Source organism: Sciurus vulgaris, assembly GCF_902686455.1.
Source record: "Sciurus vulgaris genome assembly, chromosome: X".
Classification (NCBI taxonomy): domain Eukaryota; kingdom Metazoa; phylum Chordata; class Mammalia; order Rodentia; family Sciuridae; genus Sciurus; species Sciurus vulgaris.
Window position 1 is genome coordinate 75,442,506 of NC_136471.1, and position 288,358 is coordinate 75,730,863.

A 288,358-nucleotide genomic window follows, 5' to 3' on the forward strand; every position below is an offset into this window, starting at 1 on the left:
AATGAATGCCACTTATATATTAATTATAATTCACTAATTAAAATCATAATAATAACACAAAGGAAATCAGTAGAGAAAAGCAAGAGGATTGGGGGAGGGAGGAAAGTTAAGAAAGGGAAGGTACTGGGGAATGAGATTGATCAAGTATGTGTATGTACGAATAAGGCATAATGAACCCCCCTAGTATGTATGAATATAAAGTACCAATAAAAATACTAAAAAAAGTGCCCTGCTTGTATTGAGATTATAACTTTAAATTATAAGCTGTAAAAAATCCTCAATGGAATAAAAAGAGACCAATACCTTTTTGAGTTTAAAAGTGTGTTTACTAGAGGTACTTAGTTTCTGATCTGATGCTAGTTTTTTCAATGCAGGGTACTATTTGTACCTTTTCATTTGTACTGAGAATTGTTATTAATACTTTATCAGAAAATGGCCTGTTTCTTCCTCCTTTAATGCCCTCATTAAAAAAAAAATTCCTGCATTCTTGAGTATTGTGCTTTTAAATTTGCTATTTGGTTCCAATTCTTCCTATTATGGAAACCATCTCTGGTTTTGTAATGAAAGGCATTGAAAATGTGATTTGATTAACAAATGTAGTTTCTGGTAAGGCGGATTTTATTTAAAGTAAATATGTTTAAATCACAGGTTAGGAAGACTTGATTTTATAGAACCATAAAATATTGGCATTGGAAGGGAAATTAGAGGTCATTGAGACCAAGCCTCTATCTGACTCATGAATCAGATTATTAACTACAACGTCCCTGACATTTTTCTTGGAAAAGTGCTTTCTTGTTGTTTGCTATAGCCTTAATGCAGGTTCTTCAACTCAGCAGTAGATGTAGGCTTCATTTTAGAAAGTACACACTAATAAACTTTAAAGCAATGACTCATTTTTTTTTACTCTTTTCAGATTAATTTTGCATCTATATAAGGAAACTGAATAATGATTTTATTATTTGCCAAAGCTAATTCAAGTAGATACTTGTGAGGTCATTGGGAGGAAAGCAATCTACTATTCAGCAGGTTAATTATAAATATTGGTGAATGTAATTTTTTTTTTTGCCAGACTGTATTTAAAAAGAGAATTTAGGTATTTTATGTTAACAAAAACAACCAACTTACTATGAAAATTTTCCTTTGCTAAAACATGTATAATTATTTTAATAAGATGTGAATATGAACTCTCAAATTGTTTACCTAGTGATAAGTATGTGTGTAGTAACCATAATTTCAAATAAAAATCAAGTCCCTTGTCATCCAAAAAACTAAAAATATTTTATGTAAAGAGTCCAGTTTTCATCTTCAACTTCCTATTTGCACACTTGAAGAAAAAGACTAATATTTTTTCTAGTTTTCAAAAATGTTCTTGATTAAAAATGAATTTTTATAATGGGAGAAGATGTCCCCTCTCTATCTGTATAAGACAAATCCTGGCATTAAAATTTGATCCATCACTATGGGTGTCTAAATCCAGGTGTTTGTGAGGTTTGTATTCATTTTCCAGTGTGACCTTATTGAAAGCCTCAGCAGTAAGACTATATTGGTAAAGTATTGACCATTGACAAATATTTTCTGGGTGCTTGTTTTATTCAAACTTCTGTGCTAGGTACTGGAGATATAAGGATGATTTCAACCCAGATCCAGTCCCTAACCTCGAGTCTAGTGAAGAAGACAGGGATGTAAAAAGCAACCATAACACAATATGTTATAACAGAGGATTGTACAAAACATAGAGAACAAATTCCCTACCTCTGCCTTAGGAAGTAAGGAAAGTTTTCACAAAGGAATTGACTTGTGAATTTGACTGGTGGAAAAATATGAATTCATCAGGCAGAGAGAATGGGAAGGGCATTCCAAGCAGAAAATAAAATATAAAAAGGCATGGAGGCATGACTGAGCATGGCGTATTAGGGAAATTTTAAGAAAGTTTGTATGATTGGAGGATACTTTTGTGGGAATTAAGTGGTAAGAGATGAGTCTGAAAAGATGTATTGGAGGATGCTTTTCCTGTAGGTATTGAAATCTCATTAATGGTTTTTCAGCAAGGGAATAGTAGGATCAGTTCTGTGTTTTTCAGATCACACTAGATGTAATATGGAACATTAAGTAGGGTTAACAAGACTGAAAGTAGAGAAACTAGTGAAACTTCTTCATGAGGCCATGAATAAGGGTTTGACTTAGAGCAGTGACAAATAAGAGCAAAAGGGAAGAAGGCATATTCAGAAGAGATTTTTGTGATAAAGTGGATTTGGATATGGGAAGACAACAAAGGCAAAGATGATTCTGAATTTTCCAGGGGTGAGAGTAGAATCGTGAGGAAGGTAACAAATTCAATTTGAAGTGCCTGTAGGATAGCTAGGTAGAAAGAGTATGTTGGTATATTTATTTAGATCAAAAATATATTCCAGACAATGTTATGGCAGGATGCTCATGGACATTTATGTAAGATTCTATCATTAAGTTTTGGCTAGGACTAACTACTAAACATTCTCTCACAGTGAAATGGAACCACATGCTCCAGTGTGAAGGTACTTTGTAAATATTCAAGACTTGTTGATCTGCTGAGAAAACTTTTCTCAATCATTCTACTCTAGATAATTAGAAACTATGATTTCTATTCCACTCAAGTCTCAGGATGCCTTCAATGCACATTCATTGTGCCTAACAGGTAAGTTCTTACTTTCTAGGCCAGGACTTGTGTTAGATGCTAAGGGTGGCCAGATGAGAAAGATTTAGTCCCAGTCCCTCAAGTGCTCAGGGTCTGATAATATGTATGCAGACACCTTTCTAGGAGTCCCTCAAACATTGAAGTCATCTTCCAATTTTCCTAGAGTTTAACTCAGATTTGGGGGTAGGTTAAGTTTTGAAAAATAGAGATCATTGTGTTTCTAACTTAAGGTGATGCCAACATGAAGTTTTTACACACAGAAACTTCAACTTCATCACCTTTATAATTTGACCACAAGAAGTAGACTATTCGTTTGAACTTAGAAATATTTGTGTCATATATATTTTGCCTTCATTTTGGGCAAATACTATTCTACATGTAACAGCTAAAGCATCAAGGTCATTAGAGCACTTAACAGCTACCACACTGATATTTTAAGCATTCCTTATTTTTTTCTGTTTATGAAATAGAAGGCCTGGTATCAAAGAGTTCTTAAAGAACATGTTTGCTGAAAGAGTGGCTTCGGTTCTGCCCTTGCTCTTATAACAAGTAATGTCCTTTTTTTCTTTCTCATAAAAAATAATGTTTTTAAAATATTTTATTCTCAGATTTTTAATTCCATCTCAATTGTTACAGAAAAATATTTTAAAAGGTCCAACACCCTTTCAAGATGAAAATGGTCAATAAACTAAAAATAGAAAGAAACTTCTTCAACATTAGTAAAGGCCATAGATGGAAAAAAAACTCAGCTAACATCATACTCAATTGTGAAAGTCTGAAAGCTTTACCCTTAAGATCAGCAAAGAGACCAAGATGCCCACTTTCACTTCTTTTCAGCATTTTAATGGAAGTACTAGTTAGAGCAATTACTAAAGAAAAAGAAATGAAAAGTCATTCAAATTGCAAAAGAAGAAATAACACTCTATTCTCAGATGACATATTATATCCTAGAAATCCTAAAAAACCCACACACAAAAAAGAACTCAAAAAATTTAACACCAAAAAAATAACAACAACCCAATTAATAGATTGCACAAGAACTAAACAGACACTTCTAAAAAGAAGAAATACAAATGACCAGCAAATATATAAAAAATGTTCAACATCTCTAGCAATCAAGGAATTTCAAATCAAACCTGCATTGAGCTTTCACCTCACTCCATTCAAAATGGCAATTATCAAGAATACAAATAGTAATAAATGCTGTCAAGGATATGGGGGAAAAGGCACACTCGTGCATTGTTGGAGAGGTTACAAGTTAGAACAACCACTCTGGAAAGCAATATGGAGAATCCTCAAAAAACTAGGAATGGAACTACCATATGATCCAGCTATCCCTCTCCTTGGTATATATCCAAAATATCTAAAATCAGCATACTATAAGGATACAGCCAAATCAATGATTGTAGCAGCACATTTCATAGTAGCCAAGCTATGGAACCAACCAAGGCACCCTTCAATAGATTAATGGATAAAGAAAATGTGATATAAATACACAATGGAATTTTAGTCAGTCATAAAGAAGAATGAAAATATAGTATTTGCTGGTGAATGAATGGAACTGGAGAATATCATGCCAAGGGAAAAAAGCCAGGCCCAGAAAGTCAAGGGTTGAATGTTTTCTTTCATAACATGGAAGTTAGACCAAAATAGGGAAAAGGTCGGTGAGGGGATGGGAATCCCATGAAATCAGAAGGGAGATCAATGGAGTAGAGGAAGGGGATTGAGCAGGAGGTTAGAGAGACAGAAAAAGGGAGAAAAGGTGGAGTGAAAGTCACCAAACTATCCTATATACATATAGGATATATATGAATGTACCATGGTGAATTTCATCTTTGTGTGTATCTATAATGCACTATTTTAAAAAAAGAACTGAAAATAAATAGAATAAAGAGCAGTAGAATAGATGAAAGGGAACAACAGGAGAGAGGAGAGAAGGGAAAGGAGAAGTACTGGGAATTGGAGCCAATTATATTCCATGCTTGTACATTTATGTCAGAATGAACACAATATTATGTATAACTATAATGCACTAATTTAATTTTTTTTAAAAAATGAAAAAAACTATTAAAGCTAAAAAAACTCAGCAAAGTTGTAAGGTAAAATATCAATAAGAAATCACTGCTATTTTATACACTAACAATGAATTAAGAAAACAATTTTAGCTACAAAGCATCAAAAACAACAAAATACTTAGGAACAAATTGTTATAAAGACTGAAAGAACACCTAAATAAAAGACATCCCATGTTCATGGACTGAGAGAGTAATATTACTAAAATGGCAATACTCCCCATATTCATCTATAGGTCCCTCTCAAAATCCCAGCTGGATTTTTTTAAAAAAGAACTTGACAAAGTGATCCTAAAATTAATATGGTGTTTATATAGACAAACAATAACCAAAATACTCTTTTTTTGGTACTGGGATTGAACTCAGGGGAACTTAACCACTAAACCACATCCTCAGCCCTTTTTTGTATTTTTATTTAGAGACAGGGTCTCACTGAGTTGCTTAGTGCCTTGCTATTGCTGAGGCTGGTTTTGAACTCGAGATCTTCCAGCCTCAGCCTTCCAAGTCACTAGGATTACAGGTATGCAATACCATGCCTGGCTAGCCAAAACATTCTTGAAAAAGAAAAAATTGGGGAACTCTCACTTCCCAATTTCAAAACATACTACAAAGATAAGACAATGTGGTACTAGCTTAAGAATATAAATATTGATCTGTGGAATATAATTGAGATTCCAGAAAAATTCCATACATTTATGTTCACTTGGTTTTCAACAAGGGTGCCAAAACAATACAATGTTAAGAATTGTGTTCTTAACACATGATGCAGGGATAACTGGACATCTGTCTACTAAAGATTGAGGGTTAGAAACTTAGCTTACACCATATAGAAATAGTAACTTGAAATTTATCAAAGATCTAAATATAAGTGCTAAAGTTATAAAACTCATAAAAGAAAAAATATGAATAAATCTAATGACCTTCAATTAGGTTACAGTTTCTGAGATATGACATCAAACACACAAGGGATGAAAGCAAAAATAAATACATTGAACTTCATAAAAATGAAACTCTTTTGTGTGTCAAAGGACATCATCAAGAAAACAAAATGAAAGCCCAAGGAATTGGAGAATATATTGGCAAACCACATTTTTGCCAAAGGACTTTCACATAGTATACATAGAAAACTTTCATAACTTTGTAATGATACATAACCCAATTCAGATAGGAAAAGGATCTGAATAAACATTTTTCCAAGGAATTTATAGAAAAGGTCTATAAACACAAAGAGATGCTAAGCATCATTACCTACTGGGTAAATACAAATTAGAACCACAATGATATACCATTTCACACCCATGAGGATGGCTATAATAAAAAAATACAGATAATAGCAAGTGTCGAGAAAGTGGAAAAATAATCCTCATACATTGTTGATGGGAATGTAAAATGTTGCTTCTTTGGAAAACAGTCTGGTAGTTACTCCAAAGATAAAACAGTTTTCATACAACCCAGAAATTCCTTTCCTGCGTATATACACAAGAGAACTGAAAACAAAAACTTATCATTATTTATAGTAGCTAAAAAGTGCAAACAACCCTAATGTCCATCAGACGATCGATGGATAAACAAAATGTGGTATGTCCATGCAATAGAATATTGTCAATAAAAAGAAAGAACGTTCTAATACATGGTACAATATGAATGAACCACGAAAGCATTATGCTAAGTGAAAGAAGGAAGTCAGAACATTGTATGATCTATTTATATGAATCATCCATAAGAGGCAAATCCATAGATTCAGAATGTGGATTAATGGTTGCCTAGGTTGGGAAAGGAAAAGTGGGGTTTCAATGAAAAATTACTGCTGATGGATACAGGGTTTCCTTTTTCTTTAGGGGATAATGCCAATGTTCTCAAAATGATTGCAGCAAGGGTTGCACAACTCTGTGAATATACTAAAAACCATTCAACTGTACACTTTAAAATGATGAATTATTTGATAAGTGAACTATATATGAATAAAGGTGTTGTTTCTAATTTAAAAAGCATAACCAATTGAAAGTATGAGAACGAGTGAAAGAACAAAGAAAGAAAGAGAGAGAGAGAGAGGAGAGAGAGAAAGGGAGATGAATATTGCTGAAAATTGTTGGAGTGACTGGGGCTGCTAAGGCTAGGTGGTCCCCTGGTAATTGTGGAAGAAGAGGGAATATCCTAGAGTAAGCCAAGTACTACCCACAAAGTAAATTACTGGGCAGGGATTAGAACATCATAACCTAATTGTTTCTAAGTATTGCCAGGAAATGTGTTCACAAGCACAGGCCTCTCCACTAAAGTTTGTCTTCTATCATTTTTTTCTTCCCTGTAGAACTTAGCTACAGGCCTCCAAATTTCCAGAGTTGTGGCTGCCACTGCCACAACCACTTCTACCACTGCCAATGTACACCAAAGTTGTTGCTGCCACCAGTAGCTGATGTTGAGGGCTTTATTGTCTGTGCCATGGATTTGTTTTCTTCTGAGCCAGGTATGCCTCTGTTTTTAGGCTACATGTAACAAGAAAGCTCCCAAAGCAGGGCTGCCTCATATTTCCTATTTCTGAGATGTTTTTGATTAAAGAGCTCTCATTGTTTTTCTTCATGTCACACCCTCTTTCAAACTCAGGCTTGAGTGTCCCAAGACCTGGGTCAAAGAACAAGCTGACTGGTAGACATGGTAACCAGTGCTCTATTGAGTTTTATCTTCCTTTTGCATGCTGTTCACTACTGTTTAATCGAAAATTGTGGGCCTAACTCTGTCTTTCTTTGAGGAATTCTCTCTCAGAAATCTTCTCAGCCCCTCATCTAAAAAGATCACCCAATCAGTCCTGTAGATACATCTGAATCCTATGTTCTACAATATATGCTTAAGCCAAGACCCTCTGCTCCATTATATAACTGACTTAATCTTTATTAGATCATTCATACCTTATTTACTAAGCATTTGTCATGTGTCAGGGCCTATTTTAGGCATGGAAAATAAACACAGTGCGAACTCTGCCCACATGGAATTTCTGTCTTCAGTAGGACATACAAGAAAATACATGATTTATTATTTAATTGTGCTCTATAAGAAAAGTATAAGCTGCTGTGATAAGTTATGATAGGAGGGTCCAAGCAAGGCTAAGGAGGCAGGAAAGTTTCCTTAAGGAAGCAATATCTCAATTGCATATTGGTGGCTATGGGGGAGTTAACCAGGTCAAGTGGTTTGAGGGAGAGAGAAGAACTTTTCAGAGTGAACAATATTCTTTCATTTGTTCATTCCTTTGTTCAACAAATATATATTGAGCATCCACTATGTATCAGGTATCATTCCAGGTGATGAGTATATTGTAGTGAAAAACCAATCCATCTCTACTCATGTTGCTTACATTTTAATGGGGGAGAGACAGAAAATAAACCACAAATATCTAAAAGAACTGGTGTGTTAGGTGATAAGTGCTATGAAGAATTTTTTAAAGAAATGGTGGATGATGCGGAGTGCTGATGGCAGATATGGGAGCATGCAGTTTGCAAAAATGTAAAGTGGGGAGCTCCTAATACTTTCCAGAAGCTGAAAATAGGCAAACATGGTTGTGGGATCAAGAATAAAAACTTGCCTTGCTGCTACTTCTAGTACTATTTTCTATTTATGTAGCACTTTGTTTTCATGTATATAATTTCACACACTGCTCAGTCTTGCCCAGTCCTTGCCAACACAGCACAGTTGACCCTTCTTCACCAAAAGCTTTTGATCCTTTGTGTTGTGGTGACAGTTTCCATGGGAACATGCCTTTAACTTTATAATAGAAGTCAATAGAAAATTAGAGAGTTGGGATTCTCTCTACAGATATGTCTTTTTAGCCAACATTGCTGGGTTGCAAATATGTTTGTGGAAATTAATATCTTAGAGCTTTAAATTCTGACTGATTAGGCCAGATAAAGGTGAAAGCATATTGGCAGAATGACTACATGTGCAACAGAAGAGAATTTTGATATCTGTAGAAAGGCAATGTTCAGTGACTTCTACAAAGCAGAGAAGCAGTGTATCTGGCTTTCATAGGAAGTGATATGGATATGTAGGCGAGTGTATAGAAACCATGTCTCTAGCAGGTAGGCACGTAAAAGTCCATCCAGCATATTTGTTGAGAATGAGTCTCTATTGCATTTCCAGAGTGAGTTCCTGATGAATCTGACACTTTGTATGGCATTCAAGGAAAAAACACTGAGAAACAGTGGAGGAGAGGAAGGATACATAGTCACTCAGCAAACAGTGTTTACTCTGGTTTAGAAATTTGAACAGTTCTGAGCCTTGGGCTTTTTTTTCATCTATAAGGTGGGAATGAGAATATACATTCCACAGGATGTTGTGGGAAATAGACAATGAATTTGGGAAGTATTTCAGGATAATAATAACAAATTTTTATTTAGATCTTACTATCTACCAGATGCAGAATTAAGCATTACAGTTTTAAACATAACTTAATTCATTTAATCCTCACAACTCCTCAAGCAATTTATACTATTATTATCATTTCCCCCACTTTACAGATGGGGAAATTGGGATTTGAGTAATTTACTCAAGGTCACGTGTCAAGTGGCAGAACTAGGATTAAAATTTTAATAGGTCATGCTCCTAATTTTCAGACTACATTGCCTAAACAGCAATTTAAAGGAGGAGGGAATTAATTTCCTTCCTCAGGGAATAACATCTAGTAGTTGTCATATGAAATCCAGCTAGTAAATAGAAATTGGATTAAAGCATGGTCTGACTCTGAAGTCAGTGCTTTTTTTAATAGTGCAGCCATCTGACAGCATAGTAATAATAGTAGCTATCATCCATTGACTGCCTATTTACTTAGCATTTTATGTACAGAACCACTAATCTTTGTAAGCTAGGTAACCCTACATGGTAGATATTATTATCCTCTGTTGAAATATAAGGCAAATGAACCTCAGAAACTTGCTCCTTGTCTAATATCACACAGCTCAAGGTTTGAAATCATATCTGCCTCACAGCACAACCTGTGTCTACTGCACCTTGCTACCAATCTTATGAAGTGTAAAGAGCACAGGTGTTCATTCATATTGTGTAGATGAGAGTGTGTGACTAGAAGCATCAGCTGTGTGCTTTGAGGAATTTAATTGATAGTATTCTATGTGAAGATGATGTAAATTACCTGACATCTTTGAACTCCTACTATGTCCACCATATATGATCTATAGTGACACATCTGCCTCTTTCTGGTGTCCCCTCCCTTCTAGCTCTTTCTTTCCCTCCTATCTCTCTTTTTCTCCTTTCTCTTTCCTACCATATTTTCCTTTTCTTTTCTTTTCTTTTCCTGTTTCCTCCTCTAAACTTCTTTCCATCTCTAGGGTCATCTGAGTTCAGGAAGGGGAACATGAGGGCATCTTCTGTGGGATGGATTGTCTTCAGAGTCACATCAACCCTTGAACTGAATGAACCTCTTGCACAAAGAGTGGACGTGGTCAGGGTGGCTCAATATTGAATGAGGAGCCTTGCAAATGGCCCAACCTGGTTAGGTTTTTTATTAACTTTTTGGCTGAGTAAGGCTCAAGAAAGAACTCACTGTTTTTTTGGAGACATTCCTTAGAAGCAGTCATCTGTGTGGTCATGGCTAGCATAAGTGTGTGCATGAAATCTTCATTTACACATTTTATTCTTCAAATGTTAGTACTTGATACTGTCTAGAGAATGGAGAGACAAAGAGAAGGAAACAAGATCTCTATCTTCAAGGAGCTAGGAATTCTCAGGCCAACATGGACTATACTTATAATACACAAAGATAAGTGCTTTAATAGAGATTTATGCTATACATGGTGGCATAAAAGCCCAGAGGAAATAACCACTCATTCTTCTTGGTAGTATAGGAAGTCATAGAAATCTTCAGTGAGGAAGCGACATTAAAGCTAGGTAGGCCTTGACAGGTGAGCAGCAGATCACCAGAGGAGGGAAGGACACTCCTGGCTGAACAAAGAACTTGTATAAAGGGACAGAAGCATGAAATAACATGTAGCTTCTGAGGAGAGCCAACAGTTCATTATTTTTGGTAAAGACTCAACTCCATTGCTTACCTACTGTGTGACAGGGACAAGTTGCTTGCCCTTCATGGCTTGCTTCCTCTTCTGTTGAGGAAGGATGATGATGATGATGATGATGATGATGATGATGCTCTTATCAACACTAGGTATCTTGCTAAGACTGTATTAAGAACAAACTAAATGGTTAATGTAGAATGCCAGCACACATGTCAGTGTGCATTTTTCTATTCTTCCCACTTTTGAAGTGCTATGTGAGAGAAGGTGCACAATAACTTTATAAATTGGAAAGCACCATACACATGTGCATTGGTAATATTGTAAGTCTTCTGGGCCAAAATCAAAGCTCCACAGGAAAAATCATGAGTTCAGTTTTCAGGGTGGCCCAATCCCTCCCCACTTAGCTTGGTGCTGGGACTCCTCACTCAATCGCTTCACCCCATGGTTGCTTTTATTTAGTTCATGTTGGGGAATATGTAAGCAAGACTATTTCCCTGCCCCTACCCAACCATCCAATTCTTATCTTCTTATCTCTTCTCCTCTGGGCCTTAAATGGGAATGTATATCTTTTAACTCTCCTCTCCTCACTCCATCCACCCCCACTTCATTCTCGGAATTTCAGGTAGCCTTTAGCTCTTTCCATGTATTCAAGCATCTCAATTTCAGCATCTGGGACCCTGATAGTCAATTACAAAGTCCTATTCATAGTGTCTTCCAGGGGTTTGAGGGGAGCAGGGTGGAGCATGTGTCTGGGGAACATGATGCAAATAGATGTCCTGGGGGGTCTGCCTTTACCTCCCAGGGTTTCAATATAGAATGAAGGTTTGGGTTGCTCTTGTGTTTCAAGGGTTTTTGGTTAGACAGAATTTGGTAAACAGACATATTTTATTATGATCCATAAATGAGTAGGGAATAGGTGCCCTGAATAATCAGTGTTCTATTAGAGGAAGCCCAAAGAAAATGGAAACTGAAGGCAGGATTTCCTGGGTTGAGTGCAGGGTTCTAAGTTTTATTGAAGCAAAGGACTTCACCTTGCATTTGATGATAGCTCATCAATTATGCCTGTGGGCAGATGATCATATCTTGCTCAATAAATATCATATGTATGTCTCTTTACTTTTTGGATAACTCTAAACTCATAAATGATAATACTTACACCTTATTGGATTTTTGTATCTCCTTACCATGCTAAGGCTAGTATTTGGCACATAGGGGCTCAGTTAATTGAATGACTAATAGCTACTTGAGTAAATCAGTACACACACATGGAAAATTATGCTAAGGTTCAGAGACAGGATGGCTTGGCTTGGGGATTCTCAGGAAACCCTTGCTATTAGGACTGTAATATTACAGGGAGTTACAATTGCCTCTTGGTGATAGAGAAGCTGATTATTTCTTAGAGGCAGGCACTTATTCTATATTATAACTCCACCAGTTAGGTAGTACGTTGTTGTTTCAAGCTTGCCTTTCATAGCTACTTCCCTCTATACTGGAACTGGAAGGTAAATAAGGCATTTCTGAATTTCAATGATCATTGAGTTCCTCCTATATATCAGGCATTGAGATAAGCAATGAATTTCACAGAGATTAATAAAACATAGTTCTTGTCCTTGAGGAGTTTGCCCTCTGATCAGGGAGACAGAATTGTATTCATATAACTATAACACAGAAGGGAGAATGAAACCAAGCTCTTATGAACAAAATTATGCTGTTTAGGTCAAAAGAAGGGAATATCAATTATATGTGGAAGGATGCAGTGGGTTAAACAGTAACCCTCCAAAAGAAGTGTCCAAATCCTAACTTCTGATATCTTTGAATATAACCTTATTTGGAAAAAAGGTCTTGTAGGTATAATTAAGAGGATTTTAAGATAACATCATCCTAGATTAACACGTAAGGATCTGAATTCAGTGAAAATTATCAATATAAGATGAATAATACAGAAACACAGAAAAGAAGGTCATGTGAAGATGGAAGCAGAGGTTTTACTTTAGTTGTGTGTTCGTCAGCTTTTCATCACTGTAACCAAATACCTGACCAGAACACCTTAGAGGAGGAAAATTTATTTTGAGTTCACAATTTCAGAGGTTCAGTCCATGCCCAAATAGCTCTATCTCTCTGGGCCCCAGGTGAGGCAGAACATCATGGCAAAAGGGCACAGCAGAGGAAAGTTGCTAACATCATGGCAGCTGGAAAGCAGAGAGAGTTAGGAGCCAGAGACAAAAATTATAATCCCCAAGGGCACACCTACAGTGATTTACTTCCTCCAGCCATGCCCTACCTGCCTACAGTTTCCACACAGTAATCCATTCAAATTATTAATCCATAATGGATTAATACACTGATTAGGTTACTACTCTTCTAATCTAATAATTTTACCTCCGAACATTCCTACATTAATAGAGGAGCTTTTTTGCAGGGGATGCCTTGTATTCAAATCATATCATGTTACCATAAACCAAGGAATGCCAGAAATAACTGGAAGCTGGAAGAGATAGCAAAGGATTCTATAGCCCGGCTGACAAGTTGATTTCAGATTTCTGGCCCCCAGAACTATGAAAGAATAAATTTCTTTTGTTTAAAGCTACCAAGTATGTGGTAATTTGCTGCAGCAGCCCTAGGAAAATTAAAGAATGACCTTAGAGAGAGAGAAAAGAAAAACATTAGAAGGGAGATGAAATTTCAGCTACACCTTAAAGGAAAAGGAGGATTTTGGTGTGCAGAGGTGAAGAAAGGGTATTATGGGCTAAGGTAACAACCTGAGCAAAGACATGGAGATAGAAAATGGAGAATGTCCATGTAGTTGGAGACTCAGATATGTGGAGCTAGAAAGTCAGGTTGGGCTGTCTCACAATTATTAGCTTAGGGATTTTGACATTTGTTTTTCAGGCTTTAAGGAGCCATTAAAGATTTTGGAGGTACAGAATAACAAAAGCGAATTTCCTATATTTTAACAAAACTGGAGACATGCATTGACTCTCTGAACAGATAGCTCATTGGATATGTATTGACTCCACATTTCCAAGAAGAAAATAGGTTGGTTCACAACACATGCCATCATTATGTACAACTATAATGAACCAATAAAGATGTGGAAAAAAGAAAATAGGTTGGTTTGCATGTAAAGGATACTCAGGGAGCATTTGTTCTAGATGAATGAAATCATCCTCTTTCCTGCTTTGTCCTGCATTCACTCTTTTGAAGCATATCTTCCATTCTGGGAAGGAGCTTCTTAGAACACATTTTGCTGTTTAATAACCAGTGCAATGTTCTTGGGGATTTGGTATGAATACTTATGTGGATGGACCTGGTAAGGCTAGTTCAGGAAAAGTTAGACCTCAAAAATAGCCAGAGTTTCTGCTTCTTTCCTAAAGTAATTTCCCACTCTCTTTTTACCTGTATCATTTATTTCATGGTCTCAAACCAGTCATTAGTCTCCACACTATCTTATCACTATTACCACCATTATCAACATCAGTAGCAGTTATTTACAGGGTAAAGGAAGAATATCATAGAAATTTCTAGTATAGATAAAGGAAAATTCACACCTTCCCCATAAGACTTAGCAAAGTGTTCTTGCAGGAAGGGAGATTTCAAGAATTTCAGGAATTCATGTATGAGCAGACATGCTTGTTTTATGGCACTATATGCCAAGCCTTTGCTGGGCATTTTCATACACCTTAACTGACGAACTTCTCACAAGGTTTTTGTAAGATAGAGATTATTACTGTTGTCACCATTCTACAAGTGAGGAGACTGAAGTTTTAAGAAGATTCACTGCCCATGGTCACTTTAGTAAGGGGCGGATCCCCAGTTCAGTGCTTTTCTACTACAAAACAACTAATCCTCCTTTCCTTTACTGAGGTTGGTGGGATAAAGGGGGATGAAGTATACTCTGAAGTATTGGGTTTTATAGGAAGAGGAGTCCTTTGAGGTTCTTTCTTTAAAGGATAGATGTTTCCATATCCAAGAAGCCCTGGACCAGATATTTCTAGAGTTGATCAAGCTCAGTCTGTTTGAATTTCCTCACTTTGGGACTACTCTTCAAACCATGAGACTATATTGAAATTTCCATCACTGCACATTTGGCACTGCTAATACCTCCCTCACTGAACAAGACCTGTAAATCTATGCCACCCAGGCACACTGTCACATGTCGGAGGGCTGCACTTCCCTGTGGGATCTGTCTAAAGATGCCTGGTAATCTCTGTCCATGGTCCTGTCCTGAATCTGGGCATGGTTTCTCTCCACCCCCACCTCTGATCTCACCTCCCTCAGTGCTGCCAGGCCACAGATATCTTTGGATGGTGACTGAAACTATGTAACAGAGGCCTGTGTGCTAGGCTGTTTGGCCTAGCTCCATCTGGGGCTTTGCCAATGGCCATTGGCAACTGAAGGTAGAAATAGATTTCTCCAGACCTCAGTTCTCTAACTTTGAGTCATTCATCCTGTTGTAGTGTGTTTCCAAAGGCTCACCCAGAGACAGGTAGTTCTCAAGTGGCAGGAACTGTCCTTTCTCAGGCTGGCTTTGAATACAGCAGCCAAAGCCACTGAGCATGTTGGGCAAATGAAGGCAGGACACCCCAGATACTCTGGATTAGAACCAGTCCTTTGCTCATCTGGCCCCAATTTGTGGGCCCCATTTTGTCTCTCTTGCCCAGAAACAGCTCCACCTGCATAGGACAGTGAGCTCAACCAATAGGTTATGTTTATTTATTTGTTTGTTGTAAGTCTTTAAGGAAACAGGAGGGAAGGGAATGTCAGCAGTGGGGCACTTGGTTTGAATAGGCTATCATGAACAGATGACATGATATGTGTGAAAAATATATTGCAAATCATAAATGTTAATCATTGCTATCATCTGAATCCTAAGGGTCACTGCCTCAGCTAGCTACCTGTCCAGCATGTTGCCATTATTTTCTTTTCCATATTTATGAATCATACATAGAGTTAGAATTTAAGGGTAAAATATTGTAGGGTTCCAAAGCCTACCCAATTGAGCTTTTTCTCAACCCCTCCAAATTTTGCTTGTCCCCTTGCTTCAGCCACACTGGAAATGTCACTGACTCCCAAATATACTGCTCATAAGCCTTCCTCAGCACTTCCCCAGCTCACACTCTTCCTCATGCTCAATGTATGTTTCTCCTCATTGCCTAGCACAGTCCTTCACCCCCACGGTCATCACACCTGGTGCATGTCCAAGGACCTCCAAACTCCTTTGGTACCTTGAATCCCTGACTTATTTTCACCTCTTACTCAACCCTCATTCTGTACAGTCCACGAGTGTTGCTTCCTGTTTCTGTCTCCCCTACTAAACCACAGGCCCCTTGGAAGAAAAAATAAGTCTGTAATAATCTTTCTTCTCCTGAGACCTAGTACAGGGCCCAAACCAAACACTAGCTGAATAACTCACAGGATGGGGATTTCCTTGCCCCTTTAAGGACTGGTGAAAGGAAAAAAATGAAACCTCTGTCTACTGTCAGAAGGGCAAGAGCTATACTTTTCTAATCCTGTGCAGGACAAAGGAGGGAAATATTGAGTAAGCTTGTCAGTTCCATTGTATTTAATGGGAACCCTCAACATGCTGGGTGCTGCCCCCAAACAAGAGAAACAGCTGATGCTGTTTTCAATTCATTGATCTCTCAAATCTGGACCCCTCTGAGTTTGGTGCAGTCTTTGAAATTCACCAGGAAGAGGTACCACAGAGTCTCAGCCAGAAGCCATTACTATGATTACTATATAGTCTCTAAACACAATAATGGTATATTATATGAAAAATAATATGGTAGTTATCTTATCATGACAGTAACAATAATAATGTTACTTTTGTTTTTCACCTTTATATCATTCTGGGCTAAGATAGAACATAAATTTGGGCTAAAAAACATCTTTTGTCTTGCCTCAGTATGATGGAAAGACTTTCTGGGTTCATCTCCAGGGTTTCAACACCTCTTATGTTTCCTTCACTGGGAAGAAGTGGTTTGAAGGGCTGTTAGGAAGGTGATAGTAGGTTGAAAACCACAACACACATGACTCTTGGTTGGCATTCTAAAGAGTTGTAGCCATTTTGGAATGTCAGTTTCAGAGGTCGAGACTCATCCAGGTATGTAACATAGAAGTAATAGAAGGGTAAAATGTTTTCCCCCAAAAGAAACTCCAGTGAACTCTCTTTAATTTTGTTATCAAGTTCTGTTAGCCAGTGAATAAAAAAATTATAGTCCCCATGCCCCCACAGAGAAACTGAGGTTTAGAGAGGTTCAGTGATTTTCTGAGTATCATAGAGTTACTTGTTTATGGCAAAACTAAGAACAAAACACAAGATTCTAGGTCCTGACTCATACTCCGTCATTTTCTCACTTCACCCTAATGGACATGCTACTGCTTGCTGTTAAGTAGCAGGGACCAGTTGTTCCCAAATGGTACTTTTTCTCATCTCACAGTGATTCTCTCCTTTAGATCTTGCCTTACAGGGAGGATGACACTATAAGAGATCCTCTGTTACCTTTTTTAGTAAAACTAACAAACAGAACCAAGGCAAGAAATGATAGGGGCTAAGACTGTCCTGATCTGAGTTCCAACCAGGACAAAGCAAGAATGGTTAAAATCCAGTCAATTCCTTTATGTTGAGTGCTTCTATTGTACTGAGCTCTATGCTCAGACATGGGCATCAAAGTTGAAAGTATTGCTCTCCTCTTCATACATGAATAGTTTAGAAGGGAAGAAGGCACATATGCAGTGTCAGTATCACATGCTAAGTGTAATGGTTAATGTAAACACAGGTGCTATGGGAGCATGAAGGAGGACACCCAAGCTAGTCCATAAGTAGGGATGGGGCTTCAGAAGTTTCCTTGGAGTAAAAACAGTGAATATTAATGACTGACCCATTGAAAGCACTCCATAAAAGTTAGCTATTATTACTATGACAAATAGCCATTATCCCTGCTCTCAAAGATTTCATAGTCTACCACAGGGGAAAGTACTAATACATAAGCATATTCATGTGCAATTCAAACTATTATGGTCTGTCAGAGCAGACAGACATGTATAATAGCTCACATTCAATGAAGATAACCTATATGCCAAGAATGAGTCTAAGGAGATAGATAACCTCAAATATACATGAGGAAATTGAGGCACAAAGAGGTAAAGTAACTTGTCTAAAGCCACACCACTAATGGATAGAGTTAAGTAGCCACAAATGAAAAAGAAAAAGCATCCCTGATATCTGAAGGATGATCTGGCACTCACAGGTAAACCATACTGTTCTCCTGTTGGCCATAAACACTCTCACAAAATACAAACATCAGACAAAGTTATCCTGAGAACATGATAAAGTGAAACAAAACAAGGCCACTTCATGATTTTTGCTAGGCACAAACAAAAACAAAGTCACCATACCACCCACAAAAGCCTTATACCCACTTCAGTCTGGCTTCCCTATAGATTCAATATATTAAGATACCTGGTTATAGAATTGCCCTAGGTTTCTGACAGCAGTCAATATAAAGAAAACTTTGTTTCCTTAGACACTTCCTCAAATTACCCAATCAAAATCCCAATCCTATAATGAATTCTTTGTACCACTCTTTTACTGAGATGCCCCATGCTAACCTATTATATTAGTTTGCTTGGGCTGTCACAATAATATACCATAGATTGGGTGACTAAACAACAGAAATTTATTTTCTCCCAATTTTGGAGATTAAACATCCAAGATCAAGATGTGGGAAGGTTTGACTTCTCCCTAGGCCTCTCTCTCCTTAGCTTGCAAATGATAGCCTTCTAGCTATGTCTCACATGGTCTTTTTTCAGTGTGTGAGTTTCTGCTATCTCTGTGTGTCCAAATTTCCTCTTCTTAAGGGCACTAGTCAAGTTGGATTGTGGTCTACTATAACAGCCTTATTTAACTTAATCATTTCTTTAAAAGCTCTATCTCCAAATATAGCCACATACTGAGATGCTAGGGGTTAGAACTTCAACTTGGGGGGAACACAATTAATTCAGTCATAGGTGGACCAACAGTGGGTTTTCCCCCTCACTGTGACTAAGTAATAAACTCAAATTGCTCAACTACAGCTGTGTTTCTAGTAGACTTTGGCTAGGGGGCTTTGACACAACTTATGACTGATAACTGATACAATTTAAAACATTGTGGTTAATACAGGTGAAAACAACATGCTTTCTAATAATGGGAAAAGAGCATATTCTGGCTACTGAAAACCAGCCAACAGAGAGTGGCATTTTGTGTTTTTATCTTTTTTGTTGTTTTTGCTTTTGAGTGCAGAGGCCAATTTTATTTTTCTCCTTATTCATCCTGATGCCTAAAAGAAGCAAATGTATATGCAGTGTCTGTCAGATGCAAGGTAAGTAAGATACCAATCTTATTCTCAAGATATGTATATCTAACTTCTTTGCAGCTCAATATTTTCACCTGTAAAATGGGGAAAATAAAATTGTGTTTGTGATGAGGATTAAATAAATAATGTAGCTGGGCATGATGGTGCACACCTGTAATCCCCGCAACTTTGGAGGCTGAGAGGCAGAAGGATCAGAAGTTCAAAGCCAGCCTCAGCAATTTAGTGAGGCCCTAAGCATCTTAGTGAGACCCTGTCTCAATAAAACATAAAAAAGGGCTGGGGAAATGTCTCAGTGGTTAAGGACCCCTGGGTTCTGCCCCTGGGGCCAAAATAATAATAATAGTAATAATAAAATAATAATAATTCATAGAAGTTGCTTAGCACAGTGTCCGGCACATAGTAAAGACTAAGTATTGATTATTTGAGAAGGGACTATTATTTATGGATGAGTTTTGGAGATACAAAAGGAGAGGGAGAAAGAACAAGAGTGTTCTAAGCAGGTAGAATGGTATGCACAAAAACCAAGATGAGAAGCTGTAAAAGCGTACCCTGTGCCCATACACTTCATGGCTCAACAATGAAATACTGGTGAAAGAGGGCCTCAAACTTGATGAAGAGAACCTGACCTTGTTGCCAATGTAATATCTGAAACATCTGTCTCCTGTACTTTGCCAGGCGGAGGGAAATAGCCCACCACCACTTCTGCTGTTTCTGGGGAGGGGTTGTGTGACAGGCTATACAGGCTCTGTTGAGGGTGACAGAAGTTACTCAAAGCTTGTGCCTAGCAGAATGAGGTGGCAGCTGTGGGAGCAGAGAAATCCGACATTGGGCCCTCCTGACTGGAGAAACCAGGCTTTGGCAATGACTTACTGGAGCAAGTACACACAAAGTAGCTAGTTCTACCCCTTCTATTCTAGCACCAACCTTTCATCTCTTGCCCTGGTTCTTAGTAGTGATGACTGTGAAGCTCCAGCCCCCACCTTACACCCGGGGTTTCAGGAGTGCTACTTGCTCGCACCTGAATCCCACTCCAATCTTTTGCCGTTTCCTGTTGGGTTCCCAGAATGTCAGAAGGGAAATGTCCACCTAAGGAATTTTTCAATGACAGCAGTCAGGCAGATCCCATTTCCTTCCTGGTCATATTCAGGTTCCCTTTTTCTCTGCTTTATTCCGAAAAAATAAAAAAATAAAAAAATAAAAACCCATCCCTTCCAGTACTCAGCCTTGATCCGACCCTTCCAACAGGACCCACCTTCCTAGGGACCTAGGTCCTTAAGTTAAGGGTAGGTTGAATGGTTAGATGCTTGGTGGACGAAGCCATTCAGATATTCTTCCTGAAACTTCAGAGCGCCCCTCTCTGCACACACAAACACACAACTGCCCTCAAAGGCGTGGGAGAGTGGTGTCCGGCTGCGTGTCTGCCGGGGGAACGACGAGTCAGTGGCGCGGTGGACTGGGCGGGCGGCGAGAATGCGAGTGGGGGGCGGGGTGGGGGTGGGGAAGGGGGGTGCGCGCCCTTTATGACAGGTGGCCGCGCAGTGCGCGCTCCCGGGCGCCTAAGGGGAGGGGAGGGAGGGACAGACAGACAGAGTGGGAGGGGGCCCATGGGGAAGGGACCGTAGAGAGGGTAAGGAGACATTGGGAGGAAAAGGGAGGGCTGTGGTGGGGAAGGAGGGTAGAGGGGGGAACGCGTCCAGCAAGAACAGCCGTGTTGGAGGAAACAATGGCAGGGGCAATAGCGATGGTGGCAGCCGAGGCAGCCCCACTCTGGGCACCTTTCTGAATGGGCAGAGGCAGCTCTGGGAGAAGAGGGGATCAGGCAGCGCCCGCAGAGGCTCTGAGAAAAGCGGCAGAGGGAGGAGAAGGGGGAGGAGGAAGAGGAGGAGGAGGAGGAGGAGGAGGAGGAGGAGGAGGAGGGAGGAGGGGGGCCGAGGCAGGGGGAGAACCCGAGAAGGAAAACCAGTAGCATCAGCAGCAGCAGCCGCCGCCACCACCACAGCAGTAGCAGTAGCGGCAGTAGCAGCATTTAGTAATAGCTTTAACAGTGATAGCGGCAGTAGCAGCCGCCCTCCTTCTCTCTCGCTCTTGCGGACGGCCGCAGCCACCGCACAGAGCGGGCTCCCAGAGCCGCGCTCGCACCCCGCTCGCGAGGTAGCCCCGGCCGGAGCAAGCAGTGGTGCAGGCGAAGCGCGGACCTTGCGAGCAGCCGGGCGGCAGCTGAGGCTCTGAGTTTCAGAGCCCGAGCCCGACAGCTCTGACTCCATCTAGCACCGCGGCGGCGGTGAAACCTGAGGGAACAAGCGAGCGAGGGAGAGAGGCGCGTCCACCTGGCGGGCCCGGCGCATGGAGCTGAGGCAGAGGAGGCGGCGACGGCGGCAGCAGTAGCAGTAGCAGCGGCGGCAGCTCAAACAGCTGCGGCGACGGTGGCAGCCCAGCCTTGACTGGCCGCGCCAGCTCCAGTGCCTGCTTCCTGAGCCCGCCAGCGACGTGTGCCTCGGGAGTCGGCCTGTGAGGTGAGTATGAGCGCTGCCATCCAGCCCCCTGGCCTTATCGCCGGCTCCCCGGCCGGCTCTGGGTGGTGGCGGCAGGGGTGGAACGAATTGGGGGAAGCCGAGCAAGAGGAGGAAGGGAAAACAGAAGGGAGGACGTCAGTGTGCGAATGGCGTGCATGTGTGTATCTGTGTACAAGGGAGAGAGGCCGCGAGGGCCAGAGATCCCGGCTCGCCCTGACAGGCACTGCAATCTAGGAAAGGCCTCTGTGCTTGCGCCAGGGGGGAGGGGAAGCAAGCGGGCCGGAGCCGCCGCGCTCACACGCATACAGCAGGGCAGCGGGAACCAGCAGAGTACTGCCTCCTTTCGGGTTGGTGCCTGGGAGAGACTGGTCAGAGGATGGGGCACGGGATGGGGCACCTGCACCGCAGGCTTCGGCGCGAGCGGGAAAACCCACGCGGCTGCCGTGGCTGGCGCCCTGGCCAAAACCGCAAAGGTGCGAAGCCGCGTCGCCGGCACCTCCCCGGCCCGCGGCTCCCCCGCGCGCTGGGCGGCTGTGGCAACCACAGAGTGCCCCAGAGCATGCACCACCCAGCCTGGGGCCACTGGTGGGTATAAGTCAGGGCCCGACTGAGCCTCGCCCAGCTTGTCACCTCTGCGGAAATTGGCCCGCGGCCCCTTCCCGCTCTCGGAAGCGGTCGAATTGACGCCTTCCTGCATGGCTTCTGGCGCTTCTCTCTGCCGCGCCCAGAGGCACACGTCCCCTCAATCCTGTACACCCGTGGGGCGGGGAGACCGAGGAGCGGGGCCCCACTCCGGCAAAGTGTGGAAACCGCGCCGCTGAGTTGGCGCCGTTCAGCTGAGGAATCCAGTGGTTTCAGCATGACTGCTTCTGTCTGTCTGATTCGTGAGGGACCGAATCACCCGCGCAAGGTTTTCTGTCTTTTTCAAAGTTAAAAAAAAAAAAAAATTGGCATCCCCATTTCGACACCCGCACTCTTGATTTTGTAGAGCTTCTGGTTGCATTTTGGAATAAGTGGGTCTCATATTTTGCTTCTGGGTTTTGGCTCCCAGCATATTGTTGAATTCTGTGCACAGCAGTACACTTAGCTATGTGGCCTTTTTCTAACGTTCCATTTTCTAGACTGTTATCTTGAAAAGACATGATTTGTGGGTAGGGCTGGCAGGGCTGTTTTAAAAAGCATGTAAAGCTCTTCAGCGCCGGGATTTGGAATTTTCAGTTGTTTTAGGTAGAGAGCAGAGTGTGCTGACAGTTCCCGGAATATTTTGCTTGGTGAGAGAAGGTGCTCCGATGATCTTCTCTGAACTACTGGAGACAATTCGGGTTTGGGGGAGTGAATCTCCCTTACATCTTTTACACATGGGTGACATATGAACAAACGTTTTATTTACAGCAGTGACGTTCTCAAGGCTGAGGAGAATTTACACTTATTGAAAATATATTTTTAGAAGGGAACAAAAAAGCCCTAAGTAACTGTCATTTTACATATTAACTGGGAAACCGGCTAATCAAATAAAACTGGCTGAGTGTCTGAAACTCTATCCCAGTGAAATATGTGGCTGTGAATATAATTAACCATCTGTCTAGTGAGCAATTTAAATTTGGGCTGGTACATTTTTATTACAGTGTCTAATTTCTGGAAGACTTGTACATTTTACCCAGCAGTAACAACAAAAACGTATTTGCTTACTAGGTCAAAAATTTTATTTGTATGGTGGTGGGATTTCCCTCCCACCCCACCCTCATATCTTTCCTAGTCCCCACACTCCTTGACCTAGGAGGTCAGAATGAGCCTCTTGTTTTTGCAAATGGCATGTACAACAGAGAACCCAAACCATCCCTGGCAGCTAGTGATTAGATTTTTGTTTCTTAGAAATACTTTCCAATATTCCTTCTTCCACAGAACCTAGATAGATTGCATGTATTTGAGTTAAAAAGATATAATTTTATGCACATGTGTTAAGATGGGGTAGGGTGATTCAATGAAATTTGTAAGACTTGAAATTTGACTCCATCTACCTAATTCTCTTCCTGGTTCTCCCCTAGCTGTTCTAACTGCTCTGCATTCTCCCAGACATACACTCAAATAATCACACCCTTTTGTCCTTTTAGTCAGTTTTTCACATTCAGATCTGTGCTTTTAACAATATATCAAGAAACTGATTGAAAATCCAAAGTATAAAATACCATAACATAAAAGGACATTGTGTATATTTTTAAATTTTTCCCTATAGTATGATTTTAATCTGAAAGTTATTACTAGGAAAAAAAGGGAATAGAGTTTGTTGGGGGGAAGATTAGATTTCACAGATTCCCACCAAATAGCTATTGTTAACACGATTAAAATTAAACATGGATTGTTCAATAGGCTAGAGAAAGTCATTTAAAAAATACTTTTAAAACAAATATTTGTCTAAATTACAGCTCTGATAAATGGGTAACAATTATGTAAGCACATGGCAGAATTTGACATATGTCAAGTCTGTTAAATAAATCAACCTGTTCAATGAATAAATCTTCGATGCATCAGTGCTTTTTAACACACACACACACACACACACACACACAAACCTATAACACCCTGTTGCCCAAGTAAAACAACTGAAAAACAGTGCCGCTTTCTGTTTTACTCAGAGTCTGTCTCTCTTCCCTCTTTTTCTTTTTTCCACAATCTTCTGACTACCTGTAGGCTTCTCAGAGAGCAGAGAGAATTAAAGGTGTGGTGGTGTCACCCGTATTTAGGAGTGGGGAGAAGAAAAATGAGAAAAGCAGTAAGTGCTGGATTTAAAACACTCAAAAGATGTGCTCATGAATCCCTGACACAATCACTGTGGAGGTCCTGGTCTCACTGAAGTATTTGCTTAGGGGAGGGACTGGCTTAACCAAAGAAGCATTGATTGCAGTTCCTCTGTTCCTAAGTTCAGTTCTAGTGAATTTTTTTCATCTGTAAATCCTTTAGTAAGGGGAGAAGAGAAGATTGTAGTTGGCCTTTGACTCTGTTATATTATATTTAAACTTATTTATTTGGTAGCACAGACATGATTTAAGTGTTCCTGCTCACAGTAAACAAAAGGAGAGAAGGATCAAAGTCGGTGGTGGGTGATAGGGAAGGGGAATGACTCAGAGGAGTAGGTCATTTTGGTTTCCTTGTTTTTCCCACATAAAGATTTCAGATTTGGATATTTTAATTTTTAATTTTATAGTGTGTTTTTAATTCATCTGAAAAAATTGTCTACCAGCTCCCTCATTGATAGTTTCTCAAACAGCACTTTTTGAAACTGAAGGTCATAGGGTTTGGCATGAAGAACTTGGGTTCTCCAGGACTGCTTGAAAACAAAACAAAGAGCACTGGACAAGACTGGTTCACTTGGGGCTACCTTTAACTCCACACTTTTTCTGTTGTCAAGAAAATTTCTTTTTAGGCAGAGGTGAACATGCCAATGTTCTCAAACAATACTGGCCTTTTGCAGCAGTAAGTGCTTCACAACCTAGGGAAATCTGGTCTGGGTGTGGTCAGTCTGAGTGTGGAGGGTTGGGGAAACTGCTTTTAGTGATGGTACAACCTGTTCTATGCCAGCCCATGTAGGAGTGAGGACCTTCTTTGTCTCTCTTCCCTCCAATCTGTCATTACCCACATGATTCATAGGCTTCTGCTAAGGGGGCCTCTTTCTTTAGATAAGTGCTTTGATCAGACGTTTTTTTCCCTGCCATGTATGCTAGTAGAAAAGAAACTGATATCTTAAAATCAACTTCTATACACACAATTATTATTTTTTCCAAAGAGCACTTCAATATGTCATCTTATCCATTCCCAGTGAAATGATTTTGAGATAAACAATTACCCACGGTTTTCTCAAGTGCTGCTGGACCCCATTTAATAATTTTAGCTTCTCCCTCAGTAGCCCTTTTCATATGTTGTGCAACTAGCATAACCAAAAAGCAGCTCCTGATATTTTCCCTGAGAAGATTTGGAGACTCGAGACCAAAGTTATACCTTGACACTGAATGCTGAAGCAGTGCTGAACAATCCTCCATCAAGAAAAGAAATTCATTCATTTCATCTGGGGGAAGTTAAAGCATATCCTCTATGGGGGAACTATAAGACCAAATGTTATGGTTTATACCTGTTGTTCTGACATACTATTTCTCTCTCAAAATGTCCCAATTTTGGGAGGAAAATCTATGATCGCTTTAACTCTAAGCCACCTTTGAAAGAAACTGTTTCCTGATTTGAGGAGATGGTTATATTTGCAAAACTTGGTGGGACAATGAGTTTTGGAGATATAATAGTCCATTAACCTGATTCGACCTATCATTTTCCTAACTAATAGGTCTTTCTTGAGAAGAACTGCAGAAATGATTCAGGTTTTATGCTCTATGAATTGGATTGTTGGATCCAAAGACATTCCTCAAAAATACACGGTGTTTTCACATATACATGCATAAAAAGAGGTCCTATCTGCACTCGGGAGAGTGACTGTTCTTACTGTCATGAAAGACTGGCAAGAGGTAGTAAGCTTAAAGTTTATCAAGAAAAACTTAAGTTTAGAAAGAACATCCTGAGCACTGTAGTTGTGAGAAAAAAGGGTACAGTATAGTATTAAGAGAAATATGAATTCTTTTCAAAATATGTTTGAAAAGTGGATGGACAGCTCTCTGTTTGCACAGGGTCCTGCCTTCTCTCTATATGGCTTCCTTTTGTCCTTTCTGTAATAAACAGGATGCTCTTTTAAACTGTCTCTGTGTCCTAAGTATCTGTGATTGGCTTTCATTGATCTAGGGCAGGAGTAAATGAAACTACCACCCACAGGCCAAATCTGGCTTTCCGTAGAAACAGATATAATGCAGACAAGAAGAAAACATGAAGTCAGTCAGAGCTGATTTTGAAAATGTTTTCAAGCTTTCTTTGAACTTTCTGTAATTCAGTGTTAAAATCAGTCTGCATTTCATGACCATACATTAATTAATACTTAGGGTTTGGGAGACCTTCCAGAACCTGGTGGAGTGGCAGGAGGATGAACCTAAAAAGTGAAGTTCATAAATGAAATCATTTATTTGAATCAATATGTCAATAGTTTTTTTTCTTGCCTATGCAGTTACCTAAATTCTGTGATACTACTAAATTCTGCCCTCCTTCCCAATATTTGCCACGTTATTCTGGGCACACATGTGATTTATTAACCCAGTGACAAGTTCTCAGTGACTTGCTTGAACAGAAACCCAGTGTCTCTTTCGTTACTAAACAACTGGAACACATTGAAGATATGTTGCTTTACTGGGTAGGGAAATAGAAAAAGAGGGCTATCACTGTCTAATCCAGTGGCTCCTAACCTTGGCATGAACCCCTGTGAAAATATGATGACTGACTAGGATACTCTCTTCAGAATAGGGCATATTTACATATATAACATTTGCATACATTTTCAGGAAGTCCAACCATGCACTGTGAATTAAAAGCCTCTGAACTAGCCTGTCCCCAGTTGTTACAAAATTCCTGTTGCATGGCTATCATGGTCACAGTAACTTGAAATGGAAACTATGAAAATGACTCTCTGAAAAAAGCATGTTATTAGTATACTTATGATCCACAGCCCTCAGCTACTGTTACAAGCATTTTCTGATTAGGCTTCACGGGCATTTTTATTATGAAAAAGAGCCACTTAGTACTCACTTGGTACTCCTGTGGACATTACTGTTCTCACCAAAAATAAGTTGGCTGTTTTCCCAAAAGTCCTTGATTTTCCAACTTTCAGATTCTTAAAATTGCTTGATCAGCTTTTACCCTCCACAAGTTAATCATTAATACATAGAATATATTCCATAAAAGCTCATTCATACTCACCTGCTCTTACCTTTCTCTTTTTCATGTCTTGCTATCTCCATTATATTTCTCTTATCCAAGGGACTGACAAAATTAGTGAACTCTTTACAGCACCAATTGTTAGGTATAGTGATGCGGTCAGAGAGGGAAGTAATGTCCAGATATCTTCATGTGGACCTTTGGGACTAATGGATCTTTTCTAGTATTAGCCATATTGTAGAGAGTTAATAGATTTCATTCCTGAGCTCTATTATCGTATGTTAAATGCAAAGCTCTGTAAGCTCTGCAAACATGAATATATGCCACATATATGCCTTACAGTTTTGCATGATAGTAATACATGGTATTCCTATCCACAAGTAAATGTTTGTTGCTTCTTGTCTTAGCAGTTTGGACTATTGTAAAATATGAGGGTTAATAGAATTCTGTGACTGGATGGGTCTATTAATTATCATTTATACTTCGATTCAGCAACATTGAGTGTCTAGTATGTGCTAAGCACTGGGATACTGGGGAAAAAAACAATAAAATGAATTGTCTGTTTTATAGGGAATTAACTCCATTCCTTGCTGGTTTTTTTTACCATCTGAATTTACCCTTTTTCTAATTCAGTACATTTTCTATTGTTTCTATATTCTACCCCTTGGAAAATAAGTACAGATGCCTGGTTTTCCTAACACAGCAGGAAATTCCTCAGCAAATAGGTGTTCTCTAGTTGGATTGAGACAAGATTTCTACCCTTCTGGCACATATGCTTCTGTTCTTAAACCTTCTTTGACTGAGCAGGCCCCATTTAATAGGGAGTAATGTGTTTCTTTCCCCAGTAATTCTAAGGGAAGATTTTTATCACAGTTATCATTGATGATGTAGAATTGCAAATAGCATTAACTATGATATATTGATGGTTGCCTTAAGATTATAGTACAGAGTTACTGACTTCTGACTAATGAATTGAATGTACTCTGCAGAAGCCAGTTGTACATCTGGTGACTGTGTTGGTTTTCTACTATGCATCTGTAACAAACAACCAAAAACTTAGTGTTTTAATACAGCATAAATTTATTATTCTGTGGTTCTGTATGTCAGAAGTTAAGTGTTTGAACTAGGTTTCTCTGGGCTAAAAATCAAGATATGTAAAGGGCTGCATTCCTCTGGAGGCTCTGGGAGAAGACTCAGTTCCCTTGCCTTTTCTAGCTCAAAGAAGGTACCTGCATTTCTTGGCTCATAGCCACCTTCCATAGTCAGAGCCTATAAAGGAAGCTTGGTTCCTCACATTGCATCACTTCAATTTGTTACATTTTCTTCCCTGACTCTCACTCTTATACCTCCCTTTTCCACTTACAAAGACTCCTGTAATTATACTGTATCTGCCTGGATGGCTAATCTCCCCATATCAGGTTTAGTTGACTTACAACCGCAATTCCTTACGTGCCATGTGACTGACATGTTCACAGGTACTGGGAGTAGGATGTGGACATTTTTGGAAGGCTAGTAGTCTGCTTACCACAGTTACTTGATTTTTTTCTACATTTATTTTGAAATAATGATAAATTCATAGGAAGTTGCATGGAAAAAAGTCTTGCATACCATTCACCCAGTTCCCCCAATAGTTACTACTTGTGTAACTATAGTATAATATCAAAACCATGAACTTGACATCAGAACAATAGGTGTGTGAAGTTCTATTTTTATCACGTGTATTTTGTGTAACTACAATCACAATCAAGATAAAGTACTATTCTGTAATCACAAGATGATTAATACACAATATATGCATGTATGGAAATGTGAAACCTTTACCATTAATTTATTAATAAAAGAAGAGATCTCTCTTATGTTACTCCATTATATTCCTTTTTGTGTGATACTGGGGACGAAACTTTATAGTTTCACTCACCCTCACTCCTCACTATCCCAAACCCCTGCAATCACTAATCTGTTTTCCATATCTATAGTTTCAACATTTCAAAAGTATTATATAAATGGAGTCATAGAGATGTGAACATTTGAGGTTGGCTTTTTTTCAATTTTTATAATGCCCTTGAGATCCATTCAAGTTGTTTTGTATCTAAATAATTCATTCTTACTGAGCAATATTCCATAGTATATCTGAATTTATAATTTGTTTAATCATTTACCTGTTGAGAAATGTTTTGGTCATCTCCAGTTTTTGGCTACACCTTCTGAGAACAGGTTTTTATGTGAACATAAGTTTTCATTTCTTTGGGAAAAATTCTCCAGAGTGTGATTGCTCATTTGTATATGTTTAACATATACAAATATATATATATATATTTATATTTATAAACATATAAATATATGTTTAGTTTTAAACTAAAAATTATTTTCCAGAGTGTCCATATGTAACTTGTTTTAGTCTAGTAGTATCAACATTTTATCTAAGTAAATTATAGACACCTTACCTCTCTTAAGCCACTTTACCCTCCCCCATTTATAATTATCTTAAATATTTCCTCCACATGTGTTTAGAACTACATCAGACAGTGTAATGATTTTTGTTTCAACTGTCAAATTGAGAAAACCTACCTATCCTCTTCTGTTGCTCTTTCCTCCTTCCTGAGATTCCAGGATTCTTTCTTTTATATTTTGCTTTCTATTTAGAGACCTTATGTTAATTTTTAGTGCAGGTTTGCTAGGAATAAATTCTCTTAGTTTTCCTTCATCTGATAATTTCTTGATTTCCCCTTCATCCTTGAAGGATGTTTCACTAGATATGGGATTCCAGGTTGATAGTTCTTCTCTGAAAGTGCTTGAAAGATGTGCCATTTCTTTCTAGCTTCCATGGGTTCTGATGAGAAATCTGCTGTCATTTGAATTGTTTTCCCCTTGTAGGTAATGTGTCATTTCTCTCTTGATATTTTCATGATCTTCCCCCAACCTTAGTTTTCAGAAATTTAACTATGATTTGCCTTGCCATAAATTGCTTTAGGTTCACCTGCTTTTGCATAGACTTAGCTTCTTAAATCTGTAGGTTTATGCCATTTGCTACTTTGGGGACGTTTTCAATCACTATTGTTTCAAATACTTTTTCTGTCTCACCTTCTATTATTCCAGGCCTCCTCTGTTAAGAGGAAAGGTAGATCTTTTTTTAAGTCCTACGGGTCCCTGAGGCCCTGTTCATTTCTCCCAATCTTTTTTTCTCTGTCATTCATATTGGATGATTTTTGTACTTCTGTCTTCAAGTTAACTGATTATTTTCTCAGTTCTTTCCATTCTTCCATACAGAATATTTTGTTTGGGTTGTTGTATCATTTATAAAAATTTCTACTTGATTTGCCTATATATGCTGTATTTCTTTGCTGATACTTTCTACTTTTCATTTGTTTCAACAGTATTTGTCATTGATTATTGAAATATTTTTCTCATGATGGCTTTAAAATATTTTTTCTGGTAGTTCTAATAACTTCTTGATTTTGGCATCTGCTGATTGCCTGTATTCATTCATTTTGAGATCTTTCTGGTTCTTGGTATGGTGAGTGATTTTAAAATCATGTTTATAGTATACATTATACCATATATTATGAAACTTTGGATTTTACTTAAAGCTTCTGTTTAACTGACTTTCTCTGACTTTGCTCCAGCAGGGAAAGGGAGCCGCTATCTCAATACTGCTAAGGGGAAGTAAAAGTCCAAATTTCCCACTTGGCCTCCTTGACATCTGGAGGGCCAGGCTTCTCATTACTGCTGGATAGAGGTTGGAATTAAGCCATATTTCAAGAGTATAGTAGCCACATGTGGTTAATGGCTACTGTATTTGATGGATATAACATATATATTTGTATAACATATCTATCACTGTTCTAAAAAGATGGGTTTGGGGAAAGAGCAGTAAAGGAGTATAGTCTACAGGGATGAAGATTTGTGGCTAGATATGGCACCGGTAAGGTAAGACAAGGACCAAGTTTTTGGATCTGAGGTCCATAGATGGGGTGTGTTTCTAAAACATGAGGTACTATGGACTCTAAAGAAATATGGGCACAGGGAATTCATTTAGTCAGTATGCAGTAGAGTTGGCATCCATAGCATTAACCAAGTTTCTTTCTCTCATCCCTGACATGCTGCAGATTCTAGCACCACTTCATTTGGGTAGAGGAAATGTCTTTTCTATTGGGGGCAGTTTGTTTAATTCATAGGAACAAATTCTGCCTCAGTGACTAACCATTGATTGAGGAAATATTAACAGAAAGGAGTAGGCTATGAAAAGAGTATTCATTTGGACTGTAGAATCTAGGTTTACTTGGCATATTGATGGCTTGATGTTCTAATCCGTGAGGTTTCCAGTGTGCTTAGCCAGATGGGGGGTGTTTGTGAAAGAGCTCTGTCCTTCACAGAGCACTGTGTTGACTTGTTAGCACTTTTTTGTCCAAGGCCCAGAGAGTTAGTAGACCATGTTACACAGCTTCTTTGTACACTGGAATTGCTGTGGCCTTCTCAAGTCTCTTTTTGCTCAGACTAGTAAAGGTGTCTTCAATGTAGATTCAGTATTCTCAGTTTCCCCTTGGGGCAGGTCAGTTACATTTTCCCTTACTGGCTCTCTGTATTATTTGTGTGTACATCTATATGTGTATGATTTTATGGGCTGCCTGTGTACTGTTGCCTCTTGGCAAGGAAAGAGGTGTACCCAGTGTCTATTGAATATGTGTTGTATGATGGCATACATTGCCTTTTCCTGTAGGAAGTCCTATAGGTGCAAAGCTGTGGCCTTGGCATGTTAAGAGGTTTTATAAATGACATAGTCAAATTCATTTGGCCAAATAGGTGAAAAGAAGGAGAATTGTACTGTGCTATAGTGACTTTTTCAGATCTATGTGATTTGTCTTAAAACTTAAAAACACACACTCATTGTGAAAGAAGCAGTTTGGGAGTTAGGCTATAAAAAGAAAGCCATGCTTTATAACCCAAGGCCAAGGTATAAATTGTAAAATCCTAGACTGTGGATTACCCAGATTCTATTTGTATGTGTATGTGTGCCTGGCCTCATATTCAGATATAATGAATATAATATACTAGGAGCAACCAAAATTCTGGCTTGTTACTTTGTTTCTCAAGAAGACTCCAAATATATCACTTCATTTTTGCAGACCTGGAGATTGAACCCAAGCCCTGGTGCATGCTAGGACACCAGTTACTTCTGAAGACAGTGGTCATCAGTTGTGCTAAGGGTCCAAGTAGTCAGGATACTGGTGTATAGATTGGGGAAGAGGATCTAGAATCAACTTTCCTTGCCCTTGATCTTATCCTTTTCCTGTAAACCATTGTTTTTTGCCCTGTTTTAATAATGCCTTGGTAGGTTGGATTCAGCACCTGAAGGAAGGAAAAGTCCCAATTGTTTATTATATAAATAAAGTGTTGATGTCATAATATTATGACACCAGTGATTCTTGATTCATTAAGACCAGGTTACTACTAGCCACCCATTGAAAGATGCTGAAAAGGAGGTCAGTGGATTACTTCTCTTTGATTTTCACATCTAATGTTCTCCTCTCAGGTATGACTTTAATAACTTCTATCACTGAGTACCATTGGCTAGGAGAGCCCCCAAATAGATACAGTTAACACCAAGAAAGGAATTATTTTGTTTTCTGAAAATTCAGTTTATTAGATTTAAGAATCCACAAGCCTGCTTTAAACAACCAAGCTACATACTAGACAAGAGCACCCTCAGATTGCACTTTGAAATGAGAAGCTGTGTCAGCATAATATGGACTGAAGGGAAAAGTGTACTCCTAGGTATGCACTATATCTTGCCTTTTGACTGTCCTTTTGAACGTTAGTTTTTCTCTGATCTGTGTCTGGCTCAGATCCCACTCCCAATAGCTTTCTAGGAGGCCCTGCTCCATGTCATTCACTTGTAACACTGAAATGCTGAGTGTACCATGGCTTATGGTAGTAGTAACCACAATGGGTACCCAGAGGAGGATGCTGCAGTGGGACACTGTTCCCAAATACCCAGGTGGAGTGGGTGCTCAAGCAACTGAGACAGCCTGAGGTAAGAGAGTAAACAGTGAATGTCAGGGCAGAGAGGCCTATGGAGATTTCCGTCACGGAGATGGCCAGCTGAGAGAGACAGCAATATATTCAGTGGTTCTAAGGAAGTGAAAACCTATATTGCTTCTTCTTCATTCGGGAGACAGAGTTATATTAAAGGATCATAAGCATGAAGGTTGCTGATAGTACTACCTTATAATTCTATAGCCCCTCACTTCTAAAGTACTCAAAAGACTCCTGTGTTTTATTTATTCTTGTCATTGCAAACATCCTCATGGATTTAGGAAAAGTAATTATTGATGACCATGTAAGACGAGCTGCTTCCCTCTACCACAGGTCTCATAGTTTTCAAACTAAAGTGGAGACTAACTTTTTCCAGATGGGAGAATCAAGTTTCAGATACTTTAAAGCAAGTTGCCCAAAGCCGCACTGTGTATCAGGGACAAAGTAATGATTACAGGCCAGCCCTTGATTTCTTCCCTTTTATTCTCCTATCAGTGGTCTCTTTGAACAGTTAAGTAAGGGGGAGTCTTGCTTCCAAACATGTGAAGCATGTGCTTATCCATTGTATTGAACACATTGCCCTGCCTGACTACCTTCCCAGCCTACTCCCCCTCACTTATCAGGAGGGCCTTCAACCTTCCCCTTGACATTGCCCAGGATCCATATCTTGTTTGACTGCAGCTGTTTTTCTGGCATATTGTATGGTTTGATGCAAGGTCATTACTACCCTTAGAGAGCAAAGTCTGGAGCCAGCACTTCAGTTACATCAACCAAGAGAGACTGGGGCTCCTGTATGTGATATGAGGTCAGAACAGAAACACTCAAAATCATCCTATTATGAGGTGCCCTCAGAAAGCAAAGAGAGGGGCTGGGGATGTAGCTCAGTTGGTAGAGTGCTTGCCTCACAAGCACAAGGCCCTGGGTTCAATCCCCAGCACCACAAAAAAAAAAAAAAAAAAAAAGCAAAGAGAGTCTTTAGATTAGAGCTGGGGGAAAAAGAACTGACCAAAAAGGCCTTGGAGGGGGATGGTGGAACAGGATATAGAGAGTTGATAAAAAGTAAATGAATTCAATGATCAATCAATATACAGTGAATAGGCCAATATTTCTGCAGAGTTGGGGAGGGGTGATAAACATGATGTTTCTGAATGTGAAAGGGATTTAGCTTGGGAGAGAGTAGTAGGGGGAAATTAAAAGCTTTATCTTCAGCAGGTTTAGTTTTCATAGTAAGACTTATAGTTTAAAAGTGTTTTTAAGCTGAGTGCTGTGAAGGAGTAAATTTAGAGAACTATATTCGCCAGTATGATTCCTGGAAACCAGAAAGAATTTGGCTTAAGAAGGGATGGTAGAAGGTGATTTGTGGTGTATAACAACCGCCTTGGAAGCTGAGGTGAAAAATATGTCCCTGAAAGGCTAGTTAGATGGAGGAGATTCACTAGAAGTTTCTGTCCAGAGAAGATCAATGAAAGAGAGAGGCTTTTAAAACATAAGCCATGGATGGGTAAAAGTTGGAACACCCAGGAACTTCACTATTGTAAGATATCCATTATTAAATTTTTGGCTTATGGTGTAGAACAGGAATTTATTAAGTTGCTTTGGGGCAGAAATGTCCCAAGGCTTCTAGGGCCTCTATTTATATCTTATCTCAGTGATATCCTGTTTCTTTTTTTCTCTCTTGTTACTTTTTTCTCTTTTCTATCCTGAGTCTTAAGATTAAATTCATTTGTCATTTATTAAAATAATCCATGAGAACTGGAGATGTAGCTCAGAGGTAGAGCACTTGCTTAGCTCATGGAAGGCCCCAGTTTTAAAAAAATCTGTGAACATTTCACAAATACTGTAGAAAAGAAAAAAATCCAACCTTTTGCTTTTAAAAATTATGTTTTTGTTTTCAGTAACTAGAAAATATTGAGTAATGAAAAACAATACTGAGAATCAATAAAGTTACAAACATACTTGGATCTCTACTCAGAATTGACAAACTGTTAACATTTTGAACATAAAGTTTGCTTTAGATTTTTTTTCCAGTGGGAGAAGTGAAATATTACAGACAAGTTAAATTCGATCCCTGATCCCAATCTGATTCCTCTCCATCCATTCCGAGAGGCAAGCACTAAGATGAATTTAGTATCCATTATTCCATTTTATTTTTATACTTTTACACATATAGTTATATCCAAAATAATGTATATACCTGTTCTATGTGTTTTAAAATTTTTTAGATAAGTAATATCCTAATGTATGTGTCATTTTGCAACTAGATTATTTTCCCACTTCATATCTTGTTTGGGGGTTTATCCTATTTTTCTTTTTACATTCCCCTTTTCCACTCTAACTGTGCCCTAGAGCCAAAGACACATACATTAATTTTTCATGATACAAATAGTATGTCATCACATTATAGGAAAATACGGAAATTCAACTAATCGATGGATCTTAGGACCGGAGAGCTCAATGTACTACTCTAAACTCTAAAAGATGACAAAGGCAGGCTGGGGTTGTGGCTCAGTGGTACAGTGCTTGCCTTGCACATGTGAGGCACTGGGTTTGATGCTCAGCACTACATACAAGTAAATAAATAAAATAAGGTATAGTGTCCATGTACAACTAAGAATATTTTTTAAAAGATGGCAAAGGCTCTAGGAAGCTCAGCTGGCCCAGCGATTCTGGCTGTAAAGCATGGAAGAGCAAAATTAGAAGGGTCTCAAGGGACACCTCCTTCCCAGTCTCCTACTATGTTCATAAAGGAGTAAGCAGAAGCCCAGAGAAGGAAAACAACTTGACAAGAGCACACATCCATTTAATATTGTACTTGAGACTCTTGACTCTCTGTCCTGTACTTGAAACATTTTCAAGAAAAAAGAAGGAAGGAATCAAGGAAGGTTCTAAAACTATAGTATTCACTATAAAAATAATTCATTTTTTAAAAGTCCGGGAAATACATAAAAGTAAAAAAAATGAAGAAATTAAGGGCTGTTCATTTTTTAAATATTTTTATCTTCTGATCTTTTTTCTGTACAAGTTTTGTGTTTCTGATTATATCTTATCTTGTTTTTTTCCACTTAACATTATAATGTCATAATGCACATTTTTTTCAAAAGGCAGTTTTGTACATTGAAATCTTTCCAGTAAATATTTTTAAGGCACATGTTTACTATTTAGTCATTAAAATGATGTAGTAAGGGACTTTTGTAGAGATGGAAACAAAGATCTGTGGTATATTCCCCAGAAAGTTTGTTCCTGTCTTTGGTCAGAATTGGTTCAAACAAACCAATGACACCTATATAGACATTTTCAGGATTCCTGTTCACAAAGAATTCATTCAGAATGATTAGATTGCCCTCGAAAATGCTTGGTATCTGACCAAGGGATGACCTGTTAGACCTCTCCACCTCCAAGACAAGGGGCCCAACAGGACCCACTTCCAGAGCTGCATGACTCGGAGAAGCTGACCCTGAGGAAAAGATGGGGTATTTGGAGTGGGGTACATGAGGTGCTCAGTTTTTCCAGAGCCAGAGCACAAAAAGGATGACAATCATTAAAACTTCATTTAGTGCTTACAAAGAGGGGAGGCATCAACCCCAACAAAGCCATGCTACTTGTACTCCCCCCCACACAATTAAGATTGTTGTGAACAATTTTGGTTGCATTATTTAATTGTAACACATGCAAAACTGCATTCAAATGTTTAGTCTTTCTGGAGAAAGGGAGGTGATGGTTTTTTATTCTGGACAGTTAAATGTGTTTGGAAAAAATGAAGCACTGAGAGATTAAGCTACTTGCTCAAGGTCACACAGTGAAAATGTAGGATTCTGAAATTAAAAAGAAATAAATAAATAAATAAACAATGAAAGCACCATTATCCTTGGTCTTGGGTCTTGGAAAACTGGACCTTAGCCTGCTCAATCTCACCTGCACTTCTGCTTTAATCAGTTTAATTTGTTGCTAGCTTGCCCTTGCTGCCTTTGATTCTCTTTATATCAGCCAAATGTCAGTTTAAAGTAGTTGTTCCAAAATGCTTGGCAGTTTCAATTTTTCAGTTCCAGGTCCTATTCCTTTGCACAGGACTGGAAAGCCATGAGAGTCATACTAGCAGGGAGTTACATTTCTGCCCTAAACTCTCTTAGGGCTGGTTGTGTGTGTGTGTGTGTGTGTGTGTGTGTGTGTGTGTGTGTGTACATGCATGCACACCCACACAAGTCACTGGGGACTACAGAATTGGGAATGTTCATATTTCAAATTAAAATAAACAAATTCCTGTAGGGAAAAAAACCCTCTCTCCTGTCAAAAGATTTTCTGTTAATAGATACCTATTTCTGTAGTTCATTGAGGGTGCCTTTTGCTGGGAAATACAGTGTTCTTGCTTTGAGGTCATAGAAGCCAATGTTGGAACAGGTCCTAACTGTGTTTACCCCCTGATTGAAGTTTCAATTCAAAGAAGCTTTTCTCCACACCCCTTTACCTGCCTTCCAGCAAAGGCAGGCAAGTTAAAGCTGCCTTTGACAAGGAGTGGCTTTAAGCACTGCAGTATCATTTCCCCTTCAAACTGGGCAGACAATTTCCCAGAGGGAGCCTGAATCTTCTACACCTATCACAAGCTTTGGGAAGTGTGAAGTGGCACTGCATCTAATCTCTGAAGAATTTGCCTGCATACTGACCAGCTTGACTATGGGAAACTGCCATTTTTGCCTGTTTGAAGGTACCTGCCTAAACAGGCCTGTATGCCAGTGTGGAGAGTATGGGGGATGTTCACAACTGTCCTCAAAACCAAGGAGGGTGGCAAGCCCAGAAGTTCATTATTGGTCTGTTTACAGTGTCTCAGGTAAGTGAAGATTGCAGTCCTCCCTGGAAAAGAAAAGAGAGACAAGTTGGTATGGGGGGGTCTAGAAGAGTTGCAAGGGACCTCAGTCATAGATCAGCTAATTCAGTGCTTTGCAATCTTCCCATACCCTCCCAAACCCTTCAGTTACTTTTTCTCCCAAGGCCTGGTGCTTTGAAGAGCTTTGTTTTCTCCTAAAAAGACTGAATTTATGAGTTCAACCATAGAAATGAAAAGTTGTGCCCCATTTGTGTACAATGAATCAAAATGCAGCCTGTAAAAAAAATTAAAATTAAAAAAAGACTGAACTTTTTATAATAGCGTCTCTGTGTTCATATACACATACATACACATATACACATGATCATTGCTGATTGGCACAGATAACCAAAGCTATTGATCTTGGTTGCTCTAATTCCAGGGAAAAAGCAAAGGAACCTGATATTTAGTTAATGTGGGGCAACTATATGATACAGTGCTTTGTTTTCCATTTAAGTTTTGAAATTTGAAAGCGGCTCAAAGTTCTTCATTACCTTTTCCATTAAGATGACCAGGGACCTCAGGTTGGGTACTGCTTATCTAGTTAACTTCTCTTTCTTATTTTTGAGTCGGGAATTAAAGCTTTTGACCAAATAAAAAGTATTTCAGCTGGGATTAAAACTCACCCCAACAGGGGCCAGTTTACATCCTTTCACTTGGCTTTTGCGATGACAACCTCTGGCCTGTAACTTTGACTCATCTCTGATCAAATTTCAAAAACGTCCTGAAGAGGACTTTTGGCTGTGGTTTTTAATATACACTGAAGGTACACATGGTGATTTGGAACTGCCTTGAAATTTGAGACAAGCTCTCAGTTTCTGGGAGGGATGTTAAAGGAGTTGTATGAATTTATCTGAAGCTCAGTCATTCCTAGATAAAATATACTTAGATACTACTAAGTGTGAGATACTGTAGTTGGGAGGAGGGAAAGGGCAGAAGTAACAGTAGAGGAGTGGGTTAGTAAATTAACCCCCTTTCAGGGAAGTTATGTTTTATTAGAGATATACATGCATAGGATTATTTCTAAGGCAAGGCATCTGATAGTGCATGCCTCTGGGAGTTGTAAATTGCATTTGTAACACTTTGTTCCACAGAATTTCCTGGGACTAAAAGATATATAATGGGACAAGGTGAAGCAACAACTGCATTATTTCTATTTACTAGGAGAAGACAAGTGATGTAGGTTGTGTCTTACTTGTACTTTGTGCAAAAAGTCATTGGTGCTACCAGTAATTGAGAAATGCTCCCAGCCTAGAAATTTGCAGGTTTTGTCTATTAAACCTCACACTGATATCCTGGAAACAACCTGGGAGATCACCTAAACTATCTATATCTGACACATTAATTACTTTTGCAAGATTACCTTGCCTAGATATATCCATGGACAGGCAACTACATCCAAAGGTAATCCTTGCCAAAAAGCCTATGCTTTTTATTTTACTTTAAACTTCTTAACTGTGGTAAAATGCAAATAATATAAAGTAATATAAAATTTACCATCTTAACCATTTTTAATTGTACAGTTCAATAGAATAAGGACATTCATATTGTTGTGCAACTATCACCACCATTCATCTCCTGAACATTTTATCTTGCTATACTGAAACTCTGTACCCATTAAACAGCTCTCCAGTTCTCCCTCTCTGGATATCAACATTCTAAATTTCTATTTCTATGAAATTGGTGACTCCAGGTATATCATATAAGTGAAATCATATAGTATTTGTCTTTTCATAACTGGGTTATTTTACTTAGCATAATATCTTCTAGATTCATACATTTGTAGCATGTGTTTGAATTTTCTTCCTCTTTAAAGATGAATATATTGAATTGTGTATATATACATATATTGTGTATATATACATATATGTGTGTGAATATATATATTCATATATATATATGCCACATTCCGTTTATCCACTCATCTGTGAATAGACAGTTGGATTGCTTGGCTATTGTGAATAATGCTACTATGAACATGGGTGTTCAAATAATTCTTCAAGATCCTGCTTTCAATTTTTTAAATTTAGATCCCAAAATGGGATTTCTGAGTCACATACTGATTAAAATTTTAATTTGAAGCCTCCATTTTGTTTTCTGTAGTGTCTGTACATTTTACAATTCTATCAACAGTATACAAGAATTCCAAATTTTCTACATACTGGCCAACACTTGTAATTTTCTGGGGTTTTGTTGTTGCTGTTTTTATAATAACTATCCTAATAGATGTGAACTGATATCTCATTGTGGTTATGATTTGCATTGCTGAAATGATTAGCAATGTTGAGCATCCTTTCACATGCTTATCATTGGTTATTGGTATATCTCCTTTGAAGAATTATCTATTCAGGTCCTTTGCTTATTTTTGAAATCAAGTTGGATTTTTTTTTTTGTTATGGAGTTACAGGAGTACTTTATATATTCTGGATATTAATATTTTATCAAATATATGATTTGCAGATATTTTCTCTCATTCTGCATATTGCCTTTTCACATGTTCATAGTGTCCTTTAGTGCACAGAAGTGTTTGATTTTGATATACTCCAGTTTGTCTATTTTTTCTTTTGTTGCCTGTGGTTTTAGTATCATATCCAAGAAATCATTGTCAATTCAAGGTCACAAAACTTTTCCCCTATGCTTTCTTATAAGAATCTTATAGTTTTTTGCTCTCATGTTTAGATCTTTGATCAATTTTGAGTTATTTTTTCTATATGGTTTAAAGTAAGGGTCCAACTTCATTCTTTTGCATGTGGATATCCGGTTTCCTCAACTGAATTCATTGAAAAGACCATCCTTTTCATCATCCAATAGTCTTGGTACCCCTCTTGAAAATCATTTGACCAGATATGAGGGTTGTTTTATGGGCTGTCTATTCTATTGTCTACATGTATGTATTTATGCCAGTACCATACTGTTTTGATTACTGTAGCTTTGTAGTAAGTTTTCTTACTTTTTAAAATTCATTTTAATTAGTTATACATGAGAGTAGAATACATTTTGATACATCATATATAATGGAGTATAACTTCTTATTCTTCTGGTTATACATGATGTAGAATTCCACCAGTTGTATAGTTATATATGTACATAGGGTAGTAATGTCTGATTCATTCCACTATCCTTCTGACCCCCCCTTGCCCCCTCCCCTCCTTTTACTCCCCTCTACTTAATCTAAAGTAACTGTATCCTTTCCTAGCTCCAGCCCCCCACCACATTGTGTATTAGCATCCACATATCAGAGAAAACATTCGGCTTTTGGTTTTGGGGAATTGACTTATTTCACTTAGCATGATAGTCTCCAGCTCCATCCATTTACCAGAAAATACCATAATTTCATTCTTCTTTAAGGCTGAGTAGTATTTTGAAGTCAGAAAGTGTGAGATCTCCAACTCTTTTCTTCTTTATCAAAATTGTTCTTACTATTCAGGGTCCCTTGAGATGCCATATGAATTTTAGAATGAAGTTTTCTGTTTCTGCAGGAAATGTTATTGGATTTTTTTCATTTTTATTTTTAATTGACAAATAACAATCATATATATTTATGAGGTACAGAGTGTGATGTTTGAATATACGTATACACTATATAATGATTATGCTAATTAACATATCCATCACCTCACATACTTATCATTTTCTGTAGAGAGAACATTTAAAATCTATTCTTTTAGTAAGTTTGAAATATACAATGCATCATTACTAACTATTATCACCATGCTTTGCAATAGATCTTGAAAGCTTAGTCCTCCTGTCTATCTAAAATATTTTATCTTTTGGTCAAAATGTCCTATTCTTCCCCACCTCTCCTGACCTCTAGTAACCACCATTCTATTACCTACTTCTGTAAGTTCTACTTTTAAGGTTCCACATATAAGGGAAATCATGCAGTATTTGTCTTTCTGTGCCTGCCTTATTTCACTTAGCATCATAATATCTTCCAGGTTCTGCATTGTTGCAAATGACAGTTTCCTTTCTAAAGGCTGAATGGGACTCCATTCACATTGTACCACATTGTCATTATGCATTCATCTGTTGTTAGATATTTAGGTTGATTTCATATCTTGTGAATAATGCAATAAACATGAAAGTACAGACATCTCTTTGATGTATTTATTTCAGTTTGTTTGGATATATACCCAGAAATGGGATTGCTGGATTATATGGTAATTCTATTTTTAGCTTTTTGAAGAATATCCATACTGTTCTCCATAATGGCTGTACTTACTGACATTTCCAAAATAGTCCCAAGGGTTACCTTTTCTCCACATCCTTACCAACATTTGTTTTCTTTTTGATACCAGGTATGAAGTTATATCTCATTGTGGTTTTGAATTGCATCTCCTACATGATTAGTGATGTTGCACATTTTTTTATAAACATATTGGCCATTCATGTCTTTTTTAAAGAAATGTCTATTTAAATCATTTGCCTGTTTTTAATCAAATTATTTTTTCTTGTTATTGAGTCGTGTGAGTTCCTTATATATTTTGGATATTAACCACTTGTCAGATGTATATATACAAATATTTCTTCTCATTTTGTAGGGTGTTTCTTTACTCTGTTAGTAGTTTTCCTTTGCTGCACAGAAGCTTTTTAGTTTGATGCAATCCCAATTGTCTATTTTTGCAAAGTGCTTTTGGGATCCTTTCCAAGAAATTATTGCCCAGATCAATATCATGGAGATTTCCCCCTGTGTTTTCTTCTAGTGGTTTTACAGTTTCACGTCTCTAAACCATGTTAAGTTGATATTTTATATGGTGTGAGAGAAGGGTCTGGTTTCATTCTTCATATGGATATCCAGTTTCCTAGCACCATTTATTGAAGAGACTATCTTTTCCCTATTGTTTATTATTGACATCTTTATTAAAACATCAGTGGACCATGCCAGGCATAGTGGCACATGCCAGTAATACCACCAACTCAGGAGGCTGAGGCAAGAAGATTGCAAGTTCAAGGCCAGCCTCAGGAACTTAGTAAGACCCCATCTCAAAATAAAAAATAAAAAGAACTGGGGATGTAACTCAGTGGCAAAGAGCTCCTAGGTTCAATTAATACTACCAAAAAATAAAATCAATTGACCATAATATATGGGTTTATTTCTGGGCTTTTCTGTCTGGATGCATTAGTTAATGTGTCTTTTTAAAGTTAGTACCATACTCTTTTGATCACTACAGCTTTGTAAAATATTTTAAATCAGGTAATATGATACCTTCAGCTTTGTTCTTTTTGCTCAAAACTACTTTGACTAGTCAGGGTCTTTTATACTTCCATATGAGTTTTAGGATTTTTTCTATTTCTGGGGAAAATGTTACCGGAATTTGGATGAGGATAAGGAATCCTTTTTGCTTTAAGCAGTATGGACACTTTAACAACTTTATTTCTTTCAATCCATGAATATGAGAGATTTCTATTTGCATCTTCAATTCCTTTCATCAATGTTTCAGAGCTTTCAGTGTATAGAACTTTTATCTCCTTGGTTAAATTCATTTATAAGTATTTTACTCCTTTTGATGCTATTGTACTTGGGATTGTTTTCTTAATTTCTCTTTTGGTTAGTTTACTGTTAGTGTACAGAACACAACTAATTTTTGTATGTTGATTTTGTGTCCTGTAACTTTGTTAAATTTGTAGATCAATTCTAGTATTTTTCATGAAATCTTTTTAGAGTTTTGTGTGTACTGTATAAGATCATATCATCTGCAAACAGAAACATTTAACTTTTTTCTTTTCTTATTTGGATGCCTTTTTTCTTGCTAATTGCTGTAGCTAGGACTTTTAACACCATGTTAGAAACAAATGGCGAGAATGAGTATGTCTTATTCCTGATCTTAGAGGAAAAGCCTTCAACTTTTCACTTTCACTGTGATGTTAGCTGTGAGCTTGTCATCATTGGGTTTTTTACAGGGATTTCATCGAATCTCTAGGTCTCTTTGGGTGGTAGCAACATCTTAATGATATTGTTTTCCAGTCATGAATGTAGGCTATCTTTCTAATTATTGGTGTTTTCTTTAATTTCATTCATCAATATTGTATTTTTTCAGTGTACAAGATTTTCTCTTCCTTGGTTATATTTATTCTTAAGTATTGTGTTGTTTTTGATTTTACCATAAATGGAACTTTCCTTATTTTCATTTCTGGTTGTTCATTTTTAGCATATAGAAATGCAACTGATTTGGGAGTGTTGGTTTTGAATACTTCAACTTTGCTAAATTTATTTATTAGTTTTAACATTTTTGTGGAATCTTTTGGGCTTTATCTGTTTTTTAACTTAATTTTATCATAGTTTTAGATTTATAGCGTTATCGTGATATTAGAGTTCCCGAATACTGAACCTCTAGTTTCCTCTATTATTAACATCTTCAGCAGTTTGATAAATTTGTATAATTAACAAGCCAATATTGATATATTATAACTAAATAAAGTCTATACTTTGCTCATATTTACTCACTTTTCTCCTAATATCCTTTTTCTTTAACAGGATCCCTCTTAGGATACTACTGCATTTAGTCATTATGTCTCACTTGCCTCCTTTTGATTATGACAATTTCTCACGCTTTCTTTGTTTCTGATGACCTTGATAGTTTTGAGAATTAATGTCAGGTATTCTATAGAATGCACCTCAGTTGGAATTTTCCAGAAGTTCTTTCACAATTAGACTGGGGTAGTGTGTTTTGGGGAAGAAGACCACAGAGGTAAAGTGCCCCTCTCATCACATCATATCAAGGATACATACTATTAACATGACTTAACACTGTTGATGTTGACCATGATCATCTGACTGAGACATTGTTTTTCAGGCTTCTCCAGGGTAAAGGTACTTTTTTACCCATTTCCATAATGTAGTTTCTGGAAAGAATCACTTTGGACAGTGGGGAGTTTAAGAGTGGGGAGTTGTGTGTTGCCTCCTTGAGGATGGAATATCTACATGTGTTAACTGGAATTCTTGAGTACTGAAGATATGTCTATTCTTTCTTATTTGTTTGTTTGATCACTCATTTATATCAGTACGGATTCATGGAAATTTATTTTCAACTTTTGATTATATTCTAATACTATTTTACATATTGTTTCTCAGATTATTCCAGCTTTGGCCTTTGGGAGCTATTTCAGTTGATTCTTGTGTTCCTTTCACATATCTCTATCATTTGGGTTATTTTTTTTCTTTTGCGCTTGATTTTTATTCTGCCTTCTGCCATGAAAATAAGCTTACTCTCTTGCATGTGACAGCTCTTTGGATTTCCGAAAACAGTCATCATTATTCCTTTTAGTCCTACCCAGACTAAACATTTCTCACCCATTCTGTCAGATATTCCTCATGTGACAGACTTATTGACCTCTTATTCTCCTAGTTGCTTTCTTCTGAAAACATTCCATTTTGTTATTTATTTGAATTACCTCCTCTTTCTCTCCTGACTTTCCACAACAATTGTAAAGTTTGAGAAAAGTCAAAGGTTTTCTTCTTTTGAAAACTATTTGAGATGGTGCCTAGCACCCACACTGTGTCATTGAATGAATAATTAACCCCTAATTAGAATAAAGACCTCCAAGGAATTCAAGGAGAAATATAATGCTTCCATTTTGTGCAGAGATTAATGTTATGGAAACCTAATTTCATTGACCCTCTTAACCCCTTTGTGAGGTGGGTAGGACAGGTAAGTGGTATGCCCAGAAAACCAAGGGTGCTTTATCCGAAGTCACCATGTGAGTTAGACAGAACAGGGTTCTCTAACTTACTCTAGTAACTTTTATATTTTGTTTAAAAATTGTGTAGGCTAATATTTATTTGCCAGACTTTCAACCTTAATCAAAATTGCCAGTACATTTACTTGTAGGTTGAATATCACATAAGATATAACTCCTGATATGAGATGTGAAAGGAACTCTGAAATGCAAACATTTAAGAAATGTTTTTAAAACATCAAAATCATTTTTGTATGCTAGCAGATATCAATTGGTTGGTCAAGCCAGAACCTAGAAAGTATATGGTTAGCTTTGGGAATACAAGTGTGAACAGAACAAAAATGAATGTTTCCTAATTGTCCTTGCCTGCCACAGATATTAGGCAGCTAGCTTTGTGTCTTTTTCACCACTTATCAAATTCTAATGGGAAAGTGCTGAGGTGTGGCTAATCCCAAACAGTGTATAATCCCCAAATAATTTATACAGTAATATCCTGTCATACATACACAGCCCAGTGCCCCATTCCTGCTCTTCTATTTTGGAGGTTGCAGTGACTGCATTGGGAGATTTAGCAAATGGCACCAACTTTTATTCCTGGGCTCTCTGTGATCATTCACATACAGGGTAAGAAGTTTATAAAGCTTTGTCGCTTATTCCTTTACATATGGGTTACTACTGAGTTGGGGAGGAAAAAAGAGTTAGAAAACTTTTCCCCCTTACTAAATGACAACTCCCTCAATCTGAAAATGAGTTTATACAAACCAGAAATTGTGGTGCGTATACAGTATTTCAAATCACAACTCCTTGGGTTGCCGTACCTATAGAGTTTGCTGCCTTCAAGGAGTCATCAGTTGAAAAGAAACAGCCAACTGTCTATGGCGCCACCTACTGGCCAGGGTGGAATGAGAAAAGTCTTCTGAAATTTGATGGGTAAATGGGGAGGGCTAAATTTCAGAGCCAAAGGAGGAGGAATGGAGTATGGGATATAGAAAAAGAGGAGGGTAGAAAAGGGGCTGAAAAAGACCTTTAAACCTTGGTGACAGAGTAGGGAGAAATAAGTGGATTCAGACACTGTATCTACTTGGAAGGTGAGGGTTGTTGAGGAAGGGGAACAACTTTATATTAAATTTTATCTTTAATGGTTTATGCATCTCTGAGATGGAGGGTTGATAGGATAACCTGGGAAATATGACTAAATAGTTGGATATGTTATGGAGAAAGGAAGTGAGGCAGGTTTTTAATTATTTGAAACTGTACACTTTATTTCTTTGCTACCTGAAAGAGGTTCTGGGGTGAATTGAATGAGGAATGTGAATTCTGCTGACATAATTCTTTTTACTGGAGAAACACAAAGTCTTCTGGGAACTTGAACTTTTTACCCCCCAAAGCATTATTCATTAAAAATATGATTAATATGGGCCTTCTCTAGATATGTGTGTCTAAGTTAATGACAGAACATGTCAGTTGTGACTCAAGATCCAAATGACCCTAACTAACCTTAGTGGTCGGGTAGCTTTCCATAAAATTTAGGTGACTAGAATTTCTGCAAAGGGTCCAACGAGCCCAAGATGAGACTTTGAGGAAAAGCTTCCACACCATTCATAGGTATTATCTGATTATATGTCTTTGTGTGCTGAATATTTTAAAAATTTTCCAACTTTCCAGAATCCAGTGTTCCCATTTCTATCTTGAGTGCCATATCTCCACATGCTTTCATTTCTTTTTTTACCCCATGTTTGTTAAGTGCATAAAATTAATTATAATAATTTTAATGTGGCACAAAGATGAAATAGCTTGCTTAGCTCTGTCTTTAAGGCCAGAGATGTGATAGTCTACACAGTTCTAAACTCCCTCATTAGATGAACCCTTTAAGTGTTTTAAAAACCATGAGAGTGAAAAGCAAGAAAATGTTTAGATTTTCATTTGCTCTGGAACATGGAGACCAAGAACTAGGTGGCAAAGATAGACAATAAAAGAGAAGGAAAATAAAGTCAAGTTCCTTTTCTTTCTTGTACTTAGCTTCTTGAATGATGAAATAAAACATCCTCAATTTTTCTATTATCTTAAGTCATCTGCTTTGTGGATTATTCAGATTCTTGTTTCTTCATCTTTTAGCTATTCAATGTCACTTCTACCAAAGCATTGATATATTTTTCTGATTCTACTACAGAGCAGTCACAGGGCTTAGGCACACAGGGAGAAACATAAATTTATGGGGCAAAAAATCAGCCCATTTTCTAGCATTCTTTTTCCTTAAGACCTAGGTTAGCACCTTTATTTTTAAAAACAACTGTCTAGGTTCTCCTTCTTGACTACCTCCTCTCCCATACATAAATATTCTCTATCTCTCCTCTCTCCTCCCTCTTCAGCAAGTCTGGTGGACAGACTAGTCTGATGCCTCTGAAATACTCTAATTCTAGGAAAGACACTAAATTCTGCCTCTGACATTCCATTCCCCCTGTGGTTTTAATTAGGTGTAAATTCTCCTATGCTCGCTTTGAAACATGCCTCAGGATCTTAGGGAGATGGCAGGCAGATGGGGTATTAATGCAGGGTGATGTTTCTCACTTCACGGTGCCCATGCAACATTTATTGTCATTAAAATAGTGTCATTCAAATGAGGTGGCTGATGTTGGAAAATGAATGCAAAGTTGATCATTGTTCTGTGGATCTGAGCTTTGATGAAGAGGCTGAATTAGAGACAGTACTTCAACTCTGCTTATGCAATATGTATCTACGTATCCATCACTCAATAGTGAAACCCTTGAGACTCTGACAGTAGGACAAAGCCTCTAAGACTATATTAGGATTGTGGAGATAAAAATACCTGCCTCTCATGCTTACCAGGCTGTGGGAAGAATGAGGAAAATATGTTTAAAGTGGTCTGAGTACCTAGAAGGAAAAAATGTAGATTTTTTTTACTAGCCTCATGTAAGATCTTTGGTTAATTCCCCTGAGCCCTGTCAAGAACAGGAAGTCCTGTAATGAATTTCTCTTGCCCTTCTCAGATTTTGGTTTTTGCCTCATGTCCAGGTTAAAGATAAATTGATTCCTTTCTATCTTGTGTTTAGCTTTTGTCCATCTGCATTGAGACTTTGAATTCCGAAAACCTCTTTGGGTCTGTAGAGCTGTCCACTGATGGTTAGGCTTAAACATTAAACAGCCTCACAGAACTAATTAGGATTTATGGCCTGTGGCCAAGTCAACTAATTTTGCTGTGTAGATTTTCTGAGAGGAAAAAAAATACACAAGACTTGGTAAAACTTCCCTCAAAATGTCTCCTTATAAATGCAAGTGTTGCTGACCCAGTGGAAATATTTTATAGTATCCCAGCTTGGAAATATGCCCCACTTTTCTGTAACTGTATTCTTTATGACTTCACTCTAGGTTGAGCTTTGAAAAAGTGAGGGGGACAAGAAGCCATTTTGGAAGAAGTAGAATAGACTGAATCAAATGTCTAGAGAACACAGCTTGTTTAATTCAAAACTGAAGCCCTGGCCTCCCCAGTCTCATGCTCCACAGCAATAATTTCTCCTTGGCCAGAGGCCTAAGCATCTGTGTCCAAATCTCATAGTCTTTTCTGGATGGATTCATCAAGTCAAACCTCGAGTTGCTTTGGTTTTTTTCTGCCCTGTCCCCTAATTTAAGTTAAGCTTTAAAATGAGAGCCATTAAATAGCAAAACAAACAAATACGACGATAATAACAGAACATTATGTCCTGGGCCTCAGAGGTCAATTTAATGTGATTAGCAGCATAAAACTTCACAAAGGCTTTCACTGGAGGATTACCAGAAACAGCATCGTTCAGTATGTTGCCACGCGCTGCCATTCTTTCACTTTGGCATTATTTATTGATTGTAGCAGGAGCACAATATTTGTACATATTAAACCTTTTAGTTTCCTTTAAGCTTTTCCTGAGTAAAAGTGAAACAGCACCATTATTGTTAAACTGTTCCAAAGGCTAAAAACCTCCTGAATATTGTTTATATCCCTGGTTACAAAAATGAGGACTGAGGTAGAGTTGCTTTGCCTGCTTTGATTCATATCAAGGGTAACACTGTGTGTGTGTGTGTGTGTGTGTGTGTGTGTGTGTGTGCGCGCGTGTGTGTGTGTTTTCACATAGAAGGGGGTAGTGAGTGGAGCGAGAGTTTTAAGGAAGGAGGGGGACTAGAGGTAAAAAAAAACTTTCAATGAATTGAAACTGCATAATGAAAAGATTCTGAAATTTAATTACAAAAATGGCTGTGTTTTTTCTCTCACCTCCTCCTCTTCCCCTTTCCTCCACCCTTCCCTCCCCAAAAGTAAAATGAGACTGTCAGATTGAAGCCACACACCCACTCTAGGTCTGTTTTGAGAAAAGAATTTTTTTTCTCCTCTTATTTACTTGGTAGCAGCAGCGGCATGTCTGCTACAGGATACAGTGACAGTGTGGATTCTTGCCACTGTTCCACTTGGTCCCCTCTCCCCTGTGCTACTCTCCAGTCTGGTGAGCAGGGTCAAAGCTTCAAATGATTGCTGTGGTCCACTTTTCTTACCATGACTTGTGGTTTCACAATTGGCCATTTGGTATTTAGTCACCATCCCTCTAACATATGGTCTGAAAGAGTCTGAGGTTTAATTTTTGAGTTTGGAAATACTCAAGTGTAGCTATATAGAGTGGGTTTGCCCTTGTGGCTTCAGGATCTTTTGAGACATTTTAGAGATGAATAAAACAGTTTTAACCTGAGAATCAAGATTGCGTTTGAGAATATGTACATTATTCAAATAATGCACCTTAAGGCACATCTGCATTATTTAATATTAGTGTTTTCCTCTTAAATATTTTATCTTCACTAGGACTCTTTAGAGTGCCTGTGCCCAAGCTCCTTAACATTTTTTTCATGTTAATTGTCAATTTTCAACTGCTCTAGAGTAGTGTTTTTGAGTTTTCTTGGTCTTTCCTATCTCCGATTCTTTTCTAGTATATGTTTTATCCTAAAGGTTAAATTGCTGTAATCAATAAAGGTAGATGGCTATTCAGTTTTAGAGCTGTTCATGAAAACCTGCCTCCAACCCTCTTAGGAATATCTTCCTCATATGCAAAATACATAACTCTCTGGTAGCTGGTTGAGAGATACTAGGTCTAGGATCAAAGTACCAGAACAGGATCAGGGTCACTGGACATGCAACCAAGATGGGGACAGAGGTTCATGGGGCAACAACTGGAATGTGTATTGTAGTGAGCTGTGGGGAGAAGAAAGAAATTAAGTACTGGTTTAGGAGGGAGAGATTGATTGGGTAGGAAAGGATGAGAAACAGACAAAGAAAACTAAACCAGACTTGAGAGCAGTGTGTCTTTGGTTATGGGCTGTTCACCAAATAACACTTGTTGCTCTCTGGTTCTTATTGAGCTATTCTTCAGCTGTGTCTGAGATGTACACAGTGTACACCTCAATGCACAAAAGATCTACACAATGTAGATCTTTTAACTTATTCCTTTAATACATTTTTGTTACTCTTACACACCTTTCTTTTTTGTTCTTTCTTGTTCACATCCTTTGGAAACCCAGAACTAGATGTACCAATTCAGGAAGAACTTGATTGATGCTCTGGGAAGATGAAGTTGCCATTCTGGCTTGTATTTGTATACCACACAACCACATATATACTTCACAACCATCTTACTGACTCATTTTCTTTATGGTTCTCTCCAATTCTGAAATCCTTTGACTGTTATATGTCTCAATCTGATTTTAACAGATTAAAATAAATAAGTAAATAATAGGGTTCTAAGGTCTAATAAATTTAGGAAATAACTGATCAAACAACATAAAACAATTTCTTTCTTAGAGAAAAATTTCCCAGAGTCTTTCTGGTAATGTGGTATTGTGACTCTATAATAGGCAATTACTTTTAGTAATATCTACAGAAATTCTTGTGTTCTAAGTTTGGGAAACACTGTTATTAAAATTTAGAGAACTGGAGCTTTTAAAACAAATTATATTTCCTTTATAATTTTGGTTCCTGTGCCCATTTAGCCTTTGCCACTTCTGTGACCCAATAAAAGAAACCCTTTTGACACCTGATTTTAGTCCTTGACACCTGTCCACCTCACTGTGGTTTTAATTTACAAAGCCCAGTTTGCTTTCATATCCCATTCCATTCTTTTCTACCATTCTACTTTGACCCTGGGAATTAAGATATTTCATCCTGACCTTCATAGCTTATTTCTGCCTCTCAGTTTTGCAGGCCTGGACATAAATGGAAATAACAAACATCTTAAAATATAAGTGCCTTATATTTTTCAAGGTACCTTCAAATCCATTATCTCATGTGATCCTTTTCAACCTCAGTAGGAAAGCAGTGCATGGTTATTACTCCATTCTAGCTTAAGACCTTGCAGCTAACTAAAGATGGATCCAATACATTTTCTAGATTAATAAGTTCCACTACACTTAACCCACCATCAGTTCCCCAGCCTAATTCCTTTTCTGCTTTTATTTGAAACTGAGTGTGTGCAAGAATTTTCTTGGCAAATATGAGAATATGCTAAGAGAGCAAATGTGGAAATTGTTTGGCAGGAAGTCACATGTGGAGAGGCCCAACTGGGTCACTAGGTGCTTGAACACTACATAGAAAGCTATGTTGAAAAGGAAGCCAAGACAATCCTAGATTAGGCTGCCATAGGACACTCATTACTGGGTGACTGGAGTCCTTTCCTGTTGCCGAGTAGGACTTCTGTTCATGAAAACCCCTAAATTTCTCCCTGACTCTGTAATAGAAGGATTGATAAGGGTAACTAGTTAATTCTGCATCTATTTTTGTAACATGACAATTTGCACGCTGATTGGAGCCAGACTGAGAGAATCTTTTTGGTTTAAGACGGCAGTTCACAAAATGGGGAATTTTGCCATTTAAGACATTTGGCAATGTCTGGAGACTTTTTTAGTCACAACTGGGTTGGAAGTTGCTACTAGCATCTAGAGGGCAGGGATGCTTCTAAACCTCCTACAATTCACAAGGCAGCTTATCCCTACCCTACACACACAACAAAGAAGTATTTGGCCCAAGATGAGAATAGTGCCCAGATTGAGAAACACTCATCCAAGATTTTGAATCCCGGAGAAATTGTTTTGATTGGTCTGTTTTTTCCCCTGCACTTTGTGTGTGTGTATGTGTGTGTATGTGTTTGGAATTTATCCATTTAATAAAAGAGAGGGAATTCACTCAGAGTACCTGAATAGTATTACTGTGCTGTGAAGAAACAATTGTACTTCTTAGATAACTTGAGGGGAAATTCATTTGAGGTATCAGGCACCTCTGGGGTTGTAGGTACAACATACCTACAGTGTGTGTGCGCCTGTGCACAAAAACTTGCCTGCCAACCCTCACCCAGGGGTCTCTTCTGACTTTCCAGCAATTCTTAGGTTTCATAGGTCTCATTTCCTACTTGTGGAGTGCATAGCAGGGGCTGTTGTCAGCTTTGGGGCACAAATACTGAAGGAAGTGCTTAAAAGCTGTCTGAAGACATGTTTTCGAGGTTTGAGGATAGATTGGATTCTTTCACTTAGGTCAAGTTGAAAGGAGGTGTGGGGGATGGTGTTCATGATGGTTACCTAGGCTTTTTCTCCAGCTGTCTTATGCATAAGAAAATATTGTAACAAAGCCAGTTACTGCAGTTGTGAATGTAAGGGATCCAAGAATAAAGCAGTATACATGGGAGGAAGAGGTACAACAGTTTGGTGTGTGGGAGGGATGGCTGAGCATCTGGGTATGGGTTTGTAGTTTTGTATTTGGACTTCAATTTAAGGCCATTTTATTCATATGATAATATCCTTTCCATTCCTAATTTCCATTGACTAATGGTGATTAACCTTTTCAATTTTGACATTATAGATAATAATTAAGATCATTCTTCCAGAATTTACCATAGTGTTGGTGTTTGAGAAGAAACAAAGGCTGGGATAAGAATTCCTTGCATTCATTGTGGCCCTAAATTATTTGTGAAAATTGTGAAACTTCTACTTATATTGCACACAATTTTAAGGTTTGTCATGTGGGGGTGGGGCTCTGGGAATTACCAAATGTTATAAAAACATGCAAGTATTGGTAAAATACTGGAAACAGTTTCTTCTTTCCTCCTGCTCTTACACATCACCATGATGTCAGATGAAATTCAATGTTGAGATATGAGTTCTGTTGCTGGTGAAAGAGAGGGTTTAGTCTATATGTAGTCTTCCTTAGGAAATTTGATTTCCACTTCTCCTTTACTGTTCTCTCTGAATTTGTGTGGGATTTCTGCATTGGGACATATGGAATAGGGAGTGTTTACCCACAACGGGTACATATGGAAATGAGACTGTCCTCTAATTGTAGTCTGACTTATATAAAAACTCTGTCATTTGAAGTAAAAGCATTTAAGTTCCTGAGGGCAGGAGTTGTATTTAAGGCCTGCATCCATTAGCAAATGTGACATAATTTAGTGAAGATTATTTATGAATTTATAAATGTATACATAATTTTAGGAATATTTCATATTAATCAGAGAATTTGCTTGACTATCAATATACGATCACTTTTCCATTATCCATGACAATGGTGAAAAGCATCAGGTAATTTAAAATTCTTCTTTATTGAGTCTTAAAATATATTATTATGCTTTTTAAAATATGAAGTTCACCTATATGTATCAAGACATTATAAAAAGTCAGAGTGGGGTTAAAATGAAAATATCAAATAATCCACAAGGGGAATAATTCTGAATAACAAATAGTTGAATTATGTCATCTACAAATGTTATGACCAGTGTTCAGCAATGGCTAAATATCAGACCACCATTTTAAATGTCAGCATATTCTTGAAGTGAGAGTATTCTTTACTGTGTGTGCTTTGTATAGCTTTCCTGAAATTTACTTCCAGATGCTCTCATACACTGAATACTGTATTCCTGATCTTCAAGTGATAAATGATTGTCTAAATATCTTAACTTTTCCTTCATTTTTCTCTTCAATTTATTCTCACTAACCTTTTATCTCCCATGCTTTATCATCATCTAAATAAAGTAATTCCTGGTGAATTCATCACAGATACACAATGTGTTTAGGTTTGGATCACTTTGAGTCTACCTACTTGGAGTTTGTTGAGCTCCCTGGATGTGTAGATTAATGCTTTTCATCAAATCTGGAAACATCTTGGCCACTATTTCTTCAAATATTCTTTTGTTCCCTTTTCTCTCTACTCTTCTTCCAGGGATCTCATCCATTTACGTTGGTGCACTTGATGGGTTTCACAAGTTTCTGAGGCTCTGATCATTTTTCTTTATTTTTTTCTGTTCCTCAGACTAGTTAATATCAATTGACCTATCTTTAAGGTTATTTCTTTCTTTTACTTGTTCAATTGTGCAGTTTCACCCTTCTGGTGAATTTTTCATTTAAATTTTATACTTCTTGACTCCTGAATTTCCATTTAGCTTATTTTTATAATTTATGTGTCTTAACTTTCAAAATTTCTATTTAACTCATTTTGTAATTTCTGTGTCTTTTTCATATTATTTTAATACTTTCTTTCAGTTCTTTAGATAGATTCCTTTAGTTCATTAACATATTTATAATGGCTGGCATATAGTGTTTGTTTCATAAGATCAGCATTTGCATTTCAACAAAACTTCCAACAGGACTTCCTATTGATTACATTTATCCCCTATGTCTGGACTACATTTTCTTGTTTTCTTGTATGCCTCATAATTTTTTGGTGAAAACTAGGTACTTAAAGAATGTGATATTTAAGTAGTATATCTGGAAATCAGATCCTTCTACCTCCCACAAGTTAGTTGTTGTTGCTGTTTGTGTAGTGCCTTTCCTGAACTAATTCTGTAAACTCTGAATTCTTTGTCATATGTGGCCACTGAAATCTTTTCTTTGTTAGCTTGTCCATTAATGAATGGACAGAGATTTCTATAAAAAACTGGAATCAGTAAATTTCCCAATCTTTGTAAAGGAGTTTTATGTGCATTTGGGGGCATGTCCCCAACACTCAGGCAGGTAGTTGACAACTTTGCCTTTATCTTCATTTCCTACTTGTCTAGAGCTTCAGGGTCAGTCAGAAGTGAGAGCATAGGCCCTTCTCAAGTATTTCTAAGCATGAGCATAGCACTAGATAAGCATGTAGCCATCAATATTTCCAGGAGTGTATCAGTTTTAAAAATCAACCCTATAGATATTTCATTTCCCAGATTTTCCTTTTAAGCTCTTTGGATAGCCTATTGTTTTCTCCTTCTGTTACCCTCTGCTTCAGACATCCATAATGTTAAACAATTGCCACTGATTGTTTTCAACAAATGCCCCTGGGGAGAAGGTTGTTCACACTGGGATAGCTCACATGTCAAATAAAGTCAAACCTTATAAGTGGGATATTCCATAGAACTGCCAGACAATTCAAATAATGGCAATTTTGTGAAAATGAGGCCTTAAAGGAGCTCTAACCTCATTCTGCTCCCACCAATGACTGCTGGCTTTCACTGTATTTTACTGCTGGTTTTCACTCTGATTGTGGGCTTTTCATTTTCAAGGCTACAGTGAAGCCTGAAAGAGGGGAATAAGAATAAGGAAAATTAATGCACCACCAAAGTTCACTGCTCTTACTAAAATACAATGTCTTGAATAAATTCTCCATCAATTGCTGTAAGCCTTTGTTTAATTTTCAGAGTTCTAAATAATGTTTGCCAGTGTCCTCATTGGTTACATAGAGCAGAGGATTTTCTTAGATCCTTACTCCATCCTTCTACTGATGTCATTCTGAATCCCTAGGTATGTAATTAGACTTTCTTAATGTTGATGGAGAGATATGATAGCTCTTTCAGTGGGGCCATTTTTAACTTTTTATTTAGAAATAATTTCAAGTTTATAGAAAGTATGCAAAAATAATACATAGAACACTTTTTTATCATTTAACCAGACTTGCCTGTAGTTAATATTTTGCCTCATTTAATTAACCTTCTTCTCTTTCTCATATTTTTCCTGAGCCATGTGAGTATAAATGAACTACTTCAGTGTGTGTTTCATAATAACTAATTAGAACAAATAATAAAAAGTAAAAAAAAGAATAAGAAAATTCAAATAATCACAAAAAAATTATCATATTCAGAAAAATTAATATTGATATAACATGTCATCCTCTGTATTTCTATTTTGTCAGTTGACCCCATAGTATTCATAGCATTATTTTCCCATTTCAGGATCCATTCTAGGATCATGTACTGCGTTCAGTTATCATGTCCCTTTTGTCTCATAAATGGATCACCCTATTTGCTTGCAAGATCATGAGAGAAGAGCCGTAGCAATTCTTCTAGGAATAATATTTCAAAAGATCAACTTGAGGCTGGGATGTAGCTCAGTGTTACAGTGCTCTCCTAGTATGTATGAGTCCCTGAGTATGATCCCCAGCACTGCAAAAAAATCAAGTTAAATGTTTGTCTAGGAAACTGTTTCCATTTCTCTTTCATTCCAAAACCTCCCATCTCCAATCCATAAAGAGTTTCCAGGTTGGCAGAAAGGGAAAAATATGTAGTCTCTGAATTCAGGTCTATTCTGAGAATCTTAGCCACTGGCATTCTCTTGCCTTTCTCCTTTAGTTTAATGTCTCAAACCTATCTCTTTTTCCTTCTGACTGCTATCCCTTTGGTATCCAGCACAAGACAGATATGATTTTCTAGGGTTTAATCTGTCACAGTGTATCTGAGTGAAGAGCATCACAAGATAGCTGGAGACCACAGTGAGTTTTCCTTGCAGGAGACCCTGTTAATTAAATTTTTTATGAAGGAGCCCAGGCACACCAGAAAATCGCTTTTTTTAAAGCCAAAAATGTTGCAGTCATTTCCCAAGGAGACTTCATCTATGTACTTCTCTGTGAAAATCAATTAGTGTTATGAATGTGTGATAGCTTTCCTTTAAAAAAGAGAAAGAAAAGGTATGTCATAATAGTAAAATCTACACCTTAGCATAGAAAGAAATGTTTTTGCCTTCTCTCTGCCCCTGTTTTCTTCTTGAATATGCCACATCTCTACTCCCAAATATTAATTTGAAATAGTTATTTTCTAGTGGAAAGTACATTAGACCGTTTTCTTATGCTGGATAACCTAATCCTCCTAATGATTTTTCCACCCTTTGATATCTTACACACACACATACACACACACACACACACATATTCATATTCATATTCTGAAGCCAATGACTATCTTGGATCAGGGACATCCATTTTCTTCTTACCCCTATTAGCATGGACTGCCAGTCCCTCCATTAATCATTTAGCTAGTAAAAACCTGGTTAAAATTAGTCTATTTTAAAATTTGTGTTAAAATGCTTTTTGAACTTTTTATTCTTACCTGGTTTTGATTGATTAAATGCAAATTTATTATCAGAATTCTATAGCTTAAGCTTAGTGTTTCTCAGGATTGCATCCACTGTACTTTAGTGATCTAAGAAGTTAGGCGCTTCAATTTGAAACCTTCAGTTTATAATACCTATTAAAGGTTAAATGTCTGGTATCTTGCTTTTGGATGACGTGCTCTTTGTTGATCATTTTCTTTCCCATTTCTGCCTATTTCCCCCACCCCCATTCTGATCTCTGCCTATGGACCACCCACCTTCCCTCTGTGCCTATTGAATTCTTCCTCATTCTCATCCTAGTTAACCAAATTATACATTCTGAGAGGACAGAGATTTGTTTTATTCATTTTGAAAACTTACATGGCACTAAAAAACAGTACCTTAGTATAGAAGGGAATAAATGTTGAACACCTGAATAATAAATAACTGAATTACATTTGAAAAAAATGAGCTATGGTGCTGGGACTGTAGCGCACTTGCCTAGCACGCATGAGGCCCTGCATCATCCTCAGCATCACTTACAAATAAAATAAAACTATTGTGTCCACCTACAACTAAAACAAAATATTGAAAACAAATGAGCTATGCTTCCACGAAATTTTCTTTCATTAGTGATGCTATTCTTGTTTTTCCAAATTTCTGTAGTCCTTTTACCTTTCAAGATATTGTATCATAAGCTGTTTTGAAATTATTTCTTTGTTTATACTTTTTAAAAACTTTTATTGTTTTAAAAGAATTTCATGAGACCCCCCCAACCCCTAAGGGCTAAAAGTTCTTCTAGATCAAGTCTTTATTAAAATCATAAAATTTTTTATAGAAAATATATATCAATGAAATGGATAGTACTTTTTCAATTAGTTGACATATTTATGGATCAATATTAATCATTGCCTGAGTATGGCAGGCTTAGTGTCAGCTTTCTTCATGTTTTTGTGTTTTTATGATAGAAATGATTTGGAACTTCATGTAAATTGAATGGGAATGGAAGTTTTGTTAATGTTGCCTAATTTCTTAAACCTCTTTCAACTTATTTGCCACAAATCACAATGATCTATTACCAAAAATTACTTTAATGATTTGTAAACTGAACGACTTCTTTAGTTTTGTTATAGTTAAAGTATTGGAAGTCTTCTGCTTTGTGTGACTTTCTTAAACCTACCCTAATGTTTGGAATTGTTCTTTTATTCAGTACCCTGGAGACTGCATATATTGAGATTCTGAATGGATGAAAAGTATACATTTCTTCTATCATGCTAAGTGAAATAAGCCAATCCCCCCAAAACCCAAAGTTGAATGCTTTCTCTGATATGTGGAAGCTAACCCATAATAAGAGGTGGGTAGAAGGGGAAGAATAGAAGTTCAGTGGATTAGACAAAGGGGAATGAAGGGAAGGGAAGGGGGTGGGAAAAGGAAAGACAGTGGAATGAGTCTGACATAACTTTACTATGTTTATATATGAATACAACACAGCAAATCTCACCATTGTGTACATCCACAATACTGGGATCCTAATTAGAATGACATATAGTCCATGCTTGTATGATTGCATCAAAATGAACTCTACTGTCATGCATAACTAAAAGAACCAAGAAAAAAATTTAAAAGTATACATCTCTTTAGTAAAAAAGGAGGAGGACTGTAGTAAAAGGAGACCCCTTAACCACAGATACTTTTCAAGGAAATTCAAATTTAGGAAAGAGTACATATGAAAGTTGAGGATCTGCAAATGAATTCCCTTAAAACTGTCATTGTCTATGTATTCCTTGACAAATCTTAATGATTACAAACCAGTTGTTCTACAGCATTTAGCATACTCCTGTGTTTGTTGAGTACTCCAAAAGAAATAAACAAATGTCTATATTAGAACTGTGAAATAGAAGTGTTATAATAAGAATATTTGTTTTGATGAGTCATTATCCCCAAGGTGGGTTGAATCATCCTCCTAAACCAACAAGAATGTCATGCATTCTAAAGACATCTTTAGAGCAAAGATGCTATGCCTTCTTCCTATTTTCCATACTAGCATATTTTACTCTCAAGACAATCTCTCATTGAAAGCCTGTAATTTTATAGACTTGTACTTTCTGTTTTAAACACAGTGGCCATTATAAGTTGTACCATTGTATAGGCAAATGTGTCTGAAGAGAAGAAATTTGGTGCTGTATTAATTCTTTTAGACTGCTGTAACAAATTATCATAGACTAGGTGGCTTAGAAATAACAGAAATTTGTTTTTCTCATTTCTGGATGCTGGGAATTTCAAGATCAAAGCCCCAGCAGTTTTAGTTTCTGGTAAAGATCTGATTTCTGCTTCATAGATGGCACCATCTAGCTGTGTCCTCACATAGCAAACAGAACAAAGGAGCTCTCTGGGGTCTCTTTGTACAAGGTCACTAATCCCAGTCAAGAGGAGTTCACCCTCATGACTTAATAACCTCCTAGAGGCTCTCCCTCCAAATATCAGCACATTGGGGATTAGGTTTCACCACAGTAATTTCAAAGGGATGAAAACATGCAGTCCAGAGCATGCCTATTTGTACATTTAACTAATATCCCTTTTGTCTTTATAAGTATGTTGAGAATTACTGCTGTTGTTTAATGTTCAGTTTTTTACCAAGATCTCATTAGTTTCTCAGCTTTTTTAACTTTACAGGAGATGTTAATAAGTATTTTTATGTTTAAATATTGAATATTGTAGTGGGCTGAATGGTAGCCCTCAAAAAAGATCTGATAACCTTCTAATCCCTGGAACCTGTGGATGTTAGCTCATTTAGAAAAAGAGTCTTTGCAGATACAACTAAATTAAGGCTCTCAAAATGAGAAGATCATCCTGAATTATTCTGGTCAGCCCTAAATTCCATGACTGTGTCCTTTTAAGAAACAAACAAAGGAAGGTAATACAGGCAGACAGAGAAAAAGGGACACACAGAAGAGAAGGTCATGTGAAGCTAGAACAGAGAGATGCTGCCATAAGCCAATGAATGTCAATAGCCACAGGAAACTGCAAAGGATGGTGTCGCCCCTAGAGGCTTTTATGGGGTGCAGCCCTGCTGATACCTTCATTTTAGACTTCGGGCATCTTGAACTGTAAGGGAATAAACTAATTTGATTTATACTAACATATTTGTGGCAATTTGTTACAGCACCCATAGGAAACTAATACAATTAATGTGTTTCAAATCCACAGTGATTTGAGGACAATGGGCCCAATATTAAATACCCAGCTTTTTTTATCAGCTAGCTTCAATTTGGCTTGCTTATCATGGAATAGTAGTTCATTTGTGTTAATTACTTGCCCAGCTAGTAGTTTTGCTAAAGGTAGTATCATTTTTAAAAAATCTGAGGACATATTTTTGATCACAAGAGAAAAATCAAGCATAGGAGAACAATCATAACCTTTGAATATTAATCAGTAGGAAAGGTTTCTGTGTATGGGAATGCAGAGGAAAATTGGTATATAAGCAGTCCACACCAGACCCAAGTTACATATCAGTAATTATAAGACAAAGAAATAAGTCAGCCATAGAACTGATTGATTCAATTGGAAGAAGGAGGAGTCAGTTAAGCCTCTAATTGAATTGCCTAACTATTGGTTGACTAGAGAGCAACCTGAAGAAATGAGTGAGATGAATATGTCTGCTCAGCAACTGTCTGACACAATGTATATATTCAAATTTTAAATTCATATTATATCATTATATACTATTACTATAATTAACTTATAGCCTTGAGTGGATATAGATAGCTTTTAAGAACTACGAAGAGGGTATTATAGACTGTGTATACTCTCACTTTAAAAATGTCCTTGCCAAAGGTGCTTGTAATTCAGAGGGAGAGACAATGTATATGGGCTGATTATAAAGTAGTATTTGCCTTAAAAATTATATATTATTATATTATATTATATATTATTATATTATAATATAATATATTATAATTATATTATAATATATTATTATAATATAATATTATGATTATATTATAATAATTATTATTATATAATATATTATATTATAAAAATTATATATTATTATATTATTTGTATATTAATTAGAAATTATATACAAAAATGCCAATGTTCCCTTCCAAATTGGTCACTTTAGGAAACTCTTATGGTTTAGATATGCAGTATCCCCCAAAGGCTCATGTGTGAGCCAGTGCAAGAAAGGTTTGAGATGATTAGACTATAAAAGATTTAAGCTAATCAGTGCATTAATCCCTTGATAGAGATTAACTTGGTGGTAACTGTAGGCAGGTAGGGTGTGGCTGGATGAGGTGGGTCTCTGGGGGCATGCCTTTGGGATTTATGTTTTGTCTTTTTCGAGCAGAGCTCTCTGTCTCTCTGCTTCCTGGTGCCATGTTCCCAGCTACTTTCCTCCACCACACAATTCTTCCGTGATGTTCTGCCTCATCTCAGGCCCCATGGAACAGATCTGGCTGTCTATGGAGGAGACCTCTGAAACTGTGATCCCCCAATAAACTTTTCCTCCTCTAATTATTCTTGTCAAGTCTTTTAGTGACAGCGGCAAAAGAGTTGACTAAAACAGAAACATGATTCTTACAAAACTGTCATTATTTGAGTATTTTTTGAACTCTTGCTTTGAGATTGTTCCAGATCCTATAGTATGCTGCTTAGAGTTTACTTTGAGATGAACCCCTTATCCTTTGAGGGTAGCAGCTATCATTTGGAACCTAGTTTGTGTTTTCTAAGATAACTTCTTTAAAATAGAACACTTAAACTGGATGTAGTGGCAGTTCCGGCAATCCCAGCTACTCAGGAGGCTGAGGCCAGAAAATTTCAAGTTCAAGGCCAATCTGGGCAACTTAGTGAGACCCTGTTTCAAAATTAAAAAAATAGAAAGTTTGTGTATGTTGCTTAGTGGTAGAGCACCCCTGGATTCAATCCCAAGAACAAAAAATGTAGAACACATATATATGCATTCACTTGGGTTTGTTTTCTAGAGACAAATTTGTTTCATTACTTGATGAGCACAGATATCAGCAATGATATGGGACATTCAGAATTTTCTAATCTCATTCCCCTCATGTAGATCATTGTATGCAGCTTCTAATGAAAAGAGCTGGTTACTTTGTCAGACACACCTGTCCATTGTTAACCAATCAAATTATTGGACCATCCTACAGTTAAATGAGACAAGGTGTGAACAGGTGCACAATACAGTACATGAATATAGTAAATACATGATAAATGTTTACCTGCTCATATAGCCTTAAAATATGCTTCTTTCAAACCCTAACTTCTTGAACAACAAAGTTAATTCTTAATTCTTCATCTATATAATGAAACTTCAATTATTTAAAACTATTTAATGTGTCCCTGCAACATCTCTTCTCCAGGTCAAGCACCCCCAGGTCCTTCTGTCATTCTCACACATTAGGATTTATAGATACACTTGAAACAAGTAATAATACTAAAAATAGTATATGAAAAGGGAGAAATGGGTGGTATAGAAAGCTAGTAAATAGTCCACATGCAGGATATCCATAGATCAGAATGGACTTGAGGTTTTGTGATGGGGATAGAATTTATATTGGGTCTTAAAATTCAAGTAGAATGTGGATGAACTGAAAACAGACTGGAATACATCCCTTAAGTGAGGTAAAGGGGCTAGTGACTGAGTCCTGAATAGTGATGAGTATATGTTCTATCTGCCTGGAAAAGAGAGTTTATTTTAAGCTGGAGGTAGTAGTAGATAAAAACTGAAGATGGTTTCACTCTTTAAAGCTATGCCCCTTAGCTAGCTCCTGTAGCTGCTATAGCAGTTGAGAGTGGTTGGGAGAAGAATCAGTGGTTTCTGGCAATAGACCCTCCAGTTTTGGGAAAGAGCATACTAATTACAATGGATGCTAATTGTTTCTATTTGAAAATTTTTGTAGTGCTTTTTCTGAAAACACTTACATTAAGTAAGCATTAGGTAGGTATCTAAACTGCTCCTGGTAAAGAATCTTCTTTACTACTAGTGTGGAAAGACTCAGTTGCATAAGGAAATGGGATCGGTGCCTCCTCTTCTATTATACTGTTCTTGAGAACTGATAATTGGAAATGTTTTAAGATAAAAGGTTATAATTAGGGTTTAGGGGATTTGGTTGCAGTTTTTTTTTTTCCTTTTGGATTTTTATGTTGTTTTTTTCAGGCAAATTGTGACTACTTGTAGAAATGCCAGTGATTAAAAAATTTACCATATACATTGCCCACTGAATTCTTGAATTGTGTCACAAGTGGATTTGTATGATATTGGAAGAGTGCTAAGTATACTGGGAGCAGTACAGCTGATTCATTTCTTAATTGACTAACCCTGCAGACCCATATAGTTAACATCTTCACTGTTTCTTCTCTATTGTTCACTGTCTATTACTCACCTCCCTGCCCAAATATACCTTTAGCTCTTGACCTTATATCTATTTTATACCAAAATATTTGAACCTTTTGATTGGGGTTTCTAGCCTCCATCACCCCAGAAAACTGATAGGGAGTGAGTCATTTGAACAGTGTCTCAATTGAGACCTTGTCTTTTTTTGGAAACAGCATCATTATTTTTGTTTATTTCTGATCCATGTATATCTTCACATTAGATTATCCATTTCTCGAAATGGAGAAGCAAGGAATAGCATATTAGTGGTAGAACAAGGGGTTTGCATTCTTTTTTATAACACAGGGAAAATTATGATTTTATTATCTTTGTTCATCACACCTTCTATTTATTGATGTCTCAGCACCAATTAACCAAGTCATGCATATAGTAGATTCTCAATTAAGTAAGCTCTAATCTAGAGCTATCATTTTCTGGATCCTAGGAGTAACTAATAGTTAACAAGTAATATATGTACATGATCATTAATTTTCTACAAATAGCTACCTTGGTTGGGTTTGTTTAGTAACTTACTTATTTAGCTACACCCATTACTATACATTTGAACCACTATCCAATTAGTGCAAAATTCATGTTCAATTGGTTTCACTTAAAAAATTGTGTTGTATGTATTGCTAGATAGAGTTAAGGGGGTATCTTAGTTGTCCCATGTTTGTATTCCTTTCCACCTACCTTGTACATAGAAAGCATTCTAAAATGCTTGTTAAATTACTAAATTGAATCAGTGGTCCCACAGACCACCAACTTACTAGAAGTGCCTTTTCCAAATGTTTTGGAGCTAAGTATAGAAAGGGGTTGTTATTATGGCTTAGATAGCTTGCTTAAGGTGAAGTCAGGCATGTCATCTGTGAACTAGAAATCTCCTCAGTCTCTCCTCTCTAGCCCACCTGTATTAGATGTTCGTGAGGCTCGCCAGGGGAGTTGAGGAGGTTTACTGTAAGCAACCATTCTTTGTTCTCTTGAGGTAAGTGTGGAGAGGAAGGAGTCTCAGAAGGCAAGAGGAAATATTGAAAACCCCAAATACAACCCATTAGTTTTGAGAATTTACTGATCATTGATAATAATTTAAAATCCTAGGTTGGGCAGTTAATGATGTTACAGAGTTTAGTTAAAAGGCTCCCCCAGTTCCACTCATGGAAACAGTTCCACTCTTTGATCTTTAGGAGAGGAACCAAATCGCCAGTATTAACTAGGTACTGACTACCTGATATGTGAAAAGCCCTGTGAGCAATGCAGAGATGAACAGGATCCCATCCCCTTGCCACCTGCTGATTTCTAGTCTATTAGGTGAAGAGGAATAAAGGAACAATGCAGAGCAGATTAAGTTAACTGTTCTAAATGGTGCAAAGTATTGAGAAGAGGGAAAAGTGATCTATTATGATTCAGTGAATCAGATTATCACAGGGTAGGGGATACATGTTTATTTTCCCAGGGTAAGTATTTTTAATCAAATGAAACAATTTATACTGACAATAATTGGCATTCCTTCGAGGGAAGAAGGGTAATTATTTATATCATAAGTAAGGACTAAAAAAAAATAAGTAAGGACTAAGCAGGTTACTAGAATTTTGCAATAAACTATACAGGGGAATTACAATTGTAGGTGTATACATTTATCATTAGGGTTTTTTATACTATAATGATGTATGAAGATGATACTAAATGATGTATGAGAACTACATTTTTATATATGGTATTTGTTATGGTTTAGATATGAGGTGTTCCCCAAAAGCTCTGTTTGAGACAATGCAAGAAAGTTTAGAAGTAAAAATGATTGGGTTATGAGAGCTTTGATCTGGATTAATCAGTGCATTAATCCTCTGATAAGGATTATCAAGGTGATACCTGTAGGCTGATAGGGTGTGGCAGGAGGAGTGGGTCATTGGGGGCATGACTTTGGGGTATATATTTTGTCTGTGGCAAGGGGAGTCTCTCTCTGCTTCCTGGTGCCATGTCTCTAGCTGCTTTCCTTGACACACACTTCTGCCATGCTGTTCTCCCTCACCTAGGTCCCAGAACAATGGAGTCAGCTGTCTATGAGCTGAGAACTCTGAAACAATGAGCCCCAAAATAAGTTTTTCCTCCTTAAAATTATTCTTGTCAGGTCTTCTGGCCACCGCAGCAAAAATAAAAAGTGGACTAAAATAGTAAGATAGGATGCAGTTTGGTGGGGAGAGCTCTTCATTTTCACCATGACTTAGCACTTAAAACACAGCCTTAAGAACCCAACAATTTTTAAGGGACTCTGGAGCAAAGCAAAAGCTTTATGTACTATCTGGAGCTTTCAAAGGACACCCATGTACCACTATTATCTGGTGTTGCTAAGAGCGCCCATTCAGGGAGCAGCCCATTGGCAAACTGGCTGATGGGGGTGACCAATTCCAATATATAAGAATTGGCATTGAGAGCATAATGTCAATCCAAAGATACTGTATGTTTTAAACACCTGATTTGGAAAACAAAGCTAATGTTAAAGTACCTCACTTAGATTCGATTATTTTAAAATGATTTCCTCTATAATTGAATATCTTGTAACATAAGAAATTTTCTTCTTAAAAAAAACCCCATTTTAAATGTTTTTAAATTAAAATTGGGGGGGGGGGTCCTAGAAACCTTTACTTTCCCCATGTTCAGGCTGGTTAGAATTATCACTCAGATTGTTTGGATCAGCTTCATCCATATCATCCACATTGCATATACCCATACGTTGCATCCACATTGTATGTACACATACTTCTACATCAATTCATCAAGATTTTCTGGGTTCTACTTTGTGTTCTTTTAGTTTAAATTTACACTTTACTTAGGTTCCAGTTTATTCTATACTGAAGCTAGTTTTTCCTTCAGGTCCAAGGCACGAGTCCATGGTATTTGTCATTCAGGACCTGTTTTTATTACTTCTATCTACAACAGGCATCACTCTCTTCTGTTCTTTTTCACCACCAATTTGTAAGACACACACAGAAACACACACCTATGTATGCACACACATATGTATTTGTAGACAGATAACTGTGTTATGCCATTTAAATAAAAAATTGCTGTGCCTTTCTCATACACTTAGAGTTCATAGGGTTCAGTTTTTCCTTTCAATGTCTGATTCATTCCTTTCTCTTATAAGAACCTGTGCTGGTAATTACGTTCAATCGTTGTTCCCCTGGATAACAACTCTCTGATAGTCTGACCCTTTCATTTTTGGACCTACATTGTTTTTCTTGTTTTCCTTTATTCACAGTAGTCTGCTCAACTCGTCCCTGGTGTTTGCAGTTGTACCTTTACACATGAAAAATACCTTGCAAAAAAGCAAAAATGGAAGGAAGAAGGGGAGGCAGGACAAGATAGTGAAGAGATTCTTATTCTTCTATTACCTTCCGTTGGAGTGACTGAACCATAGAATATGACTAAAACAGAAAGATTATAATTATAAAAATCTGCTCTGTTAGGAGGTAATCAATATTTACTTATCTCTTTGGTATCTAAAATGAGAATCTGATCAGCATAAGGGAACTCAAAAGGACCGTTCTGTGTTTGCTAGTATACAAAACTGTTGGGATGTGTAGAAGACTGGGGGGAAATTAATTTCTGTCCTGCCTAGACCTGTTATGTTACCTTTTCTAGATAATTATGCAAGGTGGAGTCTCCACATGTTCATGTGTTGTCAATCATAAGTGCTTTGGTTTTAGGTGCATAGGAGAGAATATTGCCCCTAATGAGATTGTTGGCTGTTAACTCCATAGCACAAATTAAGAAACAGATTAGCTGAAGGTAGATTTCAGGAACTGTAGTAAAGGGAGAGTTTCTGTTCTTTTTTTAGAAAAAGTTTTAATTTATTTTATTAGTGCATTATAGTCATACAAAATAGTGGAGTTCATTTTGACATGTTAATGAATGCATATAACACAATTTGCTCCATTTCAATTTCCCAGTGCTGCTCCTTTTCCTCCCCTCCTCCTTTTCCCAATCTTCTTCCTCTATTCTAATGGTCTTCCTTGTATTTATTTATTGCTTTTAAAAGTTGATGCATTATAGTTACACATAAAAGTGGAATTCATTATAATATATTCATACATTCTATTACTTTTTAAGGTTAGGATAACAAAAAACCTCAAAGTAACATTGCTTTCAGGCAGTAGCTTGATGTCCTGAGTGACTCCAAATTAATTTACAGTTTCATGTCATAGTAAAGCAAGAGGACCACTAAAACCAAAATCAATCATAACTCATTTTATCCATGAGATAGAGGGTATTGAGAATTTTTATTGCAATGGGGGTAGAACTCAAGAGTGCTTTACTACTGAGATATATCCCCACCACTTTCTAATTTTTATTTTGAGATAGGGTCTCACTAAGTTGCTGAGGCTGGCCTGGAACTTGCAATCCTCCTGCCTCAGCCTCCTGAGTAGCTGGGGTTATAAGTGCACTCAGCTGATATTGCTAATTTTTAAAGTCCACTATTTTTTAGAAGAAATCATATGTCAAGAAAGAAAGGACTGACCTAAAATTAAACAGCAAGTTAGTATCATTCATTTTATGACAATACCAACTTAGACTTGCACTTTCTTATTCTTGAAACCCCAAAGTAGTGTCTGTTCAGTTCCTTAGCCCATTTATTGATTGTGTGTTTTTATTTTTGGTGTTGTTTTTTGAGATTTTATATATCCCAGAGATTAATGCTCTATCTGAGGTGCATGTGATAAAGATTTTCCCCCACTCTGTAGGCTCTTTCTTCACATTATTGATTGTTTTCTTTGCTGAGAATGGGCTAAGGAACTGAACGGACACTTCACAGAAGAAGAAATACAATAGATCAACAAATATAAGAAAAAATGTTCAACATCATGAGCAATCAGAGAAATGCAAACCAAAACTACTCTAAGATTTCATCTCACGCCAGTCAGAATGGCAATTATTAAGCACACAAGCAACAATAAGTGTTGGTAAGGATGTGGCGGAAAAGGTACACTCATACATTGCTGGTGGGAATGCAAATTGGTGCAACCATTATGGAAAACAGTATGGAGATTCCTCAGAAAACTTGGAATGGAACCACCATTTGACAGAGCTATCTCACTCCTCAGTTTATACCCAAAGGACTTAAAATCAACATATTACAGTGATGCAGTCTCATCAATATTTATAACAGCTCAATTCACAATAGCTAAACTATGGAACCAAACTAGGTGCCCTTCAACAGATGAATGGATAAAAATGTGGTGTGTGTGTGTGTGTGTGTGTGTGTGTGTGTATGTATATATATACGAATGATGGAATATTATTCAGCCTTAAAGAAAAATGAAATTATGGCATTTGCCAGTAAATGGATGAAGCTGGAGAATATCATGCTGAACGAAATAAGCCAGTTCCAAAAGAACAAAAGCCGAATGTTTTCTCTGATATGGGGATGCTAATTCACAAGGTGGGGGACTGGGGAAGAATAGAGTGACTTTAGATTAGGTAGAGGGCATTGAAAGGAGGGGAGCAGGTAAGGGGCAAGAAGGATAGTAGAATGAATCAGATATTATTACCCTATGTGCATATATAACTACATGACCAGTGAGATTCTACATCATGTATAACCAGAAGAATGAGGAATGATACTTTATTATATATGATATATCAAAGCACATTCTACTGTCATTTATAACTAATTAAAACAAATAAAAATTTAAATAAGAAAACCTAGAGTAGATTGGTCAATTATATGGTCAGTTATTATGGTAGTCAGCATGTGTGTTTTAATTTCCACTAGATACCATAGCATAATGACAGAATTGGAGCCTTTGAATTGTTGTAGTATTCAAAAGTTTGTATGGTACATATTTCTACAATCACTGTGTCACCTATCAATACTCCATAATACTCCAGATACTTTTCACTGCAATTGAAGTCCCATTTTCTTTTTCTGTCCTTATTGGAGATTGTTAGCTAGTCACACTCCTCCTCCTCCTCCTCCTTTTGTCTCATCCGAAACAAGTTAAAACCTGATTTAATTAAACAATGATTTTGCTCTCTACAAACCCACTCATCTTCTTTCTCTACTCCACAACTTTCTCTTTTCCATACTGAAAGATACAAGCAACTTAAACCTGTCTCCAACTCTTGTTTTCATCATCATTTTTATAGCTCTCTATTTTAACTCCATATTGAAGATGTAGTTTGACACATACTATTTTTTCCACTATGTAATTGAGAAAATATATTCACCAATTGTTTGAGATATTTCTTTGTTTTCATCTGGTTCCTGTGCTCTCCACCCATGAAGGCAACAAGAGAAAATATCTTGGAAATAGCTTTATTACTCACTTCCAATATCAGGGTTGCACATGGAGATGGATCTGTTACAATTTTGTCTAGTCTACATGCAGTGGTTTATTAGGACTGATGTGTATCAGCTCTTGACAACAAATTGTGCACATCTCTTCTCAACTCCATGTTCATGTTCAGTGATCGATAACTTGAAATTGGCAATTCTGGGAGTATTTGGCCCATGGAAATCAGCAAATCCAACAAATAAGGGCTTCCCATCCTCAAGCTTGTTAAACCTTTGGGAGCATACAACCACCCACTTCATATTCCTTCTTCTTCAGAAAAATCTGTCTTAAGTAACTTTCTGTCTCTAGTATTTTGTGAGTGTGGTCAAAAAGTTGTCCCTTAAAGTCATATATCTCTATCTATTGATTGATCAATCGATTTAAGTCTGGAGGATATAAAACCAGGCTTAAGAAATCAACAATTCAATTCTTGAAATCACGATCAGGAAATGTGATATAAGTCAAGAGGACTTAACGATAATCCTGACAATATGTTTAAAACTATATCAGTAGTATCAGTGAGCCCAAGATAACTGCTTTTTAAATGGGCAGGTAGGTATTCAATACTAAAAATGAATTAAATATTTATAAGAAGATGAGCCTTTGAGATGTTACATATTGGGCACAAAGGATAATTATGAGACTAATGAAACTGGTTCCATTCTGAAAGAATTTCTCTCCAAACTGCAGATTATGTACAGCTAGCAACATGACACAACACTTCTTTATTCTGATGTTTGTGTTTTTGTGTCTCTGGCATTTATATGAATAGCTCCCCTGGAAATAATTTAATGTTGCTATAGTATTCTCCAGAGTAAGTCACTTATAATGACCTTTATCTATGCTGGTGTTAGAATATTGAACAGTGACTATGCTCGTGGTTTGGGCTCTTGGGCTGCAGCTGAGTGAAATCTTCATTTATCTCCATGCTAATCACCCAGTAAAAAGATCTGTTTCTGGCATCCCTAGGTCCTATATTTGTCTAGCATTACCTCAGAAACTAGAATGTTTTAGTCAGCTTTTTTGCCACTGGGAGTAAAAGATCTGACCAGTAAAATTTTAGGGGAAGAAAATTTTATTTAAGGGCTCATGGTTTCAGAGGTCTCAGTCCATAGACAGCTGGCTCCATTCCCCAGGGCTCAAGGTGAGACAGAACATCATGGTGGAAGAGTGTGGCAGAGGGATGATCAGGAAGCAGAGACTTCACCTGCCAGGTATAAAATATATACCCCAAAGCCATGCCCCCAGTTCCCCACTTCCTCCAGCCACACCCCACCTGCCTTCAGTTACCACTCAGTTAATCCCATCAGAGTAGTAATTCACTGATTGGGTTAAGGTTTTCATAACCTGATCATTTCTTATCTGTACCTTCTTTCATTGTCTTACATGAGAGCTTTTGGGGGACATCTCACTTTCAAACCATAACACTAGAATCTCTGTTGACCTAGGCTCACAATTCTTCACACTTCTTCCTTTGATTGGACAGGAAAGTTATTAAAGGTAATGGAGGGAAGCCCAGTGATGCTTTAACCTTGCCCCCCAGCAACAAGATGCTGTTATCCTACTCCCCTTGACAGCCTAGCAACCAGCTTCACTGTCTGGGACTAAATCACATGTAGATTAAGCCAGACTCGGTAGGCCAGAACACTGAGATAATTCAGATTCTAGAGCAGCTATATCATTTTACATTTTCTTCAGTCATGTAGGGGAGTCCAATTTTTCTACATTCTTGCCAACATTATTATCTGCCTTGTTGATAATAGCCATCCTACTAGGTATGAAGTGGTATTTATTTGCTCTTCTTTGTTGACTAATAATGTCAAGCATCTGTTCATGTGCTTATTGGCCACAAATTTTTGTGTCCTTTTTGGAAAAATGTCTGTTCAAATCCTTTGCCCATTTTTAAATGATCGATTTAAATTTTTATTGTCGAGTTGTGGGTATTCTTTGTATATTCTTGATACATGTCCCTTATGAGATAAATAAATTATAAATCTTCACATGAGGAAGGGGATCATTTCTCCATTTTTGGTGGTGTCCCTTGCAGTAGAAAAGTTTTAATTTTGAGGTTCAATGTGTTTATTTATCCTATTTCTTCTGTGCTTTTGGTGTCATATCTAAGCAACCATTGTCAAATCAAGATCACAAAGATTGGGCTGGGGTTGTGGCTCAGTGGTAGAGCACTTGCCTTGCATATGTGAGGCCCTGGGTTTGATTCTCAGCACTGCATATAAATAAATAAATAAACAAACAAACCAATAAAATAAAGGTCCATTGACCACTAAAAAACATTTTTAAAAAAATGAAAGGCATGCCAAAAAAAAAATCACAAAGATTTACTTCTATGTTTTCTTCTGAACATTTTTATCTTATTTTATTGACGTGCTAGAGATTGAACCCAGGGCCTCACACATGCTAGGGAAACACTCTACCATTGAGTTATACATCCAGATCTCTTCTGATGGTTTTAAAGTTTTAGATTTTCAGTTTAGTTCTTCAATCCACTTTTTGTTAATTTTTATGTATGATGTGAAAAAGGTCCAACGTCACTCTTTTGCATGTGGATATTCAGTTTTATCAGCACCATTTGTTGAAAAGATTCTTCTTTCCTCTAAGGGTGAATGGTCTTGGCACTCTTGTTAAAAATCTGTTGGCCATATATATAAGCACTTATTTCTAGACACTCAGTTCTATTCCATTGGTCTATAGTCTGATATCAGTACCAGACTGCCTAGGTCATTGTAGCTTTTTGTAATTAGTTCATTTTAGTTATACATAATGTAAGGGTTCATTTTCACATAATAATAAAAGCATGGAATAAAATTTGCTTTAATTCATTGTAGCTTTGTAGTAAATTTTGAAATCAGGAAATAGGAGTCCTCCAACTTTGTTCTTCTTTTCAAGATTGTTTTGGCTATTGCAGGTCCCTTGTATTTCCATGTAAATTTTTGGATCAGCTTGTCAATTTCTTCAAAGATACCCAAGACTTCAGTAGTGATTGTACCAAATCTGTACCTCAATTTGGAAAGTATTGATATCTTAATAACAGTTAATCTTCTGATTCATGAATGTAGAATGTCTTTCAACTTTTGTATCTTTAGAATTTTCTTTCAACAATATTTGTAGTTTTCCATGTACACACTTTTCAATTCCTTTGTTAAATTTTTTCCTAAGTATTTTATTCTTTAAGATGCTATTATTAGTGGAATTGATTTCTTAATTTAATTTTTGCAATTTTCATTGAAAGTATATAGAAATACAGTTGCGGGGTGGGGAGATAGCTCAGCTGGTAGAGTGCTTGCCTTGCAAGCACAAAGCCCTGGGTTCAATCCCCAGCACTACAAAAAAAAAATAGAAATACAATTGCTTTTTTATATTTGCCTATGCCCCACAACAATATTGAACCCATTTATTTGTTGACTTTGCATTCCTTGGATAAATCCCACTTGGTCATGGTATATAATTCTTTTTATGTGTTGCTGGCATTGGTTTGCTAGTATTTTGCTGGTAACTTTAGCATCTATATTCATAGGAGATGTTCAGATCAGTTATTTAAAAAATATTTCCCACTTTGGATTTGTCTGATATTTTTATGATTAGATTGATTTTTGGCAAGCATACTACAGAGGTGATATGTTATTCCCAGTATATCATAAAATTCATAATATTAATGTGTCTTATTGTTAATTTTGATCATATACATCTTTCTAAAATGAATTCCTTAGAGTTTCATCTGAAGTGAGCAGTACTTGGAGATCAGAGCAGCAGAGATATAGCTGCATAAGGAGGAGTTAGTCAACCTCTCTTTGACCTTTATACTAACAGAGATAGCAGATTTTAAAGATGGCTTTCCAAAAGCTAATAACAATTTATTATATTCTTGAAAATTGCTAAGGGGATAGATTTTAAGTATTCCTTACCACAAAAATAACTATGTTAAGGAATGCATGTTAAGTATCTCAAATGAGCCATTCCACAATGCATATATATTTCAAAACAACATGTTGATACATGATTAATATATGCAGTTTTATTTGTCAATTTTTAAAATATGCAATTTTTAAAAGCAGCTCCCCAGATAGCAATTATGGCAATTTTTCACGTTGAATTGTCTAGGAAGAGTTATGATGATCATGTCAACTCTCTGGAGTAGTGAAAATATTGTTGGGCAATATAGCTTAAATAATGAGAGCTCTAGAATCTGTTGTTTTTTTTTTTTTTTTTTGGGGGGGGGTGCAGTTACCAGGGATTGAACTCAGGGGCACTTGACTGCTGAGCAACATCTCCAGCCCTATTTCGTATTTTTATTTAGAGCCAATATCTCACTGAGTTGCTTAGCACCTCGCTTTTGTTGAGGTTGACTTTGAACTCATGATCCTCCTGTCTTAGCCTCCCTCCCAAGCCGCTGAGATTACAGATGTGTGCCCACTGTACTCCTCTAGAATCTTGTTATTTTTAACTTGACAGTTTATAATTGTGTAAATGTGGATAATTAGTTTCACTAAGCCTCAGTTTTCTGACTTGTGACAGGGGACTAATTATAGTATATACCTCATATAGTTTTATGAAAAATAAATGTAAAAACATTCAGTGGTTAGTTTGCAATAAACACTCAAATGTTAGTTGCAGATAATATGGAAGTAACTTTGCAGCATTTGGCCCATGTGTCAATAAAAACAAACCCCATTTTAGCTTGGAAATTAATGCCAGTTTGCTGACCCCCACCTGACCCTTTATCTTTCAGATTCATTCTTTCCCAGGCTATAATGTCTACATTCTGATAGTAAGGATACCCGTCTTTTGTAAAGTACCTTTAGGAAGAAGCATCTAGAATTTGGAGAGGGTAAACATTTTGAGTAGGCTTAGAAGTTATATAATCAGCACAAAGGTGACTTATTACCAGTTTTCAATCACTCTAAATTTTATTATCATATTCTTTTGTTTTATTTTCTTCTGTCCTTGCCTTCACTCAGTCTTGTTATTTGGACAATAGGGAGAAAGTTGAAAACTAATGAATTGAATGAAGGCCTTGTTTTTCTTTTTGGTATCAGAGATTGAACCCAGAGGCACTTAATACTGAACCACAGCTCAGCCCTTTTTATTTTGAGACAGGGCCTTGCTAAGTTGCTGTGGCTGGCTTTGAACTTGCAATCCTCCTGCCTCAGCCTCCTGAGGCATGGGTATTATAGGCATGTGCCACTGCACCCAGCTTGAATGAAGTTTTGATGTGGTTTTCATCATCCATTTTCTCTCTGTCCCCTAGTATATTAGGACATGGAAAATTGGTTGCCTGTAGGAGTAATGGAATGCCAGATAGCGATAAATAAATGTCCCATGGCAGAAACAAACAATTTTTTCCCTTTCAAGAACCACCAACCCAAAATTCAGTCAGAAACCAAATGAAAGTTTAAAAGCAGCCTATCTTAGGTATAGATTTTTGTAATTTTTTCTCATAAAACCTACACAGGAACAAATTCACCTAATTTTTTTAAATATACAATAGGAATCAGTGTACGAATAACAAGCCATTTAAATGTTCTTCATTTTTGTCTCATAGTCAGCTAAAAGATAGGGATCAAGGGTGTAAGGGAAAGAAGATAATGCTGGGAAAGGAATGAGAGAATTATGGGAGGAGAGGTAGAAAAGAGTCCATTTTGGATAAGACAAACAGTTGTTTTATATAAAAGCATGAGAGACTGAAGATTAATATTTTTGCAGTATAAGAGCACCTAGGACTAAAGTGACTAGGGCTATTTTTAGTATGAAAATGGTATTGTTGGCAAGATTAAAGATGCTAAGGTTGTTTACCCTAGAGAAGAAAAGAGTGGGAGGAGGTAGCATGATTACTGTCTCTATATGTCTTAAATCTAAAAAGGAAAGCAGACCTTTATTTTATTGCAGAAGCTACAGGGAAACAAAGTAAGTCTCGACATAGCTGAGCACAGATCCAGGTAGTTCCTTTCAGAAGTCAGTGAGTGCACTCCTCACTGAAGGTTCTTTAGCATCAAATGGCACTTTAATTTAGGTGACTTTTAAGGTCTTCCTAACCCTGTGGTATCTGGACTGTTAAAGGAATCTGATGTATTTCTTTCACTATTCATAAAATGATGGTTTGGAAAGCTTTTATTGTTTTGCCTTAATCTTCTGAAAAGTGAACTATGATGTTCTGTGATCTGTGTGGCAGCTAGCGTAGAGTGGAGCTCCTTCAATAGAAACTGACAGTTTAAGACTTAGGCCACAGCATTAATGCTATAGTAATCTTCCATTCGTGTGATTCAGTTGTAATAACTAAAGACCAAGGGCAAAAATAACAAATTTGTGAAGTGAATTTCTGTTTTGCTGTCTATTCCCAGCACTAATTATTTATTTCACTGAGGACATTGGCCTAGGTTAGAAACTTTACTAAATAAAATATCTCTGAGTCTCTCAAGTTCTTTATTTCATATTCTAATAGTGCAAGTGAAGGCAGAATAGGGTGAATAAGAACCAATAATATAAATGGAGAAATATGGTTTTGAATTGAACTTTCAAGTGTTTTAAAATGCTTTGTGTAAAAAAGTATATAAATATGCTTAATATGTTAATGCTCACTGATTACATTATATTATCACTTAAGTTGTCGGAAGAGTTTAATAGGTCACAGCAGATGGTATACTATCTCTGACCCATTTTCTTGCCAAGTCCTCACTGCTGAAGAAAAAGAGTTTCTCATGATAAGGATAATTTGCCCTCATCCCTTCATATAAAGGGAAGACATTTCAGGGTTAAGGATAACTCATTCAGGAATCTATGTTTACTGATGAGGCTTTAAAGAAAGTCATGCCATGGGAAGGGGATACACTTAAGCACGAGGATTATCAAAAACCATTAAAATGTTAATCTAGTTTTTAAAAGCAGTGCATTTATCTCTAAGTGTAAAGAGGGTGTTTGCTTATTCATTATCTATTCATTCTAAATAGAACAAATCATTTGGGAATTAAAAAAGCAGGAACTCATCTTTTTCAATCTATAAAGGAAATGGTTGAATAAATTAGCTACAAAAGCCAATATTTTAGTTTCTTTTCATATTGACTGGACTTGAATTTCTTTCTTTAAAACTTACTTTAGATTCATGAGATTACTTAACAAATAATTTTGCTCTAGATATAAATAGCATATATATTGTTGTTTTTGGTAACATAGTTATTCCCAGTATAGATATCTGAGGATCTATCTATCTGTCCGATTGGGGAGACTTAACTTTACCAAAAAATAAAACAATGTCTAGAATAACTAAGAGATGTGAGAATCAAAAGTAGTGCATACTCTGGTTAAAGAAAGTGGTTATTTGAGCTAGGGTGGGTGGGAAAAAAAAACTTTTTGATAAGTGGTAGAACTTGAACAGGGTGGCTAAGGAACACTAGTAAAATGGAATCCCCTATGTAGTTAATGAACAGTGTTAGGACACAGAAATAGAAATACTGTCATAGGGGAAAACCAATAGGTGGAAGAGTTTGTTATAGTGTAGGAATTCATGTTTAAGGACTGGTGATGAAGAAGTTAAAATTCTCTAAGGTCAGATCATGCTTGTAGGCATTAATGCCAGTGGGAACCATGGATAGTTTTTGAGTAGGGAAATGAGAAACTATGCAGAGATTTTTTTCAATACAGTGTTTTGTTAGCAGTGCGCAAAGTGTTTTGGACGCAGGAAGAGGAGCTACAAAGCTCTTGCCTTAAACCAATTATAAGATAAGGAGTGACTAACAAAGGATGTTGGTAGCATTAAAGCTTTTTGCAACTTGTAGCTCCACTAGATTTAGGGCATAAGAAATGGCTTGAGGATGACACCCAGTCACTTGAAATCATGAAATGATCATGCCTTTGACAAAAATAAGGTAGTGGCCTTAATTCTAGATATTTCCCAGTGCTATTGAAAGGATTTATTTCAGTTAATTTTGATACACAAAATTAAAAATTCATCATTCAGTTTCCTGATGAAGCTGAAGAATTAATCTAAAAAATGTAAAATATAAATCAATACGTTAATTAGATACCTACATATCTTCTAAAAATAAAGCCTGCTTCTGTCTTAATTGTAACAAATATGTATTAAAAATAAATCAAAATATGCATCCTTTATAGGAATATTGATGAAATTGACTTTTCCTGACTAATGATTTAAATCAATATGATTTATCCCATGAATACAAAGTTTATATGCCCTCTGGGGGTCTGTTTGGAAGAGGAAGGCAGCACACTGTCAGGAGGGACTGGAACATTGCCAAACCAGTCCCAGAATTTAGCCTACTTTGTTTAGATATTAAAGCCAATAGAAAGTTCCTTGAGATTCCATGACAACGTAAGAATGTATGGAGTGTCATTTATGAACCAACTCAGAGTTAAAAAGCAGAAAGTCAATTATATATTCAGTCTCACTTTGTTCTGTAATTGTTTCATGTCAATTATATATTCAGTTGTGTATTGTTGGCTAATTGGTTTGTGTCAATTATATATTCTTCCTTATATTGTTGTCAAATTGTTTCACTTGTATCAGACATAGCATTCCAAGGTAAACTGAAAGCTCCCCTGAGACAAGAACTGTACTTCTCTCCTTTATTCCCTTCAGTAAATAGCATAAGCCCTGGCACACAGCTAAGTGTTGAACTAGAATAAGATATTTCAGAATATTTAGTCTGAATCCATTGTACTATTGTGGACCTCTATAACACTACATTTCATAGTACTCCTGTGGATTTTTTTAATATATATATATATATATATATATATATATATATTTTAGTTGCAGGTGACCTTTATTTTATTTTTATGTGGTGCGAGGATCAAATACAGGGCCTCATGCATACTAGGCGAGCGTGCTACCACTGAGCCACAACCCCAGCCCAAGTACTGTGAATTTTGACTTAAAACAGTAGCATAACTTTATATTCCTAATAGAGTTGTTTACAGAAATACTGTTAGTGTACAATCAGCAGAAACTAGAAAATAGAAACAGGTACTTACCTGTAAAATGAGAGGATAATGAAAGGAAGTGCTCAATAAAGCCAGTTGAGTACTAGTGATGCTGGTGATGCATCAGTGATGCATACAGTGATGCATACAGAAAATTCCTGCTCTCATAGAATTCACATTCTGGTGGATTGAGTTCTATGTGAAGAAATCTGGATTCTATTTCTTTTTTTTTTTTCTTGATGTAGCTACTAGCTCACTAGTTGTGAGAGAAAACCGTGTGTGTGTGTGTATTCATGTATGCACATGTTCTTACCTAGATGCTTTTACAAATAGATTACTGGTACAATCCTACCCATTCTCAAAGTTCGCTTAGAATGTATAGAATTGTTCTGGTCTCTGTTTGGTGGCACTTGTGGGCAGCTCTTGGAAAAGCACTTTGTCTCAGGGAAAACTATTTACCCTTTTTTCCTCCAGCATGTTATTTTATTCACCTACTTTTTGCTTTTTTGGTTTTTTTTATTTTAAATTTAATATAGAGTAAGGTGGAGGCTGTGAAGTATTTGCTTTCTTTTTACTTAATCAAGGCTATGCCATCTAATTATTGTAGCTCTTTAAAGGATCTCAGTTGAATGAAATATTCCTTTTCTAATGTTTCTCAACTCTCTTCCTTCACATCCTCCCTGGGAATTTAGGGCCTGTTATTATCATTGCTGTTTAACAGCAAGAGAAACTAAGGTATAAATAAAGTAAATAGCTAGGTCAGTATTCTCTAGAATTAAAAAGTAGTTAGTGTTATTCATACTTGTGCTTTATTCACTACAGCAGGTCTGCCAATTCAGCTATCCAGTAACCCATCACATTAGGAGAAAAAGCTGCTGTTGTATTGGGCTTGGAGCCAAAATACTTGGTTTCTGTTCCTGATTCTGCCTATTTTATGACCTTGGGCAAACAATTAAGCCCTCTTGACTTCTGTAAAATTTAATAAATTATAGCTTTTTTAAAAACTCTCACATATTTTCCTACTTTTCAAATATTTTCCTCTAATTTATCTCTCTTCCTCTGATTTCCTTTTACTCTCAGATTTTCTTTTCCCTCTGAGCCTTCCTCTAGCTTCGCAGCCCTGACTCTATACATTGACCTTCCCCCTCTCTTAGTAAAGTATCATCCTATGTAATATTTAACTAGTCAATTTCTTGCATCATTCTTGTATGAAGAGAAAGTGAGCATGATGTGGCATAATTACAAAGGATATAGTGTCTTAATTGCTTACTTGTCAAAAGAATATGAACTAATAAACACTATGAAGATTAAAGATCCTTGATAACCTGGTAAAGATCTATTTTACTTTAAGATATTTATTTAAATATCATTTAAAGATGAGATTATCAAGCCATGGAAATTATGTATTAATTTGTCATAGGGGATGTGTTTGTGTGTGTGTGTGTGTATAGCTTTAATTAAGTTTGGATGGTGTTTGGATCTGATGTATAAGTGGTGTGTACCAATTGAGTTATTGCTAGTGATTAATAGTGAATAAAATAGTTTCTGTGATGTGTTACTTTCTTTTTTACTGAGGCTGATAGTTAAAAATACTGATAGCATGAAACTCTCTTAATTATTTTCAGGGTCCATTCTGCATTCTATCTAATCTTTGCTAAATCATAGCAGTATATTTTCCATCAAATTATGATTTAGGTAATCTATTGGGGGGAAGGAGTAATTGAATCACATAAATGTTCTCTTTGAAGCTATATTTTTCCTTCTTTTAGGTTCAGATGAAAATTTATCGTATGCACCTACCCCTTTACTTAAAGAGTTATCTTCATGCTTGGAAGGCAAGGACAAAGAGCACAGAGGTTTTCTTGCTACATCACTCAAGAGTGTAGCATCATGGGATCCTATGAGGAACAAAGGAATCCTATTACTATGCTGTAAAAAGCCAAGAAAGTAGGAAGCTGGCTGTGTGATGCAACTGGTCTCTACTTCAAGTTTCGGGGCATGATTTTGAAGAATCTAAATAGCCTACAGGTTCAGAGACATGTCTAAGTAACCCTGCCTCCTTTCAAGACATGGGGGACTTTTGCTGACTACAGGTAATCTCAGTTTTATCCTGGACTGCTGGTCTCCTCAGTCTAGGTTGTGTGACAGGTACTACTAGCTAAGGAATAGAGCTACAAGTGAATACTTTTAGCTGATAGAGGATTTAGGTTTGTCTATGGACTATACTAAATATATGAATTGCAGTTTTAACACCAGGCAAAGGGAAAACCATTGGCAATGAGACCTTGAATTGGAGACCTTACTACGTAGGATGCTTTCCTATGTACTTCCTATAGGAAAGAGCTAGTCCCTGGTGAATGGTCTACAGATAGTATGTGGAAGGGAAGGGGCAAATGAAAGGGAAAGCCATATTTGGAGATGATATTGGAAAGGTAATTAATATAATCCTTAGCTTGGAAGACCTTTAAGGTCAAGCTGTGGGGAATCTAAACTTTATTGTCTATGTGGACAGTGGAGAAAGTCTTGTGATCTGTACTTTAAAAGGGGTAGAAAAATGCAGACTTAGAGGTTAAACAAACCTGGCTTTGAATTCCTTTTTATGATGCTTATTATGGGACCTTGGCTGTGATCCTCTTCTTTTGCATACCTCACTTTTCTCCTTTGTACAATATGAATGATAGTAATTTTCTTTTTTTTTGTAATGAGGATAGAATTTTATTAATTATCTCAATTCCCTGATGTAACCACTCATAATGTAGACTTCATGTAGTCCTTTCTTCTATATGTTTTTACTCATTTAAATTCATGTTGAACAGACATGTTCATGTTGTGATTTTTTTAATTTATTTTTATTGTAAACAAATGGGATACATGTTGTTTCTGTTTGTACATGGAGTAACAGCATACCATATGCGTAGTCCTACATTTACATAGGGTAATGATGTTTGATTCATTCTGTTATTTTTTCCTTCCCCCCACCCCTCCTACCCCTCCCACCCCTCCTACCCCTCCCACCCCCCTTTTCCCTCTATACAGTCCCTCCTTCCTCCATTCTTGCACCCCTCCCACCCCCCCATTATGTGTCATCATCCACTTATCAGTGAGATCATTCGTCCTTTGGATTTTTGAGATTGGCTTATCTCACTTAGCATGATGTTCTCCAATTTCATCCATTTACATGCAAATGCCATAATTTTATCATTCTTTATAGCTGAGTAATATTCCATTGTGTGTGTATGTATATATATATATATATATATATATACCACAGTTTCTTTATCCATTCATCAATTGAAGGACATCTAGGTTGGTTCCACAATCTGGCTATTGTGAATTGAGCAGCTATGAACATTGATGTATCTCTGTAGTATGCTGATTTTAAGTCCTTTGGGTACAGGCCGAGGAGTGGGATAGCTGGGTCAAATGGTAGGTCCATTCCAAGTTTTCTAAGGAATCTCCACACTGCTTTCCAGAGTGGCTGCACTAATTTGCAGCCCCACCAGCAATGTATGAGTGTATCTTTTTCCCCACATCCTCGCCAACACTTATTGTTGCTTGTATTCTTGATAATCACCATTCTAATTGGGGTGAGATGGAATCTTAGGGTAGTTTTGATTTGCATTTCTCTTATTACTAAAGATGGTGAACATTTTTTCATGTGTTTGTTGATTGCTTGTAGATCTTCTTCTGTGAAGTGTCTGTTCATATCCTTAGCCCATTTGTGGATTGGGTTATTTGTATTCTTGGTGTAGAGTTTTTTGAGTTCTTAATATATTCTGGAAATTAGTGCTCTATCTGAAGTATGAGTGGCAAAGATATTCTCCCACCCTGTAGGCTCTCTCTTTGCATTGCTGATAGTTTCCTTTGCTGAGAGAAAGCTATTTAGTTTGAATCTATCCCAGTTATTGATTCTTGCTTTTATTTCTTGTGCTATGGGAGTCCTGTTAAGGAAGTCTGATCCTAAGCCAACAAGGTGGAGATTTGGACCTACTTTTTCTTCTATAAGATGCAGTGTCTCTGGTCTGATTTCAAGGTCCTTGATCCACTGTGAGTTGATTTTTGTGCATGGTGAGAGATAGGGGTTTAGTTTCATTCTGTTGCATATGGATTTCCAGTTTTCCCAGCACCATTTCTCGAAGAGGCTATCTTTTCTCCACTGCATATTTTTGGCACCTTTGTCTAGTATGAGAATATTGTATTTATTTGGATTTGTGTCTGTGTCCTCTATTCTGTACCATTGATCTACCTGTCTATTTTGGTGCCAATACCATGCTATTTTTGTTACTATTGCTTTGTAGTATAGTTGAAGTTCTGGTATTGTGATACCCCCTGTTTCATTCTTCCTGCTAAGGATTGCTTTAGCCATTCTGGGTTTCTTATTCATCCAGATGAATTTCATGGTTGCTTGCTCTATTTCTGTAAGGTACATCATTGGGATTTTAATTGGAATTGCATTGAATCTGTATAGCACTTTTGGTAGTATGGCCATTTTGACAATATTAATTCTGCCTAACCAAGAAAATGGGAAGGAGATCTTTCCATCTTCTAAGGTCTTCCTCAATTTCTTTCTTCAATGTTTTGTAGTTTTCATTGTAGAGATCTTTTACTTCTTTGGTTAGATTGATTCCCAAGTATTTTTTTTTTGAGGCTATTGCAAATGGAGTTGTTTTCCTCATTTCCCTTTCAGCTGTTTCATCGCTTGTGTATAAAAATGCTTTAGATTTATGTGTGTTCATTTTATAGCCTGCTATTTTGCTGAATTCATTGATGAGGTCTAGAAGTTTTCTGGAGGAGGTTTTTGGATCCTCTAAATATAGAATCATGTCATCCGCAAATAGTGACAGCTTAAGTTCCTCTTTTCCTATTCGTATCCATTTAATTCCTTTAGTCTGCCTAATTGCTCTGGCTAGAGTTTTGAGGACAATGTTGAATAGAAGTGGTGAAAGAGGACATCCCTGTCTTGTTCCTGTTTTTCAAGGGAATGGTTTCAGTTTTTCTCCATTAAGAATGATGTTGACCATGGGCTTAACATAAATAGCCTTTACAATGTTCAGGTATGTTCCTACTATCCCTATTTTTTCTAGAGTTTTGAGCATGAAGGGGTGTTGTATTTTGTCGAACGCTTTTTCTGTGTCAATTGATAACCATATGATTCTTATCCTTAAGTCTATTGACATGATGGATTACGTTTATTGATTTATGGATGTTAAACCATCCTTGCATTCCAGGGATGAACCCCACTTGATCGTGATGCACAATTTTCTTAATATGTTTTTGGATAGGGTTTGCCAATATTTTCTTTTGGATCTTTGCATCTATATTCATCAAGGATATTGGTCTAAAATTTTCTTTCCTTGATGTGTCTTTTCCTGGTTTGGGTATGAGGGTGATATTAGCTTCATAGAATGAGTTCGGTAGGGTACCCTCCTTTTCTATTTCCTGGAATACTTTGAGAAGTATTGGAATGAGTTCTTCTTTGAAGGTCTTGTAGAACTCGGCTGAGAATCCATCTGGTCCTGGGCTTTTCTTGGATGGTAGATTTTTAATGGCTTCTTCTATTTCATTGCTTGATATTGATCTGTTTAAATTGTGTATGTCCTCCTGGTTCAGTTTGGGAGGAGCATATGTCTCTAGAAATTTGTCAATGTCTTCAGTAGTTTCTATTTTGTTGGAATACAGATTTTCAAAGTAGCTTCTCATTATGTTCTGTATCTCAGTGGTGTCTGTTGTGATATTTCCTTTTTCATCACGAATCTTAGTAATTTGAGTTTTCTCTCTCCTTCTCTTTCTTAGTGTGGCTAAGGGTTTGTCTATTTTGTTTACTTTCTCAAAGAACCAACCTTTTGTTTTGTCAATTTTTTGAATTGTTTCTTTTGTTTCAATTTCATTGATTTCAGCTCTGATTTTAATTATTTCCTGTCTTCTATTACTTTTGCTGTTATTCTGTTCTTCCTTTTCTAGGGCTTTGAGCTGTAATGTTAGGTCATTTAGTTGTTGACTTTTCATTCTTTTCTGGAATGCACTCCATGCAATGAATTTTCCTCTTAGTACTGCTTTCATAGTGTCCCAGAGATTTTGATATGTTGTATCATCATTCTCATTGACCTCTAAGAATTTTTTTATCTCCTCCCTTATGTTTTCTGTTATCCATGTTTCATTTAATAGCATATTATTTAGTCTCCAGGTGTTGGAGTAATTTCTGTTTTTCATTTTGTCATTGATTTCTATTCTCAGTCCATTATGACCTTATAGAACACAAGGCAGGATCTCTATTTTTTTGCATTTCCTGAGGGCTACTTTGTGGCATAACATGGTCTATTTTCGAGAAGGTTCCATGTGCTGCTGAGAAGAAAGTGAATCCACTTATTGATAGATGGAATATCCTATATATGTCTATTAAGTCTAGGTTATTGATTGTGTCATTGATTTCTATGGTTTCTTTGGTTGGTTTTTGTTTGGAAGATCTATCTAGTGGTGACAGCCATGCATTAAAGTCACCCAGAATTATTGTGTTGTGGTCTATGTGATTCCTGAAATTGAGAAAGATTTGTTTGATGTACAGGGATGCGCCATTGTTTGGGGCATAAATATTTACTATTGTTATGTCTTCCTGTTTTATCATTCCCTTAAGCTGTATGAAATGTCCTTGTTTATCCCTTCTGACTAACTTTGGCTTGAAGTCCACTTTATCTGATATAAGTATGGAAACCTCCGCTTTTTTACTGAGTCTATGTGCATGGTAGGTTTTCTCCCATCCTTTCACCTTTAGTCTGCGAATGTCTTTTTCTATGAGAGGAGTCTCTTTCAGGCAGCATATTGTTGGGTCTTTCTTTTTAATCCATTCTTCCAGTCTATGTCTTTTGATTGATGAGTGTAGGCCATTAACATTCAGGGTTATTATTGAGATATGATTTGTATTCCCAGTCATTTGGCTTATTTTTGGTTTTTAAATTGGCTTGGTTTCTCCTTTGAGTGGTTTTTCTCTAAGGTAGTTCCTCCCTTTGCTGACTTCCATTGTTGTTTTTCATTTCCTCCTCATGGAGTATTTTGTTGAGAGCATTCTGTAGCTCAGGCTTTCTATTTGTAAATTCTTTTAACTTTTGTTTATCATGGAAGGATTTTATTTCATCTTCAAATCTGAAGGTAAGTTTTGCTGGGTATAGTATTCTTGGTTGGCAACCATGTTCTTTAAGAGCTTGAAATATGTTCTTCCAGGCCCTTCTAGCTTTTAGAGTCTGGGTTGAGAAGTCGGCTGGTATCTGTATTGGTCTCCCCCTATATGTAATCTGATGCTTTTCTCTCACGGCCTTCAAAATCCTATCTTTATTTTGAATGTTAGGCATTTTCATTATAATGTAACTTGGTGTGGACCTGTTGTGATTCTGTGCATTTGGTGTTCTGTAAGCCTCTTGTATTTGATTTTCCATTTCATTCTTCAGGTTTGGGAAATTTTCTGATATTATTTCATTGAATAGGTTGTTCATTCCTTTGGTTTGTATCTCTGTGCCTTCCTCAATCCCAATAATTCTTAAATTTGGTCTTTTCATGATGTCCCATAGTTCTTGGAGATTCTGTTCATGATTTCTTACCATCTTCTCTGTTTGGGCGACTTTATTTTCAAGAATAAATATTTTGTCTTCATTGTCTGAGGTTCTGTCTTCCAAGTGGTCTAGTCTGTTGGTGATGCTTTCCATTGAGTTTTTTATTTGGTTTATTGTTTCCTTCATTTCAAGGATTTCCATTTTTTTTTGTTTTGTTTTGTTTTGTTTTGAGAATCTCTATGTCTTTGTTGAAATGATCTTTTGCTTCCTGCACTTGCTCTTTCAGCTTATTGGTGTTACCATTCATTGCCTGCATTTGCTTTCTTATCTCATCCTTTGCTTCACGAATCATCTTTATCATGTATAATCTGAAGTCCTTTTCTGACTTTTCTTCTAACATACTGTCATTGGATTGTATTAATATAGAATCTAGATTTGTTTGGATCATTTTCTTCCCTTGTTTTTTTCATGTTGTTCATGTATCTTCCCCTCTAGCAGTGCAGATCTGGGGTATTGCAGATTTCCCCCTATAGGCTTATAGTGGCCCTATAGGTTTCCAAAACCCTTTCTTTAAGGGGAGATCAATATTAGCAGTGCCCAATTCAGACACTATGCAATCCTAGACCAAACAGCCCCTATGAGGACAATAACAAAATTGTCATAATAAACAGAATGAGTTTAATATTATCTTCAGTAAAACAAACAGATTTGCAATAAGGTGTGCAGTTTCTAATGGAGGGCAAAGAGGATGCAGAGGGATGTAGAATGTGGCTGTTAATGGGATAAGAAAAGAATATACAGAAGTTCTAGATAATAGAAAGGGTGAGAGTGTAGTCAAAAGAAATTGGATGTTAGCATGCAAAAAAGGGAGAAAGAGACTCTGAGGGAGCAGGTAAACAAAAGGAAAAGAGAGCATGAAAAGTAAAGAAATAAAAACTTAAACTTTTTCAATGAGGAGAAAAAAGAAAATCTACAGTATAAGAGTCATATAGTAATGAAACCTCCCAGAGTTCAGTGGCCTGATGCATGAGAGGTACCTGACAATGAACTTCAAGCCTCCAGCAGGCGTCTCAGGATGGGTTTTGCCCCACCTAAAATCAGAGCTACGGCTTCCAGGATTATCCAAAATGGCCGCTTTGGCTTCAAAATGTATTGGCAAATGGGGAGCTGCAGTTCAGGGTGTGGAGGTGGTCAGCTGGAGGTCCTAGAGGCGGGATGCAGTTGGTCAGGCAGGGGTCCTGGAGGTCGGGTGTGTTTGGTGTGGTTGCGGGATCCTGGAGGCCGGGTGCAGTTGGTCTGGGGTCCTGGTGATAAGGCGCAGTCGGTTGGTCTGGGAGTCCTGGCGGCAGGGAGCAGTCAGTCGATGTGAGGGCCCCAGAGGCAGAGAGTGATCAGTCAGTCGGGCTAAGGGATCCTGGAGATGGGGCTCAGTCTGGCCAGGCATCCTAGGGGCCTGGCTGTTGTCTCAAAATGGCGGCAGCCACGTGTAATCAAACCTGCAGGTAGTGTAACAGTGAACTTCCAGGCAACAGCAGGCAGCTGGTGCTCCACTGGCGGTCAGTGATCAGTTTGCTGACTGTTGTTAGAAGATCGGGAGGTGAACCTCGTGCGTTGGGTGATGGATAGGTGTAAGGCAGGCGATGGACAGGCGAGAGGCAGGCAAATGGCGGATGATAGGTGCCTGACAGTGAGCAATCTGCACTCATAAAAGGCGTCGATATGCTGGCAGACTGCAGGTGATCACAGCAGACAAATGGGGTAAACAGCAGGGGATCGATAAGCAGCAAAAACTGCCTTACCAAGAAACAGATATCCTCTGCTTGAAACCGGAGTTACGGAGCGACAAGGAACGCAGCCTCCCTCTAGTCCACCATCCTAATTTTCTTGCATAGTTGTCAATATACAAATATTGTAGATATTAAGTGAGGTGATGTATATAAATAGTTCAGTATCTGGCATATTGCAGATACTCAATGAATAGGAGATTTTATAATTAATCCTTGGACCTCAGATTATAGCCCTTTGATTCTACTTTGGTAACTGAGTTTTGGAAGAAGCAAATGACACTGCTCTGTTTAGCTATTATGTCACTTTCAATTTGTAGAACAATTGCCTACCTTCATTTGTGTTATTTCATGTGATCTTCTCAATGACCTTTGCAAATCATTAGGAACATTTTACACAACAGAAAACCGAGACTAAGGGGGCAAATGGATTACCTAAAGTGACATAATAATGTCATAGCTAGAACTAGAACCCAGGTCTCTTAATGCTAAATTCAGTGTTTGTTTCATTGTACCACACTCCCCAAAACTAGTGTTTAGGTCACTTTTACTTTGTTTCTGCCACACATGAGTAAATCACACTGGGTAGCTTTTAAAATTAGAGCTACTTTAATAGCACAAGGTTGAGCTAGAATAGTAATTTACAAATCAATATTGTAAGTTATTTACAGTAAACCCACTCGAAATACCCTACCTCCATATCTCTCCCTATCTTATCCTTGAAGCTTAGCATTTACTAAATATTAAACAAAAAGCCTCTTATCCTTGAGACAGGTTTTCTGTAATTGTAATTTTCTTTAAAAAAATCCTGATTACAAAGGATTGCAACTTTTAAGTAATACAAGGATGATTCAATTTATAACTTGCATTCATTATATTGCTCTGTCTAAAGAAGAAAACAAATTGAAATCTTCTTCGTTTCAAAAATACCAGCACCATGTTAATATATTTTCTTTCTTCCTCTCGATAGAGCCTACTCTTACAGAATTATTTTGTGATCCTATTTAAAAGTCAGTTCTACCAATAATGGACTTTGAGTTTCCTGGGTTCCACTGTTATTATTCAGCTCTTTTATTTCTGTTTCTTTGAATGCAGTAAATCAAACACCCTCATCATTCAGCCAAATAACAAGTATCTACTGTTTGGTAAACAATGTACAAGATGCAAGTGTGATTGATACTGAAATGTTTGTGGTTATGAGTGTTCATATGTTGGGGGGTTGCTGCAAAAGCAGCGTGTAGTATAGTACACAAAAAAAAAAGAACCATGAATTTGGTATCACAAAACCTGGGTCCAAGTTCCAGGATGTCATGTGACTTTGTTTTCTCATCTGTTAAGTAAGACTACAATTCTAGTCTCTGCTCAGTGTTTTTTTGGATCAGTATTGGCCCAAACTTCTTGGTTGAGTACATAAAGCTTTTCAAAAAGTTAAATTTTATTACTCTGGAGCTGACCAACTCCTCTCAGGATTTCTTAAATGAATTTTAAAAACCACAAAAATGCAATTCTTTATTTTTTTCTAGGAAATTTCTGTTCAGATTTCTTATGAATGCAGGATTGATAGGGCACCATGCATCACAGATTCCAACTCAAAAACCCTAAAATGGACAGTTTCCTTTGCCTTCATCTGGGTATAAGACATGGTCTTACAATTTCAATTACATTATTATTTTTTCCATCTTATTCTTAGTGTAAATAATGGTCTAGGTCGAACAGGGAAGAATAAGGATCATTTTTTAAAAGATAGCATCTCACTCTGTTGTTCTGCTATAATAGAATATCCAAGACTTAGTTATTTATAAAGAATAGAAATTTATTTCTAAGAGTTCTAGAGTGTAGGAAGTTCAGAGCAAGGTCGTGGCATTGGTGAGAGACTTCTTACTATGTGTTCACATGGCAGAAGAGTGGAAGAGAACAAACCTGCTCTTACAAGCCATTTTTGTGGTGGCATTAATCCATTCCTGATGGCCAAACCCTAATAACTGAATGAACGCTCATGGCCTAAATAGTTCCCCTTAAGTCCCACTTCCCAACACTGTTGCAATGGGGATTAAGTTTCCAACACATGAGTTTTGGAAGGCACAAAAGCATTCAAACTACGATTGGCAGAAACTGATCTCTTCCAACAAAGCTACTTTCAAATTTTCAAATTCAACTGTAAATTTAAAGGATGATCTTTGTTTAGAGGTGAGATAGATTTGGGATACCATATATAAAAGCTTCTGGAGGCTAGCCTCAGTGACACATGCTGTTAGGAACATAATTCAGCAGATCACCTGACATTAATCCCCAGTACCGCCAAAAAAAGAAAAAAAGAAAGAAGAAAGATAACAGAGACTCTTTTTATCTATCTAAATTGAATCAACAGATAACCTTCCCAAACAGAACGTACCAGGTCTAGATTGGTTCACTGGGGAATTTGTTTTGAGGTAGAGTTTCTTTATGTTTCCCATCTCTCCTTAAGCTCCTGAGCTCAATTGGTCCTCCTGCCTCAGCCTCTTGAGTACCTGCCACTACAGGTACACACCACCAAGCACCACACCTGGCTCTCACTGGTAAATTCTGTTAAACATTTAAGGAAGAAGTTATACCAATTCTCCAAAATCTCTTTCAGAAAATAGAGGTAGAGGTAATTCATTTTAGGCGGCCAGGATTACCCTGATACCAAAACTGGACAAAGATATCACAAGACATACCAATGTCTCTCATGAACATAAATGCAGAAATACTCAACAAATTATTAGCAAATTGAATCAAAACAATGTACAAAAAAGAATTATGTACCATAACAAATGAGATTTATTTCAGGTATGTAAGGTTAGTTCAACATTTGAAACACAGTTAATGTAATCCATCTTATTAACAGGCTAGAGAAGAAAATCATAAGATCATATCAATAGATTCATAAAAACATTTAACAAAACACAACACCCATTCATGATTTAAAAAATTCTCAGCAAACTAAAAATAGAGGGGAACTTTCACAACCTTCTAAAGAACATCTACAAAACATCTATAATTAGTATCCACTTTTTCCACTCCTATTGTACATAGTACTAGAAGGCTTGGCTAATGCAGTAAGATAAGTAAAATAAATCAAACATATACAGATTATGAAGGAAGAAATAAAACTATCTTTGTCCACAGATAGCATGATCATTTATGTAGAAAATCCCAGAGAATCAACCACAACAAAAAACCCTCCTGGAACTAATGAGTAATTATAGCAAAATTGTACGTTGTGAGCTTAATATACAAAAGTAAGTTGCTTTCTTATACACCAGCAATGAATAATTCAAACATGAAATTAAAACACAATATCATTTACATTAGCATCCCCAAAATGAAATAATTTGGCATAAAACTAATAAAATACGTACAATATTTATATGAAATCTAAATTACAAAACTGTTAAAAAGAAATCAAAGAAGATATAAATAAGTGGAAAGAGGGTGAGAAAATGGAGGATTAGAAGAATGTTCATTTCCCAGCAGTTTCTTATCTCAAGATTTAAAAAGCAGAAAGACCGCTCCTCGGCAAGGTGAGAAACTAAAGGAATTCACTGAAATTCAACACTGGACAGTAAAAGAAACCATAGAGACATAGAAAGTCAGAAACTTGCAACATAATGTAAGAAATAATACATTAGAGATGCATCAGCTTGGTTGAGGGCACCAGTAGCTGTGGTTGATGAGGAGAGGGGAACACAGGCAGAGAGGAAAGAGCAGCAAAAAAATTGACTTGGGAAAACATGTGGAATATAATGGGAGGCTGACCTTAATGGGTCCAGAGATGGTGGAGTGAAAAGCAACCAAAATCAACTGGACCATGGGCACATAGTCTAGGGGGAACCAGGGTTGCTGATGGAAACCACAGCAGTGAGCAAAGGTAGGAGAACAGAAACTCATACAGGAAGTTGCCAGCCTGACCCAGCAGTCACCTATTATGAGTCCCAGAGTGTGCCTGGATCAGTGTGACTAAAACAGGTGCAGAGAATTGTGCCTAGGGTGATCCAGGCTCAGGATATCAAGCAAAAAGAAAGCTCTCCCTTTGTTGCTGGAATTCCATTGGAGTTACTGGAAAGATGCCAATAACCAGCCAGAGAGGAGTGGCTTCACTCCGGATCTGATCCTGGGTAATTCACATCCATAGTGGTGAATGTGACACACATGGAAGTTTAAGTCTGCACCCTAAAAGTGAATTTACAAGAGGCTTCTAAAACCCAGACATCCCTCAGAGATCAGCATGTCCCCAGCAACAGATGTGGGTCAAATCTCAAATACCCACCAACAGAGTTCAAATGGTCAGCCAAGACTAAATCCCAACTACTGAAACTTCTGATTTAGAACTCAGCATCAATCCTGCTATAGGAGTACACCACTTGTCAGCACTCCCCAGTCTATCCTATCCTTTATTGGGAGATAGGGAGCTGAGAGCTACTACAACCAACTTTGACTCCTAGCTACACTGCTGGCAACTTAACAAGAAACACAAAGTCATTGGACTTAACAACCCCCAGCCCTTGACCCAAGGGTTAAATGGAATAAAAAACCATTCTTACCAACAGTTGTGACCACCTCAGCAGAAACAAGTCCTTTAATTCTCATTAAGAATTTTTATCTATTTTTCCTACCTCCATTAATTAGTTTTTTTAATTTTAATTTTTTATTCAATTTACTTTTTTACTTTTTTACATTCTGTGTGATTATGTGTGTGGGGAGTATGTGCATGTGTGCACTCACTACATGGATAGGTTCAATATATATATAATTTACCTTCATTTTAATTGCTTTCTTGTTCATCCATTTATTATTTAGTCATGGTTTGACTTTGGTCGGATAAAATATTATGTGGGTTTGAGTTGCTCATTTGTACCTTGGTTTTTATTCCTCCTTATTGGCCATTTTTCACTCTCTCTCCCTACTGATAGCCAAATTTTACTGTTCCCTCTTCCTATCTTTTCATTATTTTATTACATTTAGTTAATTTTTACTCACCATCATTGGCTACCTATCTCTTGTTTCTCCTTTGTTCAGTTTTCAAATATTTAAAAACTTCTCTTCCCTTCGTACCCTATTTTCTCTTCACTTAAGAAACTGTAATTCTGCTATCTGATAGAATTTTAAAGTTTATGTAATTCCTACTCCATTTATGTTGTTATGATTATTAATACACTGGATTATGTACTAGACATCCACTCTTTAATATTTTATCTATTTCACAGTTGTTTGTTATTGGTTCTGATGTTAAATGCTGACCCCACCATTCCTACAAAGAAGGCAATTAGTGTTACAGATGTCAAAGTAGACACATATATTGCTATCATTATAGCTATTCCTGGCTCCCTACTTGACATAAGAGGGATTGGAAAGTGATTGGCACTCTTCAAGTTCATAGAGTAGAGATCCTGCTGCCAAGCAATACTCATAATTCAGCCAAGAACCATTGAACCTCACTCTGCACATAAACTAGCCCCACACAAGCCTCAACAATACTTCAATGTATAGAATAGGGGAGAGAAAAATCCCAAACCAACAACCAGGTTCCAAGTAGGAACAACTAGAAGAGACCTCAGTTCCCACTCTCAGACACATAGTTGTACATCAAAAACAGAGAAGTCCCTAGAACAAAAAAGGCACACAAGACACACACATGTAAGAAGAGGAAGGGGAACCTTTCTCAACTGATGGGCAACTGCAAGACCTCTGAAAACATAAAGAAAACTTCCGCAAAACTCCCCAACCTTCACAATCCCCAAGCAAAGGAGCCCACAGATATGGAAGTGAATGAAATTCCAGAGAAAGACAATAAAAAAAACTGAATATTAAAAAGTTAAATGAACTAAAAGAAGATCTAAGGAGCAAATTAAGAAAGTAAATAGAGGAAATGAAAGATAATTTCAATCAAGAAATAGAGATATTGAAAATAAATCAGAACTCCTGAAATGAAAGACATAATGAGTCAAATTAAAAATTTACTTAAAAGTATCACTAACAGATTAGATTGCATGGAAAATAGAACTTCAGGCCTTGAGTACAAGATATATTAACTTGAATACTCAGCATGCAACAAAGGAAAAGAAATGAAAGACCATGATCAGAATATATAAGAACTCTGGGACCATATCAAAAGATCAAAACTATGAGTTATTGGGGTAGAAGGGGCTATGGAGATAGAAGCTAAAGGTATTAAGAACCTCTCCAGGAAACTTCCCTCACCTTAGAAACAAAATAGACTTCCACATACAGGATGCAAATAGACCTCCAAATAGACAAGATCAAAAGAGAACCTCTTCAGACACACCATAATCAAAATGCCTAACAAAGAATATAAGGAAAGAATACTAAAAGCTTCAAGAGAAAATCATCAGGTCATTTTTAGTGGAAAAAGAATAAGGCTCACTTCTGACTTTCCAACTCAGACCCTAAAATCAAGTAGGACCTGGAATGAGATATTTTAAGCTCTAAAAGGAAACAATTACCAGCCAAGATTGCTATATCCAGGAAAGTTAGGTTTCAGAATCAATGCAGAAATAAAAATTTTCCATAATAAGGATAAATTAAAATAATTCATGACTACTAATCTAGCTCTATAAAGAATACTTAAAGATAAACTGCACACAAAAGAATTCAAAAACAAACTCCCACTATCCCAAATAAAGTTCACTGGAAGAGCAACTAAATAAATGAAAATCAAGACCAAATTAAATATAGCAAACAAATCAAAATGGCAGGAAATATATATCTATCCATGGATAGATGAATGTAATTACATTACATTACATTATATTACATTACATTACACTGAATATAAATGGTTCAAATCCCCAATTAAAGCATACAGATTGGCAGAACGGATTAAAAAACAAGATCCAGGGCTGAGGATATAGCTCAGTTGGTAGAGTGCTTGCTTGACATGCACAAGGCCCTGGATTCAATCCCCAGCACCACAAAAAAAAAAAAAACCAAGATCCATCTGTATGCTAGATTCAAGAGACTTATCTCATAGGCAAAAACAGCCATAGGCTGAAAGTAAAAGAAAGGATGAAATATTTCATGCAAATGAAGTCTGAAAACAAGCAGGAATAGCTCTCCTCACATCTGACAAAGTGTATTTCAAGCAAAAATTAATCACTAGAGGGAAAGATGGTCACTACATACTAGTAAAGGAAACAATCCAACAAGAAGATACAACAATAGTAAATATATATGCCCCAAAATTCAGTGCACTTAATTACATTTAAAAACACTTCTTGACATCAATCTCAGATACACCCCAATACAATAATACAGGGAGATTTCAACACACCTCTATCACCAACAGACAAATCATTCAAACATAAAATCAATAAATATCTTTCCAACCTAAATGATACAATAAGTCAAATGGTCCTAATAGATATACACAAAATATTTCACTCCAAAGCACCTGAATTTTCTTTCTTCTCAGCAGCTCATGTAACCTTTTCCAAAACAGACCATATTCTAGGTTACAATGTAATCTTAGAAAATATAAAATAATCAATAAAATCCCAGACATCCTCTCATATCATAATGGAATGGAACTAGAAATCACTAGCAAGAAAAATAACAGAAACTACATAAACACATGGAGATTGAATAATACTCTTTTAAATGAGGAATGTATCATAGATGAAATGACAGAAGAAATCAAGAAATTCTTAGAAACAAATAAGAACAGAAATACAACATATCAGAATCTTTGGGACAGTATGAAGGCAGTTCTAAGAGGAAAATTCATAGTATTGAGTGCCTACATTAAAAAGTACCAAATAAATACTCTAATGCTCCACCTCAGGGCTTTAAAAAAGGTAGAACAAACTAATTTCAAAATCAGCAAGAATCAGGAAATAACTAAGATCAGAGCCAAAATCAATGAAATTGAAAATTAAAAAAAAATTTAAAGGATCAATACAATAAAGAGTTGGTTCTTCAAAAAAATTAATAAAATTAATAAATTCTTAGCCTAATTAACCAAAAGAAAGAAAAAGAAGATCTAAATAAACAAAGATAAAAAAGGAGATATCACCACAGATGCTTCTGAAATCCACAGGATCATTAGAAACTATTTTGAAAATTTATACTCCAATAAAGTGGAAAATCTAGAAGACAGTGACAAATTTCTAGGTACATGACCTACCCGAATTGAACCAGGAAGGTAAAGAAAACCTAAACAGACCAATATAAAGTAATTAAATTGAAACAGCAATGAAAAGCATTCCAACAAAGAAAATCTCAGGACCAGATGGAGTCTCAGATGTGTTCTACTAGACCTTTAAAAAAGAACAAACACCAGTCTTTCACAAATTATTTCATGAAATTGAAAAGGAGAGAACTCTCCCAATTACATATATGAAGCCAGTATAACCCTAATACCAAACCAGACAAAGACACATCAAGGAAAGAAAACTACAGACCAACATCCCTGATGAGCATACATGCAAAAATCTTTAATAAAATATTAGCAAACTACATTCAAAAAAACATAAAGAAGATAACATACCATTATTAATTGGGTTTTATCCCAGGGATGCAAAGTTGGTTCAATATATGCAAATCAATAAATGTGATTTACCACATAAGTCAAATTAAGAACAAGAATCTTATGATCATCTCAATAGATGTAAAAAATCCTTTGATAAAATTCAGCACCTATTCATGTTAAAAATGTTGGAGAACTAGGAATAGAAGGAACTTACCTCAACGTTTTAAAGGCTATATATGACAAACCCAAAACCAACAGAATACTGAACAGAGAAAAGCTGAAAGTATTTCCTCTAAAATCAGGAATGAGACAAGGATGCCCACTACCACCACACCTATTCAATATAGTTCTTGAAACTCTAGCCAGGGTAACCACAAAAGAGAACAAAATTAAAGAGATACAAATAGGAAAAGAAGAAGTCAAGTTATCTCTGTTTGCTGATGACATGATCCTATATATAGAAAACCCAAAAAGCTCCACAAGAAGACTTCTAGAGCTGAAAAATGAATTCAGCAAAGTAGCAGGATACAAAATCAACATTCACAAATCAATATCTTTATTATACTTAAGTGATTCTGCTGAGAAAGAAATTAGGAAAACCATCCCATTCACAATAATCTCAAAAAAATAAAATAATTGGGAATCTAACCAAGGAGACAAAATATCTCTACAATGAAAATTATACAACACTGAAGAAAAAAGTTGAAGAAGACCTTAGAAGATGGAAGAACTTTCCATGTTATTGGATAGGCAGAATTAATACTGTTAAAATGGCCATATTAACAAAGTGCTCTATAGATTCAATGCAATCCCCATCAAAATACCAATGATATTCTTCACAGAACACAAAAAAAAATATGTCCTGAAATTCATTTAGAAGAGTAGGAGATCCAGAATATCTAAAGCAACTCTGAAACATCACAGAACCTGATCTGAGATTATACTACAGAGCTATATAATAATAACAGCATGGTACTGGCATCAAAATAGACATGAAGACCAACGGAATGGAAGACACAAAGACAAACCCACAGAGTTACAGCTATCAGATACTTGACAAAGGTGCCAAAAATATATGTTGGAGAAAAAAGCACACTCATACATTATTGGCACAACCACTCTGGAAAGCAGTATGGATATTCCTCAAAAAACTTAAAATGGAACTACCATTTAACCCAGCTATCCCATTTCTTGGTACTTATCCAAAAGAAGTAAAATCATCATGCTATAGTGATACAGTCACATCAATTTTTATAGCAGTACAATTCACAATAGCCAAGCTATGGAACCAACCTAGGTGCCTATCAATAGATGAATGGATAAAGAAATGTGGTATAGATATACACACAATGGAGTATTACTCATCCACAAAGAATTAAATTATGGCATTTGTAGGTAAATGAATGGAACTGGAGAACATCATGCTATGTGAAATAAACAGACTTAAAAAATCAAGGGTCAAATGTTTTTTCTCATGAGGAAGTTGGAGTAAAATAAGGGGAAATGAGGGGTCAGATACCATAAAGAAGAATCATGAAGAGGGAGGGAAGAGTGATGGGAAAGGAGAGAAAATTCAGAACAAATTATACAAAACTATGCTATGTGTATGTATAAATATACCATAGTGAATTCAACCTTTATGTATATCTATAAAGCACCAATCAAAAATAAATAAATAAATAAGTGAGTGAAAGGAAGAGCAGTAGAGTTGAAGAAGGGGAGTAAGGGGAGGGAGGAGTGGGTGTAAAGGGGGACACCCAGGACTGAAGTGGAATAAATTAAATTCCATGCATGCATGATTTTGTCAAAATGAACCCAATTATTATGTATAACTATAATGCACTAACAAAAGAAAAACTAAATAAATGGAGAGATATTCCATGCACATGAATAGGAAGACTCTGTTGTCAAGATGTCAATTCTTCACTTGACTTTTAGATTCAGTGCAATTTCAATTTTTAAAAAAACAGTAAGTTATTTCATGGATATCAACAAACTAATCCCAAATTTTGTATGGAATGGCAAAAAATACAAACTAGCCAACACAATCTTAAAAAAATAAGTAAAATATTGGGTGACTGACTATGCAACTTCAAGACCTACTAGAAATCTACTGTAATGGAGACAGTGTGGAATTAGCAAAAGGATAGACAGATCAATGGAACAGAGTGACACACAAAAATATATCCAAGTAGTCTTTCTTCAAAGTAGCAGAGGCAACTCAGTGAGGGAAGCATACTCCTCAAACAAATAGTGTTGAAAGAATTGAACATCCACATTCAAAAAGATGATTTAAACACAGACCATATGCCTTTCACCAAATTAACTTAAAATGCATCATAGACACAAATGTAAAATGAAAACACTAATTTTCTATAAGAAAACAAGAAAAACTCCTAGGTGAACTTGGTTGTGGTGATGACTTTTTAGATAAAATGCCAAAAGCATGACTCTTGAAAGAAACAATTGATAAGTCCAACTTCATTAAAATTTAAAACTTCTGGTCTGTGAAAGACACTGTTAACAAAATAAAAACAAATCGCCAACTCAGAGAAAAATTTTGCAAAACACATATCTGATAAAGGACTGGTATCTAAAATATATAAAGATGAAGAAACAAGAAGAAAACAACTCAATTTTAAAATGGGCAAAAAAATATGAACAGACACTTCACCAAAGAAGACACACCAATGGCAAATAAGCATATTAAAAGATGTTCAACATCAGATACCATCAGAGAACTGCAAAATAAAACCATGAGCAAACCTATCTTCATAGCAGCACTGTTTATAATAGCCAGGAGGTGGAAGCAGATCCAGCAATCCCTCTTCTGTGTATCTACCCAAAGGAGATGAAATCATCATCTGGTAAAAATATCTTCACTCCCATGTTCACTACAGAACTATTCACAACATCCAATCTATGAAAAAGAGGTGTCTACTGATAGACAGATGGATAAAGAAAATATGGTATATGCATACCATAGACTACTATTCAGCTTTTAATAAAGGAGATCCTGCCATTTGGCACAACATGAATGGACCTGTAGGACATTTTTTTCTATGTGAAATAAACCAAACACATAAAGAAAAATAACGCATGGTCTCACTTATACATGGAATCTTTTTTAGAAGTCAGATAAAAGAGAGGATAAAACAGTGGTTATCAGGGATGGAGGGGTAGGGGTGATGAGTAAATGTACGCCAAAGGATATAAAGTAGTAAAGTAACACACATGTAGAATGAACAAATTTAGAGATCTAATGTACATCGTGAGGACTGTAGTTATAAAACTGGATGATGATATATAATGGGGGTGGGGAGGTGGGGGTGAGAGAAGAATGGAGGAACTTTAGATTATGCAGAAGGAAATGAGAGGGAGGGGGCATGAAAAATGGTGGAATGAGGCAGACATCATTAGCCTATGAACATGTATGATTACATGAATGGTATGAATCTACACCATGTACAACCATAGAAATGAAATGATGTACCCCATTTGTGTACAATGAATCAAAATGCAGTCTGTAAAAATAAAAAATATAATAAATATTTTTTAAAAACTGTATTGTATTAGGGATTTTTGTAAAATAAGTAGACTTTAGCTGCTCTTGTCTCACACACACACACACACACACACACACACACACACACACACACACACACAGTAACTGTGTAGGCCAGATGTGGTGCACATATCCGTAATCTCAGGCTGAAGCAGGAGGATTGCATGTTCAAGGCCAGATTTAGCAACTTAGCAAGACTCTCAGCAACTTAGTGAGACCCTGTCTCAAACTAAAATTAAAAAAGATTGGAACTGTATCTCAGTGATAGCACCCCTGAATTCTATCTCCAGTACCAAAAAAAGTAACTATGTAAGATGATTGATATGTTAATCTGCTTCACTACAGTAACCATTTGACTCTCTATATATTCCATAACATCATGTTATAAACCTCAAATATACACAATGAAATTTATTTAAAATATTGTTAAGAGGAGGTAGAAGCAATCCAAACATTCATTTAAATACGAATGGATAAACAAAATGTGGTATATACCCACAATGGAATACAATGCAACCTCAAACAAGGAAGGAAATCCTATCACATGCTCCAATATGCATTAATCTTAAGATCATTAGGATCAGTGAAATAAGCCAGTCACAAAAGACTAAATGCTGTGTGATTCCTATTGTATGAGCTATCCAAAGTCAATTTCGTAGATAGAGAAAGTAGAATGGTGATTACTAGGGGTTTGGGGGAAGGGACAAAGGTGAGTTGTTGTTTAATGAGTCTAGTGCTTCAGATATATAAGATGAAATGGTTCTGGAGATTTGCTTCACAACAATATTTAAAAATGCTTTAGATGGTAAAGTTTATGGTAACTGTTTACCACAATAAGTATTGACTATACTATGGTATGAATGTTTGTGTCCCTCAACACTTCATGTCAAAATGTAATCACCAATGCAATAGTATTAAGAGGTGGAGCCAGGGATGGTGGTGCACACCTGTAATTCTAGTGACTCAGGAGGCTGAGGCAGGAGGATTTCAAGTTCAAGGACAGCCTCAGCAACATAGTGAGGCCCTAAGCAACTTAGTGAGACTCCGTCTCAAAATAAAAAATAAAAGTATTGAGGATGTAGAGTGGTTGAGCACCCCTGAGTTCAATCCCTGATACCCTAGAAAAAAGAAGAGGTGGGATCTTTAGAAAATTAGGACCCCAGGGCTCTGTTCTTCTGGATGGAATTAGTACCCTTACAAAAGTTCATCCTTCTCCATCCCTTTTGTTCTTCTACCATTTGAGGATGAGGCAACAAAGTAACATCTGTGGAGCAGAGTGAGTCCTTTTTCTTTTAGTGCTGAAGAAACCCTCCATTATAATATTTAATAGATTACATGTTAAAATGATAATATTGGGGGTATGTTTGGTTAAAACATTTTCTTTTTTTGCTGTTGCCATTTTGTTCTTTTTAGATTTTTTTTTATTTTTACAGACTGCATTTTGATTCATTGTACACAAATAGGGTACAAATTTTTGTTTCTATGGTTGTGCACGATGTAGATTCATACCATTCATGTAATCATACATGTACATAGGCTAATGATGTCTCATTCCACCATGTTTCATACCCCTGCCCCCTCCACCCTCCCATTTCCCCCTACGTAATCTAAAGTTCCTCCTTTCTTCTCTCACTCCTCACGTCCCCACCCACATTATATATCATTCGCCTCTTATCAGGGAAAACATTCGGCCTTTGGATTTTTGGGATTGGCTTATTTCACTTAGCATGATATTCTCCAATTCCATCCATCTATCTGTAAATGCCATAATATTATTCTTCTTTTATGGCTGAATAATAGCCCATTGTGTATATATACCACAGTTTCTTTATCCATTCATCTGTTGAAGGGCATCTAGGTTGGTGCCATAATCTAGCTATTGTGAACTGAGCTGCTATAAACATTGATGTGGCTGCATTACTGTAGTATGCTCATTTTAAGTCCTTTGGGTATAAACCAAGGAGTGGAATAACTGGGTCAAATGGTGGGTTCATTCCAAGTTTTCTAAGAAATCTCCATACTGCTTTCCAAAGTGGCTGCACCAACATGCAACTCCACCAGCAATGTAAAAGTGTGACTTTTTCCCCACATCCATTCCAACATCTGTTATTGTTTGTGTTCTTGATAATAGACATTCTAATTGGAGTAAGATGAAGTCTTAAAATTGTTTTAATTTGCATTTCTTTAATTACTAGAGATGTTGAACACTTTTTCATGTATTTATCAATCACCTGTATATCTTCTTTTGTAAAGTGTCTGTCCAGTTCCTTGGCCCATTTATTGATTGGGTTCTTTGTATTTTTGGACAAAAGTCTTAAACCAAACACCAGATCTACTGGTATCTTGATCTTAGACTTCCTAGCCTCCATGACTGTGAGAAATACATTTCTGTTATTCATAAATTACCCAGTCTAAGTTATTCTGTTATGGCTGCATGAAGAGACTAAGACAGACTACATAAAAAGATACCACTGTATATCTATTAGAATAGCAAAAATACAAAACAAAGATAGCACCAAATGCTGATGAGGACAAGGGACAATAGAAGCTCTAATTAATTACTGGTGGGACTGCAAAATGGTACAGCCATTTTGGAAGACATTTTGAGTTTCTTACAAAACAACATCTTTTTATCATATGAACCAGTAATCATGTTACTTGTATTTATTCAGATGAGTTGAAAACTTACATCTACATAAACACCTGCACATTAATGTTTAGAGCAGCCTTATTTCCATATATGTTTACAGCAACATTATTTCCAATTACTAAAACTTGGAATCAACCAATATGTCCTGCAATAGGTGAATGGGTAAACAAAGACAATGTATTACATCTACAATTCAATATTAGTCAGCACTAAAAATAAGCTATCAATCCACAAAAAGATATGTAGACACCTTAAATGTATATTGCTAAGTGAAAAAAGTCTACACATTGTGTGTGATTCCAAGTGGACAACACTCTGGAAAGGGTAAAACTGTGGTGACCATAAAAAGATGAGTAGTAGCTAGGAGTTTGGGAAAAGGAACAGAGGAATGAATAGATAGAGCTCAGGGGATTTTTAAGGCAGTGAAAATATTTTGTATGATACTGAAGTAGTAGATACATATCATTATTAGATATTAACCAAAACTCATAGAATGTGCAACACAAAGAGTGATCCTTAATGTAAACCACAGACTTTAGTTATTAATATATCAACATTGGTTCAGAAAATATAAAGCAGAAAAAGTTACTAAATTAAATTTAGTAATAAATTTACCAAATAAATTCTATTATAAGGTCTACCCATACGTTATACAGACCATACAATAGAATATTTTACAGTTATAAAAAAAGATAAAAATCAGCATCACACAGTGATGCAGCTCAATCACAATAGCTAAACTGTGGAACCAACCTAGGTGCCCTTCAGTAAATGAATGGATAAATAAAATGGGGTATATATATATATATATATATATATATATATATATATATATATACAATGGAATATTACTCAGCCATAAAGAAGAATGAAATTATGGCATTTGCCAGTAAATGGATGGATCTGGAGGCTATGATGCTAAGCAAAATAAGCCAATCCCAAAAAATCAAAGATCAAATGTTCTCTGATATGTGGATGCTAATACACAACAAGAGGGGGAGGGGAAGAATAGAAGTTAAGTAGATTAGACAAAGGGGAATAAAGGGAAGGGAGGGGGAACAGGAATAGGAAAGACAATGGAATGAATTGGACATAACATTCCTATGTACATATATGAATATCCCACAGTAAATCTCCATATCATGTACAACCACAAGACTGGGATCCTAACTAGAATAAGATATACTCCATGTTTGTACAAATATGTCAAAATATACTCTACTGTCATGTATAACTAAAAAGAACAAATAAAATTTTAAAAGGATGAGATATTCTAGAAATACAAAACTATAGGAGTATAAAACAGGTCAGTTGTTACTGGGGACTCAGGGAGGGATTACCTACAAAGGGGTTTGCACAAGGAAATTTCTGGGGTGATGAAACTATTCTGAATTGTGATTGTGATGGTCATAGCATTGCATGCAACTGTCAAATTCATAAAATTGTACAAAAAATACATTACTATGTATAACTTTTTTAAAGTAAATAAAACAAGGTGAGAAAAATTTTAAAAGCTCTTAGAAAAAAAGCTAATAGTAGCCTTACAATTGCAAAACTTATCAGAACACTCAAGAGCATGTTTCACTTGGAATCAATTTTGTCGAGGCAAAAGAGTCCTTAAAGACTGTTAAATACCCAATATACCCTCCTTTTATAGGATATATTAAAAGAAAGAAAGGTGATCACACACACACATTAATGGGTCCTTTGTATGATTTCAATCTTGTCAAGTTTATCGAGGCTTATTTTGGAGCTTAATATATGTCCTGTCTTAGAGAATGTTCCATGTGCACTTAAGAATGTGTTTTCTGCTATTGTTGGCTCTAGCACTGTCTGCATCTGTTAGGTTGGGTTGGTTTATGGTGTTGTTCAAATCTATTTTCTCACTGATATTCTGTGTAGTTGTTACATCCATTATTGAAAGTGGAATATTGAAGTCTCCAACTTTTATTATAGAAATGCTTATTTCTCCTTTCATTTTTTTCAGTTTGTATTGCATGTATTTTGGGACTGTTGTTTAGATATGTATAAATATAGAATTGTTATGACTTCTTGATGAATTAACTTTTATCAACATATGTTCTTTTTAAAATTTTTTTAAATGTATTTTAATTAGTTATAATGACAGTAGAATGTACTCCGATACATACCATATAATGGAGTATAATTTCTCACTCTCCTGGTTATACATGATGTAGATCCCACCGGTTGTATAGTTATATATGTACACAGGGTAATAATGCCTGATTCATTTTACTATTCTTCCCATCCCCATACCCCCTTCCCTCCATTTTGAAAGTTCATTGTTGTTTTGGGCCAGCCAAATCCCCCAGTTTGAGAGAGTGTATGTATTGGTGCACACGTGCAGACGTGCATGTACTACTCACCTGTGTGGTAAATAGCAAGGGGGAAGGGAATGTTTGAGAAGTCAGAAGTATTTTTTGTGGGCAGCTCTGAAGCAAGCACAAACTGGAGTTATTAGCTTGCTATTCTAATAATTTCTTAAAGCTGGATGAAAAATGAGTCAGTGGACTCATTGTGAAGGAGACCCAGGTCTTTTGTGAAAATCTCCCTGTACACCAGACAGCAAATGAAACCCAATTTACTCCATACTCAGCAACAAGTCTTAGGTCTGCAGTATCACTGGTCAATAAAATTAAAAGGCAGTGGCATTTTGAGGACTTTGTCATCACTTTATTTCACTGTCATTTTTTTTCCTTTTACTTCTTTTTCTACTGCTATGTTTCATTTACTCTTTTCTTGCATTCTTCCTTTTTTCTCTATTTCCCCTTTTCTTTACTCTTCCCTCACATATGTCTTTCTGATTTCTCCTTTTCTACATTATTGCATTTACCCTGTGACTGTTGCATTGTTGTATACTGGCAGCAAGACTAAAATTATAAGTTAACATTATTAGGGATATGTTAATAGAATGATCAACCATAATTTTGTTGATTTGTGGGGGAAATATACAAACTAGGTCAAAACAACCCTACATTCCTTTGCCATCTATTTGGAGCTTCTATGCTGGAAGAAAATTTATTAGGAAAATAGTACATAAAAATATACGTTAGAAGAAATTATAGTAGCTGGGCCTAAATGTCCACCTTGCTCTTTATTAGAGCTATCTAAATATAAAATTGAAAGCAAGACCTTGCCTTAAGACTCATCCTCAGCACAAAGACCCTTTGACTTCAAAGCTATGAACTTCAGGAGAAAGTCAGGGTTTCTCAGGTTGTCTGTCACTGATAGGCCTTTTGAAAATTCTGATTGAGGTAAGAATGAAATACAACAGCTGCAATTGGGTTTAAGCACAGCTGTAGTGGTGCAGTGATATTCTTGTGTGCCTTTCTGAATGAGGCCCTCAATTCTCTTGCAGGCTGATAAAATTTGAAAATTTCTGTTGAATCTTATCTTTATTTCCACCTCTATTATTTTAATCTTACCTTAGGCTATAGGTAAGTAGAATGGGCTAGAAAGCTTTTGGTGGTTTAAATCTTTTACAAGATGGTGATCTAGCCCTTTAGTTTTGAGGTTGGTGTACTGTGTGTGAGTATGCATAGTTATCACACACAGTCACTATCTTCGAAAGTGAGGGTGCACATCTTTTTCAGCCATCTCTTTCTTGCTTAGCCATTAAAGTAATGTCAATGTCTGAAGCTAGCACATTCTGGTTCTAGGAAGTCAAGGGTTGTTTACTTGAAGGGTTTGACCTTTCCAAAGACCTTCAAGAATAGGGAATAATAATATGTGATGTGATTGCCCTGAATGGGCCCAACTCCTCTCTGGGAGGTAGGCATTACAGGTTTTTGAATATCACCTCCTTATAAATGGTAAACAGAAAGAGTGGAATCTTGAAGGCACTTGGGTTTACTGGCAATGTGTCTTTGTTTAACCAGTATGCTTGGGCAGCCATGGTTCAGCAAAAAGCAAAATATATCTTATCCATGGAAATACAAGTGTAGGTTCATTTCCCTCTTCTTCTTACCCCACCAATAGATGGGCTTTCACATTGCCCTTATTTCCTACAGAACACAGACCACTGCCCAGAAAGGAAGCTGATAACATGCACAGTTCCATCCTGCTTCTTACTGAACCTATCTTTCTAGGATTACTGGTGATGGGAACTCACGTGGAATATTCTACTTTGATCTTGTATTGGTAAATCAGCTGGTTTTGTTAAGAAAGCCCAATGGAAGCTTTGGGGGTCTATCCCTCCATTCCACAGAGCCAAAAAGGAACCCAGACTGGGTAGAGCTGAAGAGCCTTAGAAGACCATCTAGCTCAACCCCTTATGGTACAGATGAAAAATTCAAGCCCCAAGTTGAAAAAGGAACTTGCTCAAGGTAACATAATCAGATAATGGTGAGCTACTGACTTTAGAAGATTATTCTTCTTCCCTAATTGTATATTAAAAAGGAATCTGACAGTCATCTCTTTCAACTCACTCTGTGTGTTTATGAACATTTTCATATATTCCATATGCTTTAATTTTTTTTAAAAAACTATGTTGGATTGATTTTATATTTACAAAAATGTTGTGAAACCTATACAAAGAATTTCCCTTTACTTGTTATCCAATTTCTCCTAGTGCTTACATCTTACATTACTATGGTACATCTATTAAAACTAAACTTCAGACTTCATTTGATTTCACCAGTTTTTTTACACTGATATCATTTTTTAAATATCAGAATTCAGTTCAATATAACACACTGCACTTAATTATTATGTGTCTTTAGTCTTTTCTGGTCTATGGCAGTTTCTTAGTTTTTCCTTGTTTTTCATAACTTTAACATTTTGTGGAATACTGGTTTGGTGTTTTACTCAATTTTTTTTATGATTGCACTGAGCTTATGGGTTTTGGAATCAAATGCCATAGAGGTAAAGTGCCATTATTGTCACATGATAGCAAGGGGTACATGATATAAACAAGACATCACTAGCAATTATCACCAGTTAATATTTGTAGTTACATGTTTCTCCAATGTAAAGTTGCTGGTTTTTCCCATTCCATTTGCTATGCTTTAGAAGTAAGCCCAGTCCATACCCAAGCTCAACCTCCACACATGCATATAAAAGTTTGGAATTCTGCAAGGGAAATATGTCTCATTTCCTCTATTTATTTATTTCATTTGATTATTTATTTACATATGTATAAACTTGTATATATGTATTTTATACTTTGGGTTTTATCCTGATACTACTTTATCTATTTTTTTGTTGTTCAAATTTTTCCCACTTTGACCACTGGGAATTCTTTCAGGTTGGCTCCTACATCCCTTTGATGTGCCCTCCCCCTTCCTTTTGTCTTTTCAGTGGTTCCTTATTTTCTGGTACTCCAAAACACTCCAAGTTCAACTTGTATTTTCCCTGTCTTAGCCTTAGAATCAGCCATTCCCCCACTGAAACAAAGTTCTTTTATTGATGAATATATTTAAAAAACAAGAATTGGGAGTGTTCATCGTTACCAAACTGACATTGCTTCTTTTTTTTCTATCATTGCTTCTTACCTTTCTCTAGGTAATATGTTTGTGTACTAATTCATGTATACATATATATTTTAATTGTCTGTGTATACATATATTTGAATGTGTATTAAGTTAAGCATACTGATATCACCAACTCTATTCCAGTACTATAGAGTTCATTATAGTTTTCCTTTTCTACGTATAAATTTCCTCTCTAACAGCAAAACCTGGCTTCTGCTACCCACCAACCATTTACTTGTTTGTTCCACCCCAGTACATGTAAACCAGTTGCAGAATTGTTCACCTATACCCCCATAAGAAACAATTGAACTGACAAGAATACAGAGTATTTGTACAGCTCTTTGTCCTTATCCTTACAGTTTTTAGTCAAAATATAATTTTCTCAAGTTAGCTTTACCCCTGCTCAGTCACATATTTTTAATACAGTTAGATTCATTTGTCACAGTCAGCATTCCATCCTGTGATCCTCTGACATTGTGGTTGATTTTTACATTTGTGTAGATTAAGTCACTCTTAGTGAACTACAGGTCCTTAAGTTTTGACAAATGCATAGTGTTATGTACTCACCACCCTAGTACCATATGGAAGGGTTCCATCACTCTCAAAATTCCTCTGTGAATCCCCATTGTTTTCAACCGGTTCCCTCTCCCCTAACATTCCAAAACTACTGATGGGCGTTCCACACCTATAGTTAGTTTTATCTTTTGCAGAATGTCACATGAATGGAATAATATAATGGTAGCCTTTTGGGTATGGTTTCTTTCTCTTAGCAAAATTCTTAGCAAAATGCATTTCAGACTCAGTCATGTTACGTGAATTAAGAACTCCTTTCATATAGTCCCTTATATCACTAAATACACTAAATAATATTCCATTGTAAGGATTATTAGTTATCACTCTCTTGTTGAAGGACATTTTGATTGTTTCTATATTTTGGAAATTATTAATAAAGTATGAAAATCCACATGCAGGCTTTTGTGTGAATTTACTTGTTCAGTTCACTTGAATAGATATCTAGGAGTGCACTTGGAGGATCATAAAGTAGGTCTACATTTAAGCTTCTAACTTTTAACATAATCCCTTCCCAAGAAGTCTGGGCTGAGGTTGCGTGAATGATACGGTGAAGTATCTGTTCCTGAGCTGACTGGAATAGTGATCACTCTTTTGCCATATTCCATATGGATAGAGAATTGAATGTCTACAGGACGACTCTTCTACCAGGAAGATGATGTTTCTGCAAATGACCACTAGATGGTGGGGTACTTGCTGACACCCAGGGAGCTGGAAATCTTTGGGAGAGTCTGGGAGACTGTTAAATTCTACCACCTTAATCCTCTGCCCCACCTTTTCTTGGAAAAGGAATGGTCTAGCTGAAATTGGGAAATAGAAAACAGGAATTTCTGGCTCCTAGAATGTACCTCACTACTGATTCAGAAAGTTAAGAGTTTGGATTTCATGTTGACAAGTATCTCAACAAATAAATGTGTATGTATTGATAAATTACGGGTAAGACAAAAAGTTTTCATCTGAAAACAGGCATTTACCATCATGTCAAATGTTCGTTCCTTGTTGACCTCACTGCAAAATAGAAGCATAAAACCTTGATACCTGTTTTCTAATAGCTATGTAGTGTTTAATCTGTCTTGGCCTCATATTTGCCATCTTTAAAATAGGGATAATAATACCTGCCCATTCATACTCACAGGGTTGTTAGCAGAGATCAATAAGCAATATGAAATAAATTTTAAGTACTTTATAAATTTAATATCATACAAATGTGAACTACTAATTATTAATTATCAAATCAGACAGAATACTAATGCTATGGCTTTTAGGTGGTATCATATATTTAAAATGAGCCTTGAGAATATAATCTGTTTTCCCTTTGTCAGGAATGGCAGATATTTAGTCCCTGAAGTTACCCAGTATTGCCCTCAGAATTTAATGGGTGGGTAACTTCTTATTTTTATATTTTATTTTGTTTTGGTCTAACATTTGTAGATAACCCATCAAATTGATTCCAGATTGGACTGACATTGCAAAGTTATTCCTTGCTCTCACAAAATCTTCTTTATTTTAATTTACTAAGTAAATACTAGAATATTCAGTCAATATTAGTATTTTTGGTTCCTATTGGTATTCATGATTGGTATTCATGACTGACTCTGTTGTGCTGATTCCAGGTTACTCCCTTTTTTCAGTTTGTGCCTGGCCAGAAAACCCACTTCTAAAGATGGCTTCATCTTTTGCTTAGAAATTATTTGCAGTTGCTCTGACTCAAAGTTCAAAAGAAAATTTGGCTTTTTAGAAGAAGTGTTTCTCTCTCTCTCTCTCTTTCTCTCTTTCTCTCTCTCTCTCTCTCTCTCTCTCTCTCTCTCTCTCTTTCACTCTTTCACTCTCTTCAGCAGTTCAGAAACAAGTAGTCATGAAAGCCCTGTCAACATAACTGTAGCCAGATACTTTTAGATCTTGCCATTGTGGTTCAGCACTCCTCTCTCCTCAAGAGGGAAGCTGGGGTAAGGGGTATCTTTTCAGTTTATTTATTAGAATTTATAAAACCTTGACCCACTGGGCTATCCTGTTTGTCTACACTAAAAAGAAAAGACCCATGAATATGTGTGGGCCTATATATAAGAAGAAAGTCAGTCAGATACAGTGATACATGCCTGTAATCCCAGTGACCAGGAGGCTGATGCAGAAGGATCACAGGTTTGAAGCCACCCTAGATAATTCATCAAGATCCTGTCTCGAAATAAAATTAAAAGGGCTGGGGATGTGGTTCAGTAGTAAAGCATCCCTGGGTTCAATCCCAAATACCAAAAAAAGAAGAAGGAAAGAGGAGGAGGAGGGGAAGGAAGAAGAGGTCAAAGGTATCCTTCGAATCCGTCATGTGCCATGTATAATAGTTTGTAAAAGAGTTTTTAAAAAAAAGCCATAGCCCATAGCATATCAGCTGGCATGGGAGGTCCAGTTCTGTCCCTTTATTTTACTATTGGGGAAACTGAGACTCAAACCAAAACTCAATAACTCTAATTATCTAGGTAATTCCCCCTTTATTACTGGTCACATTGTGTGAATCTTAACAGAAGCCATAGTAAGTATTGGGAAAGTAGAGAAAGGACTCTGTAATGCTCATGACTCCAGTCTTCATCTTCCTCCAATGAAATGGGCTTGGCCTAACTGAAAATCAATGATCTGGTATAGGAGAAATTGATAATGTGTCTCTGTGTCTGGGTGTATCTGTGAATGTGTACCACCATGTTTTAGATTCTCAATGCTGTGTGCTCATGTGGCTAGATGTGTGTGACTGTGTATGGAGAAACTGCTAGATTCAGAATAGTAATAATTCTTTAAAACTGGATTTTTTAAGGAGAGCAAATGGTCTACATTTTTTCTTGCACAGCCTAGTTTTAGTAACTGTTGTGACATGCTGTGTGCTAGTCCATGTCTGAAAATATCTCTATAAGTAATAGAGCTGCCTCTTCCTCCTGTCTCCCTAGATATTCCCTGATAAAAAACCAACCTGATGTGTTTATCTCTCCTTTTAGCACATTTTCAGGTTTTTTCCCAGTTCTAGAAAAGCTAAATTCTGTCCCTCCATGCTTACTGTACAACCAATTCAACATTCTCTGCATAAGCAAATAATGTCTTCTCTGAGTGATGTAAATCTATGATAACCCACACACATTGTAATGGAACTGGACTCACAGATGCCAAGCTCTGAGTAAAAAGACCCTCTAAGAAATCATTTCCAAGGATAAGATCGCCACATAGGTGGATGTCTACCACTTCCCTTTCTCACTGGAAAATTTTGCCTAACATGATCAAAAACCACCTCTCAGCCCAGGGCCTTGAAACTCATGCAATAGGATTTTAATGCTGAGGATAAAAACTAGGTTAGAGACTAATTCACTTATTAGAGTTGTCTTTAAGATAGAAACTATTTAGTTTATTATGAATGCTAAATTTTATGAAAGGGGATTTATTAATCAATTTTGTCTATTCTGCTACCTAGGCACAATCTCCTCCTCTGCCATTCTTAGAACACACAATTTGGTTGATGACTCAAACTACATAGTATTGAGTGACAAAACCAGTCCTTTGGGATTTTAGAGCGAGCTTATGTTGGCAAGGTCAGTCAGAGAAAGTTATAAACATTGTCTTTCATTCTTATAATAGTAGAGACACTGAACAAGGCTAATCAGAATCTTTCTCAAATCCGCATGTTCAGTTCTTGTGAAGAACTAGGCAGAATGCCTGGGGAAGACATACATAGTAGAACTAGTCATTCTTTCAGGTGTAATTTCTTTCCCTACCCATGCATTCTTTTTTTTTATTTTTTTTATTGTAAACAAATGGGATACATGTTGTTTCTCTGTTTGTACATGGCGTAAAGGCATACCATTTGTGTAATCATAAATTTACATAGAGTAATGTTGTTTGATTCATTCTGTTATTTTTTCCCTTCCCCCCACCCCTCCCACCCCTCTTTTCCCTCTATACAGTCCTTCCTCCATTCTTGCCCCCCTCCCTGACCCTAACTCTAACCCTAACACTAACCCCTCCCACCCCCCATTATGTGCCATCATCCACTTATTAGTGACATCATTCGTCCTTTGGTTTTTTGAGATTGGCTTATCTCACTTAGCATGATATTCTCCAATTTCATCCGTTTGCCTGCAAATGCCATAATTTTATCATTCTTTATGGCTGAGTAATATTCCATTGTATATATATACCACAGTTTCTTTATCCACTCATCAATTGAAGGGCATCTAGGTTGGTTCCACAGTCTGGCTATTGTGAATTGAGCAGCTATGAACATTGATGTGGCTGTATCTCTGTAGTATGCTGATTTTAAGTCCTTTGGGTATAGGCCAAGGAGTGGGATAGCTGGGTCAAATGGAGGGTCCATTCCAAGTTTTCTAAGGAATCTCCACACTGCTTTCCAGAGTGGCTGCACTAATTTGCAGCCCCACCAGCAATGTATGAGTGTACCTTTCTCCCCACATCCTCGCCAACACCTGTTGTTGCTCATATTCTTGATAATCACCATTCGAATTGGGGTGAGATGGAATCTTAGGGTGGTTTTGATTTGCATTTCTCTTATTACTAGAGATGTTGAACATTTTTCCATATGTTTGTTGATTGCTTGTAGATCTTCTTCTGTGAAGTGTCTATTCATTTCCTTAGCCTATTTGTCGACTGGATTATTTGAATTCTTGGTGTAGAGTTTTTTGTGTTCTTTATAGATTCTGGAGATTAGTGCTCTATCTGAAGTATGATTGGCAAAGATTTTCTCCCACTCTGTAGGCTCTTTCTTCGCATTGCTGATAGTTTCCTTTGCTGAGAGAAAGCTTTTTAGTTTGAATCTATCCCAGTTATTGATGATTGCTTTTATTTCTTGTGCTATGGGAGTCCTGTTAAGGAAGTCTGGTCCTAAGCCGACATGTTGATGATCTGGACCTATTTTTTCTTCTATAAGATGCAGGGTCTCTGGTCCGATTCTGAGGTCCTTAATCCATTTTGAGTTTAGTTTCGTGCATGGTGAGAGATATGGGTTTAGTTTCATTCTGTTGCATATGGATTTCCAATTCTCCCAGCACCATTTCTCGAAGAGGCTATCTTTTCTCCATTGCATATTTTTGGCCCCTTTGTCTAGTATGAGAATACTGTATTTATTTGGGTTTGTGTCCGTGTCCTCTATTCTGTACCATTGATATACCTTTCTATTTTGGTACCAATACCATGCCATTTTTGTTACTATTGCTTTGTAGAAGAGTTGAAGATCTGGTATTGCGATACCCCCTGTTTCACTCTTCCTGCTGAGGATTGCTTTAGCTATTCTGGGTTTCTTATTCTTCCAGATGAATTTCATAATTGTTTGCTCCATTTCTGTAAGGTACGTCATTGGGATTTTAATTGGAATTGCATTGAATCTGTATAGCACTTTTGGTAGTATGGCCATTTTGACAATATTAATTCTTCCTATCCAAGAACATGGGAGATCTTTTCATCTTCGAAGTGTTTCTTTAATTTCTTTCTTTAGTGTTCTGTATTTCTCATTGTAGAGGTCTTTCACCTCTTTTGTGAGATTGATTCCCAAGTATTTTTTTTTTTTCGATGCTATTGTGAATGGGGTAGTTTTCCTCATTATTCTTTCCAAAGATTCATCACATGTATAAAAATGCATTAGATTTATGTGCATTGATCTTATATCCTGCTACTTTACTGAATTCACTTATGAGTTCTAAAAGTTTTCTGGTGGAATTTCCTGGTTCCTCTAAGTATATCATCATATCATCAGCAAATAGGGATAGTTTGAGTTCTTCTTTTCCTATTCGTATCCCTTTAATTTCTTTGGTTTGTCTAATTGCTCTGGCTAGAGTTTCAAGGACGATATTGAATAGAAGTGGTGAAAGAGGGCATCGCTGCCTTGTTCCAGTTTTTAGGGGGAATGCCTTCAGTTTTTCACCATTTAGAATGATATTAGCCATGGGCTTAGCATAGATGGCCTTTACAATGTTAAGGAATGTTCCCACTATCCCTATTTTTTCTAGTGTTTTGAGCATGAAGGAGTGCTGTATTTTATCAAATGCTTTTTCTGCATCTATTGAAATAATCATGTGATTCTTGACTTTAAGTCTATTGATATGGTGAATGACATTTATTGATTTCCTGATGTTGAACCAACCTTGCATCCCTAGGATGAAACCCACTTGATCATGGTGCACTATCTTTTTAATATGTTTTTGTACGCAACTTGCTAAAATTTTGTTGAGAATTTTTGCGTCGATGTTCATTAAGGATATTGGTCTGAAATTTTCTTTCCTCGATGTGTCTCTGTCTGGTTTAGGTATCATACTGGCTTCATAGAATGAGTTTGGGAGGGTTCCCTCCTCTTCTATTTTATGGAATACTTTGAGAAGTATTGGAATGAGTTCTTCCTTAAAGGTTTTGTAGAACTCGGCTGAGAACCCATCTGGTCCCGGACTTTTCTTTGTTGGTAGGCTTTTGATGACTTCTTCTATTTCAGTACTTGAAATTGGTCTATTTAAATTGTGTATGTCCTCCTCGTTCAGTTTAGGCAATTCATATGTCTCTAGAAACCTGTTGATGTCTTCGAAATTTTCTATTTTGTTGGAGTATAGATTTTCAAAATAGCTTCTAATTATGTTTTGTATTTCACTCGTGTCTGTTGTGATATTTTCTTGTTCCTTCCGAATTTTAGTGATTTGGGTTTTATCTTGTCTTCTCTTTGTTAGTGTGGCTAAAGGTTTATCAATTTTGTTTATTTTTTCGAAGAACCAACTATTTATTTTGTCAATTATTTGTATTGTTTCTTTTGTTTCAATTTCATTGATTTCAGCTCTGAGTTTAACTATTTCCTGTCTTCTACTACTTTTGGTGCTGGTCTGTTCTTCTTTTTCTAAGGCTTTGAGCTGTAGTGTTAGGTCGTTTATTTGTTGAGTTTTACTTCTTTTATTAAATGCGCTCCATGAAATAAATTTCCCTCTAAGTACTGCTTTCATAGTGTCCCAGAGGTTTTGATATGATGTTTCTTTGGTCTCATTTACCTCTAAGAATTTTTAGTTTCCTTCCTAATATCTTCTGTTATCCATTCATCATATTATAGCATATTGTTTAATCTCCAGGTGTTGCAGTAGTTTCTGTGTTTTACTCTTTCATTTATTTCTAACATCAAGCCATTATGATCTGATAGAATACAAGGTAGTGTCTCTATCTTCTTGTATTTGCTAACATTAGCTTTGTGGCATAATATATGGTCTATTTTAGAGAAGGATTCATGTGCTGCTGAGAAGAAAGTGTATTCTCTCTTGGTTGGATGGTATATTCTATAAATGTCTGTTAAGTCTAAATTATTGATTGTGTTATTGAGATCTATGGTTTCTTTGTTCAATTTTTGTTTGGAAGATCTGTCCAGTGGTGAGAGAGGCATGTTAAAATAACCTAGTATTATTGTGTTATGGTCTATTTGGTTTCTGAAATTGAAAAGGATTTGTTTGACATACGTGGATGAGCCACTATTTGAGGCATAGATGTTTATGATTGTTATGTCTTGCTGATTTATGCTTCCCTTAAGCAGTATGAAATGTCCTTCTTTATCCCTTCTGACTAACTTTGGCTTGAAGTCCACATTATCTGAAATGAGGATGGATACCCCAGCTTTTTTGCTGAGTCCATGTGCATGATATGTTTTTCCCCATCCTTTCACCTTTAGTCTATGGGTATCTTTTTGTATGAGGTGAGTCTCTTGCAGGCAACATATTGTTGGATCTTTTTTTTTAATCCAATCTGCCAGTCTATGTCTTTTGATTGATGAATTCAGGCCGTTAAAATTCAGGGTTATTATTGAGATATGATTTGTATTCCCGGTCATTTGGTTCATTTTTTTAATTTTAATTATTTATTCATTTTTTTGACACGACTTGGTTCCTCCTTTATTTGACAATTCCTTTAGGATAATTCCTCCTTTGCTGATTTGCTTCTTTGTTTTTCACCTCTTCCTTATGGAATATTTTGCTGAGAATGTTCTGTAATGCTGGCTTTCCTTTTGTAAATTCTTTTAGCTTTTGTTTATCATGGAAGGATTTTATTTCATCATCAAATTTGAAGGTAAGTTTTGCTTGGTATAAGATTCTTGGTTGGCATCTGTTTTCTTTCAGGGCTTGAAAAATGTTGTTCCAGGCCCTTCTAGCTTTTAGGGTCTGGATTGAAAAATCTGCTGATATCCGTATTGGTTTCCCCCTGAATGTAATTTGGTTCTTTTCTCTCACAGCCTTTAAAATTCCATCTTTATTTTGTATGTTAGGTATTTTCATTATAATGTGCCTTGGTGTGGGTCTGTTGTAATTTTGTGTATTTGGAGTCCTATAAGCCTCTTGAACTTGATTTTCCATTTCATTCTTCAGATTTGGGAAATTTTCTGATATTATTTCATTGGATAGATTGTTCATTCCTTTGGTTTGTTTCTCTAGGCCTTCCTCAATCCCAATAATTCTTAAATTTGGCCTTTTCATGATATCCCATAGTTCTTGTAGATTCTGTTCATGATTTCTTACCATCTTCTCTGTTTGTTCAACTTTGTTTTCAAGGTTAAATATTTTGTCTTCAATGTCTGAGGTTCTGTCTTCCAGGTGTTCTATCCTATTGGTTATGCTTTCTATGGAGTTCTTAATTTGGTTTATTGTTTCCTTCATTTCGAGGATTTCTGTTTGTTTTTATTTCAATATCTCTAACTCTTTATTGAAATGATCTTTTGCTTCCTGTATTTGTTCTTTTAACTGTTGATTAGTGCGATCATTCAATGCCTGCATTTGCACTTTCATCACATCATTCAATGCCCGCATTTGCTCTTTCATCTCATCATTCAATGCCTGCATTTGCTCTTTCATCTCATTGTTTGCTTCCCTGATCATTTTAATTATGTACATTCTGAACTCCTTTTCTGTCATTTCTTCTGCCATGCTGTCATTGGGTTTTATTGATGTAACATCTAGATTTGTTTGGGGCATTTTCTTCCCTTGTTTTCTCATGTTGTTCAGGTATCAGTGGACCGCTGAGATATTGCAGATTTCCTCTATTGACTTATAATGTCCTTGAAGATTTCTAGTATATCCCCTCTTAGCCTTCAGTAGCCTGAAGTCTTGGAGGAAGTTGATAGTGCGGTGCTCCACAAGGAAGCTGCCTCTCTAGGGGTGATGGCCTTCAGGTGGGGTATATTCCCTGCTAGTGGGCAGAGGTGCCTCCACTTGTTGACCAATGGTCATCCAAAGGGGAACTAGGCTACGGGCTGAGGCAAGGCCTGTTTGGGCCTGTGTCTCTGGTTTTACCGTCCTTGTGGGAAAACCTCACCCGGCAGGGAAGACTCACCCAGTGGGGATGTCTCGCTGGTCAGTTCCCCTCCTAGTGGTCCCCTCAATCTACAACTACTGCCTGGGCTGGGCTACCTTCCTCTGCAATGTTCCCAGGGGCCCGGACCTACCTCCAGGGCCTGCGAGCCTCACCCTTCGCAGACGAGTCTCCTCAGGCTGCCTCTCCTCAAAGAATCTGCCCGCAGTCCTGGAATCTTTGCTCCACCCCTAAGCGTGTCTCTGTGCGGCTCTTCCACCGAGAAGCCTCCTAGGTCCTGGGACCCTGCTCTGCACCTAATCGCCTGGCTATGCGGCCCCTCCTCTGAGCAGCCACCTGGAGCCCCATACAATTGCTCTGAGTCCCAGCGACCTGCCACACACCTCTTCCTCCAGGCAGCCGCCTGGTGTTCCGGTGCGGTCGCTAGGAGTCCAAGCAACTAACTGTGCACCTCCTCCTCTTGCCAACTGCCTGTAGCCCTGGGCAGTCACTCCGAGTCCAAGTGACCCGCCAGCTCCTCCTCCTCCTCCAGACAGACCCCCAGGTGTTCAGGAGGAGTCGCTCTGAGTCCAAGCGACCCGCCGCACATCTCCTCCTCCGGGCAGCCCCCTGGTGTTCAGGAGCAGTTGCTCTGAGTCCAAACAGCTCGCCACACAGCTCCTCCTCTGGACAGCCTCCCGGATCCCCAGTGGTTGCTCCAAGTCCAAGCGCTGTGCTAAGCGGCCTCCTCTACAATGCTCCCGGTTGTCCGAGTTCGCTGCTCCAGCGGGGGGAGGGGTGCCTCATTGGGCAACTCTACTTCCCAAAGTTCCCTGCATTCTGGGACTACAGCCCCATCCATGACGCCTCCCCAATGGGAGAGACTCCCCCGGCTGCTTTGAGTTGGTCCCAAGTGTCTCAATATCTCCTCTTTTGAATCCTGAGTCCTGGAGCAACATGAAATGCAGCCACCCTCTAGTCCGCCATCTTGAAACCCCCCATGCATTCTTGTAGAGTATAAGTAGAACCCTGGACACCCTAAGACAGAAGTGAAATGTGTGAAAAGGGAATAGAGGAAGATAATTTAAGTAAATTTTGCGTATCTTTAGATGTGCTTCCTCCTTTCTGTTTTTTGTTTTTCATGTGGGTTTCTGGACATATGATTAATGACTGTCAGAACTGAAAGTCAGAGACCTCTTATGCTTTATTTTCTGTCCCCTAACCCGAACAAAATGTATACAGGTAGTAGTTTAGTACAGTAGAAAGAGCATAAGATTTGGAAAGAACTGAGTTGTAGCTCCAGCTCAAAGTATTTGATCTCTCTGAAACTCAGCTTTCTTTGCATAAAGTGAAGGTGATGATTCGAATAATGACACTGTAAGACAGTGTACCAATAGTCCCCAATACCACCCCTAGGTTCACTGATTTGCTAGAAGGACTCAAAGAACTCAGAAGTCATTATCATCAGGCTACTATTTGTTACATTTAAAGGCAAGAAAATAGGATATATAAAGAAAAGGCACGTATTAGGCGGAGCCTGGAGTCTACTAAGTGCAGACTTCCAAAGTTCTCTCCCAGTGCAGTTGCACAAGATATGCTTAAGCCCCAGAAATAAACTGCAAAAACACATGCAAAGTGTTTTCTGTCAGGGAAACTTGCTTGAGCCTAAAAGTAACTGGGGTATCTGGGATAGCTATGATGATTGACTAAAGTTAACTGAACTCTAGATCATCCAGAATGAAAGCAAGTGTTCATCATAAATCACATCATTTTGCACAAGCTTTCTAAGCCAGCTGTTACAGCATGGTTCAAAACTTCAATCATATTTGATGCTCTTATCAGTTAGTAGCATAAGGAACATTCTAATAAGACCTCACTTCCCAGGAGCAAGCGAAAGACCAATCACATAAGTAGACCCTTCTGAGAATGTACAAGATTTGAACAAATCAGGACTGCTGGGCTCTTTCCTTTACAGATAGGTATTACATTAGGTTGTGTGTGTGTGTTTGTGTGTGTGTGTGTGTGTGTAATAAGCAGTACATTAAATGTGAGAGAGTATTAATATTAAATATGAGCAATGAGAGCTAGAACTGTTCTAGGGTGTGATTAAGTGCAGAAAGAATGGAAAATTCCAAGGGGAGTTGCCTTGTGAATTGGGAAGCTGTAAAAAAAAATCTCGCTGAGGTTTTTATATATTATTTTTCTCTGTGATTAGATATAATTTTGTCACCAGCACCATTCTGTCCCTCACAAGATCAGTTTCACATCATACTTGCTTATCAGAAACAATATATTTCTTGGTGTTTTCACAAGCCAAATGTTAGACCACCTACAATGGAGTTTTTGCAAGGATGTGACCCTCCCAAGGAAGGTACAGAATTGAACCTCTGGAGAAAAGTGTAGACGGTGCTTCCCAGCAAACCCTGAGCAAGTCCCAGTAATAGACTATGGTTAATGCTACTATAACAATGGTCGACTAATACCAATAGTGAATTTGAGTCTAAATTGAATTGAAATGAATTTATGTGACCCTTAAAACTGTTGAAATGACATTTTGACATACTACAGTAGATGCTCAGCTCAGCCCTCATCTTTCTTCCAAAAAATTTGCCTTCTGAGAATGAAGAAACAAACTATAGAAAGGAAATTAAAGTTGTATACATAGGAATGATTTCCTTGTGTGGAGAAGGACAAGGAAATGCATGTATTCATACCTAAAACAAATGGAAGCATTTACGAAGGGATAATCTTTATTGTCTGAACTCAGGTGGGAATGGTTGACAGTAGACTAGCAAGAAGTTTATGAGAATATATCTTACAGATGGACAACAAGCCTTTTGATGGAGCTTTAATGGGGAAGTGAATGTTGAGTATTTTAGCTGCTTATAGCTCTTCCTCTGCTTTATACCCCTAGAGTTGCTATAGCCCTCACTCAACCCAAGCCTGGGACCTAAGGCAGTTTCCTTTTTTGTCCATATGAGCTAGAAGCAGCTCTTTTGTCTTGCTGGTATATTATTTTACACTTTACCTCGGAACTGTTAGTGGTTCTCTTCAAATTGACCCTCCACTACCAGACCTTACTGAGCCCTATCTGAGGCTCCTTCTGAGTCCCCTCCTGCAGGTGGCTCTAGAAATTTTTCACATACAATGTAATATAGACTTTGGTGTGCTGGAACAGATGGACAGAGATTAGGTGGAAGCCCTGTCATCATGGGAGCTCATCGCTTCTTTGAAGTAAAGTATTTGGCAGATTGTGCCTGAAGAATTAAAGGATTGAATTATTCCTTGCCTCACCTTATCTTTCCTTTAGTAGAGCTTCTCCCATCCTTCACCCTAGTTAAAACACTAGCCTGTGCATTTGTACCACATTTTACATTTTTCTCTTTCCTATGTATTATTGACTCCTTACAGTATTTTTGTTCATACTCCAAGGCCAAGCTTAAATGCTATTTTCCACAGAGAGATTAATTTTAACTTCCTTTGACCTCTTGAGGAACTTTCTATGATGTGTCCTTGGTATTTAGTCAATTTTCTTATATTTATTCTAATTATATATATATATATATTTCAATATATATATATTTCATTTGTTAGACCCTAAAACCCTCCATGACAAGATCTAGATAGATTCATCAACAACTAACATATAGCAGACAAATAATGAATAATGGAAAAGAAACGGAGTAGAAAACAAATAAATGCTTGAAGCTTAGATAACATTGCCAGTCATTTACTCTAATTACTGGCAGACCTGGAGCTTGAAATCAAATTTCCTCCTCCTACTATTTTAAATTCTCCACCACACTATCTCCCTAATCCTGGCCAGATCACACTTACTTTTCAGGAGTGAGGTCAGTTAAATCTCTAATAGTCATGAAAGGCTTTAAAGAGGAGGTGGATCTTCACAGATGAGTATAGTTTCACTAAATAGAATGTAGATGGAAGGGTGGTCCAGACAGCTAGCAGGTCAAAGTACATAAAGATGATGGGAGGAAGAACATGGTCTGTGGAGTAATGAAGCCAAGCCTAACAACCAGGACAGCAGGGACTTCAGAGACCAGGTCATGAAAACCTTGCAGAAATTATGGGATGTGATGTAGCATGAAATAGGGGCCTTTGAAGAAGGTCTTATAAGGGAGAATGGGCTATAGAAGGGAGAATTTAGGACTTTCTGGTATGCCAACTCTTTTGGAGTTTAGAGATGTTGGTGGGGATCTAAGCCCCTGAACCTTCTGCCTCCTGGCTTGGTCAACTCTGAATATGAGGTATATTTTATTAAAAATATTCTAACTTGCTCAGTAGCATAAAATGTTACTTGCCAAATTTCCAAACCTGAGCTCAGAGGGGGCCTTCTTGCAAGTTTGAAAGGGTTTCACAACTCTTTGTCATGATAATGAGGATTTTGCCTAGCCTAAGAGAAGCTGCCAACTCCTAGAGGCCTCTCTGGCACTCCAAATCAGAGGAAGTTAAAGTAAATGCAATTCCTAAGAGACAGTGTGAGTCCTTAAGATCCCCTTCCCCTCATCCTTTTTAATCTCTAGATTTATCTTCTAGGAAACACTGTCATTCAATCCCCATTTGGTTCAGGACTCTCAAGTCTTTGCCTACTGTCCAGGCCTTCAAATGGTTGGTGTCATCTGGTTGGTTCCCTAAGTTGCAAAGCTTTTTAGCAAATTTTTAGTTAGTCAGTCCCTGCCCTGTCCTAAAGTGTAGCAAGTGTGGAAAAAACATTGGCTTCCATTAACTGAGCTACACCACAATCTGGAAATAAGGTAAATCTAAGTTTAAATATCACATACACAAAATCTGAGGTTTCCTTCCCTCTTCTTCTCCCTCCCTTTTCTTCTTCACCTCTCTCTTCACCTTCCTCCAACTCCTGCTCTTAAACATACTTGTTATGTTTTGTTGTTCAATACCAACTACACATTTGACAATATACAAAATTACAAAACTCTCATTCTCACATGTTTGTACTGTTAACCTCCTGATTTCAGTTCTCCTTGCAGGACAGCCTAGAATCCCCTCTCAATGTCCATTTGCTACTAATGTTCTCCTATTCTTTTTCTGGAGAGCAGTGGAACTTCACTAAAGTCAACTCCATAACCATACCAAAATGTGCATCTAAAAGCTAAAGAAGGTGGTAAGTGGGAGCTGGGTCTTTGCAGCAGACTTATGGGAGGCCATGTAGAATAATGGAAAGAACATAGGTCTTCATAGGTCTTTTGGACTTAGTTTTCATTTCTTTTAACTAACAGTTACATGTATTTCTCACCCATTTATATACTGTTAGGTTAAGGATTGTGGTTTATATCTGTATCATGTGACAGTACCTAGCACATAGTTGATTCTTCACTTGAGTCACCAAGGCAACCCCCCATGCTGTGTCCTCCCTTCTCTACACAACTTCTCTATACCCCTACCTCATGTCTTTTTTTTATCACTTTTTAACTTGAAGGCTTGGTAGGTTCTTAATTTCTCTGACTCTGAGTTTATTTTATCTTCCACAAGAGAGATAATACCTGCTTCATAGTTTTAGTGTACTGATCGAATGAAATAACATGTGAAATATTTTATAACCTAAAAAATGCTGTAGGTTATGTGTGTGGGTATATATATATACACATACATGTACACACACACACACACACACACACACACATATATATGTATGGTGGTTTTATCAGTTAGTCAAAAAGCACAAAGTTTTATCACATCCAACTTGATCATGTGGTATATAGTTCCAGACCTATGTATACACCCAGGTTTGCTTAGGCTCAGTTCATTTGGACAATTTGATTAAAGTTAACTTTAGAAAAGAAAAACACTCAAACTTTATCTGTGTTTGATACAAAGGCCAATAGCAATTACATCACTTGAATGTAGTTAGATTTCATTTTCCTTTGGTATCTTGGTGAAATTCCCAAAAGAATGTCCAGGAGTAATTAAGCAGACTGGCTCTAACAGAGGAAGTATGTTAAAAGCAATTAGTAAAGTGTAACAAATTTAGATGAAAATTGAATTTATATTCTTCCAGTCATCTCCAACTTAAAGTGTATAAATCTGTGTCCCAATTCCTCCAAAAATACCTTTGGGGAAATGAGCAGCAAGGACTTAAAGATCCCTTGTTGCAGGCCCAGTTCTGTGCTTAGGAGCATGATATGGTAGTTGACATAAAATCCTAAAAGCCTGCTTTCCAGGATCTCATATTCTGGGTAAGTCCATAAAACATAGAAAAATAAGTTTTCTGTTGAAGAAATGAAAAAATATCTAAAGCACTATAGCATGAGGTGTTGAATGGCTTGCAACAAAAAGCATTCAGTAAAAGTAGAGATCAATGTAGGTGGGGCCAGATTTGAAGAGGCTGAGAGGAAGAAGGCAAAAAGATTTTGCCTATGTTGAAACAGTAAGGACAGGAGTCTTTCTGAGATGGGAGGAGCATGTCAAGTGCTTTGCATGGTGCCAGGTAAGGTGGATGAAGTATGGTGGAGAGAGACTGTGGAAGGAGATGAATTTGATATGATAAGAAGTGGTGACACATTGTAAGTTCCTGAGCCAGGAGACTGATGAGAAAAGAGTTTGTAATGAAGTAACAAGTAGGGTGAATTAAAGATAGGCATCTACTACCAAAACCTATTTGCTAACTCTTCATGTAGGATGTGGTGGTAGGCATGGAGAAAGACTATTGAAAACAAGAAATGGCCCAAAAAGAGAGAACAATAATAACTTTATCAATCCGTCAATTATACTTTATCGATCTGTCAGAATTCTGGCATCATAGGTGATTTTGGTGAAAAATTTTTGACATTCAATTGTCAGCATATAGGCTTAAAATGTGATAGGTTCTCAGAGTTAAATCAGTGAATGGCTTCTGTATCTGACCTGTTTCCAGCAGCAAAGATGTGTAAGAAACTTTCCTCCCCAGGCGTTCCCAGAGCTGGTAGACTTGGCATTTGTTTTAGTGTAACTGGGTTAAAATGAAGGCCTCTGCTGTCTCTGAAAAAAAAATTAAGGAAGTGCCAAAGATAAACTTAGCAAAACACCAGCACAAAAAGACCATAAATCAAAGGGGAAATACATGGAAAACATGAAAAAAATATGGAAAAAGAGAAAATATTGAAGTAACAATTTGTGCTGTTCACTTTCACACACACACACACATACACACACACCTACCTTTCTTCTCTCCTTTAAAATATCTTTGTGTGACCTGAACAGTTGGCCTGGATAATGGTAAGGCTATATGATTTTGAGCCAGTTACTTAAACTCTCTGAGAGGCTTTAGTTTTCTCATTTGTAAAATATTACTGCTAATTCCTACCATCTGTGGCAAGGGTTTTGTAAGGGTTAAATGCAAATCAGTATGAAGTTTCCAGCACACAGTAGGTATTGGGTTAATATTAATCCCCTTATCATTAGACATCTTGAGGGAACTGATCAGTTTAGTGTTGGACTTGCATACATTTAAAGGACTTGCATACTAAACTTGCAGTTTAGTGTTAAACTTGCATACATTTAAAGGTACGTTTTCCCAGCTTACTGTTTAAGTAGTTTCTAATGTGTAGAATTTAACCAGTCCCATCAGCAGCTGGATTTCAGTTTATTGAACTGCCTGTAATTGAGTTGAGGTTATGTTGGAGGAGTAAATCCAATGTATATTCCTCCGGCAGCTAGTAAATTCAATGTACAACTTGTCCTTGGGAAATACTGTATCTGTAACCTTTAAAAACTGACTTAATCATTGTAATATGTAAGGTAATCGTACTCTCTATGAATAAAATGATTCTACTCACAAGGGTGATGTGACTCCAATGTCCAAAATCTACATTTCCTCATGGACCTTAACTATACTGTAGCTTCACTTGAAAGAGCTCAAGAAAGAATGAAAGATACCATGTGGGATACATTGACAGAAAGAGTTGTTTATTGCTGTTCACCTGCAAATGCTGTCTAGGCAGCCTGTTCATGCATACCACACAATATCCATTTATCCTCAGTACATGGAGAAATTATGGCATTCTCATATTTTTGGAGAAATCCTCCTTCTTCTTGGATGGGTTTTCTGCTTTGTTCAGTGGTGTCAGGATTTGGTCTAAGGGAGTACAAAGGCCACCATACCTTTTCCATATAAACTTCTATGTACTTCTTGCCCCCTTGCCCGTTATCATTTTTATGGTTGCATAAATAAGTAAATAAATAGTGTTTTCAGTATAAATAAATTGTATGGAAAATACCAAATAAATCACTAGCTACAATTAAGTGTTTGGAGAACGCTGGCTCTAAGGCACCATGCTATTCTCCAGAGTAATTTAGCAGGTAACACAATGTTGAACCTACCATGGCCACTCCATTGAAATAGAAACAAATTGCTATATTGCCTTTCACTTCATAGTTTATTGGTGACAAATGTTTGGGTGACTTACAGATATTTTAGTTAGTGTCAGCAGTTAGAGCCACCACCTTGAGGTGACAGGATTGAGCCCTTGTACTTAGGCAGGGGGCATGGGCAAGAAATAGCAGCAAACTTTGTCATGTTAACCTATCTGAAAAATTTTCAGCTCTTCATATACTTGGATCAAAAAATCCAGCTCTTTAGTCTAATTTTTTGTCTTCCAAGAACCTAAACAGAGCAAGTTCAGTAGTGAGCAAAGCATCAGCAAAATCACAAACTGATTCTGTGATGTATTTTTCAGTAGGGATTCTAGATCTTTAATAACTGGATCATATTTAAGGTACTGTCCTTATAATACTGGCTTTCACCTTTTCAATACCCAGCATCCTAGCCAAAACACACACACACACACACACACATACACACACACACACACACACACACACCAATTCAGACATTCAGGCATATTATGGGGTAAGAATGGAGATGGGAATGCCCTATCTGAATGTGGTACAATTAGTTCATAACTGTTATAAATGTTGGAACATTTTGTGAGCAGAAGAGGTGAATTATAGCACAGAATTGACTGAGACCAGAAAATTAGAAAATAGTTGAAGCAAAAATGAAAGGGGGGCAATAAGGGATGGAGTCAGAATAGGGGAGTAAAAACAACTAGGATCAGAATAAAAGTCCACATCTCCCCCAAAAGAAGTCTTTTAACAGGTGTCAAAATGATGCTATTTGTCTGTACTCCATAGACCAGCCTAAGAGTGGACCCATTTTATCTAGGTATACAATGAGATTTTTATCTAGGTATGTAATGAGAGCTAATTCGGTTATCTAGCACTGGGAAAATATCAAAACATGAGTGTGCAGATATTCTTTTTCTTCATCCCTCACCCCATAATGGCATAATGGCATTTTAGGAGACATTTCCCTGCACCTCTCTCTTCTATGACTCATAACCCCAATTTTTGCCTTCTTACTGGTATCTTGGCCTTTAAATGAAGCCTCTTTCTTTGGGCTCTAGTGGTCCCTTGAGTTCAGAGAAAATATGCTATGTAATATGGAGAGAGTCAGCAATTCTATCACAGTCATCTAGCTCTCAACTGATTCAAGTAAAGTACCTACCTAAAAGTATCCAGAAGGTACAGAGCATAATTTTTGGTAAGCCATTGTCTTATTTCTTCACTGAGAATCCTCCAAGTAGATATGACATGTACTTATACATGACATGTATAAGTAGATATGTACTTATGTATCATAAGTAACAACAGAATGTATAATCCATAGAATATTTATTAAAAACTAACTCCTCTAGTCACCAAAAGTCTGATTTCTTTCAAGGAAGAAAGACCTAATAATCACTCTCATTATTTCTCTCATCTGAGCTCCCACAGTCTTATTAAATAGAAAAGAGGGATCTTCATCTTCACTTTAGAGTCACGTACTAAAGTTTAAGGTAATAAAGCCATGATTTAACCTAGAGCCCCTGACTCCTAGTCCTGCATTCCTTTTGTCTACTGTCCTGACTCTTGTGATTCATAGTGACTGATCTTTCCAAAGTACCACTTTGTTCATGTCACTCCCCTACTTAAAAAATGCACTAAAGAGAACCAGGCCCAGTGGCACATGTCTGTAACTCCTGCTACCTAGGAGGCTGAGGCAGGAGGATCACAAGTTCAAGATCAACCTGGGCAACATAGTAAGACCCTGTCTCAAAATTAAAATGTATTAAAGAGAAGATACAATTCATGATTGACCCAGCCAGACTCATCTCATCAACTTTATGTTACTTCCTCCTTAGTCCTTAGTTCTCACATCTGTAAATCGAGATGGTAATTATTTTCCCGACTCACGGTTTGGTGATATTCAAATGTCAGGATGCGTGTGATAGATAGCTAAACTGTAAAGCCCTCTTGTACTGCTGTTACCATATTCACTTACTAATTCCTTAACTTTAGGAGTGGCATTGGAAAAATAATAAATAAAACTTTCTTAGATGTGTGAAAGTGTATTCTTGGATAAGACACTATTGTGTTTCTTTTGGTAAGTTTGACCTGACAAAAATACTCCAGAGAAATGCTTATTTCACATGTTCTTTTTTTTCTTTTTTTTTTATTGTAAACAAATGGGATACATGTTGTTTCTCTGTTTGTGCATGGAGTCAAGGCATACCATTTGTGTAATCATAAATTTACATAGGGTAATGTTGTTTGATTCATTCTGTTATTTTTTCCCTTCCCCCCACCCCTCCCACCCCTCTTTTCCCTCTATACAGTCCTTCCTTCCTCCATTCTTGCCCCCCTCCCTAACCCTAACCCTAAACGTAACCCTAACCCTAACACTAACTCCTCCCACCCCCCATTATGTGTCATCATCTGCTTATCAGCAAGATCATTTGTCCTTTGGTTTTTAGATATTGGCTTATCTCACTTAGCATGATAGTCTCCAATTTCATCCATTTTCCTGCAAATGCCATAATTTTATCATTCTTTATGACGGAGTAATATTCCATTGTATATATATACCACAGTTTCTTTATCCATTCATCAATTGAAGGACATCTAGGTTGGTTCCACAATCTGGCTATTGTGAATTGAGCAGCTATGAACATTGATGTGACTGTATCTCTGTAGTATGCTGATTTTAAGTCCTTTGGGTATAGGCCAAGGAGTGGGATAGCTGGGTCAAATGGTGGTTCCATTCCAAGCTTTCTGAGGAATCTCCATACTGCTTTCCAGAGTGGCTGCACTAATTTGCAACCCCACCAGCAATGTTTGAGTGTATCAGATGTTCTTTAAGTTAAAAACCTACTGCAACCTCTTCTCTCCTTTTCTTTCAAGGCATGTTTTATATGGAAGGATTGTTGATTGTTGAGAGCAGCATGTTAGAGTGAAAGGTTGCCCTTTCAGTCTTGGGGTGAGTTAGCTGACTTCTGTGGCCCTTAGCCATAGAAGCCTGTGATGAGTGGCAGAACCATGAACTTTGGGATAACTTAGTACTGAGTTTGAGTCCTCAGCAAGGTGGACCTGTAAGAGTTACTCAAATTTTTCTAAGCTCATTTCCTTTTCTATTAAAGGCAATAATAACTATCTCATAAGACTGTTGTTTGAACTGAAGTAATAAATACATTTAAAGTGCTTTGTAGAGTATCACTAAATGTTAATCTCTTTCCCTTACTGTGTCTAGAAAGTGTAACCAGGTAAGCTTATGTATAAATAAGTGTAGAATTTACCCCTACCCCTAGAGAAAGTTCTTCTGAGTACACATCTTTGGAATGGGGAGGGTTACTAACATCGTGTCTGAATACTAATGGCAGCATTATTATAGATATACAAATACTTCATCTTTAACAGCTGTGTTTAGTTGAGTAACAGATTTAGAAAGTGCAGACTTTAATCTATGTTTTCTCCTGGGATTTCATCACCATCTGATTTATTTTTGCTAGCTAAAAAGTATAATTGTAGCCTGATTTCTCCTCCCCCAACACACACCCCAGATATCCTCCCAAGAAATAGCTACCATTAAAAAATATAAATAAGGAGCTATGTAAGCTTTTACATGGGACAGTGGATATCTAAAGGGGCAAGAAGTTGACGACTTTAGAGTGAAAACTTTAATGACTTATGAGCCGCCAAGAAAATCCTGTTTCTTTGTGTCCACAAGCAACAGATGACTCTAGAGATATCACAGGAAACCTGATTTCTCCTTTTAGTGTAGATGAGTGGAATAATAACCAAGATAGAAGTTGTCATTGGGTAAAAGAAGGTAAATGGAGTAATTCATGGAAATTAAAGGGTTTTTTCCTTTCATCAAGGAAGTGCTGGAGGGACAAGGCAGCAGAGATATTGTCATCAGCTTTCCAGGAGTAGGAACAAGAAGATAAGAACTACACTTTTGAGGACCCCCTATGAGTCAGGTGCTATACTGTTTTACATATATATAAATATATATATTATATATATATTTTATATATATATAAAATTTAACTCTCACAGTAACCCTATGAGGTAACTGGCTTTTTTACTTGACATATGAGGAAAGTGTAGCTTGGAGAGTTTAAATGATGTATCCAGCATCATGTAACTACCAAGTGGCAGAGATGAGACTAGAACCCAGTCTACTGACATCATTCAATACTAATTTCTTTCTCTACCCTATCTCCAAAAGAAGACAACACTACTTATTAACTATTGCTATTATTTATCACTATTATTGTGTACCACCAGCCTTTAGAACTAAAATAATTATAGATAGAGGAGAAAAAAATGAAACATATTTACTAAACTCTATACTAGGCATTAAAAGGGATGTATAAGAGTAGCAGGTAGGTAGCTAGTTTGGGATTGTAACCCTAAGGTTGGTTTGAAATTCTTGATTTTCACAGCCCTCCACAGACCTGAAGATTGTAAATAGTCATGATTTACTGGTGACTGGGGCAAAGTGCATTTGTTGTCTTGGAAACATAAAGCAGCCTTGTGTCATCAAATACAATTTATGAAATCAACTTTAAGACATCCTGATTATAAATGTGCTGGAACATAAACAATTTGGTAAAGGTATTGAGTTTGCAGATGTGAGAGATGATAGAATGTTATGTTACGGGGCTAAGGCTGCATTGCTAAAACGGAAAGCAAGTTCTTTTCTTTATACTCTCTGCCTTTATTTCTTCATAATTTCTGGGGAAGTTTTTAGTTTCTTTTCATTGAGTTGGCATTTGATTTTAATTTAAATTTGCAGAGTATGTTTGCACTTAATTGGCACTGTGGCAGGTTCACTGCATGTTGTTTGCCTTCTGCAAACCTTGATTGTAATCGAGTCCAGGCTACAAAGGAAATTGAAGAGTACAGCAGGCAATAAAATCCAGACAGGTGGAGTGTCACTTCCTCTGGTTTTCAAACTCTGCACACAGCCCTGAAGAAACGTGGTAGAATCTTCCTGGAAAATACACTTTTTAAGATGGGGGAAAGTGGGACCAGGACACCAAAGGCAAAAACCTTCATCTACCTAGGCCAGTTTTCCATTGTCTTGGAAAAACTATCATGATTTTGACTGAAAATTTTTTAAAAACTTAAACATAGAGTCTTTAAGATTTTTTTGAACCTGAAGTATTGCTCCAGTGCCCAAAGCCCCTTGGCCTTTATAAAAGCATGCCCCAAACATGGCATGAGTCCCTGGGAAGAGAGGCCACGGTCCTTGTTGCTTTGGGCCTATAGCCAAGGCTGTATTCAGTGTAAGAGTGTGGGAATATCTTCTGTTATTCCTTTCTCATACATATGGCTGGGTAGCTTGAGTAGGACTCAATTTTATTAGCTTTGTTGTATTTTCTTTTATGTCTTTTAAAAATCTCATTGAATTTGTTTTAGGTTCATACAGCTGATTCTCTTCCTGTCACATAAAGTCATTCAGTTCAGCTCCTCTATCCACTGCTTAAATCTGTTCTTTAATATTGCCAAATTGTTGCCCATCCTCTTCTTGAATACTTCCAATAAAAGAGAATTCACTTTTTTCTTATCTACACTCCCACAACACCCATTTCATCTTCAGACATTTCCATTGATCCATATGTTGATCTACAGTCTTCCTCCCTCAGTTACTTCTCATTGTGGTCTAATTAAATATGTTTAAACACTCTTTTGTTATTGGTGTATTTGAAGACAGAAAACACATTTCTTGAATTTTTCGCCCCTGACCTAAAAATCAGTTTTGAGTCCTCTTATTCTGGACTCTCATTGTGTTCCAATTTGTCTATACTGCTTATCAAAGTTGATTAGAACATACATTCATTTCATTTCTGCCACCTTAATGACATCATGTGTCCTCTGTTCAGTTCCTTCTTTGTATCTTGTAGATTATTAATTTTAATGTTAGATTATTAGTACTGACAGGTGATTTTAATTAAAACCCATAACCTCAACCCCTCCTTCCCACCTACCCCCTTTTCCCAAAGGAGACAAACATCCTAATTTCGCATGACATTATTTGGCCCAACAGTGCCTGGCATATGAAGTGCCTAAAAGGTCATCTTCCATTGTTTTAGCCTTCTGGAGTAGTTGAATTAAGTTCAAACTCAGGATGTTTTTGAAATCTTAAATCTCTCTGGGGATGTTTTTCATAACATCTTTGAACTGGATAACACTACAATAAATGAAATATGCTGCACTGGATTAAAAGGTTATTTCCCTGGTGTGTCAAGCTAACAGAGAACATGAAACCTCCCATTAGGTTCTGGACATCTCAAGCTGTCAGTGTAACAACTCTGTCTCCATTAGGTTCTAACCCCCACTGCTCAGTAAAAACTTTAGCCAGAAAACTTCTTGTCACACTGAGTCTTGAATGGCAGCAAGGCAAAGAAAAGATGTAGGAAGAGTCTGAAATAAACAAAAGAGGGACTTCCTGAACATATAAACCTAAGTCCAGGGAATCAGAGCTAACCTGAAGACCAATGGAAAATCAATTTTTGAAATTAAAAATAGGATATAAACCTTGTATTGGACCAGTGCCAAGCGAAAAATGGAAGTGATCAGTAATAATCCAAGAGTAATAACAGTAAGTTACAATACTAAAAAGGTCAGGACAAGGATCTATATTCCAGGGAGTTATGATACCTGCAATTAAAAATGAGGTCACATACTCAACAGATACTTTCAGCTAGGATTTTCTTTGAAGATTTTCTATGAAGCTAGGAACTTCTATGATGAGTTCTATAAAGTGCTGGACCAGGTGTTCTGGCATCTACCATAATGAAAGTAAATAGGTAAAATGTGGTAGGTACATAACATTGAGCATTATGCAGCCAATAAAACCAACAAATTAGATATATACATGGAAGTGCGAATGAGTCTTTAAAATATGGTTTGTAATAAAAATTAAAAGAATGAGATCTATAGCATGACACCACTTACATATAAACTTTAAATATGCACACATAACAATAAACCTTTTAAATGAACTTATACAAAGGTATACATTTACCACATTAGAATGGTTACCTATGGAAGAATAAATGAATAATGGAAAAAGAAAAGCTTTGCTTGGATCACTGATGAATTCAAGAATGTGATGACATCAACCCTTTTCATCTGAGACTAATAAGATAAATAAAACACTAGGCAAGCCTGTACAAATAGAGAAAGTAACTAGATGATTATGGAGTAAGAATAACAGTGCTATCTATTAGACCTTTTGTGATAATGAAAATGTTCTGTATCTGTTCTATCCATTGTGGTAACCACTAGCCACATGTGATTACTGAGCACTTGAAATGTAACTAGTATGACTAGTATGACTAGTATGCAGAAGCTAGAGTAAAATAAAGGAAAGGGGGAAGGAAGGATAAGATTACATAAAGAACCAATCAAATATAAATTAATAGATGAGTGAAAAAAAAGTCTAGTAGAGTAAAGGAAGGAGAAGGGTAGTGGGAGGACAGGAGGGAAAGCAATAATGAACTGAAATTGATTTCCATGCATGTCTGAGTTTGTCTGGATGAACACAACTGCTGTGTATATCCATAAGAAATCTACATCATGCACAACCATAGAAACAAAATGATGGACCCCATTTGTGCACAATGAATCAAAATTCAGTCTGTAAAAATTTTTAAAAAAGAAAATTGAAAGAATATAAGTTAAAAAGTCTTCCAATGGGGATGAGAGAGAGATGGACTTACAGTATATGTCATCCAGTTCGTGGTGCTTTTGTGGGGTTATTGAAATTCTCCTTTCCTGGGTTGAATAAAAATTATAAGTTGTAAAAATATTTTATAGATAAACTCATCTTAAAGTGTTTTATCCATATATAAGTAGCTAGTAAACCTATAAATACCCTGATGGAGTTTTCTTACAGGTGGAGGATGCCTGGGTCCTCTGTTGGCAGTGATAGGTCTCCTGGCTGTGAAAATGTACAGGCACCTACCAGCTTATCAGTTTGAGAGTGACTAGAGGACAGTTCTACAAGTATATCTGCAAAAGGAGTGTGATGACAGTGGTGAAGAATGTGAAACAGTAGTGTCACCACTTGGTATGGATTGCCTAGCATCTGCATACTTCAGGAGAGCAAGACCAGAGTTAAGTTGGAAATTGCACTTGTCTTCGTGGCCTGATCAGAGATAAATTCATTTTTCTCTGGGACCTGGGCATATGGACCAAAGGAATTTTTTTCCTTGATGAAAGTCCAAGTTGGACCATCATGTGGAAGACCTTCCCTGAGGATTAACAAGACTACTAGAATAATTTGAAAGTAAAATCAAAATATAGAAATAAATATTTGAGCCAAACTAAGATTCATCCCAAAGAGGGACAACTGCTTTGCCAAGTACACTCCTACCTTTCCAAGGCTATAAGTGCCATAAGGATAGAGCTTGTGTTTCTCACTTCTGTTTGCCTCATGGCATAGTCTATCATATAAAACAGATATTTAATAAATGTGGAAAAACTTAACATATGTCCACACTCATGTGATAGTCCCAGACTTCCAGCAAGCTATTTTCACTTGGTTTCCATATAGCCAAAAGAGGTAAAGAAGTGGGGCACTCAACAAAGCCTGAGATACACAGGTCTTCATCAATGTTGAACTGTACTGTTCTTCACTACTTAGAATATAGGGAGAGTACCCCTATTTAAAATACACATGCTTGGAAGATGTTGGATCTATCTCTAAAATTAAGAAAAAAGACACAGATTTTATGAATGGCAAAACTGAGGTTCCCAGTTAGCTATAATAACTAGCTCAGCACATGTTGGCCCTACAGTAAGATCAAGATTGATTGCTGAGCCAGGATAGTTGTAATACTTTTGCTCATGAGATGTTTTTTATTAGGTTATTCACTGTCTTCAGTTTACTTGGAACTATTTGTAGATGATTCTTGTCTACTTACCTAAAAAGAGCTGATCTAAGCTGAAGGTATAGCTCAGTGGCAGAGCACTTGCCTAGCATGCACAGGGTCCTGAGTTAACTCCCGTTGGCACCACAAAAGAAGAAAAAATAAAAGAACTACTATGATGAACACCCCTTTTCAAAAAAAAATATGTTTAACTTGTCTTGGTATCCCTGGTCCCTCTACTTCCTCCAAAAATGTTCAAATGGTGTTTTAACTGAGCATTATAAAATAGCTGAATTCATTTTAGTACTTTGAGATAAAAAGAACTCCAAGCTCTGCTCATCTTCCAACTTCTGGTCCTTTGTATGGCATCCTTCTTCCACAATGGAAGATAAAAGGCAACAATATTTTTTGAGTGTACTCAAATGTGTGTGTGTGTGTGTGTGTGTGTGTGTATGTGTGTGTGTATTTGTAGTAGAGAAAGGTGGTGCATAGATGAGTATGCCTTGGGGTGACAACCCAGAGCTCTAGAATCCAGAGGGTAGAAGAGCAGTGCCTCCTTCCCAGATGGATTTGGGCTTTTCTCCCACTCCTTCCACTTCCTGTCTTGGGATAAGCAAGAGAAGCTTTCTTATTTGTGACAACATTCCTCCAAACAAGAAATGTTAGCTCTCTGATTAGTGGTGATTTTTATTTATAACGTATTTCATTTGGTACCACTGGGAATATTTCTAGACCAGAAGGTAACACACATCCAAATATGTATAAATGTTACCAGCACACTGTGTGATATTGGCAAGTACTATCCCCTTTCAGGGACTTGGTTACCCTGCTTGTAAAATGGGGAATTTGGGATTATACTGTCTTCCAAGATCCTTCCAGCCCTGTGGTTCAGTGATTATATTTCTGGAAAGATTTTAATAACATTTTTAAAATGCAATTAACAGGATAGATTAGTAATAAGAAAAGAGATTAGAACCATATGGAGAAAGTCAAAAGATAATTCAGCCTAAAGTTATTGAATTCAAACATTAAATGTAACTCAGTGCTGCCTGGCAACAAAGGCAGTCTGTGGTTAGGACACAGTTCTAGTATAAACTCATTCTCATAAAGTGCCAAGTGACAATTACATAGTCCTTCCAAGGACTCATCATCTTGCACATACCAATAGGGGCATTCCAGGTTGTCTCTTTGTGCCAGATGTGCTGTTATACTGCCCATGTGGGTCTAGAGTCATGAAGAAAGGGACTTCCTTCAGAAAAAAATATCTGAAAGTGATTGGACAGCACTACCATTCCTAGGACTTGAGAGAGAGAGAGAACAGAAATCCTAAAAATAAAATTATTTTGCAAAGGCAAAGGGTCTCTCAGATGTGCCTGTAAAGTTGAGCTGCCTATGCTATAAATGTTTATAAGTTAAGACTTATGGGGAGGCTGGCTATTCCTGAACTGATCCCATAAGTACCTCCGCTTATTCTTTCTGTTACTAATTCAGATCTTACCAAATATTGTGTTTTCTAATAGCATTTGATAGTGCTTTAACATAGACAATGCATTTTAATGTACTCTTTCATTGGTTTATGATCTTATGAAACTGCTCTTCTTAGAAATCTCTTTAGAGTGATGCCACAAGGTGGTGCTTATAAGAATGGTAGGGAAAGAGAGAAATAAGGAGGAAGGGAGACCCAAATGTTGAGCCACTAAGCTAGAACAAAAATGCAGTCACTATGATTTCTGCCTAAGATTCCGATGGCAAAGAGATCATCACATTGGTGGCTACCAAAACTAAAGGCAGTTGGAACATACAGAGCCCTGTCACCAGCAGCAGCACCCTACTTTCTGCCTTTGACAGAATAGAGGTATGAATATGTTAAAAAATTGAAGGGATACAGAAAGAGACATGAGATAGAAGGAAGTAAAGAATGGATAGAAAGGGTGTATATCTTAGGCTTATCTCATTATCACAGAAAACTTAAATCAACTCTTTATATGTGTCAATTTTTTCTTATACATGTAATTAATTCCAAGTTTTAAAAATGAAAATTAAATGAATTGTGTAGATTATTCATAGATAGAAGAGGCTAATCTAGTTCATCTACCCTATTGTATAGCTAATAAAATTTTGTACCATGTCTAGGATTTAGCTCAGTGATAGAGCAGTTGCCTAGCATACACAAGGAAATGAGTTCAGTTCCCAGTGATGCAGAGGGGAAAACTGGGAACAGAGGGGGGAAAAAACTTGTCTGAGGACACTCAGCTAATTAGTGCTTGTGTTGTTTTTTGCTCAGTATCACCTCTTTTATATGAGTTTTTGTGCATATCTTTTGAATTTTAGAATGTTTATCGTTAAAGATGAAATTAGATTCATACTATACTTTTGAGATACATAGAATCCTTTGGAGTTTATCTGTGATCATCACTTTTTGATGTCCTCCTCAACCTTAATGTATTTTAAAATTGTATGGCTGCATATTTAAACATTTTTTCTGTACTTAAAATCATTATTTAAGCTGGGTGTGGTAGTACACACCTGTAATCCTGGCGACTCAGGAGGCTGAGGCAGAAGGATTTAAGTTTGAAGCCAGCCTCAGCAACTTGGTGAGCAACTTAATGAGACCCCCATCTCAAAATAAAAAGTAAAAAGAACTGGGGATGTGGCTCACTGGTGAAATGCCCCTGGGTTCAATCACCAGTATTCCACAAAAAAGCATTATTTAAGTACTTATTTCTAACCTAGGGTCTTGGAATACTAGTAGGTACCATAAAATGGAATTAACCAAGCAGAATTATATATAAGAATGTGCTCTGTACTGTTGCTAATTCTGTACTCCTTTCTGCTTAGTGGAACTGGTCTAGGAAGAATAAGTTTAGACAAAACTAGTTGGACTAGCCTGGAAAATCTTCCATGGGCCTGTTTGCTACAACATCTCCTTGCTTCATTGCATCACTAACCAAACATTAGATTCCCCATCTGTAACAGCTTGTTGATCCCTTGCTCCTTTTCAGGTGTGACATCTGAGGCCCTAGTTTAGCTTTATTGCCATATAGAACATAACAATTAGATTTATATTCATTCAACTTGCTTTATTCCCATAAATATTCTGCCATAGATATTTCCAAAGTTACTCTGTCCTGGAACCCAACCACCTGTAATGCTTCCTTCACAACCATCTATTAATTCCTTTACATATCTCTTCTCTCTATATGCTGAGTATTGCTCCCTTGTCTGTCATATCTAAATTATTTTCCAGGTCTCTACAGCACATGTCTACAGTTCTACTTAAATCTATATCTTCTTTTCCTTTCTATTTCCTCCTCCCTAATTTTGATCATCTTAATATCTCACACCTGAACATTATCTCCTATCCTATCTCACTACTTTTGTCTCCCCCATTCTCATTGGTCCTAATGTTCTCCACTAGTCTAAATGTTTTAGTGTCTTCCTGAATTACAGTTTAATTGACCTTCACAGTGTAGCTTCAATTTATCTTTTCAGCCATATTTTCTTAAGTGTACCTATTTCAGCAAAATTCTTAACTGCTTCCTGAGTTCTCCCCCATTTTTTCCTCCAACATCATTTTAAACCAACATTTACAGAGTGCATACCATATTCTAAGCTAGGCTCTTTGGAGTTGAGCAGGGCCATTTAGTCTTTGGGAGGTATCAGACATAAAGAAGTAATGGATAAACACAGAGGAGATCAAAGTTCTTTGAGAGCCAGAGATGGACCGAGACTAATTTTGTTTGGAGTGGTAAGAGTCAAGAAAAGTGTCAAAGAAAACTTGAGTAGAGAAGAAGATAGGTAGGTGAAAGAGCGGAAGAGAAAGAATAGAGGAAGTGGAAAGGCATTCCTGTCAGAGAGAATATCAATACAAGATACCTGGAAACAAAAAATGGTATCACATAATAAGAGTGGAGAGGATTAGAATATTAAGGAGTATAGGAGAAGACAAACAGAAAGAAAAGAATACCACTTAAGAAGCTGAAGATTGAAAAGAGTATTGTATGTGAAGTTAAACAGAAAATATTAAGGCTGTTCATCAGGCCTATGATTTCATAGCAGTTGCTTAGAAGATAGACTGAAGTAAAGAGGAGACTCATGGCACTTTACAAAGGTCCTTTAACCCAGAATGCCTTTCTCTCCACTCTATTTCCTTATCCACATTTTCTGAAAGATCATCCTTCAAGGATCTTCATCTCAGATGCTGCTGCTTCTAGTGAAGCCCTCCATGATCTCACTCCTCTTTAGAAATGGAATAATTGCTGATCATTTGGGACTCTCAAAGAAACTTCCTGCCTCTCTTTCAGTATATTACAACTACATTAAAATTTATCTATGACTTATTTTCCCCACTAGACTCTGAGCACTGTGAGAACAGTGTATTAATCAGCTACTTATTGCTGTAACAAAATACCTGAGAAAAATTAACTTACAGGAGAGATTTATTTTGTTTCATGGATTCAGAGGTTTCAGTCCACAATCACTTAACTTCATTCATTTTGAGCCTGTGGTAAGTTGGAGCATTATGGCAGGAGGGTGCGATAGAACAAAGATGCTCACCTTATGGGGGTCAGGAAGTGGAAAGGGAGCAAAAGATGGACCAGGGACAAAATAAACCCCACAAAGGCACACCCGCAGTGGCCTGCCTCCTCCAGATAGGCCCCACCTGCTAATGTTTCCACCACCTCCCAATAGTACCATCAGCTGGGTACCAAGCTTTTAGTTAACCTTTGGAGGACATTTAAGATCCAAACCATAACAAACAAGGCTCTAGGCTCATTCATCTGTCTTTTCCACTGTAGTGCCTCATATTAATTCTATGAGAGGTACTACCTAGTAAATGTGTTGAATTGACTGTCACTACTCAAACCCTAAAAGCAAAAACATGATTTACTTTCTGCTTTTTACTTTTTTTCCCTGTTACTAAAAGCCAGGGACAGCCCCCTCCCCCACCACACACACACACACACACACACACACACACATAAATGCTGGTGCAGATCACCTAAACCTTGAGACTACGAGGCTTCATGGCTTCTGGGGAAGAGCTTAGTAGCCTAATGGGATAGGGTCTATGAGCATTCCTCAGCTGAGGGGAAGGGCAGGCAGAGGGCTTTCTTTTCTGCTTTAATTATTTCCCCACTCCAAAATACCTGTTTCATGCTCATGTTATTTTAATGCCATTACACGGTATGATTTACTATGATCAGTCAAGCAATTTGTCATATGTTCTTCCAAAAGTGCTAATCAATTTTAGCTCAAAATAGATTCTAAAAACCCCACCAAATTTGCTGTCCTAAAATGTTAATCTTTGGGGAAAACCTAAAGTAAACCCAACGTTGTTTATATTGTAACTATAAGAAATTACTGCAGGCGCAGTCTCACATGCCTGTAATCTCAATGGCTTGGGAAGCTGAGGCAGGAGGATCACAGGTTCAAAGCTAGCCTCAGCAACATAGCAAGACCCTGAACAACTTAGTGAGACCCTGTCTCAAAATAAAAAATATAGACTGTGCTGGGGATGTGGCTTAGTGATTAAGTGCCCCTGGATTCAACCCCTGATACCAAAAAGAAAAAAGAAAGAAAGAAATTACAATCAATCCCCTTTCAAAATCATTTTATAAGCAATAAAGTTCTAAATAAATTAAAATGTAGTAAAATATATACCTTTAGTTGTCTCTTTTAGAGTGGAAATTTGAAAAGTCATAGGAAAGGACTTAAGGATTGTCTTCTCAGGGTTTATCCTAATTCTGGAGCACAAACCCCAAATTATTGATAATCATTATGTCTGTACCTATAATACCCAGTTTTCCATTTTGAAAGAATAGGAGCCTGGTAGAATTAACCTTACAAGATAATTATATATCTGTGTTAGTTGACTTTCCATTGCTATGACAAAATTCGTGAGGAAAACAACTTAAAGGAGGAAAGATTTATTTTGGTTCATGGTTCCATAGGTTTCAGTCCATAGTTGCTTGGCCCCCATTGCTGTGGGCTTGTGATGAGGCAGAACATCATGGCAAGAACTTGTGGTAGAATAAAACTGCTCATCTCATGGCAGCTGGGAATGGAAGGTAGGTAGGGAGGGAGGGAGAAAGAAAGGGAGAGTAAGAGATATTCTAGGGAAAAAGAATACCCTCTAAGGTACACTCCCAGTGACCTACTTCCTCCAACTAGACCCCACCTCCTAAAGTTTTCGCCACCTCCTAACAGACTATTAAATTATTAATTCATCAATAGATTAATCCATTGATGAAGTCAGAGCCCTTATGATTCAATCACCTTCCAAAAGGCCCACCTCTGAACACTGCTGTCTTGGGGATCAAACCTTCAATACACGAGCTTTCAGGGGTCATTTCAGATCTAAATAATTACATCCAAAATGAAATATCTTCTGTAACTGTATCCAGCCTATTATCTAGAGAGCATTCATTACCTTCTCTCCCCTTCCCAACTCATCAAGCTTCTGCACCCAATTCTACCTCTTCTTTATCTCTTGCCAAAGTACATTTTCCCTCTGAACCCAATAAAATTTCTTTTACTTCGAAGCCATAAATCCTAGGTCCCAGGTCAGATTTTACCATTAGAGAGAATTTATGTCCATAGGGAAATAACATCCCAAAGTTATAGTGGCACTAATATGTCTCCTGACATAGTGTTCTTGTACTGTCTGACAAGAATGGATAATTGTTGAAACTTAAATGTATTTCTTCTTTATATATTTCATAGCACATTAATTTTTACTAATAATCAATACTTCTCTGAGGCAGCTATTCATAATTTTATTACCTGAAAAGTGTGGAAGCACAGGACAGTAACATGTAGAAATCTGTATTTCTGTAACCTTGTTTCAGGAAGGAATTGGGAATGGTAAGAATTATGTAGAAGTAATTTAGTGTTTTAAGAAAATATACCTTCTTGGCATGGTGGTACATGCCTGTAATCCCAGCAACTTGGGAGGCTGAGACAGTAGCTTCACAAGTTCAAGGCTAGCCTCAGCAACTTAGCAAGGCTCTGTCTCAAAAATAAAATTTAAAAAGCTGAGGATGTAGGTTAGAAGTTCCACAGGGGTTCATCCCCATTACCAGAGGAGGAGGAGGAGGAGGAGAAAAGGAAAATTAGCCATCTCTTGGTCAGGAGACGTGGGTTCCTTTCACAGGTCTGTCATGATTTTTATGACCTTATCTATCATTGTCTTTCTGTTCCCTTAGTCTTCCTGGTGATAAAAGTGGACTTCCTCATAATTAACTATATATATCAGGGACAAGACAGCATTAAAATATTGAAATATACAAATAATATGGCCCTATCAAGTCCCTGCCAAAATGGGATTAGTGGAGAGATTAAAGAGAAATAAAATGGTGCCTGAAGTTCTATCAAGTTCTTTAAAAAGAAAGATGTACATTGCAATCCATTATGGCAGTATAATTTCATCTGACCCACAGGGTCCTTTCTGAAGCAGAGGCAGCTATTCAAACTGTTCACTTTGTCTCATCACAAATTAGTCCTCCTTGACAAGGACTTGGGACTTCAACATTGCTATCCACTCCTCTTCATCATTTCAAACTCTCCAGCCCTTGTTTCTGTTGAAAATACAAGTAAGCATTTCTTTCTCTTTTCCCTGGCACTCACAGTTTATTGGCTACTCATCGAGGACTCATAAAATGAGGAGAAAGTTTGGCAATTCTCATATATAAATGTTAAAGAAACACAGAATCACCTATATTTTTAAAGACTGAGATATTGTCTAATAGAGATTTCTTATTTTATTGAAAAATAGGCCCAGATAGGTAAATATCTTATGGATTGACTTGTGTAAAACTGTTACTGCTTCTTGTTCTCTCAAAGCTGGATCCATCTTTTATAGTATATGTACATAGAGATACTCCTTGATTTATGATGGGGTTAGGTCCTGATGAACCCATCATAAGTTGAAGATATCATTAAATTTAAAATACATTTAATATACCTAACCTACCAAACATCATAGCTTGACCTACCTTACCTTAAACATACTCAGAACACTTATTAACCAATAGTTGGAAAAAAAATCATTTAACACAGCCTACTTTTATAATAAGTTGTTGAATATTTCACATAATTTATTGAATACCAGTACAATGTAAAAGATGTTGGCAATACGATATACTAAGAATGTTGGTCATTTGCCTTTATGATTGCATGACTAACTGAGAGCCATAACTCACTGCCCCTACCTGCCATCATGAGAGAATATCATATCACTTATCCCTCACTCAGGAAAAGCTCAAAATTCGAAGTACAGTTTCAACTGAATTCATATCACTTTCATACCATCATAAATTCAAAAAGTCATAAGTTGAACCATTATAAGTTGGAGATCATCTGTATTATGATAAATGAGTATACCATTCAAATTCTTGTTATAGATGCTTGGCTGTCAACAGTGTGTGCTTTTTAATAAAGGGATGAATACTTACCTGGAGAGAATGTCTAGGGATGGAGCAGGGGGCTGGAATGAATAGGGATGTGTGATGTTGTAGTGGCACATTGTAGATACTTCTATCTCTGGGGCCTCATCTCCCATCATTTTGTATATACCTACAACAAGGTCAGGAGATGAGGGGATAGATATGTGTACTATTCCTGGAAAGTATCAGATGATGCTGGGGTCTTTTCAGAAAATCTAGATCTTATTCATTGTTACATTTTAAAATCTTGCTCCAGGTTTGAAGGAACACTTGTCAAAATCTTAGTTAAGATCCTAAAATTGAGAAACCAAGGAATTCAAATTCCCTACCTCTTTCAAACTTAGCAATCAAATTTTAAGGCACAGAATGAGAAAATCTGAGTGGATTATGAGTTGGTTTGTTTCTGAAGAGCTTTCTGACCATCTGAAGTGGAAATGAGGCAAACAGAAATAAAGATAATCTTAACATCCACATACCCCTTATTTCAAGTTAGCCTGGACTCTGCTTTGCATCCTTTCTAATTGGACACCTATGATTAGGTTAAATGTTTTTACTAACTGGAGGAAGATATAAGTTTGCCTGCTCCCTCAGATTTCAGTTTTGAATAATATGGTGGCCTAGTGGGAATAGAGGGGCCTAGGATGTATGAATGAAGTATGGGTTTCCAAATTGACTTATATGGTAGGCATAAACTAAAAAACAAAAATAGCAGTAATGAAGACAGTTTGGAAACAGGTAAATCACAGTGAGCCTTTTAAGAACCATGTAGCTAAAACAGCCTGTAAAATACAGAATAAAACTAGTTTAATGACTGATATATATATATATATTTAAAATGTGCAGGTTGGACAGCATTTGGACTTGGAATGAAACAATAAGAGGTTACATTCATGGATAACCAACAAGATAAGACTATTGCTGCCTCAGCCAACGGAGAAAACACTCTGATTAATGGGGTCAAAGAAAATGGTAAGGGTAATGGTAATTATGGAATACAATCTCTCTCCTGGTAGTCCTTTGTTATTACTACGGATTTTCAGTATCCAAAAAGTTGGGACAGTTTGAGTCCAGGATGCCTCTGTGATTGATGTTAATCCTAAACTTTAGTCCACCAAAATTTTAACTAGTCTAGAAGGGTCTCTGTGAGGCTTCAGATATAGCCACTTTGCCCTCCCAATTATGTCTATCAAATGAAGCTCCTCAGAATTCCCAGTTAATCAGAAATATACTCTGATGTAAAATTCAGAACTTCTAGAGTCACTAGGTGCTTCCAGAATATGATTCTGAAGAACAGGCCTGTGTCTCATATCTTGAAACTAAGAGTATCCCCTCTGAAAGCCTTGGCTTTCCAATTAATCAAGCAGTCCAATTCTTTCTTCATTTCTGAAGAGGGCTCTGACTTTCTCTGAGGAAAAAGCTGGAGCTAAAAAATATTATTTTTCACTTGCATGAATGTTCAATACGAAGTCAGGATTATTCTTGAATGTTCTGGCTGTGGTTTCCAAAGCTAGAGAAATAGAGGCATAGCTTATATAATAAGATCAAGTACCAAAAACTGATCAAAGGAAAGAAAGTTAATGAATCTGGTTTAAGACCTTTAACTTTATTCATGTCATTTTTTTCCCTTTTCTCTAGATGCAGAGAACCAGGATGTGGCAATGAAGTCATTTGCAGCCCTAGAAGCTGCTGCACCAATCCAGCCTGTACCAGTGGTACAAAAAGAGACCCTAATGTTTCCTAGGGGTCTCCTGCCTCTGCCTTCTAAGAAGCCCTGTATGCAGAGCCCTCCCTCTCCTTTGGGCCTGATTGAAGCACCTGAGCATGCTGCTAATAGTGCTTCTGTGAATGCCATCTCCCTGACATCTGGTGTTGCAAAAGGCCTGAACACATGGTCACTGCCCAATGAGTGTGAGAAGGCCCCATTTGCTATAATGGAGCCTGCAGGCATGTCAGCTCTGAATGGAGACTGCCTCATGCAGCCAAGCCGGACTTGCTTGGGCTGCTTCATGGAATCCAAGGAGGCAGTAGATCCTGAGCCAGGGATCAGTCTGAAAGTGGGTGATCTAAATAGGGATTATGAAACATGTGCAGTTTCTGATATAGGGATTCAGTGCATTAATGCTGGAGAAAACATGAAATATGGAGAGCAGCTGCTTTCAGACCAGCTCCTAGGCTTCCCCCTGCATAAATCAAGGGCAGCAGATAGACGAGAAGCTGAGAAACCAGACATTGACTTGGAAGATCCAGCTCAGAAAAGTTATTATGAGGCATTACTGTTAGATAAGTGCAATACAGAAGAAGCTTTGCTTGCAAATTCCAATCAGGATTGGGGTTACTTTGAGACTTTCATTAGTGAGAGTAAGATTGAACTGCTTGACCTTTGTTCTAAGAATGAGCTATCTGTCAACCTGTTCTCTGAAGAAGATGTGGATAACTACATGTTTGATGATGACGAATCAACACTGGGCAGTGATGTCTGCTCCCTGAAAATTCGATATGAGTCCTTTCAGGACAATGTTCGAGACAAGACCACCCTTCTGATGCAGGAGGATGCACAATTCAACTTTTTTCCCAGTGTCTTTACTACCTGCCCCAAGCGGGAGTCTAAGAGTGGGGCCCTGAAACAGAACAGTGATCTCTCCCAGTTCAAGGTTCCTGATGTGAGCATCATCTGGGGGGAGGAAGATAAAAACTTGGACAAGAAGAAAGGCAAAGAGGAAGGACATGAAGACAAAGGTGTAGAGAAAAAAGATGGAAAAGATAATGAAGAAAAACCTGCCTTAAATAAACCATGCAATGGAACCGATGTAGGGCAATTTAATAATCCAAAGCAGGGCCATCTTGCTAATTCCTTGGAAACATCAGGGAATTACAGTGATGAGAGTTCCTTCATTGAGGTCTCATATGATGCCATGGGAGAGATCAAGGACTGTAGCCGCTATATGGCTCGGGACACTAATTCTGGCAACTCCTCCTCCCAGCAGAACTATGGGTTACGAGCCAAGAGAAAAGTCAGATACAGTGAAGATTACCTATATGATGTTGACTCACTAGAGGGTGAAAAAGTAAATGAGAGGAAGGAATGGCTGCCAGGTGGTTCCAAAGAGGAAGATGATGATGAATGGTGTCCCAAAAAGAGAAGAAAAGTAACTCGTAAGGAGCCCCCTGTTATTATCAAATATATCATCATCAATCGCTTTAAAGGTGAAAAGAACATGCTGGTGAAGTTGGGTAAGGTGGATGCCAGTGAGACAACAGTGAATTTGAGTGAGAATAAGCTCAACAAGTATGCCAAGCTGGCACCTTTGAAAGCCTTCTGGCAGAAGAAGAAAAAGAGAAACAGCAACATAGACTCCATCAAGGCACCCTTATGCCAAAAGCAAAGCTTTGAACCAGGTAGCTTTGAGGTATCATTCCTGCCACCTGCTCGTAAACGAAAATCTAAACTTGGCAACAGGCACAGGATTCAAAGAATCCCATCCATGGAAACTTCAGCAAGTAATAAGCAGGTTTCATTCTGCAATGAGCAGAGGCAAACTAATCGCAAGGAAGATGGAGGCCTAAAAGGTACACTGAAGTCAGCACCTCTAGCTGCTGCCAGCTGTGCAAATGACATCACAGGCCCTGACTCAGTGAAAGTCAAAGCCCAAGACACAGAGTTCAAGGGGCCAGAGAGGAAAGTGCTCAACAAAATCAAATTTAAAAGTGAAGCTAGGTTAAAATCCAAGAAAATCAAAGCTGGGCAAGAAAGCAAGCCAATTGTTCAAATGAGCTCTCTCTTGGAAGATCAATCCTCCAAGGCTAATTTAAAAAATGAAGTTATTCCAGGGACTTCAAACAGTTCTCATCTGTCTGAATTTCATGAGGCCAAGGCTGCTAAGAATTCCACTTTCCTACCAACAACCTGCTCTTCTGAAATGCCTCTATCACCTGCTAATGTTGCCACTAATATACCTGTTATCCCTGGAGGGTATCTGCAGACATTGTTAGATGCTTCTGACTTGTCCAATAATACTAATATCTCATACTTCACCCACCATTCTCCTGAGCAAAATGAAGGCAGTCTCACTCCAACAGAGAAATCATTTGCACCTCTCCACCCTAGCCAGGACTGTGTGCTCTCCTCATCCTCTGACTCTGAGCTGCAGCAGTCATCTCTTAACTTCAAAATGGAATCCAGTAACTATGAAAATGTATGGCCCAACAAAGCTACTTCTGGTTCCCAGGAATTTATGGCTGAAGTCTCAAGGGAGATAACCTCAAACCAATCCAGTGAATTTGAAGCATCCCAAGTAGCTCCAATGGAAAATAATCTCACACCTACAACATACACTCCAGTCGGCCTCAGTAGTGGTGGTGGTAGTTGCAACAAGGTCCTATATGCTTCTGTGCAGGACACCCAGCTCCCATCTGATGATTCTTATCAGTTATGTCACTTTAATAATGGAGATATCTGCTTTCCTTTCCAGCAGGGCCCAGTCAGTATGGATGATGGTCGGCTCTTCAGCTTTGATTCAATGGCCCCACTCTCTGTCGGCTCAAACAATTACTGCTCCTTAAGTTTGAAGTCCTGTGAAAAGGATGGTGATGATGATATTGCTGATGACTTCCTGGCCCACTGCAGCCCCAAGCTGGTGATCCAGCAGAGCATTGATGAGATAGCACCACTAAAGGAGTCTGCTGACCTCCTGGATATCTCCAATTTCACTCCTGACAAGTTCCGCCACTCTTCCCTCTCAGAGATGTCCCCACCTGATACCCCCAGTCTTTCTCCTCAGATTACCAGATGTGAGAGTATCAAGGCACTAGGAACGCTGAAAGGGTTCCAAGATGGTGTCCCAGGACCATTGGGCAGCATGGAGAAAATCAAGTGGGACTGTAGTACCCTTTCACAGCAAGTCCAAGCAGATGATGGATTTACTTTAAATAACCATCAGTTTCAGTTCCATATGTTCAATGATGAGGATTCTGTCAGCCTGCTCCAAAAAAACACTTGCCTATCAACATTTAATGACCCATCAGGTCAAATTAGTACCAACAACAAAGTATCAAAATCAAGAAAGAAAAGTTCACCCAGCAAGAGTGGAGCTATGAACCAAAGCTCTTCTCAGAAAAACACCAGGAAAAAGTCCACTAAAACCAACAACAAAGGGATTGAAAAGCCACCTGGCAAAACCTCTCGCCAGGTCCCTAAGTCAACAAAGAAAGTAAAATACATGGCTGCCATCAATGGAGAGAAAATGCAAATGGGCATTGGCCGTGGGGTAGGTCAAACTAATAGCATATCCTCCACTGGGAAGACACTGGCTGACTGTACCCAACATGGGGGCCCTGTCACTTCTATGAAGATGCCAAGTCAGAAGGGACTTTCTGCAGATTGGGTTTTGGGGAAGGAGAGCAGCCCAGGCTGGAGCAACATGAGTATGGGCACTAACACCAACAGCCTCCTGGATGATGACCAACGGGAATTTCAGGAGCCTTCCTATATCTTGTCCAACATTGCCTCTGGTATGGCAGATGTACAGAGATTCATGATGGCCTCCATAGAGCCCCTTTGGGAACCCATGGAGCACCATGGGGACCCCAACACATTCTACTCCCCTGAGTCCAATAGTCTAAAATTAAAAACCCTCAAAATATTGGCTGGGACACCACAGGAATCTAAGAAAAAGGTCAACAGTGGGTCCCCAGGAACCACTAAGAATCACAGGTCAATCAAGGGTGTGAGCAAAAGCAATGGGAAAGCAGCAACAGGTGATCCTGCTCGTGCAGACATGCCTGGTTATAATGAGGACTCTCGCTCTGCCTTCTTTGATAAAAAGTATAGTAGCATGAGCACTTTAGGCAATAATGGACCAACACACAAAAAGTTATATCGTCACAAATCCAGCTCTAAGGCCTTGAGAGATGAGAAGTGTAAGGGGAAGCGTGTGGAGCGAGAACAGGTCCACAAGGATGAGGCTGGGACAGCTTCTTTTGAAAAACTGAGGTAATACTGCACCAAAATGGCTGAGATGATGCACCCTTAGCTTTCCTACTACCTACCGAGCCGCCCTCAGTTCCTAATTTTTCCCCTCTTGAAAGCAAAGTTTGCATGAAAGAAACTGTCCTATTCCCTTTTTCAAATTAAAAAGAAAAGAAAAGCGTGCATGAAAATCCCTATACCTTTAAGCCACCCAAAACATTGGGCAATTTTGTTCTGGCTTGGCTAGGGATAAGCTCTAACAAGGCTACTTTTTTCTTCTGCTATTCAGCATTAATTTTCACCTATTATGAAAACATGCTCTTGAATGATTTTGGAAAGGGAAGGGCTTTGCAGTAAGACAGATTTTGAACAACAGAATTAAAGTCGTGTAGACAAAAAGCCAAGATCATTTCAACAAAAAGAGCATTAGTTGGAAAACAAAATCTCAACACGTGACAATTAGGAGTGCTTTTTAGTACCCCCTGCTATCTGTATCTTTTTCTGCATCATACAGAATCTAGTATGATGTTAACAAATTTAGGTTGTATGATCCCTTTGAGGGACATACACTAAAACTAACTAAGATGGCATAAATTGTCTGATTTTTCTGCAGGGATTCCGACTACAATCTCCTAAAAGCAGAAACAGCATTTTGGGTTTTACCTGTGTTTGAAGAAGAGACTCGCATTTTCCAGAAAGACATTTGATGTTTGTGTTTTATTTCTTTCAAAATATGCCTTGTGGTATGTATGTTGACATGTAAGTGCTTAAAGAAAAGAATTTTAAATTGTGGGAATAAGTCTTTGAAAGCAAACTTTAATCTGATGTTCTATGTAAAAGACTTAAAAAGTCATACAGTTGCACAAGTAGTTTATGCACTATTTACCCACAAGGAAAAAATGGAAAACATTGTGCCAAACTACAAACAAGTGACTGTACTGTACATATTTTTACTTCTATATCAACATTTGGTTGTGAATATTTGGGGGAGCTTGTCCCTGTTAATTTACTAGAAACATTCCAGTGATTCTTGCTATTAACCACCCCCACTTATGTGGATAGCACCTGTAGATCACAGTGGAAAAATATGTTGTGTTACACAATTTACCAAAACTTAAAGGATACTGTTTGAAATGTGCCAAATTTCCTTACCTCATTTCACAGATTCACCCCACAGTTTAAAGCTCATTAATGAATTTTTAATATATATATATATATACACACACACACATACATGTGTGTGTGCATATATACGTACACACACATACATACATACATACATTCTTTTAAAGTTTTGAACTCTGATGTCCTGTGTGGAAACGTGAACAGTTAAACAAGGCACAATAAAGATGTGTATGTTCCATTGTCTAAGAGTTAAAATGTTGGAAAAGTCTGAAGGCCACAACAGCAAAGTCCATCAGGGACCTGAGTATATGCATTTACAGAACCTTTTACAAGGAAACAAAACAGCTGCTTTGAAAGTTTGTTTTCTAAAAGCAAAATCTGTAGCTGAAAATTATTTAAAGTGCAAAGTTATATTGCTGATACTTTATATCTCAGTTTTATATATTTTATAATAGTCTGGGATAAATTATAAAATAGCTATAAAATCAACACTAATGATAAATGAAGTACATAGATTGCTTTTATTTAAGTAGTTTCCTAAATGTTTTATTCCAGTTTTGTCAAAAGTGCACTCATATCATGGCTTTAGTGTTCTTTAAGTGTTTAATTTTGCAATGCCAATGTCATTGAAAGAAAATGTTAAGGCATCTCAGTTTGACCAAACTTATCTTCCTATGAGTTAAATCCTTATGATATCAGATAAGCTGAACAATTTGTGGAAACAACTGATTTGGGCCATATATACTTAGTCTGAGGACAACTAACATTTGATGCCGCACACTCAACATAAGTGAATTTTTTATATAAATTTTAAAATCATTTTTAATTCAGCCCTCCCCCTCCACCTCTTAAAAAAATTTCACAGCTCCAACATCCCTCACTACTAGCCTTTTCTTCCCCTTTATTCACCACTTGACTTCTAACATTTGATCTCTTTTCCTTGCACAGTTGAAGGCCTATGAGGCTGATGACTGATGCATTATGGCACAGATGAGATGATGGACGTGAGAGCGCTTTGTAGATCGTAAAGTGCTATACAGATATAGGGGATTAATATTATTAATGTTGTTGGTTGTTGTTGTTGTTACTATTCTTACTAATATTGTTACTAACCTATTAACTTGTGAATATATAGGCTGGGGTGGGAGGGTGGAGAATAAGTGGGTGGGGAAAAGGGGGACTTAATAAAAAAGGGAAGATGTTTCAAAAGGAAAAATTTAAACAAAATATGAACCTACCTAGTCATTGCCACCTAAATATATTCACAAACAGAGAAGCAACATTTGAAAGTAGTCAGAGAGAAATGGAAGGAAGCTTATCACATATATAAGTTTATACACTTCCCAGTCCATGATTCCTTTCACCAGCCTGCTCTACTACTTACAGCTAGGTAGTAAAATGAACAAACCTGTGTTCTTGAGTGTGTGTGTTCTCAGCATCAGTCTCTTCTGTCTGTGGGGACGAGTGGATGAGGAGCAGTTTGGGAGGATAGTTCAAGCCCATTCCTAGGCTTTGATGCTCTGTGTGCAATGAGCCCTGGAAAATTACTTAGTGGAAAGGCACCAGATGAAACATGTCTCGTGCCCTTCAGCTGCCATCCAAAAGGGAAAATAATCAAACTGGAACACTTTCTTCTATTTCTCTACTCTGATAGCTAGCTGTTTGTACTAAATGCTGTGGTTGGTTCCTAGGAACTGGTCTTTGTTTTGTTTTTGTTTTTGTTTGTTCTGTTTTTCAGCTGAATTTTGGCTTGGAATCACCAACTCAGCCAGTATTGTGATCCCCAAGACTCCAGACCTCAAAGTCACCTGCTGGCTTTTAGGAATGGAGTGCTTTCTATGTAATCAAAAGATGGCAATTAAAGAAGAAATACAGAAAATGTTCCATGAACACAATGTGTTTTTATAAAAATAAATATAGGAGCAGTTGTCCCAGGTTTTTTTAAGTACCAGTTCAGCTTTGGAGAATGGGGTGAAAATGGAATAGGATAGCCTGAAACTGTTGGAAACAATTTCTTTGTCAGAACTTGCTATCATGAGTCCTTTGGAGTGGATACTCTTTCAGTTGCTCCTAGGGAGTCCACTAAGGGCCAATTCCAGGGCATGGTTCATCCCTTTCTCCAAAGAGAATTGCCATTTTAACGCACCTTTTATATTGGCCTACAGTGCATTATATGTTTTTAACATATAAATTAGTGACTTATAACCCATTTTTTTGTACTGAAACATAACAAGAAAATGAGTTTGAGAAGTGAGCAACAGGCCAAGGCTAAGATGCTTATTCTCTTAATTGCATTTAATATCCCTCTCAGTACACTATGTTCTAAGTTGTTCAGCATTTAGCATTTTCTTGGCCCTGTCTCTACACACACCATTATTTTTCTTCCTGTCACAACATAGTAGGCCAAACTTATTGGAGATCCCTTATTCAACCAACTGCCTTAGTGGAGTGAGGACCAATGTATAAAAATAATGTTTTACCATATTACTGATATTAAGTCAGAAATATTGGATTTTCCTTGGTCTGAAATTTCTGATTACCACTCCCTTCCAAACTCTCTGAGAATCTGCTTCCTATTAATTCCTCCCCCAAAGAGTCTCATTTAATATTTACTTTCTTGGAAATGGTATCCTCCCTTATTCTTCTTACTTAATCTCAGTCCTTGTTTTAGAGTTTTTCTTCTTTTAGCCAGGTGCAGTGGTGCATGCCTGTAATCCCAGCGACTCAGGAGGCTTAGGCCAGAGAATCGCAAGTTCAAGGCCAGCCTCAGTAACTTAGTGAGTCCCTAAGCAAATTAGTGAGATCCTGTCTCTAAAAGTAAAAAGGGCTGGGGATGTAGCTCAGTGGTAAAGTGCCCCTGAGTCCAATACCCAGTACCACAGAAAAGAAAATAATAGTTTTTCTTCTTTTATGGTCTTATTTTTCACCTTTCCAAATTGTTAGAGTCTAAGAGCTTTAGCCAGAGTGCTTTCTTCTGGAAGTTTAGAGGGGAACCTTCCCATTCTTAATCATCTTTCATCGCCTTGTCCATTTTCAAATCTGAACACTCACATGTGCACAAACTATCACATCACTGAGGAAAGTTGGACACTCCTTTTCCTTGAACATCTGTAAGAATAGGAATGATCTCCTGCCCTGGTTAGGTGCTGTACTATGTGGAACAGGGTGCTGATACAGTGGCCCTGACCAAGGGTCTTCGAGACTTTGGGGGTTGTGTTTGGGCTGTGGTAACTGGCTTGAACCAGTGGCCGTCCTCTCTGCCTCTCCAGTGTCTCAGATACCAGCTGCCTCACATATGCTGCTTCCTCCCAGGTTTCCCTTCTGACTCTTCTTGCTACTCTGTGCAATTATATGTTAAGGCCTTACCTTTTCCTAGATGTTTTCAAACCTCCTGCACTACCTTGACCATCACTTCTTGAGCCATCTCCCTGAAGTCCTTGGTGCTAGGTGGGCTTTTGTGACAACTTTCACCTTCTCTGACCTTTTTCCTTGCTGGGAAGCATCAGTGTGTGTGCGGGGATGAGGGAGGGGGGGAAGTGTGTGTGTGTGTGGGTGTGTGCGCATGTGTATGTGTGTGTGTAAGAGAGAAGCATAAGGATGCTTCAAAAGCTGTAAACAACTTGAACTAGCATCCTATGTTCTGTTATGTGAGGTCCTGCAGTTCTAGTGAATTTCCGTTTTAGTGGGTTTGACTTAGGGTTTACTGCCTAAAGGAGAAAAACCATATCCAAGAACCTCTTAGTCAAGCTTGCGCTTACCAAGCTGAACCAGTGTAAGGCAGATCCACCACATCTTCAATTTACAAATGCTCTCAGAATCCAAGAAATGAAGAGAGCTAACTTTCTGCGCTGAAGAGGCAAATGGAACACTAGCTAGTCCTATCTACAGCTAGAACTAGAAATGTTTGTTTTCTCCTGTACTATTGAGAAATTATCTAATTTAAGGAGTTTTCATTTTCATTTAGGGATTTTAAATGACTGCCCATCACTACAGAAATAAGTCCTTTTTATAAAATAAAACTGATGTGAGGTAGTTTCTTTTCTAATCATAAAATTCACTAAGCCTGTAATTATGTTTAGAAGGTTTAGTACCAAAAATCAAACATTTTAGTAACAAATAGGGATCTTGTCAACACAATGTAGGCCAGGGATTTTGTAAAGGTTTCTCAAAGACCCAAGTAAGGGAGAAAAGTTTTTAGTTGGGATGTTTAACTTGGGAAACACTGTCATCAGTTTGAGGGTCCTCAACCAGCATGGGATTATTTTGATGACAGTACTCAGGCTATCCTTTAAGGCATGTTTTTTACTCAGCATTAAACAGTAGCTGCAGTCATGAAGCAGAGCTCTCATTGCAGCTACATGATACTTGAGATGTACTCTTGGTTTGAGAATTGTAACTAAGAGGTAAAATTTGGGGGAAGGACAATATGAAAAAGAGAGGCTTAGTACAACGTTTAAGGTATGAATGAGGCTTTTAAAATCAGCATCTGGATAAATAAACACTAAAGACACTGAAGAAACACTCATCCACATGAGATGGAAAGGATGTCTGCCCATCCAACAGGCTCAGGGGTTTCTGAGTCTCAGAAGGACATCCTATTCAAAACGTCGAAAGGAGATATTTAAATCATTCTGCCTCTTAGAAAGATGCCTGGTTTTACAGCACAAAAGGAAAGGCTTGAATGAAAACTAGAAGAGGCCTTTTGTTTTTTACTCCCAGTGAGGAGAGTAGAAATCTTAAGATGCTCTACTGGGATACCTGTAGCACTGACTGGAGTTTGCTGCCTACAGAGTTTTGAATGTAATAGTCCTTAGTTTCCACAGAACTGAATGCACCTCTTTAGTAAGTTACTGATTTATGGTGCTAAAGAAAAGATTATTCCCATTTTTTCTTCTTCCCTAAGCCCCTTAAGCATTTAAGAAAATTTAAAATAAAAGCATTTAGAGGCCCTTTTTATGAATGTAACCTAAGTTTCTGTTTGACATATGACACTGCAACTTTAAAATGTTAGGAAATTATTTGCCTTTTTCTTTTAGAATTAAGCTTTATAAATAATCTGTAGAGTCAATTGAAGTATAAAGCTTAAGGATCACTCTTAAGACGCCTACAAAATCTTGTATATTTTTAAGTGTGCCAATTTGTAACATATTTTGTAAGTGTATATTTTTCTTAGAAAAGTGCTGTGAAGTGTCTGTATGTGAGAGTTTTCCTTTTTTCTGCACCACTAGGTGCTAATAAAAGGATATTTACTTCAAAGTTTCTGGTTTTAGAAACCACAATACAAAGAAAAAAAATACACTTTTGTTGGGAAATTTTGTAACACAAAACATGTTGTGAAAGAGTGTAGTGATCTTGTGCAAAAGAAAATGAACATTTGTGAGCTTCTTGCTGTTTTATAGATTTTCTTGTAAATTATTCTTGTAACACCTCCGGTTTTGTTGTTCTTGTTGCAAAAGTTTTAAATATTTGTGACTGAATGTATGGTGAAACTGTCATAATGTTACCTAGCTGAGTTTTGTTATTGTTTATGGAATAAATAAAAAGAAAAGTTTAAAATACTGCTTTAGAATCATATGTAACAGAAGTCAAACCATTTCTAATTAAATTTATATCCCAAATAAAATTTCTTCATTGTCTAGAGCAGTGTTTCTCAAACTATCTCTGATGAGGGACCAATTTTTCTTGCAATCCATCACAAATCAATACTATTATAAAACACAATAAAAATGAATTTCTAAAGGGTAAAATGAAAACAGATATGCAAAATAAAAGCCCAAATGCATTGGATTCAACATGTAAAATTACATTTCAAAACAAACATAGCATAGGAAAAGAAAAAGAATTGCAAAGTATTAAGACCTTTTTTGAGACAAGTCTACTGTCCATTGTCAAATGGCTATAGAAGGTTTTAAACACACTCTAACACTTTGAAAAGGACCAGCAGCATTACCATCATCTGGGAAGTTGTTAGGAATGCACAATTCCAGATCTTATGCCAAATCTGCTGAATCAGAATCTGAACTTTAATAAGATCCCTAAGTGATTTGAGTGCGTGTTAAAGTTTGAGAAGCACTGAGCTAGAGTTTTGTGTATGGGATGATTTTTCCCCTCAAATTGGAGAATCATTTTCTAGTGTGTCCCATCTTCTAAGACCTTAAAACAAATGGTGTCCTTCTTTGGTGTTCCCGATGGATTCTACAGAGATGCAGTCCTCTCAAAGTGTAAAAACTGTTTATTGAAAGTAATAAATGCTGATTTGCCTGGTATCAAAAATGTCAGATTTTCCCTAATTCCCTACAGTTCCTACATTATTTTGCTTACCATTCAATTATAGTTCCTATTTCCTTTAATCAAGACTTTTCCAAGCTCTATCCCACTGTGCCCAGTATTTTAATATTTGCTAGAAAAGTTGTACTTTTCTTTCCAGTGCCCAGATCATTTGAGTTGCCAATCAGAGCCTGTAGCCCTGACTAACCACAGCAAGGGTGTTATGGCACCCATAAGCCAACAACCACTTCCTTAGTTTTAAATTCCATTGCTCAAAGAAGCTGAAAAAAAAGGTATGTAAGGGAGTAGCCCTCTTCTCACTTCAACACCTCATCCACTTCCACCACTTCAACTACCACTTCAAATTTCCACAAATCTCTCCAAGTTCCTGGTCTATATTTCCAGTTAGAGGCTGGCTAGGTCCAATTGGACATCCTGCAATGTCCTCATGCTTATTTATTCAATATGATTTCATAATCCTTTTAGCCTCTGAGTATGCTCTAGCTCAGTGAATATTATTACCATCCATCTAATTAGTGACCCAAGCCAGCAACTCCTTTCTCTTCCATACTCACATCCAACTGGCCACTCAATTCTCTCCACTGGCACAACTTTAATTCATTTTCATGACATTTCACCTGGACTTCTGTAACATGATTCTAATTCAATGATTTCCAGACTATATAGAGTCACCAACTTTTAATTTTGCTAATAAATAAGAGCAAGTAAAAAGAAAACTATGCACTATCAATCCACAGAATATCATTTTAACACAATCACTCAGAAGTCCTTCTTTTAAAATGTACTCTGGGGCTGGGAATGTAGCTCAGTGGTAGAGCATTTGCCTAGCATGTGTGAGGCCCTGGGTTCAATCCCCAGTACTGCAAAACAAACAACAAAACTAAACTTGTCTTTGTCTTCTCATCACTATGTATGTGAGACTGAAACCAAACTCCCAATGTATTACTTTAAAGAATTAAAAGGTTTTGAATTTCACTATAAAAAGTTGGAGGAGAATAGAGAATGAGGGGCAGAGCAGTTCAAGCTCCCATGATCAAAACCTTCCAAGATTCTGAGGCTTTATTTCTCCCAATTTCTAGGAATTTCTTACGTGGTAGAGGTCCCAAACTCATAGTCTTCACAGTGTGCAGGATTCAGAGGTGTGAACATGACCTTAGAAAAAGATTCTTCTTGAACTAAACTAATGCTAGGGGAGGGGAGGGTGAGTGGTCCCATTCCTTTCTCTGTGGTTTCACATCTCTTTCTTTTAGTCAAAGCTGAGATAGTACCAGAAGCTTTTAAGGGGAAGATGGCAGGGTTTTTGTTGTTAAATTGTTGTCGCTGGTTTGTTTGGTTTTTTTTGGTTTTTGGTTTTTGGGTTTTTTTGGTACTGGTAATTGAACCCAGGGGAGCTTAACCACTGAGCCACATCCCCAGCCCTTTTTATTTTGAGACAGGTTCTCGCTAAGTTGCTGAGACTGGTTTTGAACTTGAGATTCTCCTGCTTCAGCCTCCTGAGTGGCTGGAGTTACAGGCATGTGCCAACACGCCTGGCTAGATGGCAGGTTGTTTGTCTAAAGACATTTGATCTGTCTTGGATTTCAGCTTTTGATGGATCTAATTTGGGGGAGGGGTGATTATGGCACTATTTTAATAACATTTTATATTTAAAAGTAATTGGAGATATATTATCAAATTTTTCAGGACACATAAATAATTGACTCTGTGTCATGTGCTGTGCTAGATACTTAGGAAAACAAAGAATTTAAATATAAATCACATGCTTTTCTCTCTAGAATCCCACAGATGAAATAGGTACAATTTAATAGTTCAAATGGAAAAACATCCAGTGCTTAATTTAAGACAAATATTCACATATGAAGTCACTGATTTGCTGGCTACAATCACTTAAGAAGAAAAAACATCTATCCATTGCTATGGAGGAAGCAGTATCACAAAATTCCACTCCCAATAGACAATGTCTTGCCTTCTACCCTTCCCCCTATTTTGGAATCAGAATTCAGAGTGAGCTTACATCCATCACATACTTACTAGCTATGTGTTTGGAACAAATTTCTTTTATCTTTGTGTATCCAGAGACTTCATCCCCTAAAAAACTAATATAATTACACTTTCACTCCATAGATTGGTCATGAAGATTGATGATCACATTTGTGAAGTCCTGGCACCAGGTGGACAGTCAGGTCACAGCACTTGCTATTGCTTAGAAGATGTGTTTTCCTAATAGTTCTTATTTTGATTCCTTAGAGATTACTCCATCTCCTTCCCTTACATATTATTCTTTTTATTAGACTTCCAACTAAAAAATGTTATTAAACTCCTGGCTCAAAGACCATTTGAAACCAGGCAGCATGGGAGGCTGAGGCAAGAGGATCAGGAGTTCAAAGCCAGCCTCAGCAAAAGTGAGGTGCTAAAAAAACTCAGTGAGACCCTGTCTGTAAATAAAATACAAAATAAGGCTGGGGATGTGACTCAGTGGTCAAGTGCCACTGAGTTCAATCCCTGGTACCCACCCCCCCAAAAAAAAACTCTTTGATCTTAGTTTGGAGAAAGATGTCATTTTAAAGATAATACTAGAACAGAAATGATATTAATCATCTATTATTGAGTTAATTTAATACCAGTGGCAGAGTGAGGAAGTTAAAGCTACAAATTATTTATCAAGATACCTGGGTTTTACTCCTGGCTTTGCTACTAAATTGGCTTAAAAACTTGGAACAATCATCTCCCTTCTGGGCCTCAATTTCCCCACCTGGAAAATGAGGATGGTGGGCTAGGTAACTTATCATTAAGAACATGAGTTGGGTGAGGTGGCGCACACCTGTAATCCCATCGGCTAGGAAGGCTGAGACAAGAGAATCTCAAGTTCAAAGCCAGCCTCAGCAATGGCAAAGCACTAAGCAACTCAGTGAGACCCTGTCTCTAGATAAAATAACAAAACAGGGCTGGGGATGTGGCTCAGTGGTGGAGTGAGTGCCCCTGAGTTCAATCCCTGGTACCCCCCAAAACAGGAAAATTCATGGATACCTAATTAGAACAAAAAAAAATCAAATTTAAATTTAAAAAAAATGAAGTGTGAAAGACTACCAGGAATTGGATTCAATATCTACTCTTACTAACAATAAGACCTACCTCAATCTCCCTACCTAAAAAGGGGAAATAATTACTATGCCCGTCTCAGGATTTGAGGAGAATTAAATGAGATAATGTAAATAAATCATTTAAATAGTGACTGTTATACATATAAAATGCTCAATAAATATTATCTATCATAATGGAGATCTATTCCCTTCAATTTAAAATCCATGATTCAACTGGGTATGGTGGCACATACTTGTAATCCTAGCAATTCAAGAGGCCAAGACAGGAGAATCACAAGTTTGAGGGAACCTCTGAAACTTTGCAAGACCCCATCTCAAAATTTTTTTAAAAAAATTTAAAGGGCTGGAGATGTAGCTCAGTGATAAAGCACCCCTGAGTTCAATCCCCAGCACCAATAAACAAATAAAACCCATGATTAAATCTATTATCTTGGCTACTGTGACTAAATTAGAATTTACTGAAGTTGCTATGGATATTTGATCATTATTCAATTAATTAATTCAACAAATTGTTGTTGAATACCTACTATGTGCCAACAACCTTGCTAGGTACTAAAGATGTCATGGCAAACAAAATGATACTTTGATAACTCCTCATAAAACTTATATTATAATGGGGGGTTGGAGGGGTTAGCGTTAGGGTTAGGGTTAGGTTTAGGGTTAGGGATAAGGAGGGTGGTAAGAATGGAGGAAGGAAGGACTGTATAGAGGGAAAAGAGGGGTGGGAGGGGTGGGGGGGAAGGGAAAAAATAACAGAATGAATCAAACAACATTGCCCTATGTAAATTTATGATTTTTAATTAAAAAATAATAGCTAAAAAAAACTTATATTAATCATAAAAGCACTGTGATTATGATTGTATAATTAAAACTAAAATAGGAATGTTGCCTGGGTGTGGTGGCATGCACCTGTGGTGCCAGCTTCTTGGGAGGCTGAGGCAGGAGGAGAACTTAAGACCAGGAGTTGGAGGCTAGCATAGGCAACATAGTAAGATCCCATCTCAAAAAAATAATAAAAAATAAAATAGGAACCCTGAAGGAAAGGTGCATACTTTTATGAGAACCACTGACTAAGAAATCTGGCTCCCTAAGAATGGGTATGATTTACATAGGTGAGGAGGAAGTTGGAGGTGGGAGTGGGAGCGGGAGCATATGGAAAAGTCCTTCAGCCAGGAGAATCATGTTGTACTCAAGAACTAAAAGACAGCTAATGTGTTGGAAAGGAGTAGAGAAGGAGAGAGCAAGGCAAGTTCCAATTCATTCACATTTTATGGAAATTTTAACTACACAGATTGGAGATCGTATAATACAAAATACTGTGAGTTTATATGCAACTTTAAAAATTCTTCAAATAGGGACTGGGGTTGTGGCTCAGTGGTAGAGCACTTACCTAGCATGTGTGAGGCACCTGGTTCCATTCTCAGCAGCACATATAAATAAATGAATAAAATAAAGGTCTATTGACATCTAAAAAATATTTTAAAAAATTCTTCAAATAAAGAATTCATCAAGGAGAGCATAATGAATTTCAAAATGGGCAGATATTATAAGAGAGATAAGCTGTGTTGTGCTATTACCACATTTTGGAATCACTTTCATCATTAAATAGAAATACATTTTGTCTTTTGTCAGAATTATACCAACTTCAAGTTATACAAGCCATTTGTGAAAATAGTCCTCACATAAAATGCAAACAGATTTCATTTGGCTTTAGTTTCAAATTAATCTCAATGGACCTCATTTTCATTCTCTGAAAAGTTTGAATTCTAAATCTCCTGTCACTTTAGGCATTGTTTCTAACCATAAAATACAGAATCATTAATGCTCAGTAATGTTCAGTCTAATTTAATATGACAAATGATTTCAAAGGTTAAAATATTTAAAATATGCCTCTGTTTTCCTATAATTTCTGAAAGGTCTAGATAGGCAACAAACCCATCACTTTCCATTTTATAAGAGATATGCTCAATAACTCAATCACTGAATGCCCTCAGGAAAGTAAGTATTGGGGACTGAATTTACCTTAGGTTCTTGAAAAACAAACACACTTTCTTCCTATTTCAAGCTTAAAATTAAACAAAGAAAGCTTATATTATCACTAAATGAGCTCATGTTAAGCAGCATGTGAGTCAGCTTTCTGTCATTATAACAAATACCTGAAATAATCAACTTATAAAGAAGAAAGGTTTGTTTTGACTCATGGTTGCAGAGGTTTCAATTCATGATCAATTGGCCCTGTTGCTTTGGCCTGTGGTGGTACATTATGGCCAAAGCATGTGGCAGAGCAAAAACACTCACCTCATTGCTGGGAAATGGAAGAGAAAGGTCAAGGGTCCCACTCTCCACTTCAAGGTCACACTTGAAATGACCTGAAGACCTGTCACTATGCCTCACCTTAAAGTTTCTGCCACTTCCTCATACTGTCTCCCTGGAAACCAAACCATTTGTGAATAAAATTAAAATGTGGAGGAATTGGCTGCTTTTAACCTAACAGCTATGACTTATTCTGTTCATTCTGTTGACTAGGTGGTTGGAAATGGAGGTCTGAATGACAGATTCTTAAAAACTAGATTGAGATATAACTTGAATACCAGAAAATGCATCCATTTAAGTGTAAAACTCAATCATTTCTAGTAAATTTATCAAATTATTCAACCATTGTCATACTCCAATTTTAGAACATTTTCACTATCTCAGTAAGATGCTATATTCTTATTTACACTGAATCCCTGCTCACAGCTCCATCCTAAGACAACCATGAATCTACTTTCTATCTCTCTAGATTTGCCTTTCATAGATTAGATGGAATCATACAATATGTGGTCTTTGTGTCTGGCTCCTTCAGTTGTGTTTTCATAGTGTTTTTGAGGTTCATCCATGTTACAGCATGTATCAGTACTTCATTCCTTTTTATGGTTGAGAAATATTCTATTATATAGTATAGGACATTTTGTTTATAGATTCAGTTGAGACCATTCAGTTGTTTCCACTTGTTTTTTACTAGGGATTGAATCCAGGGATGCTTTACTACCAAGGTACATTCCCAGCCTTTTTATTTTTTTTATTTTGAAACAGGTTATCACTAAGTTGCCTGGGCTGACCTGGAACTTGCCATCCTCCTGCCTCAGCCTCCCAAGTGGCTGGGATTACAGGAGAGCACCACCACCCTGCTCATTTCCACTGTTTGACCATTGTATATAATTTTGTTGTGAACATTCATATACACGTTTTTGTGTGGACATATGTTTTCAGTTCTCTTGCATAGATACTTAGAGTAGAATTGCCATGTCATTGGTACCTCTGTGTTTAATATTTTGAGGAACTGTTAAATTATTTTCCAAAGTGGCTGTGACATTTTACGTTCCCCAAGCGATGACTGAGTATTTCAGTTTCTCTACATTCTAATCAACATTTGTTATCATGTGTTTTATTGTAATTCATGGTAATTATAAGATGGTATCTCTTAATGACATTGACAATATTTTTGTGTGGTTATTAGACTTTCCTTTGTCTTCTTTGGAGAAATATCTATTCCAATCTTTTGCCCATTTTAATTGGATTAGTTGCATTATTATTGAATTGTAGGAATGTTTCATATCCTAGATACAACTTCTTATTGAGCATATTATATGCAAATATTTTCTTCCAGCATGACAATTGTCTTTGTTTTCTTAATGCTCTCCTTAAACACAAAAGTTTTGAATTTTGATGAAGTCCAATTTTTTATTTCATATATCATACTTTTAATATTGTATCTAAAGAATATTTGCATAACCCGAGGCCTCAAAGAGTTTCTCCTATGTTTTCATCCAAAATTTTTGTTGTTTTAGAGCTTACATTTAGGTGCTTGATATACTTTAAGTGATTTTTTTTTGTGAATGGTGTAAGGTAAAGGTCAAAGTTAACCATTTTGCATACATCTATCCAATCCCAACATTTGTTGAAAAGACTGTGCTTTCCCCATTACATTGTCTTGACAGTCTTGTCAAAAATCAATTGACTGGGTAATATACCAATAAAAAAATATGAGAAAATAAAAAATCAATTGACTAGGGGCAGAGAAGGTGGTCAAAAAGAGATACCTGACACTCCCTTACTCCTCCACAAAGAAGAACCAAAGCAGCAGGTGCATAACTGCACATTGGGGTGAGTGACCACAGCAGAACACTGGAATTCAACAGTAGAAAAATTGAAACCTTGTAAAATCCAAAGATCTGGAACAGCAGCATAACCAGAGAAATAAAATATTCCATCATCTGCCACCCTGGCTCCACATCCAAGGGAGGAGGGAGCCTCCCCTTTGCAGAGGTAAAGGCAAAAGAGAGTCCCAGCAAACTCAATCAGCACAGATGTAGGCAATCCTTGCTATTGGAAATCTCATGGGCCTTGTACAATTATAACCTAAATAGATAAAAACCCTGAAATCTGCACAGTAGTCTGGCTTTGGGAAAGGAATTCACTTTATTTTGCAATGAACCTTCAGAGTGCTGTAGCCAGGAACCATCATGAGCGGGAACTTATCATTGGAATTTGAACCGTTCTAGGAAGTCAGAAACCCATGCATATTCCCACCTCTGGGAACCCAGAGACATTCCACCGCACTGGCTCAGCAGATGAGTGACTCACAGTCACACTTTGGTGAAAAAAAGTGAGTCTGACACAAACATACAGAGTGCTACACAGTGGGGAGCAGGTGTTGTGAAGAAGGGAGTGGAGGGTGCAATCCACAAGTACCAGGGCATAAGGGAGCCTGCCCTCGAGACCAATCACTTTTTGTTTTGCTTGGGTGCTGGGACTGAATGCAGTTCCAGCCACCCCTCTCCCAGCACTGTGCTCAGGTGCCTGTGGTCAACAAGACTGAGAAAAACTCTGAGAATCCTGTGTGCTGGGTCAGTTAATCAATGCAGCAGCATCTCTGACTGTAGTCCTGCCCACATGGTGCACAGTCTAAGAAACTAGGAAGAAGCTGCCTAGTAATCAGCTGCATTCTGCCTCTTCTCTGTAAGCATCTCAGCTAAGAGAAATTTTTCCCAGCTCAAGCTATAACCCACTCCCACTCAATCCCTTGCATCACCACAACTAAAAGAATCAGGGCTAGAAAAGCCCTGTATCCAGGAATGCAAAGCTAGGAAGGTCTGAGGTCCCACTTCTGAGTGTGCATGCCCACAGTTGCAACAGAAAGGAATAATAAAAATTTGATTCTACCAGACCTGTGTAAGTCCCCTGCATCTGTCACCCCTCCACCTTGTCTGATCAAATACTGCTGACAAGACTGGGTGTGAGTACCACAGAGGAGATGCTGTGATTCCTACCCCCTCCACTATCCATGAATCATAGGACAACTTCTCACACCAGGAAATTCTCTCACCACTACTGGAGCAACCAATACCAGAAACCCATTCAAGTAACAGAACCAATATCAACAGTGCCATCACCTGATAGTGGCCACTGCTCCCATTATTGGGAATAACCACACAGGGTGCACCTCATACACATCAGCCTCAACTACTAGAATGCCCCCACTCTTGTGTGGTCACAGAAACAATGAGTCTTTCTGACTCCAATATGGTATGCACTGTACCAAACTCACTAATCAAAGCCAAAGAAGCAACAGGAAAATTATACCATGGTACCCAGCAGGAAATAAACTCGACATTGCATAACAAACTAATACCCCAAGACACATCTTCAGGAGAAAGTCACTTACTAAAATATGGCATCCCATAAATGTAGTAAAGAAATCATTTCACCTAACGTTCAAATCTTAACATGAAAACACAAAAAATATGACAAAACAAGTTAATACACCTCCTAAAGTTCATAGCAAAATATTTTAAAGATAATGAAATAGAATAAATGCTTGATAAAGAAATCAAAAGAATTATTTTTAAAGGCTCAGTGAGATCTGAGGGAATAAAATTAAACAAATGAAATTAGGTAGATGATGCAGAAATTCAGTGGAAAGATAGAGATTTTGAAAAAAATAACCAATCAGAAATCATGGAAATGAAAAGCTCAGATAAGTCAATTAAAAATTTAGTTGAAAGTCTCAACAACAGACTAGATCAAATGGAAGAAAAAATATCAGATCTTGAAGACAAGTCTTTCAAAATATCACATTCAGATTGAAAAATGTTGAACATTTTTTCATATATTTGTTGATCAATGACCCAGCTATCCCACTCCTCGGTTTGTACTCAAAGGACTTAAAATCAGCCTACTACAGTGATGCAGCCACATCAATGTTTTTAGCAGCTCAACACAATAGCTAAACTATGGGACCAAGCTAGATGCCGTTCAACAGATGAATGGATAAAGAAAATGGGGTATAAATATGAGTGTGTGTGTGTGTGTGTGTGTGTGTGTGTGTTTGGTGTGTGTGTGGTGGAATATTACTCAGCTTTAAAGAAGAATGAAATTATGGCATTTGCTGATAAATGGATGGAGTTGGAGAATATCATGCTAAGCAAAATAAGCCAGTCCCAAAGAACCAAACAGTGAATGAATTCACAATAAGGCGGGGGCACTAGGGAAGAAGAGTTACTCTAGAGTAGGTAGAGGAGAGTGAAGGGAGGGGAAAGGGTATGGGGATAGGAAGGATAGTAGAGTGAAACACACATTATTACCTCGTGAAGTTATGACCACATGACTGATGTAATCCTATAACATGTACAATCAGAAAAATGAGAAATTATATTCCATTTATGTATGATTTATCAAAATGCATAAATGCATTCTACTATCATGTACAACCAATTAGAACAAATAAGAAAATTTTTAAAAATATCACATTCATAAGCTGGATATGGGGGCATGCACCTGTAGTCCCAGCAGTAGGGAGGCTGAGGTGGGAAGGTCACTTTAGCTCATAAGATTGAGACAAATATGTACAATATAGCAATAACCTGTTTCAAAACAAAACAAAAAGCAAAGCAAAAATATCACATTAACAGGGGTTGGGGAGGTAGCTCAGTCGGTAGAGTGCTTGCCTTGTAAGCACAAGGCCCTGGGTTCAATCCCCAGCACCCAAAAAAAAAAAATCACATTAACAAATAAAGAGCAAAGAATGAAAAGAGCACACAAGATCTTTAGAACACCATTTGAAACATAAAAATCCACATCACCATCATACCCAAAGGGGAAGAAGTAAAGGTTAAGGGCACAGAAATAACAGAAGAAAAGTTCCCTAAACTTGGGAAATACATGAACTCTTATGTACAAGAGGCTTATAAACCCCAAAAAATATAAACAGAAAAGATCTTGAATAAAGAATTGATTCTTTAAAAAACTAAACAAGGGCTGGGGAGACAGCTCAGTTGGTAGAGTGCCTACCTCACAAGCACAAGGCCCTGGGTTCAATCCCCAGCACTGCAAAAATAAATAAATAAATAAAAATTTAAAAAATAAAAAACTAAACAAAATTGACCAACCTTAATCAGTCTAGTGAGAGAGAGAGAGAGAGAGAGAGAACCCAAATAAATAAATTTAGAGATGAAAAAGGAAACATACAACTGACACTATAGAAATTCAAAGGATCATTAAGGATTATTTTGAAAAAATTACATGATAACAAATTGGAATATCTAGAAGAAAAGAACAAATTTCTTGACACACATAAATGACCAAAATTAAACTAAGAGGATATTAAAAGCATGAAAAACCAATGACAAGTAATGAGATAAAAAGTCTTCTAACAAGGAAAATGTCAGAACTAGATTTCATTGCTGAATTTTACCAAACTTTTAGAGAAGAACTAACACCAGTGATTCTCAAATCATTTCATAGAACTGAGAGAAAACCTTTCCAAACTTATTCTACGAGGCCAGCCTGTTGCCCTGTTACCAAAACCTAACAAGGACATGACAAAGAAAACTATAAACCAATATCTCCAATGAACATAGATGCAAAAATCCTCAACAAAATACTAGGAAATCAACTTATTTTTAATTGGTTCTTTTAAATTATACATGACAGTAGAATCCATTTTGATATAATTACACAAGCATGCAGTGTATCTTATTCAAATTAGGACCCCAGTCTTGTCAATGTACACAATGTGAGATTCACTGTGGTGTATTCATATATGTACATAGGAAGATTATGTCAGATTCATTCCACTGTCTTTCCTATTCCTATCCCTCCTCTCTTCCCTTCATTCCCCTTTGTCTAATCTACTGAACTTCTATTTTCCCCTCCCCTGCTTATTGTGGGTTAGCTTCTACATATTAGCGAAAACTTCAGGAAATCAATTTCAACAGCACATGCAAAATATCATACACCATGATCAAGTTGGTCTTGTCCAAGGATGCAAGAATGATTCAACATATGCAAATCCATAAACATAATATATCACATAAACGCAAAGAACTATAAAAATCATATGATCATCTGAATAGATGCATAAAAAGCCTTTGATCAAATTCAATATCACTTCATGGAAAAAGCCCTAAACAAATGATTTATAGAAGGATCTTACCTCAGTATAATAAAGACTAAATATGACAAACCCGAAGCCAATGTAATACTGAATGGGGGAAAACTGAAATAATTTCCTCTAAGATCAGAAACAAGATAAAGTTGTCCACTCTCAACATGTTTATTCAATATAGTGCTAGAAATTTAAACCAGAGAAATTAGGCAAGAGAAAGAAATAAAGGGCATACAAATAGGGAAGGTGGGAGTCAAATTACCCCTGTTTGCAGATTATATGATTTTATACATAGAAAAATCTAAAGAAGAGCCAGGCATACTGGTGCATACATATAATCCCAGCTATTCAGGAGGTTACGGCAGGAGGATTGCAAGTTTGAGGTCATCCTGAGAAACTCAGCAAGATCCTGTCACAAAATAAAATTTTAAAAGGATTAAGGATGTAGTTCAGTGGTGGAGCAACCCTGGGTACTACAGTGGAAAAAACAAAGAATAATCCAAAGACTCTACCAAAAGACTATTTGAATGGACAAATTAGTTAAGTAGCAGTATACAAAATCAACATACAGAAGTAAGTAGATTTTCTCAATCCTTAGCAAGAAGAGTGAAGCAGGAGGCATCACTATACCAGACCTTAAACAATACTACAATGCAATTTTGTTACTATTGCTCTTAGTATAGTTTAAGGCACCAAAATAGACATGTAGACTAATGGTACAAAACAGAAGACACAGAGACAAACTCACATAAATATGACTATCTCATACTAGACAAAGGTGCCAAAAACATACATTGGAGAAAAGATAGCCTATTCAACAAGTGGTGCTGGGAAAACTGGAAATCCATATACAGCAAAATGAAATTAAACTTCTATCTCCCACCCTAGACAAAAATTAACTCAAAGTGGATCAAAGACTTAGTCACTAGACAGAGACCCTGTGCCTAATAGAAGAAAAAGTAGGCCCAAATCGTCATCATGTCACCTTGGGACCTGATTCCTTAAGACTCCTAAAGCACAAGAAGCAAAATTAAGAATCAATGGGGAGGGGATCCAAGATGGCAGACTAGAGGGTGACTGCATCTCCTGTAGCTCCAGAACCCAGGATTCAAGAAGGGGAGGCATTGAGAAACTCAGACCAACATAGAGCCACGGGGTGAGTTCCCCCACTGGGTGAAGCTCGGCCCGGGCAGCAGGCCTGGACAGGGGCAGCTTCTCAGAGCAGGGCAGGGCAGCTAGAGTCTTCCCCAAGCAGCCCTGCTTTCTCCAGCAGCAGGCTCGAACCACAGCCAGCTACTAGGAGGAGGCCCACCCAGTGAGAGCTTTTCCACACAGAGCCAACCCCAAGCCCCGGACCCAGCGGCAGGCCCCGGCCCTCAGGCAGCTTCTGGGACTTCCCCAAGCAGCCCTGCTCCCTCTGGTGGCAGGCTCAATCCACAGCCAGCTTCTTGGAGCAGGTCGCCCAGTGAGAGCTTTTCTGCACAGAGCCAACCCCAAGCCCTGAACCCAGCAGGGGGCCCCACCCCACAGGTGGATTCTGGGACCCACAGTACAGGGAGAGGCTTTCCCCTAGCAGCCTGGCTCCCTGAGGTGGGGGCAGGCCCTGTCTATAGCCAGCTTCTTGGAGCAGGCCGCCCACTGAGAGCCTTTCCAAACAGAGCTAGCCCCCAGCCCTGGAACCAGTAGTGGGCTAGGGGCAGCTTTCTTCGGAAGCACTGCATTATCAAGTTCCTCCAAGACTCAGGATACTGAAGGCTGGGAGGTGATATACTGGAAATCTACAGGGACACTATAAGCCAAAGAGGAAATCTGCAATATCTCAGAGTCCCACTGATATCTGACCAATATGAGAAAACAAGGGAAGAAAATGTCCCAAACAAACCTAGATACTATATCAATAAAACCCAATTACGGCACAGCAGAAGAAATGTCAGAAAAGGAGTTCAAAATGTACATAATTAAAACAATCAGGGAAGCAAATGAGGAGATGAAAGAGCAAATGCAGGCATTGAAGGAAGAGATGAAAGAGCAAGTGCAGGCATTGAAGGAAGAGATGAAAGAGCAAATGCAGGCATTAAATGATCGCACCAATCAACAGTTGAAAGAGCAAATACGGGAAGCAAAAATCAATTCAATAAAGAGTTAAAGATACTGAAAAAAAAACCAAACAGAAATCCTTGAAATGAAGGAAACAATAAACCAAGTTAAAAACTCCATAGAAAGCATAACTAATAGGATAGAATACCTGGAAGACAGAACCTCAGACATTGAGGACAAAATATTTAATCTGGAAAACAAAGTTGACCAAACAGAGAAGATGATAAGAAATCATGGCCAGAATCTACAAGAATTATGGGATATCATGAAAAGGCCAAATATAAGAATTATTGGGATTGAGGAAGGCACAGAGAAATAAACCAAAGGAATGAACAATCTATTCAATGAAATAATATCAGAAAATTTCCCAAATCTGAAGAATGAAATGGAAAACCAAGTTCAAGAGGCTTATAGAACTCCAAATATACAAAATTACAACAGACCCACACCAAGGCACATTATTATGAAAATACTTCACATACAAAATAAAGACAGAATTTTAAAGGCCGCAAGAGAAAAGAATCAAATTACATTCAGGGGGAAACCAATAAGACTATCAGCAGATTTTTCAATCCAGACCCTAAAAGCTAGAAGGGCCTGGAACAACATTTACCAAGCCCTGAAAGAAAACAGATGCCAACCAAGAATCTTATACCCAGCAAAACTTACTTTCAGGTTTGACAACGAAATAAAATCCTTCCATGATAAACAAAACTAAAAGAATTTACAAAAAGAAAACTGGCATTACAGAACATTCTCAGCAAAATATTCCATGAGGAAGAGATGAAAAACAACAATGCAAATCAGCAATGGGAGGAACTAACCAAAAGGAATAGCCAGATAAAGGAGAAACCAAATCATGTCAAAAAACAAAAATGAGTCAAATGGCTGGGAATACAAATCATATCACAATAATAAGCCTGAATGTTAATGGCCTGAATTCATCAATCAAAAGACATAGACTGGCAGATTGGATTAAAAAGAAAGATCCAACAATATACTGCTTGCAAGAGACTCATCTCATAGAAAGAGATACCCATAGACTAAAGGCGAAAGGATGGGAAAAAACATACCATGCACATGGACACAGCAAAAAAGCTGGAGTATCCATCCTCATTTCAGATAATGTGGACTTCAAGCCAAAACTAGTCAGAAGAGATAAAGAAGGACATTACATACTGCTTAAGGGAAGCATAAATCAGCAAGACATAACAATCATAAACATCTATGCCCCGAACATTGGCTCGTCCATGTATGTCAAACAAATCCTTCTTAATTCCAGAAATCAAACAGACCACAACACAATAATACTAGGCGATTTTAACACACCTCTCTCACCACGGGATAGATCTTCCAAACAAAAATTGAATGAAGAAACCATAGATCTCAATAACACAATCAATAATTTAGACTTAACTGACTTATATAGAATATACCATCCAACAAAGAACGAATACACTTTCTTTTCAGCAGCACATGGATCCTTCTCTAAAATAGACCATACTTTATGCCACAAAGCTACTGTTAGCAAATACAAGAAGACAGAGATACTACCTTGTATTCTACCAGATCATAATGGATTGAAATTAGAAATAAATGACAGAATAAAAAACAGAAACTTCTCCAATACCTGGAGATTAAATAATATGCTATTATATGATGAATGGATAACAGAAGACATCAGGAGGGAAATAAAAATTTCCTAGAAGTAAACAAGAACAAAGACACATCATATCAAAATCTCTGGGACACTATGAAAGCAGTACTTAGAGGAAGATTTATTTCATGGGGCGCATTCAACAAAAGAAGTAAAAATCAACAAATAAACAACTTAACACAACATCTAAAAGCCCTAGAAAAAGAAGAGCAGACCAACAGCAAAAGTAGTAGAAGGCAGGAAATAGTTAAACTCAGAGCTGAAATCAACGAAATAGAAACAAAAGAAACAATCTGGAAAAATTAACAAAATAAATAGTTGGTTCTTTGAAAAAATAAACAAAATTGATAAACCCTTAGCCACACAACAAAGAGAAAGAGGGAGAAAACTCAAATTACTAAAATTCGGAATGAACAAGGAAATATCACAACAGACACAAGTGAAATACAATACATAATTAGAAGCTATTTTGAAAATCTATATTCCAACAAAACAGAAAACCTCGAAGACATCAACAAGTTTCTAGAGACATATGAATTACCTAAACTGAACGAGGAGGACATACACAACTTAAATAAATGAATTTCAAGCAATGAAATAGAAGAGGTCATCAAAAGCCTACCAACAAAGAAAAGCCCGGGACCAGATGGGTTCTCAGCCAAGTTCTACAAAACCTTTAAAGAAGAGCTCATTCCAATACTCCTCAAAGTATTCCATGAAATAGAAGAGGAGGGAACCCTCCCAAACTCATTCTATGAAGCCAATATCACCCTGATACCTAAACCAGACAGAGACACATCGAGGAAAGAAAATTTCAGACCAATATCCTTAATGAACATTGACGTAAAAATTCTCAACAAAATTTTAGCAAGTCGCATACAAAAATATATTAAAAAGATAGTGCACCACGATCAAGTGGGTTTTATCCCAGGGATGCAAGGTTGGTTCAACATCTGGAAATCTAAAAATGTAATTCACCATATCAACAGACTTAAAGTCAACAATCACATGATTATTTCAATAGATGCAGAAAAAGCATTCGATAAAATACAGCATCCCTTCATGCTCAAAACACTAGAAAAGGGCTGGGGATATAGCTCAGTTGGTAGAGTGCCTGCCTCACAAGCACAAGGCTCTGGGTTCAATCCCCAGCACCACCAAAAAAAAAAAAAAAAAAAAAAAAAAAAAACACTAGAAAAAATAGGGATAGTGGGAACATTCCTTAACATTGTAAAGGCCATCTATGCTAAGCCTATGGCCAATATCATTCTACATGTTGAAAAACTGAAGGCATTCCCCCTAAAACCTGGAGCAAGGCAGGGATGCCCTCTTTCACCACTTCTATTCAACATCGTCCTTGAAACTCTAGCCAGAGCAATTAGACAAACCAAAGAAATTAAAGGGATACGAATAGGAAAAGTAGAACTCAAACTATCCCTGTTCGCTGATGGCATGATTATATATTTAGAGGAACCTGAAAATTCCACCAGAAAACTCTTAGAACTCATAAGTGAATTCAGTAAAGTAGCAGGTTACAAGATCAATGCTCATAAATCCAATGCATTTTTATACATAAGTGATGAACCTTCAGAAAGAGAAGTTAGGAAAACTACCCCATTCACAATAGCCTCGAAAAAAATAAAATACTTGGGAATCAATCTCACAAAAGAGGTGAAAGACCTCTACAATGAGAACTACAGAACACTAAAGAAAGAAAGTAAAGAACACCTTAGAAGATGGAAAGATCTCCCATGTTCTTGGATAGGCAGAATTAATATTGTCAAAATGGCCATACTACCTAAAGTGCTATACAAATTCAATGCAATTCCAATTAAAATCCCAATGGTGTACCTTACAGAAATAGAGCAAGCAACCATGAAATTCATCTGGAAGAATAAGAAACCCAGAATAGTTAAAGCAATCCTTAGCAGAAAGAGCGAATCAGGGGGTATCGCAATACCAGATCCTCAACTCTACTACAAAGCAATAGTAACAAAAACGGTATGGTATTGGTACCAAAATAGACAGGTAGATCAATGGTACAGAATAGAGGACATGGACACACCCCAAATAAATACAATTTTCTCATATTAGACAAAGGGTCCAAAAATATGCAATGGAGAAAAGATAGCCTCTTCAACAAATGGTGCTGGGAAAACTGGAAAACCATATGCAACAGAATGAAACTAAACCCCTATCTCTCATCCTGCACAAAACTCAATTCAAAATGGATCAAGGACCTTGGAATCAGACCAGAGACCCTGCATCTGATAGAAGAAAAAGTAGGTCCAAATCTTCAACATGTCGGCTTAGGATCAGACTTCCTTAACAGGACTCCCATAGCACAAGAAATAAAAGCAAGAATCAATAACTGGGATATATTCAAACTAAAAAGCTTTCTCTCAGCAAAGGAAACTATCAGTAATGTGAAGAGAGAGCCTACAGAATGGGAGAAAATCTTTGCCACTCATACATCAGATAGAGCATTCATTTCCAGAATCTATAAAGAACTCAAAAAACTCTACACCAAGAAGACAAATAATGCAATCAACAAATGGGCTAAGGAAATGAACAGACACTTCACAGAAGAAGATGTACAAGCAATCAACAGAGACATGAAAAAATGTTCAACATCTCTAGTAATAAGAGGAATGCAAATCAAAACTACCCTAAGATTCCATCTCACCCCAATTAGAATGGCAATTATCAAGAATACGAGCAACAACAGGTGTTGGCGAGGATGTGGGGAAAAAGGTACACTCATACATTGCTGGTGGAGTTGCAAATTAGTGCAGCCACTCTGGAAAGCAGTATGGAGATTCCTCAGAAAGCTTGGAATGGAACCACCATTTGACCCAGCTATCCCACTCCTTGGCCTATACTCAAAGGACTTAAAATCAGCATACTACAGAGATACAGCCACATCAATGTTCATAGCTGCTCAATTCACCATAGCCAGATTGTGGAACCAACCTAGATGTCCTTCAATTGATGAATGGATAAAGAAACTGTGGCATATATACACGATGGAATATTACTCTGCCATAAAGAATGACAAAATTTTGGCATTTGCAGGCAAATGGATGAAATTGGAGACTATCATGCTAAGTGAGATAAGCCAATCTCTAAAAAACCAAAGGACGAATGATCTCGCTGATAAGCGGATGATGACACATAATGGGGGGTGGGAGGGGTTAGTGTTAGGGTTAGGGTTACATTTAGGGTTAGGGTTAAGGAGGGTGGCAAGAATGGAGAAAGGAAGGACTGTATAGAGGGAAAAGAGGGGTGTGAGGGGTGGGGGAAGGGAAAAATAACAGAATGAATCAAACAACATTACCCTATGTAAATTTATGATTACACAAATGGTATGCCTTTACTCTATGTACAAACAGAGAACCAACATGTATCCCATTTGTTTACAATAAAAAAAAATCAATGGGATGCCTTTAAACTAAAAAGCTTCTTCTCAGCAAAGGAAACAATCAGTAATGTGAAGAGAGAGCCTACAGATTGGGAAAAAATTTTTACAACATGCACCTCAGATAAAGTATTAATCCTTAGGATATATAAAGAATTCAAAAAACTTAACACAAAGTAAAAACAAATAACCCAATCAATAAATGGGCTGAGGAACTAAACAGATACTTCACAGAAGAAATACAATAAATCAACAAACTTGAAAAAATGTTCATCATCTCTAGCAACTAGAGAAGTGCCAATCAAGGCTACTGTAAGATTTCATCTCACTTCAGTCAGAATGGCAATTATCAAGAATACAAGCAATAGTAAGTGTTGGTGAGGATGTGGGGAGATACATTGCCTGTGGTACTAAAGATTGGTGCAACCACTATGGAAAGCAGTATGGAGATTCCTCAGAAAACTTGGAATGGAGCCACCATTTGACCCAGCTATTCCACTCCTCAGTTTATACCCAAAGGACTTAAAATCTGCATACTACAGTAATGCAGCCACATCAATGTTTATAGCAGCTCAATTCACAATAGCTAAACTATGGAACTAATCTAAATGACCTTCAACAGACTAATGGATAAAGAAAATGTGGTACATATACACAATGGAATATTACTCAGCCTTAAAGAAGAATGAAATTATGGCATTTGCAGGTAAATGGATGGAACTAGAGAATATCATGCTACGTGAAATAAGCCAATCCCAAAAACCAAAGGACCAAAGTTTTCTCTGATAAGCAGATGCTGTTCCATAGTGTGGAGCGGGGGTAGGGAAGAATGAAGGAGTTTGGATTGTGCAGAGGATAGTGAGAGGAGTGGGGGTGATGGGGATGGGAAGGATGGTAGAATGAGACAGACATTATTTCCCTATATACATGCCTGATTACACTACTGATGTGACTCAGCACCATGTACAGGCAAAGGAATGAGAAGTTATGCTCCATTTGTGTATGATGTGTCAAAATGCATTCTACTGTCATGTATAACCAATTAGAGCAAATAAAAAATATATATATATTTAAAGATCAGTAGCTTTTCTATACACCAGTAATGAATTTCTGAGAAAGTAATGAAAGCAATCCATTCACAATAGCCACACAAAAATAAGATACATGGGAATAATTCTAACTGAAGAAGTGAAAGACCTCTGTAAATGAAAATTACAAAAAAAATTGAAGAAGAAATTAAAGAAAACACTAAAAGGTGAAAAGACTTCCCATGTTCATGGACCAGAAGAATTAATAATGCTTACATGTCCATACTACCCAAAGTGATCACAGTTGAAATTCAATCCTTACCAAAATACAATTGACATTCTTCACAGAACTGGAAAAAAAAAAGCAATCCTAAAGGTCACATGGAAGCATACAAGACATCAAATAGCCAAAGCAATATTGAGTCTAAAGAGCAAAGCTGGAAACATCACAAAATCGGATTTTAAATTATATTATAGAGCCATAAATAACAAGATCATCATGGTATCAGAATAAAAACAGGCACACCAAACATGGAACAGAATAGAGTACCCAGAAATAAACCCATACATCTACAGCCAACTGATTCTGACAAAGATGCCTAGAACATACATGGAGAAAATGAAAATCTTCTTAACAAACAGTGCTGGAGAAATTGGATATTCACATGCAGAAGATACAAATTTGACCCATGTCTCCCATCCTGTACAAAAATCAGTTCCAAATGGATCAAAGACCTTAATGAAAGACTTGACACTTGAAAATACTTGAGGAAATCATAGAGGAAACCCTTCTAGATATTGATAGAGGCAATTTTTTTGGTGGAACTCTAAAAGCACAGGAAGCAAAAACAGAAAAAACGACAAATGGAATTACATCAAAATAAAAAACTACAAAACAAACAATGAACAAACTGAAAAGACAACCTACAGAATAAATTTGCCAGCTGTTCATTTGACAGAGGGTTAATATCCAGAATATAAAAAGAACTCAAAAAAACTTGACAAAGAAAACAAGTAATCCATTTAAGAAAGGAGCAAATGATCTCAATAGACACTTCTCAAAAGAATAAATACAAATGTCCAATAAATATATGAAATTCTCAATATCATTAGCCAACAGTGAAATGCAAATCAGAACTATGACAGGATACCATCTCACCCCAGTTAGAATGGCTATTATTAAAAAGAAAAAATATATCACTTCTGGTAAGGATTAGAGAAAAGAAAACCCTTACACACTGTTAGGGGGAGTGTGAATTAATTAGTACAGCCATCATGAAAACCAGTATTGAAGTTCCTCAAAAAAAAATCAATAAAAATAAAAACATTTCTCAAAAAACTAAAACATGAAGCATCACTTTTTTCAGCTATCCCACTCCTGGGTTTATATCCAAAGGAAATAAAGTCAGCATACAAAAGAGATGCCTGGCTATGTTTATTGCAACACTCTTCACAATCGCTAAGGTGAGAAATAAGTCTGAGTACCACCAACAGATGAATAGATAAAGAAAGTACAAAATGCAGTATTAGTCACCCATAAAGAAAAATGAAATCTTGTCATGTGCAACAAAATGGATGAAACTGAAGGACATTACATTGAGTGAAGTAAGCCAGCCACAGAAAGACAAATATCACATGTTCTCTTTTGTATACGGAAACTCAATAAATAAATATGATGTGAAAGTAGTAAAAGGAATACTAAGGACTGGGAAGGGTACTAGGGGATTGAGGGAAGGGGTAAAGGAGGGTAAGGGTAGAAGAAGAGTGAATGGACATGATCAATGCATGATGTATGAGTACATGGAAATATCAGAGTGAATCACATTTAGTATAATTAATAAGCATTAGTAATAGTAGTAAAATAATAAGTGAGTCACATCCATTTAGATTTATTAATACAGTTAATGTATTTGGCCTTGATTCTCCCATGTCATCATTTATTACATGCAAAGTTTTTCACACATTGGCCCTTTAAAAAATGAATTGGAGTTGGGGATGTTCAGTGGTAGAATGTTTCAGGAGGCCCTGGGTTCCAGTATCACACATACACAAAATCAATGGACTATAAATAAAATGGTTTATTTCTGTATTCCCAATTTTATTTCATTAATCTATAAGTTTATTCTTATGCCAGTTCCTCACTCTCCTATTAACTGAAGATTTAGGTTATGTTTTGAAATAGAGGAGTTAAATTGTTCCAACATTTTTCTAAATAAAAAAATCATTTTGACTATACTGGCGCTTCAAATTTCCATATGTAGATTTTAGCTCTTCAATCTTTCAAAAAAATAGCTTGGTGGAATTTTCATACTTATTGGGCTATAGCTATATGACAATTAAAGGGAAATTTGCCACTTGTCAATATTGAGCCTTCCAATCTAACAATATAGAATGCTCCAATGTATTTAGATTTTTAATTTCTCTCACCAATGTGTTGTGGTTTTCACTGTACAAGTTCAACGCATTTTTGTAGGATTATTCACAAGTATTTTATCCTTTTCCTTGTACTGTGAATGGAATTATTCTCCTCATTTCATTTTCAGGTTGTGCATTGTTATCATGCAGACATACAAGTGGATTTGGTATTTTGATGTTGCATCCTGAAACCTGATATTGATCCTAAAAGATTTTCTGTGTATTCTTTGGAATTTTCTACATATCACATCCAGTCATTCTTTTTCCCTTCCATTCTAGGTGTTACTTATTTCTTTCCTTTTACTTTCTTTTTTTTTTTTCTCTTCTTGATTGACACATAATATTTGTACATACATATGAGATAGAATGTGATGTTTTGATTCATGCTTATTTCTTTTTCCTGCTTTATTACCCTGGCTAGAACCTCCAGTAAAATATTGAAATAGAAATTATAAAAACACAAATATTTGCTTTGATCCTGATCTCAGGAGAAATCGTTCAATCTTTCATCATCAAGTATTTCCTTAGCTATAAGCTTTACACAAATTTCCTATATCTGCTTAAGGAGGTACTTTCATTACATTTGCTAAATATTTTTATCATAAATGGATTTCAAATTTTTCAAATGCTTTTATGCATGTGTTTCAATCATTATATTTTTCTTCTTCATTGTATTAATATAGCACATTTGATTTTCAGATGTAAACCAATCTTGCATTCCTGGGATAAATCCCACTTATTTATGCTATCATTCTTTTCATATGTTGCTGCAATGGGTTTGCTAATATTTTGCTGTGAATTCTTGCCTCAATATTCATGTGAGATATAGATCTATAGTTTTTTCCATGTGAGATCTTTGTTAGACTTTAATATCAAGGTCATACATCAAATAATAGAGTAGAAAGTATCCCTTTCTCTCTTTTTTTGGAAGAGTTTGTGGAATATTGGCACTATTTCTTCTTTAAATGTTTGAATTTCCCAGGGAAGCCACGTAGGTCTGAGTTTTCATTTTGAGAAAAATCTAAATACAATTACTTGGGTTTTTTTTGGCACTGGGAATTGAACCCAGGGGTGCTTTACCACTGAGCTACATCCTCAATTATTTTTTTTATTTTGAGACAGATCTTGCTAAGTTGCTAAGGGTCTCACTAAGATTGCCAGGCCAAGGACAGATTCAATTTCTTTAGTTGTTATATATCTATTCTGATTTTATCTTTCTTGAATATATTGGAAATTTTTGTCTTTCTAGAATCATGTTTCCTCTAGGTTTTCGAATTTGTTGAAATTATTTCATTCATAATATTACTTTATAATCTTCATAATTTCTGTATGTTTAGTGATGATTTCCCCTATTTCATTCCTGATTTTGATTATGTATGTCTTCTTTCTTTTGTCTTGTCCAGTCTAATGAAACATTCCTCAGTCTGGTTGATCTTTTCAAAGATCACTATAGCTACACTATAGCTCCCTTCCATCTCCCCCTTCTTATAAAACTATTTTCATACAAAAATCTTTTTTCCATCTTATTCATTTTCTCAATTATTTTTCTGTTTTATTTTTCATTTATATGTCTCTAAACTTTCTTATTTCCCTCCTTTGCCTTGGATTTAAATTTTGCTTCTTTTTCTAGGTTCTGAAGGTAAAATCAAAGATTACTGATATAGGGACTTCTGTAATACAAATGTTTAAAGCTACCCATTTTACTGAAAGCACTAGTTTATCTACATCCTATAAATTTTGACATTATTTTCATTCAGTTCAAAATACTTTTTAATCTCCTTTGATCCATGGACTATTGAGATATATATTATTTAATTTCTAAGTATTTGTAGATTTTCTAAATGTACTAGTGTTGTTGGTTTCTAATTTAATTTCCTTGTAGTTGGAGAACATACTTTGCAAGATTTCAATCATTTTAAATTGTTGACACTTTATTTTATGGCATATTACCATCTCTCCTGGGGTAGATGATATCTATGTGTTCATGTGCACTTGGAAAAGTTGTGAATTGTACTGTGGTTGGATGGAGTGTTCTGTAGATGTCAATAAGTTGTTTGGTAGTGTTCTTCAAGCTCTCTTGAATATTTACTTGATTAACAATCTAGTGCTTCTATTAATTATTTAGAGAGGAATATTGCACTCTACTATTCTTGGACTATTTCATTCATTTCTGGAAGATTTGTGTGTTTTAGGGCTCTGTTGTTAAGCATAAATATGTTTATAATAGTTACGTCTTTCTGATAAATGGACAATTTTATCATAAAATACTCCTCTTGTAACAACTTTTGTCTTAAAGCTATTATACTATGAACATATATGAATATACCACAGTGAATTCCACTTTTATGTATATTTGTGAAGCATTAATTTAAAAAAAAAAACAATAAATAAATACACCACCAGTAGAGAAGAGGCAAGGGAACAGGGGGGGAAGAGGAAGGGCAGAAAAGAGGAAGTACTGGTGGCTGAAATGGAGCAAATTATATTCCATGCATTTACAAATATGTCAAAATGAACCCCACTATTATGTACAACTTTAATGCACTAATAAAAACATTTTAAAGGTAAAAAAGCCTATTTTGTATAATATTGATATAGCAATTTCAACATTTTTATGATGCTTGCATGGTGTGTCTTTTTCCATCCTTTTACTCTTTTTTTTTTTCTATATTATTTTTAGAGACAGGGTCTCACTCAGTTGCTTACAGCCTCGCTAAGTTGCTGAGACTGGCTTTGAACTTGCGGTCCTCCTGCCTCAGCCTCCGGAGCCACTGGGATTACAGGCATGTGCTACCACACACAGCCATCCTTTTACTTTCAATCTGTATGTGGCTTTGAATCTAAAGTTTGTTTCTTACAGACAAGATACAGTTGGATCTTGGATTTATTTTGCCTAGTCTGATAATCTGTCTTCTTTGAGTGGGCTCCTTAATTCATTTATTTAGTATAATTTTATATAGTTGGATTTATGTCTGCTATCTTGGTATTTTTCATGCATGTCTCATGTCCTCATTGATCACTCTTCACTACCTGCTTTTGTATTAAATAGATATTTTCTAGTGTGCCATTTTAATTACTTTGTAGTTTTTAAACTATATTTTAGTTGTTTTCTTAGTATTGGTATGGGAATTACAATTTGTATCTTAACACAAAATTATCTACTTCAACTAAATACTAATTTCATTCCAATAATACATAGAAACTTTGCTACACTATAGCTCCCTTCCATCTCCTCCTTCTTATAAAACTGTTTTCATACAAAAATCTTTTTTCCATATTTTTATTGGTCCATTATAGTTGTACATAATGGTGGAATTTGTTGTTACATATTCATACATTCACACAATATAACAAAATAATTTCTTACAAATTATATCCTTAACTGCTACATGTCCAACAACATAGTTTTTAGATTAGTGTTTTATGAAATGTTTTTAAAATAAGTTCAAAGTAGAAATTAGCAATACATATACATATATGCATAGGCATACTGTCTACTATATTTACTCTGTAATTATTTTACCTGTGCTTTTTATTTTGTCATATAAATTCAGGTTAACTTTTGGTGTCATAGGTCTTTTCAACCTGGGAACCTCCCTTTGAATTTCTTATAAGATAGGCCTGCTGACTTCTTTGTTTATTTAACTAGGAACATATTTATTTCAACTTCATTTTTTAAAGAATTCTGGGCTAGAGATGTAACTCAGTAGTAGAGCACTTGCCTAGCATGCACTTAATGTTCAGTTCAATCCTCAGCACAGCCAAAAGAGAAAAGGAAAAGAAAAGAAGGATAGAATTCTTGGTTGACAGGTTGTATTATGTTATGGTTCAGATGTGAGGTGTCCCCCAAAAGCTCACATGTGAGACAATGCAGGAAGATTCAGAGGAGAAATGATTGGGTTGTAAGAGTCTTAACGCAATCAGTGAATTAATCCCTGATGGGATTCACTGAAGTGGTAGGGTATGGCTGGAGGAGATTGGAATTGGGGCTTGGCTTTGGGGTATATATTTTGCATCTGGAGAGTGGAGACTCTCTGCTTCCTGATGATGCAAGCTGCTTCCCTCTGCCACACTCTTCTGCCTTGATGTTCTACCTCACCTCCAGCCCAAAGGAATGGAGCCAGCCTTCTATGGACTAAGACTTCTGAAACTGTGAGCCCTCAAATAAACTTTTCCTCCTCCATAATCGTGCTGGTTAGATAATTTAGTGAAAAAGTTAAAACATACAGTTTTGTTTCTTTTCTTTCTTTCCTTCTTCTCTTTCTCAGTGCTGGGAATCAAACTCATGGCCTTGAATATGCTAGGCAAGTACTACACCACTGAGCTACACCCCCAGATCTCCTCCATGGTTTCTGATGGGAGATCATCTGCTCTCTTTTCTTTAAAATTGACACATAATAATTGTACATATTTATAGGGTACAGTGAGATAATTTGATATATGTATATAAAAACATGGACCACCACAAAATTGTGTGTCATCCTTGCCCAGGGGCTAAGCTAATCTTTTTTGTATTGTTCCAACTTTCATATATGTGCTGCTGAAGCAAGCACAGTCAGTTGCTATACTTATTAAAGCTCCTTTGTGAGTCATTTTTTCTTGTTGCTTTCAAGAATTCTTTTTTTTAACTTCAACAGTTTATTGATAGTATGTCTAAGTGTGGGTCTCTTTAAGCTTACTATAATTGAAATTTGTTAAACCTTTTGGAAATATAAATTGTTTTTGCCATAGTTGGAGAGTTTTCAGTCATTATTTCTTTCAATAGTTTTTCTGTGCCTTTCCGTCTTCTCCATCTGTTATTTCCATTATGCATCTATTAGTGTGCTTAACTGTGTAAACAGTGAGCTTCTCTGTTCACTTCTCTTTCCTTTTATTTTCTGCAATCCTCAGATTGCATTTCTTTTTTATTTATTTTTATTGTAAACAAATGGGGTACATCTTGTTTCTCTGTACATGAAGTAGAGGCATACCATTTGTGTAATCATACATTTACGGGTAATGGTGTTTCATTCATTCTGTTATTTTTTTCCTTCCCCCCCACCCCACCCTCCCCTCTTTTCCCTCTATACAGCCCCTCCTTCCTCCATTCTTGCCCCCCAACCCCCCATTATGTATCATCATCCACTTATCAGCAAGATCATTCATCCTTTGATTTTTTGAGATTGGTTTGTCTCACTTAACTGCATTTCTTATTTGTCTTCAAGTTCACTGATTCTGTCTTCTTTCAGTTCAAATCTGCTGCTATGCCACTCTAGTAAATTTCTTTAGTTATTATACTTTTCAACTTCAGAAATTTTTGTAGTTCTCATCTCTTGGTTGAAATTCTCTATTTGATGATTCATACTTTCCCTTAATGTTTAAATCATGGCATCTTTTACATCTTTGAACATATTTATAAGAACTATCTTGATGTCTCTTTTTACTAAATTTGACATGTCGTGCCCCTCAGAAACAGTTTCTGTTCACAGATTTTTATTTGTATGAGCCACACTTTATGTATTTCAAATGTTTATTGGAAACATAATATATTATAGATCAAATGTTGTAGCAATTATAAATTATGTTCTCTCCCCCATCTCCAGGGGTTGCTGCCAAGGTTTTCTCTTGTTGTTGATACTGTTGTATTTTTTGTTTCTATGTTTAAAGACATGCCTAAACTAATTCTATAATGTCTGTCTAGCCTCCAGTGTGCAACCACTAATGCATCTGATCATTTGTTTCACTTAATTATTGTTTTATTTTAAAAATTTGCTTCTGTAATGATCTGAATGTTTGTGTACCCCCATAATTGATATACTAACATCCAAGGTGATGGTATTAAGAGCTGGGGCCTTTGAGAGGTGATTAGGTCAAAAAGGCTCCACCGTCATGATTGGGATTGATGTCCTTATAAAAAAAGACAGTAGGGAATCCTTTTGCTCTTCTACTATGTGAAGACAGAGTGAAAAGGTGCCATCTTTAAAGCAGAGGGCAAACTTCACCAGACTCTGAATCTCCTGATGCCTTGATCTTAGACTCCCCTGAAATTGTGATAAATACATTTATTTATAAATTACCCACTCTATGGTATTTCATTATAGTAGCCTGAACAGACTAAGAGAGTTTCCCAAGAAGCATCAGCACTTCTTAGTAGTCAAACAATATTTGGTCAATGCTTAACAGATTGTACTTAAATCCTTTGAGCCAGTAAAGCTTCTGAGGTGATTTCGGGGTTGTGGCCCATTCAAGGTTCAGGTCTGCTTTGCTTTTACTTATTATTTCCACAGAGACTTACCATTAGTTAGGAATGACTGGATAACTGAAGCCCTCTCTGGTCTTTTCTTATTATGTTCTTAGCCCTGCAGTGCACACAGATTTCCAGATTTGCCCCAATAATATGTCAATCTTTTCAAAACCTTCTTCAGTTGTCTCATTCCCCAGAACTCGATTTAAAATCTTTGACTGATCTCTAGCTTTCTCAGCCAGTATCATAGCCTCAGACAGGTATAATATTGGTGTTTGATTTTTTTTTTTTTTTTTTTGACACTGGAGAAGCTGGGGATATGGCTTAGTGTAGAGTATTTAACCTAGCATTTATGAGGCCCTGGGTTTAATCCCCAGAATGAGAAAAAAAATCTGGGATTGTTGTACACTGTCACTTGTTTTGGTCAGCTTTCATGTCACTAAGCCAAAACACCTGGCAAGAACAACTTACTGGAGGAAACATTCGTTTGGGGCTCATAATTTCAGAGGTCTCGGTCCATAAATAGCCAATTCTATTGCTGTGGGCCCAACATGAGGCAGCACATTATTAGGGAAGGGTCCAGCTGAAGAAACCCCTTCAATTCATAGCAGGGTCAGGAAGCAGAGGCGGGAAGGGGCCTCAGGGAAGATGCATCCTTTCAAGACACACCCCAGGTGACCCATCTACTCCAGCCACACCCCACCTACCTACAAAGAGTTCCCACCCAGTCATTTGAATTAGAATGGACTGATTAGGTTACAATACACTTACTTTAACTTTAAATATTCCTGCATTAACACAGGAGCATACCTCACATTTAAACCATAACATTACTATTGTTTTCAACAATGTCCCTGGGCATTTGGACTTCAACAAACTTCAAAGAAGGTCAGTCACTGCCAGCTAGCAACCAGGCTGATGGTTCTCATAGGTACTGCAACAGAGTTAGGTGGGGAAGGGGAAAGATGAGAGCAATCCCAAGTTAAAAGATCCCACTGCTCTTATGGAGGTTCAGGAATAAATGTTCTTCAGTTGGTTGTGTGCTGATGGTTAATGTTCAGAGTTTCTAAATAATAATTTTAACAATTTTACCGGTGGATTATTGCTTCTGAGGGGATAAGATTTGCCAAAGTCCTTTCTGCTTGAAGTATAGCTTTTGTTTCATTTTGTTCCTTTTTTTCAAATGTTGTCATTCTTCTGCTCAAAAATCTTATTCTTAATTGACAAATAAAATAGTATATATCAATTTGTAAGACATAATGTTTTGAAGAATATATGCATAGTGGAATGGCTAAATCTAATTAATTAACATATGCATTGCCTCATGTAGCTATCATTTTGTAGTGAGAATACCTAATATCCATACTCTAAGCATTTCTCAATAATACAATATTATTGTCATGAGTCATGCCTTAGAAATCCCTAGTATTTCTCACATGGACTGGTATAGTGAGATAGACCAAACATAGACCAGACATGCCTGAAAGGTTTTTTGATCACTTGAAGGCCACCGTAGGTTATTCTGTCCAATAAGAAATTAATGCACTTCAGTACACAAATAACTGCACAGGTGTGCAGAAATGATGCATGACTGAATGCTTCCTTTGCATATTCATACCTCTGAAAAAGGCCGATAGGTCATCCTGATGTACAGCCCAGTGTTGAGTTACAGGTTTATATGCTATGTTTGAATTCTGCTTCAGAGTTGTCATAGCACTTTCTTTTCCCCTATCTCACTGAATCCTTAAGACAACTCAATGAGGTAGGTAGGGGGAGTATACATTTTTGTTTTATATTTGAGGATAATTTAGAAGACTCAGATATATAAAGTGAGTGTTGGAAGCAAAACTTGAAATCAGGTTTTTTTGTCTCTGACTCTCTAATCAGTCTCTTACCCATTCACAGCAGAGTTTCACTAGTTCCAGTATAAAGATTATAGTGAGGGCTGGGGATATAGCTCAGTTGGTAGAGTGCTTGCCTTGCAAGCACAAGGCCCTGGGTTCAATCCCCAGCACCACAAAAAAAAAAAAAAAAAAAAAAGATTATAGTGATAATAATAAGCAATAATAATAATATTAATAGAATTTAAACTATTAGCATTCAGTTCAATTTCACAAAAAGCACTTAAAAAGCAGGAAAAAATAAGTGTCAAATATATTCCTGTCAAGATGAACTAGATTCTACTGAGAAAACAATCCCACAACAAAGTGGTTTGACATACCAAAGTATGTATTTTTTTTTTTTTGCAGTACTGGGGATTGAACCCAGGGCCTCATGCTTGCAAGGCAAGCACTCTACCAACTGAGCTATCTCCCCAGCCCCCAAAGTATGTATTTTTAAAAAAAATTTTAGCTGTAGATAGACACAATTCTTTATTTTATTTATTTATTTTTATGTGATGCTTAGGATTAAACCCAGTGCTTCACATGAGGTAGGCAAGCACTCTACCACTGAGCTCCAATCCCAGTCCCCACAAAAGTATATTTTTCACTCACCCAGTACCAATGCATGTCTGCAAGAGGGCTCTGCTTATCCTGTTCATTTAGGTTCCTAGACTTATAGAGGATTCATCTTAATGCTTTTTTTTAAAGAACTGGCTATGGAACCTATGGCTTTGTGCATACTAAGCAAATGCTCTGCCACTGAACTACATACCCAGCCTTTTTATCTTATTTTGAGACAGGGTCTTGCTAAGTTACCCAAGCTGACCTCAAACTTGTAACCCTCCTGCTTCAGCCTCCTGATTAGCTGGAATTATAGGTGTGCACCACAAAGCCCAACCTCCAATCTTAACACTTTTGTGGTCACGGAAACAGTGGCTTTTAAAGCTCTAGATAGCTGATTTTGCTCACATTTCACTGGACAAAACAAGTTATAAGGTCTTATTTGACCTCAAGAAGAAGGAAGGATGTAAATATCTGGTGAAGAACACGAATGACTATCACCACTAGTTCGAATATACTAAAATGAAGTGCCAGACCACCCACAAAGACATGCTAAGAGAACTGTGAAACAGAATTAGCTGGTCACTCAACTGCCATTTATATAAGGAGTTGAGATTGGAGAACTCTAGTGGGAGTATTCATGTACTGTTTCCCTCCTCTGCCTCTCAAAAGGAATATTTTTCTTTACCACAAGCCAAGTAAGAGGAGACTCAAAGGGGAGACATTTGTATAAAACTGTCCCTTAGAATTAGGGAACACAAAGACTAGTATTTAATTCACACGTGTAAATATTAGAGGTGCAGGGCTAAAATTGTACTGCCTATACCACAACAGAATCAAAGGGGGAACTATGTGGGGAGAAAGTAGTACTTCCTCCAAGAAGCAAGCCATTAGTTTGCTTTCCCAGGGAACAGATGTTGTCCAGGAGTTAAGGAGCTAGACAGGGATTTTTGAATGACTACTTCCCAAAAGAGGTGAAATAAATCCAAAAGAGTATATGTGTGGAATGGACTGAGGCTAAGGGAGAGAAGAAGAAGTGGGCAGCCTAAGAAATGTGATTGTCCTCAGGAAAGCTACAGTCAGAGGTCCTCAGTGGGAGGTACTCCCAGGAATGCACACAAGTGGTCCATAAGCAAGCTTTTTGACAAGCATCATACTAAGTTCTTTACATGTCACTTAATTTCTCACACTTTATTAGATCAGTTCTGTTATTACCCTGATTTTATAGATACTGAAACTGAGACATAGAGAGGTTAAGTAACTTGTCCAGGGTCACACAGATTATAAGTTAGAGTCAGGATTTGAATCAGGACTGCCCAATTCTATAGCACAGCATCTAACTATCCAGCTGTCCTGACTGCCTTCTATGATGATGGCTCATGAGTGTCACCAATGGGAAATCAAAAACTGAAGAGACTCATTTTACCTAGGTTATCTGACTTTAGACAAGATGCTCTGTTAGTCCAAACCAAAACCTAGGACTGGCAGGGCCATAGTGACATATACCTGTAATCCCAGACACATGGGAGACTGAGGCAGAAGGATCGCAAGTTCAGAGTCAAACTCTGCAAGTTAGCAAATCCCTAAACAATGTAGTGAGACCTTACATCAAAGTCAAAAATTAAAAGGTTGGGAATGTAGCTCAGTGGTAGAACAACCCTGGGTTCAATCCCTAGTACTACAAAAAGAAAAAAAAAAAGAAAGAAAGAAAAGCTAGGACTGAAGAATCAAGAAACATATGTTAAAAAAGGCTCATCAACCTTTTTAAATAGTGCAGTATTACAAAAAACAATATTTTCTTACTACCTTTCACCTGGAAACAGATGTTATGATCTCACAGTTGTAGAGGCTAGAAGTCCAAAATCAAGGTGTTATCAGGATCATACTTCATCTGAAACCAGTAGGGGATAATCTTCCTTTGCCTCCTCCTAGCTACTGGTGGTTTGCTGGCAATCTTTGGTGTTCCTTGGCTTGTAGCTTAAGTACTTCAATCCTTGTGTCTAACATCACATGGCATTCTCCCTGTGTGTATCTCTGTCTCTGTGTCTCTTCTCTTGTAATGATATCAGTCATGTTGGATTAAATGTCCAGCCTGGTCCATTATGTCCTCATCTGCAAAGACCCAATTTCCAAACAAACTCCATTCTGAGGAACTGAGGATTAGTATTTTTAATTTTGACAGGAGGATACAATTCATCCTTTAACATATAGGATGACTGAAATAAAAAGTTACAATTCCATGTGTTACTTAAGACAATAATATAGTGAGGAGGGTAAAATGATCTAAATGAAAGTCAGGTTTGCACATTTCATTATAGATGGTGAAACTTTGAACCAGTAGGCTGTAATAAGTCATATAAATATATTGTAATACCCACATCAACCACTAAGAAAGATACACAAAATAATCTACCCAAAAACACTATAAATAAATCAAGATGAGGTTGTAAAAATCAGTCAAGTAACCCACAGAAGGGCAAAAAGAGACAAAGAAAAAGGAAACAGTGAATACAAACTGAAAACAAAGAATAAAATTGCATACTTCAGCAATAACAGATCAATAATCATCTTAAATGTTTATGGTCTAAACACACCACTTCAAAGGCAAGTTTGGCCAAGTAGATTTTATTTATTTTTTGTAGTGAAATCAAGTACAATTTCATTAATTAAAGAAATGGAAAGAATAATCAGTATTTGTGAAACAAAACTCAATATAAAATATTTAAATAAATATATCTATATATAAGAAGAGAATAACAATTATTCTAAGGACTGGCTGCCCCCACTCAGACTGCTGGGGTCTTCTGAACTGAGGCTAAGCATTAGGTCTTTCACAGCAGCCACAAAGAGTGAGTGTGATACCGCCGTTTACCGGTGACGAGTTCTGCTCCTTCTAATGTTGAAGTTTGAACACTAGAGAAGCACGCCAAGGCAAGCAGATTAAGCAGGTTTTATTTAAAGCTAATAATACAGACTTCTCCCGGTAGGGAGAAGAGGGCCATGGCTGATGTTCTAAAGTCCCAAGAAGTGAGTGCACCCTACATCTTTTATAGGTTAAATTCTCTTTTGTTCTCCAGTTCCCCCCCCCCCCTTATCTCTCTTTCCTGCCTACGTGACTAGGCCTGGTTTTGCATTAAGTGAAAAGCCATGGGCAGGGGGAGGGCCAAGGTGATTCAGGCAGGTAAATTTGGTAATCAATGGGCTCCGGAGATCCTTGACATTCCATTCTTCCAGGGGCAGTTTCCAACTTCCAGAGGCAGATGATTTTATGGCCTCCATTTCCTCGATTTGACCCGATCCCCTATTTCTACACTAACTACCTGTTCCCAATTCTGGCTTCAAGTGCTTCTCACCACATTAGAGTGCTGAAGCACTACTAAAGCAAACTACAGTTGAGGGTACAACCACCTAAGGCAGTGAGAAAGTGCAGAAAAGGAACAGGGAGGAACAGAGAAGGAACTATGTGAGTTGAAGAGAACATGACCAAGGAGCTCTGGCTGAGATCTCACCAAGCCTGACTGATGATACAACTTAGAATTATAATAGTAATAATAATAATAGGAGATTGGTAGAGTAGAGCAAGCATATCAGGGGGAGAGAGGAGGGAATGGGAAAAACGAATGTTCCGAGGAATGAGATTTATGTTATGTACATGTGCAGATATGGCACAATGAATCCTACTATTATGCATGATTATAATGCACCAATTTTTTTAAAAATGAACATTTTACCTGTCATACCAATCCCCTAGGTAATTAGGTGAAATGGATTAATAAAGCATACTTTCTAGGTTCAAGAAGCAGTTTACACCAAAGAAGAAACACCAGGGACACTGCTGTTTGCTTTCTGCCCTTGTGAGGAAGCTCATCCAATTTTTTAAAATATTTTTTTCATTTGTAGATGGACACAATACCTTTATTTTATTTATTTATTTTTATGTGGTGCTGAAGAGCAAACTCAGTGCCTTACATGTGCTAGGAGAGCGCTCTACCACTGAGCTACAACCCCAGTCCCATCATGCAGTGCCTCTTCTGCACACTGTCACACAGTAGATCTTTCTCAGCAGTAGATCTTCAAGAAATGTTTCATTTTATGCTGTTTCAAAGTAGCTTTTTCCTTTGTAGTACCCATTCTCCGTTTAAAAGAATCTCCACTTTAAAACTTGCAATGGAAAAAGAAATCTCCAACAGTTTCTTAATCTGAGGAAATTGGTGACGAGGCCTTTACAATGAGCACCTGAAAATCCTTTACCTCATTAACCTGATTCTTTGCCATGTGCCTATTGCTGCTATATTTACAAAATAAAAAAAATAGTCTCAAGATCACAGCAGCAGGTGAGGTCAACCCATAGTTCATCTTTTATCCCTAGGCAACAGCTAACTCCTGCCCTGGGATTACAATGAAGGTGGGAATGTTCTCACTATACACAACTCTGAAATTACTTTTCAAAGCAGAACATAACACAGTGTCAATCCTCCAGGGTCGTGCAGCAACATCTCTCTGTGAAACCCCAAGACCTGGGATCCTTCACTCCTGAGCCTGATCTAAAGATAGAATCTCTGGAAGATGGACATTGGCATCAAATGCAAACACCCAGCTTTACCATCTGCACACAAGAAACCATCATTAGTTTCTCTCCATTCATCAAAAAGACAACTTCATGGCCCCCAAGGGGAACTGAGACTGGGTCCAGTCCTGCTTAAATGCAGTGAGAAAGAATTTTCCCTCAAAAGGCTGGGGATGACTGCCAAAACCCAACAAACCCTCTCCCAGGCTGTGGTCCTGGTGAGCAGGGTTTGCTTTGGTGTGTGTGGTTTGGAGAAGTTGATTGATTGAGCTTATGTTGCCAAAATGATTGAGTGCATGCTGATATCCTGCCAGATATGGTTCACAGAGGAACTCAGTGCTGCTGTAGCCATGGCCTTGCCAAAATGCCCCTGCAAGCTGCTCATGAGGTCAAGAGTAGACAAGTAGATTTTTAAAACCCACACACACCTGCCATCAAGATAGAAAAATAAATAAATAAACATACAAACAACCCCACAGTGTGATGGTTATAAGAAACTCATTTCAAACTTAATGATACAGGCAGTTGAAAGAAATATACCATCAAAACTTTAATTTAAAAAGCAGCAGAAGGAGGGGGCAAGGGGAAGAAAAGATAATGGAATGAGACAAACATCGTTACCCTACGTACATGTATGATTACACAGTGTGACTCTACATCATATACAACCAGAGAAATTAAAAGCTGTACCCCATTTTTCAATGAATAAAAATAAAAATAAATACAAAAATAAAAGTGGCAGAAGTGGTGCTGGTCATGGTGGTTCACACTTGTCATCTCGGATACTAAGGACACTGAGTCAAGAAGATAACAAGTTTGAGGCCAACCTCAGCAATTTGGCAAAACCATATCTTAAAATTAGAAGTAAAGAAGAACTGAGAAAGTTGTTCAGTGGTAGAGCACCCTGGGTTCAATCCCTAATAGAGAAAAAAACAGCAGAAGTGGCTAGAAAATCATTAGATAAAGAAGACTTCAGGGGCTGGGGTTGTGGCTCAGTGGTAGAGTGCCCACCTAGCACGTGTGACACCCTGGGTTCCATCCTCAGCAACACATAAAAAAAAATAAAGGTATTGTGTCCATCTACAAATAAAATATATGTATATATATTACATAAAAGAAGACTTCAGAAGAATGAATATTATTAGAGACAAAGAACTTTAGATCAATCCTCCAAGAAGACTTAATACAAAAAGTATGAAATAAACAAATATCAAAATTCATGAAGCAAGGCTAGTAGTGTGGCTCAGTGGTAGAGCATTTGCCTAGTATGTGCAAGGCCCTGGGTTGGAGCCCTATCACTGCAAAAGAAATAATAAGGCAAAAATTCATAGAGCTAAAAGGAGAAATAGACAAATCCACAATTACGATTACGAACCTCAACACTTCAACTCTTAGCAGTCAAAAGAACTGCTACACAGAAAATCAGCAGGACTATGAAAGAACTGGTTAATTCTATTAACCAAAATGTTCTAATTGGCATATATAGGACACTCCACCCAACACAACAAACACATTTTTTAAGTGCACATGGAACATTCCCCAAGATAGACCATATATTGAGCCATAAAACAACACCCCCAAAAATGTAAAGAATTGAAATCATAGTGTTTTCTCTGAACAAAATGAAATGGAACTAGAAATCAGTAACAGAAAGACAATAGGAAAATTGTGAAACATGTAGAAGGTAAACATATATCTAAATAATTCAGTCAAGATGATGTCTTTTTTAATTTTTAAAAAATTTTTATTCTAGTTAGTTGTCTATGACAGTAGAATGTATTGTCTTGAAGGAAGAATATCAAACTAAGTGCAAATAAAAATATAAAATATCAAAATATGTAGATGCAGCTAAAGCAATGGTTAAAGGTAAATTTATAGCCCTAGATGTTTACATTAAAGTGGGACAGGTATCAAAACAATAATCAGGATTCTATCTCAAGAAAGTAGAAAACAAAGAGCACAGTCTGAGTCAGTTGAATAGCAAATTCAAGATCAGCCTCAACAACTTAGAAAGATCTTTTTCTCTAGGGCTGGGGATATAGCTCAGTTGGTAGAGTGCTTGCCTTGCAAGCACTAAAGCCCTGGGTTCTAATCCCCAGCCTCACTGGGGGGGGGAAGGATATAGAGGATGTAGTTCAGTGGTAAAGCATCCCCAGGTTTAATCCCTGGTATGGGGAAAAAAAAAAAAACAATTTGTTTGCCAGAAAACTTCAGTGTTTGCTCCTACTAGCTGCAACTCATTGGATTATGCCTAACCACATTTTTTAGAATGATTGTGGATGTTAAACACATCTACAAAATGCTTTCACAGAAATACCTAAAACAGTGTTTGGTTAAATAACTGTATATTACAAACTACAGAATTTGCCATAGAAAATGAACCATTATAATCCAACCCTTGCCAGATTGGCACACATACATGTATCTTCAGGTAAAGACAATAACAAAGTTATACTTCTACTTAATAAGACACAACTATCCTGTGTACTGCTAAAAATGTGCTAACACTTTACCCATAAGAGGATACAAAGTCCCTGATGTTATTCATGCTTCTCCTTCATGTCCTATAAATTAAATACCCTGATGTAAAGTTAACTACTATTAATACATATTATTTTATATAAGAAGATAATAGAAGGAATAAAACAAAAATATTTTATATAAATATACACACAGCTGATCATGATAGCACATGCCTATAATCCCAGCAACTAGGGAGGCTGAGGCAGAAGAACCACAAGTTCAAGGTCAACCTCAGCAACTTAGAAGACCCTGGGGATGTAGCTCAGTGGTAGAGACCCCTGGGTTCAATCCCCAGTGCAGAAAAAATACATATATACACATGGAAGAATATTCTTAACAAAATAAGTAAGACATACTCATAATAATTTTTTCATAAGCCCTTTTTTCTGCAACTGGTCATGTGATCTAGCTGGTACTTAAAACTACCTTCTGCCACTATCGATTTCATATTCCCTTTGCCCTCAGCAAATACCTCATTTTGTCATGCTTCTTTGCCTGATATGGTGACCTAAACTTCCATTTCTGAAGGATCCGAGCCACTAGTACAATGTACCATGGTTTATTGTCCTTTGACTTATGCTTCACAGACATTTGATTTTTTAAAAACTGAGGTTTTGTGGCAAATTTATCAATGACATTTTTCCAACAATGTGCTCACCTCGGATTTTTTGATAAAGCACATAGTATTTTTATCATTATTTAATTAATATTGTTAGGTTGGAATTTGGGCTACTGTAGGAGAGAGCAGAGCAACTGAGAGGAAGAGCAGCATGCCAAACGGTGATCCATCAAACGGACAAGAAAACTCCACTGACCCTTAACTCCACCTGTTGACCCTTAACTCCACCTTCTGACCCTTAACTCCCTTAACTCCACCTGTCACTCAGCAGGACCCCAGCGCATTCTGGCCTATAAAGACCCTGGGCAGCCAGGGCCCAGCACGATTTTCTCTGGCTCTCCACCCTTACCCCGGGGGCTGGGAATTTCGCCCAAGGGCCAAATTCTAATAAAGCTTGCTTGGCCGCTTTCTGCCCGATTTCATTTGGCCACTAACCATGCCCCCAAGCTTACAAATATTTTCATTATTATTCTGCTATGGTGATCTGTGATCACTGATTTTTTAAATATTATCATTGTATTTGGTGAATTTAGTAGGTAAATGTTGTGTGTATTCACACTGCTATACTTACTGTCCATTCCCCCACCTAACTCTTTTCAGGTCACCCTATTCCCTGAGACACAACGATTTTGAAATTAGACTTATGACCTCAAAGTGTTCAAGTGAAAAAGAAGAATTACACATTTCTCACTTTAAATTAAAAGCTAGAACTTACTAAGCTTCATAAAGAAGGTGTGCCAAAAGCTGAAAGAGACCAAATGTCCTCTTATACCAGTAAACCAACTCCTGGATGGAAAGTAAAAGTTCTTGAAGGAAATTAAAGGTTCTACTCTAGTGAACTCATCAGTGATAAGAAAGTGAAATTGCCTTATTGCTGATATGGAGAGAGTTTTAGTGGTCTGTACAGAATATCAAACTAGCCACATTCCCTTAAGCCAAAGTCAAATCCAGAGCAATGACCTAACTCTCTTCAATACTCTGAAGGCTGAGAGAAGTGAGGAAGCAGTAGAGTGAAAGCTTAAAGCTAGCAGAGGTAGGTTCTTGAAGCTTAGGGAAAGAAGCCATCTCCATAACATAAAATGCAAGGTCATAAAAAAATGCAAGGTTAAGCAGAAAGTGCTGATGTAGATGTTGCAGCAAGTTATTCAGAAGATCTAGCTAAGAAAATTGGTGAAGGTGGCTACACAAAACAATGGATTTTCAATGCAGATGAAACATTCTTCTATTAAAAGAAGATGCCACAGGGCTTTCATAGCTAGAGAGGAGAAACCAATGCCAGACTTCAAAGAACAGACTGACTGTCTTGTTTAGGGCTGATGACTTGAAGAAGCTAATATTCATTTGCCATTCTAAAAAATCCTAGGGCCTTTAAGAGTTACACTAAATCAAGAGAGGCCAAGATGGCAGAACAGAGGAGGTCACATTCTTGGCTGCTCCGTGGCCTGAAACCAAGAAACCAGACAGCTTCTCTGCAATGTGGGAGAACAAAAAACGGGGAGAGGGACTTTACTGGAAACTAAAACTGGACATTTAAAGCAGACTGGGGACACAGGACACTGGGTATAATTAAAAAAAGGAAAAAATCCCCAGCGGCATAATGGCTGCCGCACCTGAGCAGGAAGCTCTAGTCAGAGAGGTCCCTCCCTGAGCATAGTAGAGGGATAAGGGAATTAACGGAACCACATTTTTGGGAGTCCTGAGGTGTGTCTGGGTACAGAGCATTTAGAGACCAAGGACATTGCCCAACAAACCTGAAGGACTAGCTGCACTATATTCGTGTGTGGGGAAAGAAGCTGCCATCTCTCCAGGTGGCATGCAGGGGACAGAGGAAGGAACCATTTTGCAGCTGCTGCATGGGGGCCAGCAACTGAGGAAGCCAATTCCTGGCAAATCCGAGTTTGGCCCCAAATACAGGTCCAGTAAACACACACTGCACAACATAGGGGTGTGTTTAAGTGACTAGAAGAAAATCAGACATGGAGAGCGATTTACACAGGGGATAACTGGTCAAGGAAACTCTCCCAGCTCTACCCCTCCCCCTCCAAACTGACTGCTTGCAGGACCGGCTGGGAGAGAAGCATCTGGCTGGGAACTCAGAAGGTGGGTGGCAGGAGAGACTGGAGACTGAACCCAAGACCAGGAAACATGGAGTCTGCAAGTGACATGGGGATTAAGAATTGGTTCCCCCACCACACAAGTGGAACTCAGGGGTAAAGTCTTCCTAGGTGGACCAATGAGTAACAGGTGATGGAGGTGTACTGATTTAAAACCTCCAGACCAATTAGCACTCAGCAAAGAGCCTGGAGCCCACCTAAGCCTAAACCCTGCCTCCAGGAACACCGCCTGAAAGAATGGACATTTTTTTAAGCTGTCTGTTTTATCTCAACTCCCTAAGGTCACCCTCCCAGGAATGGGAACAAAGCCCTTAAAGCTGTTCTCTGTTCCCAAACAGAGAGTAAAAGAGTAAATTGAGCCTGATAGCCAGATAGTGCTCAAACAGTAGGATTACCAGAAACTATTGACCAGAATCTACAGCCTGTTGTAAAACATTGTGAAACATGTTGTCAGCAAACCCAGACCCCCTTTGAAATTTCCTGGCAGCTTTGTTCCCCCTTTTCCCCCTTTCATGTGCGACCCCTCCCGATGTGTGGTTTGTGCCTTTATAAACCTACAAGATTTTCTGCTAGGGACTCGACTCCTGGAGTTGGGTCCCAGCGCGCTGGAATAAACACCTCTTGCGGTTTGCATCAAGTGACGCCTCCTGCGGTTGATTGGGGTTGCCGTCCATCCATGGGACAGAGTTGGGGGGTTTCCTTTTTGGGGGGCCTTACACGCCTATGGGATGACCTCTCTTACTCCAGCAATCCAGAGCATGGAGCATCACCATCCAGAAGACCCCATCTGAAACTGCTGAGAAGAGAAGCTGAGAATATTTTGAAATCCCACAGAAATAATTCTTTAACTTTTCATCAAGACTTTTTTTCTTTTTTAAATTCTTTCTCACTATTTAATTGTGACCTTAATTGTACATGGTACACAAATGGTATGCCTTTACGCCATGTACAAAGAGAGAAACAACATGTATCCCATTTGTTTACAATAAAATAAATAAATAAAATAAAAAAATAAAAACAAAAAAAAATTGTACATGGACCTTTATAGGGTTTCTTTTTTTTTTTCTCATCTCTAGCATTTCTGAAGCCAGATATTTTACATGGATTAGTTTTTTGTGAACTAGGATGTTTGATTAGTATAATTCAGTTTTGTTTTAAAATTTTTTAATTTTATTCTTATTTTTTAAATTTTACTTTATATATATTTTTTTCTCCTACCTGTTTCCCTTTATTCTCTCTTTTCTTCTGTTAACAACCAATTTCTATAGTTTTCTCTTTCACTCTTCCTTTAACCTTTTACTTCTGTCTTCTCCTCCCTCATAATCATTGCATCCTATATCACTTCTGTTCTCTCCCTGTTCACCATTTAAAATTGTAAACGGTTTTGCAAATTTGCTGTTTTTAGGCAATAACTAATCATATCGTTTCTGTTTATTGTGATAACTAACATTGTTGACAGCATAGTAGGAACTATTTGGTTTAATGCTATAAATTTTTTGCATTAGTTATTGTTATTGTCTCCCCCTAAACAGAGAGGTACTGGAAACCTTCAGGGACACAATAAGTCCACAGGGTAGAAACTCTACTGCCTCAGATCCATACTGTTAGATGGGTAGACACACAAACAAGATGAAAAAACAAGGGAACACCAGGCATCATGGTACATTCCTATAATCCCAGCAGCTCAGGAGGCTGAGGAAGGAGGATGATGAGTTAAAAGCCAACCTCAGCAAAAAGGAGGTGCTAAGCAACTCAGTGAGACCCTGTCTCTAAATAAAATACAAAATAGGGCTGGGGATGTGGCTCAGTGGTCAAGTGCCTTTGAGTTCAATCCCCAGTGCCAAAAAAAAAAAAAAAAAAAAAAAGGAAAAAATAACAGAATGAATCAAACAACATTACTCTATGTAAATTTATGATTACACAAATGGTATGCCTTTACGCCATGTACAAACAGAGAAACAACATGTATCCCATTTGTTTACAATAAAAAAATAAAAAAAAAAAAGGAAACCAATTGCCCCAAGCAAACCAAGATACTCCAATAACAGAATCCATCTACACCACAGTGGAAGAAATGTCAGAGAGGGAGTGTAGAATGTAGCAAAATATCACTTCAATAAAGAGATAGATTCTGAAAAAAAAAATAGAAATCCTTGAAATAAAGGAAACAATAAATCAAATTTAATTTCAATAGAAAGTATCACCAACAGACTAAATCACTTGGAAAACAGAACCTTAGGCAATGAAGACAAAATATATAATCTTGAAAACAGAGTTGACTACAGAGAGAGAATGTTAAGAAACCATGAACAGAACATCCAAGAATTATGGGATAACATGAAAAGACCAAATTTAAGATTTATTGGGATAGATCAAGGCATGGAGATACAAACCAAAGGAATGCACAATCTTTTCAATGAAATAATATCAGAAAATTTCCCAAACCTAAAGAATAAAATGGAAAATCAAATACAAGAAGCTTACAGTCCCCCAAATGTGCAAAATTACAACAAACCCACACCAAAGCACATTATAATGAAAATGCCTAACATACAGAATAAGGATAGAATTTTAAAGACTGTAAGAGAAAAATAGCAGATTACGTATAGGGGGAAACCAGTTTGGCTGGTTTCTCAACCAGCTGATTTCTCAACCCAGAACCTCAAAGCTAGGAGGTCCTGGAATAACATATACTGAGCTCTGAAAGAAAATGGATGCCAACAAAGAATCCTATATCCAGCAAAATTAAGCTTCAGATTTGAAGATGAAATAAAAACCTTCCATGATAAACAGAAGTTAAAACAATTTGCAACTAGAAAGCCTTCACTTCAGAACATTCTCAATAAAATATTCCAGGAAAATGAAATGAAAAAAAAAGTGAAAACCAGCAAAGGGAGGAAGACACTAAAGGAATAGTCAATCAAAGGAGAAACTAATTCAAATTAAAAACAAGAAATAAACCCAAATGACCATGAATACAAATCATATCTCAATAATAACCTTGAACATTAATGGCCTAAACCCATAAGTCAAAAGACACAGACAGGCAGACTGGATTAAAAAACAGGACCCAACTACGTACTGTCTCCAAGAGACTCACTTCATAGGTAAAAGCATCCACAGACGGAAGGTGAAAGGATAGGAAAAAACATATCAACCACATGGATCAAGTAAACAAGCAGGTGTTTCTATCCTCATATCAGATAAAGTGGAATTCAAGCCAAAGTTAATCAGAAGGGACAAAGAAGGCCATTTCATACTGCTTAAGGGAATTATACATCAACAAGACTTAACAATCATAAATATTCATGCCCCAAACATGGAGTATCTACATACATCAAACAAACCCTTCTCAGCTTCGAGAAACAAATAGACCACAACAAAATAATAATGGGTTTGAACATTTTATCCATACATATGAATACAAATGTGAATATATATGTAAAAATATACATGAAAATATTTAAATGGATATGGAGTTATATATAGTTATTTTTCTTTTGAGATAGACATTTACAATTTTGGTAAGATATAGGATATGATTATGTAACTGAATATATATGAAAATTTATGGATAGGATTTTGGTTGCCATTAGGGTACATACATATACATATATGGAATATATATGTGAAAATATATATGGATATTTAAAGTAACATTTATAGTTTTTGTTTAAAAGGTTCATGATTATGGGTAAGGTTAGGTTTAGTTCTGATTTACAGCTTTGGTTTAGGGGACAGATTACCTTTGAAACATATATATCAATATATATGAATATAAATATGAATATAGAGGTAATATATATCAAAATATATATATATACTTTTATCTATGAATATTTTTAAGGTAAGCAATATTGTTATATTACATGTGCAATCTGGGTTATGCCTATGGAAATCAGTATATACATAAAATATTTATGGGTTTTTATGTGAATTTATGAATTTATATCCCCAAAAACATAGGTACATTCATGTAAAATGTTATGATTTATATGTATAAAAGTTTCTGTGAGGTGTATTGATAAGTATAGGACTAATGTAGAAAAATAGGGTTTGTTTAGGGCTTGAACATTTTTATCCATATATAGGAATACAAATATGAATATATATGTAAAAATATACATGAAAATATTTAAATGGTTATAAATTTGTATATAGTTATTTTTCTTCTGAGATGGATGTTTACAATTTGTTTAAGTTTTAGTTTATAATTATGTAACTGAATATATATGAAAATGCATGAGTAGGAATTTAGTTGCTGTTTAGGGTATATTCATATGTATGTGAATGTATATAAATGTGTATGTAGGAATATATGTGTGAAAATATATATGGATATTCAAACTAAACATGTTTCAAAAAATAAAGCATCTGAAACTAAAAAATATAAAAGAAATTTATAGGTATGGAAATATTTTAGTATGGAAAATTAGATGGTAAAAGAAATGTTTCTTGATGAGAAAGTATTTTGTCTGGTAAAGTAATATTCTTTGGCTAACATCAAAGATGAAAGAGAACAAAACTAAGGATGTAAATTTGTGAATGTATAAGTAAATTGCAGAAAGTTTGTGGAGAATAAATCTCAAAAACTTTGCATTTGTGATTAAATTGGCTATAATTATCACAGTCAGTTATATTTATTTGAACTTTAATGTACTGATATGAAGCAAAGACTGAAACATTGATCTGGTCTTATCTACCAATAATTTTCTTGTATTTGTCAGGTTTTATTACTTGGGGAAACTAAGGCTAAAAGAAATTAGGGTTTGTACCTATTTTAAAATCTTAAATGATTACTTTGTAACTGGTTAAACAAACAACTATTATTTAGGTTATAACAATATTGCTGACACTCAAAATATATGTGACTTAAGTATATGTATGCATCAAAACTATCTGTCTAAGCCTTGTCTGTCATATAAAAGTTTATAAAATGAAAGAAATAAAAATAAAAATTTTTAAATGAATTTAAAAAAGAGTTACACTAAATCTTGTCTGCCTGCATACTATAAATTCATCAACAAAGCAAGGATGACAGTACATTTATTTATAACATGGTTTACTGAATATTTTAAGCCCAATGTTGGCAACTACTACTCAGAAAAAAAAGATTCTGTTCAAAACATTACTGTTCACTGACACCCAAGAGTTCTGATGAAGATGTACAATGAGATGAATATTTTTTTCTGTAGCCCATGGATCAAGGAGTTATTTCAACTTTCAGGTCTTACTATTTGAGAAAGACATTTTGTAAGGCTGTAGCTGCCGTGGATAGTCATTCCTTTGATGGATCTAGGCAATGTAAATTGAAAGTCTTCTGTAAAAGATTCACCTTATTCAAGATGCCATGTTATTCAAGATGCCACGTTATTCACATTTGTGAATAATCATGCTATATGTGCATATATAAAAATAATACAGGACCAGGCATGGTGGCACATGCCTATAATCTCAGAGGCTCAGGAGGCTGAGACAGGAGGATTTCGAGTTCAAAGCCAGCCTCAGCAACTTAGCAAGGCCCTAATCTACTTAGCAAGACCCTGTCTCTAAATCAAATATAAAAAAAGGCTGAGGATGTGGCTAAGTGGTTAAGCACCCCTGGGTTCAATCCCTGCTACCCGCCCCCCCCCAAAAAAATACCACAGGGAATTTCACCTTTACATATAAGTAGAAAGAACCAATTAAAAATAAATAAATAGATGAATGAAAGAAGGCCAGTGGAGCAGAGGAAGGAGGATGTGGGAGGGAGGATGAAGGGGAAAGGAGAGATGTGAACAGAAATTGAATTTCATGCATGTATGATTGTGATGGAAGGAATTCAACTACTGCATATAACTATAATGCTCTGATTTTAAAAAATAACATTTGTGAATCGTGGGAGAAAGTCAAAAGTCAACTCTCATGGATGACTTTGACAGGTTCAGGACTTCAGTGGAGCAAGTAACTGAAGATGTGGTGGAAATAGCAAGAGAACTAGAATTAGAAAAGCAACCTGAAAATGTGGCTGCAATCTCATCACAAAACTTTAACAGATGCAGAGTTGCTTCTTATGAATGAGCAAATAAAGTGATTTCTTGAAATGGACTCTACTTGTGGTAAAGATGTTGTGAACATTGTTGAAATAACAATGAAAGAAATAGTGCATGAATTTAGTTGATAAAGCAGTGACTATTTGAGAGCATTGACCTTAATTTTGAAATAAGTTATATTGTGGGTGAAATGCTATCAAACAGCATTTCATGCTACAGAGAAATTTTTCATGAAAGGAGAGTCAATAGAAGCAGCAGATTTCATTGTTGTCTTATTTATTTTTTGTCCATTCAAAAAGGTCTATGCACATCTTTCCCTAGACCTCCTTGTCACCAATTTTGCAATCATGTTCCTTTCCAGCCCCTTACCATCCATCTAAACTATTGACCAGCCCGGTGTGATGACGCACACCTGTAATCCCAACAACGCAAGAGGCTGAGGCAGGAGGATTGCAAGTTCCAGGCCAGACTCAGCAAATAGTAAGCTCCTGCTTCAAAATAAAAATAAAAAATGGCTGGGGATGTAGTTCAGTGATTAAGTGCCTCTGGGTTCAATTCCCAGTACCACAAAAATAAAATAAAATAATAAAATTAAGTAAACCATTGGCCAAATTCTGTGAACAAATATGCACTCAAACTTCTTGCCATTTCTCCTTTCAAGTAAAAGTGAGCAACAAGATACAATGTTCAGCATTCTACCCACTAGGAAGATTTCTCTGGCACACTGCATTTCAGGGAAGGATCTACAGTGTTACAGCTGTCCACTTTCAAGTAGTGCCTGCATATCTTGCAGAACCATCATGGAGCCCCAAATCTTCCTTTCATCTGATCATTTGGATCAGAGAAAACTCCTTTGAGGTGGGAAAGAGGAGGTAATATAGCAGGAGTAGGACAATAGGTACTTACGCCACTTATTCACCTAACTTATGCCTCCAGGGCCTGCTCAAGGACAACCTTACATACCACTTTCATTTTATAATTGAGTGCTGGTGTGCATGCCCAACTTTGTAGTTTGGTGGGTCAGGCAATACCTAGTTCATGATGAGTAACTCAGATCACATGGTAACTTGGAGACCAAGGGTAAGTATTCAGTCTTTACTAAAGCCCAGTAGCAAGCCAAAAGCTGTTTCTCAAAAGGAAAATAGTTATCATCAGAGAATGGCAGGGCTGTGGTCCAAATTCTTAATGGTGTATGCTGTGCTTCACCTATAGGGACCTACCAAACACTTCTAATAGCATTCCTATAGGCCATTAACATTTCAAGCACTGTTGGATCTTCTGGAGCATGGCTCAAGTGACAGAGTAACTTACATGGCAGCCTGAACCAGTTACAGAACCTTACCTTGTTCTAAGCCCCACTTAAAATTAGAAGCTTTTAAGCTGAGCATGGTGGCACATTACTGTAGCCCCAGTACCCAGGAGATAGAGAATACCCTGAGTACAGGGGTTTGAGACCAGCCTGGGAATATGGGCAAACCCCATCTCAGATAATTCTTTTTAAAAACTAAGAGCTTTTTAGGTCACTTGGTAAAGGGGTCAGAGTAGCACACCTAAACTGGGAATATATTGTCTTACAAGTCCAAAGGGGCCCACAAGATATTGTACATCTTTTTTGGTCAGGTGCAACAACTTAACCTTCTTTAGAAAGTTATCTCAGTATTCCCCACACCACTGGATCCATAGAAAATGCACTGAGATGGAGGACCTTAAATTTTTGTTAGATTTATTTCCCAACCTCTGACACACAAATGTCTTTCCAGCAAGTCTACTGTAGTTGGTACTGCTTTCTCATTAAGTCTAATCATCATAATGTCCAAATAGAAATTACCAAAAAATACTCAGGACTAAGAAATGTGAAATATACAAGATATTAATGAAGAAGTCTTTATACAATTCTGAGGGATACAGAGTCTTGGGGAAATGTCCTGTTGTTGAATGGGATGACTCATAGTACACAGGTGTCCATTCTTATCTTTGTAGTAATCTATAAGTTTAACTTGATAATGAAACACTCACAGGAGTTTTTTTTAAATATTTTTTAGTTGTTGATGGACCTTTATTTTATTATTTATGTGCAGTGCTGAGAATCAAACCCAGTGCCTCACACATGCTAGGCGAGTGCTCTACCACTGAGCCACAACCCCAGCCCACCAACAGGAGTTTTTGAAACTAGGCAAACTGATTCTAAAGTCCATATAAAAAAGAGGTAATTATGAAATGTCAGAAGAAAAATCTATGAAAAAAGAGTAGTGAGGAGGTATTGGCCTTATTAAATATTAAAATATATTATAAAGACACAGAGATTAAAAGTGTTGAATAGTACTAACACATGAATTAAATACCCAAAATATAACTCAGATCTGACCACTTGGGTCTATCCTATTGTACCTCCCTAACCAAATTCATTATTGTCTCTCAAATTACTACACTATTCCTGTAAAATTGTCTCCATACTCATACTCTGCCCATTCCTCCATTACGTAGTCCATTCTCCATGCACAGCTGGAGCTATTAGTGTGTGTGTGTGTGTGTGTGTGTGTGTGTGTGTGTCCGTCCGTGAGAGAGAGTGAGAGAGAGAGATTGAGAGAGTGAGAGAGAGAGAGAGAGAGAGAGACAGAGAGAGATTGAGAGAGAGAGACTGAGATTTGAACACAGGGCACTTTATCCACTGAGCTACATCCCCAGCCCTTTCAGTATCTTATTTTGAGAAAGGGTCTCACTAAGTTGCTGAGGCTGGCCTTGAACTTTCAATTCTGCTGCCTCAGCCTTCCAAGTAACTGGGATTACAGGCATGTACCACCAGGCCCAACTCAGAGTGATCTTCTAAGAACTTAGATCATGTCACTCCCCTCCTTGAAACCACGAACAGAGACACACCAATGAAACAAAACAGTTCAGAAATAGGTCCAAATATCTAAAAGAAACTGTTATATGATCAAGGTCAAATGTCATGTCGGTAGACAAAAGATGGATTATTCAATAAATGGTGTTGGGACAGCAAGATGGTAATTTGAAAAAAATAAAATTGAATCCTAGACTCACTCCCTATCCTTAAAACACTTTTAATGATACATTTTATTTTAATTTATTGGTTCTGGGGATTGAACTCAGGGGTGCTCTACCACTAAGTTACATCTCCAGACCTTTTTATTAATTTTTTTATATTTTGAGACAGGGTCTTGCTAAATTGCTGAGGCTCAAACTTGCAATTGTCCTGCTTCATCCCTAGACACTGGAATTACAGGCATGTGCACCTGGCTAAAAATGATGTATTTAAAAAATGAAGCCATAGAAAGCTAACTGCATCCTTTGTGTGGGAAGAAGCAATCGATGACTCAATGGAAGCTGGGGTTGTGGCTCAGGGGCAGAACGCTTGCTTAGCATGTGTGAGGCATTGAATTTGAATCTCAGCACCACATATAAATAAATAAATAAATGTCTATGGACAACTAAAAAAATATTTTAAAAAAAAGATTATCCCTGGTGCACACCTGTAATCCCAGTTACTCTGGAAGCTAAGGCAGGAGAATGGCAAGTTTGGCCAGGCGAGACCCTGTCTCAAACTAAAAACAGCATAAATCAGTGCTAGAGTGCCCCTGGGTTCTATCCAGTACCACCAGAGAGAGAGAGAGAAAAGATTGGCCAATTTAAGTATATTTAAAAAAACCATATTTTTTAGATTATACATACAAATGAGATCATGGGGTACTTGTCTTTCTGTGTATTCCTTATTTTATTTAACATAATGATCTCCAGTTCCATGCATGTTATCACAAGTGACAGGATTTCATTCTTTTTATGGTCAAATAGTATTCCATTGTGTGTGTGTACCAATTATGTTTCCATATCTTGGTTATTATGACTAGTGCAGCAATAAATATGGGAGGACAGGTGTCTCTTCAAAATATTGATATTAATTCCTTTGGATAATCATATAAAGGGTACAAAGTTTCAGTTAGGCAAGAGGAATAGGTCATTTGGAGTAGTACATGCCTGTAATCCCAACAACTCAGAAAGCTGAGGCAGGAGGATCACAAGTTCAAGATCAGCCTCAGCAACTTAGCAAAACCATGTCTCAAAGTAAAAAATAAGAAGGACTTGGGATGTAGTTCAGTGGTAAAGCACCCCTGAGCTCAGTTCTCAGTACCACAAAAGAGAGAAAGAGAGAGAGAGAGAAAAGTTTATGGTGTTTATTTAATTGATTTTTTTTTTTTTTTTTTGGCAGCACTGGAGATTGAACCCAGGGCTTTGCACAGCCTAGGCAAGCACTCTACAAATGAGTTACATTTCCAGCCCTTAAATTTATTTTTTTTAATTTTTTTGATACTAGGGTTGAACCCAGGAGTGCTTAATCACTGAGCCACATCCCCAGCCCTTTCTATTTTTTTATTTTGAGGCAAGGTCTCATTAAGTTACTTAGGGCCTCACTAAATTGCTGAGGCTGGCCTTTAACTTGCGATTCTCCTGCCTCAGTCTCCTGAGTTGCTGGGATTACAGGCGTGTGCCACCTCACCCATCCCTTAAATCTATTTTTATCTGATACATAAAAATTTAAAAATTGTGCATGTATGCACATGTTTACGTACATATTCAAATCAGGGTAAACATTAATCTCTTCAAACATTTATCATTTCTTTATAGTGAAAACATTCAAAATTTTTTTCTAGCTTTTTGAAATACATAGTACTTTATCATTATGCATAGTCACAAACTGTGCAAGAGGACACCAAAATTCCCTACTCCTATCCAACTACAACCTAGTACCCATTGATCAACCATTTCCCATTCCTCCACCCCAACCTCCACTCTCCCCAGCCTCTGGCAATCACCATTGTACTCTCAACCTCTATATCAATCCTTTTTTAGATTCCACATGTGAGCCAAATAATGGAGCATTTGTCCTTCTGTGCCTGGCTTATTTCAGATAACAATGATCCAGGATCTCTTTTTTGAGACCTATTGCACAGCAGGGTGATTTTATTTAAAAATAATGATGTATAGTTTTAAATAGCTAAGAAAGTAAATGTTTTACTACAAAAAAAGTGTAAGATAGCAGATGGCAATTAGCTTGATTTAATTAATCCGTGTTGTATGAATATATCAAAACATCATATTGTACCTCATAAACATATACATTTATGATTTGTTAATTAAAATAATATAAATAAGAGCTGGGTGCACATATAGTCCCAGCTTCTCAGGAGGCTGAAGCAGAAGGATTGCTTGAGTCCAGGAGTTCAAGAACAGCCTGGGAAATATAGTGAGGCTCCATTTTTTTAAAAAAAAGGAAAAATATATATATATAAAAATCATTTTTTCTCTGTGGGAAAATACCATCAACTCCATATCATGTACAACCACAAGAATGGGATTGTAAATAGAATAAGTTATACTCCATGTATGTATAATATGTTAAAATTCACTCTACTGTCATGTATATCTAAAAAGAACAAATTAAAAAAAAGTGAGAAGGTAGTAAAAGTTTTATAAGACATATGACAAAGAAATAATTTCCTTTATATAGAGCTAGTAAGGGAAATTATCAAAATAACAATCACAAAATGGGTAATACAGATGAATTAATGTTCAAAGTACATAAAAATTGTTTTCATAAAGATGAAAAGGTACACAATCTCACAATAAAATAACTGCAATTACAAACTACCAAAGGATAAACTTTTTGTCTTTCAGATATGCAAAGATCGTTAAACATAACAGCAAACTGTATTTTAAGAGCAGGAGGGCTGGGGTTGTAGCTCAGTGGTAGAGCACTTGCCTAGCATGTGTGAGGCACTGGGTTCAATTCTCAGCACCACATATAAATCAATCAATTGATAAAATAAAGGTCTATCAACAATTATAAAAAAAAATTAAAAAAAAAGAGCAGGACACTGCTGGGTGTGGTGGCACACACCTGTGATCCCAGCAGCTCGGGAGTCTGAGGCAGGAGGATTGCGAGTTTGAGGTCAACCTCAGCAACTTACTGAGGTCCTAAGAAACTTAGTGAGACCCTGTCTCTAAATAAAATATAAAAACAGGCTAGGATGTGGCTCAGTGTTTAAGTGCTTCTGGGTTCAATCCCCAGTACAAAAAAAAAGTGGAAAGGAACTGTCACTTTATGCATTGCTGCTGCTTAGAGTATAAACCTTGTGGTGATCAGTTTAGTAATATCTTTAAAAATTGAAATGACATATCTTAGGACCTGGAAATACCTAAAGATAAATTCCAATGTGGTCACAAGGATAAGAATATTTGTAGTATTATTGTTAACCATGGCAAAAGATTGGAAATACTCTACATGCCCATTCCTAAGAACCCAGTTAAATAAATTTTTAAATTTTATTTGTTCTTTTTAGATATACATGACAGTAGAGTGTATTTTGGCATATTAAACATACATGGAGTATAACTTATTTTAATTAGGATCCCATTCTTGTGGTTGTACATGATGCAGTTACCTGGTCGTGTATTCAAATACAAGGATAGGAAAGTTATGTCCGATTCATTGTACTGTCCTACCTATTCTCCTCCCTCATCCCTTACTATTCCCCTTTGTGTAATCCAGTGAACTTCTAGTATTCCCCTCTCCACCCTCCCTTGTTATGGTTTAGCATCCACATATCAGAGAGAATATTCAGTCTTTGGTTTTTGGGGACTGGCTTACAGCTAAATAAATGATATATGCTCATCTATAGAATACAACATAGCCATTAAAAATAACCAGACAGTACTACATGTACTTATACTTATGTAAACATTTATTTTATTTTTTCCTTTTTTAATTTAATTTTCCAGCTTTAATGAGATATAATTGACAAAAAAGTTGCATATATCCAAGGTATATGGCATGATGATTTGATATATGTGTACATTGTAAAGTGATTACCATAGTCAAATTACTAAGCATATCTATCATCAGTTACCTTAGTCTGTGTTTGGGGTGAGGACACTTATGATCTAATTTTTTAGCAAATTTCAAGTAAACAATGAAGTATTATTAATTATAGTCACTGTGCGATATGTTAGATTCCCAGAACTTATTATTTGAATTGAACCCAGGGGTGCTTTACCACTGAGTTACATCCACAGCCCTTTCTTTCTTTTTTAAAAAATTATTTATTTCTTTTTGTGCCAGGGGCACATATCCAGCCCTTTTTATTTTTTTTCTATTTTTTTTTATTGTAAACAAATGGGATACATGTTGTTTCTCTGTTTGTACATGGCGTAAAGGCATACCATTTGTGTAATCATAAATTTACATAGAGTAATGTTGTTTGATTCATTCTGTTATTTTTTCCCTTCCCCCCGCCCCTCCCACCCCTCTTTTCCCTCTATACAGTGCTTCCTTCCTCCATACTTGCCCCCCTCCCTAACCCTAACTCTAACCCTAATACTAACCCTTCCCTCCCCCCATTATGTGTCATCCTCCACTTATTAGCGATATCATTCGTCCTTTGGCTTTTTGAGATTGGCTTATCTCACTTAGCATGATATTCTCCAATTTCATCCATTTGCCTGCAAATGCCATAATTTTATCATTCTTTATGGCTGAGTAATATTCCATTGTATATATATACCACAGTTTCTTTATCAACTCATCAATTGAAGGGCATCTAGGTTCGTTGCACAGTCTGGCTATTGTGAATTGAGCAGCTATGAACATTGATGTGGATGCATCTCTGTAGTATGCTGATTTTAAGTCCTTTGGGTATAGGCCAAGGAGTGGGATAGCTGGGTCAAATGGAGGGTCCATTCCAAGTTTTCTAAGGAATCTCCACACTGCTTTCCAGAGTGGCTGCACTAATTTGCAGCCCCACCAGCAATGTATGAGTGTACCTTTCTCCCCACATCCTCGCCAACACCTGTTGTTGCTCGTATTCTTGATAATCGCCATTCTAATTGGGGTGAGATGGAATCTTAGGGTGGTTTTGATTTGCATTTCTCTTATTACTAGAGATGTTGAACATTTTTCCATATGTTTGTTGATTGCTTGTAGATCTTCTGCTGTGAAGTGTCTATTCATTTCCTTAGCCCATTTGTCAACTGGATTATTTGAATTCTTGGATTAGAGTTTTTTGAGTTCTTTATAGATTCTGGAGATTAGTGCTCTATCTGAAGTATGATTGGCAAAGATATTCTCCCACTCTGTAGGCTCTTCCTTCGCATTGCTGATAGTTTTCTTCGCTGAGAGAAAGCTTTTTAGTTTGAATCTATCCCAGTGGTTGATTCTAGCTTTCATTTCTTGTGCTATGGGAGTCCTGTTAAGGAAGTCTGATCCTAGACCAACAAGGTGAAGATTTGGACCTACTTTTTCTTCTATAATCTGCAGGGTCTCTGGTCTGATTCCGAGGTCCTTAATCCATTTTGAGTTTAGTTTCGTGCATGGTGAGAGATATGGGTTTAGTTTCATTTTGTTGCATATGGATTTCCAATTCTCCCAGCACCATTTGTTGAAGAGGCTATCTTTTCTCCATTGCATATTTTTGGCACCTTTGTCCAGTATGAGAAAATTGTATTTATTTGGGTTTGTGTCCGTGTCCTCTATTCTGTACCATTGATCTACCTTTCTATTTTGGTACCAATACCATGCCGTTTTTGTTACTGTTGCTTTGTAGTAGATTTGAAGATCTGGTATTGCAATACCCCCTGTTTCACTCTTCCTGCTAAGGATTGCTTTAGCTATTCTGGGTTTCTTATTCTTCCAGATGAATTTCATAATTGCTTGCTCTATTTCTGTAAGGTACGTCATTGGGATTTTAATTGGAATTGCATTGAATTTGTATAGCACTTTAGGTAGTATGGCCATTTTGACAATATTAATTCTTCCTATTCAAGAACATGGGAGATCTTTCCATCTTCTAAGGTGTTCTTTAATTTCTTTCTTTAGTGTTGTATAGTTCTCATTGTAGATGTCTTTCACCTCTTTTGTGAGATTGATTCCCAAGTATTTTGTTTTTTTCAAGGCTATTGTGAATGGGGTAGTTTTCCTAATTTCTCTTTCTGAAGGTTCATCACTTATGTATAAAAATGCATTGGATTTATGGGCATTGATCTTGTAACCTGCTACTTTACTGAATTCACTTATGAGTTCTAAGAGTTTTCTGGTGGAATTTCCAGGTTCCTCTAAATATATAATCATGTCATCAGCGAACAGGGATAGTTTGAGTTCTTCTTTTCCAATTCGTATCCCTTTAATTTCTTTGGTTTGTCTAATTGCTCTGGCCAGAGTCTCAAGAACGATGTTGAATAGAAGTGGTGAAAGAGGGCATCCCTGCCTTGTTCCAGTTTTTAGGGGGGAATGCTTTCAGTTTCTCACCATTTAGAATGATATTGGCCATGGGCTTAGCATAAATGGCCTTTACAATGTTAAGGAATGTTCCCACTATCCCTATTTTTTCTAGTGCATGAAGGGGTGCTGTATTTTATCAAATGCTTTTTCTGCATCTATTGAAATAATCATGTGATTCTTGACTTTAAGTCTCTTAATATAGTGAATTATGCTTATTGATTTCCTGATGTTGAACCAACCTTGCATCCCTGGGATGAAACCCACTTGATCATGGTGCACTATCTTTTTAATATGTTTTTGTATGCGATTTGCTAAAATTTTGTTGAGAATTTTTGCGTCGATGTTCATTAAGGATATTGGTCTGAAATTTTCTTTCCTTGATGAGTCTCTGTCTGGTTTAGGTATCAGGGTGATATTGGCTTCATAGAATGAGTTTGGGAGGGTTCCCTCCTCTTCTATTTTATGGAATGCTTTGAGAAGTATTGGAATGAGCTCTTCTTTAAAGGTTTTGTAGAACTCGGCTGAGAACCCATCTGGTCCCAGACTTTTCTTTGTTGGTAGGCTTTTGATGACTTCTTCTATTTCAGTACTTGAAATTGGTCTATTTAAATTGTTTATGTCCTCCTCGTTCAGTTTAGGCAATTCATATGTCTCTAGAAACCTGTTGATGTCTTCAAAATTTTCTATTTTGTTGGAGTATAGATTTTCAAAATAGCTTCTAATTATGTTTTGTATTTCAATCCTGTCTGTTGTGATATTTCCTTGTTCATTCCGAATTTTAGTGATTTGGGTTTTCTCTCGTCTTCTCTTTGTTAGTGTGGCTAAAGGTTTATCAATTTTGTTTATTTTTTCGAAGAACCAACTATTTATTTTGTCCATTTTTTGTATTGTTTCTTTTGTTTCAATTTCATTGATTTCAGCTCTGAGTTTAACTATTTCCTGTCTTCTACTACTTTTGGTGCTGCTCTGTTCTTCTTCTTCTAGGGCTTTAAGCTGTAGTGTTAGGTCGTTTATTTGTTGAGTTTTACTTCTTTTAAATGCGCTTCATGAAATAAATTTCCCTCTAAGTACTGCTTTCATAGTGTCCCAGAGATTTTGATATGATGTTTCTTTGTTCTCATTTACCTCTAAGAATTTTTTAATTTCCTTCCTAATATCTTCTGTTATCCATTCATCATATAATAGCATATTGTTTAATCTCCAGATGTTGGAATAGTTTCTGTGTTTTACTCTTTCATTTATTTCTAACTTCAATCCATTATGATCTGACAGAATACATGGTAGTGTCTCTATCTTCTTGTATTTGCTAACATTAGGTTTGTGGCATAATACATGGTCTATTTTAGAGAAGGATCCATGTGCTGCTGAGAAGAAAGTGTATTCGCTCTTGGTTGGATGGTATATTCTATAAATGTCTGTTAAGTCTAAATTATTGATTGTGTTATTGAGATCTATGGTTTCTTTGTTCAATTTTTGTCTGGAAGATCTGTCCAGTAGTGAGAGAGGCGTGTTAAAATCACCTAGTATTATTGTGTTATGGTCTATTTGGTTTCTGAAATTGAGAAGGATTTGTTTGACATACATGGATGAGCCACTGTTCGGGGCATAGATGTTTATGATTGCTATATCTTGCTGATTTATGCTTCCCTTAAGCAGTATGAAATGACCTTCTTTATCCCTTCTGACTAACTTTGGCTTGAAGTCCACATTATCGGAAATGAGGATGGATACTCCAGCTTTTTTGCTGAGTCCATGTGCATGGTATGTTTTTCCCCATCCTTTCACCTTTAGTCTATGGGTATCTTTTTCTATGAGGTGAGTCTCTTGCAGGCAACATATTGTTGGATCTTTCTTTTTAATCCAATCTGCCAGTCTATGTCTTTTGATTGATGAATTCAGGCCATTAACATTCAGGGTTATTATAGAGATATGATTTGGTTTCCTGGTCATTTGGTTCATTTTTTAAATTTTATTTATTTATTTGTTTGACACAACTTGTTTCCTCCTTTATTTGACAATTCCTTTAGGATAATTCCTCCCTTTACTGATTTGCTTCTTTGTTTTTCATCTCTTCCTCATGGAATATTTTGCTGAGAATGTTCTGTAATGCTGGCTTTCTTTTTGTAAATTCTTTTAGCTTCTGTTTATCATGGAAGGATTTTATTTCATCATCAAATTTGAAGGTAAGTTTTGCTGGGTATAAGATTCTTGGTTGGCATCCATTTTCTTTCAGGGCTTGAAAAATGTTGTTCCAGGCCCTTCTAGCTTTTAGGGTCTGGATTGAAAAATCTGCTGAAATCCGTATTGGTTTCCCCCTGAATGTAATTTGGTTCTTTTCACTCACGGCCTTTAAAATTCTGTCTTTATTTTGTATGTTAGGTATTTTCATTATAATGTGACTTGGTGTGGGTCTGTTGTAATTTTGTGTATTTGGAGTCCTATAAGCCTCTTGAACTTGATTTTCCATTTCATTCTTCAGATTTGGGAAATTTTCTGATATTATTTCATTGAATAAATTGTTCATTCCTTTGGTTTGTTTCTCTAGGCCTTCCTCAATCCCAATAATTCTTAAATTTGGCCTTTTCATGATATCCCATAGTTCTTGTAGATTCTGTTCATGATTTCTTATCATCTTCTCTGTTTGTTCAACTTTGTTTTCAAGGTTAAATATTTTGTCTTCAATGTCTGAGGTTCTGTCTTCCAGGTGTTCTATCCTACTGGCTATGCTTTCTATGGAGTTCTTAATTCGGTTTATTGTTTCCTTCATGTCAAGGATTTCTGTTTGGTTTTTTTTCAATATCTCTAACTCTTTATTGAAATGATCTTTTGCTTTCTGTATTTGCTCTTTTAATTGTCGATTGGTGCGATCATTCAATGCCTGCATTTGCTCTTTCATCTCATCATTCAGTGCGTGCATTTGCTCTTTCATCTCATCGTTTGCTTCTCTGATCATTTTAATTATGTACATTCTGAATTCCTTTTCTGTCATTTCTTCTGCCATGCTGTCATTGGGTTTTATTGATGTAACATCTAGATTTGTTTGCAGCATTTTCTTTCCTTGTTTTCTCATATTGTTCAGGTATCAGTGGACCGCTGAGATATTGCAGATTTCCTCTATTGACTTACAATGTCCCTGAAGATTTCTATATATATATCCTCCCTTAGCCTTCAGTAGGTTGAAGTCTTGGAGGAAGTTGATAATGTGGTGCTCCACAAGGAAGCTGCCTCTCTAGGAGTGGTGGCCTTCAGGTGGGGTATAATCCCTGCTAGTGGGCAGAGGTGCCTCCACTTGTTGACCAATGGTCATCCAAAGGGGACCTAGGCTGCGGGCTGAGGCAAGGCCTGTTTGGGCCTGAGTCTCTGGTTTTACCGTCCTTGTGGGGAAACCTCACCCGGCAGGGAAGACTCTCCCGGTGGGGAGGTGTAGCTGGTCAATTCCCTCCTAGAGGTACCCCTCAATTTACAAGCTACCGCCTGTGCTGGGCTGCCTTCCTCTGCAAAGTTCCCAGGGGCCCGGCCCTACCTCCTGGACCTGGGAGCCTCACCCTTCGCAGATGAGTCTCCTTAGGCTGCCCCTCCTCAGAGAATCTGCCCGCAGGCCTGGAACCTTCGCTCCGCCCCTAAGCCTGTCTCTGTGCGGCTCTTCCACCCAGAAGCCTCCTAGATCCTGGGACCCTGCTCTGCTTCTAATCGCCTGGCTATGCGGCCCCTCCTCTGAGCAGCCACCTGGGGCCCCGTACAATCGCTCTGAGACCCAGAGACCCGCCACATGCCTCTTCCTCCAGACAGCCACCCAGTATTCCGGTGCGGTCACTAGGAGTCCAAGAAACTCACTGCGTGCCTCCTCCTCCCACCAACCACCCATAGCCCTGGGCAATCAATCACTCTGAGTCGAAGTGACCCTCCCCGTTCCTCCTCCTTCTCCAAATAACCCTCCGGGTGTTCAGGAGCGGTCTCTCTGAGTGGCTCTGAATCCACGTGACCCGCTGCACGCATCCTCTGGGCAACCGCCTGGAGCTCTGGTGCAGCCACTCGAGACCAAGCAACCCACCGCGCTTCCCCTCCAGGCAGCCCCCCTGTGTTCAGGAGCTGTCACTTTAAGTCCAAACAACTCACCAATCGCCTCCTCCTCTGAGCAACCACCTGGAGCTCTAATGCAGTCACTGCGAGTCCAAACGACCTGCCACGCTCCTCCTCCTCCTCCTCCTACTCCTCAGGGCAGGCCCCGGTGTTCCGAAGTGGTCTGAGTCCAAACAGCTCGCCACACAGCCCCTCCTCTGGCAACCGCCTGTAGCTCTGGTGTAATCACTCTGAATCCAAGCGGCCACGTTCCTCCTCCTCCTCCTCAGGGCAGGCCCTGGTGTCCTGAGTCCACAGAGCTCTCCTCGCCACTCCTCCCCTGGGCAGCCACCGGAGCCCCAGTGTTTGCTCGAGTCCCAGCGCTGTGCTGAGCGGCCTCCTTTCCGGCGCTCCCAGTTGTCCCAGCTCACTGCTCCAGCGGGGGGAGGGGTGTCTCGCCGGCAGCTCTACTTCACAAAGTTCTCTGCGTTCCGGGACCACCGTCCCATCCGGGACGCCTTCCCAATGGGTGAGAGTCACCCGGCTGCTTTGAGTTGGTCCCAAGTGTCTCAATATCTCCTCTTTTGAATCCTGAGTCCTGGAGCAACATGAAATGCAGCCACCCTCTAGGCCGCCATCTTGAAACCCCCCCCCCCTTTTTATTTTTTAAGACAAGATTTCACTTTGAATTTGCAATCTTTCTGCTTCAGCCTCCTCAGTGTTGGGATGATAGGCATGCACCACTGCATGAATGATGATAGGCATGAATCACTGTGCCTGGCTGATTCCCAGGACTTATTTTAAAAGGGTGTAAAAGAGTCCAAATGGTATGCTGATATTTGTACATTGCTAAGTCCCTAAGAATGATACCATTTAAATGCTCCAACCAGAAAAAATTCCTTTACAGAAGAATGGTAGCCAAGAAATGCAGAAGGATAGATTTTGAAAATTATTTTGCAATTTCAATATAGTGAATTTAGATAAGGATCATTAACAGATGCTAAAATTATTGAATGAAAAACTGTTAGAGAAAAAGCATATGTATAAATTCTCAACCCACTAATAATTTACTGATTATACAAGAAAAAAATTTTTTCAAGGAAGAAATCTTAACCAAATTACCAAAGTTAGCACCATAATTATTAGGACATTATATGCCTCTTGATACCATGCAACATGAAGTATACAACAGTATCTATAAAATATTCTTTCCAAAAAATGTTTTAAACTAAATCTTTGGTTTTCTCAGTAGTATTCCATTTAACAAAATATGGCAATTTGTTTATTCATTCATCTGTTAATGGGCATTTTGGGCTGCTAGTATTTGACTTCTGTTAGCAAAGACTATTATTTTTTTTTACCACATCCTTACTCTTTAATACAATGGCATGATTTCAGATACTATAATGTATTTTAACAATCCTACTCCTCTGTTATGGCTGTAAATTGAACACCAAAAGTGTTAGCAGGTGGTACTAGCTCCCCATGTCGTTCTTTACCTTATTCTAAACTACATTCATTGTCAAAGAGGGTACTGTAGTGTGACTCACCTAGAGATGTGACTGGCTTGTTTGCCGTGCTTCTAAAGTCCTCTTTCCCCTACCACAAGCTCTTGAATTGGCTCTGATTGCTCCTTTGGTAAACCTTGATCTTGTTTGTGGATTTTGAAGACCCAAAAGATGATGGCCTTTATTGGAAACAATATCAAGAAGTGTGAGAGCCCTTAATACAAGGGTAATATGGTGGCTTCTAGGATTGAGGTGGCAGGAAAAAGGCCCCAATGAAATAAATTACAACAAATCCAAAGGAAAATATCTGAGCAAAAAAAGGCACTAAAAAAAGACTGTGGCAGTAATGCCTTGGCCTTGAGAATCTGGTTGGCACAGCAACAGCTTAAGGACCTTGGCAGCAGGCAGAGCAACTACAGTGTGTTTTTAATGAACAGAGAACCACGGCTTAGGAGACTGATTTAGCTTTAGAAATGTCAGAAGGCAAACCAAAAGATTATCAGGAAATGAAGGTAGAAAAGGCTTAAGATCTTAGAGGTCAAACTTGGCCTACATGAAAGGGAAAAGAGGGATGTACCCCAAAAGATATCTCTAGGACTAAAAGCAGTGTGTGGGAGGGTGTAGGGAGGGGTTGTGTATGTGTGTGTGTATTTAAACATGAATTATTATATTCATTATATTTTATTAGATATTTTCTTAAGTATATTATTATATGTATATAAATATTTAAGGTATAACATGATGTTTTGATGAGACAAAGAAAAAGGAGGTTATATTTTCTGTTGTTAGGTACAGGAAGGTAACTCAGACTCAGATTTAATGGAAAAGTATGAGAGTAAACTGTAATGACTTTCCATTATCTCAACTTTCCCACAAGGGAACCCAGATTCATAAAACTATTGAGTCGCCCTGTGAAAACTAAAGACAAAGTGTCAATAAGAAGAACAGATTATAAGCTTTCTTTCAATGACTGATTACAAAACATTCAGAAAGAATTAAGAGAGACTAAGACCATGATGAGAAGCATAGGGTACATCAGGCATTATTTAATGAGTTTCAGTGACACCGTGATTGCCATTTGTAAAGCAGGATGGCCTGGGCCAGGAGTTTGGGAGATATGCATGGCACAGAATTCGTGCTCTAAGGGAAGGGGAGAGGAAAATATCACTAAAATGGGATTTTAATATATGCGGGTCTTGTCTGTGTTAAATAATGGAATGACGCAGGTATCTCTCAGAAGAAATTACCCAACTTAAGTGGGTGAAGCAGTTTTATTAGAATAGTGGATGCTTTCTGCAGTCCTCAAACTTCTTTTGTTTGTAGCTTTCACTATGGGAAGGATCCCATAAGGCAAAACCTGAAGGACTGTTAGGAAAACAAATGTCAATACCACAAAAGACACTATGATTCAGCAAATAGTGTTAGCCATGAGCAGGTAGAAAAGACACAGCAACTTAAGAAATAAATAGGGGCCGGGCATGGTGCTGCACGCCTGTAATCCCAGCAGCTCAGGAGGCTGAGGCAAGAGGTTTGAGAGTTCAAAGGCAGCCTCAGCAAAGGCAAGGCACTAAGCAACTCAGTGAGACCCTGTTTCTAAATAAAATACAAAATAGGGCTGGGGATGTGGCTCAGTAGTTGAGTGCCCCTGAGTTCAATCCCTGGTACCCCCCCAAAATAAATAAATAAATTAATTAATTAATTAATTAATTAATTTTTTAAAAAGAAAGAAAGAAATAGAGGAATCAGAAGGAAATGGAACATCTAGAAGCATATGCCACTGTTGCTGGGTGGGTGGGTGCAGCCCAAAGAATGTTGTAGCACAGGTTACACAAGACCTAGAGAGTCTGAAACCCAAGAGAAGGCAAGTTGGGGAAAGAGGATATGCATGAGGACCTACTGGTGCTCAGTGGGTCACATAGATTTTGGAAACATTAACAACAGCTTTAGTTCACAAATGCGTTAAGGATAATTTATTTACTGGGTCATTTGTGTGGGGACAATGGATGAATGGCAGGGAGGTTTGGGATACCTAAGGAATCTAAAGCAGATAGCAACAACAGCATTCACTGTGGCACAAAACAAATCCCCTGGTATCTGGGGACACAGATGTACAGAGATGAGCAGGAGATTTAGACTGTGAGTGTTGCTAGAGTATGAGTTTCACATGGAGAGCTGCAAGTTACAAATGTGGGGTGCCTTCTCACAAGAAGGAGATTTGTTAGGAATGCAAGAATTGGAGGGAAAGGAAAATGAAGATTAAAAAAATATGGGATGGATAATGAAGGGAAACAGAAGGTCTTTAGGAAGGTCTAAGGGACTGGAAAGGCCCCCACAACAAATGTACAAATTCTACAAGACAGAATGCTAGCTCATCCACCCCATACATCGGTGTCAGGGACGGCTTGCAAGAACTCTGACCCTGCAGTGCACTGCCTGACTTGCCAGACTTTCCTTTGAAATCTGGGTGGAAGCCTCCATGACCTCATACGTCTTGAATTCTGCATGCCTTCAAGACAAATATCGCATGGACACTGCCAAGGTCTGCCGCCAGCATGAGCTGTAACTGGGCCTGCTTGAACCAATGGCCTCGGAGGGCCTTGATGGCTGAACATGAGGAAATGATTCTGTAGGCAGTCTTGGGCACCAAGGTCACTCCGTGGCTATAATAAAATATGTTCAACGATTATTCCCTGGAATATGTTTAGTACATATTTATTTTCCTACATTTCTGAACCTGTGATGGCTGCTGCAGCCTTGCCAATTCCTTTCTTCCTTTTTTTTTTTTTTGATACTGGAAGTTGAATATGGGTGCCTGCTACCACTGAGATACATTCCAAGCTCTTTTTTATTTTTTATTTTGAGCAGGGTCTTGTTAAGTTGCTGAGGCTGACCGCGAATTTGTAATCCTCCTGCCCCAGCCTCCCAAGTCACTGGGATTATAGGTATGGACTAGGGCACCTGGCATTGGCTTCTTTTTATCAGTACTAACAACCACACCCTCCTTAATTGCACCTTTACACATGCTCCTTTTCCAGTTAAGCTACAAATTTTCCAAATCTGCTCTGTTTTGCTACCAACTTTCACTGTGAATTTGGCTAAAAGTAGCTGGTAATGCTCATTCTGCAGCCTGAGTGTTTTGCTGCCTGGAAATCCCCCTCTTACCATATAAACTAGTCTATCACCTTAAAGCTTGGCCTCACACAAAGTATCAAGGCATGGACAAAGTGCAGGCAAATTCTTTGTCATGGTGTAACAAGGATGGCCTCTAAACTCATTCCCAATAGAGCCCTCATTTCCATCTGAAATCTCATTGGCCTGGCCTTTACTGTCTACATTTCTATCAGCATTCTGGTCTTCTGAGTCTCCAGAAGAATCACCTGTTAAGTTTTGCTTATAGAATTATTTGCCTTTTTCTAGCTTGCTTCTCCAAACTCCTCCTTCAAACCAATTCCAAAGGCTCATTTACATCATCAAGTATGTAGTTACAGCAATGACCCCACTTATTGGTATGAATTTTCTGTTAGTTTTGCCTAACCAGAACAAAATTCTTGGGATCATTTACTTATAAAGGAAAAAGGTTTATTTTGGCTCACAGTTTTGGAAATTTCAGTTAATGATCAAGCAGCCCCCTTTGCTTTGGGTGTATGGCAAGACAGCACATTATGACAGGAGCACATGGTGAAGCAAGACTGCTCCACCCTTGGTCAGACAAAGAGGAAGGGTTCAGTGTACCACAATCCCTTTCAAGGGCATTCTTCCAACGACCCAAGAACCTCTCAGAAGGCCCCACCATCTTGAGTCTCTACTATGTCCCAATAATGCCACCCTGGTGACCAAGTCTTTAACACATGGAACTTTGGGGGACATTCAAGATCAAACTATAGCAGGGGTCACTATTGGTTAAAAGGTCACATACTCACCAAACAAAGGTCACATACTCTAAATGGCTTTTTCTTTAGTGCTTTCCTGCCTTTCAGAGAGATTGAAATAGAGTGTCTTAGGTACCCAGATATCTTGCTTTCTTGACTCTTTCACTTAATTGTTTGGGTACTTAGTAGTTTTTACCAATTAAGTAATCAGCTACTGAAAAGAATGGAATCGGCTAGAAAAGATGAAGCCCTTTTTGGACCTTGAACTTAAGTTGTACAGTGATACCTAGCTTTACCAGAAAACTCTATATGACAGTACTAAACACTAATTCCACTGACCACAAAGTGGCATTTTAATTCCTATCTGTCCTTGTCATTTATGTGTATGGCTCTTCTATGAACTTTAAATGAGAAAGGTAACAGTAAAAATGTGAATACTACTAAGTTCTTACTAAATTATTACCACCAAAAATCATACCCTAGTTCCTAAAAGGCAGGAATTGGGGAATTAGGTCTTACAACTGGCTACAGCCATTATGATATGATCATGTAACAGACCGGAAATGAGGTGAAATGGAGTTGGTCCCTGGAACTGCCATCACTAATAATCGTTTTCTGGCTTCTAGTTAAAAATTGCCTTGGAGCCCTTCTCATCCCTAGTTCATTGTTCATCCATTGGCCATTTATCATACATCTCTCTCATTCTCTCTGAAAGCTCCTGACTAAAATCCTTATAGAAGTGAAGTTAGCCTCTAATTACCAGGCTGATAAATCAATGAGGAATGGGGGGGGGGGGGTGAAATAGTCAATTTCTCAATAACTAAAGATAGTGTTGCCTTTCCTTTTTTTAATTGTACTCATCCATTATGCTTTATTTTCTGTTTTTCTATATGAAATTATTATTTTTCATTAACCAGCACTCAGTGAGCAGGGGCTTTTTGTGTTCTTTTTAGATATACATGATAGTAGAGTGTATCTTGACTGTTATACAAACATGGGAGGGGATGGGAATGGGAGAGACAGTAGAATGAATGGGACATAACTTTCCTGTGTTCATATATAAATAAACAACCAGTGTAACTTCACATCATGTACAACCACAAAAATGGGAAGTTATACTCCATGTATATATAATATGTCAAAATACACTGTACTGTCATGTGTAGTGTTGCCTTTCTTTGCCACCTTGCTGTTGTTTCCTGTAGTCACTTGGTGGAGAGGTGATAGTTGATTTGTTTCTTTATAGTATACACTTTTGTGTACTTGTCAATTTTTCTATAATGTGTACTTATTATCTTTGATAATCAGAGAAAAGTTAAAGAAAAGAAAGAAAAAAGGAAAAAGTACCATAAATTTAAGAGATTGAGTTGAGAGAGGCAAAACAGAGACAGAGATTGAGTCTTCCCTTTTTCCATAATTCCTGTTTGATTTTAGAAATGAAAGTTGTAGTCCTGGGGGGATAATGGCTAATAATGAAAATCTATTATAAAGAATGATACATATAATGGGGGGAGGCAAGGGTTAGTGTTAGGGTTAGAGTTAGGGTTAGGGAGGGGGGCAAGTATGGAGGAAGGAAGGACTGTATAGAGGGAAAAGAGGGGTGGGAGGGGTGGGGGGAAGGGAAAAAATAACAGAATGAATCAAACAACATTACTCAATGTAAATTTATGATTACGCAAATGCTATGCCTTTACACCATGTACAGAGAAACAACATGTATCCCATTTGTTTACAATAAAAAAATACATTATTAAAAAAAAGAATGATACTGATCATGACAAATGAAAAATAATAGACATAAAGCATATATGTTTTATTAAATACATATTTATATATAATGTATAAAGTATATTTAATTCACATTTTTAGCTCAATATGTCCCTAAATTGTTTTTTTATTACTTCTAAAACAACCAGTTGCTATCTCAAAGGTTAAAGACTCTATGAAAGACAAAACTATTAGATTCTACCTTAGCATCACTCAGACTCAATTCCCCTGTGTTCAGGTGGCTGGGTTAGCAAAATGGTATTTTCAATCATCCTATGTGCTCTGAGGGCAAAACATGGTCCTTAACAGTTTGGTGGAAGATTCTAGACACTGTAGGGTATAGGGCCCTGATAAAGTCAGGTGTAAAATAGAAATAATAATATTTTTCCATCACAAAGCAAGACTGAATTGTACTCCAAAAGGAGCTTTTATATTCAGGAGTAAAAGGTTGAGTTTGTTATTATTGTTATCATGAACCTGCAGACTTCATCTTCAGTTGATGCCATAGTGAATAATAATCAATTTAAATTTGGAGTGTGGGGCTGGGGATGTAGTTTTGTGGTAAAGTGCTTGCCTAGCATTTGTGAAACCCTGGATTTGATCCCCAGCTACACACACACCAAACACAAGATATTGCAGATCTTTATTACTATGGGTAAAGAATTGATTAGCTTACATCGCACCCCTAGAAGACAGAGTTCCTGGGGTGGCCTCAGAATCCTTCAACTAAGTTTCTGTCCTTAAACAACTGGCAATGAAGGAGGTAGCCCTTGTTTTATAAGTAAAGGATATAGGCTGACTGGTTTTCATGGGGTCTTGTGATATGGGCTACTGTATTTTGTTAAACTTTTTTTTTCTTTTTGGTACTAGAGATTGCACCCAGGGGTTATCCACCACTGAGCTACACCCACAGCCCTTTTTTGCTTTGAGACAGGATCTCATTAAGTTGCCAAGTTTGGCCTTAAACCTGTGATCCTCCTGCCTCAGTCTCCCAAATTGCTGGAATTATAGGCCTATTCCACCATGCCCCACTGTTAATCAACTTTTAAATTGCACTTTATGTCTACAACTCAAAGGGCATTGAAAATGTGTGTGTGTGTGTGTGTGTGTGTGTGTGTGTGTAACCACCACTCCCAATCAAGATAAAGAACATTTTTGTCATTCCAAAAAGTTGCTTCATGCCCCATAGCAGTCAATTTCCTTCCCCAAACACCCAGCCCCAGGAAGACACAGATATGTTTTCTGTTACTATAGTTTGTTTTGTCTTTACTAAAATTTCAGTAAATGAAATTATACAGTATATACTGTTTTATGCTGGCTTCTTTTGCTTAGCATGTTTTTGAGATTCAGCCATCTTGTTATATGTATCAGTAGTCATGCCTTTTAGAAACAGCTTTAGATGCTGGGTGCAGTGGAGCACATGTGTAATCCCAGCAAATCAGGAGCCTGAGGAAGGAAGAACACAAGTTTGAGACCAGCCTGGGAAAGTTAGCAATCAAAATAATAAAAAATTAACAGGACTGGGGCTGTAGCTCAGTTTTAGAGTGCCCCTGGATTTAATATCCAGTACCAAAATAAATAAAATAAAATCAGGTTTAGAGTGGTAAAGTATTTGCTTAGCATCCACAGGCCCTGTGCTGAGAGAGAGGGAGAGAGAGAGAGAGAGAGAGAGAGAGGAAGCAGGAGGAGGAGGAGGAGGAGGAGGAGGAGGAAGAAGAAAAGGAGGAGGAGAAAAAGGAGACACCAGCTTTCTGAGAGTATTTTTACACATCATGAAGTAAATAAACTATGGTATATACATTCAATTAAATACTATAAAGTAATAACGGAATGAACTGGAAAGGGAAGGAATTGCCCAGTTCCTGCTCCACCATTTTAGAAGTCTAGCTCATTCCAGTATACTCCTCTGTATTGCTGCATATTTCACTTTTGAGTGTGCAGTACATGATATAGGTCATAATTCATTTTTCCCATACAGATACCAAATTGTTTCAACACCATTTGTCAAAAAAACTATCAACTCTCCATTGACTTGACATCATACCTTTGTCAAAAATGAATTGAGAAAATATTTTCAAATCACATATCCAACAAGACCAATATTTACCACTTATCAGGGAAAATATTCAGCCTTTGGTTTTTTGGAATTGGCTTATTTCACTTAGCATGATATTCTCCAACTTCCTCTACTTGCCTGTGAATGCCATAATTTTATTCTTCTGTATGACTGAATAATATTCCATTGTGTATATATACCACAGTTTCTTTATCCATTCATCTGTTGAAGGGCATCTAGGTTGGTTCCACAATCTAGTTATTGTGAATTGAGTGGAGGGGATGGGGGTATGAAAGATGGTGGAATGAGACACATCATTACCCTTATGTACATGTATGATTACATGAATGGTATGAATCTACATCATGTACAACCATAGAAACGAAATGATGTACCCAATTTGTGTACAATGAATCAAAATGCAGTCTGTAAAAAGTTTAAAAATAAATTTTAAAAAAAGACTAATATTTTGAATATAAAAGAACTTTCTAAACTAAGTATTAAAAATATCCTAATTTGTTTAATAGGCAAAAGACTTGAATAGATATCTTGCTAAAGAAGATACATAGCTGGTAAACAAGCACATGGAAAGATGTTCAGTGTCAATAGCCATTCAAAAATTCAAATTAAAACCACGAAACAGCTGGGCACAGTGGCACACACCTGTAATCCCAGCAGCTTGGGAGGCTGAGGCAGGAGGATTGTGAGTTTAAAGTCAGCCTCAGCAACAGTGAGGCGCTAAGTAACTCAGTGAGACCCTATCTCTAAACAAAATACAAAATAGGGCTGGGGATGTGTCAGTGGTCGAGTGTCCCTAAATTCAATCCCCAGTTGCCAGCCCCCCGCAAAGAAAACCATTAAACAGCTGAGCACAATGTCACAAGCCTGTAATCCCAGAGAATTGGAATCCTGAGGCATAAGGATCACAGATGGAAAGCCAGCCTCAGCAATTTATCAAGACCCTATCTCAAAATAAAAAAAATTTTTTTAAAAGGGTGGGGATGTAGCTCAGTGGTAGAATATCCCTGGGTTCAATCCCCAGTACTGCCAAAAAAGGGGGGGCTGGGGTTGTACTTCAGTGATAAAGCAACCTTGGGCTCAATCCCAGCAACAAAAATAAATGAATAAATGAAACTATGAAAGATACGTAATGGCTAAAAGCACATTCAAGGATATTCAACATTATTAGTCATCAGGGAAATGCAAATAAATATAATCATACACTGATTAGAATGGATAAAATAAAAATTAATAATGCCATATGTTGATGAAACTGGAGAGAAATGTGTTTCTCCTATATTGTAATCCATAGTTGCTGGAACTACAGGCATGTGCCACCACACCCAGCATACATGATCTTGTATAAAGAAAATATTTTAAAATCTAAAAAATAAAAAATACTAGAGCCAATAAATGAATGTAGCAAGATTGCAAGATATAAGATCAAAACACAAAAATCAATTGTATTTCTTTACATTAGCAATGAAAAATCTGAAAATGGAAGTAAGAAAATAATTCCTAATGTAATAACATGGAAAAGAATAAATACTGAGGAATAAATTTAAAAAGAGAAGTACAAGACTTGTGTATTGAAAACTGAAAGCCATTGTGTTCCTTGGTCAAAAGTCTTGAATATTGTTAAGATGGTAATACTCCCCCAAATTGACAAATTAATCCTAAAATGCATATGGTTAGTCAAGGGTTTAAGAATGGCTAAAGCAATCCTTTTGTGTGTTTGGTGATGAGGAGTGAACCCAGGCCTTTGCACATGCTAGGCAAATGCTTTACACTACTTCCCAGCCTTTTTTTTTTTTTTTCTGCATTAGGGATTGAACCCAAGGGTGCTTTACCACTAAACTACATTCCCAGCCCCTTTTTAAAGATTGTTTTTGAGACAGGGTCTCACTAATTTGCTGAGGCTGGACATGTACTTATGATCCTCCTGCCTCAGTCTCCTTAGTAGCTGGGATTACAGTCATGCCTTTGTAAAAAAAAATTTTTTCAGTCAGGCATGGTGGTGCACGCCTGTAATCCCAGGGCTCTGGAGGTTGAGGCAGGAGGATCACAAGTTCAAAGCCAACCTCAGCAATTCAGAGAGGCCCTCAGCAACTTATGGAGACCCTGTCTCAAAATAAAAACAGTTGAGGATATAGCTCCATGGTAAAATACCCCTGGGTTCAATCCCCTGGTAAGAAAACAAATTTTTTTCAAAAAAAGAATCTTGATAAAAAGAACAAGGCTGGAGAGATAGAATTTCCCAATTTCAAACCTTATTACAAAGCTACAGTGTAGTAATGAAGACAGTGTGGTACTAGCATAAGGAAAAAAAAACACAGAAACTGGGCATGTTGTACACTCCTGTACTCCCAGAGATTGAAGAGTCTGAGGCAGGAGGATTGTAAATTAGAGGCTAGCCTCCACAGTTTAGTGAGGCCCTGTCTCAAAATAAAAAATGAAAAGGACTGGGGGATGTAGCTCAGTGGTAAAGCACCCCTAAGTTCAACTCCAGTACCAAAAAAAAAAAAAAACAAAAAAAAAAGAACATAAAGGAAAATGATTTGGGGGCTGGGGAGATGGCTCAGTCGGTAGAGTGCTTGCCTTGTAAGCACAAGGCCGTGGGTTCAATCCCCAGCACCCCCCCCCCCAAAAAAAAGGAAAATGATTTGGCAGTTCCTTAAAAAGTTAAACAGTTAAACACAGAAATACCACAAATCTGTTAATTAAAAGAGAAATTAAAACACATCCCCACAGCAAAAAAAATTGTATATAATGTTAATAGCATAATTATTCAAAATAGCCAAAAAAGCAAAAATAACTCAATTGTCCATTAGTGAATATTATTTAGTCACAAAAATAAAGTGATGATACACGCTACAAAATGGATGAACTTTGACAACATGTTAAGTGAAAGAAACCAGAAATGAAAGACCACATATTACATGATTCCATTTATCTTAAGTGAGCAATCAAATCCATGACAAAAAGCTAATTAATGATTGCCTAAAGCTAGGGAAGGGCAGATGGAAACATGTCTTGATTACTGATCAGTATGGGGTTTCTTATGAAAATGTTCTGGAATTAGTGGCACTAGGTAAACGAATTTGTGAATATGCTAAAAACCACTGAATGTTTTTACAGTGTAAATCCTATGGTATATGAATTGTATTTCAAGCTGTTGAAAACACCAGGAAATATCAATTGTGGGAGGCCGAATATGCTCCCCTCATCAAGATGTCTAAGTCTTGATCCCTTGAACCAATGGATGTTACCTTATAGTGTAAAAGGGCTGTTCCAGATGTGAATAAATTAAAGAGCTAGAGCTGGGAAGATTATCCTGGATTATCTGGGTAAACACAATATAATCACCAGGTCCTTTTAAGAAGGAGGCCAGGGTACCATACTTGAAAGGAGACGTGATGACAGAAGCAGAGTTTGGAGAAGGACACCATGCAAGAACCAGGGAATGTAGGTGGCCTTTGGGTGGAAAAGTTATGGAAATAGTGTCCCTTGCAGCCTCCAGAAGGAATGCAGTCCTGTCAGCACCTTGATCTGAGCACCCTAAGACTGCCTTTAGACTTTTGATTTCCAAAACTGTGAGATAATAAGTTGGTGTTTTTTTAAGACATTAAGTGTGTGGTAACTCATACAACAGCAATAGGAAACTAATACACTATTTCATATCCAACAGATAAATAACTAAAGCCAAAAGCGCTGACAATATTAAGTGTTGGTGAGGATGTGGAACAACTAGAACTCACATATGCTGCTGGTGGGAATATAAACTGGCATAACCACTTTGGAAAACAATTTGGTACTTACTTAGAAAGGTAAAATATATATTACCCATATGATGCAGCCATTTCACTCCTACATATTTATCAAAGAAAACTGGAAGCATATGTTTATGAAAGACATGCAAACCGGGCATAGTAGTACAGGTCTGTAATCCCAGCAATTCAGGAGGCTGAGGCAGGAAAATCCCCAATTGGAGGCCAGTTTCAGCAACTTACCAAAATCCTGTCTCAAAAAATAAAAAGGACTGGGGATGTAGCTCAGTGGTGAAGTATCCCTGGTTCAATCTCCAGTATCAAAAAAATAAATAAGCAAACATAGCAAAATGGTTAGAGCTCTTAAACACAGTGCTGAGGTGGAAATGAGATGTACAACTAAATGCCATTTACATACACTAAAAAATACATACAGGACAATACACATTTTGCCAGAATACCTATAAATGAAAAGATATATATACACTAAACACATAAGAATAGTACTACTTAGAATGGGGGAAGTAAATGGGAGTTAAATATTAGGATGAAAAGGAATAAAGTAAACAAGGGGTGGACATAATCCAGACCAATAATAATGTAAAAATAAAATACAAGAATAGAAAATAATTCCTCCAGCAAGCAAGAAAGGTAGCTGGCATGTATATTTCAAAAACTAAATAGACCAGATTTATGACTCTTCAAAAGCCTTTAGGATCAAAAAGGAAAGTAAAGGAGCTAAATGATCGACTTCACCTAGAAGCTGAGGGCTAAAGACAAACATCTAGAACTAATACCCTAGAAAGAGCTAACACTGCCAAATTTCATAGTGATTTTATCTCTCTTCTCCACATATGTGTATAGAGTCATATATTTGTAAAGCTGGGGCTACAATCCCTCTCTCTTATACCTGTGAATTTTGAAACTTAGATATAAGAAAGAATTTTATAACAACAAAGTTGAAGCCTGGAATGGTGGCTCATGCCAGTAATACAACAATTTGGAACACTGAGGCAGGAGGAGTGCAAGTTCAAAGCCAACCTTAGTAACTTAGAGATCCTGACTCAACATTAAAAGGTCTGGGGATGTAGCTCAGTGGTTCATGTGACATTTCCATGTCTCCATGAAGCCTGATCATCATTTACCCAACTTATCCCTTGAGTGATTATTTCAAGTCTACTCCACCAAGTGGATTACGCAAAGTAAGAAACAACATAATTTCTTTTGATCTGAGGTAGGCAAGTACTCTACCATGAAGCAATACCTGCAGCCTGGCCTATATTTATTTTTTTTCTTTTTTATTTTATTTTATTTATTTATTTATTTATTTATTTGCAATGCTGGAGATTGAACCCAGGGCCTTCTGTGTATTTATTTTTTTCTATTTGGGTTTTTTGTCGTTGTTGTTGTTGTTGTTGTTGTTTTTTCATACCAGGGATAGAAGCCAGAGGCCCTTAACCACTGAGCAACATCCCCATCCCTTTTTATTTTTGAGACAGGGTCTTGCTAAGTTGCTGAAGTTGGCTTTGAACCTGCAGTCCTCCTGCCTCAGCCTCCCAAACTGCTGTGATTAAAGGTGTGCACCACTGGGTCCAGATTGTTTTATTTTTTTCTTTCACATTTTTATTGGTTCATTATAGTTGCACATAATGATGGGATTTGTTATTACATATTCACACATGCACACAATATGACAATAAAATTTGGCCAATATCACTCCTCAGCACTTCCCTCATCCTTGGCCTGAGGTTTTATATAGATCAGTAAATAGAAATCAATTCCTTCCTTCATGGATAATTTATCAATTTTATTTACATGTAAGGACAACAATAGATATGACAAGGTGCTTGAGCAGGTGCTCAGATGCTCAATGGTCACTTCAGGACAACCTGTTTTTCAAAGATCCATTCTCTAGAGTTGGCCACACATTTTAACATTGACTACATTTGGCAAGCTCATTCATACATATTATTAGCAGGCTTTGAAAAATATCTTTTCTAGATGTAATTATTCATTCATCTAACAAATGAATATATATTTAGTGCTTGATATGCAAGGTAGAGACTGAGAATGGAGACAGAACATTAGAGGCTATGAGTATATTCTATAAAGGTACAGATTTTTGTCAATAGCATAAGAAGTTTACAGGACAGGGGTATGATGACACTGGCTTTTTTGTGTGTGCTTACATGTTTGCTTTTTGTTTGGGGGTTTTGGTTTTGGCTGGGGATGGAACCCAGGGCCTTGTGCATGTTAGGTAAACACTCTACCACTGAGATACATCCCTAGCCCCTGCCTTTGTTTTTTGAACCAGGAAAGCAATTTTTAATAAACCCATTACTTGGAAATTCTAAAATGCTCACTGACCCTTGTGCTCGTCCCTATTCTTCATCACAAGGGTATCCCTGCACCTCCCCACAAAATGCAAAGGGGAGAACTTATTTTAAAGCTGTCATTCCCAATATAAGGATGTAATGTAGGTGAGGGACCTCAAAGCGAATTAGGGTTTTAATTATTTACAAACAACACTTTCCAGGAATGTAGCTCAGTAGTATGGTGCTTATCTAGAAGTGTGAATCTCTTGAGTTTGTTCCCCATGCACACACACACACACACACACACACACAAATAACACTTTTTGTTTAATTTGAAAAAGTAGTAGAATGGGATCACCTGAGGTCACACCAGTGTTCTCTGCTATTAAATCTTTGCTGAGCATTGGGATCCTGCCTGCTGCCAGAATTTTGGCGTGGGAGACTTATAGGGCTGGCCAGCTGATAAGCAGAGGCAGCATTAAGCCAAGGTCTGCTGCATGGTGCTTTTGATTTTAATAGTGACATTTTCTACCTTGACAGCCCAATAAATATGTAAGAAGACAGTGGCATTAGTGGGTCCCCAGATACAACCTCCAACGGGTTAACATAATGAGGCAGTATAAATTCACAGTTGGTCAATCTGCCCAGATTTCTAAACTCCCCACTTTACTGTGTAAAAATTTCCTGCAGGAGATTTCAGAATCAATAATTCTCCATCAGAGGCTTTGAGGAAGCAAAAGAAGTCCTACCCAGTTACCTACTGTGTCTCTGAGGGAAGGCCAGAGTCATGATTAGGCCCCAACCCATCTCCTTAGCTCAGCTGCAGCCATAATTAAGGATAAGCCATAATCTGCCTTTAAAATGTCCTCCACTTTCCATGCCTTCCTTGCTCAGCCGTAACTATTTAAAAAAAAATCAAATCATCAAAGGCTCAAATTCAGTCTTTATCCTGTCCTCCTATTTCTGATATCAAATGTGTAAATCCTTGAGCTCTGCTGTCTGATTCTGAAGAGCCTTTTCGAGGGCTTTTTAATAATTTAGTGGTTTGAGGGATTTTAACACTCATTCCCTCTTGGGCACCTGCTGATATCCTGAAGTACAAACTGTACTCTTATCTCAGTTTTGATGCAGAGTATGGAATTCTGGAGACAGCAAATGAGATATGACTAAAGACCTGTGAACCAGACTTGCTTGCTGGCCTCTCAACAGGACAAGGTTCTTGTCACTTCAGCTGATTTAATGATGGCAGCAACAAGGAGCCTGGAGTGGGTACAGATAGCCCATTTACCAGTTGCAATGGTATGTAGTTTTTCTATTTAAACATTTCCAGTAAAGTGCCCAAGCAAGCTAATTAGTAGAACCAAAAAAGAATCCAACCCGATCTTACCCAGAAGTAGTTCAAGAAAATAATTGCTTGGGCCAAAATGGACAAATTGACTGGTATGACCCGAAATCGTTAACGGTCACTCTGTACCCTTAACCTTGGCAAGTACAGAACACTGTTCCTTTCCCAACATGTGGCAAAAGGCTCATAAACACTTTTCAAAAACCTGCCTTTCACTTTCTTTCTCATTACTTATGAGAAAAACGTTGGCATATTTAAATATGCAGGCACACATAGGTACATAGACTTATATGTATGCATATGCACGAGTGCAGTTAGTCAACATTTATTGAATGCAGAACACTATGTGGCAGGAAGTACCAGGGGAAATTAAAAAAAAAAACCTAATCTCTGCCCACATGATAGTTACAGTCTAATGGACAATTTGTAATGCACAGGAAGATGAGCAGATTGATTACTCTAGAGATAAAAGCCTCTCTTTTGTAACATTTTTTTCCTCTTGAGTACCAAAGTAATGCACATTTTTTGCAAAAACTTTGGAAAATAATCACCTATAATGCCAGTATCCATAACATAGACTATACATATCATTTTATAAAATGATTTTCCTCATTTGATAATGTCATAAACATTTTTCATGTCATTAAATTTTCTTCTCAGATAGGCATTTAATGATGCTATAATATTTTATCATGAAATGTACAACAATTGATTAACAAATACCCTAATTCACAACAATGTGAATATATTTAATACTACTGAGTCATACATTTAAAAATGGTTAAGGTGGTGAAAAAAAACCAGGAAAACAAATCAAAAATACTGTAATTATTGAAGAGGAAGGATGCTCTAATTTTTTCCTATTATAAATAGTTTCACAACAAACAGTCCTTGGTTGTTATCTGTGTGCATGTGCATACCCCTGCTTGTTTCTTTGGGAAAAATTCCTAAAATTGGAACTACCAAGCAAAAGGATATGAACAAGATAGAAATATCTTTATTATTTTTTCTTATTTTAAAAATAGTTGATTCTTGCAATTTTTCAGAAAATGTCAAAAAAATATGAAAAAGGAAATAAAAATTACCTCTAACCCCACTATCCAGAGATCAACATATTAATATTTTGATGACTATCTAGCCAGGCTTTTTTTTTCTTTTTTTGGTACCAGGGATTGAATCCAGGGGCACTTTTATACCCAAAACACATCCCCAGCCCTTTTTTTTTTTTTTTTTTTTCTGAGACAGGTTCTCACTAAGTTGCTTAGGGCCTTGCTAAGTTGCTGAGGCTGGCTTTGAACTTGCTATGCTCCTGCCTCAACCTCTTGAATTGCTGGGATTACAAGTGTGCATCACCAGGCCCTGTCCATGCTTTTTTCTCTGCACATATATTGTTCTACACACTTAAAATAAGTTATACCATATTTGGTAACCTGCATTTTCAAATTATACTATATCTTAAATATCTTTCTATACCAATAAATTAAGGGAGGCATAATCAGATTTTACTTCTGCAAAACAATTCACTGTGCCATTATACCATGAGTTATAATCAATACCATATTTTTAAATATTTAGATTTTTCCAGTTTTTCATTGTTAATAACAACAATATTTTGATAAGCAGTCTTACATATGCAGTTTGTGTACTTATTTCCTCAAGATAAATTACCAAATGTAGAATTGCTAAGTAAAAGGGCATGTGCATTTTTCATTCTTTTTTTGGTGCTGGGAATCTATCAAATCTATGACCTTGTGCTTACAAAATGTTTGTTCTACTTAGTACTGACCTACACCCCTGGCCTTGCATGAGTATTTTGGGGGGAAAAGGGACTGGTGATTGAACCAAGAGGTAATATACCACTAAGCTACATCCTCAACTTTTTAATTTTTTTTTATTTTGAAACAAGATCTCTCTAAATTGCCCAGGCTGGCCTCAAGCTTGCAGTCCTTCTGCCTCAGTCTCCCAAGTTGCTAGGATTACAGGTGTGTGCCACCGTGCCAGGTCCCTTCATGAAAAGACTTTTGGGATATAATACTACATATCACTTCAAAAAGGGTAGGTCTCATGGTGGTGCATGCCTGCAATCCCAGCAACTAGGGAGGCTGATGCAGGAGGATTGCAGGTTTGAGGCCAGTCTCAGCAATTTAGCAAGACCATGTATCAAAATATAAAATAAGAAGGGTTGAGGATGTTGCTCAGTGGTAAAGTGCCCCTGGCTTCAATCCCCAGTACCAAAAAGAAAAAATAAATAAAAGAAGAAAAGAAAAATAAATGTCACCTTTATTGATATTTATTTGGAATATTTGTGTATGATTTGAGTTTCTATTTTCCCCCTACAATCTATTCCTTCTTGTGTTTGGCACTACATTGAAATTCTCTTAAAATGATAATCGTAATTGTTCCCTGTTAAGTTCTCTCTTTGGTTACTCAAGTCTGCAAAACCAACTTTACCTGTAGTCGATTTGTGTGATTTGACAAATGCCATCAAGTCCTCACACCTCAAATATCTTCCCCTCCAATCTGCTATCACCCCTCAAAAGCAGCCCTTTTGTGGAACATGCTGGCATGGGCCTGTAGGCAAGAGGAGCACTAGTTTAAGGCCAGCCTCAGCAACTTAATGAAACCCTATTGGTTATATCAAAGTTTCCAAGTAAGTTTCACATTCAAATCACTTGGTTTTTTATTTTATTTTTCGATTAATATGTATTATGGAGTTCAGTGTGATTTCAACACAAGCATACAGCATGCACTGACCAAATCAGGGTAATTAGGATTTTTCTCCTCTTACCATTTCTTAACTTGACCCCAGATCTACTGAATCAGATTTATTCTAGTATCAATGATTTGGAATTTTGGAGACCATGGTTTCAAGAAAAAAGGCAGCAATTACCTCAAGAAGGCAAGAATTAAAAGTCACATGTATTGCCTGGAGAGAGTCTCCTCCAATCCTCGCTCCTAACTGGAAATTGGTTTGTTCAATTTGAGTTAATTATCACTTTGAAATAGGCCACCAAGGAGGCTTAAACCTTAAGAGGAAAAAATTATAGAACTGGCTTAATTTGGAAGGGAAGGAAGGAACAAAATGCAGTAACCTCTGGGCAGCAATGGGTTCCAGGCCAGGAAAGTCAATCCACAAGAAAGGTTTTCTTTGCTTATATTAACATAATAAAAGTAGTTTAGCTGGGCATGTAATCCCAGATATTTGGGGGGCTGGGTGAAGAAGGAAGGCAAGTTCAAGGTCAGCCTTGGAAACTTTAGCGAGACTTGTCTCAAATAAAAAGGCTCCTTGATCTTAAGATGCTATTCATTTTTGGACTTCGTTTTTATTTTTTGGTACTAGGGATTTAACCCAGAGGTGCTCTAACACTGGGCTACATTCCTAGCCTTTTTAAATTTTGTATTTCATTTACTTATTTACTGTTTGGTACTGGGCATTGAACCCAGGGGCCCAGGGGTGCTTAACCTCTGAGGGACATCCCAGCACTTTGTATTTTTTATTTTGAGATAGGGTCTCACTAAGTTGTTGAAGCTGGCTTTGAACCTGTGATCCTGCCTTGTCCTTCCAAATTCTCTGGGATTATAGGTGTGCACCACCATGCCCACCTTGATTTAGATAATATTCAAATGAGTATCCTGTATTGTAATCATTATGTATTGATTTTTCTAACTACTCTCAACTTATGACAAGTGATACTAGTTTTCCATTTATAACAGTGATGCAAAATACTATTTTCAATAAATATATGTATATTTAAATAGGTGAATCAATTTAGTGCACACCTGTAATCCCAGGGACTTGGGAGGCTGCAGTAGATGGATCACAGATTCAAGGTCAGCCTCAACAATTTAGTGAGACCCTGTCTCAAAATAAAATGGACTGGGAGCTGGGCACAGTGATCCACACCTGTAATTCCAGCGACTCAGGGGGCTGAGACAGGAGGCTCCTTAGTTCAAAGACAGCCTCAGCAAAAGCAAGGCACTTAGCAACTCAGTGAGACTCTGTCTCTAAAATACAAAATAAGACTGGGGATGTGGCTCAGTGGTCAAGTGACCCTGAGTTCAATCCCCAGTACCACTCCCGCCCCCCAAAACAGGTGAATCAATTTTAAAGGAAAAAATACACTGACAGCAAGAGGTTTTAACAAAATTTTTAAACATGGTTAGGAATAACTAAATGGTTAAACATTAACAATGACTCCTAGGACAGATGCTCAGAAGTCTAATTGGGGAAGGAACACCAGAAGAACAACTAAAATAAACCCTATCGGTCAACTTTGCTCAGGATCAGAACTAATATAATTATACTGGTGTCTATTAGATTCCCCACCTGGTCTTCTATAGGCTTGTACTGTATTTATTCAATGGGCAACATGTCAAGCTGAACAATTTCAATTCCACACTGTTAAATAAAAATTATAGATTACCATTTTTGACTAAGCTCCTATACTAGGCCCCAACAGATCAGATTAAAATCAAAATGGAGTCACTCATACTAAAATTCCATGCCACTAAGCTGAAACTAAATTGCTATCAGACATCAAGAGAGATAACAGTCAAATTACCTGAGCAGGCCATTTTCAACCTGATGACAATAAAGTTCCCTGTGCTTTAATCTTACTTTTAAAAAAAGCTATTTTGGCTGGGGGTATAGCCGAGGGGTAGAACATGGGCTTAGCATGTGGGAAGCACAGCAAAAAAGAAAGGAAAGAAAAAGAAAGAAGGAAAGAAAGAAAGAAAAGTAAACTGATTTAACCAATCGTTCTGTCTCCCTTTCCCCATTGCATAAGGAAAGTGGCTTTGAAACAATTAATCTACCTTAGTACTTTGTTTCTGCTTTCTTTGGTCCTTTCTCTGTTCATAAAGCCACCTATTATGCTCAGTTTGTTGGAACACATTCTATTTTATGGAATGAGGTGTTGCCTGATTCTAGAATTGCAAATAAAGTTGATATCTTTAAAAATTAAATATACTGCCATTTTGTCCTTTGACAATACTAAAGGAAAATGAAATCCATCTACCATGCTGCCTAAGTGTGATGTCCTATTTATGACTCTGGGCTTCTTTCTGAAACAAGGTCTGGACCAAAAAAGGGAGTAGAAAATCCAGTTATATTTCTTAGTATGATATTTGTATTACTGTGTATCTTTTTCCAGAAGATTTTCTTCAAAAACAATAAAACAGTAGCTGAGCCCAGTGGTACACACCTGTAATCCCAGCAACTTGGAAGGCTAAGGCAGGAGGATTGCAAGTTTAAGGACAGCTTCAGCAATTTAGAAAGACCCTGTCTCAAAATAAAAAATAAAAAGGGCTAGGGGTGTAGCTCAGTAGTAGAGTACTTGCCCAGCATGCATGAGGCCCTGCATTGAATCCCGAGCACTGAAAAATAAAAAGGTGGGGTGGGTGGAGAAGAAGAAAAAAAGAGAAAAATATGGAAGAGTCACCCAAGACTGAGCTGTGCCCAAGGATTCCAAGCCTCTGGCATCCAGAATCAGAGAAACTCCTTATTCTTTACTCTTCAAGGAATAGGTTCATTTCCATCAAGGAGGGTTTGTAGGCCTTCAAAATAAAGCCCATTCAAACAATAGCCCTTTCATCAAAAGCACAAGTGTGCCTTCCAAGTGTGGGAGTAATTGAGAAACCAGGATAGAGAAGATAGTGTGCTGAGTAAAAAGGAGCACAGGGTTATTTATTTTTCTCCACTTAGTGCTCAAACTAGTGCAGGTTGGCCACCATTCAATATGAAAGAGCAATAAAGGGTTGGGTACTTAATATTTGAAGAATGGATGCATCTGTTGGCCCAGTGCTCCATGGAAAAAATAAAAGCATTCAAAATTAAAATACTCTATTCTGCTTTCAATTCTGAATCATGTGGGCGTGTCCAATTCTTTTTCTGCTTAATGTGTGTTGCTTTCCTGAAAGATTGGTCTGTAGAGATTTGACAGAGTGTGTAAGCACATGGTCTGGACACTAAAGTCAGAAAGACTCATTTTATAATTTTGTTTCTTCCACTTACGAGTTGTATTGTGCAGATAAAGTAAATTTTTGGGTGTGCTGTGCATGGAACCCAGGACTTTGTGCATGTAAAGTACCCACTCTACCAATATGTTATACCCCTAACCTGATACACTTACTTTAAACTTTAATTTTCCAAGCTGCAAAATGGGTTATAATATACCTATGTCACATATTTAATTGTGAATCTTAAATAAGAGATACTTAGTACACAGACTGACACATTTGAAATGTATAACAAATATTATTCTTATTACCTGCTCTTACATGTAGGTAATCAGGTGTATTTTAAAACAGCATTACATTTCCTCCATGAACCACAGAGTTATGGAAGATTGATAGCTATGTTCTCACAGCTGGATCAGATTGAGGGCTTAGAAGAAGTTGAACACTGCCCATTCTTTCCTGACTATATTCTTTTTCTCGGTTTTTCCAAGTGCTTTTGTTCCACCAAAAAGAAAAAAGTAACCAGCCTAACCAAATAAATAAGTGACTCGGCTGATTTCTGCAATAAACAGAGAGAGGAAGAAGTAGTAGGGGTGGGGTGGTTAGGGAGGAGAGCGAACTTATATTTGAAAAGACCATGACCATTCAAGATATTTAGAAAGTACAAGATACATAGAGCTTCTGAGGAATTAAATTACCAACACAGTCAGGTTTTCCATGTTTTTAAATGTTTTTGAGAAACAAAATTTGGCTGGGAGTATAGCTCAGTGATAGAGCATGGGTTTGGCACAGCAAGGTGGTGGGTATGATCCTCAGAACAAAAAAAGAAGAAAGAAAGAAACTAAAAAAGGAAAAACATTTCACGATCCTTTTGTGTTTCTTTAGCTTGATTGTTCACATTATTATTCTTCAAAGCTTGCTGTTACATTGGCACATTATCACTCTGATGTGAAAAAGAAAAATATTCTCTAAATCTATAATTCACTCGAGACCTCGTTTTTTGAGCTAAGAGATCTGGTTTGTTAGAAGTAGTGTGCACTTATCTGGGAGCAGTTGCACATGCCTGTAATCTCAGGGACTCCAAAGGATGAGGCAGGAGGATCCCAAGTTTGAGACCAGCCTCAGCAATTTAGCAAGACCCTCTCTAGAAATTTTAAAAAATAGAAAGGGCTTAAGTGGTAAAGTGCCACTGTTTCAACCCCTAGTACCAAAAAAAGAGAAAAAAATAGCATGCACTTAAGAGTTCAAGCCTATATCTCTTATTTACTAGTCATGCAATTGTCAATAAATTTTGGTTTTGCTGTTGTTTCTCACTGGTTGGGGCTTTATTTTCCTCAATTGTAAAATGCTCTAAACATCTTTCAGGGTCTTTTGATAGAATTAGAGATAATGTACATTTTCTGGTACATAGTAGGGACATAGTAAATAGCAGTTATTATTGTTTTAACTAAAGTCTGTCTTCCAAATGCTTTTCCGCCAGTAAACTGTGTCTGAATATTTTGCAGGGTTTATTTAAAATAAAAATTCCTATTGGGCAAGGAGGGGCATGACTGAAATCCCAGCAACTTGGGAGGCTGAGCAGGAGGATCACAAGTTTGAGGCCAGTCTCAGCAACTTAGTGAGGCCCTAAGCAACTTATCAAGATCCTGTCTTAAAATGAAAATTAAAAAGGGCTGGGGATGTAGTTCAGTGGTAAAGCTCCCATGAATTCAATCCCCAGTAGCAGAAAACAAACAAATAAATAAATAATCCTGATTCTACACTAAAATATCTGAATTAGAATCCTGGAGCAGGGTTGGAATCTGCATTTTAATTAAGTGCTCCTCCCACCTCTCCTTATGGGGGTGTTGAGATATAGAGGGTGGGAATCTGCACTTGGAATTTTTCTCTTGCTGAGTCCTTGGGGGAGGGGAGGTCTCTTGGAAAGGGGCTTTTCCATCAAAATGCTGAAAGGAGAGAGCTTCCTACGTAGAGAATGAGAAAGCAGGATATTGAAAGCACAGGCCCAAAGGGCTCAGAGGAAGATACTGGGAAAGTGGAGAATGGTGCAGGTGAAGATCTAAGTGGATTTCCAGCTGACCTCTATGGCAATGTGAGTTCAAGTGGGCGTCGACCAGATGGACTTGAGGTTTTTATGGTGAATGAGGCTCAAGATAAGAAGCAGAGGTGGGTCGTCTTGTCTCCAAAGAGAAACTTGGTATGCAGTTGTTTTGATATCAGAGATAATCCATAGTTAACCTAATCGAACTTTAAACATCTTATTCTTAACAGTTTAAATAAATGGCAGAGAAAACATTTATTAAAATAGATTACTCAATCTCCAGCCCTGCAAATAAATAAGATAGATCACTAATTGGAGATAACATGTCTTCTCTAAATCCTGTCTAATCTAATGCCCATCTTTTCTCTTTTGTACTGCTTTTAATTAGTTATATGAAGAATACTTTCTAGTTGCTTTGGTATGAGTGTAAAACCGTTCTGTGCTTTCTAAACCAGAGCATCTGAACCTTTGCTTGGATAGGTAAGGTGCTTGATACTGCTTCACCAGCAAGGTTACTTTTAAATTCCCAGAAAGCATAGAATGTAAAGAGAGAATTTTCATCACTGTTGCAATAGCTAGGGGAAAAAGGCATGACAGTTAATCTACTCTGAATTCCTCTGATACTAATGTAATTAGCCAAGCATATTTTATATCTATTTATGGCAGAATATTTGCAATAGTACTTCCTATTTCTAGAGTATATTTTACTGGGGGATAACAATCCTACTTAAATCAGTTACAGGCTATTTGTGGGAGGAACAATATGCATCACAATATACTCTTTCAAAGAGATAAACTGAGCTCTTCAGAATGTAAAGATTTTCAATAACAATGCCAGTATAAACCAGGCATTTGCCCTGTACCTTGGCAAATGCCTATAGTCCTAGCTAAAAGGGGGTCTTCTGTTGTTAGAAACAAAAGCAATTGTAAGCTTTACTACTAGCCTAAGGCAAATCTACAAGATGCTGTTTTTCAGGCTTTTCAGCTAAAAATACCTTCTACAGATGGTGAGAAATAAAAGGGCTCTACTTTTATACTTTTGTGTGCTTCATTCCCTAATCTTTAAGACCTCTGAGTTACCTTCTAAAGAGTGTTACCTGGGCCTCTGTCATGGAATAAATGCATCAGAGTTAGCTTCCACACATCTATACAAAATGGCTGTAGAGTGAACTCCACCCTCCCAACAGGTCTCTCTTCTCCTTCTCCTCCTCCTCCTCCTCCTCCTTTTATTTGTTTTTTATTTTGAGACAGGATCTTGCTTATTTTCTCAGGACAGACTCAAACTTGCCATCCCTGTGCCTCAGCCTGATTTGTGAATTGTGCTCAGGACAGACATTCTGTCTTTTGTATCTATAGTCCCAAAACCTAGCATACAGTCATGGGGCACACAACACTTATTGAATGATGACTTAACTAAATGAATAAATTAATAAATCAAGAGGGCTGGGGGTGTAGCACCATGGTAGAGCTCTTGCCTGGCATGCATGAGGCCCTGGGTTCAGTCCCCAAGCCCTCAAATAAACAAATCAAATTAATGAATCAAAGATTATTTTCCCTTGTTTATTTCTGTACTGCTATCCCTTTCCTCTGATCGAATTGAAGAAAATATTTAGAATTCATATCTTTAATTTTATTGTGAATTCCTAAAAGAGCATATTTGGTAAAATGGAAGTACCAAGAGATAGATACTGTTTTCTGGTTAAATTGACTTTGACCAGTGATTCTAATTCAAAAGATTTTAAAAATATTTTTATCAGTACATTATAGTCATACAGAATAGTGTGGTTCATTTTGATGTAATCATAAATGCATGGAATACAATTTGCTTCATTGCTTCCTCTTTTCCTCCCGTCAAAATTTTTTTATAAAGCGCCCCAGACTCAGTGACACATGCCTGTAACTGAGGCAAGAAGAAGGCAAATTTCAGGCCAGCCTCAGAAACTTAGCAAGACCCAGCCTCACAATAAAAATGTTAAAAGGTCTGGAGAGTTAGCTCAGCAGTAGCGTGCATCTGGTTCAAGCCCCAATAGTGAAGCAGGTGAGGGGAGGCAGTGCCTAAACTAAATAAATAGGTATTTTGTGGATGTCTTTTTTTTTTTTTCACACAGCCAGTGGAGTTTCTTAAAGATAATGGAGTACTGGAATCTTTAAAACAGTGAGTTTATCCATTATCAAGAAAAATTTAGTTTCGGACACCTAACAGTCACCAAGCTTCAAAAAAAAAAACTTTAATCAGATCTTATGGCTCCTCTTTTTAAAACTCTTTAACACCCTCCCATTGCTGTTAAGATATGATACAAAATCCGTAATATGAACTTCACGCTAATTCGTGATTCATTCAAGAAATAGTGATTGAATGCCTAATAGGTATTTTAGGCTTGGAAAATAACAACGATGAGGGGGTGGGGCAAATCCTCAGTTCCCATGGAGTTTACAGTTGGAGGGATGGGGCGGGTCAGCAGGAAGACTGACAGACTATAAACTTATAAATAAAATCAATAAGCACACCAGATAAATTCCGATGTGGTGAGTACTGTGAAGAAAATAAAATGGAATATTTGCTACAGAAAATAAGCTATTTTTTTTAGTTCCCAGGCTCTGCCTAATCATTCCAGGGAATTCCTACAATACTATTCTCTCTCCCAAGGCTCCTCCCTTATCTGCCTGAAACGTCACTCTCCCTTCAGGTCTCAGCTAAAAGTGGCAGCTTCTCTTAGTTAAAGTTTCCTTTTATACACTTCCATTTTTACACAGGTCTTCTTTTTACTGTCAATTACCTGGATAACTATTTGTTCAATGTCAGGACTTGACACAAGGTAGGGTCTTGTGTGTGGTCTTATTGATATAGTTACTAATATATCCCTACCAAACAGCCCAGGTATCCTTGAAATGAACAAAAGGACATTGTTTTACTTTTTCTTAAAGGTCACTTGATCAAGAGTAGTAAAAATCCTTTGAAGATCACATATAAGTAACAAGGGAAATGCAATTAGTCTGAATGGAAACTATTCAGTGATTGAGATCACATTTTATATTTATATATATCTTATATATAAATATATAATATTTTATATTTATATATAATATATTTTATATATAAATATTTTATATTTATATATAATTTTGTTTATATATTTATATTTATGTATATTCTAGGCATATTTATACATATCTTTTAATATAAAAAGTAATCATACATATTCTTTTGTAAATTGCTTTTCTCACTAAAGTTATAACCCAAACAAATGCTACTCATGGGGGAAGGAGGTATGCTGGAGATAGACTTTAAGCAAGATAGGCAAGCTCTCTATCACTAAGTTATATCCCCAGTCTTAATGCTAGTCATTTTTAATGCCTATTTAGTAGTCTACTATGCAGACTTACTATAATTAACTAATGTTGAGTAGTTATCTTTCCTGATTTTTCAACATTTTCATATTACAGTCTACACTACGATAACTCTTTGAGATGTATAGAAATATATTTGCAAACTTGTCCATTTCTTTCCTGAAAGTAAATTTTTTTATTGATATGTCTTTTTAATCTGTAATCTACAGTCCTGAAAGTAAATTTCTGAATGGAGACTTGTTGGTCAAACAGTATGGATATATTGAGGCTTTTGATACACATTATCAAATTGACTGTAAACAGTTATATCAATTTGTACCACTAAGCATTATGTGCCCTTTTCATTCTTTTTTCTTTCTTTTTTTGAATGTGACCATTTCATAGGATCTTCATCAATACTTATAAGTTTTTAAATCCTTGACATTCTGATAGGCAAAAAAGAGAAAGTTTTTATTTTCATTTATCACTAGTGAGATTGAACATATTTTCATATACTTATCAGTCAAGCATTTTCTCTCTTTTTTGAATTGTCCATTTGTGTCTTTGTACATTTTATTTTTTTCCTTGTACATTTTAAAACTGGAATATTTATCTTTTTAAAAGCCAATTTTTATTTAAAATTTTTAGTTGATTCATGATTCTATTTGTACTTGAGTTATATCTTGTTTTTAAAACCTTGAATTTAAAAAAATCAGGGCTGGGAATGTAGCTCAGTGACAGCACTGGTTTAGATGCCAGAAGAGTTCAATCCCCAGCACTAAAAAACCAATTAATAATAGTCTATTATAAACTAGTGATATTTAACCATGTGTTTAATATATATATTCAATTTTGCCAGTTTGCCATTTGTCTTTTAGTTTTATTATAAAGTAATATTACCTTTTAGACATCACGTCATGTTGAAATTACAGGTTTTTTCAGTTTGTCATTTAACTTTATTAACCTTGTACTTTAACATTCTGAAGTTTTACTTATATTTAGGTATTTAGGAAACTGTATTTATCAGTCTTTCCCTTTATGGATTTTTATTATATTTAGAAAGTCCTTCTGCATCCCCAAGTCTATAGAAAATTCGCCTATATTTTCTTCTACTTTTATGATTTTTATATTTTACATGAAACTACTTATGCCTCAAGAGTACTCGAGTGGCTAATGTCGTTGACATACATGAAACTTGGGGGGTAGTCTCAGGTCACTGAAGAATTCATTTCATACATTCTAGGTAAAAGTTCTATTATTATAAAAACGAGACAAAAACAGTAGATTATACAGCACCTAAATCATATATCATACCGTTAAAAATGAAAATATCAAACCTGCTGGCAAGATGAACAGGATATAAGGGGTACGTTTTAACCACTTGGGATGAAATTTTGCTTATAGTCCAGGCTCATGAAACTCCATTATAATTAAGAAGGGAATTCTCCCAAAATATTTAAGGGCCTACTTTGCAGTTTATGGGAATACAACAGTGAACAAAGCAGAGAATTGCTGCTCTTCAAGGGTGGGGTAAACAAATGTTTTGATAAGTACTTTACCGAAAATTAAGCAGGTAAGGGTATGGGAGAGATCGTTATGGTAGTTTGGGTGGTCAGGAAAGGCTGTCTCCGTGGAGGTGACAATTTATGAGGCTTGGATGATCAAAGTAATGAAATATGCCAGCTTAGGTCAAGTAGTTGAGGTGGGAACAGGTAGGTTTGTTGGAAAAATAGTAAGTCACCGTAGCTGGTGTGTTATCAGAGAATAAAAAAATGAAGGAGGCAGAAGCACCCCTAAAACCTGCCTAAGGTTATTTTTCTTTAACTGTGAGGAGGACATCAGAGTTGGGGGCTGTGTGGCACATTCCCTCCATTCCTTCAGGCATTAACATCTGAGAGGCTTCCTTAACCACCCTTTGATGAATTCCATTCCTATCAGATTTTCCCATCCTTTTACAATCACCACCCCTTTTCAAGTACTTCAGAGAATTACCACCTCGAACAGACTGTCTTCTACCACTTTTAAACACTGCAGTTCCCATTTGCCCCTGCAGGATACTTTCTTACGCCCTTTACCCAATTTTTCTCCCTAGCATATATCAATGGCTAATGTGATATTTTTGGTTTTTTTAAAGATTACTATCCAACCCGAGTGGGTTATCAAGATCTATGAGAACTGGGGTTTTAGTTTATTTTAATTTCTTACTTTTAAATTTTGGTCTACTTTAATTTCCTCAACATTTACGACGGTGCCTTGCCTGACCTGGAGTTGGCGCTCAATAAGTGTATTTTGAATAAAATGTAGGATGCTGCATGAGCTGGTCCGGACTAAATGTGTACGTCGACGCCAGATTAGACTAATACCACATTTCACGCTCTCTGAAAAGGGTTTCAAGCAGCCAGACGGTGACGTCCTTCAGTTTACAAAATGGGAAAGCGAAGGTTCCCACAATTCTCAGAACGCGAATTTCTCGCCACAATTCAAAATGGCGGAAGAGGGTGGGGCCTGTCACATGGTGGGCGTCATAGCAGCTTTCCTTTTCCAAACCCACGCCCGCCTTGCCGCGTCGTCTGCCGTCCCCCTCCTCTGCCCGCCGAGCCTTTTCAAGGAATCGGCTGGGATTGGCTAACAGGCTGGGAGTGGGGCTGCGGAGCCCGGACGCGGCATCATCACTTCCTGTTGTGGGCAGTCGTTTCCTGTCGCTGCTTGGTAACAATGGGGAAGATAATGGCTGCCTGAGCAACGTCTCCGAGCAGGCGCTGGGGTAGAGGCGGGTCTCAACCAGCGACTCATCGGAGGCGGGCTCGAGAGCGGCGGCTGGGGAGGCGCGGAGGAGCCTCAGCGGCGACGGCCGAAACAACCGAGTCAGATCCTGACCCTTAAACCGAGTAAGTGAAGACATGGGGATCCTCTGAGAAATGGATGTAGAGCGAGAGGAAGACAGCAGAGCCGCGGCTGCCGCGTTCTCTCAAAATGGCCCGAGTGACGCGTCGTGGCAGAGGCTCAGCGCCGCCTCCGGACCCCAGGCCCGTTGCTGCGGGGGGCTCCGTGGCGTAGTCGCCGCTGCCATTTTAGTTGGGTGGTATACTCGTCCGGCTCTTTGAAGAAGGGGAAGGAGGTGGGTAGTAGTTCCTCTCCGTGGCCGGGCGAGCTGCAGCCCGGGCCCTCCGGAGCCTTAAGAATTAAGGGGAGGCGGTGTTGGAGTTTTGGCCTCGGGCGTGAGAATCTTAGAGTGTCTCGGGTTTTTCTCTCTGTTCTTGGGAGGCTTCCATCTCCACCCCGCGTTTTACATGGCGGGCTCGGGTTTGGGAAAAGGGGGTAATAGCAGGCTGCTCCAAGTCAGAAGCTGGTAACTTTTGGGCCTTTAGATTTTCCCAGGATTTGCAAAACCCCATTTTGAGCCCTTGTGCAGGGCATTACCAATTAGGCGCCCCCTGGGGCCGCGATGACATCTTCCCTGAGGATCTGAGGCAACTGTGGTTTACTCCCTTGCTCTTATAACCCTGGTGTATCCTTTGCCAGTTATCCCTGGAAGGAATCCCCCCAGAAAGGGAGGGAAAAGCCGTTGCATGTTTGTTGTTTTTCACTGGGTAAGGGTGGGAGTTTGGCCAAATTATTTTCAAGTTAATTTCCGTTCAGTCCTCCCAACAACCCAGCCCCTCCCCCCACAAAAAAAGCCTAAGGGTCTCTGCTTCTGCGGGCGGTACCTGCCACGTACGCCATAGCTAAGTAACTAGTATTAACCGGTTGGGCTTCTGCTTCCTGAATACTCAGTCCCTTTTTCCCTTATGCTGATTAATTTCAAGATGGAGGAGACAGCCACGTTCCTTCCCTAGACAGTTTCACCATACTTATTCCACAGGTTAGTCCGGGAATCGGAGGCCTAGCCGACTTGTTATTTAGGTCATTTTTTCGTTTAGGGGCAAAAGGAAGTATTTATATCAGATTGTCATACACCATTTGCAAGGCCCCACAGTACTTTTTTGCTGGAAATAAGGAGCCTGCAATTCCTGAGTCAGAATTAACCACAGTGCTTTTGGATGATTGAAGAGAGGAAGAAATGATAAATGTACTACTAACCATTTCTTTGGCTCTTCGGGATTACCAAGTAACTACTCATATCACCCCCATCAGGTACATTGTGTCAGTCCTGGTGTACTTAAGGGCAGGCAGGCACAATTACAGGCCTGCCCCCTACTCAGATAGTTTTCTAAACTGTGAAAATACAGGTTAAGTACCCAAAAAGATTAATCCAAACCCTTCTTAAAATACAATTTTAGGACAGACTCCTCTTACTGAAAAATGGCACAAATGTTTTTTAGCTTAAGATAGTACTGGTGATTTTTAAAGTACTTTAGTCCCTGCTAGTGTAATGTGCCAAATAAGTCCTTGAAAGTGACTATCAGAATCTGAAAATAATTACTGGTCTGATAAGGAAAGGCCTATTTTAAGCAAGCTTATATTAAAAAGTAGATTGCCTCTCAGCCTTTAAAGGAAATCTTATACTAATTCCTGATTCCCTCTCACCTTGATCTCCCCAAATATCCTAGTACTAATATTGAGTTAAGTTGGGTTATGGTTGTGTAACTAAAATATATAGGATTGTATTTTTTAAGGATGTGTCTTATTTCAAAAAGAAAATGTGTATCTTATAAAAGAGGAAGAATAATGGATTCTTTTTTTTTCTAGAGCAGAGTGTGAAGAAAACTAAAATCCAGTTTATTATAATTCAATACTATGTCATAACAGTCAGGTAATTTATTTTTTGTTGCGTCTCCTGATGATTTATATGTAGAATGCATGTTTACGAATATTTATTGTTCTGTTTTACAGGCCCTGTGGTTGGATGGGCTCATTGATATATATTAGTTGGTGTTGGGCATTCTTCATGATGAGAATGGGTACTTATCACTGGGAATTCAAAGGGTAATGTTTCTCAGTACCTGAACTCACCAGTGCTTTATCTGTGATTTTACTCTTTTAATGTAATATTTGAAGTTTACCAGTACCTGTATAGAACAGAAAGAACAAAAAAAATTGTTGCCTTAAATGATTGTTAGAACAACATAAGTATAAAAATAAAATAGCTTTTAAATTTCAACGAATAGCTAGATGAAATATCAGACTATCTTACAGGAATGTAATTTACATTTTTGTGTGTGGTGTTTGATATTTTTTCCCTTCAAGAGTCAGTCATTGGTATATAATACCTTAATTGATGTTAATTCCTTTTATTATCATCACCATTGTTAAAATAACCACATAGATTTATTGCCCTAACCAGGACACTTTTAAAAGCAAAGGGAATATTATTAATAGTTATTCTTGGACAGCAAGTGCAAACCTGGATTATCCCAGGGATATTGGGATGGATAGCCTAAATTCATAACCAACCTCTGTTGAGAACTTGTGTACTAGGCCCTCTCCTTTAGCATGTATTATGTTACAGTTCTTACTACAAAGCCTCCTGAGGATGTTAACTCTTACAGAGATCCCTGAAAGTTAAGTAATTTGTCCTCAGTTAAAAACCTAGTGAATGGTGGAACCTTCATTTTATCTCAGGTCTGTCCCACGTTCATGTCAACAAACTTTAATGCCTCTAAGCCTGCCTGTTGGTCAGTTATATCAGAGGTGCAGTGAAAATGAAAAATTTGTAATACATCTCTAGGTTATGTTGCATCAAAAAGTTTTATTAACTCAGCTGGGGGTGGTGGCACAAGCCTGTAATCCCAGCTACTCAGGAGGCTGAGGCAGGAGGATGGCAAATTCAAGTCCCGTCTCAGGAATTTAGCAAGAACCTGTCTCAAAATTTAAGAAAAAAGTACTGTGGTGCAGCTCAGTGGCAAAGCCCCTCTGGGTTCAGTCCCCAGTACTCCCCACCAAAAAACGGATTAAATATTGAAAGTAATCTGCTTTATGAAGCAGGTGAGACTTACCTTGCAATTACCCCTGCTTTTGTGTTGTTGTTCTGTTACAATTTGTTTCAACTATTAGTGCTCTTGATACAGTTTGGTAAACTTAATTTAAAATCAGAAAAGGTTTTAAGAAATAGCTTAATAGTAAAATACCTGGAAATACTAGGCTGATGAATGTCTTTCAGGTTAGTGAACATGTAGCGAGGTGTTAACTAATACAGTAGGTTAAATGGGGCAAGTGCACTCATGGAATTATGTGTGCATTACCTCTTCCGTAGCTCTGGTGGCCTGGGAAATAGAACACATCACTGACCAGTATCCTTTTCCTGAATTTACCTTAGTGTGGATACAAATTAGAATATGAAAAGTCTTGTCCAAGACCAAAGCGTTGCTAGAATTGGGAGCCACTGCTCAGAATGGGGACAGCTGTTTCTTTTGGAAGTCTACTTTTAAAAATTTTTTTGTATAATATAAAAGATTTCTAAAATCTTTGGGCTGCTGATTTCGAACAAGTATCCACTTTACACAGTACCTTGAAGTTGTGTTTTATTTTGGTTTTGGATACTTGAGATTGAACCAGGGGTGCTTTACCATGGAGCTTGGGATCCTTCTACCTCAGCCTCCTGAGTAGCTGGGATTACGTGTGCACCATGAAGTTTTGATAACTAGTATAAGATATCAATAATACTTGTCTTTTTTTCTTTATTATTTTCACTACCATGAATGTGAAGTTTCCCAGATAATTGCATCATCTTTCCTTTTGCCAGTTGAATAATTTTAAAAATATATACCTCAGTTTGGGGAATGTATTTGAACTTGTGGGTGTTCTCCTGAAATATATAATTGGCATTCTTGCTCTAGATTTTCTTATTGTAGTGCTTCAACCCAGGATTTTAATCTCATTAATCATAATAGCACCTACGTACGTGTGAGACAAGTATCTATAGACAGCACCTCGTGTATATATAGATTTATGGACCTCTTATAATTTTATAACTGCAGGTTAGGTTGCTGTTTCTCTGTTTGATGGTTTAATGGCGTTTGAATGTTAATGAACATGAAACTTTCTGGCAGAGGAGATATTTGTGCTAAATGTTTTAATTTTTTCTGTAATGAAAAAATGTCCCTTTCCTCCTGATTTCTACTTGACTATAGAAAGGAGTTAGCTATAATTTTCATTGATTAAAGTTCCCTTTAATAATAGTTAAAACTAAGGTGACCATATAAAGTATCCAAACTGAAATACTTTTGAGAACAAATTATTACTTTAGCACAAGTACAAACCATGACTCTTCTGGACAAAACAGGGATATATGGGCATCCCCATGTCAATTCTGTGTAGGAACACTTGTTCAGGAAGTACAATAGATAGCATGTTTGGTCCAAAATACAAAATTTTTTTCCTAAAATAATATGTGATTGGTGTAGATAATATTTTCTTTTTGGTCAAGTGGTTTTTTTAGTTGATTTTTTTGAATAGGAAATCTTAAGTTCTCAAAACAGTACTTTAGTTGATGATGAACACCAGCATTGACATTAATTAGTGATTTTACATTAATAACTTTTAAAAAATAAACACTGGAACCATCTAGGTTTTTTTTAACTTTTGGAGATAATGAGAGAAGCAAATCAAAATTGAGTTTATGAATATGACCAAATTCTAATTTAGTGATGTAACTCAATAGAATAACATGAAGTGGGTAATGAGATTAAATTCACTGTCTAAGGTACTTGAGTGAGATGAAATTTTTTTTCTTTTTTTTTCTTTTTTTGCGGTGCTGGGGATCGAACCTAGGGCCTTGTGCTTGCAAGGCAAGCACTCTATACCAAATGAGCTATCTTCCCAGCCCAAGATGAAATGTTGTCATAATGGTTTCCTTTTTTTAACTGTCTTGAATGGTATAAATTGGCAGCATGACTTATTCTTCTGTTGTATGATCTACTTTACTGGAGTTCCTAATTTAGTACTCTTGTTTCATTTTAACTGTTTTGGAGGGTTGTAGTAGTCAAAATTGTTTCTAAGTTGCAAGTTAATAGAGTTCCTGCCAAAAGATTAGACACATGAGGGACATTCTGAGTCCACTTGATTCTTTTTTGCTGCCCTTTATAGTTGGTAAAGGTAGAATATAAGTTAGGCTAAACTACTACTGCTGTTCAGATAATTTATAATCTCTTATTGCTGTGATAGTAGCATTGGTGGATGCCTTGGTAGCATCCTCTGATAGGCCACTGTTAGAAATTATCAACAAATTGTATGGTTGGCGAAAGGTATCTTGCAATAAGTAGAGGCAATAAAATATCAACCCTACCATGTTTCTTTTTTTAAAGAATGTTGTATATTTCATTTTACAAAGATATGGTAATCAAGTAAAGGGAGATAAAAATGCATAGTGACCAAATCTACAGTGAGGAAACCACAGCTTCTCAGTTTACATATTAGTTATTTGTGTTATTTCTTAAGTTTTACCTTTGTAATTAATACCATAATGTGATTTAGATTGTATCTTATTCAAAATCACAGATTCATTGATATGGAAGGTACCTTGTAGTTGGCTTAATGTAATACTGTAATGTTGAGGGAGATCTTGAGGCACAGGAAGTTAAATTTGACTAAAATACACATAGCCAGGTTTAAGGCAACACTAGAATTTCCCTTTTTCCTTTCACTGAGCTGAATTCCCCTCTGTTACCCACGTATAAGAATAAAAATCAGGTTGTTACCATTTATTTGTCTCTTACAGATGTCATAAATTTTAAGAATTGATATCACTTTGTGTACATATATGACAGTCCTTTATAGCCTCACCTCAAATTCAGTAGTGATTTAACTTTTTAAAAACTGTATTTAAATACACTTTGTTGGTGGTGTTATTTAGCTAACGTTTTATTGACAAAGATCACATGCCATTAATGCTTATATCCTTTGTGAGTTTTTTTTTTTTTTTTTTTTAAGTTCTAGGGAATGAACCCAGGGGTGCTTTACCACTGAGCTATATCTCCATCCCTTTTTATTTTGAGACAGGGTCTCACAGAGTTGCTGAGGCTGGCCCCAAACTTGCAGTCCTCCTGCCTCAGCCTCTCAAATTGCTGGGATTACAGGCATTTACCATTGCACCTGGCCTTTGTGAGGTTCTTAAATGGAGTTGTTGGAAACAATATGATTCTTGTCCTTCTCTTTTCAGTATGATATTTTTATATTGATACCCATGATTGATTCTTTGGTACTGGGGATCGAACTCACAGGCACCCTACCACTGATCGCCATATATATATATATATATCTCCTGGTCCTTTTATTTTTTTTATTTATTTATTTTTGATGCAGGGTCTTGCTAAGTTGCTGAGGCTGTCTTTGAACTTTTGATCTTCCTGCTTCAGCCTCCTGAGTTTCTAGGATCACAGGAGTATGCCACCATGCCTAGCTTCAATTACTTTTCAACTCTAATATCATAACAAAATTAATTTTTTATTTATCCATTTTTTTTTAACTAGCTTGTCCTACTCTAGCATTGTATTGAGTTTGGAACTTGGATGAACAGGTATGCAAAAGGTGATGATGCTCAACATATTTTAGTGGTTGGTTGATGTTAGATTACTTTAATTTGTTCATCCTATTTTTTTAAGTTGTTGATGGCCCTTTATTTTAATCATTTATTTATATGTGGTGCTGAGAATGGAACCCAGTGCCTCAAATAGAGCTTATTTTTAAATAGACATTTACACAAGCATTTAACTTGATGTTTCAGGATTGTTTGTAAAGTCTGTTTTGTTAACAGTTCTTAAGCTTTTTGTTAACAAGAGTACTATGGCATAGTATATCCATTTATTATACGCATGCTTATACTGAGCTCCAGATCTTCTGACCCATTAGTACTAAATAATGTTTAAGCGAATTTTCATTTTTTTTATGGTACTGGGGATTTAACCCAAGGGTGCTCTACCACTGAGCTACACTCCCAGCTTATTTCAGTTTTGAAGAAAGGCTCTCACTAAGTTGCCCAGGCTTGCCTCAAACTTGCAGTCTTCCTGCCTCCCAAGTAGCTGGGATTATAGAAATACTGGATGGTACCTGGCTTACGTGACTTTTCAACCCTAACATCATCATAATATTAATTCTTTTCATGGACTAAGTATATTAAATGAGATAATACTATTAGTGGTGGTCAGAAACAGTAATTTGCATAATTTACATAATGGTTATAGAAGTGGAGATGATTTCTTTCTTGAAATTCTTTAAAATTCTCAGGGTGTGGTCCCTACAAAACTGGTTCACTACCAAGAAATAAAAATTGAGCCAACATTAGACTTCCTTTTTGAAGTACTAAATGTGCTGACATTGGGAAGAAGCCTATCAAGTTGCTATTCCTGGATTAAAACAACATATTTTTACATATGTAAGAGTTTAGGAATATGAACCAGTTTGTGGTGGTACACTCCTCTAATCCCAGCTACTCAGGAGACTGAAGCAGGGATTGTAAGTCTCTATTACAACCACAATATTATACCCAAGAAATTTAACATTGATACAATACTTTTTAAATATTAAGTCAGCATTAAAATATTAAAATTTCTTCAATTATTCCCCAAATGTCTCTATAGACTTGATTTTTTTTTCACTCATTATCTATCAACATCTATGTATTTCACTTGGTTAAGAACTCTAGTTTTTATAATCTAAAAATATCTCCCACCTTTTTTATTAATTATTTTAATTTTTCTCTTTCAGGACATTGACATTTTTGAGGCGTCTAGACCAAATTTTTTGTAGAAAGGTTCACAATCTAGATTTGCCTGATTTTTTTTTTTTTTTTAACTACATGGTTAGATTCAGTTCGAACATTTTGATAAGACTCCTACACAGGCATGTGGTTTCCAAACACTCTGGTCTCATCATCTCCTTACTTAAAAATTATTAATAGCTTAAAGACATTTTGCATATCTGAAATATATGTCAAGATTTCTCATATTAGATATTAAACATAATTTTTGAAACGATTACTTCATTTAAAAAATAGCAAAACCATTAAATGTTAACTTTCCAAACCAAAAATTTTAGTGACAAGAATGCCATTGTTTTGTGTTTATATAAGTCATTTTAATGTCTGCCTTAGTAGAAGACAGGTAGATTCTCTGCATCGACATTTACTTTGTTGTTTTGATTGACTTGTATGAAGAAAATTTGACCTCATGGATAAGCAGTTGTAAAATGGAGGAGTATTTTAATTTAATTTTCAGACTTTAAAAGGAATGGTCATTTCATTAGGGATTTTCTACTTTTATTATCATTTCTTATGACAAATTTTTTAGTAGTACTTTCTTCCAAAAGGCATTTTGGTAATCGTAAAATATAATTTATAATGTAAGGCCTAAAACTCCATAATTATATTTACCTTTAATTATCAATTTTAAAAGTAACTAGTTTGTGCCTTAGCAGTCCCCAATATTTTCCAATAAGTTTTGTTTTTCTCATTCCTTTTTTAAATATATCATTATTTACTTATGTCTTTTTTTATATTAAATGTGTTTTACCAAAAAATAAAATAAAATTCTCAGGGCGAATGAACTGTTCTGGATTATTTAATTACTGAATAAATCTCAGGATTGGTTTTCTTACTGGCTTTTCCTATCCCAAATTGAATTTATCTGATACAATTATATATTTGTTGGTCAGATGAGTAGTTTCTTGTGAGAGGTTTGTGTATGTTTGCTTTTGCAGAACTAGGGATCAAACCCAGGGTCTCATGCATATTAGGTAAGCACTGTACCACTGAGCTGCATCCCTAGCCCGGAGTAGTTTTCTGAAATGACTAAGCAAAACCTCTAATTTGGCTCCTTGATTCTTGTGTGGTTTTTTGATTTATTTGTTTTGGGGTTTTTTTTTTTTTTTTTTTTTTTGGGTAGGGGTGGGGCGGGTGCATGGTTGGTTTGGTTTGGTTCTAGGGATTGAACCCAGGGATGCTTTGAGCTACGGCCCCATCTCTTTTTTTATTTATTTATTTATTTTTTTTTTTGAGAAAGGATCTTGCTAAGTTGCTGAGACTGGACTCATGCTTGCTATCCTCCTGCCTCAGCCTCCTGAGTCACTGGAGTTACAGGTGTGCACCCCCATGCCCAGCCTGTCTCCTTGTTACTAGGAATGGAATCGGATATATTGCACATAGTACTCTGAAAGAAATAAGGTTAATAAAATATGCTATTTAGCTAAAGAGCAATTGTTAAAATAAAAACTCTAAAAAGGTGACTTACTTGGAATAATTACTGCTAGGTTCTTGGTGCTTATGAAAGATGTTATGTGGGCTGGGAGTGTACCTCAGTGATCTGGTGCTTGACTAGCATGTGTGAGGCACTGGAATCAATTAAAGATATTTTGTCATTTTGGAAGGATTTTTTTCCCCCAGTGCTGGAGGATTGAACCCAGGGCCTCACATGCTAGGTAAGTGTTCTACCACTGAGCTACGTTTGCAGCCCCATTTTTGGAAGTTTTCATAAAAGGAGTGTAAAGGTGTTGTAAAAGGCTCATGGTGAGATTGAGTAGTTTGGTCATGTCTTTTGGGATTGAAGGAAAAGTATTTTAAAGCTAAGGATCGAACCCAGTGCCTCACACATACTAGGCAAGCACTCTACCTGAGCTACAACCCCAGCACCCCCACATGGTCTTTGATAAATCACTTCCTCTTGCCACATTTGTTTCTCATCTGTAAAGTAGAGGTGGTGATTTCTACTTCATGGTATTGTTGTAAGAATTAAGTGAAATATAGGTAAAAGGACTGCGTAAATGTAGGGTGATGGATATTGCCTGTAACCAGGGAGAGAGCTAAATGATTTAAGAATAATTGTAATTTATTGTCTAAATTATATTTTATTGGTAATCTCTTCATAGAAATGATTATTTGAAAATGACTGAAGCTAGTCATGCTCAAGCCAAAATTTGTCTTATGTGCATGAATGTTATAACTCAAAAGTGAAATAATTAAATTTTTAAATAGATTTAAGATTCTGTCTTCTATGATGTTATTGAGGGAGTCTGGGGTTATGTAGGGTTTCTTTTTTCTCTTGTTTTAAGCAGTGCCGGGGATCAAACTCAGGGCCTTGCTGCATGCTAGGTGAGCACTGTACCTCTAATCTACACTTTCAGCCCTCTTTGGTAAACCAAAAATGTACCACAGTGTCATTGACTATAAAGTAGAATCTGAAAACCCATCTTATTAACATAATTTTTCTCTTATATTTTCACACCAAAATGGAGAAAATTCTGTGTTTATGATTTGGATTAACATCTTTGACATGCTTTAACCTTTAAATTTTTTATTTATTTATTTATTTTTTTGCTTTATCAAATAATGGTGTTACATCTACCAGGAACAGAACTTGTTATGGTTTATATTTGTTACATTTCTTCATTTTATGCCACTTAACTGGCACAGGACTGCTTAAAATGAGACTAGGTTCATTGGGTGTGTGAGAGTAAGGTTGTTTTACAAGGCATTTGAGAACATTACTTTCATTCAGGATTTCCTTTTCTTTGAAAATATAATTAATTACCAATGGTCTTGGAACTTCTCAACCTGTAGGATAAAGGTACATTTGACCTGCATTCCTAGCTTAGGGGAAATGCAGAATTAAGTCAGAAAGGATGGAGACTTTGGGCAAAAGTAAGAAACCAAACCAGACTGTTCTTTCCCTGTCTCTTAACTAACTGCAAGGAACAAACTGCTGCTTGGATGGAAGCCTCTACCTTAACAAAAACATTGTGTTCTATTTAATGAAGGCTTACCAGTTTGGTTGTAATTTTGAAATTATTTTGCAGGAATTCCATCATTTGGGGAAATATTTTTGTTGATTTTTCATATATGAATTATTTAGGGGAAAAGGTGCAGTATGCTATTATGGAAGTAATAGTAATTTGGATTTGTTCACATGTTGCTTGTGAGTGTCTTACTGTTAAATTTTTGAATTAAATAATAAACTAAAATAAAAATACCTCTTATGTAGGATGAAATCCAGGCTCACCAGGCAGGAGTTATTTAAGATTCAGCAATCTCATTAAGTCCCAACTACTTCAGAAGATGATGAAGGAAGATTATAAGTTTCAGACCAGCCTTGTCAAATTAGACCTTGGCTCAAAGTTTAAAAAAAAAAAAAAAAAACAATAACAGGGTTGGGGATGTAACTTAGTGGTAGAGTGCCTCTGGGTTCAATCCCCAGTACTGCCAAAAAAAAAATGTTTTCAACAATCTCCAGAGTTAGTGTCAGAGTTTGAAACAGGTATAATGTTTGTCTCTAGTCTCCATGTAGAAAACTAGAAATTTCAAAAGATTAAGTAAGTCATTTTTGGTACTGGGGCACTCTACTACTGGGCAACATCCTTGGTCCTTTTTGTTTTTTTAATTTTGAGACAGGATCTCACTAAGTTTCTGGGATGGACTTGTAATTCTCCTGCCTCAGCCCCCTGAGTTGCTGGCATCATAGGCGTGTGCCATTGCACCCAGCTCAAGAGTGAATCTTCAAGATTGGTGAGCATAGGAAAAACATCCCAGAGCTGAGGATTTAGCTCAGTGGTAGAATGCTTGCCCAGCATATATATGTGCAGCCCTTTGTTCAGATCCTGGCACCACAGAAATAAAAAGAGAAAAAGATTAGTGTCTATCCTATATGCATTTAGAGTGTTCAGCATTGTTATTTTATTTTCAAAACAAAGGGGATGAACAGTGGGTTTAAAGAATATAAACAGTATATTGGGAACATTTGGAACTCTTTCCATCCTTGGACTTTTTCTACTTTAAAAGCAAATGCAGGGCTGGGAGTATAGTATAGTGGCATGGTTCCAGGGTTCAATCTCCAACACTTGCCCCCCAAAAAAGCTTAAAGCTGTGCCCTCCCACATGGTAGCTACTAACTCTGTGTGACTGTTGAACAATTGAAATGTGGCTAGTTTAAGTATGAAATTGAAATTTAATCTTTTATTCTAAGTTAAAAAACTGAAATGTATAAAATGGTTTTGCACTAAACACAACTTTATTGTTTGGGTAGGACTATATTCCATTTAAACTTGAAAATGTAACATCACACTTAAGATGTGTCATGTTTCCACATTTTGGAAATTTAGTGTTTTAAAAAATTATCTCAGTGATTTTTATTAATAGTACATTAAAGTGATGACTTTTCTTTCTTTTGAGGTGCTAGAGATAGAACCCAGGGCCTCAAGCATGCTAGAAGTGCTCTAACATTGAGCTACACCTAACAGGAACAATGATGTTTTGATTTTGTTAGGCAAAAAATGTTTTTTGTACCAGTGATTGAATCCAGGGGCACTTTACCACTGAGCCACATTCCTAGCCCTTTTTTTTTTTTTTTTTTTTTTTTTTTTTTTTTTTTTTTAATTTCAAGATAGGGTCTTGCTAAGATGCTGAGGCTGCTTCTGAACTTGTGATTCTCCTGCGGTAGCCTCCCAAGCTGCTGGGATTACAGGTGTGTACCACCATACCCAGCTTTGAAAACATTTTTATTTTACCCTTTTTTTTTTTTTTTTTTTTTTTTTTTTTTTTTTTTAGTGCTGGAGATAGCCTCAAAACTGCACGCATACCAGGCAAATGCTCTACAACTGAGCCATATCCTTAGCTCAAGAGTTTTTTTTTTAATGTGGCTGTTCAAAAGTTTAAAATTACATGTGGTTCACATTGTGTTTCTTTTGGACTGTGTTGCTTCAGACAGGTTATTAAGGGAAATGAACTCAATATTCACATTGGATTTGGTTCAGTTGTTTAAATATCTGCAGTGTGTAAGGCATTTTGCTAGTGGCTTTTGGTGGAGTTTTAAAAGGACTATAATTCTGGTTCTTTCTCTAAAGGAAACCATTTGGGAAGAGAAGACTTTACACTTAAAAACATCATGAAGTCAGGAAGTGCCACTCTGGTGGCACAGACGAGTGCTATGTGCAGAGATGGATGGTAAATTGCTAGCTGAGATAGTCAGTAGTAGCTTCATAAGTGGTAAGATTCCATAGACCCTGAAAGAGTGACTGAAATAGGGAGAGACTAAGGAAGGTCTGAGAGAATAGCATTAGGAAAAGTATGAATGGAATAAAGGATAAGGTATGTTGGGCAGGGATGGGGCAACCCAGATAGATTGGTCTTTCCCAAAAATTGCTTTAATTTTTTGCTTCTGGAATATGTAACTTTAAAAAGATTCTTTGCCCAGAACAGAAGACCAAGAGACTGAACTATTCCTTAATGACATTTTAGTTCAAAGGATCTTTTGAAATCAGTCTGTTATCACTCCTACCTGATAAGAAACATTTCTTTTTAATATTCAGCATCTACTTGAATATTTCCAGAGACACAACTTTCCTTGCTTCAGGAGGCTGGTTATGTCTCCATTTTTGGAGTTTCATCATACTGTTGTGTTAAAAGGAAGAATTTTTTTCCCATATATTTTATTATTTCTAATTTGACATATTGTGTGCTTGTCTCTGGTATGTGTCTGTCATTACCACCCCCCCAGGGGAGGGTTGCAGTACTGGAGATTGAATTCAGGGCCTCATGCATGCCAGGCAGGTTCTCTACCATTGAGCGACATCCCCAGTTTCTTTATTTCCCCATCTGTTTTGGGGGCACTTGGGATTGAACTCAGGGAATGCTCTGTCACTAGCTATATCCTCAGCCCTTTATTTTATTTTGGGAGAGCTGAAGTCTCCTGTTTGGCCTTGAACTTGGGATCATCCTGCCTCGGGCTCCCACGTTTCTGGGCATGGACCACTGTGCCTGAACCCTGAGTCTTTTTTTTTTTCCTGTAGTAGGGATTGAACTCAGGGCCTCAAGCATGCTAGGCAAGTACTCTACCACTGAGACAAATCCCTAGCTAGTCCTTTATTTTGAGACAGGATCTGCCTAGGCTGGCCTAGAATTTGTGATCTTCCTGCCTCAGCCTCCTGTGTATCTGGGATTACAGGTGTGTGCCAACAAGCCTGGCTGGTTGTGCTCTCTTTATGTTATACCTCTTAATATTTGAAGATGATAATTGTATCCTTTTTTAGACTTTCTTCAGGATAACCATCCCTGGGTAATAAAGCCATTTATATATTTTATTTTTTGAGACCAGGGGTAAGGGAATCTTGCTTTATTGCCCAGGCTGGGCTTAAACTTCACTCTCCTCCCACTTCAGCCTCCTGATTAACTGGGGTTACAGGCCTGTGCTCCAGTGCTTGTCCAGCCATTTCTTTTGTTTGTAGGTTTTTTACCATCTTTGTCATTCTAGAAACTTGCTTGTGTATGCCATTGTCCTTTTAGAGATATTTTTTAAATGTTTCAAATGTACCACAGGTAGTCTGAACAGCAGGTTTCAATGGGGCTGTTACCTGCTTTTATTTGAACACTGTGGTATATGAAAGCCATTTGTGACTCTGTTAGGTTACTTAGCAGCCAGGTCAAACAGGCTTTTTTATATTGAGCTTGCAGGTAAGTTCTTTTTCATGTGAACTGCCAAGACAGGTCCTTCTCCTACTCTTTACTTTTGCAATGAGCTATTTCAGCCTGATCACCCTTAATAAAAGTGTATGAAGTAGCACATATATCATTATATCATTTTATTTTAGCCCATCCTCACAGTTCACTGTGAATTGAGAATATTATCATGTACCATCTATGTTAACTTGCAACCTTGAGTTGTTTGTATATTTGGTAAGAATGTTTTTAACTGATTCATCCAAATGGTTCATTTTTAAATGGTAAGTTTATAGGGTGATTTGCAGGTTAACATTGCTCCATGATCTTTTTATTTCCAGTACTGGGGATTGAGCCCTGGACCTTCACACATGCTAGGCAAGTGTTCTACCCCTGAGCTACATCCCTAACTCTTTATTTTGAGACAGAATCTCACTGTTTCCCAGGCTGAACTCAAGCTTCTTGTCCACCTGTCTCAGCCTCCTGAGTAGCTGGGGCTATAGGCATGCACCACCATACCTAGCTTGCTTCATAATCTTTGAGGGTAGTATATTAACAGCCGTGAATCTGTTAAACTGAATTATCATTAAGCTCCTTCCTACTCAGTGTGATTCTGGGTTCAGCATCAGCATCACCTGGTGGCTTATTAAAATGCAGATCTCAGGTCCCATTTGCAACCTACTGAGCCAGATCTCTATTTTAACAAGGTTTTCATATCATTCATGTGTATGCTGAAGTTTAAGAAGTACTGAGCTAGCCCATGTTTTTCATAATAGTAGGAAGAGAAACCCCATATCTGATGCAGAAAATAAATCAGTAAGATAGCATTGTTACCCTGTAGAATTAGCTGTGGAATTTAAAAAATATTCATGTCTGTCCAACCTCAGAGAAATATTCCCAGGTGATTCTGAAGTGCAAGCCAAAGTTGAGAACCATCCCTATGTAAAGCCAATAAAAATTTGACAGCGAATTCCACTTCTGGTGGACATGTTTTCTTCTACATTTGAGCAATATATCTGATAGTCAGTTCCAGAATTTTTTCCTTTTATTTGTGTGTGTTTCTGGGGATTGACCCCAGGGCCTTGTACATACTAAGCAAGTGCTCTACCACTAAAGTACATTCCCAGCCCTCCCCTAAGTTTGTTGACAGATTTTACTACGCTATTATTTCTAGACTATACCTTTTATGAAGATCAAATCATTTTTAAAAGCTAGTATTTTACCATCTCCATGATATTTCAGAGATTTTTGTTATGAATTATTCATTTTTTGTGGTACTGGGGATTGAAACCAGGGGTGCTCTACCACTAAACTATATCCCAGGTCCTTTTATATTTTTTACTTTTAGAAGGGGCCTTGCTAAGTTGCCAAGGTGACCTCAAACTGTGGTCCTTCTACCTCAGCCTCCAAATTCCTGGGATTACAGGCATGTACCACCACATCCAGCACAAATTATGCGATCTTGACTCTGAATTCTCTCTTTGAGAAGTTTGGGTTTTTTGTTTTGTTCTTTAAATTAGAAGGTATTTCTCCTTGTTGATAAAAATAGAAGATTAGTGGCCCTACTTTCCATCTTCTTAGTATAGTCAGTCCCTCCTATGCTCAGTACAAGACCCCTTTCTTGTTTCAGATGCTGTTTTTTAAATCTTACTCATATGTTTACAAGTTTCTGTACCTTTTGGGCTTTAATCTTCTTGATACTGTTCTTAAGACTGTGCCACTGTTGTTAATTGTCCTTGGCATGTGAGTTTTCTGTTATCTGTGGTTCATATCCTTGAAGTGTCAGAACTTGTCAGATGTTTTTTTTTTGTGGTGTCAGTATTGAACCCAGGGCCTCAGCATATTGGACAAATGCTCCAGCTCTGAGCTACACCTCTAGTACAGAAGATTTATATTTTTAAAGCTTATTAAATCATCTCTTTTTGGTATTGGGGATTGAACCAGGGGCACTTTAACATTGAGCTACATCCCCAGTCCTAATTTTTTTTATTTTGACAACAGAATCTTAGTAAATTTCTGAGACCAACCTCAAACTTGGAATCCTCCTGCTTCACAAGTGGATCTTGTCCTAATTGTCATGTTACTAGCATTCAAAATATTAATTGCTTTAAGAACATTCATCAAATGTTACTGGTGGTTTTCTTTGGTTCAAGATATTACAGCTGGAGTTTCGTTTTCCTTTATGCCTCTGCATTTTAAACAGTCATTTGCTTTTGCTATTCCCAATAGTAAATTGTGGGGGGAAAACTGGCTTTTGTTGTTTTGTTTTTAGTGCTAGGGCCACATAATTTATGTCGGTTTTATTTAAGCTGATTTCCTAGTCCTCACAACAAGTTTCAAGTTATAAAGACAGTGTTTGTCAGTTATTTCTATTATTTAGTCTTAATAAAAATTAAGGAATCTTAGTTATGAGATTAGGAAACTCTTACCAAAAATATTATGGTCTACCCCCTCCATTTCTTCAATATATTTATTTTGTTTAAATAATGCTAAGGTATTTACAAGAATAATGATCTAAGGAAAATAGAATGTAAATTTAGGTGTGCTGGTGTCTAGACTTAAGTTCCTTAGGCTCAGCGAGCAGGCAGAGTTTGACGCAATAGACTTCTCAATGTTTATATCTGGAAAAGGGTTTTTTTTTTTAAATTTCCTCTTTAGGATGAATTTGTGAACATTCTGGTACTTCATGTGTTGTGTGTAGGTATGCAGAGGTTAAATCATAGTACCAATATAGACTGTATTTTTCCCCATGAATCAAATTTCGTATTGTCCTCATCTGTTTGGGCTACTGTAATAGAATGTTATATACTGGGCAGCTTAAACAACAGAAACTTATTTCTTACATTTCTGGAGGCTGAAAAGTCAGAATCAAGGCAGTGGCAGGTTTGTTTTTTGGTGAGGGCTGACTTTTATCTTCATTGGTAGAACAGGCAAGGCTGCTCTCTGGGGCCTCTTCTAAGGGCACTGATGAGGGTTAGTACTTCAGCCATGTGAATTTTAGGAGACAGAAGCCAAATTTCCCCAATTTTTTTTTTTCTTTTCTTTTTGGTACCAGGGATTTAACCCAGAAGTGCTTAGCCACTGAGCCACATCCCCAGTCCTTTTTATTTTTTATTTTGAGACAGAGTCTTGCTAATAACTTATTGAGGCTGGTATTTTTCTTGATAAAACTCAATATGAGGGCTGGGGAGATAGCTTAGTTGGTAAAGTGCTTGCCTTACAAGCACAAGGTCCTGGGTTTGATCCCCAGCACTGCAAAACAAAACAAAACAAAAAAAACTCAATATGTAATAATAATTGAGTACAGTGTTTATCACTTATTTGTGGTATTGGGGATTGAACCTAGTGGCACTCTACCACTTAGCTATATCCCCAGCCCATTTTATTTTTTGAGACAGTGTCTCAGTAATTTGCCCAGGCTGGCCTCCAACTTTTAATCATCCTGCCTCTACCTCCTGAGTCGCTGGGACTACAGGTGTGTGTCACTATGCCTGACAAAAAGAACTGTAAATTAGTTTTATTTTTGTGGTACTGGTGATTGAACCCAGGGCTTCACACATGCTAGGCAAGCACTTTACCACTGAGCTACGACACCCTCCCCACAAGCATATGATTTTAACGAAGTATGCTCATCTCTTGGAGGAGGCGTTTACAGAATTTTATTCTTTTTTTTAAATAGCTTTTTAATGTATGTATGTGTGTGTGTGTGTGTGGTGCTGAGGATCAAAGCCAGTGCCTCACCTGTGCTGGGCAAGCACTCTACCACTGAACCACAACCCCAGCCCCTAAAGAATTTTGATAGCTTCTTTTAAATTTCAATTAGTGTCTCATACACCATACAGCATAGTTACTATTTCCAGTTGAAAGTTACATAGAAGCTCCTCAGTTCCATCATTAAATGGATTTTGAAGAAAAGGAAATTTCCTGTTCATTTACATTGAGGTCCAAATACCACTTCTGAAATTATACTTTGAACTCTAAAAATAAATCTATAAATTTGGGAATAGAGCTCTTATTTCTTTGACAGCAGAAAAAGTACATAAAGCAACTTGCCATTATTTGTGTTGCCAGTGATAGTTACTGTTGGATTGATTTTTATCATAGTATTGGTTTTGAATATAAGCATTGTTTGCCTTATTATTCATTAAGAAACATCGTTGAGTCCACAGCAAAAGCTAATTTCCCAAGTCACCCATTGTTTGAAAATAGTAATTGAGAGTGGTTCTTATTAAGAAAAAGAATTCAGTCTTTTCCCTGAGTACAACAAATCACTAAAGTTTACCTGTGTTAAGCAATCAGAATGCCACATGGTAGAGCAAGTCAAGATTTCTGACAGAAAATTCATAGAACTGAGGATGGTTAAGTTCACAGAAGTGAGATTCACCATTGACACCACTTGGTTCAATAACATAATGAATTCAAGTATTTTCTGCCCATTATCTGCAGAATAACCACAGACTTTAAACACCATTTTTGTAGGCTTTGTAAATTCGTCCGACTAGGTCATTTTCCACTCCAGCATTTCAATTGTAACACATCTTAATGGATCTGCTTCAGGTTCTGCTGAATTAAGTGTTTTCTCAACTTCCTTAAAAATATTCTCACCTGTAGTTTCATACAGACTATTCGTAGGGGTTACTTCTGCACTTAGTTCAAACTCCTTAAATAATCAACACTTGGCTCCTTGAGTAAACAGCAACTGAATGTTATCAGTTATATTTGTCAACTAATCAGTAGCTAAGGAAAACCACTCCATCATTTGCATGAATGTTCAATTGATTAGTGATACTACTTCCATTATCCTTGACTTTTTGTACAAGTGCATTCACCAAAGGCAAATACATTTTTTTTTGGTGCTAGGAATTGAACACACATGCCCTCTTATCACTGAGCTATATCACCAGCCCTTTTCTTAGTTTGAGACAGGGTTTCACTAAGTTTCTGACACTGGCCTCAGTTGTAATCCTCCTTCCTCATCTTTTTGAGTCTCTGAGATTACAGGCATGTACCACCATGCCCAGCTAAAAAGCTAATATTCATAAACAAGTTTATTTTCTCTGGACAGATTTCTGCACTCAAAACAATTCCATTTACCATTGATAAATGGCTTTCCCTGAGTAGGCAAAAATAAGCCACTTGGAAAGGTTCTTTTTGAAGGTTCATTTTCATTTTTTAATAAAGAAAAATTTTGGATGAGATACTTCATTTTTGAATTTTCTAATTTTTCAGACTAGCTTTCTGTGAACTGGGAGTATGTGACGATTATTTAGTCTAATAATATCAAGTATATATTGTATTACATTAGCACATCTATATTGTCTGCATAATAAATGCAGTCTTTGCCATGTGATGAAAAAAAATCTATCTGATGTGCCTTCAAGCAGCAGGCAAAGTCCACTTTTCTTTTCATTTGACATGATGAATTTAGTAATTTCAAAAATGTCACAGTATGGTGATACACATGGCAGCTGAAATACTGTTGTTTTAACTGCATCATGGCAACTTACAGTGCACAGAGCAGCAATGCAGAGCAGTGAGAGTGCCACTTACACTCTCTCACAACTAACTGCTCAACTCTGCCATTATAGCACAAAAGCAGCCATAGGCAGAATGTAAATGAATGTGTATGACTGTGTTACAGTAAAATTTTATGAACATTGAAATGAGTTTCATATGATTTTTACATATCACAAGACAGTTTAATTTTTTAACCCTTTGAAAATATAAAACCTGAATATTGATAATTCAGTGGTAGAGTGCATTCACACAAGGCTCGAAGTTCAGTCCTCAGCACCCCCTCCCACCAAATGTGTAAGCCATTCTTAGATTGCAAGAGAATAAAAATAGGCAGTGTGACTGGATTTGGCCCAATGGCTGTAGTTTTTCCAAATTCTGACTTAGTGTTCCTAGTATTGCAGTGCTTTTCTGGAGGGTTTCTATTTTAAAATTGTATTTATTTGAGGTATTGAAATCCACATCTTTTCCTACATTCTGGATTTTCACATAATTGTCTTAAGCTAGGTTCCCTGGCACACACCTGCAATCCCAGTGGCTTGGGAGCCTGAGGCAGAAGGATTGCAAGTTGAAAGCCAGCCTCAGCAACTTAGGCCCTAAGCAACTTAGCAAGACCCTGTCTCTAAACAAAAACATATAAATAGGACTGGGGATGTGGCTCAGTGGTTAAGCACCCCTGGCTTCAATCTCTGGTACCAAAAAAATAAATAAATAAAAGTGTCTAAATAGTATACATAATGACCTGTTTTCAAGATTGGTCTCCTTTCTCCTTTTAGATAATTTTCCACTTGTTCATCAAGATGGAAAACTCAGATTCTAACGATAAAGGAAGTGGCGATCAGTCTGCAGCACAGCGCAGAAGTCAGATGGACCGATTGGATCGAGAAGAAGCTTTCTATCAGTTTGTAAATAACCTGAGTGAAGAAGATTATAGGCTTATGAGAGATAACAATTTGCTAGGCACCCCAGGTATGCTACATGTAATTTAAGGATTTGTATATGTAAATTACAGGGTTTAAAATAATGACCTATTATAAAAGTCTGTTTCTTTAGTTATTATGAAAAATGATTAATATAAAGAATATAGAATGGCATTTACTGCTGTACTTACTACTTGATGGTATTCATTTATATTTGGAAATCCTGTCAAATTTTAAGGTTATAAATTAAATTACGAATTTTTAGCAAAACATCAAAAAAGAAGCTGAACAATCTCTTTGTTCTTGGTTAGCTTTATTTAACTTTTAGAAGTGGGTCCAAGTGTGAAATAGATAATGGAAACTTTAGTTCCTGGGACAGACCTCTATTTTGTCATTTCCAATTCTCCAAATACATCCCAGACGTAACCCTGTAGAGTTAGTCACAGATAAAATGGCAGAACCTTTGGTTATTCTGTTTCATCATTACTGTCTCATTTGACCCCAACTAAAACTCAGCATCTCCCTTCTCCTTCTTTCTATTTAATTCTACTAAACTTTGGGTGATTGTGTGTTTTAAAAGGTAAGGATTTAGCAGGATTTTTAAGAGGGAGTGTGTTCAGTAACTCAGGAAGCTAAAGCAGGAGGATTTTAAGTTCAAGGCCAGCCTGGGCAACTTACTGAGACCCCGTCTCACAATAAAGTTTTAAAAGGGCTGGGCATAAAGAATGACAAAATTATGGCATTTGCAGGCAAATGGATGAAATTGGAGAATATCATGCTAAGTGAGATAAGCCAATCTCAAAAAGACAAGGGACGAATGATATCGCTAATAAGTGGAGGATGACACATAATGGGGGGGAGGGAAGGGTTAGTGTTAGGGTTAGAGTTAGGGTTAGGGAGGGGGGCAAGTATGGAGGAAGAAAGTACTGTATAGAGGGTAAAGAGGGGTGGGAGGGGTGGGGGGAAGGGGAAAAAAATAACAGAAAGAATCAAACAACATTACTGTATGTGGATTTATGATTACACAAATGGTATGCCTTTGCGCCATGTACAAACAGAGAGGCAACATGTATCCCATTTGTTTACAATAATAAAAATAAATAAATAAATAAATAAAAGGGCTGGGGATATAGTTAAATTGTACAATGCTTGCCTAGAATGCACAAAGCTCTGGGTTTTGATCCCCAGTACCACAAAAAAATAGACTGGTAGGGGTTGCATTTTGAGCCAGCAGTACCAGACTTCAATCAAAAATGCCTAAGTTGAAGTTCTGGCCCTGCTGTTACTTGGTGTGTCTTCTGGCAAGTCAGTCTCTCACTCAGTCTGTTTTCTCATTTTACAATGCAGATAACAATGTCTGCTTCCAAAAATTGCAATTTTTAAAAATTAGATATTGCATGCAAAAGTACTTCATAAATTAGAAAGATTTTGGGTATGTATATGTATATGCTGAGGATTGAACCCAGGGCCTCAAGAATGCTGAGCATTTGGCTCTAATACTGAGCTACATCCCCTGCCCTGAGAAGGATATTTGTATAAATATAAGTTGCAATATTATGTTCTTGAAGAAGTGAATTTTATACAGGCTCCTATTCGCTTCTTGATTTTCACCTTAGATATTTAAGTCTCTGGTTTTCTATTTTTAGTTTTTAGGTTTTTAAAAAAAATTTTGCTCTTAACTATTTTAAACATAGTATTTTTCTTATAATCTTCATGTGTCAGATCACCATGGGGCACTGATGAAGTATTTATTCCCCTAAACTCATTTTTTCCCTCTGATGTTTTGCTTGTTGTGGGAGTCACTAGTTTTTATTTGTAATTTGGAAAATACTTTTAAACTTTCAGGTGAAAGTACTGAGGAAGAGTTGCTGAGAAGACTACAACAAATTAAAGAGGGTCCACCACCCCAAAACTCAGATGAAAATAGAGGTATATTTTGCTTTGGGAGGTGGGTAGGGGATGGAATGATAAGAACTTCATAATATTAAATGTCAGCCAAAGATTATCCAGAAATGGCACAAATTAATTTGGTGCTAAGTAACTGCTCATAAAAAGAGAAGTGGCATTTTCTTGATATTTGGTGAGAATGTCAGCATGTTTTTTTTTTTCTGCCTCACCTTTGGATTGTTTGCATTAATTGGGACACAGTGAGAAATGGCCTATTTAAAATGTGATTTGTTTCTCCTCTTGGTTTTCCACCTCCGTTGAAATTTCCTCCTACTTAATTCCTTATTTATAAATATGTGGCTTTCTCACAGCAAAATGAAATGCTGCATTGTCTGTCCCAGTGGTTCTCAACAAGGTGTAATTTTGTCCCCCTCCGGGAGTATTGGCAATGTCTGGATACATTTTTGGTTGACACAGTAGAGTTTCTACCAGCATCAAGCAGGTAGAGATGAGCAAGAATATAACCAAACATCCTGATATCCTGTAATACACAGCATAGCTCCCAGAATTAATTGGCTTAAAATGTCAGTAGCACCACTGCTGAGAAATCCTGCTGTAACCTCAGGTCTGGTGTTTCCCTCCCAACATGAAGTAGGGAATTTGACTCTGTAACTTAGGAGCTATGATAGTAATTTGATTCTCGAATATGCCATTATATATGCCTTGCTAAGTTCAAGATGTTCATTTGATCAGATCTCCAATTTTGTGTCAATTTAAAATCTTGATGATATTAACAAATATTCAAATACTTTTAAATTATGACCTTGTTTGTATTCTTGCTATGGCCGCAATAGTCTTGCATTTTAAAACAACATCATGTTATCAAAGACGCTTAAGCCAAGAGCCTAAGAAGTAGACTGATGAAAGTTTGACAAAAATATAATTTGTACCAAAATACTACCATTGGTGTTTTGGCAGTGGACTGAGAAAATGTTGCCTTCTGACAGACCCACAGTGGTATGTTAGACTTTGTGTATCATGAAATAAAATAACTGAAAATAGATCCTTCAGATCCCCTTTAAATATAAAAGTAATTTTCTAAATTTCTCTAGGGATTAACTTTTGTTTGCAAATACAGTTGAGCTTTTCCTGCCTTTTACTTGCAAATCTGTGTGGTATAGTTTTAAAAATCTGTAAATGTGAAATTTGTTCATAATTTTTAAGTTTTTTAGTACAGAGTTGCGGAGTGCTTTATGTGATTGTCCTAATTTTAGTAGTTCCTTTTTCTCCCTCTTCCCATCCTTTGTTTTAAACAGGTGGAGGAGATTCTTCAGATGATGTGTCTAATGGTGACTCCATAATAGACTGGCTGAACTCTGTCAGACAAACTGGAAATACAACAAGAAGTGGGCAAAGAGGAAACCAGTCTTGGAGAGCTGTGAGCCGGACTAATCCGAACAGTGGTGATTTCAGATTCAGTTTAGAGATAAATGTTAACCGTAATAATGGGAGCCAAAACCCAGAGAATGAAAATGAGCCATCTGCAAGGCGTTCTAGTGGAGAAAATATGGAAAACAATAGCCAAAGGCAAGTGGAAAATCCACGATCTGAATCAACATCTGCAAGACCATCTAGGTCAGAACGAAATTCAACTGAAGCATTAACAGGAGAAGCTCCACCTACCAGAGGTCAAAGGCGGGCAAGAAGCAGGAGCCCAGACCATCGGAGAACCAGAGCAAGGGCTGAAAGAAGTAGATCGCCTCTTCATCCAATGAGTGAAATTCCACGAAGATCTCATCATAATATCTCATCTCAGACTTTTGAGCACCCTTTGGTAAATGAGACAGAGGGCAGTTCTAGAACCCGGCACCATGTAACATTGAGACAGCAAATAACTGGACCTGAGTTGCTAAGTAGAGGTCTTTTTGCGGCTTCTGGAACAAGAAATGCCTCTCAAGGAGGAGGTTCTTCAGATACAGCTGGCACTGGTGAATCTACAGGATCAGGACAGAGACCTCCAACCATAGTCCTTGATCTTCAAGTAAGAAGAGTTCGTCCTGGAGAATATCGCCAGAGGGATAGTATAGCTAGCAGAACTCGGTCAAGGTCTCAGACGCCAAACAACACTGTTACTTATGAAAGTGAGCGAGGAGGTTTTAGGCGCACATTTTCACGTTCTGAGCGGGCAGGTGTGAGAACGTATGTCAGTACCATCAGGATTCCCATTCGTAGAATCTTAAATACTGGTTTAAGTGAGACTACATCTGTTGCAATTCAGACCATGTTAAGGCAGATAATGACAGGTTTTGGTGAGCTAAGCTACTTTATGTACAGTGATAGTGATTCAGAGCCTAGTGGCTCAGTCCCAAGTGGAAATATAGAAAGAGCAGAGTCACGGAATGGAAGAGGGGGTTCTGGTGGTGGTAGCAGTTCTGGTTCCAGTTCCAGTTCCAGTTCCAGCTCGAGTTCCAGTTCCAGTGGTGAAAGTTCAGAAACTAGCTCAGAGGTGTTTGAAGGCAGTAATGAAGGAAGCTCATCATCAGGCTCATCAGGTGTCAGGCGAGAGGGTCGACATAGGGCCCCAGTCACTTTTGATGAAAGTGGCTCTTTGCCTTTCCTTAGTCTGGCTCAGTTTTTCCTCTTAAATGAGGATGATGATGACCAACCTAGAGGACTCACCAAAGAACAGATTGACAACTTGGCAATGAGAAGTTTTGGTGAAAACGATGCATTAAAAACCTGTAGTGTTTGCATTACAGAATATACAGAAGGCAACAAACTTCGTAAACTACCTTGTTCCCATGAATACCATGTCCACTGCATCGATCGCTGGTTATCTGAGAATTCTACCTGTCCTATTTGTCGCAGAGCAGTCTTAGCTTCTGGTAACAGAGAAAGTGTTGTGTAATTAAGATCTGAACTCTCAGCTGTATGGCTGATATAGTGATGGGCAAATAGGAATCACTTGCTTTATGTCCACTTTTTGAGTGGTGCTTAAATGTAAAGGAACAACCTGAATTGAGTCATTGCTTTCTGAAGGAATCATGTCCTTTTTCCAGTTTCTGTTTGAGATTGAGGTATTTAAAAAGCAATGTTTTAGGACCTAAAAATCTGACTTCAGTACCAGTTGAATCAATATACTGATTATTTGTCATGTACACTTGTCAGTTTCTCCTTTGTTATTTTAAAAGATCTGCCTTAGCAATGGCTCCTGTCTGTTTCTTGTTGACCTTTAACATTTCCCACACCATAGGAGAGAGGGGCAAAGGAAATTCCCAGTTAAGACTAAGTTACAGTATGTGTTTCATAAGCGATTACTTAAAGCTATACCGTTCCCAGTTTAGTTGACACAAATTCAGCCACATTCTGAATATTGTTTGTTCACCTTTCAGACTAGTTGATACTGGACATGTCAGTGTAAATAACACTAAAGTTAGGATCTTTTAAGTGTATAACTGTCTCCTAAGCCCATCACTGTGGCACACTGTAGAGTGAGCTTATAGTTTAATTGAGATATTTATCTTGTGGAAATATTAAAAAGCCTATGCTTGTGTAAGTGAAAAAAATCACGTTCATTTGTTTAAAAATGTAAAGCTATTTTGTAGAGGCTCAGTACTTTTCCAATGCACTGTTGTATTAATGCATTAAAAATTGTAAAGTACCATGCTTAGAAATGAGAAAACTGCTTTTTGTGAGCCAACATAGTTTAAAAACACACCAAACAAAGTACGAAGCTGCTTTTGTAAGTGTGTAGATGTCAAGAGCAGAACATATCTGTAATATTTAATGTATGTGAACAGCTACTGTGACATGAAAAGGAAAGGACGGTGCAGAATCAAACTACATTAAAGACCAATGGAAATCATGTATTTTAACTTGGATTTAGGCAGGAAGTGAAAGATGGGAGTAAAGAAAACTGCTCTGAAGAAATTTGAAGTTTTCACGAAGACAGTAATATGCAGACACAAACTGGTTGCATGCTGTGAGAGCAGCAGCATTTTGACCCTGTATTCTACTTGAATAGATGAAGACCAGCAAATTTATCAGAGCTTTCTTTGGTTTATGAAAAACGAACCACTAACACTTAACACAAGTTAAATTGCTATTTTTACAAGTCTGCTCCTCAAAAAAAAAGGTGGAGGAAAGCGACTATAAACCACTTTTAGCATAAGAATTGCAGTTGGTACAGATGTGTGTGCTAATAGGAAAGTCTCGAATTTGCTTGTTTTCAAGATTTGTCCTGTAAGGTACTAGTGCACACTTGTTAATATTTCATTACTATCTCTGTAGCACAGATTTAACATATCACATTTAAAGACCTGTTGAAGAATTAAGGAATTTTCTTCCTTTGTTGAAAGTGAGTCATATTGGGTTATTTGAAATTCAAATTTTAATTGTGCTGCCCATATTTGAAGATGAGATTGCTGACTCACTATCTATGGACATGCACTTTATGTTGTTTTCTTACTAGTAAGAATAGAACTATGATAACCCCAGTACACTTGCCTAATTTCTCTTTTGAGACCAGTTGAAGTTAGGATTAGTCTGGCTGTGGAACAGATACTTATTTTTCTGGGAATAGCTAGCAGGCCAGAAGAGGGACTGAACACATCCTTGGCCTTAAACAAAATTAGCTAACTACCCAGATACATTCAAATACTCTGAAATAAACAAGTCTGCTTTTGGAATTACCTGGCTACCTTCACTGTTATCACCTAAGCTGTAAAGATTATTTCAAAATGCATTCTTTCATGTTTTCCTCTGGCTTTCAATCCTACCTAAGTATCAAGGAAATTAAACTTGTGTAAATATGGTAGTTGTTTACTAAGGATATGTACTGCTCTTGCAAGGAAATAATGTCCAAACAAAGCTTCACTTATTTTTTTTAATGTAAGCAGATTTCACTGTTTATGGCGCTTATGTAATACATTTTATCTTTTTAAAAAAAATGTCCATGTAAAAGTAAGGATTCCTTTATATTTGTGAGCCTCCTTGTCTCCTTCCCTTAAGGGTATAATCATTGGTTTTCATATCTACAGGGTAGTACTGATTGACTAAAAACAAGTCCATTTTCTTCTTGGTATAAAATGTTCCATTAACATAGGGGTGGTCATTTTAAATAGTTTTAAATCAACTGCAGCACGTTCTAAGCATAAAAGAGTTATTGGCAACAGGTACCTCCCTAACCTCCCAAGATGTATTACTTATTTGTGAAGTATTAAAACTAAGAGGTAACGCAAGCAGAATGCTGGTCATGAATGTAGATGTTGAAGCTCTTCATAAACACTGGAAATAGAACTTTTAAGTTTTTAGCCTTTGGTAGACTGCACATACTGGACATGTGCATGTGGACACCTTTTTCATTAGCACTCTTATCCATTGGACTGCATAGAATGAATACAAGTATTTTTAGTGGAATTTGCTACTTAATTTTTTATTTTTCAAAGTCCATAACTAATATATGCTTACTAATGTTGTGGACATTGAAGACAAGGTTGTTTGCAGGTGTCAGATGTACAATGGAAAACAAAAATCTTTTTTCCCCACCAGCATCCAAACACCTATACTTGAGAAAGCATTTTCTTGCAAAAGAAGTAACATTTCATTTTATATCTTTGCACTTTTTCTTTATTACAAAAAGGTTCTGTGTTTAAGACCTACTTTGAACTTCATGCAGTAATAGGAACAAAAAAAAATGTTGGGAGATCACATTGTTCAAAGCATAGGGAAAAGTACTAAAACCTGAATTTCCTTGAATATTTCAGATGTTTAAAATTCACTTTAGTAGTGTGAAACATTTGCAGTGTTTTGTTTAACTCCAAGCAGCTGACAAGGTTGAGATTTACTAGTACCAGAAAACAAAATTGAACAAGTTAGGTTAAAAGTTCGCAGACTGTTAGCAGCACTAGAAGAGAGTGATGTTAATTTGGAATATTTGATCTAAAAAGAACACATTAGTTACACTCAGTGGTGTTAATGGATGTGGGGAGTGGGAAAACTGTTCACATTAGTGTTGGAATGTAAGTAATAATTGTACAGTTCATAAGAAAGCCTTTAGCTCCAGGAGGTAATACACACAATCTTTAAGAACATGATTATTGGAATTCATCCAAACTTTGAGATAGGAAACTAACTGGTTAGCTCTAAGTATTACCTCGATGTCCCCGCCCCCCGAAAACATCCTTTCAGTGCCAAGTATTCTCTCCTAGTGTCAGTGTCTCATTTATCAAGGGTTATAACTTAATGCTTCGTATTTAATCACCTGCTTCCCAAGGGTCCACAATGTGAAATGGGTCAGGCATCAGCCATGATTTTCAATCAGTTTCCAAAATACCCATGTGATAGAGAAATATGCAAAATCTCTCTTAAAAGGCCATTTTTACAGCTTGCTAGAATACAGTGGCACCTTGTGGTGGTTGTTAACATTTTTAAAGGACATTTTTATCTACCCCCTTTGTTCTTTTGTGAACAAAAATAATTCGCCTTATTTGATTTTTAAAAAACGTTTTGCTTTACTGGCTTCCCTGTCAAATTTTTACTGGCATTAAGTACATAGAAGCCATGTTTGCAGGGCACTTCTATTTTTTTTACTGGTCTTAAAAGACTGTGCTGATTGCTACTTTTTGAAGTATTCTATATCTTGGCAATCCAAGAAGTTGATAAGGCACATGTTAAAGTGTCATTTGTTTTACCCCCTTTAGTATAATTCTTCAGTATGTTTAATATTCAATAACAGTGTTGTAATTCATTGAGTTAACTAGTAAATTGTGTGCTTTTGAAAAAACATTTGGAAATGTACCTTGATGTAACATGCTTCATTTGGAAAGTTAAAGTGCAAGATCTGAGGAACTAGTATTTTATTTTTAAATCAGTTTTAATAAGCAGCTAAAACCAGCTGTGAGTTCAGTATACCTGCCCTTTAAATTTTTTAGTATTCTGAAACAGTTCTTTTCCTTAACTGGACAGTTCTAGAATATTACCTAATACTCTGAACAAGTTAATGTTATTAAACCTACTTCGTATCTCAAAGTCTACAGCATAGGATAGAATTGTTTTAGTGGTGGTAGAACTCTCAAGGTTGGTTAAACAACAGTTTGTACCAATTTTATGGTTCATGTCTATATAGGTGTTTGGATTCAAATATAAAAGAAACAGGCATACCATGCAACACTCAAAACTTCAGTCAGATACTTGGTTTTGATTAGGATTTGTTTACTAAAGTTCCACAAGCTGCTTTATAGTCACTTGGGTCGAGTAGTGGCTGTCAAAAGACATGTAATGAAAGTGAGCCCCATCATACCACTGTGCCTCATTCAAAGGTTTCTTGATCAGTTCCTCATCTTGCAGATTTACTCCATTACCAAGGTATGGCTGAACCAGCTGCCCAGCCTTAACTGTATTTAGTGCCCTGTTACTAATATTCTTTTAACTGATTGATGTTTTAACAGTCCAATGTTTGGATTTTACCTCTTGATACAAGCTCCATTTGTCCCTGGTGCTGCTTTTAAAGATATAGGGCCATGTGATCAGGTATCAAGTTGAGTAGGTACGTAGTAGGCCTGGTTATGTGTCTGCCTCTTTTATCGTCTCCCAGGAAGAGCTGCTTTGGTATAGATGTTTACTTGGATTCACATAAAGAACTGGGCAGCAGGCTTGGAAAGCTTTCTGAAACCTATAAGAACCTGAAGGGATTTGGAGGGGGAGTAGTAACAAAGGCTGCCTTTATGTCTTTGAACATGAAGCACATAAATGTATGTTCTGTAAAGACTAAAGTGATTGTTATACCAGGGCTTCCTGACCTCTGGGAGAGACTGACAAAAGCAGAGAGGAACACAAAGTGAAGTGAATTTGGTTGGCTTGTTTTATCTGGTTTCTCATTTCCTTTCCATTTAAACCTGAACATTACACCCTTCTCCAATATCTATCCAGCAAACTCCTGGTTGGGAAGCCCTGTATTAAATTTTGAGAATGTACCCAGTTTTCTTATTTTTTTTTTTTGTACAGTGCTTTACACCTGCTAAAAATTAACTTGTTTAATGCAAAACAAGACCTTGAAAGGTCAGTCATATTAAAGCTGGTTTGATTATTAATAGTTATCTTTTAGGAAGAAGCTTTTTCCCTATGTAAGATGTCATACTGCAGATTTAAAATATAGACTATCAATAAAATGCATGAAGTGATCATTTGTGCTTGATCATATCTCCTTGGGGCTTTCTTTAAAAGGGGGACTCTGATAAAGATTGTGTTGCTTCAAATCAATGTCAAATTGACTTGATTTTTAGAATCAAGTGGAATAACAATGCAACCTGGATTTTGATTCCAATCTCACTGCTATAAGTGTGGGCAGGTACTGGTTTATATGATAAACTTCCATTTTATCTGTGTTGTATAGTCCAGTGGCTTTTTGGTAAAATAAAAGATTTAAGTATATTCCAACACAAGAATGCTGGGAAGATTTATGTAAATGACATTTTAAGTAGGTGCATCTTTGCTGTTCTGGTAATCTCACCATTGCTGTGAGCTCCCTCGCTTGATCTTCATATATACAAAAATTTTCTAGGTGTGCATGTGTGCTTGTGCAGCTTGTTTCCACCCCTACCTCCACCTCTTAAACATGTCTAAACCACTAAGATGTCTTTTTCCAAGCAAGTCAACATATTCAGACACCTAGATGAGGCTTCCCTTGGTATTCATTTAGCCAGTGGTGAATTTTATTCTAGTTCCATTTCCTCTGTTGCCTACAGAGCTCTCTATCGTTGGTGTCAGAACTCAGTTCCTCAGGATAGTTTTGGTGTGGTCATCTCTTCACCTTGTGACCTAGGGTTTCCTCTTTAAGTACCTCACAATTCTAAAACGTTGCACTCGAACAATATAAGATGCCCATACACAGGCAACTTTTTGAGGAAAAGTTGATGAAAAGGACCCAGACACCTAGAACAGAATTTGACAATTCTGGGTGCATTACGAGCTGCACTCAATGTTTTTTCCCCCTTTTGGTGCTGGGGTTGGAATACAGGGCTTTTTTTATACATGCTAATAGTCACGTGCTCTATCACTGAACTATACTCGCAGCCCCTTAATGGAAAAAAATGTTTTAACTCTGAAAGCTAGGGTCCAGTTTTTTTAAGGTCTTGGAAGTCAGGTAGGATTTAAATATAAAACCTTGCAGATGGATTACTAATAGCTGTATTACAGATGGCTAAACTTGTCTGCTATCGGGCTTTATATTAAATACTACTTATGTACATCATTCTTCACAGTGAGATGGAGGTATTACTACCCTGTTCCATAGGTGGAAGCTGAGATACAGATGTTTGATAATTTTCCCAGGGCCACATAGTAAGTGGCAAGAGTATTTTCACTCACATATTAAATTCCAGAGTTTTTCTTTGTGCCCTTAATCCCACTACCATATAACCTCTTGTTTTTCAATATTTATTCTAAGCCCTAGGATCGATTGTTCATGAGGTATGATTTCTTATAGAGTGCTTGCCTACCAAGTGTGAGGTACTGGGTTCAATCCTCAGCACCCCATAAAAATAAATAAAGGGATTGTGTCCATCTACAACTAAATATTTTAATAAAAAAAAAGAATAAACATCAGTTTGGGTTGGTTGGCCAAGGGACACTTAGGAGAGCAAATCATTCTGAGGAAGATTAAAGAACATAATGTGCTGTGCATAGTCATGCAGGCATATAATCCCAGCTGCTCTGGAGGGTGAGGCAGGAGGATCACAAGAGCCAGGCCAGCCTGGGTAATTTATTTAGCAAGACCCTGTTTCAAAAAGTAAAAATTGCTGGGGATGCAGCTCAGTGATGGAATGCCCCTGGATTCAATCCCCAGAACACACAAAAAATGTAAATTTTGGTAAATTGCATCAGGCATTACAAAATACACATAAGCACCTTAAATAATGGGAGCCTTCATTTTAGTAGGTATCTTGCAGTCAGCTCTAGGACAAAAGGTATCAAGGGCTGGGTGTGGAAGGCACATGCCTTTAATCCTAGCAATCAGAAAGGGGGAGGCAGGATGGCAAGTTGAAGTAAGCCTTAACAATTTAGCAAGGCTCCGTCTCAAAAGTTAAAAAGGGCTGGGATATAGTTCAGTGATAAAGTACTCCTGGGTTCAATCTCCAGTACCTTAAAAACAACTATCAAGGTGTTTTATCCCCAAAATTTGGAAGTAGTCTAGAATAAAATTTGGGGAATATAATGACCATCTAAGCCCCTTGTCATATGTGTTTGTAGCCCCAGTTATGATGTGATTTGAATCAAAGACTAGAAAGAGTCGTAGCTGGCATGTGTGTGTGTGTGTGTGTGTGTGTGTGTGTGTGTGTATTTCAAGAATGTTATCTTGGCTCAAAAGATTATTGTCTTAGAAGCGATGTTATGAGCCTTTGAGAAAAGCAATCTTATTCAGTTTGTTCACTTTATTTGCCATCCTCGAAGTGAATCTTGGCAGTTTCCAAGAACCATCTTTCTCTCAATGGATAGAGGTTTGCCACACTGAAGCATATTCAGGAATGTACTGTACATTTTAAAGGCAGTCACAAATGAGGCATTTTTAAACAATAGGTACAATAGTGTTTAGAATGAGGAAATGGCTGCTGGGGTCAGTACTTTGAGAAAATTATCACAGCCAGGTGTGGTTCCCAACACCTGTAATCCCAGTGACTTGGGAGGCTGAAAGGAGGATTACAAGTTGGAGGCCAGCCTCAGAAATTTAGCAAGACCCTGGCTAAAAAAAATTACTGAGGATGTAATTCAATGGTAAAGCACCCCTGGGTTCAATCCCCAGTACCAAAAAAAAAAAAAAAAAGAATTACAACTCATTCAACATTTGAAGCATATGGATAAAGATATGATCCCCACTCACAAGAAGCTGGTGTTTAAGTGGGGAGACTTAGTAGATAATATAACAAAAACCTTAAAGGGATATACATTCTGTAATTGTCTCCATTCAAATGTATCCGAACTGCTAGAGCTAGTATGATATTCACATTTGAATGGAGCTTAAGGAATAATTGGGTGAACAAGGACTCGCCTGAATTTTGAGTTTGTTTCCTCAACTAATAGGAAGTAAATATGTGTTGTACTCAACTATATCCTAGGCATTATGATAGTCTAAAGTTTCTTGCTCCTTTATTTTTGGCAAAATGGAGACGTAAAGCCTCTGAAATATTGCTGGGTTTCTCACTGGATGGTCTTGGTGACTACGATGTACCTACTTTAAAAAAAGATTCACAATCAGTCTTCTATGTGTACCAAATGTTTTAGAATAGTGCTGTCTAGTAGAAATACAATGTAAATCACAGTAATTTTAAATAGCCACATTGCAAAAGGTAATGTTCAATTAATTTTAATTTTTTATTTAATGCAATAAATGTATCAACATGAAATCCATGTAAAATTTTGAGATAATCACATTTTTTCATGTTGAATCTTCAAATCTGTATTTTCTATTTATAGTACATCTCAATTTGGACTACCTGCATTTCAAATGCTCACCACATGTGGCTACTATATTGTATGGCAAAGTTCTAGAACAATATGAGAGAGAGAGTGAATAAAGTGGGTAGAATGCAATTGGTGGTGAGTTTTACAAGTTCAGCTTTGGATGTGCATAAACACCTTTTCTGCTCACCCACACTACCCAAGAACTAAATAAGCCTCATTCTTTCAATTGTGCACCAAAGCTATTTGCTTAAGGTACCTCTCCAGGCTTACAAAACTACCATCTTTCTATTCTTTTGGGGTTAAAAGAATGCACCCCCTAACAAAGCTTTGAACTCTATTAAGAATTACCAAAATACCTTAGCTAGTTAGGGAAAACCATTACAACTGCAGCATTATGTAGCAGCCAATAAATAGTAATTGTTACATTTATTGCCTAAACAAGTACCCCAAAATTTAGAGTGTCTTAATTCAGTTTCCTAATAGGTGTTAAAATAATACAAATAATTTCCAAGCAGTCATCTGAAATAGCTGTATTTGAATATTCCTGACATTTGTTAGAAACAGCTAATCTGGATTTACAATGTTTCCACTTCATGTTAGATAGTAAGTGATAATATATATGTTTAAGTGACTTTTCTGGAATGGGATAGGAAAAGTATACAACATGAGGATAAAGGCCCAGTGAAATCAAGTATTTCCCAACATCAAATCTCTCTGATGCCATTGCTTTTTGTTTTGTTTGGTTTGGCAACAGGGAGTGAAATATTAACAGTCCTATGAAGAAAGAACCTTTGGAGCTGAGGTTTTAGAAAAAGCTGATTCATTTGGCTTGGCTTTACTTGTATTTTCTGTGTGAATATAACATTTTCTGTGGAAGAATCTGAAAACTGATTTAGTAGTAGTGAATGGATGTTGGTTCCTAGTGTGATTCCAATCTCTCTCTAGCACAAGAATCTTACTGCTTACTTGTAAGAAGCCAACATCCTGCTTTTTTTTTTTTTTTAAGAGAAAAGGCTTATTTTGGCTCACACAGCTTTTTTTTAAACCTTGGGTGTAGCCCCTCTAAAAGCAAAACTTCATTCTGTTTTGCTTTGACTCTGCTCTTTCCTGGGAGAAAGAAAAGAACAGAACAGTGTCGAAGACTGTTAGCATGAAGGTATAAGATTTTTCTTTATTGTTGTTGTGCTGGGAATTGAACCCAGGGCCTGGTGAGTGCTTTACCACTGAGCTACATGCTATACCCACCACCACCACACACCTTTTTGGGGGGTACTGGGGATTGAAACCAGGTATGCTTTACCACTGAGCTACCCCAGCCCTTTTATTTTTTATTTTGAGACAGGGTCTCACTAAGTTGTTGAGGTTGATTTCAAACTTGTGATTCTCCTGCCTCAGCCTCTCAAGTGGATGGGATTACAGGTATGTGCCACCACACCTGGCTTGACCTGTTTTGTTTTTTTTTTTAAAGGACAGTACCATGTGTGGTGGTACACACCTGTAATCCCAGCAATTTGGGAGAGACAGGAGAATCACAAATTGGATGCCAGCCTCAGCAACTTAACAAGACCCCGTCTCAAAAAAGAAAAAGGTCTGGAGATGTATCTCAGTGGTAAAGCACCCCTAGGTTTGATCTCCAGTACCAAAAAAAAAAAAAAAGAAAAGAAAAAAGAAAAGAGTCAAAACCATGAGGAAATAAACAGTAAAGCTGGAGAACCCTTTTTCTTTCCTTCTTTCTTACCCCAAGGTATTCTTTTCAATTCATGCTATTGGTATATTTGATTTTCAGTAACTTATAAGTTAAATCTCCAGCCTACGTTTTTGTTATTTTGGTGCAAGGGATTGAACCCCAGGGAGCTTAGCCACTGGGCCACATCCCCAGCCATTTTCATTTTTTATTTTGAGACAGGGTCTCACTAAGTTGCTTAATTCCTTGCTAATTTGCTGAGGCTGGCCTCAAACTTACGATTCTGCTGCCTCAGTCTCCTGAGATGCTGGGATTACAGGCATGTGCTATCAGGCCAGGCTTCCAGCACATATTAAGTAGGCATGCCTTAGGCCTTATTACCTTTTCAAAAATGGCAGTTTCAAAAACAGAGCCTGGAAATCTGAGTGGGTTAGATTCCTCACTGACAGCATCGTGGAAACTCAAATATCTACCCACAACTGTACCAAAGTGCTGTTGGGCCCGGAGAAAGCATTCTATGATTTATAGCACCCACACCCTCCAATCACCACCACTCTACACACTGAAAGGTTAAGGTGAACTACCAGTGTGGCAGACAGGGAGGTGGAGAAACGGTTATGGGTTGATGAGTAAGTCATATCTCAAAATGTGTATACTTATTAGTCATCAGGCCTTTTCGCATTGGTCCTTTAATCTGACATAATAGTTGGGGAGCAATTGGATATTTGCATTTTATAAGTGATATAGAATCAGAGGTTAAGGAACATGCTCCAGGTCCCACTGCTGTTATTTATCATTTGAAAAATATTTCTTGGAATCTATGTCCCAAGCACTGTCTCAGGTACAGAGGATACTGGGGTCGATAACACGATAGCTCTTACACTCATAGAGGCTACATTCTTTTTTTTTTTTTTTTTTTTTTTTTTTTTTGCAGTACTGGGGATTTGAACCCAGGGCCTTGTGCTTGTGAGGCAAGCACTCAACCAACTGAGCTATATCCCCAGCCCATAGAGGCTACATTCTAATAGGGAGAGGTAGGTAATATATTTGAAAATACCAAGACAGATAATGATTAAATGCTGTGAAGAAAAAAAATGGGGTCATCTGATTGTGACTGAGATGGGGATCCTTTCTGGGGAGGTGACACAAACTGAGGCCTGAATGAAAACAAGTTGGTAGTACATTCCCGTTCCAGGAAATAAGCACCACTCATTATCTGGAGGGAGGAAAAGATGCAGTGTTGAAGGGGAAAATGGAGAAGAGATAAAGCAGGGGCCAGTTCATGAAGTTTTTTAGCTCAAGGAAGGGAGATAGGATTTGATTCTGAGATAAGCTATTGGAAAGTCTTAATCATAGGAGTCAAGTGCTCTGATTTAAATAAAATGGCACAATCAGGGCTAGAAGACAGATCTGACCTGAGGGTTACTGCATGACACTATAGCAGAAGACTCTCCAGAATCTGTCCTTTCCCTTCCCCAAATGGAAGTTCAGGGAAGGTAGGTGCACAGGACCCTGAAGATGACCCCCCTGAGCTGTTCTTAGACTTCTCTTTCTAGGGTTCCTTGTTTTCCTAAGAAACTTGATTTGTGAGGTACATACAAACAGTGATACTGTTCTTTGTGTTATTTTAGTCTAATCTGATATGTATGATGATTGCTGAGGAAATTCTCAGTTCAAGTAAGAATACCACACATAAAATGAAACATTCTCACTCATAATTGGGCCTTTGTTACTGTTTTTTCTTTACTAATACCGGTAGGGGGCAGAGTTGCCCAGATAATGAATCAAAGGGATCGCTGAGATTTTTTTTTTTTTTTTTTTTTTTTTTTTTTTTTAATTTTTAAAGAGCAAACTGATTACACAAATCCTTTTCGTTGGATGCCTCTCGGCAATTTCTTGTTAGTGATTTCACGGGTAATCTAAATTCAGCAAACTCAGCAAACTAGTAAAGTTAACATTTTTTTTTATAGATTAGCTCATATGCTCTGGCATTAAGGATCGACAATCACCAAAATCAGCTGCCTGCATTCAGGCAGGTCTACGATTCAAATCATCCTGAGAGAACTGATAAGTGAAAAACAAGAAGACTCTGGATTGAATGTTTACAGTTATTAAAGGGATATGGGACTCAAACTGGCCATGGGATTGAGGGCCCCAACCTTGGTGTCTTGGTTCCTCATTCATTTTCTGGGCTTCAGGTATAGGAGCAAAAGTACAGGGGAAGCTATGATGCCAAAGGAAAGGCAGTTGCTGTCTACAACATAGGAATCAGGCCAAGCTACATGAAAATTGGCTCCTTTTCTGCTTGTTATGGTGGGATCCATTGCTTCTCTAGTCTAGGTAAGGAGGTCCACCTTGTAGTCCTGCATCATCTCTCTGCCATGCCACTACAAACTGCTGGCATGGGTTTGGTGGTGACTTCATAGCCATATTTCCTTAGGACTCCAGCAAAGGCCAAGGATTTTTAGGGCTGTGGATGAGTGCATGTGGAGCCTGACTCATCTACAGGTGTCTTCTCAGGTTAAGAAACAAGTTTTGGGACAAGGCCCTACCTAGTTCAAGGTATGTGGAAAGTTACAAGTTCTAACCCTGTCTCTTCAGCTTTTATGATAAAGGGCTCTGCAAATAACATTTGCAACATACCCTGAACCTGTATAAAATACTCACCTGGGAAAGTTAATTCCTGATGGCTGCCCCACCCCCTTCAAACTTCCTTCTATCTTTGCTTCTCTTAAGAAATCTATTCACCTGCATCCAACTGAATTATTAGACTCATGTCTAGGTAAGAACAAATGGCCCCAGGAGTTTTAAGGGCCAGAGGTGTAGCTCAGTGGTAGAGAGTGTGCTTAGCACGTGTTTGATCCTTTGCACACCCCCCCCCAAAAAAAGAGGCAATATTAGGGTCCTAGGGCTTAAAAGTAACGTGCAACAATTATCCTATTGAGAAATTGGTCCATGAAGAGGTGAAATGGGGACCTAAATTGAAAAAAAAGTTTAAAAGCCAGTCATATTTAGGTTCATATGTCTCTTGCAAGCTGTATGGTTTATTTTTTTTTTCATTTATTTTTGATGCTGGGGATTGAACCCAGGGCCTTGTGCATACTGAGCCCACACTAGTACTGAGCTACATCCCC

General features: G+C 37.3%; 2 protein-coding genes and 1 long non-coding RNA gene across 7 annotated transcripts; 2 read left to right on the forward strand and 1 right to left on the reverse strand.

The window, feature by feature from the left end:
• The first annotated feature begins 21,107 nt into the window (after positions 1–21,107).
• On the forward strand, positions 21,108–153,279 carry NEXMIF (neurite extension and migration factor). The gene is made up of 4 exons (XM_079123012.1): positions 21,108–21,627; positions 145,908–146,033; positions 146,700–151,053; positions 151,643–153,279. The coding sequence occupies exons 2-4, from the start codon at positions 145,955–145,957 to the stop codon at positions 151,734–151,736; spliced, it is 4,527 nt and encodes a 1,508-aa protein (XP_078979138.1). The 5' UTR covers positions 21,108–21,627; positions 145,908–145,954; the 3' UTR covers positions 151,737–153,279.
• On the reverse strand, positions 36,633–220,247 carry LOC306650812. Its single transcript, XR_013761038.1, has 4 exons — positions 220,007–220,247; positions 170,304–170,380; positions 38,430–38,472; positions 36,633–38,304 (listed from the first exon to the last, which is right to left on the reverse strand). It is a non-coding gene; the product is annotated as an uncharacterized lncRNA (long non-coding RNA).
• A 28,843-nt stretch (positions 220,248–249,090) lies between these two features.
• On the forward strand, positions 249,091–280,264 carry RLIM (ring finger protein, LIM domain interacting). 5 transcript variants are annotated; one of them, XM_079123044.1, is made up of 6 exons: positions 249,091–249,297; positions 251,099–251,162; positions 251,243–251,335; positions 270,053–270,245; positions 272,042–272,125; positions 273,400–280,264. In XM_079123044.1, exons 4-6 carry the CDS (start codon positions 270,077–270,079, stop codon positions 274,989–274,991), a joined length of 1,845 nt encoding a protein of 614 aa, XP_078979170.1. In that variant the 5' UTR covers positions 249,091–249,297; positions 251,099–251,162; positions 251,243–251,335; positions 270,053–270,076; the 3' UTR covers positions 274,992–280,264. The 5 variants fall into 5 exon arrangements, with proteins under 5 accessions (XP_078979170.1, XP_078979168.1, XP_078979171.1 ...); XM_079123042.1 differs by lacking the exon at positions 251,243–251,335; XM_079123045.1 differs by lacking the exon at positions 251,243–251,335 and having other exon boundaries at positions 251,104–251,162.
• Positions 280,265–288,358: the final 8,094 nt, after the last annotated feature.

Excerpts from the sequence above, each read along its gene's own strand:
- NEXMIF (XM_079123012.1), top strand. The coding sequence starts at position 145,955 with ATGGATAACCAACAAGATAAGACTATTGCTGCCTCAGCCAACGGAGAA. Across the intron at positions 146,034-146,699 it reads TAATGGGGTCAAAGAAAATG|ATGCAGAGAACCAGGATGTG; the intron begins GTAAGGGTAATG and ends CCTTTTCTCTAG. Across the intron at positions 151,054-151,642 it reads GCTTCTTTTGAAAAACTGAG|GGATTCCGACTACAATCTCC; the intron begins GTAATACTGCAC and ends ATTTTTCTGCAG.
- RLIM (XM_079123044.1), top strand. The coding sequence starts at position 270,077 with ATGGAAAACTCAGATTCTAACGATAAAGGAAGTGGCGATCAGTCTGCA. Across the intron at positions 270,246-272,041 it reads CAATTTGCTAGGCACCCCAG|GTGAAAGTACTGAGGAAGAG; the intron begins GTATGCTACATG and ends TTAAACTTTCAG. Across the intron at positions 272,126-273,399 it reads AAACTCAGATGAAAATAGAG|GTGGAGGAGATTCTTCAGAT; the intron begins GTATATTTTGCT and ends TGTTTTAAACAG.